We start from the raw sequence: 270982 nt of genomic DNA, 5'->3' as shown, positions 1-270982 counted from the left end.
CTCCTTGCAGTCCAAGGGACTTTCAAGAGACTTTTCCAACACCACAGTTCAAAAGCATCAATTCTTCGGCGCTCAGCTTTCTTCACAGTCCAACTCTCACATCCATACATGACTACTGGAAAAACCATAGCCCTGACTAGAATCCTGGAGGTCTGAGAGGCCTGGTCTCATGACCACCACAGGGGCACATGACCTTTATCGGATGCCCAAAGTGGCTCATGACCAATATGCGGTTAAAACATCACCTTTCTAGGAACTATTGCTAGTAAAGCAATGCTCAAAATTCTCCAAGCCAGGACCTTTGTTGGCAAAGTAATGTCTCTGCTTTTGAATATGCTATCTAGGTTGGTCATGACTTTTCTTCCAAGGAGTAAGTGTCTTTATTTCATTGCTGCAATCACCATCTGCAGTGATTTTGGAGCCCCCAAAAATAAAGTCTGACACTGTTTCCACTGTTTCCCCATCTATTTCCCATGAAGTGATGGGACCAGATGCCATGATCTTTGTTTTCTGAATGTTGAGCTTTAAGCCAACTTTTTCACTCTCCTCTTTCACTTTCATCAAGAAGCTTTTGAGTTCCTCTTCACTTTCTGCCATAAGGGTGGTGTCATCTGCATATCTGAGGTTATTGATATTTTCCCCAGCAATCTTGATTCCAGCTTGTGTTTCTTCCAGTCCAGCGTTTCTCATGATGTACTCTGCATAGAGGTTAAATAAGCAAGGTGACAATATATAGCCTTGACATACTCCTTTTCCTATTTGGAACTAGTCTGTTGTTCCACGTCCAGTTCTAACTGTTGCTTCCTGACCTGCACGTAAGTTTCTCAAGAGGCAAGTCAGGTGGTTTGGTATTCCTATCTCTTTCAGAATTTTCTACAGTTTATGGTGATCCACACAGTCAAAGGCTTTGGCATAGTCAATAAAGCAGAAATAGATGTTTTTCTGGAACTCTCTTGCTTTTTCCATGATCCAGCGGATGTTGGCAATTTGATCTCTGGTTCCTTTGCCTTTTCTAAAACCAGCTTAAACATCTGAAAGTTCACAGTTCACGTATTGCTGAAGCCTGGCTTGGAGAATTTTGAGCATTGCTTTACTAGCAATAGTTCCTAGAAAGGTGATGTTTTAACCGCATATTGGTCATGAGCCACTTTGGGCATCCGATAAAGGTCATGTGCCCCTGTGGTGGTCATGAGACCAGGCCTCTCAGACCTCCAGTTGCAGGGAGCATCATTGACTGGGAACTCTGATTGCTCTGCTTAAAAACATAGCTGCTGCCTTTGCATCCCAGCTATGCCTCTGACTGGCTGTTCCCAGACAATTATTAAACACAGCAGGAATACTAAGGCACAGTCATTCCTGAGAGACAAACAACTCCTCTGAGTAATTTGGCTGGAAGATTCCTCTTTTGAACCTCCCTTAGATGGAATAGCATTCTAAAAGGATTCTACCAGAACTTCCTTCCTTCCCTCTCTGAAGTTTCTCCCAGCCTCTCCCAGCTCCCTCCCCATTTTCTCCCACAGGAATTTTGCCTAAGAAAATTCTTAAATGTTTAAAAGGATCTTGACATCTACTTGTTGGGGGATGCAGTCTAAAAGAATCCTCTCCCCAGTTAAATTCACAATTGCATTTCCACAAAATCTGATGCAGAAATCTGAGATTTGTGCATCCCCTTAGTTCACTCATGGGACTTATAGGAGGAGCCCCTTGGCCACCATTACTGAACAGAGACATATTAATATATCTTTTGTTCCCCAAACTTCATTGACCAGAGATGTATCAATACATTGTTAGATAATGATACAATTGACATTACTGTGTGAAGTTGTTAGAGCTTCAAATGGACAAAGGGTTCATTATACAACTTACAGTTGTCATTACCATTCACATTTTGTTCCATTAGGCTTTTGTTTCAACCTTCTGTATATTATAAACATAAAATTTTCAAAAGTGATGCATCACAAGGTTTTGAGTGAAGATTTTTTTTGGTGAAAATTATGTAGATACTTTCTCTGATTGTCCAAGTGACATATTTACTAATGTCTCAGATGATAATAGTTCTTCAGAATATAGTTCTGATTCAGATGATGTGAATATTAGACCAACAAAAAGACAAAAAATCCTGGGACTTCCCTGGTGGTCCAATGGTTAGGATGCTGTGCTGCCAATGCAGGGATGCAGGGGACACAGGTTTGATCCCTGGTTGGGGAACTAAAATCCCAGGTCTTGCTGTGCAAGGTGTCCAAAAATAAATAGACAAAAAACCCAAGTGATTGATTTTAGTACAGAGTGAAAATTAAACTCGCAGAGCTGGAGAACGCTCTACAAAAGAGTGGATTGGAGACATCTCACAAAAAATTAGAAGACTTTCCAGGTGTCAAGTGTGTAGGTCTTCCCGGGTGGTGCTAGTGGTAAAGAACCCGCCTGCCGATGCAGGAAACTAGAGACAGGGTTGGATCCCTGGGTCCGGAAGATTCCCCTGGAGAAGGGCATGGCAATCCACTCTAGTATTCTTGCCTAGAGAGTCCCACAGAGAGAGGAGCCTGAAGGGCTATGGTCCATAGGGTCGCAAAGAGTCAGACACAACTGAAGTGACTCAGCACACCACACAAGTATAACGATAGAATGCAGTAACCCACAAAGTGTTAGTGAAATAGCACAATTAAGTTTTGGCCAGCCAAAGTAAAAATCGCTGGCCACAGTTGTTAGTTTCTGCAAGAATCTCCCAGTCAATAATGAGTTAAGAACTCTGCTGAGAACCTGCCCTTTTCTTTCACCCCTACTACATTCCCTTTACTTCTGACTCATCTTTCACCTGATACATAAGACAGTCTTATAATTTATACCTTTCCTTCCAAATATCTTTTTGAAATTCATTATTCATGATCCTTTAAGTTTTTTCTAAAGAGAAAATCTACTTGCATCATTCACCTGTTCATAAACTTCCATTACTTGGAGGATAGCCCATTGATCAAGGTTACGTCTGCTCCACTCAACCTTCCATATTCATCATCCTGCCTCAGGCACAAGGAAGGTTTAGTCATCCCTTGCGTGGCTCCCAGATTCTAAACTGGCCTTTCTCTTAGCTTTGCAGGTTAAAAATGATCCTCCACCTTTAAGGACCAGTGTGACTGCCGCTTCCCTCCTGAATATCACTGTATACCTTCATCTCAATGCCCATTGTAAGTGGTTTTATGAGGAGCTGCCTTCCCCCCTACAGCGTAGATTCCACACAGACTGCTTATGGATGTTTTCTTCCCCACAGAGCAATGCCTTTCCCATAGCGAGTGGTGAGTATTTGTTGACCTGAACCACACCCAAGCACCTACAGAATAAACTCCATACTTGTCACATGGGCATTTAAGATCTTCCATAATCATGCTCCTTACAGCACTTTCTCCACCATGATAAGGTTGTCCTCAAGAAAACTTACACAAGGATGACTTTTGTGCCAGCAAATTGACCGCCTAGGGTCTGGTAGTCAGCTCTCAGAAACCAAAAGCGTGTCTTTCTCATTAGCCAGAGTCATGATGCAGAAAACCAGAATGCCAGTTTCTTATTTTACAGCAAGAAATTCTTATTATGGAGATTGTGCATGCTTAGTCATTCAATCATGTCCAGCTCTTTGTAACCCCATGGGCTATAGCCCTCCAGGCACCACTGTCCATGGAATTTTCCAGGCAAGAATATTGAATGGTTTGCCTTTTCCTACTCCAGGGGATCTTCCTGATGCAGGGATCGAACCCGCATCTCCTGAGTCACCTGCATTTGTAGGCAGATTCTTTACCACTGCACCACCTGGGAAGACTAGAATACCTTAAATGTCTACAATCAGTAATTACCTCTCTGCAGGCAAATCCAAAACGAATGTTAAGTTACAAGGAAAAGACTGATTGGTGAGTCAGAAAGAGAAGAAGAATCAGATTAGTTGAATATTTAATAAGATCATTGGTCCATTTATTTCTTCATCTAACTGAATATCTACTCAAGCCCTTTGATGATGGCATTTCCCCATACTATATTCTTACCTATGAAGCCAAAAGACTATAAATCATCTGGGTAAATCTCCCTTCTTCTTGACAAGAGTTTTATGGGGATGGCCAAATATCAGTTGCTAGGTTTTAAAGACTAACTAACCCTCCTTCTTCTGATGGTTTTCTTTATGTGTGTTAATTTTACATATTGTATCTTGCTGCAGTGTAATCCCCTAGGTCAGTAATACCACTAATATTTAAGGTAATTTGGCATAGCTGAACTCTGGCCCATTTGTATTGACAGCCTTCTCTCCTCTGTGTCCTTGGGAGAGTAGAGTGCCCTGGCCTCCTTGCTGTCCTTCAGGCATCTTCCACTTGTCCCCTTTACAGAGGGGCCAGCCCTGGCCAGCCTTCCATATTTTTCCTGATAACACAGCTCACTCAGCTGAAAGCTGCCTCTTACTACTGCTGACCCTGGTACATTCTTCCTATCTGACACACCCATCCCCTGACCTCTTCCTCTCCAAAGCCTGCCCTCTCCTTCAAGATTCAAATCAGATTCCAGTTTTTCCTTGTTCTCCCCTCCAATCTGAAGTTTCCCTGATTAGAACTCTCATTCATTCTGGACAGCACTTATTGGCCACTTTACCCTGTGCTACTTGAGTTTTTACTGAACCTTCTGTTGAAGAAACATGATGCATCTTCAACTAAATTGTAAACTCCTTGAAAACAAGAATTTTGCTTATAATGTGACAGTTTAGATAACTATAATGCGTTTACAGAGACAGGAAAGACTTTCCTCAATACCAATCTCTCCAGGACCTTCTGTCATCATGATATTGCACCCTCTAGTACTCTCCTCCTTGTCAATTCTCCCCTCTGGCCTTGATGTTCTTCTCATTTACTATGGACCTTTCTGCTATCAGTTCAGTTCAGTTCAGTTCAGTCGCTCAGCCGTGTCGAACTCTTTGCGACCCCATGAATCGCAGCACGCCAGGCCTCCCTGTCCATCACCAACCCCTGGAGTTCACTCAGACTCGCATCCATTGAGTCAGTGATCCCATCCAGGCATCTCATCCTCTGTTGTCCCCTTCTCCTCCTGCCCCCAATCCCTCCCAGCATCAGAGTCTTTTCCAATGAGTCAACTCTTTGCATGAGGTGGCTAAAGTACGGGAGTTACAGCTTCAGCATCATTCCCTCCCAAGAAATCCCAGGGCTGATCTCCTTCAGAATGGACTAGTTGGATCTCCTTGCAGTCCATGGGACTCTCAAGAGTCTTCTCCAACACCACAGTTCAAAAGCATCAATTCTTCAGTGCTCAGCTTTCTTCACAGTCCAACTCTCACATCCATACATGACAACTGGAAAAACCACAGTCTTAACCAGATGGCCATTACTTTGTTGGCAAAGTAATGTCTCTGCTTTTCAATATGCTATCTAGGTTGGTAATAACTTTCCTTCCAAGGAGTAAGCGTCTTTTAATTTCATGGCTGCAGTCACCATCTGCAGTGATTTTGGAGACCCCCAAAAATAAAGTCTGACACTGTTTCCACTGTTTCCCCATCTATTTCCCATGAAGTGATGGAACCAGATGCCATGATCTTAGTTTTCTGAATGTTGAGCTTTAAGCCAACTTTTTCACTCTCCACTTTCACTTTCTGCTATAGTCCAGGCTTAAACCCTACTGGCTCCATCCTTGCATCCTGTTTCCCATCTCTGCCTTCCTCTCATCCCCTATCCTTTCCTGATGCCTTGGCAGAGGCTATGGTCTTCCCAGCCATCTCTTTCCTTCTTCAAACTAGCTCCAGAGGCGCACCCTGGCCTCCAGACTAGGAACCTTAACTCCAAGCTTCTTATCCTCCATCCCATCTGTGACTCTACTCAAAATAAAACTACATGTTCTTGCTGAGTGCGCTGCCCTTAGAGCACCTATCCCCCACTCTCCATCCCCAACCCCAGCTGGGGAGTCAGCAGAGGATATGTAGAAGCATAGTGATGATGGCCCCTCCTGAGTAGCAAGTTACTGAGTCATCCAGTCAAAACAAGATGTTCTGCTCCATTCCCTTGCATTTGCAGGAAGACTGTGTTGTGTCTCCACACAATCAGCACCTTGGCCAGCGCCAAAGGAGTCTGGCTTCACACTGTAGCAGCGTGGATTCTTCCCAGGCCAAGGCCATGGGGTTAACACCAAGGATGACCAGGTCAACAGATATGGGTTCTAGGACTGAACAGAGTCATGGTGACCACCAGGCTCTCTCCACCATGCAAGGAAAAGAAAGGATCTGGGCAGTATTGATTCTCACATGGATATTCATGGTAGGAGCTGGAGACTGGGCATGACTAGGTCTGAAAGCCTGCCTCTTCTGCTGACTCTGGCTGCAGCATTCAAGACTGTGTACAAGCAGAGGATAGAGAACTCAAATATGGGAAAGTGGCGGCTCTCTAGGTCCCATCATAGAAGAAAAGAAACAAAGTAGGAGGTTGTCCACTTCAGCCTTACCCAGGAAGCACTCTCAGCCAAGTCTACTCCCTAAAGAGCTCTACTCTGAGAACCCAGGTGTGGCTGAACCAATAAGACATCAGTAGGAAATGGACTGGGCCAGTCCCTTGGAGTGAAACTGGTATACTTCCTGGTCTTTTCTTTAGTAAATCTGAGACTGAAGCTGTGTAAGACTCTGAGACAACAGCCAGAAAGGAAATGCCCTTTGGAGCGGTTGTTCTCCCATAGGTGAAGAGCTGCTTTGGTAGCCTCTGTAAATTTCAGTAGGTCAGGTGGGGCCCCTACTGTACTCTTTCATGGTGGTTTACCCTCTACCCCTCCTCCCCACTAGTCAGCTAGATATCCTGACATCCACCAAACATGAGACTCCAGAATGAGGGGAGTTGGCAGGCAATGAGGTCCCCAGTGATGCCCCTCAGATGCAACATTGATATTCTCCACCACAATGGTATTCTTGGTTTTAAAATGGCCTGTTTTTCCATTAAAAAAAAAGAGAAAGTATTAACAACTTGCTTGGAGTCACACAGCTAGTAAGAAGCAAAGCCAGGACTTGAACTTGCTTTGTCCAATACATAACCCCTACACAGAGGTTAACTAAGCAAAGGTCAAAAATATTTTTTCTATTATTTTAAATATAGTTTAACAAAAATCTTTCAGAAATGGAGTGTACATTTCCATAGATTCAAAAATAGAGAAAAGGAAATATTTCTGCTCCCTAGTCACTGAACAAACACAGAGACTGTCGTGGTGCGATCCCGATTTAACTCGCACATCTTCAAAAGAATTCCCCTAGGCCTTGCCTATGGGTGAACAAGAGAAGACAGAGGAATCCTACTCAACCTGCACTGCTTTCTTTACATGACTTTGTTCCCCCCTCATTCCCCAAATGTATGCAAATGCACATTTCAGGGCTTGTCTCTGTGTACAACTGGTGCCCCCCCCCCCCAAGTACACCCTGGGAGCTGCCTGCACCGCCCTTGGGCAGTGGCTCTGTGCTGCCGCTTCTGTGTATACAAGTTTCCTTGTGCAGCCTCCTCCTTGCATGAACACACCTTTCCAGGAGTGGCGTGTGTGTCCGGAGCTTCCAGTCTTGTTGCCTGGTGGTTTCTCCTTGATGGAAACCCTAATGCTGGTGGTTTTTCTCTAAGTCATGTGTAAAAAAACCACGTTGAGCTCCTGTGACCCAGATTTTGTGAGAAGCCAGAGGTTTATTCTCTGTTATGTCCTATGGAAAGCAATTGCTGTCAAATCGATGTTTTTCTTTTTTTTCTTCCATTAGTCTCTTATTTCGGGTCCACTTTTGGTGCAAACCTGCTTTCCTTCATGTGGTAAAATTGACTTCCTACTAGAGTGTTATCTGACTGTGAGTTCACCAATATATTTTATGGTCAATTTTAGCACATTCTTTAATGCTCTGGAAGAGCACTGTAGCCAGTTCTTGATTCAGAATTGTTATCATGAATATACAGTAGTTGATTCTTCTTTTAAAAATAGGGGTATAGTTGTTTGACAATATTGCGTTAGTTTCTGCTGTATGATGAAGTGAATCAGCTTTATGTATACATCAGTTCAGTTCAGTTCAGTCACTCAGTCATGTCCAGCTCTTTGCAATCCCATGAATCGCAGCACGCCAGGCCTCCCTGTCCATCACCAACTCCCAGAGTTCACCCAAACTCATGTCCATCGAGTCAGTGACGCCATCCAGCCATCTCATTCTCTGTCGTCCCCGTCTCCTCTTATCCCCAATCCCTCCCAGCATCAGAGTCTTTTCCAATAAGTCAATTCTTCACATGAGGTGGCCAAAGTATTAGAGCCTTCCAAAGAAATCCCAGGACTGATCTCCTTCAGAATCGACTGGTTGGATCTCCTTGCAGTCCAAGGGACTCTCAAGAGTCTTCTCCAACACCACAGTTCACAAGCATCAATTCTTCAGCGCTCAGCTTTCTTCACAGTCCAACTCTCACATCCATACATGACCACAGGAAAAACCATAGCCCTGACTAGACGGACCTTTGTTGGCAAAGTAATGTCTCTGCTTTTGAATATGCTATCTAGGTTGGTCATAACTTTCCTTCCAAGGAGTAAGCATCTTTTAATTTCCTGGCTGCAGTCACCATCTGCAGTGATTTTGGAGCCCCAAAAAATAAAGTCTGACACTGTTTCCACTGTTTCCCCATCTATTTCCCATGGAGTGATGGGACCGGATGCTGTGATCTTCGTTTTCTGAATGTTGAGCTTTAAGCCAACTTTTTCACTCTCCTCTTTTACTTTCATCAAGAGGCTTTTTAATTCCTCTTCACTTTCTGCCATAAGGGTGGTGTCATCTGCATATCTGAGGTTGGGTTCCCTTTTCTCCACACCCTCTCCAGCATTTATTGTTTATAGACTTTTTGATGATGGCCATTCTGTTGGTCACCTTTTTATTTATATATTTATTTATTTGGCTGCACCAGGTCTTAATTGCAGCATGTGGGAGCTAGTTCCCTGACCAGGGAATGAACCTGGGCCCCCTGCATTGGGAGTGTGAAGTCTTAGCTACTGGACCACTAGGGACGTCCCTGTCTTGGTCACCTTTTAACTCTGTCTTTCTTCCTCGGTCCTGTCTGTGAAAGCTTGTCTTTCCAGCTAGAGGCAGAGGTCCTGTCCTAAACCCTGCAACACCCACTCTTAAGCACCATGATTAAAGTTGAATAGTCCTCAAAGCCAGGGATTTATGGTCCAAATTCTCCCAAATTACATTCAATAACAAGCAAACCCTTCTGATTCAGAGGACCTCCAGTTAATTAATTACAGGACCCAACTAAAATCATTTTTGGCAGATGTTGCCCAAAACCTAATTGAGTCATATCCAATTATCTCATAAAACAGGTATAGCTATTTAGAAACTAAAACAAGTACATCTTTCAATTAATGCATCCTGGCAGTTTCATCAGAACACTGCTTTGATCAAAACTATGTTATCTGTGGGCACATTATCCAGGTTTTATACAGTCATTGAGGGGAACTAGTAACAACTGTTTGAACACTTTACAGGCCCCAAACTTCTTTTCATGCTCTACAGTGTAAAATGTTCAGGACTTAATTAATCATTTTCTGAAGTACCAGAAAAGCCCCCAAACTATTTCTGAATGCAATTCTAGTTTTCTGCATTTGGCCTTCATGCAGTGCTAGGATGGCTGTCAATCCAAGTAGATAGCATATTTTTCCTACTCATATTTCATAAAACAGTATCAAATTTCCATCCATTTATTTTTTATTTCCAAAGGACCCTACTCCATCCCTGATTGACATATTGCTTGTCTTTAATATAAGACAGTGCTGAAAAATACAATGCCGAACTGTCAACTGTCCAGTTCTTATCAAAACCTCAGGTTGAGATTGTTGGACAGTCATTTGAAATATATGACATATATATGACCCAACTCCACATAAAGTCTATCCTTCGATCAAAGTTGACATCAGAAGGCGCAGAACTGAAACAAGTGGTCTTAGCCTCTGCAGAACTGTCTTTCCTGAGCTGCACTTCAGAGTCATGCCCTTGAATTTGATCTGGAGACACTATAGGAAAAGTCTTATAAGACTACATGCCACATGTGCTATAGGAATATGACTTGAAGACATTTACTCTCAGTCACAGCCCCTTTTATGAACCTACTGTGAAATGCATTTTAGAATCCAAGCTAACATAATCTATAGCCACCCAAGGAGAGATAAACCTTGTTAAAAGCACGAGTGTCACTTACTCTGGGCTGCAATAATGGGTAGGTTCCTCCAGTCTGGATATCAATATGATGGTGCCTGGAGGAGCCCCTTAACTCAGGACCTTATGGATCCGTTAAAAACTCCAGTGGGAACTATATACTTTATATTCTCTTATAAACTTGAACCTTGCTTAGTTACAATGACAGGGGTTTCCGGACCTTGAGGTTGTGGTATCAGCTCCCAGACCTGAATGAAAGGATTAGCTCTTTGGGACTTTGAGAATCATTTTGTTTTCCTTCTCTTGCCTTGCTCCATTCCTGCTGGTGAATATGCTCTACTCTGTTCTTGCCCCACCCTCCGCTGAGTTGGAATCTTCTTTCTTGTTTCAGAGCATTTTCTGTGACAGTCTATTGTGCCCTTACTCATGTTTACATCACAAGAGCCTCTGGCAACTGTGGGCTGACACCTCTGCAAGTGCCCCACGCCAAGTTCATTTCCCAGACCAAGCAAACTCTCTTTCCATCCTCAGTGGCCCCAGTCTACAACCTCCACGAAATCTGATACAGCTTGTCCAGCACCAAGGCACGAGAGGGTTTATGTCTGCTTCTATGTCCTTGGAAAAGTAATTTTCTGTCGAATTGCACATTGAGCAGAAAGTTAGAGCACCAAGACAATCTCTGTCTGACTCTTCTAGGAAGCAGCTTCCCCAGCTGCTGCAGCTCAGAAAAACACTGAAGAATTTTACTGCTAGCATGGTGGGAGGAACAGGGCTGTGGCACCTTTGGACTTGAATTTGGAGCCTGGCCTTGCCTCTTATTCATAGGAAGTGTGTGATCCCAGGCAAGCTAGATAATCTCTCTGAGGCAGCTTTGTTTACAAATAGTACTTACCTTGGCAAGATTGTATGAAGCGTTGCAAACTCTTGCTTCTCTTGAAGAAAGGACGGGGGAGGGGGAGGTGGGGAGAGGAGAGAGCAAGACAGATCTGTACATATTTTTTTCAATGAGAATGAAAATCTACATCTCCCGTTTTTTCCCTTGGACTCTGAGAAAGCTTAAAAGATAAATTGGATATTCAATTTGAACGGTGAAGTAGATAAAATCTTCTGACCTATAATTTCGAATGTTTATTTCTCCTGGATCTTTTTGTTCCTACTTTCACCTATTTCTGGGTCCTCCTTTAAAAATCGTATTTATGGTTCATTATTTCATGTGGATTTTTTTATTCATGTGGATTTTGAGCTCTGCTTGAGATTTGAAGAATGTCTCAAATCTTTTATGGAACGAGATGTGGCTACACATAAATATGCATATATTGCTTGTTCAGAAACGCTGTGAACATTTTTGTGGCTCTCTGTAATAATACACTGGAGAAAGCCATCTCGCACCCTGTCTTTCTTTCTCTTCCCAGTGACCTTGTGAAATAGATATTATTAACTCCCATTTCTGAGAGGAGCAGCTCAGGCTCCAGGAGTGACTTTCCTCAGATTATTTAACCTCTCCCAAGGGTCAGAATTTCATGGGCAACCCAAGCCTTTTGGACCCCAGCCTAATGCTCTTTCTTTCACCATGAAGCTGCCTCTCCAGAGAATTATTAGCTGTTTCAGATTTACTGTTGGGCTTAATAAATAATACTCATGGCAATAGCCCAGGCTAAGTTCTGGGCGTTTTAAATGCACTATCTCACTTAGCGCTTCCCACAAGCCAACTATGTAGCCGCTGTGTTAGCCTCTCTTATAAACCATGAACTACATGAAGGTGGGGGCTTCCCAGGTGGCTCAGTCAATAAAAAATCTGTCTGCAGTGCAGCGGAGACTGCCTGCAAAGCAAGAGACCCGGGATCGATCCCTGGGTCAGGAAGATCCCCTGGCAAAGGAAATGGCAACCCATTCCAGCTGGACGATCCCATGAATAGAGAAGCCTGGTGGGCCACAGTCCATAGGACCGCAAATAGTCAGACACAGCTACTAAACCACCACCACATGAAGGCAGGCTTCTCAAGGTGAAGGTCAGTAAGGGGAGGGCTTGGGATTTGAACCCAGGTTCGTGCAACTTGAGAGTTCTTGCTCTTAACTACTACCCTCCACGAGCACCAGCTCTGTCACTGAGTGACAGTTCCTGGGAGCCGTGTTCAAAGGACTCTGGGCTTGTGTGATGTCGCTGTGCAGCTGTGATAGAAGCAGACAGCAGCAGCAGGCTGGCCCTGCTCCCCTGACCTCTCCCTGGAAGGAAGCTGGCTCTAGGCAGGCTGCGGATGGCTGGGCCACTAACCCACTGCCGCCCATCAAAGTCCCAGGCCTCTGTGATCTCATTCGGGTCTGTGAGGGCCACTATCACCGCCTTTGAGTCCCAATTCACGCTCTCCTTGAGGGTCAACCTGTGAGTTGTGATTTTCTTAGCATTCTCTTTGCTGCCTGCTCTAAGATCTTCACATATATGATAATAACAAAATACGCATTCCAGGTACTGGTCCTTAGAAGTATCCGGAGACTGTTTTTGGAAGTATAATTATTACCTTGATGTCTCTTCTTTTTATCTTTGGGATTTATTCAGCTTTTTGGAGGCTTTTACCTTAAGATATGCTTTTGGGTTACAATAAACAAGGCTAAATATTTCTGGAAATATTCAAAGAGGGAGTTCTTTTTCATCTTTTTAGGTGTACCAATTCTTTTCATGTGAGTAGGATTATTTTATTTTCTCTGTGGGCGGTTGCCCCTCTTGACCAAAGCTCCAGGTTTGCCTTTTTTGCTCTATCCCCAGCTCCTAGCCACACCTGAGGTTCAACCTCCATCCACCAGTGCATAACTGATTGCAGACAGCTGCACAATTACTTGAAGCCCTGGTTTTGTTTAGGTTCTTTCCAGTCATAAAAGGGTTATAATACCACCCCTTCTACCTCTTGGGGGGGTTAAGAAGATCTAATGAGATATTGTACGTTAAAGTGCTTTGAAAACCATATGCTGCCATAAAAATGTAAGATCACCACCGTGGTCCCTGGTGCAGACTTCTGATAAAAGGGCACATGCTTAATGGATCGGCCAGCGTTAATTACCAAAGCACTTGGGCCTGCAGCCTAATTATCTGAAAGAAGAGTTGAAAATTCTACAACTCTGTCATTTTGCCTACCTGTTATGAATCGCAGGCATTGATTTGGGAACAGACGCTTTGATGACCAGCATTTTTATCCAGATCATAACAATCAAGTTTGCAGTGAATATGAGAACAGGGTATTGTGAGTGCTGCTTCCGTTACAGCGACACGTTTCACTCTTCCTGGAATGGGGGTTGGCAAATTACAGCCAATGGGCCAAATGCAGCCCACACCTGTTATTTAGACACCCCACACACCAAGAATGGCTTTTACCCCTTTAAATAACTGAAAAAAGATCAAAAGAAGAATCATATTTTGTGGCATGTGAAAATTATATGGGATTCAAATTTCAGTGTCTATAATGCTTTGACTTTTACCGGTAAAATCTGTGAAAATGTGTTTTCTCTCCCGTTCTATAAATACCTACATAATATTCTCAATTTCGCCTGTCTGCCAGCAAAGTCTCAAATACATACTATCTGGCCCTTCACACAGAAAGCTTGCTGACCCCTGTCTGGAAGCATTCATTCTGCACTTGAATCCAAGGCACTCAGAGGTTCTCAGCAATCTGAGTGCTGCCATGCCACCCAGGGACTTAATTTGCGCAGAGATTCTACTGGAGAGAAGTTCTATATACAGAAAAGACTTAGGCTTGGGCACCGAAAGGGCAGAAGGATCTGTCTGGGCCTCAGCCAGGATGGGAACGACCCAAACAGAAGAGAGATGTATCGACATAAAGCTAACAGTGGCAGGAAGCAGCTCCCCAGTCCCCTTGGTGATGTGATGTGACCCAGATATGATGAGGCCCTGCGTGTGGTCCCAGTTCTCTCCCCACTCGACTCAACACTGTTTATTCCATTGCTGTCTTCCTTTCATTACTGAGCAATAGGTGTTTTACTAAGGCTCTCTTGGGAGACACGGAAGGAGGGAGTTTGCAAGGCTGAATGCACAGCGCTTAGTGTCCCCTAACCACCCCTGGGCTTTTCTCCATGCCTCATTCCCAGCCCCCCAGCTGTTGTTCGGCAGCACATCCTCCTCTCCCACCACCTGAGTTGCTCCCAGCCCCTAAGAACCTGCCGGCCCCACCAGTCTCTGCCTCTGGCCTTCTCTCTGGGCCTTTGACTCCCACTAGCCACCCCCACTCCCAAGTCTGGGCCGGCCTTGCATCTCCACATTGACCAGTTAACTCTGCCTCGAGGTTTGCCAGCAAGTTCCCTCCTTACTGGGGGAGGAGGCAATAAACAATTTATGAGCTTTCCAGACCCACAGAACACTGCGGAGTGCGACCGTGCCATGAGCGCCTCCGTCGGCGGTCTGGAAGTCTCGGCCAGGGGTGCCATCTTGGATGATTTCTCATACACGGGAGGGCAGAGACGTGGCTGAGGTCAACGGAACAGGGCCCGCAGCAGAGATGGAGATCAAAGCCTGAGGAATATTTTCCCCGCGCCTGCCAACACCCGGTGCGTGGAGTTGAGACCTGGAGAAACTGGAAAGGCCAGCTCAGAAGTGACTTGAACTGTGCCAGGCTGGACAAAAACATCTGGAACCGCCTGTGGTTCTGGGGGCTGTCTGCCCACCAGTGTCCAGTCATGTCAGGCTTTATCTAGTCGGCAGTTCACATGCGCTCGGTGCGCTGTGTGATGTTGCAACGTCAATTAAGCTGCTTCACATAGCTTAGCTGATGAGGGATGGACCCAGGAGAACTGAAGAAGGGGAGGACAGTGCACAAACCGCCCAAGCTCCACGCAGTTAATGACCTGGGTACATTCACTGAGCAGCCCTTTGATTAAGGAGGGGCGCAATCCCGGGGGATCTGGGAAGACAGTTGAGCCACCTGTGAGGCCAAGGACAGAATGTCGCAGAGGACTTCAGGACAAGGGCCCTTTCCTAGGAATGTGCTGTTGTGAGAAAATGAAAGCTTATTTTGCCACCAACTCCTGGAAGCAGAAATGAAGTCTCAGGGAGTAAAATAATGCTGATTAGCATGGCACTACAGAGAAGCCTCCAGGGTCTGATTTCACAGCCCCTCTGGACTCTCTCTTCAGGCAGTTAAGCACTCACAAGAAAATCCCTTCTCTTTATGTGGCTTCTTCAGCCGCATCATTTTGTGAAACAATTTTTGAAAGACGAAACACAATAAACCCCCACACTTGTGTTTCTCTTATCTGTGATGCTTCTTGACATTTTCAACTAATCTTTAATGTGCTTAATTTCTGCCCCCCAAAACCTCAACCATTAAATTAAAAAAAAAAAGGTGGGGGGTGGAAAGCAGACGTCCCTTGTGTTACTCAGCAAGTGTGTGATTTGTAAGATTCTAAAAATCCTTCCAGCCCTGCTTATTTTGACAAAACTACTTAACACTTCAAGCAATGAACTACGGGGCATAAAAGTATAATCTGCAGAGAAAACCTTAATCCTCCATAGTAACCTATTTGAATCTCCTCAAACACATTTCGGTGTGTAGGCCTAGAGAATTAAGTCAATTGTTTGATCTGAGAAGAAAGGCAATTAGGGCACTCTCTTGATCTTTCTGGTTGAATTCTAGTCAGGGGCAGCCACTGTTCTCAACAGCTCCATTTGAGACCCCTATTATTATAATAATAGAGGTGAGCATTAGAATTGCTACATTTAAGGGTCTTGCTGCATTTTCATTATGAGTTGTTTTATCTGAGAGTTTCCAGTGGTGATGGCCTAATATTCAGCATACAAATATTAAGCTGGGCTTTTTGTGTTTTTGTCTTTAAACTTCATTTAAAGCTTTTTCTTTAGTCAGACACATATTTCAGCAGAAATGAAAGAAAACTTTCAGAAGCAGCTATGGGGAGGTGGGACAGATGTGTTCATTCATGGCTGGGTTGTGGACAGATCTGATGGGGTCTTCAAAGGGACGTCTCTGGGGCCACTGACAATGCAAGACAGAGATGGAGACGCTGGTTGGGGTAGTCATGAGGGAAAATGGGAGTTCCACCCTTATCTGCTTACAGCAGTTCCTGAATTTCCACACAGGAGCAACAATGCAATTAGAGGTGCCAACTGCAGCTGTGCTTTGATATACAGTTGTGTGTGTGTGTGTGTTGGTCACGTCCAATTCTTTCCGACCCCATAGACTCTAGCCCACCAGGCTCCTCTGTCCATGGAATTCTCCAGGCAAGAATACTGGAGTGGGTTGCCATTCCCTTCTCCAGGGTATCTTCCCGACCCAGGGATAGAACCCAGGTCCCCTGTGTTGCAGACAGATTCTTTACCATCTGAGCCACCAAGGAAGCCCTAGATATAGTTATATGGGACTGAATAAAGGTCTTTTGTATTTGTCCATAGCAAGGGAGCTGCTGCTAGAGATGATGGGATCAGGTGACTAAAGCCTGTCCCAAGATACCCATTGGTGGCATCACTGATGACCGAGCCTTTCCTCAGGTTTCTGTGGCTTATCTCATCATCTAGAACAAAGCTTCTGGAGCTATTCTTTGTCCATTTATGTGAACTCCAGGCCTCAGAGAGGTCTGAGAGCAGCAGGTTCAGTAAGATGAAGGAGGTCAAGCTCCCCTGCTTCCTGCCGGATCCCACTGGGCTCAGGCTCTCCTCCAGCCCCGAGCTCCCAGCCAAGTCCAGGGGCAGGAGGGCCAGAGAGGGTACAGATGCTGTGCTCACCAATGGCACGTTCTCTTCACCTCACACTCAGAGTTCCTGCAGGAGGGTGGCTCAGAGGAAGCTGGAGTTCTGCTCTAGGGTAGTTGAGGCTTGTGAAAGCATGGCAAGGAGAAGTCTGGCTATTTTTATTCAGCCCACAGTGACAGCAAGCCCACACAGAGCCCATGGTTCAAAGGCGGATTAGTGACGGTCCAGTCTGCCAGGACCTTGTGGTCTAACAGGCAAAGACGGGTGAGTCAAGAGATGGTAACAACACAGTGTGATAAATGTGGTGCGGAGGGAGCCCAAGGACATACACTTAACCTACATTTAAGGTCCAAGGGAAGGTCTGCAAGACATTGTTTCTGAGCTGAGGCTCAGAAGACGAGTAAGGAGGTGGCCTGTTTGGGGTAGTGCAAGACCCGGGAGGGGAGAGAAAGGAGCAGGTCTTTATGTATCGGCAACTTGTTCTCTGAGGCCGGAGTGCAGTGTGAGGGGGCGGGCCAATAGGAGAAGCTGATGTCTGGGTGGGAGGAGATTGAATGCCAAGATAAGAAATTTGGGCTTTATCCTACAGGGAAAGGGGAACCCATGACATATTTTTAAACAGGATAGTAACACGAAATGATTAACCATTTAGAAAGACAAAGAGAATGTGTTCACTTTCCAATACTGCAAAACAAATGACCACAAACTCAGTTGCCTAAAACACCATCCCTCACTTAGCCAAGGTGACACATGAATTAATCATCATGGTCATCTAGTCCCCCAAAGAATTAGAACAGGCACTGCTGAATTTATTATTTCAGGGATGAGGGGAAAACCCTGAAATACACATGTGCCATAGAATTTGAACCTAAACCTAAACTCGAGCCTGCAGATATAATAGAGAGAATAAAGGATAAATGTGAATGACACCATGAGAAAGCAATGTATCACACGCAGAATGTGGGAAATTCCATGGAAAAAGGGGTCTGGAGGAAAGTTCCAGATTAAATATCAGCTGTGTCCAACTCTTTGAGACCCAAATAACTGCAGCACGCCAGGCTTCCCTGTCCATCACCAGTTCCCGGAGCTTGCTCAAACTCACGTCCATTGAGTTGGTGATGCCATCCAACCATCTCGTCCTCTTTTGTCCTCTTCTCCTCCTGCCTTCAATCTTGCTCAGCATCAGGGTCTTTTCCAATAAGTTACCTCTTCACATCAGGTGGTCAAAGTATTGGAGTTTCAGCTTCAGCATCAGTTCTCAGTACTGAGAATAAGACCCAGATTCCCCCACAGCCAATCCCTTCCATCAGGAAGCTTTCACAAGCCTCTTATCCTTATTCATCAGAGGGCAGACAGAATGAAAACTACAATCACAGAACTAATCAAACTGATTATATGGACCACAGCCTTGTCTAACTCAATGAGACTATGAGCCATGCCATGTATGTCCACCCAAGACGGACAGGTCATAGTAGAGAGTTCTGACAAAACGTTGTCCACTGGAGAAGGGAATGGTAAACCTCTTCAGTATTCTTCCCTTAAGAACCCCATGAACAGTATGAAAAGGCCAAAAGATATGACAATGAAAGATGAATTGCCCAGGTTGGTAGGTGCTCAATATGCTACTGGAGGAGAAGGGAGAGATAACTCCAGAAAGATTAAATATAAGAGACATAAAAATGAAGGCAACACTTGGGTCCTGTTTGAATCATTACTTGGACACACCAACTATACGTTTGAGTATGGGCTGGTTATTCAAAGTTATTAAGTTCTCTATAATTTTTAGGTGTCATAAATGACACTGTGGTTAAAAATGAAATAAGTATCACCTGAGAAAAGATGTTTTGTCATGGGGAGTATGGGATGGTGGAGTCAATAGCTGGGTGGATTTGATGCTGTCAAAATCAAACTAAAGGTGGGTGTCCTCAGACCCACCCTCCCTCTCTCTGATTCCCTACATAACACCTTATGTGCACAGGTATACAAGCTTCCCCTTCTCAACAGTGAGATTCCTGAAAACAAGGATGCTGCTTTCAGTCTTCCAGGCCCAGGATTATAGTGGGTGCTACAAATACCAATACATCTCAGAATGAGCGTTCTCCAAACACCTAACCCATATGTAAGAATTTACTTCATTTGTGACTGTTATATTTTATCATTTCTTTCCATATAATTGAATATTTCTGAACCATACATAAACATGTTACAATTAAATCATGAGTGTGACAGCATTGGTACAATATAGTATCAGTAACAGGTGGGTGATGGAATTCCAGTTGAGCTATTTCAAATCCTAAAAGATGATGCTGTTAGAGTGCTGCTCAACAGTGGCCACAGGACTAGAAAAGTTCTATTTCCATTCCAATCCCAAAGAAAAGCAATGCCAAAGAATGCTCAAACTACCACACAATTGTACTCATCTCACATGCTAGCAAAGTAATGCTCAAAATTCTCCAAGCCAGGCTTCAACAGTATGTGAACTGTGAATTTCCAGATGTTCAAGCTGGATTTAGAAAAGGCAGAGGAACCAGAGATCAAATTGCCAACATCCGTTGGATCACTGAAAAAGCAAGAGAGTTCCAGAAAAACATCTATCTCTGCTTTATTGACTATGCCAAAGCCTTTGACTGTGTGGATCACAATTCACTGTGGAAAATTCTTCAAGAGAAGGGAATACCAGACCACCTGACCTGCCTCCTGAGAAATCTATATGCAGGTCAGGAAGCAACAATTAGAACTGGACATGGAACAACAGACTGGTTCCAAATAGGAAAAGGAGTACATCAAGACTGCATATTGTCACCCTACTTATTTAACATATGCAGAGTACATCATGAAAAATGCTGGGCTGGAAGAAGCACAAGCTGGAATCAAGATTGCTGGGAGAAATATCAATAACCTCAGATATGCAGATGACAGCACCCTTATGGCAGAAAGTGAAGAACTAAAGAGCCTCTTGATGAAAGTGTAAAAAGAGAGTGGAAAAGTTGGCTTAAACTCAACATTCAGAAAATGAAGATCATGGTATCTTGTCCCATCACTTCATGGGAAATAGATGGGAAATAATGGAAACAGTGAGAGATTTTATTTTCTTGGGCTCCAAAATCACTGCAGATGGTGACTGCAGCCATGAAATCAAAAGATGCTTGCTCCCTGGAAGAAAAGCTATGACCAACCTAGACAGCATATTAAAAAGCAGAGACATTACTTTGCCAACAAAGGTCCATCTAGTCAAAGTTATTGTTTCTCCAGCAGTCATGTATGGATGTGAGAGTTGGATTATAAAGAAAACTGAGCACTGAAGAATTGATGCTTTTGAACTGTGTTGTTGGAGAAGACTCTTGAGAGTCCCTTGGACTGCAAGGAGATCCAACCAGTCCATACTAAAGGAGATCAGTCCTGGGTGTTCACTGGAAGGACTGATGTTAAAGCTGAAACTCCAATACTTTGGCCACCTGATGTGAAGAGCTGATTCATTGGAAAAGACTCTGATGCTGGACAAGATTGAAGGCAGGAGGAAAAGGGGACAATAGAGGAGGAGATGGTTGGATGGCATCACTGACTCTATGGACATGAGTTTGAGTAAGCTCCAAGAGTTGGTGATGGACAGGGAAGCCTGGTGTGCTGCAGTCCTTGGGGCTGCAGAGTCAGACACGAGTGAGTGACTAAAGTGACTGACTGAACAGGTGGGTGAACTTTTTTTAAAAATCTGGTTGGGCTGGAAAATATTAAGAATTGTCCTTGGGCTACCTCAGACACTCTTGTGTTAGTGAAGGTACCACAAGTGGCTATAACAAATAAATACCCAAATAGTGGTTTAACACATAGATGTTTGTTTCTCACTTTAGAGAAGTCCAAGCAGGATTCTCCTATCCTTGGAGGGGGGGTGGGGGTGAGGTGGGGGCTCTGTTCCCTGGTGCCATTCATGTTCTTACTGAGGGTGCTTTTCAAGGTCACCCTCCCTGGATGTCAGCATCCAGCCAGCGAACGTAAGGGGAAGGAGAGATGGCAAACATATTTCTGGTGCCACAGTCCAGAAGTTCTTCACATTTAACCAGTGGACTCTGTCACTTGACCTCACTTCAACAAAGGTGGAATGTGGTCCCCAGTTGGGCATGCTCTTCCTGACAATTTTACAAGAATAAACATGTTTCGTGGCCAATTAAGTGTTTCTTCCACAGGTTGTTCTCTTAAATGTCCTGATATTTATACAAAAGAAATTATAATGCCTTATTAGGCTTTATTTCATCCTTTATAAAATAAATGAGGATCTAGGAAAGATTTGAGGACCAGAAGTTAGAACGAATGGGATTCCCAGGTGGTGCTAGTGGTAAAGAATCCGCCTGCCAGTTCAAGAGATTTAAAAGATGCAGGTTTGATCCCTGGGTCAGGAAGATCCCCTGGAGGACGATGTGGCAACCCACTCCAATATTCTTGCCTGGAGAATCCCTTGGACAGAGAAGCCTGGTGGGCTACAGTCTATGGGGCTGCAAAGAGTCAGACATGACTGAGCGACTAACACAGCTATGAAGAACATACCTGCAAGACTTTAGTGTGTTGTTACTCCCTGTTCAGAACAAGTAATTCATAAAGAGTCCTCTTTACTTTGTACAAGTTGATCAGAGGGAAATTTCACAAAGACTTCACAAGCAAGGATGATGACAGAAATAATTCTGAAATAGTCATTTGGTTTAAGACAGCTCATCTAAAGCTGAAATAGTTCAGACGGCAGCCAAGTTTCCTCTCTGGCGTAAATTCATCTCATGTATGAAGCCTATAGTTTCGAAGCTATAATACATCCCTGGAATGGTTTCCTGTCTCCATCCTGGGAAAATCAAGCTTGTCCTTTGTCGATGTACAAATACCACTGAGGTTTCTGGTGGTGTTCAGTCGCTCAGTCGTTTTGGAGTCTGTGACCCCATGGACTGCAGCACATCAGCTTCCCTGTCCATTACCAACTCCCAGAGCTTGCTCAAACTCAAGTCCATTGAGTCAATGCACATCCAATCATCTCATCCTCTGTCGTCCCCTCCTCCTCCTGCCTTCAATCTTTCCCAGGCATCAGGGTCTTTTCCAATGAGTCACCTCTTCACATCAGGTGGCCAAAGTGTTGGAGTTTCAGCTTCAGCATCAGTCCTTCCAATGAATATTCAGGACTGATTTCCTTTCGGATGGACTGGTTGGATCACCTCGCAGTCCAAGGGACTCTCAAGAGTCTTCTCCAACACCACAGTTCAAAAGCATCAATTCTTAAGCACTCAGCCTTCTTTATGGTCCAGCTCACATCCATACATGATTACTGGAAAAACTATAGCTTTGACTATATGGACATTTGTTGGCAAAGTAATTTCTCTGCTTTTTAATATGCTGTCTGCTGCTGCTGCTGCTGCTAAGTCGCGTCAGTCATGTCGGACTCTGTGCGACCCCATAGATGGCAGCCCACCAGGCTCCCCCGTCCCTGGGATTCTCCAGGCAAGAACACTGGAGTGGGTTGCCATTTTCTTCTCCAGTGCATGAAAGTGAAGAGTGAAAGTGAAGTCGCTCAGTTCTGTCCGACTCTTCGCGACCCCATGGACTGTAGCCTACCAGGCTCCTGTCTAGGTTTGTCATAGCTTTTCTTCCAAGGAGACTCGTGAGTCCATTTCTAATATTGAGCTCAGTTATCTGTGTTTGGCTATAAAACCATGTATGCACCTGTTTATTCATCAGCTTCACAGAGACATCCCACAGGCTCTAAAGTTCAGTAAAGCCAACTCAACTCAAGACCCAATTCTGCTTTAGTTTGGATATTAACAGCACAAAAACTAGCCTGGTGTTCTTTGCTTCATTTCTCCTATCTGGTTCCGAGTTAGGGATGATTTTGTCCCCAGGGGACACTTGGTTATGTCTGCAGACATTTTTGGATGTCAGAAGTGGGCCAAGAAATGCTACTGACATCTAACGAGGAAAGGCTAGGGATGTTGTTAAACATGCTAAAATGCAGAGGACAATCCCCATCTAGCCCAGAATGTCTCTGGCGCTGAGGCTGAGACGCCATGCCTTACTCCATGGCCTGTAGGTCCTAGCTCCCATGTATCTTTCAAGTCAGTTCTATCCCAGCAGCTCCATTCAGTGCCTCAGTGCAGGCCTTCAGCACACCTCTTGTGGAATACAAGATCCAAACGCACTTTCTTCCCACCCAGTTCTGCTGCTTTCTTGGAAGGAAATGTCCTTGTTTCTCACAAGCTCCCTCTCAGCTTCATGGTTCAGTTAACTCCTCAAGTATTAACTCCTCTGAGATGCCTTCCTTGTCTGGCCTATTCTCCCCCTTCTCCTCCAGTCTAAGAGGCCCTCTGTAGGTAGCTGCACCATCACACCATCATTGTCTGACTAGAACCTAAACAACTTAGAGAAGTTTAATAATCAGCCTGCATAAATAATAACACAGCACAGTTGAATTAATGCATGATATGCATTCTTGCTGGTGCTTCTCATGATCACAACTGGAAGGTGAGGAGACTGGATTGCATTGGATCAAAGACAACGTGGAACCTGTGGTCACAGTGGCCTGCTGAGTTGGTCTGTGTGGCTACTGAGAGTTTGGCCACCAGCCTCATTACTGCTCAGGAGAGCCACCAAAGCTAACCTGCCCTGATGCGTCTTTGATGTGTTCGACTGCAAGAGGTTTTCTACTGCGTTATGGACTTCACTTCTTCAGGCTTCAAGAGCCATCAATATGGAGAGAAAACCTGAAAAAGGTCAGAAAACTACAGAGAGGAAAAGTGCAGGTACAATGGAAAGTCCTGAGCAGCACGCTGGCTTTGGCATTACTTTGATGCCCAAGCAAGACTAGTCAAAGTGCTTGTTTAAAAAAGTTCAAATATTTTCCCTTGCTTTTTTGCTCTAACATTTTCAACGCTACTGATGAATTCAGCATTCTTTCCCTCCTAGTCGTCCTCTGGCGGAGAGGAGCCCCGGGACAACGTTTTCTTACAGGCACCATCTTACATTTTTACGATTAACAAGTTAACAAATTCTAGAGAGGTCTTCTCTCTCCCTCCTCTCTCTCATGTGTGTATGCACACGTGTGTGGGTGTGTTTATGTATGTATGTGAAAGTAGTTTGATAGCAACAAATTACCCACGACCTACACATTTTTTCAATAGATTAGCCAATAAATGTATGACCTGGCACACAATGTCCATACCAATACACAGCCATGAATACACATGTGGATTCAACACTGAGATGATTCATCAGTTAATAAAAAAGGAAGGACATGGAAATCACATACAGGGTATTCTCCTGTGAAGGTGCCCGTGAGACCATGCGCATACAAGTGTGTATACACAGATCTGACAATATCAAAATCTCTGGGTGACAGATGCATACATGACTCATGTTTTCAGCTTATGATTTCTACTTTCTCCACAATATTTCCAAAGTAATCTTTGTTTCTTTCTCCTGCTAGTAAAAGAAACACGTAACACATTCTCCAAATTTTCAATGAATGTGTAACATTTAATAGTTACATATTAACACAAGAGAAGACTCTACACATGGACATCACCAGATGGTCAACACAAAAATGAGATTGCTTATATTCTTTGCAGCCAAAGATGGAAAAGCTCTATACAGTCAGCAGAAACAAGACCGGGAGCTGACTGTGGCTCAGATCATGAACACCTTATTGCCAAATTCAGACTTAAATTGAAGAAAGTAGGGAAAACCACTAGACCATTCAGGTATGACCTAAATCAAATCACTTACAATTATACAGTGGGAGTGAGAAATAGATTTAAGGAAATGGATCTGATAGATAGAGTGCCTGATGAACTATGGACTGAGGTTCGTGACTTTGTACAGGAGACAGGGATCAAGACCATCCCCATGGAAAAGAAATACATCAAAGCAATATGGCTGTCTGAGGAGGCCTTACAAATAGCTGTGAAAAGAAGAGAAGTGAAAAGCAAAGGAGAAAAGGAAAGATAAGCATCTGAATGCAGAGTTCCAAAGAACAGCAAGAAGAGATCAGAAAGCCTTCCTCAGTGATCAGTGCAAAGAAATAGAGGAAAACAACAGAATGGGAAAGACTAGAGATCTCTTCAAGAAAATTAGAGATATCAATGGAAAAATTCATGCAAAGATGGGCTCGATAAAGGACAGAAATGGTACAGACCTAACAGAAGCAGAAGATATTAAGAAGAAGTGGCAAGAATACACAGGAGAACTGTACAAAAAAGATCTTCACGACCAAGATAATCATGATGGTATGATCACTCATCTAGAGCCAGACATCCTGGAATGTGAAGTCAAGTGGGCCTTAGAAAGCATCACTATGAACAAAGCTAGTGGAGGTGATGGAATTCCAGTTGAGCTGTTTCATATCCTGAAAGATGATGCTGTCAAAGTGCTGCACTCAATATGCCAGCAAATTTGGAAAACTCAGTAGTGGCCACAGGACTGGAAAAGGTCAGTTTTCATTCCAGTCCCAAAGAAAGGCAATGCCAAAGAATGCTCAAACTACTGCACAATTGCACTCATCTCACATGCTAGTAAAGTAATGCTCAAAATTCTCCAAGCCAGGCTTCAGCAATATGTGAACCGTGAACTTCCAGATGTTCAAGCTGGATTTAGAAAAGGCAGAGGAACCAGAGATCAAACTGCCAACATCAGCTGGATCATGGAAAAAGCAAGAGAGTTCCAGAAAAACATCTATTTCTGCTTTATTGACTATGCCAAAGCCTTTGACTGCATGGATCACAATAAACTGTGGAAAATTCTGAAAGAGATGGGACTACCAGACTACCTGACCTGCCTCTTGAGAAACCTATATGCAGGTCAGCAAGCAACAGTTAGAACTGGACATGGAACAACAGACTGGTTCCAAATAGGAAAAGGAGTACGTCAAGGCTGTATATTGTCACCCTGTTTATTTAATTTATATGCAGAGTACATCGGAGAAGGCACTGGAAACCCACTCCAGTACTCTTGCCTGGAGAATCCCATGGCTGGAGGAGCCTGGTAGGCTGCAGTCCATGGGGTCGCTAAGAGTCAGACACGACTGAGCAAGTTCACTTTCACTTTTCACTTTCATGCATTGGAGAAGGAAATGGCAACCCACTCCAGTATTCTTGCCTGGAGAATCCCAGGGACGGTGGAGCCTGGTGGGCTGCCATCTATGGGGTCACACAGAATTGGACACGACGGAAGCAACTTAGCAGCAGCAGCAGCAGAGTACATCATGAGAAACGCTGGGCTGGAAGAAGCACAAGATGGAATCAAGACTGCTGGGAGAAATATCAATAACTTCAGATATGCAGATGACACCACCCTTATGGCAGAAAGTGAAGAGGAACTCAAAAGCCTCTTGATGAAAGTGAAAGAGGAGAGTGAAAAAGTTGGCTTAATGCTCAACATTCAGAAAACTAAGATCATGGCATCTGGTCCTATCACTTCATGGGAAATAGATGGGGAAACAGTAGAAACAGTGTCAGACTGCTTTTGGGCTCCAAAATCATTGCAGATGGTGACTGCAGCCATGAAATTAAAAGATGCTTACTCCTTGGAAGGAAAGTTACGACCAACCTAGATAACATATTAAGAAGCAGAGACATTACTTTGCCAACAAAGGTCCGTCTAGTCAAGGCTATGGTTTTTCCAGTAGTCATGTATGGATGTGAGAGTTGGACTGGGAAGAAAGCTGAGCGCCAAAGAATTGATGCTTTTGAACTGTGGTGTTGGAGAAGACTCCTGAGAGTCCCTTGGACTGCAAGGAGATCCAACCAGTCTGTTCTAAAGGAGATCAGTCCTGGATGTTCATTGGAAGGACTGTTGCTAAAGCTGAAACTCCAGTACTTTGGCTACCTCATGCAAAGAGTTGACTCATTGGAAAAGACTCTGATGCTGGGAGGGATTGGGGGCAGGAGGAGAAGGGGACGACCGAGGATGAGATGGCTAGATGTCATCACCGACTCGATGACATGAGTTTGAGTAAACTCCGGGAGTTGGTGATGGACAGGGAGGTCTGGCATGGTGCAATTTATGGGGTTGCAAAGAGTCAGACACGACTAAGCGACTGAACTGAACTGAACTGAATAGTTACATAAAAAAGAAACCCTCCATCCCTTCTCAGCCTTTTGGCTAAGATCAAGAGTAAAAAGAAACCCTCCAGATAGCTAATGGGTCACTCTCCTTCCCATCTTAATTCATATGATGCCCTTTTGGGGAGCCTCCCCAACCACCTGATTGAAAACGGCACCATGTTACTCCCTACTTTATTCTGGCCATCATCTACGTCACCTGACGTAACCCATTTTATTTCCTGTTATTGTGTGTCTTCCTTCATTAGCATGCTCCCCCAAGGGCAGGGAATTTTATTTTTCCACTGCTATAGCCCCAGGGCCTATAACAATGCCAGACACATAGCAGACACTCATTAGATATCCGCTAGAGTAATGAATAAAAACATATTTGTTTTAAAAAAGAAGTTTTGTCTTTATTAATAAGAAGCCAGTGAAGTTCAGTTTAAAATTAACATTAAAAAGATGTTACATCTTTTAATGCATTGTTAGCCCTTTATTACAGGGACCTAATAAAGGAGCTGCTTGGAGCTGTGAAAAGCTATGAACCCTCCTCTCCCTTCTGCCCACTCCCTCCCCAAATCCAACATAATTTCAAGATATTCTGAGACATTCCTGAAGTTCGTCTATAAATTTCTAAAAGGGTCCACTGACCCCAGGGTAAGACCACCTGCTTTAAAGTGTCATCTGGCTTGGAATCATGATTTCTCCTGATTCTAGTGATTCAAGGAACATATGTGACTCAAATATCAGTCTTTCCCCCTTCCATTAGCCAGTTAAATGTTAAAGGGATTCCTTCTACAAAGGACTCACTGGTTAGTAAGCATCATGTTTGCAGCTGAGGACCTGATAAACACCAAGATGAAAGCTGAAAATGGAGATTAATCCAGAGATTTCAAACAGTAAAGGTGTTTATAGAGCATAACCCAAATATCTGGTAAAGTGATTTTTTTGCTTATCTACTGAAAGTCTGGAGTCACAGTCTCAGAAAATAGAAAGAATAGGATCTATTCCACACAGGATATACATTTTTAATTTTATTGTTTAAAAAGCAAAATAACGGGGAATACACACATTTACCCAAGTGAAGTTTTACATTAAATAGAAATCAAACACTTTGTAATAAAGGCCATCCAGCTAAAAACCAAATATGAGATCAGTAAAACGAGAATGGTGTGACTTTGTGTTTTATTTCAATGGGCAGACTTCATTCAGCGTCTCCACAAAAACTAGGCTAGGTCTCAATGGGCAGCAGTCACAGTTATTAGGCAAGTAAATACACCACCACTTCCGTCCGTGCCTTCCTTTATTTCTTTATGTCTTCGGTCTCATCTGGCTCTTTCTCTTGATGCTCTCTTTCCCACCTCATTTCTTTTAACTCTTGTCTGTATTTCCGTTCAATGAACCGCTTCTGATGGGCCATCTGGGGAAAGTTATCTGACACAAGGAGATATATTTTACACTTAATAAAGGAAAGCTACCAGTGCACAGGATGATGCAAACTAAACGCAACACACACACAAACAAAAATATAGAGCTGCACTTTGTAAGGCAAGAGAAAAAAAAATTGCTCATTTTCTTCTCTTTTTCTTTTATCATTCAGGAACATAATGGAAGTCTAAATGGGCACCTGGTTCTGGATTTCAATGTCTGATGTGAACTCAACCATAAAAGGCACCGGAATACACAGTTGTTAAAACATAGCGTGTGACTTCAGCATGTTTCCAGCTAGGCATTTTAACACAGTTCTCCCAGCAACAAGTGATTTTTAGGGAGAGATTAAAAGCTATAGCAAAAATGAGCTGTATATTTTTACAAAGCTTAAACCCAAAACTTCAAACAAATAACAATATTATCACATCATCATTTACCAACAATTTTCCTCTATCTGAACAGAGGAAAAAGATCAGATGGACAAAAGGACGAGGCCACAACTTAAGTCACCGTTTCTGATAATTCAACCTATGAAGTTTACTCAAGAGACCCAAAGCTTACGAGCAACAGCAACCCAAGTACTGCACTTTCATTTGGTGAAAGGACATGTCACTCAGTAGCACAGTTGAAGCTATATTTAGTTTGATATTTGACCCTGTTCAAGGGTGTTGACAGGGTGGAAATCTTGATTGAGATGTAAAAATTTTACAATTCAGTTGTTATTTGTGATATGTAATGAGTGTAGCAATGGAGTAAGAAACACGAAAGAGTCATCTTATACACTTATTCGACACACACTTCAACAGCACACACCACAAAGGGATGCGTGAACAAATGAGAGTGACGCGAGCTGTCTGGGAACTGGGTGCAGGTCTGTTAAACACAAGAGGGACTACTTCATATTTAAAAATAAGGAGGGGACATATGTATTCCTGGGGCTTCTCTGGTGGCTCAGAGGTTAAAGCATCTGCCTGCAACGCAGGAGACCAGAGTTCGGTTCCTGGGGCGGGAAGATCTCCTGGAGAAGGAAATGGCAACTCACTCCAGTACTCTTGCCTGGAGAATCCCATGGACGGAGGAGTCTGGTGGGCTACAGTCCACGGGGTTGCAGAGAGTCAGACACGACTGAGCGATTTCACTTTCATATATATTCCTATGGCTGATTCACGTTGAGTATGGCAGAAACCAACACAATATTGTAAAGCAATTGTCCTCCAATTAAAATCAGATAAATTTTTAAGAAAAGTAAATTTTTAAAAAGTAAAAGAGAATCAGAGAGCATGGCATATTTGAGAGAGTGCTTGACTTTGTTACAGATGAAGCATAATAAACATATACAGTATATTCCCAAACCCTCCTTCCTTTTAACACTGTGTCTCATCTTCGCTCCCGAAAGGTGGAAGACAGGGAGCGACAGGGTGGTGGGAAAAGAATATGAAAGGCGAGTAAGGGCCTAAGAGTCAGTGATTGATTTTAAGCAAAAGAGAAACATAATGGCATCTGAATTTTAGAAATAAAATAGCAGTAAGATCCTATTCTCTAAGTATATTAAATTGATTCCTTATGTACTGTATGAAACATGGGTTTCAAATATTAAGAGCATAATCCCACCACTCAGATATAGCCACAGATAAGCTTTTAGAATATATCCTTATAATAAGCCCTTTCCTATGAAGTAAATTTATACCTGACACACATACACACAATGTAAATGCGCACATATATGAATTAGACACACAACCACTTAAAATCATTCCCTGAGCCCAACTTACACTGGCAGAATATAGCTATAAGCACACTTTGATGGATACACTTTTTTCACTTATTCTAGTAGTATAAGCATTTTCCCGTATTATGACTCTTCAAAAATATTTTGATATTACACTTGGACAAAGCCAAGGTTGGCAGACTCCTGTCTATAGGACAAATCTAATCCTCTACCTGTTTTGGTAAATACAGTTTTACTAGAACACAGACACTAGCCATCTGTATTCTACCTGAGTCTATGGGCCACAACATCAGAGCTGTGTAATTGCGATAAGAGTATTTACTATCTGGTCCTTTACAGAAAATGTTCGTCAACCTCTGGGATAATTTATCTAAACATTTCTCTATGTTCAAACACACAGTTTGAAGGACTGATTGATTTTTTTCACTATTATAAATCAACTTGTCACAATCATCATGGTTATGGAAACTTTCACTCATAATGCCAATTGTTTTCTTAGGTTTGACTTCTAGAAAGGAAATCTCTAGGTCAAAGGGTACGGATGTCATTCAGGACCTGATGCATACCATCAAACTGCTTTCCTGCACTTTAAACTTTTACCTCCTACCAGTTCAGACATATAGGCCAGTCTTAGAATCAGCCATCTCTCCAAGTACTGTTTTATGGCTGAAAGCAAACAAATGAAAACTCCAAAGATTACCTTTAACAATCTTATAGGTGGAAAAATGGAGTCTCATTTTTATTACAATATGTGACTGTAATAAAATAAATAATAAAATCCATATATATATAATGGATTTTAAAAGCTCCTCAACAGAGTCAACAAAACTCTTAGTGAAGATTCCATGGACTTGGGAGCCTGAAACACCAGCTTCTATCCCCAGGACTCCCCTCCCCTTGGCCCCCAAGCTCTCATCTGCAGATTTCCGCATGGCTACTTGGCCCTCCTGCCTTTCTTGGAATTTCTCCCAGGCTGAGCATCCAGAGCCTGCTCCCTTCCAGCTTCCCACACTTCGCTCTCGCCCACGCTGAGCTGGCAGCTGAAGCCTGATGGAACTGCACTGTCAGGTTCTGCCCACAGGTTTTGCTGGGCGGCACGATATACCTTAGAAGACAACTTTCTTGCGCTTAAGCCTTCAATTTACAGAAGACTCTGCAGTTCCCTACAGGGTCAATTATGTAATTTAAGTGTCTTCAACCCAGCTATCCTACCCTTGGGAATCCATCCCCCGGAACTAAAAGCACCAATATAGAGACTTTTAGTATCAACAGTGATAAAAAGACAGAAACAGTATCCACCAAAAATTTAAAAAGCTGAATAAAATACGGCATATCCACAGTGTGAAATATGATGCAGCCCTTAAGAAAGGAGCCACTATGACCTGGAGGGCTGCCCGTGATGTATTATCTAGCAAGAAAAGAGGGATGCAGAGAAGTATGTAAATATCCCACTTTAATTAAACAGTGGCCAAACGCCAAAAAGAAAAAACCTTCACAGGTTTAAGATTTTAGAACTATAGAGAAATATATAGAATGAAATATCCTAAGTCACTCACATGGGTTACCTGTGCTGAGAGTGGGACTCTATGCAAAATAGGAAAATGAAAATCAAAAAGCATTTGGGAATACTTTTTTTAAAATTATAAGCCTATTTTATACATATCTTACATTATACTACACTCCGTGCGGAGAATAATTATGAAGAAAAGAAGATCACATTTTATCAGTACTTACCATTTTTCTACTTTCCCATTTTCTATCCATAAAACACTCATTACATTATGAACATATAATTATAGAAAAAGAGATAGGCTTACATTTTTCAAGTGCATCCATTGCTGCTCCCATTTCTGCTTGCTGAATACTATTAAAGAAAATGAAGACAAGGTACACTTTAAAGATTTTTTTTCCCCAAAACACAAAATATGGCTCCAATTTATTCAGGCTAGTTTTCATGTTTGGTGCATACAATTTTATCTGATTATCTCTACTGTCACATACTGAATTGCACAGATAGGAATATACACCAGGGCATGCAGAAATGTCATTTATCTGTACAAAGCCTGTTTAAGTTATTCGTTCCACACTTTCAACAGTGCAATAAAACGCCTTCCACTTATATTAGGTCTGAAGTACTTCTTACTTAAATTTGAACATCCTCAGTGTAAAATTTAAGAGGCAAAGAGTAAAAAAATACACATACAGACAGACTTCAAATCACTTCTCAGTTTAAGATATAAATTGGAAGGTTCAAAGAAAGGTGATAACATATGAAATTCTTTTTACCTGAAGATGTGAGCATTTCCACAAAGCTCAAGTGAATAGTAATAAGAGATCAAGTGTCTAACGGCTGTGTCACGCACGGCATGTTTCATAAAATGCTTGCAGCAGTGAACAGACCTTACCTGTGTGCGCTCCTGCTAATGTGGTTTTCTCTAGGCAGCCAAAGACCTTTATGCAATGGCACTCCCACTGCTCAAGGCCAATTCTCAAGTCTGGGGCTGAGTTTGGTGGGGATATTAAGCCTCGAGAGTCACTTTGCTACTACCCTTGAACACTCTATACTCTAAGTTCAAAAAGACAGGCTGCAGAGTTTGGAAATACCAAGCAGATATTAATACTTCTCAGACACACAGGATGTTCATTTGAAGAAACTTAAAGTATTGTCCTCTCATACCTTGGTCCTTTCCCACAGCCAATTCTTTCTCCCTTGAAGTAGACAGCCACAGTGTAGGTCCTCGCATGGGATGGCCCCACTGTCTGCAGAGTCCTGAAAGGAAAAGGAAAGAGCAGTAATTATGTAAAGTGCTACTTAACTGTTACTGCTCATACATAACTCCATGAAAAATCATGTGACTTACTGCTGAGAGAGAGGAAGGCAAAAATAACAAGAAAATTAAAGGAGTACAGTTTTGATTTGCTAAGATGACAAATATAGACAGCTCTGAAGTAGGAAATTTTTCAAATTCTATAGTGAATTTTGTGTGTGTGTGTGTGTGTGTGTATATATCTTCAAACCATTATGAACAGTATCTGAAGGCAAACAGTAAAGTATAAAATATTTTTAAATAATTTCAAAGTGTTATTCCAAGTATAAAATTAAAGTTAGCCACTTCAGTCTGTTCATTGTATTTCAGTGCTAATCACACAGCGAAAAATCACAAATATTTGGGTAATACACTGCAAGCCCCGTCTGAATAGCATCACATCCTTTATGGATTCTTTCTAACGAAAAATCAGAGATCATCTCAAAGGTATGTTATAATCGGAGTACACAACACAACTGCCAAAAAACAAAACACCGGGTACTCTGGATATTAATGACAAGGTGCAGATTTCAAGTGTGGTAAAACTGATAACTTCATGGAAAAGGGAAATTAAAAGTAGCCGGCAAAGATAATGGGATGAACACAGTAATCTTGAAAAAAAAACTATGTAAAACAACCCCATCATCTTGATAAAAAAGAACAAGCTCGTCGCACGCTTTCATGGGGGGATTTATGAGAGGGGGGCAGTCATTTCCTTTGTCTGTACTCACTGGGATGAAAGTGCACGGACGGCTTCTTAAAGGCAGCGCTTATTATAGGAATCATGCCTGCACTAAGAGCAGTTTATCACCCTCATTTCACTTACTGAACTTTAATTATCACTTTGATGAGGAGATACTTTGAGCCTTTCACGTAGTACAGTCTGGATGTTCATTATGCTTATTAGACACATATTTAAGTGCTATTTCTAAACATTTGGGGTTTTTTCCCAATGAATAAAGGAAACATTGTTCAGCAGTGACAGCTTCTTGGGACAATCTATAGCAGCCTGCTGCGGGGTGACTCAACCTTTTCTTGGCCTCAGTTTTTCTTTCAGTGAAAAAGCCTATAACGTGTTGTGACTATTAAATAAAAACATAAAAAAGGATTTAAAATTCCCGGCTGCCACTCTGGTGTTTTCCCTTGAGTACTGTGAAGTCTGAGAAAGTCCACAGGATGGGGTGGGGAGGGGGGGAGGTGGTGGTGAGGCTTTTATTTCATATGAAACACACAAATGTGTATACTTGTACGCACGTGTGAACAGAGATAGGGGTAACCCAGTACTAAAGGTAGGTATTTAAACATCCTTAAAAACACATATCCAGACCATACCTTGAGAGGCAACCCACTTATTTTAATAATCCCTCCCTTTTATAATTCCTCTTTGAAACCAGCTTCTAAAACCACCTTCTGAGTGTCTCAAGCTAATTACTCAACTTCAGAGTCAAACCTCCCGTTTTCATCAAAACCGGTGTTATGTGTATAGCAACTTGCATTTCCTTTGGATGACTTTTGGCTACTCCTCAAAGGATAAGGATGTGTCACTAAAGATATTCAAATGTACACAGCAGCTTTTGGTACACATCCTGGAAAGAAAAGTTCCAAATATTTGAATAACACAGCCGTGGTGAAGAACTGCCTGGCTTCCGACAGTGACTGCCCGTTAGGCGATTGGGGCAGATGCCAGCAGGGCTTCAGAAGGAGAGACACCCAAGTACAGTTACAAATAAACAAGCACAGGCCGCCTAGTCTAGGTGTGCAGGCAGCATGGGTTATAAGAAATAAGAAGACAAACATAAGAATGCATATAAAAACAATTTAACCCAAATTTCTCTTATCTTGATCTCATCTTTCTCCCAGGGAGCCGTTCACCGTATTTTAGACATGGAGAAAGCACAGATAATCAAATGTGACCCACTTACTTAGAGCAAAAAGACTGAGAGGCCCAGAGAGTTTCAGTGCTGGGTCCAGTCAGAGTCACGAAGCCTCCCCCCAGGGCTCTCATCACCACTGCCGCACAGCAGTGAGCTCTTCCTCCTGGCACGCGGTGGGTTATTCTAGGCTTCCCGGGTCCAACAGCCTGCGGGCAGCACATACTCACTTGTACAGCGGAATGTCCGGTTCTTTTCCTTCTGTCCTAAGAGTCAGGCAGCACTGCTGAAGCTGAGACTTGGGGTCGTTCCAATCCTGATTCAAAATGAATTCCTGTAGCAAGTCCCCCAAACAGTACTTAGTAAAGGATTCCAAAATCACCAAGCATAGAGCAAACAACTAATTTAAATTTTATATGAGCTTACTTTTAATCGTGGAAAGAAACAAACATTCATGAAAGTATGAACGTATTCCAAGTCTTTATCAATGTATAGCGCTGCAATAAATGCTGAAAAAGAGAAAGGGTAACATAAGCCCCGATGCACTGCCATTTACTAGAAAGAGTATGAGACCGAGCCTTTTAAGAAACATTTTAATAAGGTTTTCACCTTCCAAGCCCCCTCTTTATTTTTTAGCATTACCATTTCATCTTGCTTCAAACAAGAACTACTCTTTATCACTAATATTAGACACAGCAATAGAGATGTGTGATTAAGATGCAAAAACCACAAAGACCAAATTACATTTGTCTGAGGGCTAAATGAACAATTAGTTAGAACGATACACAAAATGCTGCTGTATATAGCAGGGGAAGAATGACATCAGGGAATGCAACCATGTTAGGATCAAATAAATCAAAATAAAACTTGAAGATCATACAAGGCCAGAACAAGCACATCCGAAGGCCTGCTACTCTTAATACTAATCTTGAGGCCACCCATTGACAGGGGCTGTGTCACATTTCATGAACAGAAATGGGACCATCTATGGATTCAATCTGCCAAAACGGAGGAAAAATAAATACTGGGCTTAATGACAATATAACCAAATTTATATTAATAAATGGTGACCCCCAAAGACAACTTCATTATAAAGGTTATCTCAAACATGTAAACAAATGGTGAGTTTTTCAAAGGAGTTAAAAATAGCTTCTGTTAAGCAAAAACAAAGGCTACTGAGACTGATCACTCAACTTAATCTTTTTGTACTTTTAATGTTGTTACTTTTCTTTAATTGAAAAAGAGATTCTTTTAAGTTCCTTAGTCAGACTGCCTTTACACTTTGTAAATCAGCTGATTTGTATGGTAGACTTTAGTATTTGTGTATAACTGCAGTTGTCAAAAATACCATAATATTAAATTTTAAAAAAAGGTTCCAAGGCCCAGTGAATGGCCCACTTACTTTAAAGTAGTATTAGAAACAATAAAATTGCACTTATAATCCTTTAATTAGCTTAACAGGATTACTTATATGCTACTAGACCATATCAGAAACTGTAAAAGCTGACAATGTTGTCCATAGAGCTTTGAGTTCATTCACAATAGATAATAATTCTAGTATTCAGTGAATAAATTACCTTCTTTCCTCTATGCCCATATCTAAAGGTTGCTGGTGGCAAAAGAAACAGCTATGATTCACTATTACCGGTCTTCACATTCTGCTACTGTTTCACACAAAGAGATTTGATGGCTAAGCTTTAGGTCGGAGGGGTGTGGGGGCGGGGGCACCAGTGAACACAGATGGAACATAAATCCATTATTCACATGTTTTAATTCCAAATTATTCTCTTTCAAACAAGCTTTGGAGAGAAGCATAAATCAAAATTAAAACAGAAGAGAGGTTTCTTTAGTCAGAATGTCGTAACAGTGAGAAGTGGCAGACTTTGAATCTGCAGGTTAAGAGAACAGCTTTCTCTGTAGGACTCACATTCCAAAAGGTCAGCCAAGGTCTTGGTTCTCAGGGCGACAGGTCTTTTGGTCTTGTCGTTGGTGATGGCGTATTCCTGCATGCCCAGTTCCTCCGCCACCTTGGCCTGAGTTCTGTTATTCACCAAAGAGCTTCGCAACAGCTGGCCAAACAGAATTGAGATACATTTAGAAACCATTTCACTCTGGTCTCTTTCTTGTTCCTGTGTTGGGTCCAATCACCCTAGACCATCTCACTGATAGGGACAGCTAGGCAAGCAATGGCTTATGTTTTCAACCGCCACCCTCAGGCGGCAGTGACAAACTCGACATGCTTCCAGCTTCTTAATAACTTCCTCTGCTCCTGAATTTTACCTAACTGACCTTTAAATAGTTCATTTAGTTGTTTAGTAGCAGGGAGCAGTCTTGAGGGAGAGCCGGTGGATAGTAAAGGTCAAAGATTCCATTAAGTTTAATGTTACTAAAAGAAGGAACATTAAAACTAGTGAGAATCAACTTATTGAAGCATAATTTACATCCAACAAAATACACCCATTTTAAGTATAGTTAAATGAGTCCTGACAAGCTTCTACATTTCCATCACCCAAACAAGTGCCCTGGCCCCTTGGTGATCAATCAATCCAATCCATCTACCACCAGGCAAACTTGACTGCTTTCTGTCACTGCACACGAGTTTTAAAGGAGCACTCTTTAAAAGTCAAAAATAAACTTCATGTTGTACGGCACTGATGCTAATTTTGATAATACAGGAATTGTGGAAGTGATGCTTTGGTATTAATTCAAATATTTAAATTATTACTTTACATTGTTACTTTTGTTCCTTTAAAGATTTACATTTACTTTTGTTCTTTTAAAGATTTATACTATATATCCTGACTCACAGTTGTTCAAGCTGAGATCCTTTATTTTTAATCAAATTAATACATAATTTTCATATTTCAACTTCAGGAATGCCAAACAAAAATTTCTACTAGGAATTTCAGTCAGCTAGGAATCCTCTAAGGACTATCTAAGCAGTAGCATTAAACAGTGCGTGAAAACTGTACAACCAGTCCATAGTAGAGGTGCCCATTAAATAAGCGCGCCGTAGGAATTTAACAGTCACTGATCACTCACTAGGGGAAGGTGGGGAGGGAGGCCGGGGAAAGTGGACAGACACAGAGATGAGAACTCACCAAACACAAGCTGAAAGTTATCATCCCCAATCTGTAAGATCTGGGGAAATAATGTACCTAAAACTTGAAGTTTTTCTTACAAAGATAAAACAAACCCGTGGTCTAGTACAATTCCTGCTAAGGAACCCCTGATGCCAGGGCCAAGGCACAGGAAGCAGCTGCGAGTGATGCTGGTATTATAGCCCCTGCCGTTCCACATCGCAATTGCTTATTAGATGCAAGTTTTATGCTCTGTGGCTCCATGGTGTCAACTGAGCTTATGAAAATCAAGATTTATTCTCAATGCCTGAGACTGCATCCTTGACAACAGATAAATAAGAAACAATATGTTCTTAATTTGTCTGACAATGATTCATGAAGCAGAAACACAACTTGATCTTCATAAGCCATGCTTGCTGTTGAGTTACAGACTCTTATTATTCTTTGCTTGTCTCTGTTCCTTTCCTCTGATCTCCCCCTAACTCTATCTTTTCTTCAACACAGTGTTTCATTAAAATTAATATCTACAGAGAAGTTCAAAATTAAAAAGGCCTAGCAAAATAACATTCAAAGATGACAGGATCAGGGAATTCCCTAGTGGTCCAGCAGTTAAGACTCAGTGCGTTCATTGCAGTCGCCCCAAGTTCGATCCCTGGTCAGGGAACTAAGAAATCACAATTTGCACGGCACGGCCAAAAACAAAAACACAACCAATAGGGTTGTGTGCCCACTAGTCTAAAACCTGAGCTGGAAAGGAGACATCTTTTTTAGTTTGGATTTATAGTGGGGGAGGTTCACACAGTAGAGGCTGTTGGAGAACAGGAGGGTTATTTTGAGAATATAGCTATGCTCAGCGAGCTGGGTTCTCAGTATATGCTTTTGGTGAGAGGAGAAAACTCTAATATGGGCTGTGTGTATGGAGATTTCATGCCTTAGAATCAACAAGCCTGATGTACACACATATGAGCACACAAATCATAACACATCACTGATTACTGGGCCCAGCTGCTGCCTTCCGGCGTCAGGGCTCCTCATTCAGTGCCGCGCAGTGATGCTGTCAGTGAGGATGGAAACAGAAATGCTACCAGTCAGAAACACTACCAGTTTTATTTAAGATACACCCTGACGGGTCTTAAAGCACCAACCGGTGGCCAGCAGGAAGTGAGATCTTTCAGTTCTTGCCAAAACATAGAACCGGAACCAAAAGTCAGGGGTGGGGAGAAGGAAGATATAAATCATCCACACTTTTAGAGTCAGTTTATATTTAGAAGAAGAGATGAAAAGAGGTAAGGTCTTGCTCTTTACTCAAACAAGAAAGTCTGAAGAAAGGTAGTTCTTTAAATGACAACCTTCATCCCTGGCCTTTGCTGAACTGTATTTCAGAATAAATCACACTGTTTGCCGATGAGTGAGATCAGGAGGGGATCATAAGGCAAAAAGCTACCGAAATATGGTCGTTCAGAGCAACAGTTGTGGAGGCGGGTGGTAGGCTAGGCCCCGCACTGCCAGCTGAAGATCCTGAGATGACCAGCATCCCGTGGCTGCCCTCCGAGAGCCGCTCGTCTCCAAGGGAAGCTGCACACAAGGTGGCCAAGGTGAGAGCATGGGCCACAGCGCACGCACGCACTCCGCCCCAACCAGGTCTTCCAAAGCTGGGAACCTGACCCCAGAGCAGCAACATTTCAGAGGCTTGTTGATCTGGCTGTTGCATCAGAATCATTAGGTAGTTCTGACACACTGGTACTTAGGCCTCTTTCCAAGAGGCAAGGACAAGAATTTCAGGACATGTACATTTAAAAAAATTTCAGGTAGGTGGACTCTGATGAATATTATAGAGTCAGAACTGAAAAGAATGAATCTGCCAGTGGTAGTATGGGTGCAATGGTCTGAATGTTTGAGTTGCCCCCAAATTCAAATGCTGAAATCCTAAAGATGATGGTATCAGGAGGTGACTGAGTCATGAGGGTGGACCCCCTCATGAATGCGATCTGCACCCTTATAAAAGAAGCCCCATACTGATCGCTAGCCCCTTCCACCCTGTGAGGAGGGTACAGTGAGAAGTCTGTGAGCCAGAAGAGAGCCCTCACCTGGCCATGCTGGCACCCTGACCTCAGACTCTAGATCTCCAGAACCGCGAGCAATAAATTTCTGCTGCTCATACGCCATCCTGTCTGTGGTACTTTGCTATAGCAGCTGGAATAGACGGACAGTGTGAAAGGGTTTTCTAGGAAGAGGAAACAGCTCATTCAAGAGCAAGGAGCCATGACACAGAAAGGTGACTACTAGGTGGAACTGGAAGAAAAATCTCAGCCTGGTGGGGAGGAGCTGATGCAGGTGAGTGAGGCTGCCTAGCCTCTGGGCAGCGAGAGCTGGCTGACCTCTGGGCAGAGAGAGTCTGGCAGGTGAGGTAAAGGAGTCTGTCTTTCCTGTAAGGGAAGAGGAATCCCAAAAGCTGTCAAATGGGAGTGGTGGCAAGGTAGTCTTCTGATTTTAGAAAGACTATTTTGGTAGGTGGGTTTGAATGGGGTAAGACACAAGGTTTGCAGATCCTGATGCTATAAACTACTACTTTACAAAGAAGGAAAATTTTAGTAGAAATCTAGAAAACAAACATGAAGCACCCAAGTAAGCATGAGACACTTATTAGAATGTTTTGCAAACAGTGCCTTGAGTTAGATGTACTGGGTTGGCCAAAAAATTTGTTCAGGTTTTTCTGTAACATCTTACAGAAAAACACGAATGAACTTTCTGGCCAACCCAATACTTGTAAAAAAGCAAATGATTTGGCGCCAAGCTGCCTAGGTGCAAACTGTGGCTCTACCACTTCCTCGCTAAGTGATCCTGTATAAGTTACTAAATCTCTCTGAGGCTCAGTTTCCACATCCATTAAACAGAGAAAACAGTACCTACCTCACAGGGATGTAAGGGGAATTACAGTGAATGTGTATACACTCTAAGTACAACGACTGACACATAACAAACACACTGAAACACTAGCTGCTGTTGTTTGGCACTGCCATCATCAGCTAAGACGTGCTTAACTCTGGTTATGGGGAAAAGGTTATAGAAAGTTCTAGGAACTCCTTTGAATTTGTTTTCAATGCAAATATTCTGGACACCTGTTCACTGTCTTCAAAGCTCTCCATTTTACTAAGTCTTACCTGTCCTTAACAACTTTTTTAAAAAACACTGCCTTACCCCCACCCACCAAAAAAAAAAAAAAGATAAAATTTAATTTGCAATTACCGGGAAAAAAAAATAGGAAAGCTGTACTAAGGGCTCACTATAAAGCTGAGAGGAAGACTGCTGAGTTTCTGAAGCAATGGCAAGGATCAACAAATTGCAAATTGTGATTTTGAGGATCCAGGATGTTTCCTATTATCTCAACACAGCAGTCTTTCCAAATTCAAATTTTACTAAGAAAAAGGTTTACTGGTTTAAAATAAGCAAAGAAACACTCTGGCACTCTTCCTTCAACTTCTACTCTTGATTCTAAAGAGAAAAACCACAGCTGTGGGACATGAGCTACCAAAGAGGGCCCCCTAGTGTAAACAGGAGAGTCTGACTAATTATCCTGAAGACTTTCATGTAAGAGCATGGGGTCAAAGACAAACGTGTTATTAAAAACGACAGTGATGTGCCTCACGGGTCTCTCATACCAAGAGTGGTGGCCAGATGGCCTCCGTTTCCCTTGAGAACTGAAGAAAAGGTAGGCAAATGCTAGCAGCCAGAGGTCAGGGCCACACAGCCAGTTTACAACAGCGACGGAGACGTTCTCAAAGAGGAGCTGCGGAATCTGCCCCCTCAGAGATCCGTCGGCTCGGACACCTGATGTTCTTCTGATTCATGCCTCGTGCTGTCTGGAGGCAGCAGGAAAGGATTAGATCAAGGCTTCCCAAAGTTTATCTGTAACCCTCGCTTTCTCATTGTCCCAATCATTCCTCTGTTTCGTTTTTTCTTCTTTTTCTTTCTTTAATCTTTTGGCCACACCACAAGGCACAGGGGAGAATCTTAGTTCCCCGACCAGGGATCGAACCTGTGCTGCCCTGCACTGGAAGCATGGAGTCTTAACCACTGGACCACCAGGGAAGTCCCCTCCAAATCATTCCTCTAAAAATAAAAATTTCAAGATACAAATGAACTCACCTACAAAACAGAAAACAACTCACAGACTTAGAGAACGAACTTATGAGTGCTGGGGAGCAGAACCGGAGAAGGAGGAGTTAGGGAGTTTGGGATGGACATGTACACACTGCTGTATTTAAAATGGGTAACGGATGGACCTACTGTAAGACCTACTGTGCAGCACAGGGAACTCTGCTCAATGTTACGTGGCAGCCTGGATGGGAGGGGAGTTTGAGGGAGAATGGATACACATATATGTATGCCTGAGTCCCCTCAGTGTTCACCTCAAATTATCACAACATTGTTAATCAGCTGTACCCCAATACAAAATAAAAAGTTTAAAAAAACAACTTAGAAAATAAATAAAAACAAACATTTCTGCAAGTTCATCTTGCTTGTGGATACTGACACCGGGCACAGCGCACACTGTGGCCATGAGGCTGACAAGCATCTTCAGCTCTGCCCTTTGTAGTAAAGGCTGAGACAGAGGAAGGAAATAGACACAAAAACTCGGATGCAAATGTTAAAAAGTTGCCAGTGTGACAAGAAAGTCACATTCTTGTCTGAGTAAGTGCTCTTTGAGACCCCCCCCCCCACTATTTACCCCTCACTATTTACCCTGACTCTACTGAGTAGGTTCTACCCTCAAAAGCCAAAAGCTCTATGAAATAGAACCTCCTTCCTCTACATCCCCATTCAAACTCTGTCATCCCCGGACAACTGCATAAGCCTGACATTCCTTCCCAAACAGGCCTGCTTAAACACCCAACTTACAGAACACTCTGTTTTCCCCCATCAACATTCAAAACTTGAAAACTGCAATTTCATTTGCTCAACTGTCCATAGTCTCTATGAGGCAAGTGTGCACGGGAATAGCTCCGGGCTAACTAACGCCTCCCTGCAGTTGTGTGCTCTTTAATCACAATAATGATTTTTGGCCATCCTTTCCCTGCCTCCCACCCAGCCAAATGCAACTGCAATAAGCAATCCTTCACAAATTTTAAATTACTTTTAACCCTTAGACATTCATAAATTAAGTTTTCGGCTTCTTTCCTTACACATAAAACATGCTATTTCTCTCCAATGCCACTTCCACTTCCCTCTCTATATGAGTTATCCATCCACAAAACTCTCATTCTTCTACTTATCAAATATGTATTGAGAGCTCACATATGCCAGACACTGCAGGGCACACAGTGATAAATAAAAATATGTTCTCACATAACTTTCAGGCTTGTGGGACAGGCAAACTCAAAAAATAAGTGTCAAGAAGGAGAACATGGAGAGTTGACTAGAGGGTTCCCCTTGCATGCAGCAGTCACGCCAGAACTGACATCTCAGGCAGAGGAGGAGCTAGCAGGCAGCTGAGAAGAAGGGCTTGAAGGAGAATGGTCTCCAGGTAGAACGAACCCCATGGCAAGAGGCAGCCTAGAGGAACATGAAGCAGGCCAGGTAAAAAGGTGCAGAGTGAGAGGACAAAAATGTGACGTGAGGTCAGGCAGGTGGATCGGCTTGTTCTTTAGTCACTCTCCAAAGAGCAGATGAAGAGCGTTAGAGCGGACTATGGTGATCATTCACTCAGCCTATTTGCTGAGCACAGACACGCCAGGACTGTTCAAACACCCAGGGAATCAGGGATGAAGGAAAGAGACAAAATACCTACCCTCGTGGAGTTTACACTCTCATGAGAGATCACAGATGGTGAACAAGTGAAACATATAGTCTGTACTAAGGAAGAGAAGGAAGGAGAAAATGGGAGGTGAGATTTTAGACAGGAGGAGGGGAGCTAAGGATGAGGAAAAGAGGTCACTATTCAAGCAGAGTGAGTGAAAAGAAGGCCTCACTGGTGATGACATGCGAACAGAGGGGAGGGATCTGGCATAGCATCTGCAAAGGCCAGCTTAGTGTCCTGCAGGAATCTCACAGAGGCTAAAGTGAAGTGTCTAGGAGAAAAAGTTAGAGATGGTAGCAGGAAGGGTCTTGTAGGTAACAACACTATCTTTTACCCTTGAGATGAGATATTTTCAAAAAGTTTTGCCCAGAGGAGATTTTAATCTGATGTCTCTTTAAAAACGATCCCTTGAGATGATGTGCTGAACACAGACAGAAGGTTGGGGAAAGATGGACCAGTGGGAGGCTATGGTTGTAATTTAAGGTAAAGATAATCATGGTCCAGACCAAGGTGGTTTAACAGTGAAGCTGGTGAAAAGTAGTCATGTTTGAGACAAACTTTTAAGGTAAAATCAACAAGCTATGCTAATGGGTAGGAGGTGTTAGCATGAGACAGAGAAGAGTTAAGACAACTCCAAGGTTTCTAACCTGAGCAACTAGAACAGAATGGTCTTTACTGATATGGAAAACACCAAGGTTTGGGGGTAGAAATCAGTTTTGTTTTGGCCATGATAGGTTTGAGCTGCCTGATAGAAATCAATCTAGAAATCGTTGTGGATCTATATAACGAAGTACATCTACAGATATGCAGACATATGAGTTTGGAGTTAGGAGGACAAGTAAGGGCTCAAGACATGAAACCGGAAGTAATGTATAGACAGATTCATGGAGAGGAAGTCAACAGAAAAGAGACGAGGCCTGAGAACGGGGGCACTCCAATATTGAGAGGTCAGGGAAGTGAAGAGGAACAACCAAAATGGACTAAAGATGAACGGCCACTGTGGACACAACAGACGTATTGTGAAGACGCCACAGGCTGCAGCAGGTAACCTGGCCTGTGTGGAGAGATTCAGGAAAGTCACCGTAGGAAGCCATAACCCGTAATGCAGTCTAACAGGCCTGAAACCTGAGACAACGTCCCCCATGGGAGAGTACAAAAATGCCCACAGGAGCGGCAAGACCAGCTTTTTCAATAGTAACACACATCTCAGGGAGAAATCTGAACCAGCTGCCTTGCCCACTGCTTTGGATAAGCACAATGCTAAGATTCCTATCCTCTGCGATGTATAGTAAATGCCACCCCCTCTCACTGGATCTCTCTGTCAATCATATTCCTGTAACACTGTGGCAGCTGTGCAGAAACTATTGCCATGGTCCAGGTAATGGTAGAAGATCTGGGTAATGAAGATGAGGTGGCTACTCCAGCAGTAATGTGGTCAAAACTTGTGAATGGTCTATGCTGGAGGGAAGGGAAGAAGCAAAGATGACTCCTAGGCTTCTGACTTGCCACACTGGATGGGTGATGGTGCCCTTCAATTGCTCAAGAAATAACCGGAAGAGGACCCAAAATTCAAGTTCAGCCTTGGATACACAGAGATGATGAGCAGGCAGCTGACACTGAAGCTCAGAAATGAGATGGGATTGAAGAAATCCATTCAGAAGTCTGCCTACAGCAGGCAACTAATGTTATGTTTATAAAGAATGCCTATAAGAGACTCAAGTAAGAAGAGGAAATGCCTAGGAGCGAGCTTTGTGCATCCTGGAATATTCACCAGCTCTACAGAATAGGCTGAGCCTGCAAAGGAGGCTGAGAAAGAGTAGCTCAAGAGCGAGAGGAAAACCAGGAATGTGAAGCATCACAGAAGCCCATGGGAGACAGTGGTTCAAGGAGGGAGGAAGTACCTACGTCAGTGAGACATTAATGAGACACAGTATCTTTTAAAATCTGTATTTCACTGATTTTAGATCATCTTTGTTTTGCCAGCAGATCTGCTGGTCCTGCTGATTTCTACCAAAGCCTTCTGTGAATACAGTTCAAAAAACCCTCCATATCAGAATTTTGTCATTTGTTAGCATCTTTCTAATGAAGTATCCCGAAATTCTCTAATCAAGAGAGCACGGCTGATGATAAACATATTTCAGATCAAATTAGTTACAGCACTGAAGTCACTTTGGAAAGAACACAAAACTGGAGTCTCCAGCATAGTCGTGCTTTCACCTTTATCCAGACCTGGGCAGGGCTCATGCCTTTCTGAGTCCTGGTTTCAATATCTGTTCAATGTTGGGGGAGGGGTTGGGACATGTGTGCAGTGCCAAGAAGGGAAGCAATACATCTGTCGATCCATACCTTCCTCCTCCACAAAATTCTGGAAAATTTGTGGGATTACAGGGGTAAATGTGTATATTGAAGTCACATATTTTCAGCAGTGGCCTCTATATGCCCATAAAACGAATGACTGCTTCAAGCCATTTGCTTTAATCTGGCCATTTCTCAGACCAACCAGATACTCTGACAGCTATGAAGTCTATTCCCTAATGGCAGATACAGAACCGAGCCTTTATTGATTCCTGGATGCAGAGAAAGACACTAGATACTAGTTTATTTCTGGTAAATGTTCATATGCTCTTAAGAATTTAATATTAATTCAAAAGGAATTTCTTGTCAATCCAAAAGCAGTTAATTGTAAATGGTCATTAAACTGCTAATTTTAAACTAATTTTAAAAGTAAGAGTACTTCTGATTTCCCACAAAATGATACATGGGGCTTAGTAGAAACATAATAAATATTCATTCAATGAATGAATGAAAGGACCATATTTTGCTGGGTTTAGAAATTCTGCTGAAAAATTACATCTAAACATAGTCAAATAATCATATTCTCCCTAAATTCAATATCTGTATCTCTCCCATAAACTATTTCCACGGTTCAGAGTCGCAAAGATAATATCAAATTCTATTCAAAGCAAAACATGCACAGAGCTTGTAGAGATGCAAAGTATGAAAGACTTATTATTTACCTCAAGCGTAATGAAGAATGTCTGAACTCACAAGATGTCTTATGGTGTCTATTATTTTCTTTGCCCAATAAGGTATTTGCTTTCTCAGTGCCCAGTCCTAGAGGGACTTCTCAAAGGTTATTCCTTGTGCCAGGAGATCATCATCACTGACTTCTAGATAGGTTTTGTTCTCCATTCCAGTTTTATTATTGATTGGTTTCACAGAGTAAAAACCATACGCAGCAAATAAAAAAACTCGATAAAGTTTTATAAAATGTAACAAAAGTGAGAGGAATGGGAACCATTTCACTTTGTTCATAAATCAAACGTTTTCTCTCAGTGTCCCTTTCAACTCCACACGGTCCAGCCAAACTAGGCTTCTGATCTTTCATGCTGTTCCCTTGTTTCAGCAGTCCTGGTGCATGTAATGTCTTTGCATAGAAATTTCTTCCCATTAATTCCCAATGGCCAAATCCTACTCATCCTTAAAGGCTCAAACATCATAATAACCATGAAGCCTTCTAGAAACTCCACAGCTAAAAGAAATCTTACTTCACCTAAACAGCACACTTTCCTTGTATAATATTTAATGTAGTTCTCCCTTGTATTTATAGCTACTTATGTGTACTTTTTATAGTGTACACGTATGTGTATACACACACACCTTAAACTATACATATATATATATACACACACAACACACATACATATGTGTATATATATAGAAAGAGAGAGAATTTGTAATTGTTAACTTGCATTTTTAATTTCTTCTAGTAGTTTTTAAACTTCTTATGGACAGACTAGGCATCAAGTAATATTTGCTCCCCCCATGAAGCCTAACTCAGTGTCTTGCACCAAGTAGGCAATCACTAAATAAAGGAGTATAAAATGAGCTCTCATCATATATTGTTTTTGCATACAATTTACATAATGGAACAAAATCATATGATATGCTAAAGTCACCAAGAACTAAGTCACCAATTATATAAGTATATATCTAGTCCTTCGAATCTTCACTTTCTATTACACAGCAAACTGGTTGGAGGAAATGGTTTTACACAAACTTACAGTTAAGTGTCCTTCATGATGATCTGGAAAATGAATGAATAAGTACTCCGTGGCTACCAGCTGCATTATGGAGTCACCAAGGAATTCCATCCTCTGATTGTGGCCTCTGGGGGAAAAAAAAACATCAATGTAAAGAGATCAATGAGCATTTGTAGATTCAAAAACATAAAAAATAAATTTAAGGTATGGTTTTAAAAAGCAATGTGTTCATCTTGCTTAACGCACAAAACTAAGTACAACTCCCCAAAGCCCCTCAACTGAGATCTGAGTCAATACAGGTTCGGTTTCAAAGGAGAGTAAAGTGAGTACTATCTAAGGATTAAACAACTGCTGAAAGAAATAGTACCTGGGCAGAAGCTGGGGAGAATCAACAGAAAAATAAAATACAGTTGAATCCTTGAACAACCTGGGGGTTAGGGGCAGCGACCCCCCAGGCAGTCAAAAATCCAGTTTAACTTTACAGTCAGTCCTCTGTACCATGGTTTGCACCTGCAGATTCAACCAAATGACACCATGCAGCACTGTAGCATGTACTTACTGAAAAATATCCACGTGTAAGTGGACCCATGTGGTTCAGACCTACGTGATTTAACGGTCAACTGTACAGTACAGACAACAAACTTGCACAATCTTTACACACACAAAATACAGCAAAAAGATCCAAGAATTTTCTATGCTAAATCTTTACCTTTTCATTGAAAAATAGACTCCAGTTTTCAAATCTGAATTCCAGGATAAGGCCTAAAAAAATCTATGACAAGATTCTTTGGTTTTTTCAGTGTAAAGACAACTGTGAATATCTAACCTGGGGGAAGAAAACCTGATGAGTGTGAGTTAGTTGCTCAGTCACGTCCTACTCTTTGTGACCCTATGGACAGTAGCCCGCCAGGTTCCTCTGCCTACAGGATTCTCTAGGCAAGAATACTGGAGTGGACTGTCGGGGAAGAAACCCAAAAACTGAATTTAAAAACATGTAAAAAAAAAAACAGTTTTGGTTATTTTATCAGTTATTTCACTAGGTCATATTCAAATCACTCACTTACAGCAGGGACTGGAGGGCCAAATTCACCCTATGGCCTGCTTCAGTAAATCAGGTTTAATTGGGACACAGCATGTTCATTCATTTATACTTTTCCTGCGGCTGCTTTTATGTTACTTTTGTGTTACTTATGTTGCTTTTATGACAGAGGTGAATCATCATGACTGTGACTACCTGGCCTGTCTCTTCATTGGAAAAATTTTTACTTCCTTCACACTTATAATTTATAAAGAAATAAGATTCATGACAATGAGACCAAAAATACTGGATTAGAGCATATGCCCTGGTCTACACCAGTGTCTGACTGCTCACTCATCTGACAATGTGACTTCCTTGGAAATATGTTTGAAACCCCAATTCCTTGAAAGGGCACACAGCAAAGGTTTGGGACTGTGTGTCCAAATGGTCATGTTAGAACTACAAGAGTATTTCTAACTCACAGGGTCAGATGGTTAAATCCCACAGTTCTCAATGTGAATGCTCTTGCCAAAAGTCGAACATGTGTAAAAATTACTCCAATTGCATCTTCAAATTCAGTAAGTTTCTGTAGAACTGGAGAAGTCTCAATAAGTTGTCGATCAGTATTTGGCTCTTGAAGCTACAAGAAGGAACAAACAAATATCACAGGCAGTTTTTGGTTACAACTGTAATTATCAATTCTAAGTGTTTTGTAAACTTCTTGTTCCCACAGGCAGACATTTCTGAAATGCCAATAAAACATGAAAGCTTCTTTCTCCTCCCTTAGAATGGCAAACAAACCTAACATTTAAAGAAGGCTCAAATAATATTTTCCAACCTTCTATCAGATTTCAAGGCCAAATACTATACACAGATAGTTCAAAATCCTAAGTATTATACTAGCTCTCCAAGGAAGAGGCAAGCTGAAGAACCCCTTCTAGGGAATCTATCTATCTGTCTGGTAACCTAGCAGTCCTCAAACTTGAGTACTCATCAAACTCTTGCAGTACTTGTTAAAAGCATATGGCAAGGCCCTGCATCCAGAGTTTCTTACTCAGTATGACTGGAATAAGGACCAGGAATCTGCCTTTCTGGTAAGTTCCCAGGTAACACAGATGCTGCAGGTATGGGGATCAGCTTTTGAGAATCACTGTGTTGAATAACTTGACCGCTGTATATCTTCAAGGGGCTAACCTATTTTGGCTAATGATCATCATTAAACTGGATTCAGCTTACATTGGAGATTATTATATTAATAACACTAGGCAGGTGCTCCACGTAACAATAAGCCTTTAACCACTGGCAGAGAGCAAGTATAAAACATCTGAAATGAATATTTTCAGGAACTTTGGGCTAGTTCATATTCATAAAATACTTCTAAAATACTCTGAATTAATGTCACCTGTTACTGTGAAGCCTCTCATAAGAGAGTTCAGCCACTAGTGATGATTATTATATATACATAATATATATATACAAAAATGTATATGCATGAGTATACATATACATGTATATATTTATATATGTCTCCAAGGTAAAATGGTAATAAAAGCAAAGAAGAGTGAGAATTCTTAAAACAACTAGGGGAAAGAGTGTCACCATATATAGCTCTTTTAAATTCCAAAATCTTGAATAAAGTCATTATACTCTACTAAAATTTTAATTTACAATGTTTTATGCAATTGAAGTCAAATCTCTGAATTTCAAAGATACAAATTAGGTTGCAACTTAGCAATGTTAATTTAGTATTTGTTCTACTTTGTAATAAGCCCAGACCTGCTTCCATATTATTTCCCCTATAATAGCAGGCGTGTAGACACACTGGAGACAACACTGTCTTGAGTATCACTATTCTAGGGAAGAGAGGGGACCAAACCACAGCCACACAAGCAGCTCTTCCTGCCTTTCGAGCGATGGCAACTCCCAGTGCTTCGCCCACCTCACCCCAGACCACAAAAACACAATGCTTGGCCTCGTTTTAGTATTTGTTCCAAAGTTCTCCAGTCTGATACCCCAGCTTAAAGTCATAATGCCACTGAAGGGAATCAAAGGATAAAAGCAGAAGGGGACAAAAGGCAAACTGAAGCATCGTGAGTACCTGGAGTTACAAAGCTCACTGCAGACAGGAAGGTCACACTTACCTGGAGTGGGTGGAGAGGATAATTGAGCCAGACTTCGCGCAGGTCCTGGAAAATGGAGTGATGCCTTTAATGCTCAAGGGAGTCATTTAACACACTCTAGAGTACTAAATAAAATGCCATTATGTGAAATACTGAACTATTTCAGATGCTGACTCCACTTATTGCAAATTCGATAGTGCTGGCAAATGAATTTTTTAAAAGTGTTTTCACCACTCCAACTGCCTGTAGTGACTCTAATTAGCCTATTAGGCTGGGGAGGAAAAGAGCCACCCCCGCCCCCAGGAGTCAACGACACCTTTTAAAACTAAGTTACACATTCGCTTAACCTAATACAGTGAATTAAGCTGCTGTTTTAATTATATTTTTTAGTTTACCATTCCCCAGAAATGTTCATCGGCTGTGCCTTTTGGAATTAAAACTCATCTCGAATGGTCCTTTACTTGGGCACTAATTCATTATCATCGAGTAACTTTACTATGGGAGTGGAAAACACCCATATCTAGTTCCTAAACTCTTAGATTTGTGAGACCACACTTTTACTGTGGGTCACTACAAATGTACACTTGAAATAAGAGAATAAATAAAAGCATTAATTTTGTAGAAAATCCTAATACGCTATTTTATTCACCGAGTTAAATCCAGAGGCATTTACAATAGACCTTCCTCAGGATTAAAGTGTTTTTCCTTCAGTTTTAGACTCTAGGGAGCCTCTAACTGAATCTCCTTTTGGGCCTCAACAACTGGTTTTTGAGATAAATGACAAAATTTTTTAAAGAAAAAAAACCTTTTTTTTAATTTTTGGAGAGGAAAAGCATAGTGAAATGTATTATGATGTGATACAGATGATGACAAAGGGAAATAAAAATACCTGATAATTTTGTACGTCTTGCATATTAAAATATGTCTAGGTTTTGTTTTTGGTATTTTATTTTTGCAAATTTTTAAGTTTAAATATCAAACTGTTCTTTTAAAGCTTTTAAAGAACTTCTCTTAACCAATTCAATAACCTTTCCCTGGAATTCTCTGTAGCATAAGTTACACTGAATGTCACTCCCTTCCTGTGACTTTCTCAAGTTCTCTCACTGCTTTTTCTCCCCCTGCTATACCTGAAATGGACACGCACTCAACTCCCACCAAGAGCCTGACCTACCCACTACCTGTTCCTCTGGAGTGCCCGCTGCCCCCACTGCTTTAGCTGCTGCCTGTTTAAATCATCTGCTCACCTCTGCTGCAGTTCTCATCCAAGCTACACATCCGTAACTCTAAGCGCCTTAATTGGCGTCTTTTACCTCATATCCAAATGACCAAATCATCACTTTTTACCTTCAACTAGGGATAATGGTGTTCGGAGAAGGCAATGGCACCCCACTCCAGTACTCTTGCCTGGAAAATCCTATAGATGGAGGAGCCTGGTAGGCTGCAGTCCATGGGGTCGCTATGAGTCGGATACAACTGAGCGACTTCATTTTCACTTTTCACTTTCATGCACTGGAGAAGGAAATGGCAACCCACTCCAGTGTTCTTGCCTGGAGAATCCCAGGGACGGGGGAGCCTGGTGGGCTGCCATCTATGGGGTCACACAGAGTTGGACACGACTGAAGTGACTTAGCAGCAGCAGGGATGATGGTGTCAGGAAAAGCTGTAGGCTGAGGAGACAGGCTGCCTGATTCAACCCTGATTCCTGTTGGCCAGTTTCTTCACATCCCTTAAGCTGACCTTTCCTCAAGCGGTCGACAAAGATAATCACAGTACCTACTTCTGACCTTTCCTCAAGCGGTCAACAAAGATAATCACAGTACCTACTTCAGAGTGTTCTCTGATGCCTCAATGAGCAATGTACTCAAAGCACTGAATCCAGTGGGGCACGCAGGAAACGCCAACATTAACAACAAGGACATCAACAATGATGATAAACAAGTATCTCTTCGGACCAACTCCAATCTCCAAAGCAGAAGATTCTCAAGGACTTTGAGATTCATTTTTCTCCTTTCTCCTATGTCTTTTTCACTCAAATACACTGACTTCTCCTTTGATGTCTGCTGCCACCCATCTTGTCATAGCTTTAAAACCTCACAACTAGCCGGTTTCAATGGCATCCGTTTCCCTGATTGCACCCTGCACTGAGTGAGATACACTCTGCCGCACCCTGGTGTCAGAGAAATGGAACAGACCTTGCTGGGTTCCCAGCTCTGCTTTCTGTTAGCCCAGGGACCTCGGAGAAAGCCTCTACCTTTAGTTTGCTCTTCTGGAAAATGTTCATTGACTGTTGGGACATTAGTTCATGCAGCATGTTTTTACTGAACATCTGTTAGGTATCAGCTAAGTAAGACATTGACTAAGACACTAGCTCTCTCCTCAAAGGAGCCTACTGGGGAAGAATAAGGGTAAATGAGTACAATTTAATAAACTATGACAAGTTCTATAATGGTGATGTATATGTTCCAAGTGCTGAGAAGACTCTGCCTGGGGTATCAGGTTAAGTTTCCAAGAGGAGGGGACTCTTCAGCTAAATTCTGAAGAACACGAGGAATTCCATACAGCAGGGGGAAATGATCAGAAGCAGGGCATGGTACATACTCAAAGTGCACACACACAAAAGCATAGTTCTTAATCAGCAGAACACCAAGAATTTCAGGGCAGCAAAAAACATGACACTGCAATAAGGGCTATCTGTCATTATACACATACATGTGAGTAAGCCTGCAGCATGTACAAAACCAAGAGTAAACTCTCATGTAAACTATGGACTTGGAGTGATCATGATGTGTCAATGTAGATTCATCTATTGTACCAAATGTATCTCTCTGGCTGGGGCTATTGATAGTGGAGGAGGCTGGGCATGTGTCGGGGGAGGGACTATATGGGAAATTTCAGAACCTTCCTCTCAATTTTTCCATAAATCTAAAAAATACTCTGGGAGTTAGTGATGGACAGGGAGGCCTGGCGTGCTGCGGTTCATGGGGTCGCAAAGAGTCGGACACGTCTGAGTGACTGAACTGAACTGAACTGAAAAAAACTTTTTAATTTGAAAAATTTTAAAAAGTGATTTCTAGAATGGCACAAAGAGGGAGTGGAAAGAAAGGAGACTGAAAAAGTAGGTGGGAGTCAGATTACAGGAACTATGAGATGCTCTGTTGTGTAATACAGGCTTTGGCAGGCAATAAAGAATCCAAAGATTTTAAGCTGCAAAGACCATAATCGAATCTGTGCATGAAAAAGAAGACAACACTGCATGAATGATGGACTAGAGCAGTGGGGAACGACAACAGCTTAATTATATCAGGTGAGAGACGAGGAGGACAAATGTTAAAGCTACAGGATGGCCGAGGCTAGGGGCCAAACTGCCAGGGGTCTGTGACTGAATGAAGACGGGGAGAAGAAGCTTAAGGACAAAAGAAGACCCTGAGGTTTCCGGTTTACATCATAAACTAAGAGAAGGAGAAGTGTATTTGGGGGCTTAGGTGACGAATTCAAACACTAAACCTGTTGCGATGAGGTGTCTGCGGAACACCCATAAGAAGTTGCCCGAAGCCAGTCTGAAAAGACACTTTTTCCAGTTTCAGGAGCTCTGAAGGAAGGCCAGGGTCAGAGAAACTGGGACCCACGTGCAAAGACCATAGGGGGTATGCGAGGGGCAGTGGAAGACTAGCAAAGTTTATATAGGAATCGCTGTCTTTCTAAGAGGGTCACTGGATAGCTCAATGGAAACAATGGCTCTGAATGTACCAAGTAAGCTGGGTCACACAGACTTGAAAACACAGAACTGGCAGAATCTACCTGGGGCTGAAAGAGTAAAAAGCAGTCCAGGCTGACAAAGAAACACGACACAGAGAAAGCCAGCTTCCAAAGCAACAGGACACAGTGCTTCCTCAAGGTCTTACAGAATCAGGAAAACCGTGGATGACCCTCTCTCAGAGGGGAACCGCTTTCCCACCAGGGCTGCCCTCTGACCTGCTTTGCTTTGCTGCGTCTGAGCCCTGTTCAATTTAACAAAAGAAAAGACACACTAAAACTAAGCTGAATGTCAGCTGCCCCACTGGTAAGATAATGTTCAGACTCTGTTTTTTCATTTGGTCTTTATTCAGTTCATTCCTTTAACAAATATTTACTAAACACTGCACATGCCACATACTAAACACTGAACCTGGTACTAGAAATCTAAGATAAGCCTGCTACATAGACAAATGGGAGAGAAGCGGTTTAAAGAGAGAAAAGAATCTAAACAAAACTGAGGTTGTTAAGAACACCAGGTGAAAGCTGCCTTTACATCAGGAAGGAACAGAGTGGATGGGGGACAGGGGTGGGAGGAGTTGGAGATGGGACAGGCTGAAGGCAGGAGGGGCTCACAGAGGCAAGACTGGAAGAGGAAACAAGCTAACGAGGTTGCTGAAATCGCCCACAAAAGATAAAAGGCCAGAACAAAATTATTTTAAGATTTGAGAAAAAGACTTAAAATACATCTGTTACAGGTATAAATCAACATGCAGACTTGTTTATAGGTTGTAAGACAAAAATGGGGGACATGGAACAGCTGTGGATAATGTTCCCATCAGGAGGAAATTCACACATATAAAATCATCACCTATTTCTATAAAAACAGGTAAAGAAAATCAAATCCTCAGATACGAACATCATCCAGGTCCCATTTTTCAAAACTATTCTTTTTTTTTTTTTTTTTTTAACTATCCTAAGGAATACAGTAATAACATCTGACAGCCACTTAAGTTGAAGGTTTCACAAAGGCTTAAAACACTGGCTTGCCATGTTCTTTATTGCTCCGTGAGGGCCATTTCATTCAATTAAAATGACATTTCAATTTGGAATATAGAGTTGCCTCTCCCTTTAAATGTTAAATTGACTTGTTTTGGTACAAAAAGAATCTAGTATGCTCTATTACATGCAGGATTAAAAAGGTAGCCCTGGCAATATTAATAGCTTAATACTTTAGTAACAACAGAAACTATTTTAGAATCTATCATTTTTTCTTAAACTATAATTTGCTTTTAAAAAAAGTACTTTCATACTTTTATTCATAGCTCTATCAGAAACTCCCTATGAACTGACTTTCTAAAATAAATATACATTTATCTAGTCTACATAATTTACATAAAAACAAATCATAAACAGAAAAGTCAAAAGACTATAGCTTCAACTAAGCCTGCATGGGGTAGGTACCCAATGATTGTAAAATATAAAATCATAATTAATTTTAAGATACTTTAAAATAAAGCAACGTCCTACCATATTTGTATTCATACTTAACTTACAAGTGACCATGAGGAAAGATGGGGTTTTGGGTAGAGGATAAAGTCCTAGGGTAAATGTCCACAGATCTTAACCATCTGTGACAGAGTTGAATAAGCTATTTTTGAAGTGCTTGAAATCTTACTATCTAGGGTAGATTTGGGATTTTTGTTTCTCTTACATGCTCTTTAAAATACAAAGACTAATTGATATAAAATCCTCTATAATGATATATAACTGAGAAAAATCAAATGAGTCGAAATAAATACCGGATCATTAAAGAGTAAGCGTCCAAATAACTGCTTAGCTTCCTCCAGGCTTCCCTCCAAGTAAACAGCTCCTAGATAAAAGAAGAGAACGCCGAAAGGAAGGCTGCATTAATATTCAGAGAAAATTACATATCTCTATAAAAAGCAGAAAGGCAAGCCAAAACCCACTCATGGAAAAAATCGACCAGATCAGAAGCAATTGTTTTAAAGGTAGCATTTTCCCTCTTTTAACTATGCTTTGTGTTTTAAGTTCGACTGAAATACAAAATTCAATTTACCAAAATATAAACCTAATTTTGTAAGAAAAACATGCCAACTATGATCTATCATAAAGGATGTGAGTATGAACCATTACTGAGGGAACTACACACAAATACTTGACTTTATGAAAATGTTGTTTCATTTTCTATATTTATAGTTTATATTTCAGGCCACAGACAAAATATGAGTACAGATAAATTAAGGATTCTGCCAATAAAATAGTAGGATAATCTTTACCTTTAATTAAAAATAATTCTTAAAAATTTTTTGAAATAATTAAGCACTGTACACATATTTACCACTAATCATAACCAGTAAGTACTATAGTAACCTTTTAAGTGGGAATCAAATAACTCTGGAGTAGGGTGGTTCTTAAAATCATATTTTTTATATCTGTCTTCAGAAAGGTATTTTCCATATAAAATAGAAACTTAGTCACCTGGGCTTTTGATGACTAAATACATTTATTATTTATCAATAGAAGTAGTAATAATGATAATAATTATAACTGTGATGATGATGATGATGATGATATTAGTAAAAGCAGGGGTTTGAGGGACCAGTTATGCCCTAGGCCCTATGCAAAGAATTTTCACATTCTTACCTTCACCTTTAAGGACACCTCAGTAAGAGGATATTGGAAAAGATTTAGAGGTTTGGGGTCCACAGTAGGTGATCTGGGGAAGGGGTAAAAGAAATGGAACTTTGCCCTGGATTTGCTACAGTTAGGATCAGATATTAAGGTTGTTACAACTCTGTGAGGTAAGTGATACTATCTCCATGTCATAGATGGGGAAACTAGGGTTCAAAGAGATTCAATAACCTGGCAAAGACACAGAACTGATAAATGACGCGAGAGGGCACTGAACCATGTGTGCCTGGCTATGGAGCTAACTGTAACATACACTGTCAAAAATATGATGGGAAAAAAAATTACAGTGCAGTCATTCCACATGACGAACCCTCTGAAAATAGACATATTTGTACAAAACAGACATAGCTGTGAAAAGACTGTGGATAATTATTAAACATTCTCTTGCTATCATCATCAGCATAAAACTATAATGGGAAGCTTTTATATTCATTTTCAAAGGAAGAGGGCAAAACTGGTAAGGAAGTACAGAGGCCTTTGAAAAATAAATTGTACTAAATCATCTACCTAAAAAAAAAAAATCAAGGAATTGTCAATCTAACATTTCATTGTAAAGCATCCTTGCAATCACCAGCTAATTAACTCTTCATAACTTTCCTGTACAAACAGCTAATTATATTCTGGTTATAGTAAAAAAGAAAACTGAAGAAGTAAAGAGCCTGAGTGTCTGCATTAGCCATGCTTTAAGTGAATAAACAATAGTTGTAGAGACTCAAGCCCTGGGATTTTAAAATATGCAGTGTCTTCAAGATGTTTAAAGCAGAAAATCCTGTAAAATAGCTTCAAATTTTATTTTTAAAAAAAGTATTAGGGCCTAACCAGCAACTTATTTATGTATGTGATCCTGAATCAAATCTGGCAAGTAATCCATCCTCCATCTAGTCAAGGCTATGGTTTTTCCAGTGGTCATGTATGGATGCGAGAGTTGGACTGTGAAGAAAGCTGAGCGCCAAAGAATTGATGCTTTTGAACTGTGGTGTTGGAAAAGACTCTTGAGAGTCCCTTGGACTGCAAGGATATCCAACCAGTCCACTCTAAAGGAGATCAGCCCTGGGTGTTCTTTGGAAGGAATGGTGCTAAAGCTGAAACTCCAGTACTTTGGCCACCTCATGTGAAAAGTTGACTCATTGGAAAAGACTCTGATGCTGGGAGAGATTGGGGGCAGGAGGAAAAGGGGACGACAGAGGACGAGATGGCTGGATGGCATCACCGACTCGATGGACGTGAGTCTGAGTGAACTCCGGGAGATGGTGATGGACAGGGAGGCCTGGCGTGCTGCGATTCATGGGGTCGCAAAGAGTTGGACACGACTGAGCGACTGAACTGAACTGAACTGAATCCATCCTCGTATTAACTCACTTCAATTCAGTTCAGTATATACTAAGCATGTACATGACATGATACAAGGAATTCAAGAAAAGAAAGCATGACTGCTGCTCTGGAAGAACCACAATAACTACAATACAAGGAGGCGGGTATCATACTGGGGATCTCACATGCTTCGGGAACAAGTAATTTTGTCCCAAGGCTTCACACTGAATTTTATGTGCTCTCCAGACATTTCAGACATGCAAAAAACTAGACTATAAAAGAGAAATTACCTATTAATGCTTCAAAACAATTAGCCATTGCATGCCGAAGGTCTGATTCTCTACAAAGGTCAGGTCCATGAGCATAAAGCATAAACCGATCCAGTTCAAGTTTCTACAAAATTCAGAATGACAAAAATAAGAGAATATCAGCAAAATCATAACTGTTATAACTCAGCATCTCCTAGGGGGCACAGTTACAAATTAACTGGCCTTAGGTGAAAGCTTAATCTACCATTCTTTAGGAGTCCATATATACGGTTCAGCGCTGACCAACCTCACCTTTTCCCCAAGCAATCTTCTATGAACTCTGATGATTCAAGTAGGTTCAGAATGGACCATATCTGATCTGTCCAACTCCAAGTTCAGAAAAAGCATTAGCCTAAGTTTGGAATAAGACTCTATTACAAGGCCATGCCTTTGAGTTTACCCAGTATGTCTAGAGATACAAACTCAACCTGAAGTTAACCTTTTGGATTCCGAAGTTATATGGTACTGATGGTCTTTGTACTGTATGAAAAATCAAGAGATTTTTATGTGGTGGAGTAGATGGGGACTCTCAGAAGACTTAAACATGCCTTATTTCTCTATATCTTTTTTTTCATATTTAATAAGGGTTTGGATTTGGGGAGCCATATATTTTTGTACTTGTGTCCCTTTGTGAGGTTTCCACACTCATCCTTCTGAAGGCTCAGTAAGAATCTGAGCAATGGGTTGGAACTACCTTAAGGGCTCTGGGAATACTGTTTGTAATGGATTATATTTTCTTTTTCTATTTGGCCTCAGACAAGTTTAGAGACAAATTTATGGTCCAATTCTGGAAACTGTATAGGACTGATGAACATATCTGGGCACAATAACTTTACCTCTGGCTTTATTTTACTGTCTTACTCATATTTTCTCTTTGAGTTCAGTCCCTACTTATTTCTTTTCCTATTGTATCATAAAGGACAAATCAAGTCCTTTTAGAACTAGACACAGTATAAATGGTTTTTACAAAACTCTTGAGATTGAATAAATGGAAATCATAATTCGTTCCATAAAAGGAAAAGGATATAAACATTGCATAAGCACACAATAAATCAGTTTCTATTACCATATAATTCAATTCAATAAATACCTACTAAGCAATAACATGCCACATAATACGGAACAAGTCACAAGTCAATGAACAACCTAGGACAACATGAATCTCATCAGCTCTCAGATAAAAGAGACTCAGATATTGTGTGTCTTGGTATGTATGCTAAAAATAACCATAATCATTTACATTGAAAAAGAGACAATAAAATAAAAACAGGGCATACATGCCAACAGTATTTTGGATTGCTAGGAATTCATGAGTATATTATAAACTCAAATGAGAGTTTTGACTACCACAAATACAAGAGCAGAAAGCACCTTTTTAAAAAACTGATCCCCAAGTGCAAGAGTTTATGCTAGAATATGTAAATTTTGCTTGTTTCACAACTTCACTGGGAAAATCCAATTGCCTGCTATCTCTGGAGCCCTGCTTTGAGAGTAGACTGCAAGCCATTTTCATATAATAAACAAGTGTTCTGGAATGTTATGAATTTTCTAACTTCTCATAATCCTAGCTCTATATCCTTATTTTTTTCATGAAGGCACTAGTGGAACTTTTAAAAAGGAGAGTGATGTTCCACTGTGCATGTGTTAAAATGGTCACTGTCTAGAGTGCTGACCTAGAGCTTTTATTACCTTCTCAGAGTCAGCATGCCTCCTCCATCAAGTCTATCCTCTCAAATGGTTAAGAACCACTGGTCTAGAGAGAAGGGCAAGGTTTACCACTGCCTTCTGCCGGAGCAGACGGGTGTTGAGTGCTATGGGTACGTCAGGGTGTGGGGTGGAGGAGGATTACACAGACATCCCTGAAGGGAAGAAATGGCCAATGGCCACCCCCGTTGTAACTCATGGCTCTATACAGCACCCACTGTGCTCTATTTTCATTCTCATTTCCCGCATTTTGAAAATATCCTCCCTACAATTGTTTGAAAAATAATCATGCAATTCCATTGTACCTGAAACTCTCAAGAAAACAACGGCAGGGAGAGGTAGGGGAGAGTGTGCCGACAATCTACTTATTAAAGGTATTTCCAACAGACATTTACATGAGCTATCAGGAAGCATCTTGACAATTAAGTCAACTAAACACTGAAGCACTTGTGGAATTTCATTTATTGTGAGCCTGAAAACCAAGTTGGTTTTTCCTGAAGGCATCACTATTTATATTCTCAAATGCCACTGAAGCTGGGTCAAAGCCTACCACCACAGTTACGATGAGGATGTTATATAAAATACAGCAGTACACTCTTGCTAACACAAAAACCATGGGATAAAATTAACCGCATATTAAATGTAATTAATGCCTTGGCAAGATCAAATTAAAGAAGTCAGTTGTAAAACTGGAATGGGTTTTATCTAGTCTTTTCTACCAAATTCCAACATTTATATCAAAAAAGAAGAAAAAAAAATAGAAATTACTTAAAAATCAAGGAAAACTTACAAAAGCTTTCACAACAGATCACTAATGTTCAGGAATTTAACAGCCACCATTGCCCCTATTACTGAATAAACCCACAGGCCTATAAAATGTAATTGATTGATAAATGTAATTTATAAGTGGCAGCAGCAATAAAAACAACTAACTCCTACTAATTTATTCATATGTTTATGTAATTACTATGAACAGGCATTGCACCAAGCACTTCATAAACGAATCATTAAAACTCAAATGGTAATCTCCTTAAATTCTCACAACCACCTATGTGGTAGATGCTAACAGATCTCCATTCTACAGATGAGAAAGCTATGGCTTAGCAAAGAGAATATCAATTTGTCCATGGTCCCCCTGCTGGTTTCCTGAATTCCCAAACAAGCACCAGGGTCCTATCCATTAGGATTTATGATAACAAGACACTGCAGAGAGACAGGAAGATCAAATGAGGCAACATAAGCAACATGCCTACCACGAATCTAAATCAAGGAAAGGTTCTGTCAGTCACTCAGCAAAGTCAATGTGGCTGGCTAAACAGCCTAAAACCAAAATCTTAATTAATAGGACTTGTGATTTGGGGGGATTCTCAAAGATCTGTAAAGTATCCCCCATGGATACAAATGGCCTGGAGTATTCTATTCAAAGCTATAATTCTGTCTGTTAAAATAAATTAAAAACAAATGTAATTCAGAAATATTACACAGAGGGAAAATATGAAATCTTTCATTTCTTTTGCTCTGTTCTCAGGTTCCTTTTCCCCAAATGTTTAACTCTGTTCATGTACGTCTGTCAATTTTTTCTTCTGTTATCAAGACACCTCACTGTGGAGTTCATTAGCTGCTGGTGAAACTCACTAAGGTAACAGGACTGATAAGGGTGAGTCCTTAAAACCCAAACAAACAAAAAATCCTTCCTCGTCAATAGAATATTAAACCCTTAATACACCCTAAAGTTACTGATTCAAATGCAAAGTTATGCACGGACTGAAGAAGAGAATGTAGACTTCACTGCAAATGAAGTGCACACACTTGACATACCTTTGCTAGCATGGCAAGGTGCTGGTTCTGAACGATGGCGGTCCGATAGGTTGCTAATCCCCCCTCTTCCAGACTGGGAAACAGATAGTACAAATGGACACTGCCAAAAAAAGCACATAGATAAGTATGTATCACAATATTCTGTACGTGGTTCTGAGTCTAAAACAACAGCGCTGACACACATCTGCACAGTGCCTTCCAGCTGGGTTGAACTAAACTGAAAGGTCTCTGAAGAGTTAAACAGTAAACACAGTAAATCTGAACGGGCTAAAACCCAAACACCATCCACTCATCTGTTCACACTGACTTCTGTAAAAAGAGCTCTCTGAAATACGAGGACAATGAAGACCTGAACAATCATTCATCCTGATGAGAGCAACCCTATCTAACACTTGAAAAGGGAGCCTGGAGACAGAGAGTTTTGCTTGGGTTGGGTTATAAGGGTCCCTGAAGAGAGCTCTGAGCAGGGCAGCCAGGTGGCACATTCGTCACAAGTACAGATGGGGACAGGAACAGAACCAGGAGCGGCAAACAGAGCCAGGACTATTGATCAGGGAACTACGGGAATTAGGAAGAAGGCTGATGGAAAACCAGGCCGGACCACAAGGGTAACTGCACTCTCCTAACTCTCAAACTAGTTCCGAAGACCCACTGTTGATTGGGGCAGCTAAGCTAGTTTGGTCCTATTGTGTCCAGTGAGAACACGCTGAGAAATCTGTTCTTTTGCCTCATTTCATCCTTCGTGGGAAAAGAAATGATTGAAAGAGAATAAAAATAGCTTGAGACAGTTCCAAAAGCAACATGTGCTATCTCCCTTTAAGAGAAATTTTATGAGTATTGAAAAACCAAAATGTACTTTCCTACCTCTACCTCCAAATTAAGGATCCAAAAACATTTCTGGGGAGAAAACACACAAACATACAGACACACATATACTAGACACACCCCAAAAAATCTAGTTATTAAAATTCTCGTAAGCTTTCCTTCCCTTGAGTTCAGAAAGAGTGAGAAAGGGATCAAAGACAAATCCCAGAAAATGAAATGACATTTTAAAATATCATCCCTTTCTTTACAAATTGAATATAAGCTCTGAAGCATCTAGACCAAGACAAGCTGATCTCTCGTGGCTGTAGCAACTTGAACATAAACTTGACAGGACAGAGACGCTAGCCTTTCATCTTGTAATCCTGCTCATTACAGCATCAGTGAGTACAAGTTATCAGGGCAAGAGCCACAGACATGGAGCTTTTAAGCTCTACAGAAGAGACCAAAACCACTGTGTTTCAAGGCTTTACTGGGCTAATTACAAAGAAGGTAATGTATTAAGTATGTTGCCTATAAAATGCAATTATTGGGGAACAGCAGAAAAGCCTACTTACCTGGTCAGAAATTCAACGACAGCATCACCCAGGAACTCCAGCCGTTCGTTGTGATTAATCCTACAGGAGAATTAAAAAGCTCTCTTAAAATAGCGCACATTTACATTTCCTCCCTCTCTTCTCAAAGGAAAGGATGCTGAGGGTTGGCTCCTTTAGTAATCAAAGCACCCTAACTTACTCCTCATAATCAAGGGCTCTGATAGCCATCCTGCCGGGGGGTGCCTAGTAGGGAAGGGAGGAGGGAGCACTGCCCCTACCATGGGGTTCAGGCTTTCTACCCTGGTGCCTCCGTCCCCTGGGAATCAGACTTAAGGCAATGAGACATCAGCCTAACAACTGTGAATCTTTCTACACTGCTATCAGGTGGACGAGAGAAGGGAGAATGCATTCTTAGAGCAAGAATAGTGGAAAATCAGCACTGGCACCATGCTCTAGCTTCCCAAGGTCCAAACTCTGAATTTGATCTCATGTCTAAAATCTCTTAAAATGGGCCTAACCTACGTTTTCAGTCTCTTCCACCAATGCACTGGGGCCTTTTCCAAAACTGCCTGGTCCTCTCTGAAAAGTGCATGTGTGCTGGTCCTCTCTGAAAAGTTGCTTCAGTTTTGCCCGACTCTTTGCAACCCTATGGACTGTAGCCTGCCAGGCCCCTCTGTCCATGGGCGTCTCCAGGCAAGAATACTGGAGTGGATTGCTGTGTCCTCCTCCAGGGAATCTTTCCGACCCAGGGATGAACTAGCGTCTCTTAGGTCTCCTGCACTGGCAGGTGGGTTCTCTACCACTGCTATCCTCTCCCACCAACGCACTGGATCCTTTTCCAGAATGCCTGGTCCTCTCTGAAGAGGGCATCCCCTAGAATACTCGGTGCCTCTGTGCAGGCCAAGCTCTGTGCTGCCCTGGAGCTTTCAGGTCTCCTCTGTACAGCAAGATTCCCTGCAAACCAACTCATCCCTCAAGGTCTAGCAGAATGTGAGCTCCAGATGAACCCCCACCTGAGTGCCTTATCAAAATGAGTACAGTCCCTCGGTGCAGAGACTGCATTTTATTTATTTCAATTATTTTGAGGAAGGTGCATCTTATAAGCTGAGTTTCTCACGTCGGAGAACGAGGCTGAAACGGGCAGGAAGGTGGCTCACGGAAGCCTCCTTCCACCTGCAAGTCTCTCACTGCAAGCAGGTCACCATGTCTCCGTTTAGCAGAGATGTGACCTGATCTAACTGAAGCTTTTAAAGGCCACTCTGGCTGCCTTTAGCAGAGATTGAGAGCAGTAAAGACAAGCACTGGGGCGGATACTGCTGTGGTCCTGATGTGACATGATGGAGGCACAGGCTGAAGAGGTGACAGAGGAGGGGCAGAGATGCTGTCAGATTTGGGAGACATTTGAAAGGTGGAGCAGAAAAGAGGTGCTGATAATTGGGACTAGGAAGCTAACCAATAAGAAAAGGATGAAGGGCAGTGCCAGACTCTGGCTCACGTGGCTGGGTGAAAAATGCTGCCATTTACTGCAATGGGAAGACCAAGAGCGAGAACAGGTTTGGGAAGAAGCAAGAGATGCCTTGTAGATATGCTAACTTTGAAATGTGCATAAAATATCCAAACGGAGAGATCCAGCAAAATGCTAGGTTGCCATTTCCTTCTCCAGGGGCTCTTCCCAACCCAGGGATTGAACCTGGGTCTCCTGCATCGTAGACAGACGCTTAACCGTCTGAGCCACCAGCTCAGAGTGCCTGTTATTCACAGACAAGAACAAAGTTAGTAATAAATCTATGTGTGTGTGTGTTAGTCAGTCATTTCCAACTCTTTGCGACCCCGTGGACTGTAGCCTGCCAGGATCCTCTGTCCATCAAATTCTCCAGGCAAGCATACTATAGCAGTTGTCTATACATCGACAGGATTTCAGATGCTGAAACTGGATGGCACTAGTGAGGCAGAGAATGGAGCTAGGCAAGGGGTCCCAGGACTGAGCCTAGGAAAGGGTCACATGGCTGTGGTTCAGCAGAAGGGAAGCCAGCATAGGGGAACTGGCAAGGTGGTGGGAGGAAGAGGAGGCCAGCGTTATCCTGTAGCCAAAGAGAAGAGCATGCTTCAATAAAGAAACAGACTCAGCTAGATGAGAAGAGAGCATTGACTCATACCAGGGAGATGGCTGAAGCCACGGAAGGGCAAGCTCTGTGAAGTGGTGGAGACAAGCCAGACTGTGACCCGAGTAGACTGGGAACTCGCATGTTGTCTGAAGCCGTGCAAAAGAATATCCTAAAATAAGTTACTGCCTGAGAGTTGATAGAAACTAAGAAAGAATAAATATTTTAAAAAGAGAGAAATTAACATTATCCTATTCTTTCCCACAAGCCAGTAAAATAAACATGCATTTTCTGTGGTAAAGACTATCATCTCCCCAACAGTTCAAAGTACAATACAGGAAAATCTAGTTAAGGTGGAAAGCAAGAAGCCCTGGCCGGAGTCCAGAGTGAAGACGAACCATACTTTGGACTGTCTTGTGCTTAACTGAAGAATAACAAGACAACCAGTCAAAGAATAATAGCTGCTTTGTGTCATATACTATTTTGAATTAAGTCATATTGATATAAATTTTATTTAATTTCATTTATAAACTTTCAGGGAGACAGGAACTACATCGAGAATTTTAATAACCTTGAAGGTAGACCCTTATTCAGTGTGTTAAAATACAAGGTCACAGTGCTAAACAAGTTTATTCAATAGTAAGTCTGCCATCCATTAAATAATTTGTCCCCTAGCCAACATATGTTTTTTTGTATCCTCACTCTGACTAAACTCTGGCAGTAGGCCACAAATGAAAATGGGGGTTAAATACCACTTTAGTTTATTATTATATCAGACAATTCCTAACCCAGTGGTTTATCTGGAAAAATGGACAGAGTGAGTTGCTGGGCCTCACTGTCTACAGCGGCAAGTCTTTTGTTCCTTCTTCCGTTGTTTATACTTCCTTTAATCACCCCTGTTTAAATACTAGCAAGCTCCAAGATGAGATGTTTACAGAGCAGTAAACATTCCATTTGCTTTTGAGAACTGAATCAACAGAGGCATTATGAAATTTAGATTAACTGTAGCAGTTAGATAGCACATTTGGTCTGTGGAAATCAAAACACTTCATAAAACAGAACAGTCTCCCTATAATAGTAATTACTGTAAGGTGTCATCTACTCCATAGAAAACCATCTTGGGATGGGCCAAGTCCAAGGGTAACTGCTAGAGGGAGGGAACGAATGACATTTTCTTACCTTTACATTCCAAGCCTCAAGGGGAAACTGATAGGGCACAGCCAGAATGGGCCTTGCAGGTGGACTGAAACTTCCACCCAACCCAGGAATTCCTTATGTCCATTACATCTATTTGTAGCTCAACTGGTAAAGAATCTGCCTGCAGTGCGGGAATCCTGGGTTCCTGGGTAGGCAAGATCCCCTGGAGAAGGGAAAGGCTACCCACTCCAGTATTCTGGCCTGCAGAATCCCATGGACTGTATAGACCATGGGGTCGCAAAGAGTCGGACATAACAGAGAGTTGGACATGACTGAGCAACTTTCACACTATGGTAATTATAAAAAAAATATTATAATAGAGACTATAGGCATACCTCATCTGGGGCTTCCCTGATAGCTCAGTTGGTAAAAAAATCTACCTGCAATGCCGGAGACCCCAGTTCGATTCCTGGGTGGAGAAGATCTGCTAGAAAAGGGAAAGACTACAAAATCCAGTATTCTGGCCTGGAGAATTCCACGGACTGTACAATCCATGGGGTTGCAGAGAGTCGGATATGACTGAGAGCTTATCACTATTACATCTAACTGAACACTTGTGGGGAGAAGCCCTACTGGATCTCAGATCCAACTGGACCCATGGATCCCAGATTAAGCATCTATTCACATATATTCAATGCACTGTTAGTGTTTTTAATGATAAATACTAAATGTATAACTGATTGGAGAAGAAAATGGCAACCCACTCCAGTATTCTTGCCTGGAGAATCCCACGGACAGAAATAGTCTGGCAGCTATAGTCCAAAGGGTTGCAAGGAGTCAAACATGACTGAAGCAACTTAGCATGACTGAAAGGGTACTCTGCAACTACCGTTTCCTTAAACAGACCTTAATAAACAGTCTATACGTGTTTCTCCATTGATCCCATAGATCCTCACACATTATGTCCAACAATGACTCTACCAAGCAAAACAAAACACAACAAAGGAAGGCTGCTTGAGTTTCTTACTTCTCCATTACAGTCTTCTGGCCCCTCATTCCCAAAGGTCCTACTAATAACATGGATCCCCTGAATGCGACCGAATGCCTAAACCTTCAGAGACCTTCGCTGTGGTAACATTTCGCTGTGATTTGCATTAGTTAAATATAAATACAGCTGAGATGTATGCGGTTCAACAGTGACACTTCAAAAACTGACAGGTTAACTTGTAACCATAAAAGTTAATTATTTTGTAGTTTTGATAGCAGGCAGATTTTTATCTATTAATTTTAAGTCTTTGTGTCTTTTGTAAATACTAGCTGATCCCAAATCAGATTACGAGACCCACCAGCCATTAAACTTCTGAAGGCTCTGACCATGACCTTTCCAAATGCTCCCATTTCCCTGTTTCTAGTCAACAGGTAAAAAACCTGGAATAAAAGTAGTATCATGAATGGCCTTCTTTCCTTTAAGCCTTATTTACTGGGCCCCTGCTTTTTGAAAGGCACTAATTGGAAAAGAAAAAGAATTTGAAAAAAAGAAAAGAGAGAGTAGGATCAAAGACCTTCCAAATGCTCACAGTATTAAAAAAAAAAAACTATGACACAAAATATTAATAACACCTGGGAGAACGGAAACTTGCACCATAAAAGAAATGCTGGCAGAATGTGAGCGCAGCAACAATGACTGCCGGCATTCAGGGAAGGGAGAGGGTACGCTCGAGTGCACAGGAAGTATTTTAGTCTTACTGGTGTGCAGAAGGCCACGGGGAAGACAGCAATGTGCCTGGAAGGGTGGCCTGGGTCACCAGGTGCTGGGATTGTCAGGCGAGGAGGTTCAGACGTATTCAGCAGGTAACGCGATATCACAAAAAGCCTTCAAGCAGTTTACAGCTACAAACTAGCATGGAGGCTCTAAAAATAGCAAGATGACGCCTGGAGAGGCCGTCTGGAGGGAGACCCGACAGAAGGCGGCACTAACTGCATGGCAGGATGGGCAGGGTTGGGAGGAATGGCTTTCGGTGGGGCTGGGGAAGAACTCCACCCAACTCCCCAATCTGCCCTGTTCCTCCACCTACAGTCCTGGACACAGATGCCCAAACAAGCTACTAGCCTACTGGCTGTCTTGTTCCTTTCTCAAGTCTAAAATTCTGAGCAGGCTTGCTTGGGAGGAAATATACCCACTGATGCTTGAAACTGCATAGTGTTTGTTTCAAACATGTACAAATACTTCCAAGGAGCAGACTACCACATCCCACTTTATAATAGCAAACTAAGAAACAAACAGGGAAGAGGGCACGTTGTTTCAAGTGAACTCAATTATTCAAGTGCATGGTATATAACTGACCCATAACCCGTGAACCACCACCAGAGCTCTCTTTGGCCCCACAGCAGTCTGGCATGGCTGTTGTGTTTTTGACCTTCACTGAAGTGCTTAGCAGAGTCTTCCTTATATTAAGCATGTTTATGGAACTCTTACCCCACCCCAGGTAGTCATACCTCCTGGTGAGCGGGGGCTATGCCTTACTTGCCTTTGAAAGAAGTGAAAACGTCAGTTGCACAGTTGTGTCCAACTCTTTGAGACCCCATGGACTGTAGCACGCTAGACTCTTCTGTCCATGGAATTCTCTAGGCAAGAATACTGGAGTGGGTTGCTGCTCCCTTCTCTGGGGGATCTTCCTGGCCTAGGGATCGAACCCAGGTCTCCTGCACTGCAGGCAGATTCTTTACCATCTGAGCCACAATCACTAAGGGTATGGTCATGCTGAGGAGGTTGGTAGGTGGCAGGCAGAGAGGAAAAAGAAAGGCTTCCCTGACTGGGAACTGAACCTGGGCCCGGCAGTGACAGCGCCAAATCCTAACCAAAATACCTGTGAACTGCCTCACACTCAAAAGGCACTGGACAAATGTCTGTTGGATTAAATCTGTCTGCATTTCTTCAGTACAGCTCCCAGGGCCGTGCACAGCTGGGGCTACTACACAGCCACAGCCAAGCAGCCGCCAGACTGGCGGCAAGGAGGCTCTTTCTGAATAGAAAGCTGGGGTCAATTCTGCATCAGCAAAAAGATCGGACAGAAGGCAGGAAACTCTCAGCACAAGAGCCACAAAGGCCAGAATAGAAGTCAAAGGACAAGAGAAAGCACGTCTATTCTCTATCAGTGGTATCATTTTCAAAATGTAAATTCACAAAGAACACAGCTGGAAAACATAAACCATGAGGTTTAAACAGTGCTATCAAAAAGACATAATTTATATGCCAACAGCTGTGGGTGGGGTGGATGAGACAAAGATCACTTAAACCTGTGCTTTCATCACTGAAAAAGAATGGGTCGATGGCATGTATAGCCCTGCTGAAGGGGGCTGCAGGGGACCCAGGGTGCTACTTATTAAAATACAGAACTGGCCATCTGAAGACTTCACAGTATAGCAGGGTATAGGGAAACCAGGGCCACGCTATCCCTGAGGGTGTGATTAAGGCTCCTCTAATTAGACAGTTCTTTTCTGATCTTAGACTCACAAGGAACACAGTAGTGAGACGTGTGATCATCTTCAAACTGGAATTTTAAAGTTTCGGCCTGCCTTTCTTTTTACCTCTTGATTGAAGAGGAAAAGACGGTTTGGTTCATGATAACCTTAAAAGAGAGCAACCTCAAGGCAAGCCTATTTGAAAAGAAAAAGGATACATGAAGAAAAAGGTAGGGGAGGAAGCTGTGCCAGCTCGACTGGGCACTCACCTGGCTGAAGAGGCCATTACCAGCCACAGCAGTGTCTCAAGTCTAACCCTGCTCTCCCCACCTTTCATCCATCTAAGTCTGCTTCCTAAGAGGGACAGGCCTGACTATTCAACTTTTCAGTGCCCCAGGGTTAAAAAAGCAAGTCTCTCTCAAACAGTCTCCTGTACTGGCTTTCAAAATAGAACCTGCTGTGCTTCACACACAAAGATAAGCCTCCTGAGAGCAACCTCAGAGTCTCAGCAGCCATCAGCCATTTGCTTCCATTCCATTTTCTAGGATGTTAATGAGTTTATTTGGACCCTGCCTACTTCCTTCCCAGCTTCTTCAGGGGCTCAAGGCCACACGAAAGTGAAAATATCAATGTATGAAGGTAGCTTTTAAAATCAAGAAGTAAGACAGGGAAAGTTAACACGTAAAACTTTCCAACCCATTATATGAGGCTAGTATTATCCTAATAATGAAATCAGACAAAAACATCAAAGGAAAGGAAAACTACAGGCCCGAAATCCTCAGCACAAAACCAGCAGACTAAATTCTTCCTAAACACACCGTATAAGGACTATACACCATGATCAAGTGTAATGTATCCCAGGAAGGCAAGGTTGGTTTAACACCCCCAAATCAATTAATATAACACAATGTGAATAAAATAAAATTTTAAAAAGCATGGTTATCTTAATAGATACAGAAAAAGCATTTGACAAAATTCAACACACTCTCATGACAAAAATATTAACGCCAAGTAGGAACAGAAGGGAACTTCCTCAATATGATAAAAGGCACCTATGAAAAACTCATACACAATGGTAAAAGAATGTCTTCCTTTTAAGATTAAGAAGAAGATTAATTTAAAGGTAGATATTAATAAAGTTTTTATCTATGATCCAATTCCATATTAGCCATTAAATTGGATTCTCTTCTAAGCTAATTTTCTTAGCTTTCTGAACTTTAGTTTGCCAGTCTTAAAAATGCCTTCTGCCCAGGCCATAAAATGAGATCCAGTGGGAAACTCTTGGGGTCAATTAAATTAAGTAAACTATATCTATATCACATATAGAGTTTGCCATACATACTATATATATATATATATGTGTGTGTATATATATATATATAGTATTTTACTATAGCAGCATAAACAATCTTTATATATAATGATCGTCATATAGTACTCATGTTTTCAGTACCATTTTCACCTAAGCTAGAAATATGTATGTGCATCATTCAGTGTTTGAAATAAAAAAATTGCTGCTCCTGTTAATATTTTATTGTCTAAGAAAAAAAAAAAAAAGAAGAAGGCAAGGAGCCTCTCTCACCACTTTTACAGGATATTGTACTAAAGATGCTAGCTAGGGCAACCAGATTAAGAAAATGAAATAAAAGGCATCCAGCCTGAAAAGGATGGATGTGAGAGTTGGCTGAATGGATGTGAAAAGGATGTGAGAAGGATGGATGTAAGGCCATAAAGAAAGCTGAGTGCCGAAGAATTGATGCTTTTGAACTGTGGTGCTAGAGAAGATTCTTGAGAGTCTCTTGGACTACAAGGAGATCAAACCAGTCAATCCTAAACGAAATCAGTCCTGAATATTCATCGGAAGGATTGATGCTGAAGCTACAACACTTTGGCCACCTGATGCAAAGGACTGACTCACTGGAAAAGATCCTGATGCTAGGAAAGATTGAAAGCAAAAGAAGGGGACAACAGAGGATGAGATGGTTGGATAGTGTCACCGACTCAATGGACATGAGTTTGAACAAGCTTTGGGAGTTAGTGATGGACGGGGAAACCTGACGTATTGCAGTCCATGGGTTGCAAAGAGTCGGATATGACTGAGCAACTGAACTGAACGGAACTGAGTCTGAAAAGGAAAAAGTAAAACTATCTCTATTTACAGGTGAAATGATCGTCTACATAGAAAATCTTGAAGTGAAGTGAAAGTCGGCCAGTCGTTCTGACTCTTTGCGACCCCATGGACTATACAGTCCATGGAATTCTCCAGGCCAGAATACTGGAGTGGGCAGCCTTTCCCTTCTCCAGGGGATCCTCCCAACCCAGGGATCAAACCCATCTCTTGCGTGGCAGACAGATTCTTTACCAACTGAGCTATCAAGGAATCCCAGAAAATCTTAAGGAATCAACTAAAAAACTACTGGAGCTAACAAATGAGCTCATCAAGGTTGCAAGATACAAGATCAAAATAAAAAATCAACTGTATTCCCTATATGCTTGCAATGAACAATCCCAAAATAAAAATTATAAAAATAATTTCATTTAGAATAGCACTGTAAAGAATAAAATACTTGGGAATAAATTCAACAAAAGACATACAAAATGTGTACTCTGGAACCTAAAAACCATTACTAAGAAATTAAAGACAACAAATGAGAAACAAAGACATTTAATGTTCAGGGAACAGAAGAGGTATTAAGCAGGAGACTTAATATTAAGATGGTAATCATTCACAAACTCACCCATAGATTTACCACAATCCCTATCAAAATTCCAGCTAGGGTCTTTGCAAAAGTTTAGCTAATTAAAAAATTCATGTGGAAAGGTAATAGGCCTAGAATAGCCAAGACAATCTTAAAAAAAAAAAGAAAGCTAGAAAAGGGAACTTGCATTTCTAGGTTGCAAAACTTATTACAAAGCCACAGTAATCAAAGCAATGCGGTAGTGGCTTAAGGTCAGGCACACAGGTCAATGGAATGAACTAAGAGTCAAAAATATACCCTCATATATACCGTCAGGTGATTTTCAACAAGGGTGATTTCAACCAAGGTGACTCAGTGGGGAAAGATTAGCCTTTTCAAGAGTGGTGGTGCTGGGATAAGTGGATATCTGCAAGCCAAAGGAAGCAGCTGGACCTCTATGTCATACCAGTTCTAACTCAAAACAGACCAAAGATCTAAATGTGAGAGAAAAAGCCATAAAGCTCTTAGAAGAAACAGATGTAAATCTCCGTAAACATGACACCAAAAGCAAAAGGAATGAAAGTAACATAATTTGTCTATTATTTGGAATTAATCAAAACTTCTGTGCTTCATTAAAACATTAAAAAGATGATCTACAGAATGAGAAAAAATTTTTTTACAAATCATGTACCTGATAAGGGATTTGTATCTGAACACACAAAAAAATGATTGTAACTCAATAACAAAAAGTAACTTGGTTAAAAAATGGAAAAAGGATCCAAATAGATATTTCTCCAGCAGAGATATATGAATGGCCCAAAAGCACATGAAAAGATGCTCAACATCATTAGTGATCAGAGAAATACAACAAAACCACAATGAGATAATATTTCATATCCACTAGGAAGCCCCAGAGAAGGCAATGGCACCCCACTCCAGTACTCTTGCCTGGAAAATCCCATGGACGGAGGAGCCTGGAAGGCTGCAGTCCATGGGGTCGTGAAGAGTCGGACACGACTGAGTGACTTCACCTTCCCTTTTCACTTTCATGTATTGGAGAAGGCAATGGCAACCCACTCCAGTGTTCTTGCCTGGAGAATCCCAGGGACGGCAGAGCCTGGTAGGCTGCCGTCTATGGGGTCGCACAGAGTCGGACACGACTGAAGCGACTTAGCAGCAGCAGCAGGAAGCCCAGGTTCAAAAAGACAGCTAATAACAAGAGTTGGGAAAGATGCAAAGAAACCAAAACCTTCATATATTGCTACTAGGAATATAAAATGGTACAGACTCTTTGGAAACAGTCTGGCAGTTCCTTAAGGGAAAGGTGAAACAGAGTTACTATATCATCCAGAAATTCTACTTCACTTACATACCCAAGAAAAATCAAAACATGTCCATACAAAAACCTGCACACAAATAATCATAGCAACATCATTCAAGATAACCAAAAAGGAAAAAGAACAAATGACCATCAATCTGATGATCAGATAAACAAAATGTGGTCTACCTATACCATGGAATATTATTTGGCAATAAAAAAAAATGAAGAACTAATATATACGACAACATGGATAAACCTTCTAAGCATTACATAAAGTAAAATACACCAGTCACAAAAGACCACATATTGTATGATACCACTTATACAAAATGTTCAGAATAGGCAAATTCACAAAAATTAAAAGTGGATTAAAAGAAGACTGCTGGTTGCCTAGGGCTGGGCAACCTGAGGGAAATATGGAGTATGAGGTTTCCTTTGGGCATGACGAAAATGCTCTAAAATTAGACAGTGATCACAGGTCCACCATTTTGTGAAGATACCAAAAACCATTGAATTGCATGCACTTTAAATGGATGAATTGTATGGTATGTGAATTCTATTTCAACAAAACTAATATTAAAAAAATTTACTTTACCTTGAGGGAGTTGGGTCATCTTGGCCAAGGCGTGACATAATATTTATTAAGGTGTTAATTCCTATTTTTTTTAAAAAAAATCACAAGTAGATATTGTTAGAAGCATTCCAGAACCATCATATGACATCCAGAAAGAAAATTATTCATCTCACTCCAATCTGACTTGCATGTGGACACGTTTGATCAACTTAGTTACTTTAAACACTTTTTGATAGGAGAAATTAAATCTTCTCAAAAATGCATTCACTCTTATTATAATGCTGTGCTCAAAGTAAATGTCATTACATATGAGTCAAGAAGCAGTAAACGATGGCAGAATGGAACAGTTACCAGGGAACCATTCCTGGTGGGGATTTAACTTACAGCAGGGGATACAGAGCAAAAGAGGAGAGTGTAATCCAAACGGACCTTTTTTGCGCATGTGCATGTGATGAACTTTTCTATCTCCGTATTTGGGCTGCCGAATTCCACAGTTAGACAAAGAATTCCTGGCATGATCAGGATTCATTCCAAAATTTAAGTGATGGCTTGGGTGGGTCATGGCCAGCTAAAATTCCAAAGACATAAGTTCAGTTTTAAAAACTCAGCATAAAAAAAATTTAATAAAAAACAAAAACAAAAAAAAAGCATAGAAGCACCATCAAAAATGAAACAGGAAAGAGACTTGTTTATCTGATTAAATTTTAAGTCCCAAACTTTCCATTTTCTCCAGTGTCAAATTTCCAGAGCTTTGGTCCAAGTCCTCTTCCACAAACAAACCTAAAAACCCACATCTTTCAGAGAAGAATTAGAATACACAGCACCTGGAAAGAAGAGTCACAAAAGAGGAAAAGATGAAAGAAGAGCTCAGGTTTGACAGGCAAATCTGGAAGCTTTGGTCTATTTCTTTAGGGACAGTCTAAAAAAAAAAGTGAGAAAAGGGGTTTGAAACTGGCAATCAGAGTAGAGTAATGGAGAAGGCTATGTCTCTAGACATCCTCATCCTCTCCAGAATATTCTCCATACTCCACTTGTAACCTGCAAGATGAATTACTCCTATCTTGTTATTATATAAATGTACAGGAGAGTAACTCTCACCTGTAACAGGCAACGATCTTGGAAAGTATATCCTATCAACTTGTCCAGATGCATTAGGCACTGGTGGTAGCGAATATGATGGGTCAGAACTGGCAGCATCATGGCATGCTAGGAAAAAGCACAATTCAATATGTTTAATTCTCTAAAAATGTATTAAAAAAACATTTCATTCATTTTACAGCAAACAAAAAAGATTTTTTACATCCCAAATCCCATCTCCCAAAGTCTTACAACAGTGTACTGGCAGCATGGCACCCTGGCATACCCTCTGTGAGGGGCAGTGGACTAAGTTGTTAGAGATACAGTCTCTGAAACCAGAGCGCCTGGGTCCAAATTCTGCTCTGTCGTTCACCCATCCTGGGACTTAGGGTAAGTTACTTAACCTCTCTGTTTCTGTTTCCTCACCTGTCAACTGAGGACAACTGGTGTAGGTACCTTCAAGGACAGTTAAAAGGATCAAATGAGTAAATACAAAAGGCTGCTTAGAAGAGGGCATGTGTGGCCCTCACTGAAGTAGGAAGAGCCCTGGTTCATCAGCAGCCAGTGGTGTAGCCTTGAGGAAGCCATGAGAATTTCTGTACCTCCTTGTTTCTTTAATTCAAAGGGAATGGATTAGGACTCACAAATTCTGAAACTCTGTCAAGGTCAAGGCACTTCTGAGATCTAAGGAAAATGAGTCTTTCCCCAGAAAAAGGCCTGTGTGCACAAACACGCAAAAATTTTATGGAATTTTAATGAGTTCACAGATCTATAAAGCCCATCATTGGCCTCTGGGTAAGAACTTCTCAGCCAGATGATCTCGAAGGGCCATTCCAGGTTTAACACTCAATCTAACATTATGAGGATAACTTTTATAAAAACCATCAATACAGTTAAATCACCTGAGGACACAGAACTTTTATTTCAATCACTTTTCATTTGGCTATAGATTCCTTATTGGGAGACAATTTCATGGAGAGCGTATCTTTTTCCTTTTTTTAATAACGTTTCCCTAGAAATCAAGAGAATGAAGAAGTCATTCTTATTCATCAGAACCTGGAGGATGGGCACAGCCCACAGAATGACTGACATGTGCTTTCTATCATTTTAGTCTTTGAAGTATTTTAAGCTGACATTATTTAAAAATACATGGTAATGGATTTGCTTGAAATTACAGAAATCAGTTCCCTGTATTAACTTATAAAGAAAGATTAGTTCTCCCAAAAAGGATCTTTAATCAACAGAAAGTCTTTCTTTCCAGTTTAATTCAGTAAATATGTATTGAGCACCTCCACATGCAAGGCTTATAATAGCTGTGGGAAAGAAAAAAGATGGAGACACTCTTTTCGCCCCCAGGGGCTTCCCAGAGATATGCTATTCTGATTCGAATTACTGGCATTTTGTCCACTATGTTTTGATCCATGCTGTATTAAAAAACACAACAATAAGGAAACAAAGTATGCGGTCAAAGTATAATGCAGTTTCCCAGGCATTTCAACTGCACGGGGCTCATGGTAATTGAGGCTAAGCACTCAAGGAGGAGGGGTCATGAAGACTATGCAGTGTAACTATCTTTCTAAAGTATGAATTCAAACTGGTGAGTTGTTTTCATACCTCCAGCGAGAGAAGAATCATTACCTGTTAAGAAAATAACTATCTTCTGAGTATGCTGATTATTAGAAAATAGTCTATCCCTCTGATCTACCCCAGAAAAGAACAAAATACATTTAATGGCAAAGTTCCCACATCTTCTCTTCACCAAACTAAATCTTATTTTCTTTATCCTTTACTCACATGAAACAGCTGTGAGTCCCTTCATCACTTCCTCTAAACTTGCTCCAAATAGAGCCAGGGTCTCTTTCCAAGTAAGTATGGTTCTTGTGAACACCACAGAAAGGTAGGTACGACCAACGTCCATTTTGTATCCCTGACAAATAAGTCTCGAGGTTCTCTATAAGACTCCAGCTCAGTTTGTTAAAAGATCAATCTTTGCAATGTTGAGACCACACACAATCACTAAGCATCTCCCCTCATTCATTTCTAGAAACTGCTTTCACTTTATTTACTTGTTTGATTTATTTCTATTTGGCTGTGCTGGGTCTCAGCTGTGGCACGTGGGATCTTTGGGATCTTTGATCTTCGATGTGGCATGCGGGATCATTTTTTTTAGTTGCAGCAGGTAGGATCCAGTTTCCTGACCAGGGATCAAGCTGGGAGCTCCCTGCTGATCCTGCATCCACATACTGTGAAGTTCCCCAATCTCCTCCATCACTTGTCCAGGCTCATTCAATATTACCATCGACAGCATTGGCAGCAGCAGAACATCATCACATGTTCCATCACCTTGTCCTTGTACTTGAGAATCGTGCTGCTGTCTGAACAATTCATGTTGTGAGAACGAGTGACGTCTACCACCTTTTTGCCTCGCTCCACTCTCTCAGTTATTTTCACTTTTGTTTCCATCTTTATTGCATGGTGCTTCTTAGCAGTACCAGCTACATCGCTGCTACTTTTATGTTGCTCCCAGATATTCTGGGCTTGAAATAAAGATACTATATACCACTGTACTCTAACAGTGCTATATAGTACACAAAAGCACAACTACCCACAGAGGAGGCATACATGTGACAATGTACATCAGACACGTGAACTACCTTACCTGGCTGAACATTCAAACACGTTTGCATCTTTCGAAGTCCACAACTTGAAGGTTCGTATGTAGTGGACTCACTGTAGCCCAAACACAACTCTCTGTCTACTCAGCACTCACCACCACTCTGTTCTTCTTTTCAATTTTCTTCAGGCACCCTGGCTTCTAGTTTTTTTCCAGTTTCACATGGGCCTCAGACTGGTTATATGTTAAACTGACATAGTTTCTTGGCTCCTTTTTTGACGTCTCTGTGTGTCACATTTTTTCATCCTCCATCCTCAGGATTCAGTTTACTGATTTCCATGGACCTCCCGCTTGGTAGCACAGGGCACAGGTACCTACTCTTCTAAGTCACCAAGTCAACTTTGGTGTGCAAAACCTCGTTCTTAAAGTACGGACACCATAGAGAGATGATGCTTTTCCTCTTCTGAGTCATAATGCTGAATTTCTCAGCCTCAGTATCAGGTTTTGACTCCTGCTTTTTCTTCTGTATTACCCAGGATTCATTCTAACAAGCGGTTACACTGAGAAATCTTTCAACAGTTTCTCTCTAAACATGGTTCAAGTCTGCGATTAGTTGACATGTAATTCCAGGTTACAGGACCACCTCCATGTTTTCATTCCTCCTAACACTGGTTGGGGCATATCAGGTAGAATTTTCTAATCTCGTAACAACCCTTGGTAACTGCTCTGGTTGGGAAATTACACTTCCAGAATGAGAAACTGGGACTCAGGTTGCTCTGCCTTCGATTCTACACAATCGTTTTATTGCCAGTGGCTGCCAGACAGCATCACAAGGCTTTTGCCAGCAACCCACCAGCAATTATTATTACCCCACCCGGCCCCCACCCCAGGATTTCAGAGATGCACTCAGCCATTTTATCTTAAAACTAAGTATGAGTTCATTTTTCCACAGGCTTCAGGGTTATTCAGAGTATTCCATGTATAAATTTCATTTAACTGTTATTTCTCAGTCAGATTCTTATTCTTCATTACCAAAAATACTAACCACTTTGACTTCATATTACACGCCACCTGAGCAAACTCCGGGAGATGGTGAAGGACAGGAAAGCATGGTGTGCTGCAGTCCACAGGGTCACAAAATGAGTCGGACACAACTGAGCAACTGAACACCACCACCTCTCCTGTCATCTTTTTTGATGAACACACATGAAAACGAAAACATCTATTCTGAGATAAGAAACTATAGTTAAGAGGCAATGCAACTTGTGAAAAAGTAGAACTGGAGGATGGAAGCCTGGCTTCCACCAGCTGGCTGTCTTTGGAACAGCAGGAGTCCTCCACGTGGAGGAACCATCATCACACAAGAAGCATTCACCTTTGCCCAAGTCCTGCTTAGGAACCTTGTCTCCAGCCAGTCAAACACAGGAACGGACTGTTTTTGGCTACGCACATACTCAGTCACTCAGTCATGTCCAATTCTTTTGAGACCCCATGGACTGCAGCCCGCCAGGCTCTTCTGTCCATGGGATTTTCCTATCAACCTCAAAATAGCATGTAAAAATGTAATATATACAGAGAGTGAGAGAAGATAACCTAGTCATCCAGCTGCTCCAATCCAGCTGGGAAGCCAGAGTTAGGTTCTTGCGACACAGCTGAAGGACACAAAACTACAGGGTTCATTCAGGACCCCTATTTGTTTTACCAAAAGAAAGGGCAGAAAGAGCTCAAACTTTAAAAAAAAAAATTGTGTTCAGTGGAACTAAACTGATCTAGGAACTGCTCCACAGACAATGGGACACTCCCTCCACACCCACTAGTCACCAATCAATCAGTTGGTTTTTCTTTTTTTATCTTTTTACAAATTAGGGTTTCACAGGGTTTTGTTTAATTAAAAAAAAAAAAACTACACAGTTACATCAAAAACATAAGTTTAAAAACCACTGAACTAGAAGAACTGTAAGATCCTTTCCAGTTCTCAAAGTTCCATAACTTCAGGATCTCTTAAACAATCAACTTTGACGTCACTGAGATCAGCAGATGGCTGGACATTCCATTCACTGTTACTACAATGTCTTAAGCATCTATGTTGGGGTTACAGTGCTATGTTGGTTTTGGAGAAACACTAGCAAGCTGAAAAAATGGGTGATATTATAGCTCCAAGTGGCCCTAAGAAACAATCAATGGAAGTAAGATATCTACTTCTGAAAGCATTTACAGTTAAAAAAATTCGTCAATGGGTAATATAACTGAGGACTTTTTAGACAGACTGGCATCCACTACAGATGATTATTTTCAAACTACTTAGCAATATTGCATCAATAGCAGTTCATCTCAACAAAAAAACATTTAGCTTCACATGGTAAATGAATTACATAGCAATTCCTTTAATGATAGGATTAAATTCCACTGTTCAATACAATAATTAAATGCCAGCATTGATTAAAAAAAAAAAAACCTCATTACAATGAAATGAATACCTAAGAGTATCTGGACTCATTACCATCACAAAAGATAAGTGGCAGCTTGGAATATTCTTCCAAAAGGCTAAACACGGCAAACTGCACTGACCCCACTCTGTATAATCATTTCCTTTACTTAATTCCCATGGAGTGCAACCAATATCAATTGTAACAAAAGAATCATGTGAACAGTCAAAGAATATGCTTGCTGGATTTGAGGGATGTCTAATTTGGTAAAAATTCACATTTAAGGAAAAAAATACCTCTTAGTGAGCCAGTTATATACTGCTGAGATGTTCCTCTATTAAGTCTACCCTCCATCCCACAAAAATGGACTGGGCTTCCTTGGTGGCTCAGTTGGTAAAGAATCTGCTTGCAGTGCAGAAGACTCACTGGGAAGGGAAGATCCCCTGGAGAAGGGAATGGCAACTCACTCCAGCATTCTTGCCTGGAGAATTCCATGGACAGAGGAATCACTGAGATACAGCAGACTAGACTGGCGGGCTACAGTCCATGAGATCACAGAGTCAGACACAACTGAGCGACTAACACGTCACAAAGAAAAAATACTATCCTTTGGCTCAAATATGTATACTGTTTCTGCTCATTTAATACTTTCAGCTCTCTGCAGTATAAGTCTGGGTTCTCAGTCTGGAATGTTTGTACACACCACCTTCAGGAATCTGCCTGTAGAGCTGCCGGAGTATCTCTTTTGACAGGCACTTACCCACATGCTCAAACAGGCAGACGCATTTGAAGAACAGACCTGCCTTCCCTCAATGTGCGGAGACAGAATTGAACATTACTAAGTCAGCGCCTCCCACGGCCCCGCCAGGCACACGCACATGCACCACACACAACTACACAAGACAACATGAAAACTGACACAAAAACAGAACCCAAACAATAGAAAACAGTGTACTGTTGATGTTCCATTTAGCTACAAGGTAATACATCCTGCAGAAACTTCTCAGAATTAGGAACACTTCAGTGCCAGATGCCTTTTAAGGGAAGAGATGTTTGGGTATAATTGTGTTCTCAGAAGCGTCATCACCTGACAGACATCAGAACGGATGCCAGTTTTCCAGAAGCCTTGGCTACTCAGCTCCACTGTTACTTCTCGCCTCATGGTATTCTTCTGTCGTATTTTTTGGAGTGCTTCCTAGAAAAGAACTCATTATGATGAGTAACCTGACAGTTCTAAAGCAATACTAAGCCAAACATCAAGCGTTAGTAAATTAGCTGGATTCATTCACCCTTACGTTCAGGTAGTCAAAATTCTTCATGCCAAATTAGATTTTAAAAAAATAATGAAAGGCCTTGAGAATAAGCCAGCTTTTCCTGGTAAATGGAGAAGGAAAAAACCAAACTAAAGAAGCTACTCTGGCAAGTTCAAATGAAAAATGTCCTTTTGGGGACTTTTTGGTAGTCCAGTAGCCTCCCAATGTGGGGGGTTCAGGTTCAATCCCTGGTTGGGGAGCTAGGACTCCACATGCCTCATGGCCAAAAACCCAAAGAATAAAACAGAAGAAAAATTGTAACAAATTCAATAAAGACTTTAAAAAGGATCCTTGTCAAAAAAAAGAAAAATCGTGAAAAAAAATGCCCTTTAACTGAAAAAGAAACAAAATGTGGTGTTTGGAATCTGAAATCTGCATGTAAAAATTATATTTAAATCAAGCCTTATGTTAAGCATTTACATATAAGAAAGACAATCAGTAAATTAACCAGAAACCCATGTAATTCTCAAAGACGCCTTCTAATTTGCAAACCCTGCAGCAAGGGTATTTTTTATTAAAACAAGACAATGATTTAAACTGCTGCAAGACGTAAAACAGGAATTTACTCTTCCCTTTTACCGCCACCCTTCAAATAATTAATGATAAAAAATAATTTTATACTTGTATGTTTATTCAATTAGAAAAGGTCTCCTAGGAATTCATAACAACAACAGGAACCACCACCACCTCCATCACTGATTAAGCTACTAATACAGGCCGGGTAGCTCAGACAGTAAAGAATCTGCCTGCAATGCAGGAGACCAGGGTCCTATCCCTGGGTTGGGAAGATCCCCTGGAGAAAAGAATGACAACCCACTCCAGGATTCTTGCCTGGAGAATTCCATGAACAAAGGAGCCTGGCAGGTTACAGTCCATGGTGTCACAAAGAGTCTGATATGACTGAATGACTAACACTTTAATAGGCCAAACACCACTGGAGGAAAGTTAAATAGAATGTCTCCAAGGCCACACCATCACCCTTTTCCCGAGTGCACTGACAGTCTCTTTCAGCCTTGGTTCCATCTTTCATAATGAAGCTGACTGGGTCAAGTCACAAAAAGCGACAATGTCAGAATTCAAACACTTTTCTCAGCTTTAAAACCCTGCTTTTACACTATGGCACCAGAATAAACCCTCAATGAGATAAAATCTATATTGATACTAAATCCATTTATTTTTTATTCTTAAATATAAAACACAAGTGACCCTGGAATATAGATAATACTACCCATTAGTAAAGAAATATGGAATTTGGGATATAAAGTCTCACAAAATCAGTTCACCATACTAAACTAACAGATATATAGAAGATAATCTTTTACAACCCAAGACCAAGAAACTTGAATATATGGTCCTATGTACAGTCTAATTAATGATAAAAGGCTAATCTGGGAAGTTTTAAAATCAACTTCTTAGAGAAGCTATATTCATTCCCAATATCTATTTAAAAACTGGCCTTTTTAAGGAGAAAATATGGTCCCTTAGCTACTAAAAGATGAAAAAAATCAGCATACTAACATAAGGAGGGGAGTGAAGTGTGATTTTTTTTTTTTAAAGTATCTTTCCATCTTATTCTAAAAGTGTGGTGTAACAACAATCTCAGATAAACCGGAAGTACATCATCATTAGTCATAGGTGAAGAGGGTCCGATACCAACCTCCCTCTGTGCCAGCTTCTGCTTGTCAGTCTGTTTGACTTTGGGACTATTTGCTAGGAGGTGGCGAAGCTTAACATAACTCTTCCACAGTTTCTGGTACCTGAGGAAAAGGACACACGGACGTCTCAGACGAAAAGAAGGCAAATCTAAAACGCCATAAAGCCAGGTGTTCTCACAGGCCTGCTCGATCATAAATGTATTCCTGTGAACATCCTTAATGGCTGCAGATCTTCATTCTAAGGAAGGACGTGGTCTGGAGGAATGGAGCAGCTGGATGACCAAGAGTCATCTGGAATATATGAATAAGCTGATCATTGCCTACGTGGGTTGAAAATGAGGTGTCACTATACGGATGAATCTCTCTGGAGGCAATTCCAAGAGAAACACACAAAAATTGATAGAAACATGTATGGTTTCTCATTGTTACCACTTTTAAAGTAACACATTTAAATACATGCTTTCTGATGTTTGTTGAAAGAAAGACCCCTTACTCAGCAGATATTGTCAGTGTCTGAAACGCTTTCACTGAAAGTAAAAGCTAGAGAATATGAGAAAAGAGAACCCTCCTCATGATAATACCCAAGATACACAGATACTCACATCCATTTTTCCACTGGGAAGAGAAAGACAAATGGTATATAGCAATTTGTATATACCATGACAAAAATAACCATCTTTGAAGTCAAACATGTTATAACCTCGATCAGCCTAACGAATAAGTTAAAGTATCCTGAGAAGGAAGAGAATATACAGTTTTTTATCAGTTCACACTCCTGCCAGCTGAGAGTCCACATGAGCCTAATCACATTCTACTCATACTTTTCTGGCAAGAAGGGACTTTCCAAAGATTTTCTGTTATATTGAAACTGCTCCTTTCTTGGCCTTTGCTGGGTCTCTCCTTTCTGATAACATTTTTTATAGACAATGGAGGAAAGAAAGAAGTACTTACACAGTGCCTGGCTCATTGCTTCATACTTTTATCCAAAGGGAGGGAAAAAAAGAACAAAACCCTTTAGCCTCTTCTAATATATCAGCCAGAATTGGATTTATGAATTGAAAATCTCCCATGCCCTTTTCTCCCATTATGAATCCTTTAAAAAAATTAAATCAGGAAATGGTTTGTTTGACAAAGTAGGGAATCTAAACGCTCCTGAAGACTCTAATGGCGCTATTTCCCTTCCCACACACCCTCATTTTCTCCCAGCAAAACACTAATGTGCCAGTTGGAAAAGAAAGTGAAAGTGAAGTCGCTCAGTCACGTCCGACTCTTTGCCACCCCGTGGACTGTAGGCTTCTCCGTCCATGGGATTCTCCAGGCAAGAATACTGGAGTGGGTTACCATTTCCTTCTCCAGGGGATCTTCCTGACCCAGGGATCTAACCCGGGTCTCCTGCATTGGAGGCAGACGCTTTAACCTCTGAGCCACAGGGAAGCCAGTTGGAAAGTAACATCAATTCTAAGAGACAGAAGTCATGGCTTCTCCTTCCAATATAACCCTTGACTTTGCATGGGATGTTGAGCTCTTATTAAGATGCCTCCCCAGAATCAGAACTCTACATCAATGCAGCAGTGCTAGGAACCAACATGGTGCTACTTTCTTCTAGAGAGCACTGAAAAAAATAAATAAAAATAGTAAGTTCTATAATGATGGATAAAGGAAAATTCCTTAAAGGTTAAAAACATACAGGACTCATATTAACCAAGACTGCTAAGGATAATCTATCGAATAATATGTAGAGAAAATAATTCTTCAGGAGTCACCATAACTTGTTTCATTTGGTAACCTAAACTTGGAAACATGGCTCATTTCAGATCTTAATTTTTAAAAAGAAAAAAATCCACTAAAGAGGATTCCCTGCTAATTTCAGCTGTTGGTAGAAGGTGAAATTGGCTAAGACAAACACCGAGAAATATCTTACTGTGGGTCTCCAGCATAACTCAACTGTGCAGGGCGTATCCCAAAGTGAACGATAATCGGAAAAGTAATCACATCAGGGTTGAACTGTTCACGATCCAGTTGATCGATGCGGACAGAGCTTGGTTTCTAAAGAAAGAGAAATCAAAGCCATTTATTCCCTTAAGAAGTCTTTAAGTATTGACTTTAATCTAAGTAGGGAAGAAATTAATCGGATTTTTCCCTAGGAAAGCCTCATCCCCAAAGGGAAAAAAATGTCATTAAAAACCTTTAATCATAGCAACTACACTATATAAAAACTATAATGTCACCCCTGTAAATGAGTCTGTGCCATTCGGCATAATGAACGACGATTCTGTCCTTTTCTGCCATCCACATAGAAACCTTTAAAAATTAAACTTTTGAAAGGACACCTAGTCACATATAACTTTTCCTTAACCTCTCCAGAGGCACAGAGGGAGTATTCCACATGAGCAAAAGAGACACGCTGGCTTATTCTGCTTTAACTGCACATTTCAAATGGAAAGCTTATTTCTATTCAGCAGGCACAGACAGACGCCTCTATATAATTTTTTTCCCCATTAATTCTCTGTGTACGTTGTGTATTCCTTTAATTCTGTACCTTTAAATGAAAAGGTATGGTGGTACAAAGACCAAATAATTAAGCTTCTCTTATTATGTCCATGGAGGCCATTCTTAAATTTTAATAAGAGAAGACTCAATTTTCATAAGTTTCTTTTCCAAGTCTAATTTAAAAAAAAAAAAAGAAGAAGAAGTGAACAGCTTGGTTCCTTCTTAAGTTACTAAAGTATGAGGATCCATTTGTAAAACAGCTTTCATCCTGAATACTTAAGTTTGTGAAAAGATGGTAAAATCGTGGAGAGTATGTTTTAGCAACTCCTTGCTTATACTGAACACTCAGGGCAGTCCCTAATTAGAAGCTAAATTCTGACTAGAAGATTGTAGGGGTGTGTGGCCCAGTTGCTTCAGAGCTAGAGGCTACAGAATTGATCCCCATGGAAGCTAATAAGCTTCACTGTATTGCCCAGTAATGCCCAACAACTATGACTTAACAGTCTGGCCTGGTTTGTCCAAGACACAATGCTAAAACTGGGAAAGCCCTCAGCAACTGGGACAAGCTGGTCGCCCTACCCACAAGGATAGTCCAAGTAGGTGACCAACTATTCAATAAAAAGATTAGTGCAAATTCATCCACATTAGTGAAACAAACAAACAAACAAACAACCTTAGACTTCAAAGAATATTTAAATGTCATTTAACAATCAAAATTTTACTAGTATCTTGAAAAATTGATCTTTGCTCTCAAAATTAATAACTAGGTCAAAAAGACTCTTCTGAGTCAAAACACTCTGATGTTCTTTCATGCTCTTCTGCCTACCAGAACCACAATTAAAGTCTCTTCCTGCCTCTGCAGTCGCCACAGACCAGATTATGCTGGGCTTCTCTTTGGCTCCATGCTATAGTATCAGGGTTTCCCAGGTGGCCCTAGTGGTAAAGAACTCGCCTGTTAATGCAGGAGATGCAAGAGACACAGGTTTGATCCCTGTGTCGGGAAAATCCCCTGAAGGAAAGCAGAGCAATCCATGCCAGTACTCTTGCCTGGAGAATCTCATGGACAGAGGAGACTGGTGGGCTGCATGTTCAGAGGGTCACAAAGAGTCGGACACAACTGAAGTGACTTAGCATGCATAGTATCAACAGAGGATATAGTGATTTAAAATATTTGTGTGTGTGTGTGTATGTGTGTGTGTGTGTGTGCATGCGCGCATGCACTCAGTCACTCAGTCATGTCCAATTCTTTCCAACCTCATGGGCCGTAGCCCGCTAGGCTCCTCTGTCCATGGAATTCTCCAGGAAAGAATAGTGGAGAGGGTAGCCATTCCCTTCTCCAGGGTATCCTCTCGACCCCAGGATCTGCACTGCAGGAAGATTCTTAACCACCTGAGTCACCAGGGAAGCCCTTTAAAATATCTGTACTATTTCTTATTTATAGGCGGACAGGGGATGAAGTAAGATCTAGACTTGGCCACACCCTACAGTATCCATCATACTATTTTTATATTAGAATAAAATACATTCTCACCAATGGCTAAAGTGTTCCGTAGCAGAGGCAAAGTACCTGGGGAGGGAGATTAATTTTAAATTCTGCAGCAATAAAGTACTTAATGGGACCATGATGATTTGAAATTTTTAATAAATTCCCCAATATCCTTATCACTGGGCAATCTTTCAAAGCAAGCACTTCATAGGACAAAATATGGCGCCATGTCTATTCTGTCCTATTCTCAACAGGATATAATGAAAGAATGTTTCATGATACTGAGTTTTCAGGACACTTTTCTCCTCTGCACTAAGACTAAATAGCAAATACTAAAAAACAAACAAACAAACAAAAACTACCTTAAACATGTCCCAAAGCTTGGCACCCAAACCTAACTTTCTTATTTCCAATTACTTTCCAGCATAAACCTTTCACCCTGACTAACCTGTGGTTTCCTCATTATCTTCAAAACTGGTCATACACCAACTCAAGAATGTTCATTCAAATGTGCCAATGATTTATACAATTCCTTGATTATTTAAAGACCACAGTAGTGTTTATGAAGCATCCCTGGGAGCCTGGCCTAGTGATCTCACCAAACACTACAAGCTTTCCTGACTGGCTTTTTCAGAGATTGGTCCACTGATTCAATAATTCATCACAGACTCCTTTCATATGGATATGCTGTAAGTCTGCAGCTGGACAAGCATCATATATAATCTATATACTTCAGTAGCACCTGGCTCACGTAGTAGTTCCTCAACAACTGAGCTGAATGATGATCATGGCAATGGAGTAAATATTCTCTATGCCACTGGCTCAAAAATGAGCAAGGAGTGAACCAGAAGCAACTGGGGAGTTTTTTTGACTACAGGTCATTGAGCCCCGTTACCTGGAGTATATGGGATGGGGTCCATCAGGGCATTCTTGTATTTTCAAAAGCTCTCCAACTGATCCTAGGAGTTCAGGAAATTTTAACCATGCCATAGAAGGGAGTCTCAAGGTAAAAGTGCTTCCACAGTAAATCATGATTCTTCAAGCTGACCCACCAAGGTAAAAGGGATGTCTCGCACCACCATCACCCCTACTCAGTCCTCTGACCCAACTATAAAACTAACAGAAAAATGTAAATTCACGCAACTGTTTAAAATAAGAAAGAGTAAATCCACAGTCACACTCTCATAGTGCTACGATTTTGTATATTTCTTTTACTCTATCTGTGTGGCTTAGCAATATAATAGTACAAATTGTATAACTTTTTTAGTGTTAAACAAGTTTCATGTTTAAAGACATTTTTATTAAACACTTTCACTTTCTAGATTTGTTTAAAATAATCAGCATTAGCTGGAATGTCTGATTTGCAAATAGCAACATTTTGTTTGTGCAGATGTTACTGTCATGCTACAAAAAGTTGATTTAGAGTTTTTATTTTTATGAATCAAGGCTATTAAGCAATTTGGCAGCCTTTCTAAAACAACAGCTTTGTTTAAATAGATTACTCTGTTTCCTTACATAGTAGTATTTTAATTCTTCACTTTTGCAAAACTTTATACAGATAAGATGCCAATATATAACTATTTTATGAAATGATAACATATTTTAGAGGAAAAAAATTTAGTAATAAAACAGCGTGCTCTTTATCAGAAAAAAAACAAGCTATCTATTAATTATCTTTTGGTTTTTATGTTTTAACTTTAAAAATGGACATGAGAAGCAAAATTTAAAGGAATAAATTTAAAAAACATTAATAAAAATTAGACAAAGGATGTCAATAAACCATTAACAGAAGAAAAACTTTAAAGATCAACATTTAAAATATCAAGTTTTGCTAGAAACCAAAATAAAAAGAAAACTGAGCTAAATAGTATCTATTTTTTCCCCTACCAAATTGACAGTTTCTTGTTAAACTAGTATAAACAGTATGAAGAAATGGTCAGAGTGTGAATTTTACAACCCTCTTGAAGGTAATTTACAAAGTATCAAAAGCTTTAAAAATGTACATACTTCAAGGAATTAAATGGACACATTCAAACAGAAATACATACATACGGAAAACATGTTTAGTCACACATACACAAATTCAATACAGCATTATTTGCTATAGCAAAAATCTGGAAGCAACTTAGGTGCCTGATAATATGGGGTTAATTATGTAACAGTGGCTTTTTTTTAATTACATGCCTAAAGAAATGTAAAACAAAGGAAAAATAATAACTTTGTGCTTGTTCCTGGAGGAAGATAAGAAGGAAAAAGTCTGAATATTAATATTGAATAGTATGATGCCAATTTTGTTTCAAAACAATATGAAATATGTCTTACTAGAAAAGTGAATAGTATTATCTCTGAAGAATGGAATTATGGGCAATTTTTCTCTTCTTTGGGCTGTTTTTCTCTTTTTTTAATTATCTATAGAGAGGATCTATTACTTTTATACTCAGAATAAAATTAAAGCTGAACATAATCTAAAAACTTCAAAATTCTCCATAATAAGTAGAATAAATCTACTAAGCAGATGAATGGGGCTTCCCTGGTGGCTCAGAGGTTAAAGCGTCTACCTGCAATGCGGGAGACCTGGGTTCGATCCCTGGGTCGGGAAGATCCCCTGAAGAAGGAAATGGCAGCCAACTCCAGTATTCTTGCCTGGAGAACTCCATGGATGGAGGAGCCTGGTAGGCTACAGTCCTTGGGGTCACAAAGAGCTGGACACGAATGAGCGACTTCACTTTCACACCTTCAGTTCAGTTCAGTTGCTCAGTCGTATCTGACTCTTTGAGACCCAATGGACTGCAGCACGCCAGGCTTCCCTGTCCACCAGCAACTCTTATGGCTATATATATGCCTACAGATATGCCAATATTATATTTTTCTTATGTACTAAATATTTAAAGGAAAAAAATTACTCAAAGGACAAGAAGCAACGAGTACTTAAATCTTTAAAAACATTCTGTTAGCATTTTTTACAAAACACTCAAACCTGAAAGGAAGGTGACTCAGTCTCTGACCGTCTACACCAGCACATACCGCTCCAGGGTTGGTGACGATCATGCCTTTGCATTCTTCTGCGTATTTCTGCCACTCAAGTTCCTCCCACTGAAGCATATTGGCAATCTCCTCTTCGGGAACAAGGGCTTTGCTACACCGCAGTAAGTAAAGGAGGATCTGGTGCATAGACAGCACTTCTTTTCCTCCATCTCAGGTGACAGTGGAGAGAGAGGGAAAAATGAGAGTGCTCAATGAACAGCCAGTCCTCTACCCAATCAGGAAGAACAAGACAACGAGAGAAGAGCACTTGTAAAAAGGTAACTTAGAATTTACTTCATTAAACCATTGTTTAACCGGGTGCCAAATAATAGGCAAGCCATTTGTTTCACTGATGAACAGGGCTCATAAACCATCTCCTTATGACAATGGCAACAACAACATTACAAATGACAAAAGGCTCTATTTCTGAGGTAGGAATATAAAAAAAGGTGCCTACCTAAATAAATTTAAAACCACCTAGTGTAAAGAACCACGGTTTATAACATACAGAACCATCTTATATTTTAAATATTTGATCAGTCTTTATAGGATAACAGATGAAAGTTGACGTTACTGATTTAAGGAAATTCTAAGCTTTTATGAGATACTTATGGATGTTTTCAATAAACTATTGTTGCATTATGGTCTAATTTTTTGGTGTTAATGTGCTGCACCCGCCATGAGAAACAGAACTAAAGAGCTTATACCAATATCATGAAGATCATTATGGAGTTAGTACATGGAAAATATACCAAGTATTCTGAGACTTAAAGAAGCATATATTACCAAGCACAGAGGATAAAAACAACAAAGAGCATAAATAAAGTACCTTGGAAAAACTCAATTAATCTGGTACTTCGTGAAGCAAAGCCACTCATCTAATATGCACATTAATTTCAGGTTCACAGGCTTCTGCCTTCTCTTTAGGTTTAGCTTTTGTTTTTTTTTTGTTTTTTTTTGGCCACATTGTATAGCACACAGGTTCTTAGTTCCCCGACCAGGGACTGAACTCATGCCCTCCTCACTGGAATCACAGAATTTTAACTACTGGACTGCCAAGGAAGTCCCCGAGTTTATTAGCTTCTTGACCAGTACGTACAACCAACTTTTCTCTGCCTAGTCCCACCCAAAGGAAGGACAAGAGCCCTGATGGTGTAGAGAACAATAACTGCTCTCCCCAAGGTCATAAGACATGCTAGAAACAGTAGTATAGGGCCAAACACTTCATGGAGAAACAAGGGGACCAAGATGTTGGAGACAGGCAGGCATAAATGAGGGGGTCCTATTTGTGCTAGAAGAGTTTATGACACCCAAGGAATCTAGGATACTAGAAAATGGAAGAAGATAAAAGATTTTAATTTGAGTTGCTATGGGCTAAGATCTTAGGCTTATACTTCTAAAACAGAAGACAGTAAGGATCAAAATTTCTTTCTGATTTGTGTTTTTCTATCTCAGATGCTGCTCTGGAATTAAATGGCATTGCTGCTATATGGCTACTATATATGTAGGAATGCATTCATTTATTAATCTAAATACACATTCATTCATTCAATAATTACCAGCACCTATTATGTAGCTGGCCCAGGAAACACAGTGCTAAACAGCTGAAACTCTTACATTCCAGAGGAGAGAAAGAAACAATAAAAAACAACTACTTAATAATAGATCAGAGATGAGGGCTCTGAAAACGGATCAAACTGGGCAACTATACATAAAAGGGTGATCAGGAAAGATGTCTTTGAAGCAGAGGAGCTCCATGAGGCTACCTGGGAGAGGAGTGTCTCTGGTAGAAAAAATAGCCAAAGCCCGAAGGTGAGACTGATGTGTTCCAGGAACTGCAAAGAGGCCAGGAGGAGAATGCAAGAGAGGCAGCAGGGAAACCAGATCTTGCAAAGCTTTGCAAAGCACAGTAAGCTCTCTGGAAGTGACTCTCAGATGGGAGCATGTTTTTCACCATTCTGTGCCTGGCACTATGAATGGTCCCATGTAACAATTATGGAAAAAAACAAACAAACAAAAACATAAGCTCCAGGACTTTAAGAAGCAAGCTGGCTAACGATGATTAATCACAACGGTTCCTAAGGAATCTTTGCAGGTAACATTCTGAAAAGACTTCTCTTAATTAAAGACACTGAGTCTCTTCAAAACAAAAAAGAAGTAACTAAAGTAGAAAATACAATCAACCTACATGAGGACATGTTCTGTCTACTCTTACTATTATTCACAGCAGCAGAAAAAAATGGCATGCCTCATTACTAAACATCTGCCTTAAAACTACAAGTCACCTTTGATTAACAAACTTCCATGGTTAAGGACATATTTCTCAGACTCCGTCTCAACAGACATTTTAACCTGCCTGCATGTGACATGACTTTCTCAATCAATGATGTTTTCCCCTTTGCTAAGGAGCCCAGCAAATCATTATGCTCCTTGGTCAATCTGAGTCGATGGTAATCTCTGCTTCTGGGGGGAGCCTGAAGTGAGCAGGTGGCCAAGAGATCTCTAAAGCCAGAGCAAACTGACTTACGCTTGCATGTGTTAATGTAAGGAGCAGCAGGGATAAAGGAAACCTAGCCCTCAGAAGAACTGCCATACTGAGGAGATTCTAGGAACCAAGGAAAGGGTAAAACACAGTAAGATTACTAAAGAGCACTGTGAGCTTATAAGGATACATCAGAGGAGCAGAGTGTTGTTTTGCTATAAGGATTAGAGAAGAACATTCAGATTTTATTTGGGAAGGTTGGAAGGAGAAAAGATATGTAATTCTAGCTATACACATTGGTGCTAGAACCCACCCCACGGTTACAAGTGGCCAACTTCAGGACACTTCAAATAAATGGGAAAAGGACTAAGGGCACTGAATTTAAAGGGAAAAGAATAAAAAAGAATCAAAGAGCTACTGAGAGGGAGGAACACTTAAACCTGCAAACCAAGGGCACTGCCCGATTTAGGAGAAGAGTACCTGCGAGATAAACGAGGAAGGCCACCAAGTGCTCTGAGAATGCGTCTGCCTAGTTTGGGTACAAAGGTGCTGATGAGGGAGGAGAGATTCATAGCTGCATGGAACCAGAAAGAATTTTTTTAAAACATACACACATCAAGTGCGAGGTAATGCTAAAGGAGAAACTATAAACCCATGTTGAAAATTGTTAAATATTTCAAAAAACAGCTAAAATCTAAAAAGATAGATATTTACCGGTGTGAAAAAGTAGAAACTCAGGACAGATAACATGAGGTGAAACCCTTACAGGAATATAAGGAAAGGTAGACAGAACTAGAGAGTCCCACAGAGCCCATGGGGCATGAGCTCCATCCCTCACACCCAGCCTGGCAAAAAGGACATTGCAGAAACATTTGTGGGATGACTTTCTGAAGTAGATAAATAATGTGGCCACTTGTTCACAGACTGCCATGAATGTACTAATGTTAATGAATTGGCTCTTTTGGTTTGTCTGCTTTGCTACATGTTTATGTTGGGGATTTATGGAACTATGTCACTGAGGGCTAGGAAGTAATCTTTATCTCATTGGCTGAGATAAATAGGACCCGATATAAATGAGAAATTAGAGCGGGTAAGCTAAGGTTAGCAGGAATTCTGCCAGCGCTGGGACTGGAACCGTGACAACGGCTCATTATTCGGGAAGAACTGGAGTTTGTGTTTCAGGGAATGAATCTGGACAGTCATTAATGAACTGACAGACTTTATAAACTGTTTCTTAGAGACTTAATTCTCTCAGTTTATATTGCTTGATGATTTATATGGTTATTGGGAGGAGGGGCAATTTGCTAGGGAATTTGTGTTAAGAATATACTGGTTAAATGAGTAGTTCTCAAGAGTATAATACTCAGTTTTAAGGAACATACAATACTGTCTTTCCCTACACTGAGAATAACTATATAACTGCATTAATTATGTCTCCCAAATATTCCTACAGGACACCTTTATATAATCTTAAGTTTTGAAAACTTTTATTAATAGCACAGAATTTTCTCAACTCTCCAAAAACAAAGCTACATTAAGACACTGTATCAATTTATGTCTTTTCCCAAACTACACTTCCCTCCTGGGAATTCTGATATAGTTTCTTCCTCTCTGGCCCTCTGTGAGCCATAGCCAAAGGAACTACTTCTCCAAAATGAGACAATTTCCAAAAATCAATCTGCTAGATAGTTGATTTGCAAAACTGATTTGGGATTCTCAAAGCTGTACAACAGCAATGATATAAGCAATCAACAGGCTTTCCTGTAAGTGCAGCCTTTCTATCTTGAATTATGCCCTGCCCTAGCCCTGGCTACAATCAAGATAAAACCTTAAACTGGCTCTAGGAGAGCTCATACCAACTGTCTAACTATTAAAGGTGGAGGTAGGGATAAGGAAAGGAACAAAAATTGAGAAAACTCTTACGATATAAATAAACTGGTTGTTCTGTGATTTGACTTCTGGTAAACTGACATGCACTGAAGAATCCTTGGTTTAGTCTATTAGCTAAACTTTGGATAAATTTGTATAAAGCAACTGAGACAGCTGACTTCAAAGCAGGTCCACTGAGGAACTAGAGAAAAATTGTAATGACTCACAAACTTTCAATCTATGTATTTCAACCTGTTACGAACAAAAAGCCGATGAGAGTAAGAGGACCACGAAATACCTGAAGCACTATAAAAAAGCTGTTCATTCTCACAGGAGTTCAAGTAAGAGGCAAATATTAATAATAACAATGAGATAGCTTTTTACGTATCAGATGCTAGTAAAACCCAGTGTGGGTAGATGTATCAGAAAAGGGTGGTGTCAAAAATGCTGGTTAGAACTACAAACTATGTCCTTTCTAGAGAAAACTTGGCCAACTCTTTCCAAATTTAAAATGTGCATACTGTCTTAACAAATAATTACTTCTAGAACTACACCTTATAAAAACACACAAACGCAAAAGAATAGATGCATAAGACTATACCTGAAGTATTTACAGAGCGGTGGGCGGGTAGTGGGGGGAGGGGGTTGCAGAATAGAGACTTCCAAAATACTCCTGACTACAGGAACTGTAAAGAAAGAAACCTGATGTCTATTCATCTATAGAATGCCACACAGGTGTTAAAAATTAAGACAATGTATGTGTGTGTGCGTGTGTGTGTGTGTCCCCGACTCTCTGTGACCCCATGGACTGCAGCCGCCAGGCTCCTCTGTCCATGGGGTTCTCCAGACACGAACACTGGAGTGGGCTGCCATTCCCTTTTCCAATGCGAATTTTAGTAGTAGTAGTTTAGTCGCTCAGTCGTGTCCAACTTTTGTGACCCCACAGACTGTAGCCTGTCAGGTTCTTCTGTCCATGGGATTCTACAGGCAAGTATACTGGAGCAGGTGGGTTGCCATTTCCTTCTCCAGCATATTTATATAGAGGATGTCTGAAACAGCTGGGTAAAAAGGTTAAGTTGTGTAACATGTTTAGTGTTATCTCACTTAAAGAAAAAAGTATAATTCTCTGTATATAGGTTACAATAAATACAAATCAAACCACTTATAGCACCTACTGATTCCCACATGTCTAGAAGCTGGTGTTCACTTTTTTACTTCATATACTTTTGTACTGTTTATATGTGTGCGCGCGCACACACACACACAGAGTGGACACAATTAAGGGCAAAGGTAACACTTCAATTTTGTCAAGAAAGAATGGTGTTTTCAATAAATGGTGCTAGTCAACTGGATGTCATATTGAAAATAATGAATCGTGACCCATATCTTATGTTATTTACAAAAACAAATTTGAGACATATTATAGGACTAAATTTGTAGAAAACATAGGAGAACATCTTGATGACCTAGAGGCAGGAAAAGTTTTCACAAACAAGAGACAAAAAGCTCTAAGGAAAAAGGAAAAATAAGAATTAAAATTAAGAATTTCTGTTCATCAAAAAATAATCACCATTAAGATGGTGAAAAAGCAATCACAGAGAATGTATTGGCAATACATATATTGGCCAAAAGACTCGTATAATAAGTATATGTAAAAAATACCTACAAATAAACAAGAAAAAGGCAAATAAGACAACAGAAAAATGAACTAGAGGCTCAAACAGGCACTTCAAAAGTCAACAAGGAAAAAACAAAAGTCAACAAGGAAATGGTCTATGTATGAAATGGTGTTCCATTTCATTAGTCATTAGAGAAATGAAAATTAAAACCATACTGTGATACCTCTGATGCTCATCAGACTAGCTAACTTGAAAAAGAAAGAAAAACGCCAAGTGTTGGTGCAAATGTGGAATAACCTGAACTCTTATCTATACTGCACACGGGACAGTGAAAAGGTACCATCATTTTGGAAAACTGTTTGAAAGTATCTACAAGGCAAAATTTAAAAACATCCAGAATTTCCACTCCTAGGTAAATACCCACTACAGGAAAGCATAAATATGCACATCAAAAGGCACGTACAAGAGTTTGTGAACATGCGTGCTATCTGAAAGAGTCAAAAACTAAAAATATACAAATGTCCATTAATCACAGACAGGTTAAACACATTTTAATTTAGTCACACTGTGTAATACAACACAGCAATGAGAATGTGCCAACTACAGTTAACTATAACAGGTATTTCAAAAACAAAATAAAGAAGAAGATAGAAACAAAAAAATATATACAGTTCTAATTTTTATAGTTCAAAAACAGGTAAAACTAATACATGGTATTTTCAAGACAGAATAGAGGTTGCCTTAGGGAGTCGAGTGTTGACTAGAAAGGGGCTCTTCAACGCTGGTAATCTTGAGTGAGGGCCTGGGTACACAGTCATATTCACTTGGTGAAAATTCACTGAATCTTATGACAAGAGCACTTTTCAGTATTTGTGTTCTACTTCAATCAAAGGTTTATTTTTCAAAAATGAGAGACAATACCAAAGAATGAGTGAAAACCACATTCACTTTCATTAATAACAAAATATATGAATATTTAACTAAGGCACTCTTATGACCGATTAAATAAAGTCTGTAAACAAGTATTTACTGAGCCCCTGCTATGTGCCAAGGAATATGTTAGTACTGATACAAGACAGACAGTTAACGCCTCAGCCTCATGGAGGAAAGAAGCAAATAAACAAAATCCAAAATGTGAAGGAGACTAATAATTCATTTTTTACAGCGGCATAAACTGATGGGATTCTTTTGATAAGAAATTTGGTACTATGTATCATGGTCTTTAAAAAATATCCATCTACTGGATGAATTACTAAAAATTAGGATGCAAAACATGTATCAGTATGATGACTAGCGTGTAAAAAAGTTATTAAGGGAAAAAAATGAAAATATACATCAAAATGGACACACCATTTTGAACTCACCATTTTCTAAAGATTTTTAGTGAAGTCATATTGTGAAAAACGAATCAACCATAATTTGCCATCCAATAACAAACTGCATTTTATACAGAAAAAGGCATTTTTCTGTATCCTTCTGAGTTGTTTTTTTTTTAAGTAAAAATAGTTTCAAAGAAAGTCTAATGAAAAAGTCAATTCTGTTTAAAAATAAGCCAAGAAATCTTTTTCTTTACAACAACCTGAGTGTCATCCCTGCATAGTTACAAGAAACATTTTGTGAGAGTTGAAATCCCACAAAGTAAATACCTGACACAGGATTTTTCTTTAAGATGATTTTAAAATAAATGTCCACATTCTCTTAGAGATTTGTTTGGTCATAAAATTCCTAGAGGCAGATAGACACAGAAAGGAAAGGCTTTTCAACAAACTCACTCTAATACCATTTTCTCATAAGTTTACCATTAAAGCTCCATTACAAAATCAAAAAAAAAAAAGGACCTCTCAATAAAATGAAACCAGGGGACTTCCCTGGCGGTCTAGTAGTTAAGACTCCATACTTCCACTGCAAGGGGTTGGGGGAGTGGTGATGGTAAGAGGGCCACAGGTTCCATTCCTGGTCAGGGAACTAGAATCCCACATGCTATGTGGTACGGCCAAAAAACAAAATAAAAAAATAAAGACAAAAAGAAATAAAATATGCAGATATACAAAAGAAAATGTTTTGAATGCATTTTCCAAACAAAATAAACATTAACAATAATACTAACAATATGATTAATGCTATGTTAAAATAAGCCACCTTGACTGAATGGACTGAGGAGAGGATACCAAGGACAAAAGCTGGAGGAAAATCTACACTAGAATGAATAGATGAGATAAAAGCCACAAAGGACGAATCAGAGAGCCAGAAGGTGAGTAAGGAGCGCGCAGCAGGCAGAACACACTAAAAGCCCAGGTATCATATCAGGGAGGAGATGCAACTGAAGCGTGTCCACTGGATTCAGTCTGACATCAGCAGCTACAGTGGGGTGAGGGCATGTAAGGGGGAGTGGGATGCCATAGCAAAGCCAGGCTGTGAACAGCCCAGAATCCAACAGGCTCCTGGACGGCTTCTGAGGCATGGGGGAGGCAAGTGCTCCCCCACATTCATGAGGAGGGGAGCATGAGTGTGACGCTGAACTTGTGAACTGCTAATATGTAAATGTGGGCAGAAAGCTGACACGCTGAAAAGCTCCCCAGCTGAAATTATAAACCACAGATTTACTGCAGCAGTCATTTTTTTTTTCCCTCCTGTATCACCGAGAGGCCCAAATTATCAGAGAAAAAAAGGCAAATGGTTGAACTGACATTTCCACAGAAGGTGGTGGTTATTAGCACAAGGGGCTGAGGCCACCAGAGCTGAGAAACAAAAGTCAGAGGATAGGACTGAAGCAGGAAAGCAAAGAAAGGTGGCTGCACACATTGAGAAAAAAGAAGATTCAAGCAGAAGCAAAGGGAACACGGAAATGAGGAACTGGAAGTGTAAGTGGATGGCACCAGAAAGTGAGACGCGAGAATGAGAGTCCAGGGAATAATCCACTTAGGACGGTGAAGATTTTACAAACAAAAAGGCATCCAAAGCCCGACCATTTAAAAAAAATTCTAGGTACAATGCCATATTTCACAGCTAGCCTCTTGACAAAAATTTTAAAAAGTTAAAATATTGCTTTAAAAAACATAGCAGTCATATATTTACTTATATATATGTAACATAAATATTATATGTAATTAAATATATATTTCATTTCATGAGAATAAATTGTTCTTCACTATAAAATGAACAAAAGTATATGTCAAAAAAGAAAAAACTCCCATAATACCACTATCTTACTACAACTGTTACTGCAGTTATTTTTAGCATAGTTATAATCATATTGTTTATAAAATTTCATAAATTGTTTTGTAATTAACTATATGCATTTTTAAAGCCACATACATTTTTCCACTTTAATTTTAATACTTGCATGACATTTTATCAAGTAGACTCTTAAAATTTTGAAATCAATTCTCCCACTGCTTATCTAATTTGGGGCTATCATAAATTATGCAGGGGTATAAATCAGCATGTATAATATTACATTTTCATGCCTCACGGGAGAAGTAGATAATTAAGTGTCTGAGGTGGGAAAGTTGTCCGTAAAGATTGAAAGGAGAATGGCTTATTTTCAGATGTACAATCCCACCAGGTCACTGACAAGCCAAAAGATTTACCTGGAAGAAATCTTACAAAACGTGGCATGAAATGAAATCTTGGACAGCAGGGAGGACTATCTTCAAACAAAGGACCTAAAGCAAACAAGTGAAAAGGAAAGAAAAAATAAATAAAACTGCCTTGAGAAACAAACACTGAAACTTAATTCCCAAGATTTATGATAACTACAAAAAAACACCAACACCAACAGAAGTAGGGACATAACAAACACTGCCCCCACTCCTACTCGATAGCTAAATCAATCAGGGGGTAACTGCCACAAACATCCCATGAAGACTGCAGTGCGGAGACCCCCCCAGAGAAAGGGAAGAATGAAAGCCCCAAGGATATACACAGTATACAGCATATACAGTAAAACTAGTTTTAGAAATTCAAAGATATAAAGATTTTTGTTATAACTGAACTACCGCATGATAAATATGCTTGTGTTTTCGCTGAGTCCCATTTCAATCAATACAACTGGGGGATAAAACAGAAATACTATTCAAAATTTGGTTTGAAAAGCTGTTTATCAACAGACTGTTTTAAAAATAAATAAATGTCTGATGGAATAGAGGCATTTCCAAGAGTGAATTATTATCCAAGAACCAAGTATCAAGTTTTGAACTGATGTAGCGTACAGTGTCGGAGAAGGCAGTGGCACCCACTCGAGTTCTCTTGCCTAGAAAATCCCATGGAAGGAGGAGCCTGGTGGGCTGCAGTCCATGGGGTCGCTAAGAGTCGGACATGACTGAGTGACTTCACTTTCACTTTTATCTTTCATGCATTGGAGAAGGAAATGGCAACCCATTCCAGTGTTCTTGCCTGGAGAATCCCAGGGATGGCGGAGCCTGGTGGGCTGCCGTCTATGGGGTCGCACAGAGTCAGACACGACTGAGGTGACTTAGCAGCAGCATACAGCATGTGTGTGTTTTAAGAGTTAACTAAAGTTCTGTTTTAATGAACTGTCATTTTGGAAGAAGTTTATTACAGTAAAGTCCAACAGACTTAAGATATTAACTAATGAGATTTCCCCAATGCAGATAAATCAAGGTTAACATAACTGATACCATCTTCCTAGGTACCAGTTACTTAAAAATTAATGGTAATCCTCCATAATGGACATGGTCCATCTGTAGTTAAATGAGACCCATAACAACTCATTTATGTCAAATGATAAGAAGCATGCCTATGAATAATAAACTTTTCCCTGCAGTTCAAAACTGAGAGGAATTTCAACTATGTACCCCCACTTTTTTATAAGAGTTTTCACATAAACCACAACATTCTCCCACAAGCACTACACTTTTCTTTAAATCCTATTTACCTTTGAGATTCCAGTCATACAATTCCAAAATATCTCTGAATAGGAATAATGAAAAGAGTTCAAGTCCTTTCACACAAAAATTCTGAAAAATAAACCAGAAACTCAAATTACTATAGTACTGCAACTATATATTAACTGATGCTTCAGCTTGTTTTAGTCAAGTGTTTTAAAAAGTGTCTAATGCAACTGTACTAAAACAGTTTAATTTCCTAAAAAACTTGGCCACTATCCTATAGTAGCTCAGTGTCTTAAAACATTAATGAACTAAGCAATAATGTCATTAGAATTCCTAAGAAAATGTGGGCTTGGACCTTCTCAATGTACAAATAAAGTGATGTGAAATTTAAAAATCAAAGTCTCTTTTATGTCATATTTTTCTAACCCAATTATAAAACATACTAGAATCTCTTAGGGACTTTCTGTTAATTCAAATTACACACTGAGCAGCCAGCTCTGATAGATGTGCCCCCAGCACCGGCCCCCCCCCACCACCTCTGCTCACCTCCACCCCTCAAACACACCCACAATCACTATTGCCAAGTTACCATAAATTAGTCTCTGTGCCAAAAAAGTTCCAGCTCTTAATGAAGGCAAATAAAGGGCTACGAAAAACGACAGAACTTTGTACCAAAATTTCTGCTGTAAACAAGCTTAACAGATGATATATCTGCCAGTGAGACTTGTCTCATAATTCTTCCTCCTACTTGTTTTGCTTGGGGTTCATAAATCACCCTGCGTGAGATCACGCCAGAAGCCATCAACTTTTACAATAGCAAATGAAGGCTTATGACCTTAAAAATCAAAAGGAAGCAAAAAAGCCCTTCCAAGCTGAAGAATGAAGGGGCGGCCCTTTCTCCTTAACTCTTTTTGAAAGACAGGTAGAATTAACAGGACTTGCCCAGAATGAAATAGGTGCAAACTAAGCATGCGTGTCATGCTCATCAATCCCCATGGGTGCTCTGCTGCCCTCGACAGAGCCACACTGTTAAACAAGGTTTGCAAGAGAAGCCAGGGGCTCAGGAAATCGACCCCGACTCCAACACAATGTTAAGTGCACAAGCTTGTTTGCTGTCTAGTTGTTATTTCTTAGTGTGATTTGTTGACACCACTAAAGTCAAGATCAGGCAATGAATCATTCTGAGATTCACATTAATCTTGCTTTGGAATTTTAAACCTCTTGCATATATTTAGATAAATCTGCTGCTGAGCATCCGCAGTGAAAAACAATTAGGAAAAATATGTAAATATATGGGAAGAAAAATGAACCAAGCATTGATCTTGTCACTGGAGATAATGAATAAGATTATTCCAACAGTTATCAGATTCAGTTTCACTTTTCTAATTTCCTCTCTGATAACGACCAGTAACCAAAAGCTGTCCCTTGTCCAAAACAAACTAGAAGCAGATGTAATGTTACCATCACATAACTTTCAGTAGCTGCAACACAGAGGAGAAACGGGTTCAAAAATAGGTCAAAAAGTTGGAAAATGACCTGAATTTTAACCTCGTTCCTAAAGCTACATCTGACTACAGTTACGTCTGACTGGTCTTTTTCAACAGTGAACACAGTACTTTAAGAGTATCCTTACGGCAAAAAGCCAGCGCTGGTCAAGTTCAGTGCTTTAAAGACAAATAACTATGGAATAAACAAAAGAGCAAACTGCATCCAGCTGTTAAATAATCTTCTCTCTTACCTCAGGCATCATCTCTTCGATGAAGTGAATCGTGTAGTCTATGTTGAATCTAATTACTTTACACAGTGGAATCTGTAATAATAAGAAGGAGAGGGTCCGTTTCAAAATGCCTTCCTGTGCTCATCACTGTACACATGTTGGCTACCTGACCCAGAAGGCCATGAACCAAATGAGAAAGTTTCACCTTAATCTAAGCTGCTAACAATACTGCACATGAAGCTTGACCACAACTGCTGGATTTTAATGCAAGAACCCAGCTGACCTGGTCTCTACAGGAAACCTGCATAATGCTGGTGTTTAATTAACTGTATTAGCAGCAGCAACACAAACATGACAAGAACTCATTAAATCCAAATATATTGCCTCTAAAGAATTAATAAAACCACAAATACTTCTTTCTCTCGGGTTTTTAAAACCTTTCAGAATCTTCTGTTCTTCAGGCAGATCCGGGATAGCAGGCGGACAATTCATCAGTTACAGACTCATAAGTCACTGAAGTACACACAACTCATGCTGCCTTTCAGGCTCTAGAGCAAAAGCAATCACGGCAATAAAAATAATAATAGCTAACACTTACTAGCCCTGTTTTACTGTTTCATATACTGTCACTCATGTAGCCATCCTGTGAGATAGGTACAATTATTCTCCCTAGTATACAGTGGAAGAAACAAAAAACAGAGAATCAGATACCTTGCCTAAGGTAGTATGTATGTGTGTATGTGTTGGTCGCTCAGTCGTGTCCGACTCTGCGACCCTTTGGACCATAGCCCACCAGGCTCCTCTGTCCATGGGATTCTCCAGGCAAGAGTACTGGAACGGGTTGCCATGCCCTCCTCCAGGGGATCTTCCTGACCCAGGGATCGAACATGTGTCTCTTACATTTCCTGCACTGGCAGGTCGGTTCTTTACCACTAGTGCCACCTGCTAACAGGTATCTGGTGAATTAGAAACCCTTGCTCCTGACCCCACTTCTAAGCCACTAGGGTATCCATCTCTCATTATCTGTCCTAATACTGTCCTAATAATATCTGTCCTAACACTCAGGGTATGTGTGAAGATGAAGGAAAGCGCGGATGAAATAAATCCACATCTGTCTTGCTTTACAAATGTATCATCAGATACCAGCCTAGTGCCCAGATTTAAGAGGTTTTCTCTAGGCCTATTTCTGAATGAACGGAGGACTGAGAAAGGGAGGGGTGTGAGGTTACAGCAGTGGTTTGGCTGAGTAGCTGGGGAATATAATAGACTCAGAAGCCCTAGAGATGTGTTAAGTAGGCTTTTCTGGCCACTCGATCTGTCCATAAGACGATTTTATATAAATGTCATCGTTTTTACAAACCACAGCAATTAGCAAATTTTAATTCCACCAGCAAAAGGAATGGTAAGAAAAACAAACAGTCTTACAATGCCATCTACTGGAAATCTTTTTCCCAGAAATGAAGTTTAGCTCTTAGGTGCTTTTTTTTTTTTTTTAAGGATAGTGGCTAATTTAAGTGAAATTCATAATTAACTTTAATAAGAGATCCATTTTCAACTTTCTTGTGGTAATGGGTTCTAAACCAGCTGAAGCAACATGCTAAGGCCACTATCATTTTTAAGTTCTTCTTTCTTCTGACAAGCATTTAAAAATATTTGAGCATAGTTTATGAATAATTTGTACAGTTATTCACAGTTTTAAAACACATTACTAACAACCTATAGATCCACAGATACTCTAAAATAGGCCACACCCTCTATCTTTTAAAAAGGAGGGGATCTAAGAGAAAAGCATGTAAGCAAGCATAGAGCATGATACAGTGTAACCTGTCAATACCATTAAAAAAAACAAACAAAATATTAAATAGTATAAAGTACAAAAGAATCAAAAAGGAGGTAACATTTGAGTTGAGTCTTTAAAGACGAGAAGGAATTTTCCAGATCATTCAGAAAATTAATTGGGAAAGAAAAAGGTGTTTGTTTATTCTTTTAAATTAATTTTTATTGGAGTATAGTTGTTTTATAATGTTGTGTTAGTTTCTACTGTATAGCAAAGTCAATCAGTCACAGATATACATGTATCTCCTCCCTTTTTGATTTCCTTCCCATTCAGGTCACCAGAGTGCATTAAAGAATAGGAATTTAGTTTCTAGCAAGACAGAGAAAAAGGAGCTGGGGCCAAAACAGGTCATTTAGCTCTTCAGTAGTGAAATGAATGGAGACAGAGACACAAGGAAATTCTAGAAAGTATGAACTATATTCTGCAGAGCTTATAAACCAGGTTAAGGATTCAGAGCTATCCTTATGGCAACAAGAAGTCATAAAGTAAGAGACCAACACAGTTTCACATGGTTGCTGTGTAAACAGGGTGGGAAGGGTATACAGAGGAGCAAGGCAAGAGACCAAGAGTCTAATGGAACAGCCCAGGAGCCGAATGAACAGAAGTCCAAAGGAGGAAGGGGGAGAATTTTAGACATAGGAGATGGGATGGAAATACACAGCAACCATTCTGACCTGGAAATGAGAGAGGAGAGAGAACAGAGGATAATTTCCAGGTTTCTCGCCTAAGGGAATAGATAGGCCAGGATGACATCAAAACAAGGAAATTCACTTAGGGTGTAATCCTAAGTCCCTTAAACTCAGTATGTAGAGAAGATGACCAGTTCAGTTTCACACAAGCTGAGGGTGAGGTACCCAAGGGGACATCAAGGCGGGTGTGTCCAATGTGCAATCTGAAATGTGAGTGTGAAGCACAGAGCTGTGTGTCACAGATATAAATATGAATGTCAGAACACGCATGAGAGGAAAAAACATGGGTGACATTGCATTACGTGGGGAGTGCATTCAGGAGAGAAAAGGACCAGAGCCCTTGGGAAGAGTCAAGAGGCAGAGAAAGAGCACAAGTGTAAACTTACTCCTTCCGCTCTGTGCAACAGCAGCTCTACTGATGATTAATGCAACTACAGTCCCTTCCTCAATGACTTCAACTAAAGTCACTTTGAGGGACTCCTTCTTTAACCTCTCCTCTTACACATGCTGTATTTCCCTTGGGGCAGTCACCCATACCACTAGAGCCCTTCTCACACACAAATTTGGGAAGGCAGAGTCTCCCTTTCTATTCAAACTGTCATCTCTAAGGCTCAAAGAGATCTTGTCCTTTTCCTGTATATTGGGAACTCAGTTGATCGAGAACTCAGTCGGCCAATCAAACAATATAAACGCCCTTAATCTTTTCTTAAAACATGTTTGAGTAGTGACTAACACTAACTCCATCTCATCCTACCAGAAACAAACCAAAAAACCATTCCTAAACTTCTATATTCTAACTCTACTATTTCCAGGCACTAAATGACTACAATCCAGGACAATGAGGCCATTGGAAATGGAAAGCCAATTAAGGCAGCAGGGAAAGGATCATGGCATTTCTTTGTGCTTTTAAGGGTGGGAGAAAATATTATGTATGTACTACACAAATCTAGGTAACCATAGTTATGTTATCGAAGTCCTCAAAAACACCAGGTATTATAAGTAATAACAAATGTACTACATAAATAGATAAAATTCTCCTGGAATGCTCTATACTTAGCCAACAAAGCTTTCAATCCACTTTAATTCAAGAAGACCTTAAGAGAACCTGTCAAAACTAAACTGGGTTGAGATTCTAACGTTACCATCATTTACATGTTCTTCATGCTGATGTGTTCTCTCTGGCAAGAAAATGAATCAGAATAGTAAAGCGATTTAATAATTCTTTTTCTTGGGAGGCTATTTCAAATTCAAGAAGCTTTTGATGGATCTAATTCCTATGAACTGTACAACACTTAGCTTAAAACTCGATTTATTTTATCAACATCTCTAACATAAATGATGGGGCTTATCTTCTCATTACAGAGTTAAGTTCTCAAGTTCTGAGAGCTTGAATTTATATATATATATATATATATATATATATATATATATATATATATATATGCTGAAGCCAGGAATTTTTCAGTCCTATCTTCTATTTTATAGCAACAGTAACAACTGCAGTTAATTTCACACTAGCAGCCTCTCAGTGCCAAAACCTTGTGTTGAGAAACTTTAATAAAGCTCAAAGAATCACTTCCAGGTCACATAAGTACCAAGAATCAGTTAACAAAAAAAAAGAAGAATTAGAAGAAAAACTCAAATGTCTGTCTGACATCTTATCCAAAATAATAAGTGCCAAATGTACTATATATTAAACATGATAAACACTTTTCATGTGTCATCTCATTTATTTTTTATAAAAGCCAGTAAGAGTACCATAACTAATAACCTCTACTTTACAGATGAGAAAAGTCAAGGTTTATAAAAATTGAAATGTCAAATCATACAGCTAATAAACAAAATCACTAAGGTTTAAACCGTCTCTGAAGCCATACAGCTTCCTTCTTTAAGGTGACCCTAAAAGTTAAAATGAGATCTATATTCCTCAAAGGGAATTAACAGATAACACAGATAATTTTCAAGTATTTTCATGGTAACTATTGTATTTGCAAGTCCTCATGTGAAGAGCTGACTCATTGGAAAAGACTCTGATGCTGGGAGGGATTGGGGGCAGGAGGAAGAGGGGAGGACAGAGGATGAGATGGCTGGATGGCATCACCGACTCGATGGACGTGAGTTTGAGTGAACTCCGGGAGATGGTGATGGACAGGGAGGCCTGGCATGCTGCGATTCATGGCGTCGAAAGAGTCAGACACAACTGAGCGACTGAACTGAACTGAACTGAGGGAAAAAAGAAAGAAAGGTATAATGTAGGGGCAAGTTGGACTAAATGACTTCTAAAAGCCTTTGCAACTCTAAGACTGAGATTTAGTGTAACAAAGGGTTTGAGGGCCTAATTGAGACATTCAAAAAGTAATAAAATAAGAAACCTCCAGATTTAAAAACATCCTAGTGCCTTTTCATAAAAATTGTTTAAAAACTGTCTAAACAACGTAAACATCCACTGACAGATGAATGGGTAAGGAAGATGTGGTGCACCTATACAACGGAATAACTACTCAGCTATAAGAAAAAACAAAATGGGGAGAGAGGTTCAGGAGGGAGGGGCCATATGTATTCCTATGGCTGACTCATGTTGGTATTTGACAGAAAGCAGCAAAAAAGCAATCCTTCTTCAATTAAAAAAGCAATTAATTAAAAAAGACCGAAACGTCATCTGAAGCAACAAGGATGCAATTGGAGATTATCATACTAAGTGAAGTAAGTTTGAAAGAGAAAGACAAATGCCACTCCGTGTCACTTACAAATGGAATCTGAAATATAGCACAAATTAACCTATCTACAAAAAAGAAACAAATACACAAACAGAGAGAGTAGATTTGTGGTTGCCAAGGAAGAGGGGAAGAAGAGGGACATGCTAAGAGGTTGCAAACTATTACACTTAGAACGGATGAACAACAAGATCCTACTGTGTAGGACAGGGAGCTGTATCCTGGGATAAACCATAATGGAAAAGAATATTAAAAATAATGTATATGTGTGTATAACTGAGTCACTTTGCTGTACAGCAGAGATTAGCACACCACGTAAATCAAATTTACTTCAATTTTAAAAAAAAATAGTCCAATTTAAAATTTTGTAAGTATGGATAGTGATGGATGTTAATTAGACTTCTCATGGTTATCACTTCACAATATATACAAATACCGAATCATTATGCTGTATATCTGAAACTAGTAACATTATATGTCAATTATACCTCAATAAAAAAATACAGTTCAATATTACATGATGTTCTATATTATGGTTCACCCTAGAGATATGTGATATGTATTATCAAGCGATTTTATTTTTACACTTACAATGTAATCATCTTCTCAAAAAAAAATTCTCTGAGATAAAATATACTGTGGCATAAAGAAAATTTCACTAAGAAACAATTTGTTTTAAATTAGTATCACTATTATGGAATCATGTCTACTAAAAAAAAATAGAAAGTGGAAAGATTAGACAAAGGTTTTATTCTTTACTCTCCAATGGAACAGAATTTCACATTTCAAATAAACTAAAATAACTTTTCAAACTGCAGATACAATTTCTTTTAACTAAACAGGAAAGAATTAAAGAACATTCTACTTCAATGTACGTATACTGTAGCTATAAATTCAGTGAGTTCTATAGCAGTGTCTTGACTGACTCATGGATATCTCTACATTCCCTTCCTGTGTCACCAGTGAATTCCACTCTATATCCAGCTAGAATACACAATAAATAAGACAACCCATAAGACAGCCAGCTTTTAAACAGAAAGACTTTGGCTTACTGGACTTCCATCTGAACCGATTACCAACAGATCGGCCTTAATACCTGAGAATATCATGATCTGTATGCCAAAGTCTCTTAAAGAGGACATCTTCCTGGGATGCAAAAGCAGAGAACTATGAAGTTAACTCAGGCTCCAGATGTCCTGAACAAGCTCCATTTCTTTACCTATGACTCACAGACTAAGTAATAGCTTCTCCTTAAAACTTTCCAACTCTCTTTTGAAGGACACCCACCCCAAAATAGTTTTGACACATTACTCCACAGTTTATCCTTCTTTTTCAATCTTTCACACTCTCAAAATGTTATTCTGATACATGTTTACTTACACCATCTAATGTGGACCAAACCTGTGACTCATTAGCACAGATGTCACACTCCCACCTGACACACACTGCCACTGACTTCCTGTAGCTTAGGCAAACGGATGTAAAGTAGTTGTTACTTAGAAGTCAGATGAAAAGAAATTTCCTTTGACTTTTAGAAAGAAAGGGGGCACAGGGAAGGAGAAAGTTGGCCAATTAGCACATACTTACATTGGTCAGGGGGGCGTGTGCAAACATAGAAAATCCTTCAAAGATATACTCGTGATCATCATATTCGATAACAGTTGGCCTGTCAGTCTAAAAGCAAACAGAAGAATGAAGCATGAACAAATGATATGACCTGCACGCACAGTACCTATCAGGACAAAAGCAACCAACCAAAGCAAGCAAGTACGGACTCCAGCTCACCTTCTCCCAGACACCAGGGAGAAGCTTTACAAAGAACTTTAGCTTGGTAGGATTCTCTGACTTCAGTTATACACTAGACAATCAAGGAGGTTTATTATGGCTGCCATAAAGGAAAAATGGCTACAGGACTTCATTTTCTAGGAACTTGTTTTATTTAATCTCATAATACTACCAGTCCTGTCTTACTAAACTTTATTTCTGTACTAACAGAAGTCCTAGCAAGAAAAAGATACTAACACAGCCAAATCAAAGCTCAAAGTAAAGAAGACTAAGTGTCACAACAGTCAAGACAGGCAGCAGCCTGGAAGGCGCTGAAAGGCCCCAGGGTGCCAGCGGCTCCCTCCCTCACAGCTCCATCCCCAGACCCTCCAAGGGAAAGCCCAGCCAGCAAACACTGTAACAAGCCAATTCTTGCATAATGTCAAAGATCTTAATTACCTGAAAACAGAATCTAATTAAAATATACCAGTGCTGATCTAAGCATAAGAGATCTCTTCATTATGCCATTCTTATGGTCTGCCATTTCTAATCCTAAATGCTAAACATGGAGCAAATGATCAGGATTAGAAACCTAAAAGCCATGTTTTTTCTACATAGATATTGAACATTAATCTTTTAAACATTTACATATATATAAACATTTATGCACACACCCACACACACACACACATATATGAAAAGCTTAGGTGGTTAGGGGGAGTTCCCTAATGCACATTATTTGTTTTTCTAATATTACTGTTATTTCCCATCTGAATAACTCAACAAACTTGTCCTAAATTAAATATAATGAGAGAACTGCAAACGAAATAATAATGGTACAGCCATTTTGGAAAATAGTTTGGTAGTTCCTCAAAATACTAAACACAGATTTACCACCCAGTCCAGCAACTCTAGTCCTAGAGTTATACTCAAAGGAAAGAAAAACATACATCTGCACAAAAACTTGTAAATAAACGTTCATAGCAGCATTATTCATAATAACCCAAGGGTGGATACCACCCAAATGTTCTCTGACTGATGAATGGATAAATCAAATATAGTATATCCATACAGCAGAATATTATTTGGCAGTAAAAAGAAATGAAGTTATATATTATACCATGGATGAATCTTGAAAACATTTTGCTAAGCAGAAGAAACCAAAATGATCACACATTGTATGATTCTATTCATATGAAATATCTAGACTAGGCAAATGATAAAGACAAAATATGTTAGTAGTTGCTGAAGGCTGGGCAGCAGGAAAGAATTAACTGCTAATAAGTACAGGGTTTCTTTGGGAAATAATGAAAATGTTCTAAAATTAGATTGTAGTGTTAGTTTCACAATTCTTAGCATTATAAAATATATATTTTAGATGGGTGAGTTATTGTATATTAATCATATTCAATAAAGTTGTTAAAATAAATAATTATTAATAAGCTAATTCTGAAGGCCTTCCCTGTGGTCCAAAGACTAAGATTCTTGAGCTCCCAATGCAGGGGACCAGGGTTCAATCCCTGGTTGGGGAACTGGATTCCTCATGCCGCAACTAAGAGTTGGTATGCTGCAGTGAAGATCTCGAGCGCCCCAATAAGTCCTGGAACAACCAAATAGTGTGTCCAGTCATATCCACCTCTTTGCGACCCCATGGACTGTAGACTGCCAGGTTCTGCTGTCCGTGGGATTTCTCAGGCAAGAATACTAGAGCAGGTTGCCATTTCCTTCTCCAAGGGATCTTTCCAACCCAGGGATAGAACCTGGGCCTCTTCTATTTCATGTATTAGCAGAAGGAGTCTTTACCACTTTGCCACCCGGGAAGCCCCTAGACTACACCTGATCTTAGCCAAAACGCTGAGAAGCGATCAAAATAAATAAATAATAAATAAACATTTAATATTCCTTCAAACAGGAAAGTAACTTTTATGTAGAAAAACACCTTAAAAATCTAATTTTGAAATTGAAATCTCTTAATAAAAAATGTAACCAGAATTAATTAACTATACTGCTCAACAGCAGTATAGCACAGTAAAATAGCATATAGCCATGTACTACAAGAACCAGTCTGCCCAGGTTCAAGTCCCCACTGTGCCACATGTTGCCTGAATAATCTTCAGCAAATTACTTAACCTTATTTGTAAAACATGGACAACTGTCCCATCTGCATACTGGGGAAAATAATACCTACTTCATCAACTTTCTGTGAGAAATAAGTTAATACATTTCAAACACAGAATGGTGCCTGGCACCATAGTCAACAAATATTAGGCCCTTTACTGTCATAAATGCAACAGTTATGGGTCACTAGATAATATATGTTATTTGCCAATTTTTAAGATATGCACAAGTGTTCTATGCATTCTTCCAACTCCACAGCTCCAACAGACCTATCCATAATTCACGGCTATTATGAGGTACCAACAATATAAAAGAAAAACGACACAGAAATTAGAGAGGAAACCAAATTAAAGTCATTATCATAAAGGCCAGTTTTATCAGCATAAAAATAAAATTTTTTTTCTAAGAACTGAGTCCATATTTAGCCTATTCACATTTCAACCTATTAACACACATAGATCTTATTTATATTTTTTAACAAATGAAATAGATTTGGGTAGGAACTTACTAAAAAGTTTGTGGGAGGTGAGACTGTAATTCGATAGTGGAAAAGCCTGCCAGCATTGTTGGTCATAGGACGACAGGGCTTGATGGCCTGAGGGGAGAAACAAAAGTAAGTTTAAGAGTAAAGTGGCAAAATATTGTTACTCAAAACTAGACTGTATTTTCTACATTCACATCTGACAAAACAGGTTTTATGTGTGTTCCTTCACAAACTGGTAGGAAAAGAACAGTATTCACTTTACCACTAACTGAATGGATAAACATGGGCTGGCTGGGCACTGGTATTCAACCCCTATTCACATACAATACAAGGGGTGTGAACAACATAGAGATCTTTCTAGAACTAAATTTCCATGACGATCTTCCCTTTCATTTGTAAAATAACACAATACTTGACCTTGCTAACCTCCCAATAAATCAAAAAGCAAAAAGAACAATCTAAGAAGTAATAGCAGTAGGCTATAACAGGAAGGGGAACAAACTGATACGGTTAAATATGCTGAGTGAAAAAAGAAGGAAATAGAAATGCAGGAAGCACAAGAATTGGTGGAACAGAACATGCATGGAGCTTAGGACAAGAAAAGGAAAGCAGCATCAGCAGAATCACTGGGTACTCTGACAGACACAGCGATGTGTGACCCAGACCACCTTCAGGGAAGGGCTTGCTGCCCTTTAACAGTGCCAACAGCAGTCTCCAGCTGCTGGCTCCCTCAGGATTTGCGTCACGAGCAGACCCCCTCACCTGATGTCAGGGATATACTGAGCAAGACAGAAGGCCCAGCCACCGCAGCCCACCCTGAATGGGCAATACTCATCCCTTGGGTTATCACCAGGTTGACCAGGGCTTTGTTGGGGCTGACTCACAGTTCGGCCAATCCGTCTGTCCAATCCTGCTCATACCCTCTTCCGCTCACAGGTGAAGATCCCTGAGAAACACCACGCGCCCCAGACTTCACCTTAGCATCTGCTTCTGGAGAATCCAGGGTGTGACAGTAGGTACCAGAGGTGATCCAAGAAAGCAGGAAGTAAGATGAGGTTTTGGAGCTGAATCACCTGCCATCTGACTGGCAATGAGGAACCCATCAAAGTGCCTGGTGGCACACACAGCCCCTGGCACCAGACAACATGCCAGCTGAAACTTTCAAAGATGCTCAGTGGGAGACTGTACCAGTGGAAGCGGGTGCGATGCGCCAGGTGTTGAAGACTTGGAGTGACCAGAAGCTGTACGGATAATGGGATGGATGACTACTGTCGAGCACCACTGATGCTCTACCTCATTCCTCACACCTGATCTCAGACTGCTTGCTCCTCACGCCCCGAAGTTTCTGATTGAGGCAGGCTTGAGAATCTGCACGTCTAATACGGTCTGAGGTGTGCTGATATTAGTCAGGAGGCCTAAGAGAAGCACTGCTGTACAGAAATGCAGCAGGAGAGGAGGAGGAGGAAAGGCAGCTGGAAGCCAGACATGAAAGCAGAGGACCTGCTGACAGCCCACTAAGAGGCTCCCAGCAGCAGCAGCGCGAGGCCAGGCAGCGCGCCAGGACCACGCCTGCGGCTCACCTGTAGAGGCGGTGGGCCTTAAAGACTAACTACCAACCATCCACCGTAGGTCTGTTACTCCAAGGTCAGGGCTATGGAACCTCGGATGAGGACGTACAGGTTTTGACGCCTTGTTCTTTAGTCATTCAGTCATATCTGACTCTTTGTGACCCCATGGACTATAGTCCGCCAGGCTCCTCTGTCCATTGGATTTCACAGGGAAGATTTTCCACTGAGTGGGTTACCATTTCCCTCCCCAGTTTGACTCCTTAGACTCCTCTAAACCTTCTGAATGTTCAGAGGCAACCTAGCCTTGTCTATGAAGAGCAAGCACTCCCCTGTATGAAGACAAGGAAAGCCCCTGAAGGTGACATTGTCCTCACCTCCCCCACCCCATCAAATCTCCCTACCTGACAAGAGACCTATAATTAGGGTCATTTCACAGCATAACTGCCAGGTTGTATGAAGCACAAGCTGGACTCAACACTGCCAGGAGAAATATCAATAACCTCAGATATGCAGATGACACCATCCTTATGGCAGAAAGTGAAGAGGAATTTAAAAGCCTCTTGATGAAAGTGAAAGAGGAGAGTGAAAAAGCTGGCTTAAAACTCAACATTCAAAAAATGAAGATCATGGGGCATCCAGTCCCATCACTTCATGGCAAATAGATGGGGAAACAATGGAAACAGTGACAGATTTTATTTTCTTGGGCTCCAAAATCACTGCAGATGGTGACTGCAGCCATGAAATTAAAAGACACTTGCTCCTTGGAAGAAAAGCTATGACAAACCTAGAAAGCATATTAAAAAGCAGAGACATTACGTTGCAGACAAACGTCTGTCTAGTCAAAGCTATGGTTTTTCCAGTAGTCATGTATGGATGTGAGAGTTGGACTATAAAGAAAGCTGAGTGCCAAAGAATTGATGCTTTTGAACTGTGGTGTTGGAAAAGACTCTTGAATGTCCCATGAACTTCAAGGAGATCAAACCAGTCAAACCTAAAGGGAATCAGTCCTAAATATTCATTGGAAGGACTGATGCTGGAACTGAAGTTCCAATACTTTGGCCACCTGATGGGAAGAACTGCCTCATTGGAAATGACCCTGATGCTGGGAAAGACTGAAGACAGGAGGAGAAGGGGACGACAGTGGATGAGACGGTCGGATGGCATCACCAACTTGACGGACATGAGTTTGAGCAGGCTCTCGGGGATAATGATGGACAGGGAAGGCTGGCGTGCTGCAGTCCATGGGGTCGCAAAGAGTTGGACATGACTGAGCAACTGAACTGAACAGCATAACTGGTTTCACATTTCACAGCTGGAAAGTACTGAGAGGAAGCATAATATCCCACAGGAACTGTAAGAACTAGCCAGGGCCAGCACATGCCAGCAGCAGGAATTCACACAGGACTGGCAGTGCATGATCAAGAGGACCAGGAAACAGAGTTGGTTAGGGAAGAGCTGACTGAGTTGGGAGCATTCAGGATCCAAGGCCATCAGGAGATGCTAGGAACTCCCTACCAAGATGTCTCACAGTCATGTCTGAGTCTTTGTGACCCCATGGACTGTAGCCCACCAAGCTCCTCAGTCCATGGGATTCTCCAGGCAAGAATACTGGAGTGGGTTGCCATTCTTTTCTACAGGGGATCTTCCTGACCCAGGGATTGAATCAGGGTCTCCTGCACTGAAGGTAGGTTCTTCACCGTCTGAGCCACCAAGAAGTTCCACTCAGATGTCTTGCTGCTGCTGCTGCTAAGTCACTTCAGTCATCTCCGACTCTGTGCGACCCCACAGACAGCAGCCCACCAGGCTCCCCCATTCCTGGGATTCTCCAGGCAAGAACACTGGAGTGGGCTGCTATTTCCTTCTCCAATGCATGAAAGTGAAAAGTGAAAGTGAAGTCGCTCAGTCGTGTCCGACTCTTAGCGACCCCATGGACTGCAGCCTACCAGGCTCCTCCATCCATGGGATTTTCCAGGCAAGAGTACTGGAGTGGGGTGCCTCTACCTTCTCTGTCAGATGTCTTAGTAGTGTGAAAGAGCAATGGCCCATGCTGACTAAAGTGAAAATACCAAAACTGCAGGACAGACAGAAGAAGGAATTCAAAGATTCAAGGAAATGGGCACATTGGGATGGATATAATATCTATGTCTGAAAAATATACCAGATAATCGTCTTTCATGGCCCAGAGGACATGCCACTGACCAAGGCCAATAGGAACATGCTGGCAAAGGGGCACCAGCATCAGTAGGATGGTCAGTGGTGGCACCCTCTGCAGGCCAGGACTGAGCATAAGAGCGGATGACACAGTACACAGCTTGCTGACCACATCAGGGATGACAAGACTCTGAAACCAGAGGCAAGACGATGGAGCTCATCACAAGAAGCCAGGTTACACAATTATCATCATGACCGGTAGTACTGGGATCTGACCCAAAAGAGTCACAGAAGAGGCTTTCGCAGCCTGGTGTCCTTGGGTACAAAATAAATGGGTAGCTGACAAGCATACCACCTTAGTTTGTGCCAATGGAAGAAATCAAGACTGGGCAAACAAGAGGCTTAAGGTAGGTTGCTCCAATATACAGTCATAATCCCAGTTCCAGACCTGATCAAGTTACTGGACTGAAATCCACTGACTGAAAAGGTTGCCCAAGAGGCCAGAGGCCAGGCCACGTGACACAATCACAAGCAAAAATGGTCACGACAGCCCTGTCCTTCCCCAAAGGGGCCTTCAAGGAGTGCTGGACACAGCATCTGAATCAACAGATACTCACCAACTGGACATATCATCCTGGTATCCCCATCAGAGTGGGGGAGATGAGGCCAAGGTAGTACCGATCTTGGTCAAGGTCTGGCTTATAGGAGGTCCACTGAGTCTACAGATCCACCCAGTGGTCATTTCCTTGGTCCCTAGATGTGCCATTGGAATTGACAAAATGGGCAGATGGTGCCACCTCCCCCTGGGTCCTTGATCTGTGGAGTAAGAGCCACCATAATGGGAAAGGTCAAGCAGAACCCAACCTAGACATCAAAAACAGTGTGACTCCAGGGAAATGGTGGAGATTAGTGCTACCCTTAAGGATCCAAATGACACAAGGATGACTGCCCCATCACGGTTTGTTTAATTTACCAGTCTGGGCCCTAAAGAAATCAAATGGATCCCGGCAGATGACTACAGACCACAAGGAGCTCAACCAAGTAGCTCCGACTGCACCCGCCTTGCCAGGTGTTATAGCACAGTTTCGGCAGATGAACGTGATTTCAGGTACAAAGTGTGTGGCAACTGACCTGCTGAATGTATTCTTTCTTACCCCACCAGAATGAGGACCAGCTCTGATGAGAACAGGTTCACGTTCACATGGAATAGACAACATTAACGGTTTTGCCACCAGCCTGTGTGAATTCTTCTACTCACTGTCATAATACAGACCAAGGTGCTCCTGACCTAGAATACTGCAGCATGTTATACTGTTCCATTGTATCTTTGACATTATGTTGATTGAGCGAAAAGTCTTGGTAAACTGTACATGCTCCAAAGGGTGGGAGGAAACCCTACCAAGATTCAGGGCCTCCCACAGCCACACCATTTTTAGGAGTCAGTGGTTCCAAGACAACCATCCAGAGTAAAACACAAAACTACTGCCTCTTCCCTTCCCACAGTGAAGAAGGAAGCAGAATACCAGGTGGGCCTCTTCAAGTGCAGGAGGCAGCGCCATCCTCAGAGAGGAATATTACTACAGCCCATTTACAAAATGGCACAAAAGGCCACCAGCTATGAGAGCAACTCAAGTGAGAAAGGCCTCAGCAGTTTCAAACCACAGCTCAAGTTGCCCTGCAATGGGGGCCACATGATTCAGCAAATCTCAGACTGCTGGTAGGAAAAGATGCTGAGAGGGACTTATGGACACACTGGGAGAATCACCATGCTGGTCTCTGAGGTTCTGAAGCCAAGCTGTGCTGTCTATCATGAAAAATTATGTGCCTTTGCGAAGCAATTTTGAGTATGCTGCTGGGCCCTGGCAGACATGGAATGCACGGCCAAGGGACAGCAAATAGACGCGGGGCTGGAACTGCCAAACAAGAGCTGGGTTCTGCCAGTCCCCTCTGGGCACAAGTTTGTGTGGGGCCATCATAAGAAGAAGGGTGCCTATAACCAGAACCAGGCACACACAGAGTAGAGGGCATGAACAAACTGGGCACCCACCACTATTGCATCAGCACACTCCCTCAGCTGATGACTAAAGACGGGGGGATGAAAGCAGAAGAAAAAGCCCAAGCTCAGTTTGCAAATGGGTCAGTCAGAAAGGAAGTACAGGGACTTCCCTGGTGGCCCTGGGGTGAGGACTCTAAGCTTCCAAAGCAGGGAGCCTGGGTTTGATCCCTGGTCAGGGAATTAGACCCTGTATGCCATAACTAAGATTCCCACATGCCACAACTAAGGATCCTGCATGTCGTAACCAAGACTCAGTACGGCCAAATAAATAAAACAGCGTTCTTTAAAAAACAAAGAAAAGAAAGGAGGTGCAAGCCAAAAACAGACTGTGATGCAGCCTTCTTCATGGATAGCTCTGAAGACAAGGATGAGGGAGACCACCCAGTGGGCGGGGTTTCAGGTGGTATACCTGGTCATCTACTTTGTGTGAATAGAGAAGTAGCCTGAGGTTAGAATAAAGATGGACTCATGGCAGAAATGGAGGAGGCAATTGCACCCCACTCCAGTTCTCTTGCCTAGAAAATCCCATGGATGGAGGAGCCTGGTAGGCTGCAGTCCATGGGGTCGCTAAGAGTCAGACATGACTGAGCAACTTCACTTTCACTTTTTGCTTTCATGCATTGGAGAAGGAAATGGCAACCCACTCCAGCGTTCTTGCCTGGAGAATCCCAGGGACGGCAGAGCCTGGTGGGCTGCCGTCTATGGGGTCGCACAGAGTCGGACACAACTGAAGTGACTTAGTAGCAGCAGCAGCATGGCAGAAAGCAAGTGGCCAGCCAGCTGGTCAGAGGCCTAGAAGGAAAAACCTGGGAAGATCAGGGATAAGACAGTCTTAGGGTATCCCCAGGGCAGGGGACACCCGCTGTGGAAGAGGTTCTAAACCATCGAGCTGACAAAATGCTCCGGCAAGCCTTGGTCAGCAGTCAGTTCCCCAGAGCCGACAGGATAGGCACGCGAATGAAGTGGACACAGGAACAGACAGAGCTCAACAGCATCCAAAGCTAAGCTGCTAAGCTGACTGCCATGCCAGCCACCTACAATGACCACCGCTGGGACCCCAATATGGCACCACCCCTTGAGGGCCAACTGGCCCCTTGACGGAATGTGGACCAGGTAGGCCCCACCCATGGTGAAAGGGCCATGCATACTCTAAGGATGGGTTTGACTGCCTCAGCCAGCACCACTGCCCAACCGAATCTCCCTTCACAGAGGGCCCTGCTGCCCAGCTGTGCAAAAAGCAGTCAGCACACAGCCTGCAGCTGTCAGCTCCTTCCAGGTCACCCTCCACTACAAGAACCCCCTCCGCCAAGGGCATGCCCTTTCTAGGGCAGCTTGCTTGGGACAGACGGAGATGCGCTTATGAAAACCGTACCGGCCCCATGTGAGACAACTTCGACAAGCCTAGCTCTAAAGGTCCAGCCCAGGTGGACTTCCCCCTCTGCTCAGTCCTGAGCCCACACTCCTCTTGCCCCTGAAAAGTCTCCACAGCAGCCCCGCCTGCAGGGACCCCAGCCTGAGGCACGCACACAGACATTCACAGGGTGCAGGCCTTGTCCCACACGGCCTCACTATACTTTGTTGTTACTGTTGTTGTTTAGTCCAAGTGGTATCCAACTCTTTGCGACCCCATGGGCTATAGCCTACCAGGCTCCTCTGTCCATGGGATTTCCCAGGCAAAAACACTGAAGCAGGTTGCCATTTCCTCCTCCAGGGGATCTTCCCTACCCAGGGATGACACCAGCATCTCCTGCGTCTCCTGCAATGGCTGCTGCTGCTGCTGCTGCTGCTGCTAAGTCGCTTCAGCCGTGTCCAATTCTGTGCGACCCCATAGAGGGCAGCCTACCAGGCTCCCCTGTCCCTGGGATTCTCCAGGCGAGAATACTGAAGTGGGGTTGCCATTTCCTTCTCCAGTGGATGAAAGTGAAAAGTAAAAGTGAAGTTGCTCAGTCGTGTCCAACTCCTAGCAACCCCATGGACTGAGATCTACCAGGTTCCTCCGTCCATGGGATTTTCCAGGCAAGAGTACTGGAGTGGGGTGCCATTGCCTCCTCCGCCTGCGATAGCAGGCAGATTCTTTACCACTAAGTCACCAGGGAAGCCCTAAATACAGTGTGCTGAAGCATACAGTGACAATCCTGGGATTAATGAGAATATCTTGCAGAAGTAAAACGTAACGGGGGAAAAAAAATGAAGGAAAATAATTGATCGGGAGTAGTTACATATCTCTTCAATGTGAAAGGGTTCAACTCATCATGCAAACACCTTTGGAGTGTTCCTGATGACCCAGAGGTGGAGTGTGACACAGGTCAAACAAGTCCGTGTGACGCTCACAGCCGAGTGGGGACAACAGACAAAGACTGACATAGGCAACAGGTATACACGCACATCCCCAAGGAAAGAAGACATGTGCCATACAGCACCTCGATAAGAGCAATTCTCCAGGGAGATTCACCACCGTTTACCACAAAAACATGAAAAACAATTAAAATTACAGACCATTTTAGGATACGGAAAATGATTAAAAGAAAAAAAAAGGGCAACTGAAATTCATTTTGCCTACTTTAAATAAAGAACCTCACGAAGTGTCCTTGATAACATTCCCATTCCACCCCCAAAACCCAAGTATGTCTCTTCTCCAGTGATTAGTAACAGAAACTATCAGGGAACCTGAGAAGACTATTTCCGGGGTATTATTTCATTTATGGGGAGAAGAATAGCAGCAGCAGCTGTCTACTTCTGGCTGCTCAGCACTGACAAATATAATAACCCAAACCAGTTACCTCTTCTCCGGGATAAATGCTGTGCCTGATGCCCGTGCGTCTCGCTTTTGCGCTGCATTTGCAGAGTGGGCCATCATTCATCTGTCAGAAACAAAATGTAATTCGTTTTTATTGGGGGGAAAATCCACTCCATGCACGGCGATGCCACGGAAACTGTGTGGGTTTTAATGTCATGAGTACCGAAGCTCTGAAAAGGCTGTCAAGGTTTGAAGATTAAACGGATGTTCCAAAACCAATAAAGCTGCAAACTGTCTATATTGTCTGATAAAGGGAAACGCTATGACAACGCTGGCTTCCCGACTTATTTGTGCAGCCGAGCAGAAAATATCAATGTCAGCGCCCTGTTTGCCCCCATCTTCTCCTACTGCTTTCCAGTATGTTCCTGCTATTTCTTATTTCAGGAAAAATGACTCTTTCACAAAAGAAAAGCCTAGTTTATATTCTGAAGGAACATGTAGAATGCTTTGAAGGTGACCTGCAGATTAAATGTTTTCAAAGAAGAGACCAAAAGGTATCTCAAGCAGAAGGAAGAAAATGACTCCTAGAACCAGAAAAACTTCTAGCACTAAACAGGTGACTCTGTGTCTATTTTTTCACCTGAATTCATTTTCCGGCCATGAACTCCACTCACATGATTCAATAAGTGAATAACCCTGGGTGCTTCTTGGATCGAAAGCTGCTGGTTAAGCACTGCAGGCGGGGAGGTGGGTGATACCTAGCTCAGGGTCCACATGATCAAGGAACCCTTATTCTAATTTTAGGGTACGTACTGCTGAAGCAAGCAGTAGGAATATTTACATGAGAGAAATAACACACACGATATGCTTTGTAATTTCAAAATAAAGGAAAAAACAGGCTTCAAGAAGCCAAAATGTGAAAAGAAGATGGCTATTCTACACGAGGAACCAGGACAAGAGAAAGAAGAGAAAGAAGGAATCCAACGTTATGCTCCAAGAACACGAAAGTGAAAAACGAAGTGTTAGCTGCTCAGTCATGTCTGACTCTCTGTGACCCTGTGGACTGTAGCCCACCAGGCTCCTCTGTCCACGGAATTCTCCAGGTAGGAATACGGAAGCGGGTAGCCATTCCCTTCTCCAGGAGATCTTCGCCACCCAGAGATTAAACCCAAGTCTCTCATGTTGCAGGCAGATTCTTCACTGCCTGAACCCAGGAACATGAGACCCATCTAAATGGAAAGGATCACATAAGTGAGTGAGAAGACCAAAAAGGCAGAACTGAGGTCAAAACCTTAAAGGGCCTTAAAAACCAGTTTGTGAGTTTATTCAATTTAAATGGTTAATGTGGAATCAAAAAGGAGATTAGAGCATCAGTCTGGAGAATGGAGAAATGGAGTTCCATTTCTCACTTTTTTGGTATTAATTAAAATATATATATACTGTATATATAAATATCTATATTTTAATTATATTATGAGACATATATAGTCTATATACATACACATATTTCTTTAGCGTTCTAGGGATTTATGACTCATTTTGTCAAAAATATCTCAATAAAACTTTGAAAAGAAATATTAAAAAAACTATAAGTCTCTTTATCCCTTTGAGAAATCTAAAGCTCCAGGTGGTACAAGACAGGAATAATATGGCTACCTAAAAAAAAAAAAAAAAATCACATTAAGATATTATCCAAAATAACAGCTGGCAAACAGAGATGTGATTGAATTCCCACCAAAGTCACAACACATTCCTAATGCAGGGCACAATTTGTGATGAAAAATATGGAAAAGTCATTTAGTGCTCACTTATTTCCAGGGAAGCAAACAGACATCTTATATGCCTGTCTTTTACCAGGGTCTGGTCTCCAATACAGATCAGCCCTTTATAAGGCTCAACTGTACAGAGGATACAAAACCAAATACAGTCAACACAACACTGAGACTATTTGTTTCTTGATATGAGAGTAACAGTCCATTAAAAGACCACACACAAGGTAAGGGGAGTGACTAATGGAGAAAGGATTTTTCTCGGGGGACACAGAAATGTTCTAAAATTAAATTGTGATGACTGTACAATTCTGTGAACATACAAAAAAAACCCTGAATTGTACACTTTAATTGTGTAAATTGTATGGTATGTGAATTATAACTTGCTAAATCTGTTTAAAAAGATCATATACATGATTAATGTACCAAAGTGAAGATTCCAAAATGTATTAACAATTTGTAAACATTTCTGCTCAATTCTCAAAGGGCAAAAAGGACCACAAGGTACATTTCTGTCAGGCATTCTAACTATATTAATTTTAGATAGCTGTAATCTAATATGAACCAGGAGAATATCAAAATAATGTAGAATGGTATGAATTTATTTACAAAATATAAATTTTAAATGATCTTTTTCTAGGGATACATTTTATTATGCTTGATAAGTTGACATGTATTAAAGATACTATTTTTGTATGTATTATACATTTGTAAAAATACAATTCTTTTATAAAGATACTATTTTGCATTATGTATTGTGTGTGCATGCTCAGTTGCTCAATAGTGTCTTACTCTTTGCAACCCATGGACTAGAGCCTCCCAGGCCCCTCTGTTCATGGAATTTTCCAGACAAGAATACCGGAGTGGGTTGCCACTTCCTACTCCAGTGGTATCCCTCCAACCCTGGGATTGAACTCACGTCTCTTGCATCTCCTGCATTGGCAGGCAGATTCTTTACCACTGTTCCACCAGTGTAACTTCATAATAAAACAGTGAGTGAAAATAAAAAATAATTACGTCCAGCTATGATGTCACTGGCTTCTCAGGTGGTGCAATGGTAAAGAATACCCCTGCCAATACAGGGACACAACAGATGGGGGTTCGATCCCTGGGTTGGGAAGATCCCCTGGAGGAGGGCATGACAACCCACTCCAGTATTCTTCCCTGGAGAATCCCATGGACAAAGGAGCCTGGTGAGCTACAATCCACAGGGTTGAAAAGAGTCGGACATGACTGAGCAACTGAGCACAAACACACATGATGTCATTAGCTCAAACACGCTTAATAACAAGGAGAAGTTACAAGGAACTGTGACTTCTACCAACTGGCAAATACGAAGTCTTATAGGGCCTGGGACGTTGTTTACTGTACGGCTACAAGATAACTTCCAGATGAACTGCTTTTAAAAAGAGCTACAAGTGCTCTCTCCCTCATCCTGCCATCCGTCTCCTTCCGTTTACTGCAAGTTTAATGAAGCAGCACCATCATCCTGCTCCCTCACACAGGATTTACAAACATCGTCAAATAGGATTCAAGGAGCACTTGCTCTGGTGCTTACGCTTTGGAGCTGAACGCTGAAGCTGAAAAGAAATAAGCTGTGAAGGATGACGCCCAGCCCTGAGAGTAAAATTCAGTTTCAATACCAGCTACCATGCATCTTCTGAGCCAGCAGTCATAAATGTGATGTGTGGGTGAGCAACCTTCACAGCAAGAGCATAAAAGCCTGCGCACCTGGCCTGGGTCGTTGTACCAAAGTTCATCATGAAGTCGGTCAGGATGGGCCTTTTTACGTTTGATTTCTGCAATGACGTCGAAAACTTCAGAGTCTGAGCTGCTAGAGCAGGTGCTGTCCTCATCGGACTCGCATTCGGATTCACTGGAACTCTCTATAGAGGTGAGGGGAAAAAGATGGAGAGAAGCTGAAGCCGTCTGCAAGCTGATTTTACATGAAGATTTTACATGAAGATTTACATTTTACATGAAGGTTTTACATGAAGATTTACTTCCAAATGACCAAAACGTAAGGACATACATTTAGAAACCTAAGGACTGCTGTTTATCTTCCAGCAAACACTCCAGTGCCTACTCCACACTAGAACTCTGCTAAGCAACCCCATGAAATCTCATAGAGCCCATGATGCTAAGTCACAGTCTAGAGGGGGAAACAAAGGATCAAAGATTTTTAGAGAAAGACTTGCTGAACAAGACCAGAGAAAATGCAAACCGCCAGAGCTGTTTGAGGTTTCGCCTCCTAAAAGGTGCAGTGAATCCACCCTGATCTGCTGCGGTTTCCTAGAAGGGGTGCACGTGACCCAGGCACAGGGATGGTGGCGGGGTTAAGCTGATGAGAAGGAAAGGAACACAGATGGGACGCTGCAGGCAAAAGCATGGAGCAAGACTATGGGTTGACTCTGGCTGGAGCAAATGCCTCACAGGAAGAAATCCAGAAGTGAGGGGATAAAAGGTCATGAATGCCAGGCTCTGAAGATCAGACTGAATCAGATTCTTTTTTTTTTTCCTCTCAATAGTAATAATAAGAGACTCTAGTCCTTCAAAACGACTAGATAAAAACAGACCAAGAATTACTGTAACGAAACGATCCAGTCACAAAAGACAAATATGGTGTGCCTCTACTTATATGAGGTACCTAGAGCAGTCAGATTCATAGAGACAGAAAGTAGAAGGGTGGCTGCCAGAGGCAAAGACAGACAGGAATGGGAAGCTGGCCTTTAATCTAGACAGAGTTTCCAGTTTAGCAAGAAGAACAGAGTTCCAAAGGTTGTTTACACAATATGAATGCATGTAACACACTACAGAGCCACGCATTCAAAAATGGCTAAGTAGTATATCTTATGTGTATTATGCACACGTTATTTGTATTTTACTACAATCAAAAAAGAAAAAAAAAAAAAAAGACCTAGAACTTGGAGTGATCCTACGAGAGATTAATGCAGTACAGCGTGGTAAGAAGGAGCCCTTACACTGTTGCATTTTCAAGTGTACTACGTGAGATGGGTCCTGTCATTCCTCTTTTAAGGCAAGAAAATTGAGACACAGAGAAATCACATCACTTGCCCGAGATCACATTTCAAGTGGAACAAGGATTCAAACCCAGGCCAGCTGGTTCTGTTGTGCTTTTCCCCACCATGGACACTGCCTCTCAGCGAGGGAAACATAACAAAGGTGGGCAGATGAGAGGCAGATAACATGCAGGAAAAGGCACACCGAACGTCTCCTCTGCGTACAGCGTGTGTTAGGGGTAAGGACACAACGTGGTGAGAAGCACTGATCTCAGCATCTCCTTGGGAGTCTCAGAATACGTATGTGAAAAGATGTAAGAAAGTGATGGAAGCTTTGTGAATAGAGAGAGAGCTTCAAACAGAGCTGGACTCTGGCTGGAGTTTCCACACCCTGGCAGTGGAGAGAGCCACAGGAAATGCCTGCCCATTAGATCACGAGGCACGGGAACAGGCTCCTGCTTTTGACAGGAGGCTGGACTGTGGTCCCTTCTGATTTTAAGACAGGAGTCTATGGGGACACAGTGGCCAGCATGCCTTGCAAATGAGAGATCTCTTATGTATTCTACTGAATATAACTAAGGGAAAAGAAAATCGAAAAGAAGAAAGTTACATTGCTATGTATTTGCTGACTGGAATTAAGGAAAATAAAATGGACATTAGGAAATTTTACTATGGGACTCTCAAGGACACATTCCAAAAGTCTGGTATTAAACAATAAAAAAAGAGCACAGGATCTCAGTCTAGTAACTTCTGACTCACCTAAATCTTCATCTAGCTTCGTCTTGGGAGGCTCCCATGGCGGTCTAGCAGCTTTGGCCTTCTCTTGCCTGCTCCCCAACTCTTCCTCAAATTTGTCATATAAGTCACGGAGCCTACTTGTTCCAACTACAGTAGAATCTCCCTTTGAAAAATAAAGGATCAATATTAGGAACTATATTAATAATAGTCATACCAAAGAGACTTAAGAACTCACCGATAACCAAAGATTTTAACAGCAAGATATCATTTTTCAACCCTCAATTTAACAACCATTTTAAACACAAAATGCCCAAAGTGCTGGCAATGATGCTCTGAATTGCACACACATTTATGGCTGACACAGTCCTCAGGTAAATGCACTTTGCCAACCCTTAGAAACGTTAGAAATCTTCATCTATGCCCTTTTGATACAACAACCAAAAAATCATAAATCCCTCAGAATTCATGACACCTGATACCCTCTTAGAGAACATATACCCCTCGCCTACTGAAATTTACTGATGGTGTGTATTCCACATTAACCCAGTGACCCACAAACCACACACGCACCCCATAAACACAGGGACACACACACACACACACTCTTTACAAACACAGGGTTCTGCAATACATTCCTGGAGGAAGTTCCTCACTTTCCCTTACTCTCCTCCCAGGTTGAAAATCACTTTAAACACCCACCTGAAATGTACATTTGACATTTTCAAAAGGCACCTTTCCAACATAAAATGAATATTCAATCATGAAATCTGTAGTTATTCCCAAAAGAGGGTGTCTGCTTTCCTTAGCCCCACCTCATTACTGATACTGGTGATGCCGGGGTGGCTCTGACACTTAGGCCCTCTCTGCACCAGCGGTGCCCAAACAGAAGCCAGTGTTGGCCTTCTGGTTTATCAGCCTGCCTTAGACACTGGAGTTTTAACACACCCACAAGAAAGGTGAGGAAGAGCAAACGCTCTGCCGTTTAAATGCTCTGAGCCTCAATGCCTTCAACAGTATTTCAATAATAATGATACCCCTGGGGAGCCATTCTCCCCTTCCCCCATGCTCACAGAACTGGGATTCCCTTCAGGTTTGGGGCAGGGAACTTGGCCACTGATGTCTCTGTCCTAATCCCTGGAAAGTGAACATGCCACCTTTCAGTGCAGAAAGAACTCTGCAGACGCGATTAAGGCTACAGAATTTGAGGTGGGATTATCTGGGTAGACCCAACTGAATATGAGTCTTTAAAAGTGGAGAGGCTCTCACAACAGCAGTCCAAGGTGCGACAGAAGAAGAGGCAAGAGATCTTTAAAGCACAAGAGGGACTCGACCCACGCTGTTGGCTCTGAAGATGAAGGAAGGGGTCCATGGGCCAAGGAATGCAGACGGGCTCCAGAAGCTGGGAACAGCCTGCCAGACAGCAAGCAGACAAGGGCCTCCATCCCACAGCCATAAGGAACTGAACTCTGCCAACAACCTGAATGAGCAAGAAAACAGGTTGTCTCCAGAAAGGAGAGCAGTCCTGCCAGTACCTCGATTTAGCCAGTGAGAACCAAGTTTGACTTCCGATCTACAGAACTGTGAGCTAATAAATGTGCAGTATCTTAAGCCATGAATGAAGTCTGTGGAGATGGGTTATGGCAGAGATGGAAAATTAATCCATTAAACACAATTCTGGGTGAAAGGATGGAAGAAGAGATCCCCGGGCACCCTGGGCTCCACCCAGTACTGCCCTCTGCATCTGTGTCTGGGCAGAGGTATGTACGGACATGATGCCTGGGGCTCCCGTGGGCAACCTACAACAGTGGTGGATCCTCCGGAAGACAGCAATACCCACCTACAGCCCTGCCATCACTAAGGCACTAAATACATACCAGCCACCACCTCCCTCCAGATGGCTTGTCAAGGAAAACAAACCCAGCAAGCTTAACCACGATCAGTTAAGTATTCTCATTTACAACAACATTCTGAAGTAACAGATGCCTTCTTTCCAGGGATGTTTTAAGAATTCAGGGAGGTAATCTGAGACACGTGGAGCAGTTTCACCAACACGGCTCCAGGTACGAGCTTCTCCTTGCCTATGTCACCTGAACTATGACTTAAGACCCTGCTTTTCTTTATCAAGTAAAATATCATGCCAACAAGAGAGACCTCTCAAACCTTTTTGCCAGAGACGACAGTCTCCTCTCAAGCTCAACATAGGTAAGGGCCCAGTCCAAGTTGAAGCTGTTTTTACAAAATTCCAAACAACAGAATGCTCTCTTATCTACCCCACCCACTAAATCTAACATCTCCAGGCTCTTCTGTCCTAAATCTGTACGTATCCCTTCCTTCACTCATTGATTTCATCAGTGAACATGACTGTGTGTCCCTGCTATGGCAAAGAAACCTAACTTAATGGGGATGGAGGCATAGTGCCTGTTAGGGGAGAGAGAGAGGAAAAAAAAAAAGGCGGGAGAGAGTGATGGAAAAAAAAATGGAGATGGAAGAAAGAGGAGAAGCGAGCACACAGAGGTCATGGGGCCCCCAAGGCAACGAGGCACGGCTGCTGAGCCCCAGAAGCCCCATTGTGAGCAGCACATGTGCTGACTCTCCTGAGAACCCATCCAAGGTGACGACACTGCGACTCCACAAAACCAGCAACCAGCATGGGAAATCTGCTATGGGTACCTTTGGTCACGGGCAGACTTGCAAGAGACAAACTCAATTTTCCCTTGTTTCTCATTTTGAGGGAAACACACACACACACACATACAGATACAGAAGGCATAACATAGCTATGAGTGAGAGCTTACAAGACCACCAGCATCAAGACTAGCAGTGGCGTCAAAAATCAGAATGAAGAGATCCTTTCATACACCTACGGCACTCTTGCCTTTTGGAAAGCAGCTTTTGTCTACAGCAGTGGTTCTCAACCAGGGGGAGGGGCGTTCTCTCACTCCCCAGGGGACACTGGGCAACGTCAGAAGACAGCCTCGGTTATCACAGTCACGAGGGTGCTACTGGCATCCAGTGCACAGAACCCAGAGATGCTGCTCGACATCCAACCATGCACCGGGCAGGCCCCGCCACAGGGAACTATCCAGCCCAAGACGCCAACAGCGCCGAGCTTGAGGAGCTCTGCTGCTGCCGCTGCTAAGGCGCTTCAGTCGTGTCCAACTCTGTGCAACCCCAAAGACGGCAGCCCACCAGGCTCGGCCGTCCCTGGGATTCTCCAGGCAAAAACACTGGAGTGGGGTGCCACTGCCTCCTCCATGAGGAGCTCTGGTCCACAGCTTCTCTCCTACCACAGACCTACCACCTGGTCCATGGGGTCACTGGAGTAGTAATTTTCTGAGTGGGTGCAGCGAATCCACACGGGCTTAAGGAGTTCTTCCTCCTCCTCCTCGTTTTTGTCAGGCAGCGCCTCCTCGGGCTCCTTTTCCTTGATGGAGGTATAATTCTTCTCTTTGCCGGAGCCCTGGATGTCACTCCACCTGTCTTTTTCTTCCTCCCAGCGAGCTCTCTTCTTCTCCCTGCTTGGGGAGCGACTTCAAAAGGGGGCAAAGGGAGGCTATTAAAAATGTTATTTTCTTGTAAAACTTTTCTATTTCACCTGTTTAGCTCATTTGTCACCTAAAAGGAAAATGTCATGCCAAACCAATATATTCATTTGTATGAAAAACCAGTGACCCCTGACACCGGTCTGCTGACATCAGAATCACCTGAAGTTATTTGTTTAAAAATACAAATTCCCAGGCCCTACCCCAGATCTACTTACTGATTCACAGTCTCCAGGGGTGGGGCCCAAGATTCTGTATTTTTAATAATCTCCCCAGGTGATTCTGGTGTGCATATGGCAGGTTCAGGAGCAACTGGCCAACCATAACTCCTAGAATAGAAAGATCTCTGGGAAATATATGGACATCTCCATCTATAGACGCTCTCAGCATTGAGCACACTAATTCTGAATTCTCCACATCTCGCTTTGCCAAGAGAAAAAAAAAAAAGTCTTCACTAAACATGATCTCCACTTAGCCATAAATTTAGCCTGAGGACCAAAATCCTAGAGTGAACCAGTTATACCATCCCTCACCATTTCTCTGGAAGCCCCTACTTGGGTATTACTGCTTAATGAACCACCAAGTCACCTAATTCTGATCCCCACAATTACTAATAGTAACTCAATTAAAAAGGAAAAAAGCAATTCTATCTCCTTGAATCGCTGGAGCATGAAATTGGCAAAGGCTCAGCGTATCGATGTGCTTGGAGGGAAAAACCCATAGGATAGATTTTTAAATTAAGCCCAGAACATTTCAGTGGAACCGTACAGACTTGGAGAATCCAGCCAAGGAGACAGACTGTGATGTGGTGCCAGCTCGGCAGCTCTACTAACAAAGTCACTCTTACCCAAGAAAGTCTACATCTGGGTCAAAGTCACAAGTAAGCTTCTCCATCAACTCTATCACTCATTTCTAATTTTACAGCAGGGAAAATCTAAGTATAGGTGTGTATACAACAGGGGGAAAACAGTGAGTGATTAGGAGTATATATATTACTTATTGATGCAACTTCCAAATATTACAGTGTACATCAAGAGGTTTGTTACTAGAAAAAAATATTTACTGTGAAGTAAAATGTATATATGTTCACTGAAGAAAAATAAGACAAAAATCACCTGTAACACCACTCAGAAATAACAATTATATTTCACAAATATGTTAGAAGATATAGATATATAAACATACAAGTTTCTAAAAACAGGAACTCCGTAGCCTGTTTTCCTCAACAAAGTGGTAAACCAGGAACATCATTCTACTTCAATACATGTACATCTGAACCATTTTTAATAATGCATATCATTCTTTTATATGTATATACCGTAATCTGACAAATCTGAGCATTGTCATTTAGGATACTACCTTTCTTCCCCCACTGTAAACAATGCTACTGTAAATACACTTGTGTTCTTTGCAGACTTATCATATTATTTCACACACAAAGAGTGTGTACTTTTTTAAAGGCTTCTCTACAGTTAAGAATTACCAGTTTAGATTACCATCAAAACTGTATGTGATTTCCCATTTCCACACATCCTGTCAACATGATTGTTTTTAATCTTTTCTATCCTTACAAAGAGAGCATCTCATTTAATTTGTCACTACTGAAATAACATGTTTCACATTCACTTCTTTTATTAATATGAACATGAATCAATACACCATGGCGATATTTTTAAAATTAGGATTACGGTCTTTTGACGGTTTTTTATTTAAATTATCACCCATCTTCTGTCATATCTAATGTAACCTTTTTCAATTTATTTTCCTTTTAATTCTATGTATAGCTACATTGGAGAAGGCAATGGCAACCCACTCCAGTACTCTTGCCTGGAAAATCCCATGGACGGAAGAGCCTGGTAGGCTGCAGTCCATGGGGTCACGAAGAGTGGGATACGACTGAGCGACGCCACTTTCACTTTTCACTTTCATGCACTGGAAAAGAAAATGGCAACCCACTCCAGTGTTCTTGCCTGGAGAATCCCAGGGACGCGGGCGCCTGTTGGGCTGCGATCTCTGGGGTCGCACAGAGTCGGACACGACTGAGGCGACTTAGCAGCGGCAGCAGCAGAGCTGCATACAATCTTTCTATGGCCAAAGGCAAAGACTGGTTTTGTTTCTGTTTCCAGTCTTAGTGTTATGGCTAATGTTATGGCTAGTGTTACGGGTAATCCTTTCCCATAGCAAGGTTAAATAAATATTTTATATTTTTCAGCTACATTTAACATTAATTTTTTTTTACTCCATCTGTCCAAGATCTAAGGCAGAAATCTGAACTCAAGTTATTTTCCATACAGTTTGCATTGTTTCCATATCAATTTCTCCTCTGATTTGAAAAAACAACTTTATGGTAGATGTAAACCTTTATATATACTTGAATGTTGTTCCAGATTGGTCTCATTGACCTCTTTATACCCATACCAAACTGTGCATTATTTTTCTTCATTATACTCACTTCTATTCCCAAGAAAAATTTGAGTCCTAGTAAAGTTCTAAAAACAGTACCTCAACTGAACTTACATTAAAATTATAGATTTTTTGGAAGGCAGATATACTCACCACTATACCACCGCTAAAAACTACAAATATTTTGGAAGAACACTGGTATGTTTTTTAACCCTATCTTCCACTCCCACTATAGGAATTCAACATGCCCTCCATTCACTTACATCACCTTCCTTGTCATCTACTACACTTAATATCTTCCTATTGATCAATACATTTTTAAGTTTATGAAGAAATTTAACTTTTATTCATTTAAATTTTCTATGTATATTTTCTATTAGTAAGCAGGTATTCCTGGTATTCAGGGAAGGCTCTTAATTATGATATGTTTATTGTGTAACTGTCAACTTCAGTGAGTTAACTCTAACATTTCTTAACTGATTCTCTTGAACTGTCCTGGTAATATCAATAGTTAATAATGGCAAATCCTGGCTCCCTGTGGAGTGGTTTTATTTGTTTTTGTTTGTGGTCCTTCCTGAGAGCCTGACACTCTTGTAAGCACTCTGATACACTTAGTCCTGACAAGAATCCTGAGGCAGATATAAACATCCCTTAGACAGGAAACAGAAATTATATCACTTGCCCACTCTCACAGCTAGTAAATAATAGTAAAATGCTAACATCATTATTTGACACAGACATTTTGACATGTACTAAAAATCCCACCAAATGTTTTATTATTATTACCATCGAGAAACACAGGCAGAAGACATCCTTACTCCTTCCACTTTAGGCAGGTGTCATAAATAATGGATGATCAGGGTTGTCTATTGTGAACAACAGTTAGTATTCTTTTTTTCTTCTTTCCTTTTTTTTTAACACTTTGAGAGGGACATTTCAAAATAGGAGTAAAACATCATTTTAGGTAGGTGTCTCAGGCATTTCAAATTTCAAAATCCGAACTCAAAATTGTTGTTTAATAATATGCTATCTTACAAACTATGATAACTTTTCCTGCTTTACAGTATTTACATCTATAACTTTTATTTTCTTATCTACTGCATGAGTTAGAACTCAAAGAATCCATCTCTGCCTTCTCCACAAGTTACTGGGTATTGGAGAAAAAAAACAACTAAACCAAGAGATTCCCAGCACTCCACATTAAAATCCAACCTCAGGTGGGCCCTCAACGAGTTCCACAAATGCAGTTATCTTGGCTTTTTTCCTATCCTTATCTCCTCCTCTCCCTCAGGCCCTTTCTCTCTGAACAGACTCTCCCTAGCTGACCTCAGCTAATTCATGGCATTTAGCCTTTCTAGCTAAGATCTCTTTTCTGAACCTTATACTTTTTTTTTTTACTTTTGTGTCCCACTAGGTACCACACAACTCCACCGAGCTGTCTCACAGACACAAATTCCACTTGCCCAAAATTGAACTCATTCTTTTGCCTGTTTCTTAAGTGTTTCCAGCCCTCCAAGGGGAACATCAGCTCTCAGGTAATGACCAAGTCCTACTGACTCTCCCACATCGATCTCTCTCAATTACCTCCAACTTCCCCCATCGTCATTGCCACAATGGGTAGGTCTAGCCACAGTCATTTCTTTCCTGGATTACTAACAAAAGCCTAAACTCATTTCCCAACCTCCAGGTTTGACCCTCTGAGACCACTTCTCCAATGCAGGCTTCCCAGCTCTTTCTCTCCCCCTACCATTTGCCTTCCCTTAGGCATTCCTATCCATACTCCAGGGAATCAGTACATTGCCAACTTCTCTGTGACTACCCGAAACCAAGTTACTAACTACTGTGTTCCAGAAGCAGTATGTATCTGCTCTATCAAAAGCACTTCTCACAGCACATAACTTTCTTATTCCTGGAAAGCAGGGACTCTTGTTAAAGACTATCATTGTACCGTACAATACCTGGGACACACAAGAATACAATGTTTGTCATTTGCTTGTTAAGATATACATCAGGTGACAGTGGTAGGAAATGGGGTCTCCTTGTCTTTTTTTCTAACATGCATGGGAAGGCCTATAAGGTTTCAACATTAAATTTGGCTCTTCTCAGATGGTATCAATCATATTCATCACGAGATAATGTTCTCTATCAAGTTACAGAAGTCTGCTTATACTTCTCCTTTACCAGTTCCTACTCATAATTGAATGCAACTTTAAATAGCTAATAGGCAAGTACTGAGATAACTCTAGAGATTCTGACACAAAGAATTACAGTTATAGATCTCCTAATACTAACCTATCTACCCATGGAACCTTGGAATAAACCCTCAACTATTATAACACACAACTGAAAACAACCTGCTCATATACTAATCACTATTTTCACATCCATATTCATAAAAGAAATTGTTTTGTGGTTTTCTTTTCATTGATAGTTTTGCCATTTGGATTCTCCTGATATCACAGCATGAGCCGAGCTTTCCTTCCATTTTCTTCAGTGTTCTAAAAACAGTTTCAAACTTTTTTGGAAGTGACACAAAGTCAACTTTTTCCCATAGTTATTGCCCTATTAAAATTTTCCGCTCTAAGTGTAAGGTTTATAAATTTTGTTTTCATAGAAACAACCCATCACATCCAAGTTTTTTAATTTCTCAAACAAAACATCAGTACTTATACCAACACACTATAATTTTTAAGTCCCCTTCATTCCTATAATAATACATTCTTTCTTATACCTAACGGATATGTGCTTTTCTTTTCTTGATTTGCCACTTTTTAAATCGTACGGCCTTTCAAAGAAATCCTGCATTTATTTACAACTATTATTATGGCATTATAGTTCTATTTTCTAGTTTATAATTTATTTTACCTTCAATACCTTTTTCTGCTTTTTTAGAGTCAAATGATTAGATAAAAATTATATAGTTACCATTTATTTGGCACTACTGGGCCAAGTGCTAAGTGTTTTGTGTGTGTTATCTCAATGATCCCTCATCACTCAATAAGGCAAATATAACTGTCCTTATTTTAGACAAAGAAACTGAGGCTTAAAGAAGTTCCTTTGCCCAGTAACAAAGTTGGGAAAATGAATAATTGACCCAAAATCTGTCAGATTATCGAGAGTACTATTCTTAATTACCATTTATTAAGGCATAAATTTTTAGCTCTTGATATAGAATTGGTTACGTCCTGTAAATTTTTATTTGCAACAATTTCAATGTCATATTTCCAAATAAGGTATTACTATAGTTTTTCTTTTTCTTTTTTTCTGAAACAAGTAAACTTAAAAGCATAATTATGAATTTTCAAGGTCTTTAAAAAAAAAAAAACCCTTGAACTACTAATAGAGAGTTTTACAGCAACTGAGGTCACAAAGTGGCCTAATTTGGGGGACTTATCAAGATTTTCCTTGTGCATCCTATATACATCTTAAAATAAAAAGTTTTTCAGTAACTGGCTACTTTAGCTTTTCACAGTATTCTTTGGACAGACACTCAGGCTATTCTGAAGACCTGGCTGACACCCTGCAAAAGCACAAAATCTGAATTTCAGGAGATGATCCCATGACTTCTTCCAGTGTCAACTCCTTGCTTACCTTCCAGATCTCTTATACTCTTTTTTGTAGGACCTTTCCAGAGATGGTGATCTTCGGCTGTCCCGGTGCCTGTGTCTCTCCCGTTCCCGCTCTCTTAAAGGAATTAATACACAGAGCTGTTTTCAACAGAAAGACTCAAAAACACCATCTCTTTTCACTGAATTCATCTAAATAAATGGACCTTACCTCACCTAAGTATTTTGCAGCACTATTCACTATGGGACATTTTTATTCACCCTTCATTTATCAGAGGTTAAAAGAGCATTTCACTTTACGCAAGTTAACTACCTTAGACATTTCTTGCTGTTTTCTTTAAAAAAAAAAAAAAAAAAGAAGAAGAAGTCACATTTAATACTAAGCAACAAAGGGAATTTTATTATAATCTTCTCTTGAGACCTTCCAACCAACCAAACATTCTACAGGGAAAACTTCAAAGGATTCAACTGCCTATTGATTTCTGGAACACTTAATTTCATCCAACAAATAAATGCATATAGTATAGATTAGGACAAGGGTCTATAATAAAGAGCTCTAAACTCATAGGTTATACACCTCAGGTATAGTTCTTAGTCATCACTAACTACCATGAGACTCTAGGTCACTTTAAGTGCTGTTTTCATCAGGGGAAAAAAAACTCTAAATAGAGACACTGAGTTTACTCAGTGTAAAGCTAGAATGCAGGATTTTAAACCTTCTAATATAAAGCTGGAATTTAGTAATTATGAGAGTAATAACTTATGAGTCTAATCAATAAGTACAATGAGATCTGAAACAAAAATTGGAATCCCAGTGTGTTTACATCAGAACTAAATCTAAAGGAAATAAATACTAGGTCTTAGAGTGGGGCAAAAAAAAAAAAAAATGCTGTATTAGCCTGAATCCAGCAAGAAGATTACAAAAATGTCTAAACTCAAAAATACCCACACTTCACCTTCCCGCCACCACTTCCACTGCGGGGGCACAGATTGGATCCCTGGTAGGGGAACTAAAATCCCATATGCCTGTCACATGGCATGGACAAAAAAGAAATAATAATCCCCCACCTATAGCCAAAGAGAAGAAATGTAAATGTAAAGAAATGTAAACTGAAATCAAAACTTACAAAATTAATAAGAGATCTTAGATATTAACACAAAAATTGTTTTTCCACTTAAAAATCACCCCTTCCTCAAGAAAGACTTCTTTGAATAACACTTTTAACACATACTTAAGGCTCAGGTACACACCAGCTGTCCAAAGTAAAGTAGCCAGTGCTTGGGATTCCACATTCTTTACCTGATACACTTCTAAAATGACAGCTTACTTTTAGACAGCAAATCCCACCTAGTGAGTGGTATCACATGACAAATATAATGTAATTTGTGATGGCAGGGCAGCTAAAAAAAAAACTGCCTCTATTTCCAAATAAAAACTCTATTTAAAGGATATTCCTAATTTTTCATTTGTTTTTGTAACACCTAGGGGATAGGATTTTTTATTCAAGAGTGGCACCTCTCATGATGACTGCTACCTCTAGTGGCTATGAACTGAAAAGACCAGTATAAATCACTGTAATACTACATGATGAACCCATTTAAAGCAAGAAAAACAATGCTTCAGTTATTTTTCCAAAAATTTTTCCCAGTTCGAGACCATGAAGATATTCCTTAGATACATAATACTAGCTCTCCAATGGCTCAATACGGTACTCAACAGGACAGGTATGGGGTTACGGTGCTGTAACACCGCTCAAGTGCGGGAAGCCACTGCCCTGCTCCCTACAGGCTGCCCCTGCAGCTCTTCCTTTTCCCATTCACTGGAGGAACTTGGATCTTTCACAACAGCAAATGCATGCCTCTACTTCTTCACAAACCTTCTCCGGAAATAGTCTGCCCTGAAACAATCTTGTAATCACTATTCACCCAGATTTTGGAGGAGGAGAAGAAAAGGAAAAATGAAATTTGAAAAAGTGTGGATGCACTTACCCCAAGAAGCCAGGGCAGAAGCAGCCAGAGGACAGACTCAAGAATTTGCATAAACTTCATCTAATCTAACGCACAACTTTGTGAACGTCTGGTTTTCTCCAGACTTATAACTTTCGGAAGTTATATACTAGCACTTCATAGGCTCCACGTTTGGTTCACAGAAGCATTCTATATAAGACAAAGAACTGACACTCTACTAAGACCCCCAGAGGGAACTGATTTTACTGCGGCTGTGACATTAAGGCCGCTCCAGAGCAAACACCCCCAAGGACAACATCATAAAACAACTCCAGGGTAAATAAAGGCCATGTAGAAAGATGAGCTAATTGCCTAAGATCCCCCACAGTAAAGGGGTTGTGGTTTAGGCTAATGGGGATTAAGGGCCATTTTTTCAGCATTTGATTTCACTTAGTGACAGGGATCCTCAGTTTACAGGACATCTGTGTTTCTTCAAGCTGAAGCCTGGATGGGAGAACTCAGGAATTTACAGCAGAACCCTAAAAACCACAGTACTCTCAAACAGACAAAAAAGAAGTCATCTAGAATGCTGAAGTTTGCAGCAAAATGTTTCCCCAAAGACAGGTTTATTAACAATCACTTTAAGTCTGAAGAAAACTATCAAACTCTTTTGAGTTTAGATTTTCACCATAAAGTTGTAAAATAAACCCTCACAGGCCTCTGCCAACTAATCCATCACAAAGTTAAGAACAAAACTGACAAGCAACAGTAAGTCATGCTGAAAAGGCTTTTCAAAGTCTACCAACTCTAGTCAGCTTTAACCCATCAGAATCAGTCACCCCTGCAGGAAACATGTCACTTCTGCCTTCCACTAGGCATCAGGGAGAAGCAATAGTGCATTTTCCTTCCAAACCTTTCAAGGCCTGGAGGGCTGCCTTCCAAATCTTTAGGACTGAGAATGACTGTTACCATTTACTGGCAAAATGTTCGGTCAGCATCAAACACACAGCCATAAGAACAACATGGAAACCAAGAAGCACATTAATTCCATAGGAGTCAAGACTCACTCTCTGCAAATCCAAGTAATAAGGTTACCTGGTTTGGGGACCTCAAACTTTTCAGCACAGAAGTTCCACAAGACAATGAAAGTGAGTGAACCCACCACAGCAGCCAGAAAGAGAAGCACCATTACCAGCTCAACAAGTAGAAAACCAAAAATCTTCATTGTTACAAACAGTTCACTGAAGGTATAAATAAATATTAGTAGAATGGATATGTGCACATTTTTATTTTTCCATCTAAACCAATGGTTCTTAGGTTTAGGGTAACAGACTCATACAATCTCTTAAGAATCTGCTGTAAGCCACTGATTTACTTATAGAAAAAATATACAGACATAAAATTTTACATATAACTTCAGAGAATTTCTAGACATCCATCAATGAATGTCTGCTGGAAACCTTATTTCCTTGTAAATATAGATTTTTGGCCTTTTGGGTGGGAAAAAAAAGAAATTTAATCTGGAGTGGATTAGTATGTTCTAAATGCAATTTTATTTAGTATGCATACATTTCAAGGCAACAAAATCAAATTAAAAGCTATTTTGAAAACTGTAACTTTGATAATGTATACCTAATATTATTTCATTTTATAAAGAAACAGAGCAAGAAAGCAAAAACATAAGAGAAACTTCCATTTATCCTAAAAATCAGGAAGCAAGTTCAGCTTGTTAACTAGTTGGATTCCTGACTGATAACAGCGGCCTGCAGACCACCAATTCCGAAAGAACCCACAGTGCAATAACCTGACAAGATGGTCATACTGAACATAATTAAATACAACATCCACACAAACAACTACAAGATCTTTTATTGATCATCGTTAAAATGCCAGCTGTACTCTGTATAGTAATTGACTTACATTCATTGAAATGAACCCGTGTTGCTAAGTTGGGGATGCTTTTCAAAGTGGCTTTCTCCTGAGGTCAACTTCTTTCCTCATCAGTTGTCTCTCCCTCTTTAATAAAAAAAGCCCTTTCCTTTTATAAACCGAAATGCACGGCTGGACCTTTTTGGTCTGGTTTGCTGAGCCTCAGAAATGGCCTGTGTCAGGATCTCCGCAACTTCTCTAAAAAACCACAGGTGTGCTTTACCTGCTCCGCTCGTAGCTCCGGTGGCGGGAGGGCGTGCGCCCTCGCTCGTGATCGGACCTGTAGCGACTGTCCTGCCTTCTCCGGTCGGGGCTCCGGCCTCGCTCCCGCCGCTCCAGGGACCGATGCCGCTCGCCCCTCCCGTGACTGTGGTCCCGGTGCCTGTGGTCGTCGTAGTGCTTTAGCCTTTCTGGGGACCGCCTCTCACTGGGAGCCTTGGGGAGCGGGTACGGAGGGAGGTGCCTGAAGTGAGGGCTACTGCTGTTACTAGCACTGGGCGGGAAGGAACTGGGGCTGTTCTGGAAGCTACTGAAGTTGGGAGGTGGGAAACTGTGGTGCGAGTACCCCGGCGGGTACTGGTAATTGACCTGCTGCGGAACGACGGGAGGCGGCGGCGGATGCGGCAGGGAAGGCGGCGGCATCATGAAGGGGAAGGCGCCTTGGCCAGGAGGCGCTCCAGGGACTGGGGGGTTACTGGGACAGGGTAGCGGAGGCGGCATGGGAGGGAAGCATGGGGGCACGGGGAAGGGGGGCCTCATCTGGTGGTTGGGGAACGGGGGCCGGATCGGGCAGGGAGGTAGGGGGCCTTGCGCTGAAGGAGGCATGGGCGGAGGGAAGGGTACAAAGTCTGGTCTTGGAGGCAGAAAATTGGGGGCCGGAGAGTTGGAGAAGGTGGTGGAAGGGGCGCTGGGAGGTTCGTATTGGTATTGCACAGGAGGCTGCTGAGGGTGAAGCAGTCTCAGATTTTGGGGCCTGAAGGCTGGTGCGGAGGGTCTGGCTCCATGTCCCCCTCGCCCTCGGGGACACCTGGGTCCTCCTGGGTGGAACGACATTCTATGACTTTGGTGGAGGAAAGAAAAAGAGAAGAGAAAAACTCACTATGTAAACAGCTTTCACCAATACCTGACCACCCCTTAGGCTGCTGGAATATTCCACCCATCTAATACTGAGTTCTCTGTACTATCTGAAACTCCTCAGGGCCAATAAACTCCTCTTCCCAGGTCTCAGCCACTCAACCAAAGCCATGGTCAGTCCCTGGACCCTGTCGCTTCCTAAAGAGGCTTCACTTCCAGCATGACGAGGTCACATCCCAGTGTTCAACCATCTGCTGTGGTGTACTTCTTCAAGTTCCCCCCAACCTTGACCTCACTATGTCATCCTGTCCACACATAGCATGTCTCTACACATACACTGAGCATCATCCTGCCACACCTTCCTCCCTACGCAGCACAGACTCACTAATTCAACTCAACATGTCCTAAAAGGAGTCAATAACCTTGCCGTCCAAGAGAATCCCACCTGCTCCTTTTTCAGTGTTTCCTATCTCAATGCATGCATGCATGCTAAGTCCCTTGAGTCGTGTCAAACCCTGTGTGACCCTCTGGACTGTGGCCACCAGGCTCCTCTGTCCGTGGGATTTTTCCAGGCAAGAATACTGTGGTGGGTTTCCATGCCCTCCTTCAGGGGATCGTCCCAACCCGTGTTTCTCGTGTCTCCTGCACTGGCAGACGGGTTCTTTACCACTTGCGCCACCTGAGAAGCCCCTTCCTGTCTCAATAGATGAGACCATTCATTGGTCTTCAAGTCATACAGCAGGGAATTACCTGACAACTTCTCCTCCCTTAACCCTTCTAGTTAAAAATTTATGCTCAAACGCCTGTATCATTTCAGCCTCATAGATACTGGAGTCCATCCATTCACACCATGCTCTCCTGCCTCGCTACTACAGCAATACCCTTGCAGGCCTTTCTACAACCAATGTCACCACCCCCAGGGTACCCTGCTCTCACACGCTCTGTGGTTCTTTTTGGCACGTCCTATAATGATTACAGGTCATCAGCTCATTACCTCATTTCACCTTTGATGTCTGCCTGACCTCAGAACTGCTAGTTCCATCAGGGCAGGGCTCCAGGATGGCTCCTTAACTGCTCTGGTCTGGGTCCCAGCCATGGATACGGCCTATGTTAACACACGCCCTCCTCCTCACAGATCTAAACCCTCCCCACCCCAGATGGCCAGTGTTTGCTCCTCCCTGGTCTCCCAAAACGATTGCCATTACTATCAGACCACTCACCATGCACTGCCTTGCATCGTGACGTACTATTTGAATATGTCACATTTTCCACAGAGAATATAAACTCTAGAGAACAGAGAGAACAAATAGATATAAAAATGTTTCCCAAACTGCTCATGCTGGAAAATATTTCTGTGATTATCTTAACACTGATTTTGCATGCTCCAATGCAGATAGTATATTAATAAAAATAAGAGCATGCTGAACTGAATTAATGTTCACAACTAATTTTTAAGATGTCCTAAGTACTTTGCCAACAAGGGTCCATCTAGTCAAAGCTGTGGTTTTTCCAGTAGTCACGTAGGGATGTGAGAGCTGGACTACAAAGAAAGCTGAGTGCCGAAGAACTGATTATTTTGAACTGTGGTGTTGGAGAAGACTCAAGAATTCCTTGGACTGCAAGGAGATCCAACTAGTCCTAAAGGAAATCAGTCCTGAATATTCACTGGAAGTACTGATGCTGAAGCCAAAACTCCAATACTTTTGACACCTGATGCGAAGAACTAACTCATGGGAAAACACCCTGATGCTGGGAAAGATTGAAGACAGGAGGAAAAGGAATGACAGAGGATGAGATGGTTGGATGGCATCATCGACTCGATGGACATGAGTCTGAGCAAGCTCCAGGAGTTGGCAATGGACAAAGAAGCCTGGTCCATGGCCTCGCAGAGAGTCGGGAACGACTGAGCAACTGAACTGAACTGAAGTACTTATCTCTCTGATTCAAACAACCAGTACCTTAAAAGACTGGAAACTTAGGCATGCTGCTGCTGCTGCTGCTAAGTAGCTTCAGTCGTGTTCGACTCTGTGCGACCCCAGAGACGGCAGCCCACCAGGCTCCTCTGTCCATGGGATTTGCCAGGCAAGAGTACTGGAGTGGGTTGCCATTGCCTTCTCCGAAACTTAGGCATATTCCATCTCTAATCAGCTGAAAGACCAGGAAAGGAAAAATCATTTCTGCTCTCCCACTCCACATTCTCTCTCCCTCAGTGAGACTAGCATTTAGATTCAAACTTAACTATAATCTGGTCAACATAACGGTTTTCTTTGATTCTCATTCTCAGTCCTCCTGATTGAAGAATGTTATGAAGAGGAACACCATTCCAAATATTGGGCTTCAGCAAAATGTTTTAAAAACCCAAACAAACATTAACTGCAGCAAGTTTCCATTTAGAAGCATCTTCCTAAAGTCTTTCTAACCAAAAGTTTTACCAACAGGCTTAAGGCAGATTTTCAAATAGCTCATGAAAATAGTTTCAGATTATTTAGCCTTATCAATCACTGTACATGCCAAATAATATCTCATTAATGATTACCAAGGGAACATTTCATGCAAAGATGGGCACAATAAAGGACAGAAATGGTATGGACCTAACAGAAGCAGAAGACATTAAGAAGAGGTGGCAAGAATACACAGAAGAACTATACAAGAAAGATCTTCATGACCCATATAACCATGATGGTGTGATCACTCACCTAGAGCCAGACATCCTGGAATATGAAGTCAAATGGGCCTTAGGAAGCATCACTATGAACAAAGCTAGTGGAGGTTTTGGAATTCCAGCTGAGCTATTTCAAATCCTGAAAGATGATGTTGTGAAAGTGCTGCACTGAATATGCCAGCAAATTTGGAAAACTCAGCAGTGGCCATAAGGCTGGAAAAGGTCAGTTTTCATTCCAATCCCAAAGAAAGGCAATGCCTAAGAATGTTCAAACTACCACACAATTGCACTCATCTCACACACTAGCAAAGAATGCTCAAAGTTCTCCAAGGCAGGCTTCAACAGTATGTGAACTGAGAACTTCCAAATGTTCAAACTGGATTTAGAAAAGGCAGAGGAACCAGAGATGAAATTTCCAGCATCCGTTGGATCATAGAAAAAGCAAGAGAATTCCAGAAAAACATCTACTTCTGCTTTACTGACTACGCCAAAGCCTTTGACTATGTGGATCACAACAAACTATGGAAAATTCTTCAAGAGGGGAATATCAGACCACCTGACCTGCCTCCTGAGAAATCTGTAGGCAGGTCAAGAAGCAACAGTCAGAACCAGACATTGAACAACAGACTGGTTCCAAATTGTGAAAGGAATACATCAAGGCTGTATATTGTCGCCCTGCTTATTTAACTTCTATGCAGAGTACATTACACGAAATGCCAGGCTGGATGAAGCACAAGCCGGAATCAAGACTGCCGGGAGAAATATCAATAACCTCAGATATGCAGATGACACCACCCTTATGGCAGAAAGCAGAGAGGAACTAAAGAGCCTCTTGATGAAAGTGAAAGAGAAGAGTGAAAAAGCTGGCTTAAAACTCAACATTCAAAAAACTAAGATCATGGCATCCAGTCCCATCACTTCATGGCAAATAGATGGGCAAACAGTGGAAACAGTGACAGACTTTACTTTTTGGGGCTCTAAAATCACTGCAGATGCTGACTGCAGCCATGAAATCAAAAGACACTTGCTCCCTGGAAGAAAAGCTATGATCAACCTAGACAACATATTAAAAAGCTGAGACATTACTTTGTCAACAAAGGTCTATCTAGTCAAAGCTACAGCTTTTCCAGCAGTCATATATGGATGTGAGAGTTGGACTATAAAGAAAGCTGAGCACCGAAGAACTGATGCTTTTGAACTGTGGTGTTGGAGAAGACTCTTGAGAGTCCCTTGGACTGCAAGGAGATCCAACCAATCCATCCTAAAGGAAATACATCCCGAATATTCATTGGAAGGACTGATGCTGAAGCTGAAACTCCAATACTTTTGCCACCTGATGGGAAGAACTGACTCACTGGAAAAGACCCTGATGCTGGGAAAGACTGAAGGTGGGAGAAGGGGATGATAGAGGATGAGATGGTTGGATGGCATCACACACTCGATGGACATGAGATTTTGAGCAAGCTCTGGGAATTGGTGATGGACAGAGAAGCTTGGCATGTTGCAGTCCGTGGAGTCACAAAGAGTTGTACACAACTGAGTAACTGAACTGAATAATTATCATTCAGTTCAAGACCCTCATGATAAACCTGGGGCCTAGACAGCCCATCCTGAGACCACAAGCTACTCAGAGCCAAAAGAATCAACCTCAAACTCCATGCTTGGCATTTAAGACCCTCTGCAATCTGGACCCAACTTCTTCCAGGCTAATCCTCCATTAACTTCCCCATGAAGTGCCTATCATCCTGCGTGCGTGCTAAGTCATTTCAGTCATATCCACTCTTTGCAACCCTACGGATTGTGGCCCAACAGGCTCCCCTGTCCATGGGATTCTCCAGGCAAGAACACTGGAGTGGGTTGCCAGGCCCTCCTCCAGGGGACCTTCCCAACTCAGAAATCGAACCCTCCTCTCATTATGTCTCCTGCACTGGCAGGCAAGTTCTTTATCTCTAGGGCCACCTGGGAAGCTCTCCTATCATCCTAGGTGTTTCCAGTTCCTAACATATGAAGTACTATCATCCAGCTTATTCTTTACTTCTGGTCTTCTAAAACCCCTCCCTGTGACTTTGCCCATTAAGTTTTTAACCCATCTACCCATGTCAAACGCCACATCTTCTGTGCTGCCTATCTTGGTTCCCTTTAGGAAGTAATCCCATTCCCTCAAGACTTCCATTGCTCTTAGTCTGTACTTACTTCTTTTACAGCACTTACCAGAGACTGCCTCATATAATAATCATGTGTGTACATGTCTTAACTCCTCCACTAGGTTATTAGCTCCTTGATGAATTGGGTTGACCCATAATCATTTCTGTATCCTTCACAGCCCCTGGCAGAACATCCTGCACACAGTAGGTGATCAGTAAGTGTTTACTGGCTCACCAGTGATATATGTTTCTATGTTGCTACTGGACATTTCCCTACTGAATATATCCACAACAGGTTTGCATTACCAAAACCAGACAAAAAGCAGACCTTTTCACTGATTCATGCAACATTTAATGAGCCTAGACAGGTGGGGCATGGTCACAGGCCCTGATCAAACATGAGTAAGGCACATAGTAAGCAGGGCTCCTGAAGCCCAGAATCCATATGCAGATACAGATTTTTTTTTTTAATTACATAATGTGATAAACACAAGAGGTATGCAGAGTCCAGGGGAAACACAAAGGAGTGTACTGAATCTAGAGGTGGACAAGAGTCAGGATCACCACTACTCCTGTATCGTGTGTTCACTGTTGTTGAACATTCACTATTAGATCCTCATGGATATTTCTAGAAACAGAATATCTGAAAACATTGATTATGAAACTGACCTATTAAAGGCACAGTCAGGCTGTGTTGTGGATGTGAACTTCAATTCAAAAGTCAAGGAACTCACTGCAACTGGAAAAGTAATTATTTTCGGCGTCTGCCTCCTCTTAAGTTGCTGTTTGGAAGCAGGGAAAGTGAGGGAGTCGTTTTGTATAGTTAACGTGCAGGAACATGACTCTTTGCAGAAAGAGTTGAAATGTGGGACTACATTTCTGTTAACGCGCTCTTCCACCACCTGAATTCCCAGCCCGGTTACTTATGTCTGGATGATTCGTAATTGCGTGCTTCCCTGTTTACATCTCCCGCCAGATAGTGAGCCCCACGGTGTAAACTTACAGTCTCACTCCCCGCCCGAGATCCCGGCGGCCCCAGGCCTGGACCACCACATGCGCGCCACAATGAATGAAAGGTCTCATTTTTCACTACTATTTATTTACAGGGTACGGGCCTAGGGTCCCTTTCCTTTGCCCTTCGCTGCAGATCTGAAGAGGAGCTGCCGGATCCTAACTCCCAGACGCCTCTCACCCCAGCCCCAGACGCCAGCCCCGTTGAAATTCGGATACTTGGAAACACTCCCTCTTCCAACACCCACAAGCTGACCCTTTTACCTAGAAAAGCTCTCGGGCTGCGAGGTCGCCGTTAGAGTAAAGCCAGAGTTATAGTGTAGCCTCCAAGACCGTAGTACCGCCCGCGGCTCCGGAACAGGAAAGCACGGGAATTAAAAAGCAAACCTGAGAAAGCCGGACTGCAAGAGGGAAAGCGCTCGGGAATCGCCGCAGCGCCTTGTGCACGGTGATTGGTGCTTCAATAAGAACGATGGACATCTAAGCCAATCGGTCTCCTCGAGTCTCTGGCGCCCGCCTCCTGCCCCTTACCTCCTCCAATCCGAAACCACAACCGGGTGAGCGCGCGTTTACTCCCGGGAGAGGAGGCGGGCCGCAGCTCAGGCTCTTGAGGGAACCTGGCTCCGGGTTTTTGGGACTCTGACGCGCGCGAAAACATGAGTGAATCGGGGGGACAGCGCGCCCGGCTCCGGCGCTATCCTGAGCTCCCGGTGTGGGTGGTGGAGGATCATCAGGAGGTGAGTGGGCAGCTGACGGGTGCTGGGCAGGGTCGCGCCAGGACTGAGGCGGCGGCGGAGCCTGGAGGCCAGAGAGAGAACCAGAATCCGAGCGAGTTGCGGTGCTGTGGGGAAAACAGCAGGACAGCGAGCTTTAACGTCAGCGCTTACTACGAGTCCGGCAACTCACTGAACCCTCGCGGTTTGCCCAAAATCCCACGGCCAACAATTAGTGGCTTCGGGATTCGAACGTGGACAGTCGTAACTGCAGTAACTCGAGTCCTTAACCTGCTCATAACAAAGGCTTCCTGCTGTCTCCCGGCCTCCCCTTCACAATTCTGTGGTGTCGGTGGGAGGCTTCTGTTGAGAATATGCACTGTCATCTGTGAAATGGGTACAGAGTAGCTCTCAGAGCCGTTAGTATTATTGTGTGAGTAGTGTGTGTATGAATCTTTTAACACGGCGCTATAGATATTTTTCTGTTTTTGTAGTAGTGCTACTTTATAATAGCTAAAATGGTGCCCACATCTAGATTTCTGGAAGCCTGCGAGAGTCCCGTGATCGAAGACTTTCTGTTTTTGATAGCTTTAATAATCCTTAGGAATTCTGTGGATGTTAAAGAGGAAGAGGCCGATTCCAGATGTGCGGATGAATAAAGATAATAGGAAGGAAATTTGGTTTCTCAGGACCTAGAGATAATGTGCATGGGGTAGGTGGTGCTTTCAGATTCAATCTTAACTTAGAACTCCAGAGACTGTAACGGAACAAAAAGCCTTAGAGAGGACCTAGCCCAGCAACCAGCATCCAAAAGGTGTGAGAAAGACGCAGAGACCCAGGGTAGCTTGAACACATCTTTTACACCAGAGTGTGTTTTAACAAGCAGTTGTTTTTGCTTTTCTTTCCTTGAGTACCGGAGCTTGTCTGTTTTCCTCACATTGTTCTTGAGTTTATGATGGGGGCAACATGCCAACAAGAGATGCCCATTGGAAGTTTTGAGGAAAAAATTAAAGCTTGAGCTGATTGTCTAAATCATCTGCAATAACAAATTTCATATTTTCCTACTTCTTCACAACTTCAGATCAGTTCAGTCACTCAGTCCAGTTCGACTCTTTGCAACCCCATGGACTGAAGCACACCAGTCTTCCCTGTCTATCACCAACTCCCGGAGCTTACCCAAACTCATGTCCATCCAGTCGGAGATGCCATCCAGCCATTTCATCCTCTGTTGTCCCCTTCTCCTCCTGCCCCCAATCCCTCCCAGCATCAGGGTCTTTTCCAATGAGTCAGCTCTTCCCATGAGATGGCCAAAGTATTGGAGTTTCAGTTTCAGCATCAGTCCTTCCAGTGAACACCCAGGACTGATCTCCTTTAGGATGAACTGGTTGGATCTCCTTGCAGTCCAAGGGACTCTCAAGAGTCTTCTCCAACACCACAGTTCAAAAGCATCAATTCTTCAGCGCTCAGCTTTCTTCACAGTCCAACTCTCACATCCATGCATGACCACTGGAAAAACCATAGCCTTGACTAGACGGACCTTTGTTGGCAAAGTAATGTCTCTACTTTTTAAAATGCTATCTAGGGCACTGGCTCCCGGGGCTCAGTGTGAGCGTCGCTCTTTTAGCTTCTTAGCCGACGCCAGGATTTAAAGCCGGCCTCAGTCCTGTGACACGGGCGATGCGGAGATTCTCAGCCCGGTTTAACAGATGTAAGGATTCGGGCTTCAGGCGGCTTCCGTGACTTGACAGGTCCCAGTACATGACCGGTGGAGCTGCAGCTGGATCTCAACATTTACCAACAACATCTTTGTTGCTGTTTCATCTTTGTTGAATTTCTCTGATGCATCTCGATTTATGTTACTTCTGTGCTTGAAAACCTTCCCGTGTCTCACCTTCCGACTGAAGCTCAGATTGAGCACTCACAGTTGCCACATGGTTTAGGCCCTTGCCTAAATTTGCAATTTATTTCCCACCATCCCCAGACCCCCCTCACTCTCAGTCTTTTTTCTTGGCCCTGCGTTTCTGTTCTGTAGATAGCTGTCACCTTCCTGTCCACTCTGTTCCCTTGCCCTTCAAAGCCATTGTCAGGTCCATGTAGCAGGAGGTGTCTGGATCCTCTCTTCGCTACATCCACCTTTTTGTGAAGTCCATGGTACTTAACCCTCGTCTTGCCGCTGAAAGCTTTCTGCTCTGTCTTCCCCGTTTATACCTGTCACGTATCATCCCTCTGCTACCCGCCATCACTAGATTACTCATTTAATTGTAAATGGTTCTGTCTCTCTAACTGGACTGCAACTTGAGCTGTGGGCCCAAATCTGAGTGATTTTTGTGGTCCCTAGAGTGTCTAGCACAGTAGCATTTAGCTATTGGGTAGGCCATCCATGGAGTGACTCTCCTGTCAGTATCTCCCATCAGCATCTCCTGCCTGGTGGCTGAGTACTTTGGGATATTTATTGCCAGGCACTGTGGGGGGCTACACGAATCTCCCTTAAAGAGAGGTGTTATCCTCTGTGAGTAAAATCAAGGCCAGTTAAATGCAGATGGATGAGATGAGTCTTCTATAGAAGTAATCCACTCTGTACCCACTCAGAATGGTTGAGGAATTTCTGGGAACATTGAAAATTTAATCAGTGAGACTAGACCATAGCCTGGCTAGGACAGCTCTAAAATACAGCCAGGTCTAGATGCTCACATGTCTGTAAGGCACTGTTCAGGTGTGAAGTGAGAGCAGGGTGTCTCTCAAATACTAGGGACTTGGGTCAAACAAGTTTGGAGAAACTGCAGAAAATCCCTTTGGGAAATCACAGTGCACATTGACTTATTAAAGGCTCCCATGGGTCTTGCATTAAAGAAACCAGTTGACTGCTTAACCAGCATTTCTCTGATTTATCTGTCCATAAAGCCCTTTTTTGGAGTCCCGTGTGCATTTTGACAAAACCAAGGAGTATGCTTTTGGGAATGCTGCAACAGAATAGAAAGAGCAGGACATGGTTGGGTGTCTTTTTTGCTGTCCAAGTAGGGAGGACATTCTGAGCATTCTCATCTCTTTGCCAAGTATGTTCATTCCTGCCTTGGGGAGGAACACAGCGGGGCAGGGGAATGTTTCAAGCAGAACTCCCGTTTCCTTGTTCCTTTCTTAGCTTATTTTTATTATAATTTGGCTTCACATGGAAGTGTTCCCAGAGGAGGAAAATGTCCTGGACCATGCCAAAACATTCTCTTCTACTTGTGATTGTGTTTCTTGTTTTGATCACATTTGGGTTTACTGACCCAGTGATATTTCTGAGCCTCTGAAGCTGGAGCCAGTGGTAAATTCTCCCTGGCGAGCCTGTTGCTATTTGTCTGCTCACCTCTCACCTCTACAGTTCTTGCATCTATCCACCCCTTTTTCTCTCACCAAGTCTGATTCTTCTGTTCCTTGCCACCCCTGCTCTTAAGATTTAATCTTCTCTTCCCTCTCTGAGTCTTCTGCGCAGTATGTGCTTCAGACTGGTTTATTATCTGATGTCCTTTTCCTCCAGTATGTACAGTCTCTCCTTATGACATACCTGGAAGAGATTGCTGGTCGACAAGTAAAATGAAGTACATTCTAGTTACTGGCGGTGTCATATCAGGAATTGGAAAAGGAATCATCGCCAGCAGCGTGGGCACTATACTTAAGTCATGCGGTTTACATGTGACCTCCATTAAAATTGACCCGTATATTAACATTGATGCAGGCACATTCTCTCCTTATGAGCATGGTGAGGTTTTTGTGCTGGATGATGGTGGGGAGGTAGACCTTGACCTGGGTAACTATGAACGTTTCCTTGATATCCGCCTCACCAAGGACAATAATCTGACCACTGGCAAGATCTATCAGTACGTCATTAACAAGGAACGCAAAGGAGATTATTTGGGGAAAACCGTCCAAGTGGTCCCGCATATCACAGATGCAATCCAGGAGTGGGTAATGAGACAGGCCTTAATACCTGTGGACGAAGATGGTCTGGAACCTCAAGTGTGTGTTATCGAGCTCGGTGGGACAGTAGGAGATATAGAAAGCATGCCCTTTATTGAGGCCTTCCGTCAATTCCAGTTTAAGGTCAAAAGAGAGAACTTCTGTAACATTCACGTCAGCCTCGTGCCGCAGCCCAGTTCAACAGGGGAACAGAAGACTAAACCCACCCAGAACAGTGTTCGGGAACTCAGAGGGCTTGGGCTTTCCCCAGATCTGGTTGTGTGCAGGTGCTCAAATCCTCTTGACACGTCAGTGAAAGAGAAAATATCGATGTTCTGCCATGTGGAACCTGAACAAGTGATCTGTGTCCACGATGTTTCGTCCATCTACCGCGTCCCCTTACTGTTAGAGGAGCAGGGGGTTGTAGATTATTTCCTCCGGAGACTGGACCTTCCTATTGAGAGGCAGCCACGAAAAATGCTGATGAAATGGAAAGAGATGGCCGACAGATACGATCGATTGCTGGAGACCTGCTCTATTGCCCTCGTGGGAAAATACACCAAGTTCTCAGACTCATATGCTTCTGTCATTAAAGCTCTGGAGCATTCTGCACTGGCCATCAACCACAAACTGGAAATCAAGTACGTAGATTCCACGGACCTGGAGCACAGCACCTTGCAAGAGGAGCCGGTGCGCTACCACGAGGCCTGGCAGAAGCTCTGCAGCGCTCATGGCGTGCTGGTTCCAGGAGGATTTGGTGTCCGAGGGACTGAAGGAAAAATCCAAGCCATCTCCTGGGCTCGGAAACAGAAGAAGCCTTTTTTGGGTGTGTGCTTAGGAATGCAGTTGGCAGTGGTTGAATTTTCAAGAAATGTGCTGGGATGGCAAGATGCCAATTCTACAGAGTTTGACCCCAACACCAATCATCCCGTGGTCATAGACATGCCGGAACACAACCCTGGCCAGATGGGTGGAACCATGCGGCTGGGCAAGAGGAGAACTCTGTTCCAGACCAAGAACTCTGTCATGAGGAAACTCTACGGAGATCCAGATTACCTGGAAGAGAGGCACCGCCACAGGTTTGAGGTGAATCCAGTCTTGAAAAAGTGTTTGGAGGAGCAAGGCTTGAAGTTCGTTGGCCAAGATGTTGAAGGAGAGAGAATGGAAATTGTGGAGTTGGAAGATCATCCCTTTTTCGTTGGAGTGCAGTATCACCCTGAGTTTCTGTCCAGACCTATCAAGCCTTCCCCACCGTACTTTGGTCTCCTCCTAGCCTCCGTGGGGAGGCTCCCGCATTACCTCCAGAAAGGCTGCAGGCTCTCGCCCAGGGACACCTACAGTGACAGAAGTGGGAGCAGCTCCCCTGACTCTGAAATCACTGAACTGAAGTTTCCGTCAATAAATCACAACTGATGGCAGTGGATAATTCTTGAAGAGAGCCTTTGGACTTCAGGAGTTTACAGCTTTGATTTTACACTCAGCTTTTGACACTTCCTTTAAATTATGTTTTTATTAAGATTATTTTATTATGGGGGAGGGATCCAGGGAGACTGTGACTTGATGTCCTACTGTGTGGACCAGCTCCCGCACGGGTGTCCGCGCTCTCCTCTGTGGTCCTCCAGCCTCGGACGAGGGGCAGGATGTCGGGGCCGATCGGGTGAGGGCCGGGCGCTGGGGCAGCCCTCGGCCACAGAGCTTCTGCGGCCACCCTGCATCACTGTGGCTTCTCATGTGCAGCTGTTCCTTCCCTGGGGGCCCTTATAAGAGGTGTGCCATGCGGTCTAGTGGGCGTGAGGGGTGAGTCCAGCTGTGGTCATGACCTGGTGCCAGAACCCAAGGGCACCCCTTGCCACGAGGAAGAGGGAAACCAGAGACAGAGGGTCGGCTCCGTTCTGCGCCGGGGATTCTCTGTGGCAGCCATGGCTGGGATTTGCTCAGGACAGTCAGTTTGGCATCACACGAGATGGCAAGAACTCTGTCTCCCTGAAGTCTGAGTGTGTTGAATCCCTGTCCTCTGGCTGCGAGTTCCCTCCGGAATCACTCCTTGCATCAAGGGGTCACTTAACAAAGAACAAAGGATCTTTTCGGAACACTCCCTCTAAACCCCTCTCTTATGTAGACAGCTTTGCTTAAGGGGACTGTCTCCTTCCAGAATGGTGTTACTTCGGTTGGAATGCAATATGAAAAGCTATTTTCTTAATGTGGTGTAAGACAGGCGGAGCTGCGTGCCTGTTATATCCTGGCTGGACTCGGTGTATACTCTAACTTAAATAAATAATGCAGAGCAAGAGAAAAAAAAAAAAAAATGCTATCTAGGTTGGTCATAACTTTCCTTCCAAGGAGTATGAGTCTTAATTTCATGGCTGCAGTCACTATCTGCAGTGATTTTGGAGTCCCCAAAAAATAAAGTCTGACACTGTTTCCCCATCTATTTCCCATGAAGTGATGGGACCAGACGCCATGATCTTCGTTTTCTGAATGTTGAGCTTGAAGCCAACTTTTTCACTCTCCTCTTTCACTTTCATCAGGAGGCTCTTTAGTTCCTCTCTGCTTTCTGCCATAAGAGTGGTGTCATCTGCATATCTGAGGTTATTGATATTTCTCCTGGCAATCTTGATTCCAGCTTGTGCTTCTTCCAGCCCAGCGTTTCTCATGATGTACTGTGCATATAAGTTAAATAAGCAGGGTGACAATATGCAGCCTTGACGTACTCCTTTTCCTATTTGGAACCAGTCTGTTGTTCCATGTCCGGTTCTAACTGTTGCTTCCTGACCTGCAAATAGGTTTCTTAAGAGGCAGGTCAGGTGGTCTGGTATTCCCATCTCTTTCAGAATTTTCCACAGTTTATGGTGATCCACACAGTCAAAGGGTTTGGCATAGTCAATAAAGCAGAAATAGATGTTTTTCTAGAACTCTCTTGCTTTTTCGATGATCCAGTGGATGTTGGCAATTTGATCTCTGGTTCCTCTGCCTTTTCTAAAACCAGCTTGAACATTTGGAAGTTCACGGTTCACATATTGCTGAAGCCTGGCTTGGAGAATTTTGAGCATTACTTTACTAGCATGTGAGATGAGTGCAATCGTGCGGTAGCTTGAGCATTCTTTGGCATTGCCTTTCTTTGGGATTAGCTTCTTGACCTGCCTACAGATTTCTCAGGAGGCAGGTAAGGTGGTCTGGTATTCCCGTCTCTTGAAGAATTTTCCACAGTTTGTTGTGATCCACACAGTCAAAGGCTTTGGCGTAGTCAATAAAGCAGAAGTTATTTTTCTGGAGCTCTCTTGCTTTTTTTATTCACAACTTGATGTGCTTCAAATTTTTTGTAGTTATGTTTAGCATTGTTTTTCAGCCTGCAGTTGAGTATATACTCATGATTTCAGTGCTAATTCTGAATGTGTACATGTATCTTTTACAGGTTCTGCCCTTTATATATCGGGCGATTGGCTCAAGGCACCTTCCTGCAAGTAATATAAGTTTTGTGCATTTCGATTCACATCCAGACCTCCTTATTCCTGTGGATATGCCAGCTGACACTGTATTTGATAAGGAAACACTTTTCGGGTAATATGTGATTTTGTTAATGACCTTTTTATGTGTCTGAAATACACTTTGCAATAGATGATAAGCAGTTAATAGAAATAGGTTTTTGCTCAGCTTGTGAGTTTTGCTTTTGTTATGTTTGCCTTTTTTATTTTATTTAGAGCAAGTATGGACAAACTTTCTCAACAATCCAGATAGTAAATATTTTTTAATTTATTTTTTAATCGAAGGATAATTGCTTTACAGAATTTTGTTGGCTTCTGCCAAACATCAGCATGAATCAGACATAGGTATGCATATGTCGCCTCCCTCTTAAACCTCTGTCCCATCTCCCTCCCCATCCCCATTATCACAGAGCTACTGTTTGAGTTCTGTGAGTCATACAGCAAATTCCTATTCGCTTTCCATTTTACATATGGTAATCTAAGTTTCCATGCTACTGTCTCTATACATTTCACCCTCTCCTTGCTCCCCAGATAGTAAATATTTTAGGCTTGCTCTGCTGCAGCTACGTATTTTTGCCCTTGTAGTATGAACACAACTGTAAACACTATGTAAACAAGTGTCAGTGGCTGTGTTCCAATAAAACTTTATTTGGAAAAACAGGTGCCCCAACCACTGTTTGCCAGTCTTTGCTTTAGAATATAGAATTTTAGAAGTAGAAGACTTTAGAAATTATCTGGGCCAATTCTCTCTTCTCCCCTTTAAAAGCCTGATATGGAGGCCTAGGAAAATGTGTCTTGAACTCATAGCTCAATAATCGTATATGCAGCCCATCTTTAATTTGTGTATCCTTTCTTCCAGTATTGAATCCCTCCAACCTCCCAATTTATTTTATTTTCAGGTCACAAATCCTATTGACTTTCAGTTATATAAAACCATAGTCACTGAATGGTAACTTACTAAGCACTCTTCAATGATAAAGTTCCCTGAAATCCTGTCATTGTCTTTTTACTGATATGTTTATTACAGTGTAGCTTACTCCTACAAAATAAAAAATGACATAGCAGTTATTCTCTTGTTATAATATAAAACTAAAATATAGATGCTTGTGTGAATTAATTTTAAGCTACCACATTTCTTTTAGTTGACTCTAAAACTGGCTCAGAACATTAATCTCTAAAGAAATGTGGTAGCCCTACCATTGTCCTTGCTGCTGCTGCTGCTAAGTCACTTCAGTCATGACCAACTCTGTGCGACCCCATAGATGGTAGCCCACCAGGCTCTGCCATCCCTGGGATTCTCCAGGCAAGAACACTGGAGTGGGTTGCCATTTCCTTCTCCAATGCATGAAAGTGAAAAGTGAAAGTGAGGTCACTCAGTCGTGTCCTACTCTTCGCAACCCCATGGACTGCAGCCCACCAGGCTCCTCTGTCCTTGGGATTTTCCAGGCAAGAGTACTGGAGTGGGGTGCCTTTGCCTTCTCCGTCAGATGTCTTAGTAGTGTGAAAGAGCAATGGCCCATGCCTTCTCCAACCATTGTCCTTACTCTCTTTTATATTTAGAGGTTTTATATTTTATAAATTGAAAAAAATTATGAAGCAGTTATGATGACTATACAGTTAGTCATAGAATAATAGTTTTAAAACCTTTAATGTCAGGATTTCTGTATACCCTTAAAAATTCTTGAGTTTTTTTAATGTGGGTTGTATTTAGTGATATTTACCATATTTGAAATTAAAACTGAGACATCTAAAATATTCATTCCATGGGACTTCCCTGGTGATCAAGTGGCTAAGACTCTGAACTCCCAGTGCAGGAGGCCAAGTTTGATCCTTAGTCAGGGAACTAGATCCTATATGCTGCAACTAAATAAATAATAAATAAATAAATAAATTTTTTAATGTTAATTCATTTTAAAATAATAGACCTTTATATGTTAGCATAAATATTTTTATGAAAGACAAACATATTTTCTAAAGCAAAAAAGATCAGGGTAACTAAATTTTTGCAAATTTTTTTTTATAATTTTTAAAATTTATTTATTTTTTAATTGAAGGATAATTGCTTTACAGAATTTTTTTTTTTCTGTCACTCTTCAACATTAATCAGCCGTAGTTTGCAGATCTTTTTAATACTTGCCTTTATAGAAAACAGCTAAATACGCAAGATTCTGCATTCAGTCTGTTACCATATATTGTTTTGGTGGAAGTGTATGAAGAAAATTCACAAGTATTTTGATAGCCTTTCCAGCTCTTGTGCGTGTTTAGTTGCTCAGACATGTCCGACTCTTTGCAACCCCATAGACTGTAGCCTGCCGAGCTCTCTGTCCACGGGGATTCTCCAGGCAAGAATACTGGAGTGGGCTGCCATGCCCTCCTCCAGGGGATCTTCCCAACCCAGGGATCGAACCCAGGTCTCCCAAATTGCAGGCAGATTCTTTACCATCTGAGCCACCAGGGATGCCAAGCTAATTGTGAATATTCTTTAATACTGTACCAAAACTTCACAAATGTTCATTCCTTAAAGCTTAGTTGAAGTGTGCTGCTGCTGCTGCTAAGTCGCTTCAGTCGTGTCTGACTCTGCGACCTCATAGACGGCAGCCCACCAGGCTCCGCCGCCCCTGGGATCTTCCAGGCAAGAACACTGGAGTGGGTTGCCATTTCCTTCTCCAAGGCCAGAAAGTGAAATGTGAAAGTGAAGTCGCTCAGTCATGTCTGACTCTTCGTGACCCCATGGACGACAGCCCACCAGGCTCTTCCGTCCATGGGATTTTCCAGGCAAGAGTACTGGAGTGGGGTGCCATTGCCTTCTCCGAGTTGAAGTGTAGAATCCAGCAATTTACATTCAAGCCTGATCAAGTGGTTTATCAATCAGTCTTCCTTGCAAGAAAAATCATGTTCAGCTTGCAATTCACTTACAAGTGCTTTCCCTTGAGACAACCATGGCACTTCAAAGCATATTGCAGAAGTGCTTTCAGTGTTCTTCCTGTTTTGCCACACAGATTATTTTAAAATGTATGCTCAGGATCAAGATTTAATAAAATCATGAAAGACATTCTCATGCAAAACTGGATGGGAATGAGGAGCACTGGTGCTTGGTTTTAATGAGTACAGTGACAGCTAGTAGAGTTTGGTGCCTTTGCCTTGATTAATCTTAGAACGTCAACCACCATTGTTTTGTACTGTCAGCATATATGTCAGTACAGTGAAAAAGGGAAATAATGCCCTGGTGTTATTAGGAAAACAGTTTGGTCTAGTGGTCACACTGGAAAGGTCCAGGAAACCCTGCAAGGGCCCTTAGTCCACACTTTGAAACCTGCTATCTTAAAATATTCTTATGAATGAAATCACATTTGGAAAAACCCACTTACTAATAGTTTTTATGCTTCCTCTCTGTTTCTTTTCCAGAGAATTAAGTATTGAGAATTGGATTATGCCTGCAGTTTATGCTGGCCATTTTTCTCACGTAGTATGGCTTCATCCTACATGGGCTCAGCAAATCAGAGAGGGCAGGCATCACTTTTTAGTAGGCAAAGACACTTCTACCACAACAATCAGGTAATTTCCTCATATTTATGTGTATGAGAGGGAATGGATACTTCTATCTCATTTTGGAATCCCTGTAATAACTTACAAGTATCTCTCACACAACTGGGGTCAGATTAGCCTTCAACTTTTCCAAAAAGAGTTCTCGAGGCACCAGGAACAAGTTTTCCAGTCTCTTGATCTTTTTCATACTGCTTGTATTTTGTTGCTGGTCAAGTTGATTTTTGAATAAAGTGATCTTCATCCTCTGGAACCCTGGCTCTGTTGATAACTAACTCCATTAAATCATTGGTGTACCTTATACAAATGTATTTAATAATACATTTTATTATTTCCTTCCAATGTAAGTGTTGTTGGCTGAATTTAACAATTAGCATTGAAAAAGCAAAATTATCTCACTTTGATATCTTAAATTCAATGGCTTAAAAGTCGATTCAGCGTTTTAATTTTATCAATATGATTAGCTTTTGATAATTATTTAAATTAAATAACAGCATTCTTTGACTTGAGTTATATGCACAACTATTTCTGTTGTGTAAGCTGTTTAACCAATGTTTTGTGTTTCTTGTGATACTGTAATATCTTTAGAAATACCAGAATGTTCTTGGCTTTCTAAATTCTCTTGTTATGGAGTGAATGTTTTAAGCAGTGGAATCATAACTTCTAGAACTTGGAGGATAGTAGGACGAAATGGTAATACATTGAAAATGAAATGCAGTCTTTCTCAATGAAAATGATACTTGTCATTTGATTTATTTATCTGATTTCTTCTTAATGATATTGACAATAAAAGTTATACATAATACTGGCTTATATGAAATAGTGTTAGGGTTTTTATTGAGTACTTCAGTGAGTAGGCCTTATTTAACCTGTAACAGGTTTCTGCAAAGTCAAATCTCAGCAATCTGAAACAGACATTTGAAACTCATTGTGTAACAATATTAGGATGATGTTGATTATCATGATTTTAGTTAATCCTGAAAGTAAAAATTTATGGAAGAGACACACATACAGGTATGCAGCCTGAGATACATATGTGTGTGTATACAGATATGAGCAAAGTAAGATATTCCTTAAAGAAAAATGCCCATTTAGGTTGGTGGATACAGCATTGGTCTGTTTAGGGTGGTGCATGTGTGCTAAATCACCTTGGTTGTGTCCAACTCTTCGCAGCCCTAGGGGCTGTAGCCCACCAGGCTCCTCTGTCCAGGGGATTCTCCAGATAAGAATACTGGAGTGGGTTGCCATGCCCTCCTCTAGGGGATCCTTCCAACTCAGGGATCGAACCCATGTGTCATATGGCTCCTGCTTTGGCAGGCATGTTCTTTTACTACTAGCGCCACCTGGGAATCTTAGGGTGGTACAGTTATTAATAAGCTTGGATATTGGTTTTATTATGTCATTAATTTTTTTTAGAAAGTTATATCTTTTTAAATATAAGGCAATATATGATGAAGAGAGGTGGATGAGAAATAAATATTAATACCATCATTCTAAATTGGATAGGTCCTACCCCTGGAAGAACCATTTGGTGTCACTGTTCAAAGTACTTACCAAGGCATAGTACAGTTGAAAAGCTAAGAACATGCTGTTATGTCTAAAATCAAAAATCTGTAACTTGTGAAATGCTGCACAAGATTTTTTTAAGTTGCTTTACATATTAAAATATTACAGTTATATGAAATTTAATAAAGCTTTGAAATATGTTAGAGGGAGTTTCTACGAAGAGATATTATTTCCAGGTATAATTTTTCTCTCAAGTGATTTTTTTGGATGCAGTTCCAGCTGGTATAACAGAGATCTAAAGCACTGGCTAAACAGGATCTTTCATTTCTTTTCTCCAGTTAGAGTTTACCATGTGCAGTCCAGGGCCACTATGGCAGCCCTTCAGTTAAACCCCAAATAATTTCTGTCTTTTCGCTCCACCTTCTCTAGAGTGTGGCCTCTGAACCCAGAGCCCAGGTGGGGTTTGCTGCTACCATGTTCATATGCAAGTCAGTGGGGAGCGGAAAGCAAGGCTCTCTGCACTTCTCTTCCACTCACAACTTTTAAGCAGAACTGAGTCAACTGCCCACACCTAGCTGAACAATGCGTGAGTGCGTGCTCAGTCGCTTCATTTGTGCCCAACTCTTTGCGACCCCATGGACTATACTGTCCGTGAAATTTTCCAACCAAGAATACTGGAGTGGGTTGCCATTTCCTAACCCAGGGGATCAAACCCTGACCCAGGGATCAAACCCAGGTCTCCCACATTGCAGGCAGATTCTTTACCATCTGAGTCACCTAGCTGCACAATAGGCTACAAAATATGGTTTGGGCAGTTATGTGCCTAGCTAGAAATTTGAGAACCCTGTTTCCAGAAATTACAAATATTAGAGACAGCTCTCAGTTTTTGTCAAATATGTCCTTTTTTGTATTTCTGAAATTCTATATGTCGCTGGCTAATTTGTCCACTTGTCTTGCAAGTAATTTTTTTCCTCTAATCCAGGGTTACAAGTACAGATCATTACTTCCTAAGTGATGGTCTTTATGTAACTGAAGATCTGCTGGAGAACCCAAAACCTTTACAATTGGATGTAATTATGGTAAAACCTTATAAACTCTGTCACAGTCAAGGAGAAAATGATGCAATGTCTTCTGCTAAGAAGCCAAAGCTAGCGCTGGAGGACTCAGAGAACACTGCCTCTGCTAATGATGACTCTTGTTCAGAAGGACTGGGAAAGGACGCAGTGACCCAGAGAAGGGACCACACTTGTCTACGACCATCATGTTCATGTTCTTCTGAAAGCCAGGAATGCCAGACTGCAGTTAGCACCGGAGAGATTCTGGAAATTTTAGAGAAAAGGGATGCATTTGTTTTAGATATTGACTTAGATTTTTTTTCAGTCAAGAATCCCTTCAAAGAAATGTTCACTCAGGTAAACGTGGCATTTTAAAAATGTGCAATCAAAATCCAGATATAACTTTTGACTTCCCCCAAATATAACTGATAGCTTGCTGATGATCAGAGCCTTATTGATAATGTAAACAGTAAATTAACATGTATTTTGTGTATTATATGTATCATATACTGTATTCTTATAATAAGGTAGAGAAAAGGTTGAGAAAATCATAAGGAAAATACATTTACAGTACTGTACTGTGTTTATCAATACTATACATCTATGTTGTGTTTAAAGATGAACCTATATCAATATGTCTTATATGATATAAAACACTGCTACATATATTACTAACACCAGATGTCAAAGATGAAGAGATGTAATGAAGCCATTTATTCACAGTTATAGTGATTCATACATTGATGACAAGGAAGCAGCAATGTGATTGTTTTAGGTAGCCTAATATAATCAATAGAATTACTTCGTGGTAGCCTAGCCTGTATACTAATGAATGAATCATTATAAAAATTTTATAGTATATTATAGTCATATTCATAATACAGTATTAGAAATGTTGTTACATATTTTTCAATACCACTTACCTGTGATAAGTTGTTATACAGTTTCTCCAGTTAGAGAGGCATGTATTCTTTCAAATGTAACTCTTTGAAAGCCAAGTTATAAAGCAATAGGAAAATAACATATTATTAATTTTATATTAAATACCATTCATCTTATGCCTATGTAAGGATAGATTAGTATCTGCATACATTTTATTCATTCATACATACCTAACTTTTTCTTAATTTTTTCAATATTTCTAGGCTGTACAGTTGGTCTGCAGATTTTTTTTCAAATTGTTGCAAAGCTCCAAAATCTTTTCCTTTATACTGAAAAATATCCCTGTATAACTTCCAGCGTTCAGAATTATAAAATGACTTTAGAGATGTTTAGAAAACATGAGAATGGGCATACCTGGAAGCTAAAAAACCTGACTTTATGAATTTATCCTACAAGTGTAACTCACCAAATATTTGTAATGGGAATTTCTAAAAGGTTACATAAGTGACTTAATGGCAGTTACTTCTTTTCCAGGGCTATAAGGAAACCTGGGAAAGTGGGAATTTTGTGTCCTTTATACCCTTTGGTGCTGTTGATCCTTTTGAAGAGCATGCATTATACTTTATAATGAAACAGCTGTTTTTTTTAAAGAACATGTTTGGTAGTCAGATCTGAGTTTTGTTTGTTACTTGTACTGCTTATTAGCTGCCTGATCTTGGAAGTTACTTAACCTTTCAGATCCATGGTTTCTTCAAGTATAAAATCAAAATAATAATCACACCCAATCACAGAATTGTTATATGAGGATAGTGCACAGCACTGTGCTTACGGAATTTTAGATCTTGCCTATAGACCCTTCCTGACAGTGCTCCTAAGTGGGGCTGCCTGGATGTGCTAAATGAGGACAGGCATTCTCCTGCAGAATCCTCCCGTTGTATCTGTTTGTACTCTAGCATTCTCTCCTGTGGCTAGGGAATGGACCACAAAGTGAACCTGGACAATTTTGTTTTGTTGTTACAAAGATACATATATTTCCTGTATACTTGATCTTAGCTAAAAGGCTGAGAAGTGATTGTATTTTCCTATACATAGCTAAAATCTGTTTAAATGCTAGGATGTATCCATTTATAGAGTAGAACAGTATTAGAAACATTTTCATTCATTACCTATTAGCCATTAAGTCTTCTTCCGTAATTAATATTTATACATTGTTATCATGCCCAGATGAATAGTTGCCCTAAAGAAGGGATAATATTTACAATGAAATAATGAATTACATTATTTCCTGATTTCCCAGACTTACCTTTAAATGTTTATCTAAGATATTCTTGTATCAATGTCATTTTTTACTTAAAGTATATCATTGAAAAATTAGTCTTTTTTCTACTATATGGATTCTTTGTTTTGTTTTCCAGGAGGAGTACAAAATCTTACAAGAGCTGTACCAATTTAAAAAGCCTGGAAGCAACCTGACAGAGGTATCCTTCGTTTCTCTTGGGCTTGTCTAAAGGGCTTCCCTTTGGAGAAGGCAATGGCAGCCCACTCCAGTACTCTTGCCTGGAAAATCCCATGGATGGAGTAACCTGGTGGGCTGCAGTCCATGGGGTCGCGAAGAGTCGGACACGACTGAGTGACTTCACTTTCACTTTTCACTTTCATGCATTGGAGAAGGAAATGGCAACCCACTCCAGTGTTCTTGCCTGGCGAATCCCAGGGACGGGGGAGCCTGGTGGGCTGCCATCTGTGGGGTTGCACAGAGTCGGACACGACTGAAGCAACTTAGCAGCAGCAAAGGGCTTCCCTTTAGTGGTAAAGAATCTTCCTGCCGATGCAGGAGACGCAGGTTCAGTCTCTGGGTCCACAAGATCCCCTGGAGAAGGAAACGGCAACCCACTCCAATATTCTTGCCTGGGAAATCCCATGGACAGAGGAACTTGGCTGGCTACAATCCAAGGCATGGCAAAAGAGCTGGATGCAACTTGGTGACTAAACAACAACAATCTAGCACATAGCTAATAATATCTTACATGATATTAGAGTACTCTCCAACAATGGCCCCAAATCTTGATAGGTGTTTCTTGGGGAAACCCATGGTTAGTACTTGAAAATCATGTGTTAACTGAATTGAAATTTTCACTGTAATGGGATTTCACTTATTTTTTGAAAGAGTAACTATATAATCTCAGCTTTTCAATGTGCTTAAAGGAAGATTTGGTAGATTGTGTTGATAATCGAATTCATCAATTAGAAGATTTAGAAGCTGCTTTTGCTGATTTGTGTGATGGCGATGATGAAGAAACTGTACAGAAATGGGCTTCAAACCCTGGGTAAGACTCTCAAATATTTTTTTTTTCAACTCTACTGTATTTTAGTCCTAGATATATTGCTAAATTTGCTAGATAAAGTGCTTTTTAAAAATGAGTATCTTTTGCTATGTGTATTACCTATTCCAAATATTCAGTGCAATTTTCACTTTAAAATGTTCAGAAACATCCCTGAAATATAAATATCATAGAACTTTATTGTCATTAAGGAAAGCAGTGGTATAGAAGAATAAACCACCATAATATTAATCATATCAGTAACTACTAATTAGGCACTTTAAGTTAGTTTTTTCTCTTTAGTAGAGGGAACTGGATCTAAAAATGATTCCCCTTCTTTGAAATTACGTTGGAAGAGGGAGAGTTAGAAATAAGTCTCAGAACATGATTCTCCCCCAAAATATTTTTTGTACCTACTATTTTGTGATTTTGTGAAGTCTCAAGCCACACTTAAACTTAAATCAAACAAAATAGACAACTTTAGAATCCTGAATCTAGCCCACAGATGGAGCCACCTTCCACTGAAACCCACCCATCTGCTGAGCACACTTAGCTCTTCACCACCTGCAGGCAGTTCTGTCACAGACCTGAAGGAAAAACGAAGGAAAAGAAGGACAGCAAGAAAAGTCTCCCCAAATTTAGCATGCCCCCAAAAGGGTCATACCCTCAGCATGAACAAGTCTTCACTGTTCCTAGGGAAGTAGAAGAGGTGGGTGACTAGGGTCCAGAACCCCAGAAAGTGTCGTTAATAAGAAGGAAGAAGTAAAAGGATCAGTGGGTAGACAGGCCTCCATACCTCCGTTTTTGTTTACTTTTTCCCTCCCAGCAGATGAGTGGGTATTGGCAGAGGAGGCATTAAAATACTCAAAACACTAATTAATCAAGGCTTCCAAAGAGTTCCATCTATTAAATAGCTTAAAAGCACCATTGTTATTATATCAAATGATATAGAACTTTACCAGTCATAATTGTATATGTCAATAAATACGTCCTGAATTTTTTTCTCAACTTCTGGGAAACTGTCTTTTCATCACGGTATGCTAAAGGTTTACTGCTGATCAAAATAATTTTTAAAGTCATAGTGGAATTTTCATTCTTAAAGAGGAAAAATCTGTTTTTTGAATGCTAATTTTCAATCTTTAATACAATCTGTAATCTTTTAAGTAAGAAAACAGCAGGGAACATTTATTTCTTAATATTTTAAGATGATATTTGAACAACTCTTATCTTTCATTTCCAAAACATCATATGAAACATATTTTAATGGTAAATTTTAAGGGTAATATTTGCTACTTTCATTTTAGTTGAGGTGGTGTAATGTTTAATTGAGGGGTTCTTTTTTCCAGAATGGAATTACTAGTTCCACTGGTACAGAGTTTGAAAAAACGGATGGAAGCACCGGACTATGAAATGGTAAATATTTATATTAAAATATAAAATTGACCCTTTAAGAAAGGCATTTTTGTGGCTAGAAAAATGTGCCCTCTGTTAAAGTGATTCACTTTTATTTGTATTCCTGGAAAGTATGAATGGACATTTTTTTGTGGAAAAAATATATACTTTTTAGAAGCCAGAATACTGGAAAAGCTTTCCAGGAAAAACACGCTTTTGCTAATTTTATGTATGAAGTAAAAGTGCTGTTGACTTTTTACACTTGATCTTAGCCAAAAGGCTGAGAAGTGACACTGTGGACTTTTAAATTTTGTCTATGATCAGATATCCCCTTGCCAGAGAAAAGAAAGTATACAATTTCTAAATTTGCTCATTCTTTATTCGTTCATTTTTATACTCCTTTCACACTTCTTTCTTTCCTTTATGAAAACTTTTCTGGTTAAAAAAAAAACAGACAAAAGAAGGCATTGTGGCCATCACATCTTAACTATATTAGCTGTATAACTTTGTTTGCCCAGCAAATCTGAATGCTATTTTAACAGAAGATGCCCTTAATGGTAATTCCTTTATTTTTATATCATTTTACAATATCTGAGAGTAAATTTTCCCATTTGAAATTCAGGTCCCCTTTTCTCAAATTTTGTGCCAACGCTGAGACCACCAGTTCCGCTTCTTTTACTTGTAGTGTTTATTTAATGAATTGTGGCTTTACTTCAGTGTTTTATTTAGTAGTGATAATCAAACCACCTTATTTGAACTGAAGTTTATGTATTGATTTATGCTGGTTTTGTAAGAATAGAAAATACCAGCAAAAGACTATTTGGTTAAATCAGAGCTAACTCAAAGCTCACCCTTTTTTTTTTTAATGGCAAATTTTAAAAATGATAGAAGACTCTTAGGGTTTAAAAGTGCTTTGAGCTCATATGATATTATTGAAAGTATCTTCATGCAGATCTAGTTTAGTCATTACTTTGCTTCTGAATTTTCCGGTGAGGGGGCAAGAGTTTTGTACATTGTTGAGAAAAAGGATGGCATAGGCCTGGTAGCAGATTATGTAGCCAGTTGTGAGGTACCCATAGCTGCAGGATTACAACACTAATTTGATCATTTTAGTAGAAAAGAACATGCAGAGTCTCTCTTTTTAGTGTATTGACCAATCATTGCCAGTTAAATCATTGATGTGTATCCAGAGCCTCCAGTAATATAGTAAATTAGTGGGTTTTTTCCATGCTTTGCACTTATGTACCCTAGGCAAAACTATAATATATTTGAATTCCAGTTTTTAAAACTTTAAAGCAGGGGCTGAAAAATGTCAACCTGTGGGCCCTTTCTTGCTCTCAGGCATATTTAGTTTAATGCTAAGACTGAAACACCAGTCATTTACATTTAAAACACATGTATATCAGTATATATGGTTATACATGAAGCATACACAAGAAACTCGAAACAGTAGGTTCAGTGAGGTATCCTCTTGAAGCTTTAAATGTAGTACTTGTTGCATGTATTTAAAAAGTAAAATAATTTCTTGAAAGAAAGGAAATGTAAGAATACTATGTATAGACTTTTAAAATCTAAGTAAAATGAATAACTTGATAGAAAATGTAAATTTTCAAAATAGACTCAAGTAAAGACAGAAACAGAGTGAATCTACAATCATAAAATAAAATTTTAAATTGTTCCTAGAAAAGGCATCAGGCCCAAACAGGTGTACAGGTCAGTTCTTCCAAAACATCAGAGAATAGATAACTTCTGTGGCATGGAAATTGTTAAGGAAACAGCAATCCTAATCCACAAAAATATTAAAAATTTAGTCATCAAGGCCATTAATGGTTAATGAGTCTTCTAAAGACCACAACATTACCATGTATTTTTAATTGTCTTATTTTCAGGTTCACCAGGCTGGTCTAACCTGTGATTATTCAGAACTCCCTCACCATATCAGCACAGAGCAAGAAATTGAACATCTTATTCAGGCTTTGCATACTGTTCTAAAAAATTTCCCAAAACCTACTCTAGTGACAGTTGCAAGGTAAGTGTTCAGTTCAGTTCAGTCGCTCAGTCGTGTCTGACTCTTTGCAACCCCATGAATCGCAGCACTCCAGGCCTCCCTGTCCATCACCAACTCCCAGAGTTCACTCAGACTCACGTCCATTGAGTCCGTCATGCCATCCAGCCATCTCATCCTCTGTCGTCCCCTTCTCCTTCTGCCCCCAGTCCCTCCCAGCATCAGAGTCTTTTCCAGTGAGTCAACTCTTCGCATGAGGTGGCCAAAGTACTGGAGTTTCAGCTTTAGCATGATTCCTTCCAAAGAAATCCCAGTGTAGTAGCTTGAATAATGGCCCACCAAATACGCCCACGTCCTAATCTCCAGCACTTATGAATATGATGCCTTACATGGCAAAAGGGACTTTGCAGATATGATTAACTTAAGGATCTTGAAAATGAAAAGATTATCCTGGATTATCTGGGTGAGCCCAGTGTAATCACAAAGGTCTGAATAGTAGGAAGACAGGAAGGTCAGAATGAGAGAATGGAGGATGCTAGACTGTGGACTTTGAAGATGGGATTTGAACTGAAGAGTGCAGGAAGCCTCTGGAGGCTGTAGAGGCAGGGAAGCAGATTCTTTCCCTAGAGCCTAGAGAAGAAATACAGCCCTGCCGGCACCTTTGTTTTAGGACTTCTGACCTCCAACAGAACTATAAGATGATGAATTTGTTTTACTTTAAGTCACTAAGTTCGTAGTGATTTGTTACAATGGCAGTAGGAAATTTAAGTCTCCATAGATGAATCTAATGATTACTAACACAATAGTTCTTACCAACTTTTTACCTACTCAGCTCAAAATTCAGGTGTTATATTTTCTCTTCCCTATTGGTGGTGGCTGGCAAACAGCATACAATTCCTGTTATCTTGTCTTTGAAGTTGGTGATGTTATTCAGTTGAACATAAGAAATTCCAATATCTGTGTCCTACAGATAAATATTTAGCTGCTGCCGTGTTTTACATTTGAATGTGTAAATGTGCTGAATAGTTACAGCAGTTTAATAAAAATTTCTGTGTTAATCTTTGGACTCATTCTGCATGGAACTGTTTCTAAAATAATACTTTACATGTTCAGGCAAGTTATATTTACTTATTTTATGACAAGTTTTTTGTGACTCTCTTTACCATTCTGAATGAATTCATAAATAATCTAATCTACATACACACAGGGCTTCCCTGATAGCTCAGTTGGTAAAGAATCTGCCTGCAATGCCGGAGACCCCAGTTTGATTCCTGGATCAGGAAGATCTGCTGGAGAAGGGATAGGCTACCCACTCCAGTATTCTTGGGCTTCGCTTGTGGCTCAGCTGGTAAAGAATCTGCCTACAATGCCAGAGATCTGGGTACAATCCCTAGATTGGGAAGATCCCCTGGAGAAGGGAAAGGCCACTCCAGTATTCTGACCTAGAGAATTCCATGTACCATACATTCCATGGGGTTGCAAAGAGTCAGACACAGCTGAGTGACTTTCACTTTCTTTCTTTTACATACACATGTAATTTAAATATATTTAGATAGCATATACAATGTGTAGATGATGTAATTGTCTTAGTCCATTCCGGCTGCAATAGCAAAAATACCTTAGACCAAGTAGCTTATAAACAACGGATATTTCTCACAGTCCTGTAGACGAGGAAGTCCAAGATGAGAATACCAGCAGAATCACTGTCTGGTGAGGACCTGCTTCCTGATTGATAGACAGCCATCTTCTCTCTGTAACCTCACATAGAAGGAAGGGGTGAAGATGCTCCCTGGAGTCTCTTTAATAAAGGTATTATTCTCATTCATGAGGACTCCACTCTCTGACCTGATCACCTTCCAAAGACCCACCTCCAAATATCACATTGGAATTAGATTTCAACACCCGAATTTGGAGGGCACAAACATTTAGCTTATAGCAGTAACCTATCTACACACATAATTTCAATACACATTAAATATATACACACACTAAAAAAATAATAGCATAAAGGAGAAAGAGTAATTGATGATAAAATGGTACATATTAAAATGCCATACCAAACTGGAATCTTTACAAAGAATCACTAAATGTAACAGTAAAAAATGCAGACAGATCCAACCAGTTGTGTTGCCCAAATACCGTGAATAGCACTGCTATATAGTAACATGGTTATTCTAGTAACAGCAAGCTCTTGATAAAGTTCTGAACTTAAAGTCTAATCTTCCCTCAGTTCACAGAGTATCTGCATTCCTGGAAAATTTAATTTAATCCATTTCAAAAATGCAGAAGACTATTTGTAGAAGACTTAAAAATAGGCTCAAAAAATTAAAACCAAATTTTTCACTTATTTAAGTGCTCCATGGACTTTGGAAACTGCAGGGCACAGGAAAATTCATATTCATATTCATATTGCAGTAGTATCCTACATATTCCAAACACAATATGCAGACCCTCTCTCCTAATTGTTATTGTGACAAAAATGTACCTGCAGATTTCCAAAACCCTCTCCTCGGGTTGCTCCCATCAAGAGCTACTCTAATACTGTTTTCAAGAAGCCAGAAATCTGTGTGAAAGCATCAAAGTGTCCTTATTTGTTAAGACTAATAAATTAAGCTTTTACATATCATGCTTTCTTCAAAGTCTTTATCCATATGTATGTGTTAGACAGTATTTAATAATTTAAAATTGCTCTGTGTCATTTATCATGTGTTACATGTTTATATCAAGCCTCAGATATAGCCTAATCACCATAAAATGAAATGAACTCATCAGAAGTCTTACAGATTATTTCTTTAGGTCTAAAATACTTGAATAAGGAGTAGGCTAGATAACTAATTTCATTTCCTTCTATAAACATTTCCATGCCATTTTCCAATCTAGTGGAATTTCCAATGGCTTTCCCTCACTCTAGTCTAGAACCAGGAGGCACTGATTAAATCATTTTAGATACTAACCCAGCTAAAATTGTCAGCAACATTGTTACTGGCTGGTGCCACCCAAATTATAGTCAGTAATTCTAGAAAGACTCAAAATACAGATTCCTGCCCCATACCTCTTTGTTCTTTCCTCTTTAATACTACCTAGGAGACTAATCCCAACACCAGCACATCCACACATTTCATTTGGATAATCTTGTACACTTGTGTGGTGAGCAGATTATTTATAGAGGCAGAACCCTTTTATCAGTCGGAAAGCCTCTACCCTTAATTTCTATACTGTTTGTACACATAATAAAAGAACGTGAAACATGAAGCCCAGTCACTAATATAATTAGCACCAGTGTTCCCAAGCAACATCTCCCTCTCATGGAAACAAGGACCTAGTATTAACCACTGGGGCTTTGGAAATGTGCTTTATAGTGTTGAATCCCATCACCAGCACATACCAGTATGTGACCCGTGCAGGTGAATCCTTCTCTGTTTGACTCCTTTAAAGGGATGGTAAAGGTATCTATTTCACAGAGTTGCTGAGAAGGTTAAAGAACATAAAACATGTAACACACCTGACATATAGTAAAGGTTTAGTAGCTTTCAACTATTATTATTGCAGAAGTCAGTACAGCTTCATTTTTACTTTACCTTGAATTCAACGCACACAGGCTTTTCCTCACTGCCCAATATGATCTCATTCTACTTATGTATGTTTTTCTTGTCTTTCCTTTCTCTTTCTTTGCTGGGTTCCAGGTCAAGTCTGGATGATTACTGTCCTTCTGAGCAAGTTGAAACCATTCAAGAAAAAGTCCTCAGCGTGCTACGCTCCCTCTACGGGACTCTAGACGTTCACCTGGTGTATTCAGCAGCGTCTACTGCATCTTGAAGCCTCACAGCACGAGGCTCCTGTTACCGCTTGATGTAGTAACAGTGTTTTCATTAACTTATTTTCAAATGAGTCTTCCAGAGAATACCTTAATATTATTGAATAGCTTTCCATTTAAAATTTTTCAGGTATTTTGAATCTCCAAACAGATATCACCAGTTGTTGAATGATGGCAAATTTTTTTGGCATCAAGCTTACCCCCAAGTGATGGATGTGATGCTCATTTTTCTTCCTATCCATCACTGTCATCTTCACTTTTGTGATGGGTTTTTCCTCTTTTCCCCTCTTTTCCTTAGGTCAGTTGGACTATATGAGATTCATTCATTCATTTATTCATTCAGCCAACTGACATTTTTTGAATTCATACATGTGCTGGTCATAATTCAGTGCTGATTATATGGTTACAAACAGAACAGACAAGGCCCCTGCCCTCCTGGTGGACAGCTAAGAAACATATTAAGGATTGTGAGACACGTTATGAAGGAAAGGAGAACCACAAACATGTTTAAGTGTACTATTAGTACTCAGGGCATCCTGGCCTTATAGGAAGGTAACATCCTCAAAAGCTACTACCAAAAAAAAAGTAAATAAATAAATTTGCCAGTCCATGAATATTTCCAGGATTTAGGATTCTGGCCCAGCTTTTACAGAATGCTTTCAACATTGTTGGTATTAAGGAGGTCTATTTGAGTAAATTCAATCAAGCAAAAAGTAACTTTTCTTTGCTAATCAATAAAATCCCCTAGGGTTTTTATTCCTTCAGATGGTGAGTATGGGAGTCAAATATCCTTAGAGTTCCTAAGTACCACTTTATTGGAAGTCTTGGTTGATAATTTTATCAAATAAACCAGCTTTTTATGTAAATAATAGGAAGAAACTTTAAGACCTTGATTATGATATCATAAATACCCAAAGAGGTAACTGCCTTCCACCAGCCTCTCCATGAGAAGAGAGCCTACCGAAGCTACTCCTGATCATGAAACTTTTCGTTTATATAATTTGCCAACGTCTTCCTCTCTTCAGTATTCTTCATGTTCAGTAATCATTTTTTAACTGTCTACTTGGTTTCCTTTAAAAAGTAGATGTCACTTAAAGAAAAAAATGCATCCAGTCCTCACTTTTAGCACAGCAGTCATTGTCATTTTTGCACGTATCTTTCAGGACTTGCTGAGGTGTTTTTGCTGAGTTGCATGTAGCTGAAATTACAGTGTTTCCTAACTTAATACCCAAGGTCATGTTGCCATTGCCACTCAGTAGATGGCACCAGATCCCCTTTTTCCAATGATTGTATTTTACAGCAAATCTTTCTTGTCCCCAAGTTGATTTCCCAAGACTGATAAGTATAAGTGCTTATTTCTGTTGTGAAAAGCAAAGCAAAGTGATTTAACCTTCCATTTTGATAGAACATTGTATGCCAGAAAGTGTAATTTCCCTGTAAAATCAGAATTGCAAAAAGTGCTATTTATTTTTCAGTGTTGAAAAAATTTTATTACAGTTCTGTAAGTGAGATTGCTTTTATAAGTAAATTATTTTGCCTGCTAAAATAAATTTAAAATGTGTTAAGATTTTAAAGATTTAAAACCAAACTATAGAACTAATTAATCGTATTTGGTCTTGGGGTGTTCCTAGCATTGATCTTGTAAGTCTGGTTTAATAGTCATTTATTATGGGTCCCATGAACTCAGATGATGTTCATCATTGTTTTTAACTCAGGTAGAATGAAAAGGCATCAGTTTCTTTTTTAAGAACATTCTCATTGTTCTCATGCTCTGTAATTCTCTTTGAAAAATAAAATTCAGTTCCTACTTGTTAAGTGGAACCAACTTAGTAAATTATGTCTCTGCACATTTCAAATAGGAAGGTACTTAGTTTATCAAGACATCCATCATTTCTATTCTAAGTACCAGTGAGGAACACCACAGTACAGTGCTTTGAATTACGTACGAATATCACTCAAGCATGGGATTTTGAGCAGCTTTTTGAAAAATGTGACTTAAATGTTAGATTAGGCCATAACTTTGGTAACTGACAAGTATATATTTCCCAGTATCTAGGGGGAAATTTTTTTGTGGACGTCTTATCTTTTTCTTCTAGGTTCCCAGGAAACTCTTAGTCAAAGGCCTTCACTCTTTATATGATGTTCTCTCCAAATCTTCATTTTAGTAGTAGTGGCCCCAGATTGCTGACAGTATATGCATCACACTGAAAATAGTTTATAGTATATTTCTGAGTATAACATTTCTCATTTACCAAACTTAATAGAAAGCACTTTCATAAAACTTAGGAAATTTTTGTTAGACATCTTTCAGAAATGCTCAAGATACCTGAGGATCATGTGTGAAAATACTCACTATGGGACTATACTGTACCACCTGGTCATCCTGCGTTGCAGCACTCTCTTGAAATGCTTGTTTGTGAACTAACTGGTCCTGGACCACCTCTGTGTTTTTGTAGATCTAGCTGCCCTCATGGAATTCCAAACATCAGTGCCTTCTTTTCCTTTATTCTCATTTGAGTTCAGCAAATGAAGTTAGAGGGACTACAAAGGCCTCTGTGGACTGTAATTCTTAGGAGAGAGTTCTCTGAACAGTGAATACTCTGGGCACTCACTGGAAGGGTATAGCTTATCATTACAGAGTAGTAAGCTGGCATTCTGTACATTAGTATCTTGTGAGTTCAGTTCCTGTGATTCAGAAGCAAGAGCACTTTTCAAAGGCTGAGGCTGTACAGTTTCACTTCTGTCAAAGACCTTCCTTTTTGACTAGGCAGCCAGCCTCCAGCTCCAGCATTCCTACCATGTCTGTAACTTCAGACGGCCTTCACCAGCAAGCAGATCTCTGAAGCTGACTGATCAGGCATCAGTGCTGTTTAGAAGCCTTACCACCCTAGTTGATGTGAATCAGGCCAAGGTCAAGACAAGAGGTGTCATGAATGAAACAGAGCATCATGGTTGGAGTGTAAGCTTCCGAGGGTGTCTGCCTGGCTCCAGTGCCCCCTTCTTCTTCCAGCTTTGTGACCTCAGCCTCAGCTTCCCCTTTACAGTGATATTGTGAGAAATAACATGTATAAAGCCCTTAGCACAAGAGCCATTCAGCAAACATTGTCTATTATTTGCAAATCCAGTCCTACTTAGAGTATTCTATGAGGGCTATTCCAGGTCTCAACCGCTCTTCTCATGCCTCCTAAACCCTGGTCTATTTAAACCCCACGTCAGCTTCCACTGTATTCCTGTGAATAGTGGAATTTCACTTTCTTTATTCAAAGAAGGCAGGTCCTTGCCCATAAGGAAAAAAGTAACAGAGGGCTTTAAGCAGAGAGACTTAAAACTCTTGTGTTGAATTGATACAAGCATACAGTTATTCACAATTGTAAAACTTGTGCACTTAAGAGGGTCTGGGATATAAAAGCCTGCTGCAGTCTCCCCTCTACCCTACCCCTCCTGCTGCTGGTGGGTAAAGCTAGAATCTGTGCGGAGAAAACTGTGATGGAGACAATGTTTGGAAGTTGCTACCCTCGGCCACTTATAAGTTACCTCCATAGAGCCACTTTTGACATTGCTCGTTTATTTATAAGGGGCTTCCCTGCTGGCTCAGACGGTAAAGAATCTGCCTGCAACACGGGAGACCTGGGTTTGATCCTTAGGTTGGGAAGATCCCCTGGACAAGGAAATGGCAACGCACTCCAGTATTCTTGCCTGGAGAATTCCACAGACAGAGGAACATCCAGCAACAAAACGCCTCATGAACCAACCAGGGCATGACAGGGAGGTGGGAGTAGAGTATCTCCAAGCAGTTCACTGTCGTTTCTAAACCATCCACAAGCATTCCCTTCCTCTGGGCCTCAGCCTTTTGACAGAGCAGCCTCCACTTGTGGAAGGTTAAGGAAAGTGGAATCATTAGAGAAAGGGGGAATGCCTCTGATCAGCTTGTAAGCATGCTGTCTTTGAGAGCAAATTGAACGAATACAGGTATTGATACAGGAACAAACATTTACCAAGGATTGGGTGTGTTAAAAAGAACACCTGAGCCCAAAAGAACTACAAGATAATACCTGTAGTCTATAATGATTGTGTCCATAGAATAACTTAGTTATAAACAAAGGAAAGGCAGTCATGTCAGTTTTCCAGCTTCTTTGTGATCTGTTCTCTTATAGATAAACCTGATAACTATGTTCCACAATGCTGGTGTCAAGATGACATAAAAATCCATGTAGTTTGTTACAGGTCAATATCAGTCAATATCACTGATGATCGTAGATGCAAAAATCCTCAACAAAATTCTAGCAAACAGAATTAACAACACATTAAAAAGCTCATACACCATATTCAAGTCAGGTTTATTCCAGGGATGCAAGGATTCTTCAATATACACAAATCAATCAGCATGATAAACCATATTAATAAGTTGAAAGATAAAAACCATGTGATCATCTCAATAGATGCAGAAAAAGCCTTCAACAAAGTTCAGCATCCATTTATGATAAAAATGCTTCAAAATGGGCATAGAAGGAATCTACCTCAACTAGTAAAGGCCATATATGAAAAGCCCACAGCAAACATTATTCTCAATGGTGAAAAAACTGAAAGAATTCCCTCGAATATCAGGAACAAGACAAGGGTGTCCACTCTCACCACTATTATTTAACATAGTTTTGGAAGTCCTAGCTACAGCCATTAGAGAAGAAAAATAAAAGGAATCCAGATCGGAAAAAATGTAAAACTCTCACTGTTTACAGATGACATGATACTATACATAGAAAACCCAAAAGAAACTAACAAAATTACTAGAGCTAATCAGTGAATTCAGCAGTCACAGGATACATGGTCAACACACAGAAATCACTTGCATTCCTATATATTAACAATGAAAAATCAGAAAAATTAAGGAATCAATCCCATTCACCATTGCAACAAAAAGAATAAAATAGGAATAAGCCTACCTAAAGAGACAAAAGACCTGTATACAGAGAATTATAAGACACTGATTATAAGAAATCAAAGATGACATAAACAGATGGAGAGAGATTCCATGTTCCTGGGTAGGAAGAATCAGTAATGTGAAAATGATTATACTACCAGGTTCAATGTGATCCCTATCAAATTAGCAATGGCATTTTTCACAGAACTAGAACAAAAAAATTCATAACTCATGCAAATACAAAAGACTCTGAATAACCAAAGCATTCTTTGAAAAAGAATGGAGCTGAAAAAATCAACCTTCCTAACTTCAGACTACACTGCAAAGCTACAGTCATCAAGACAGTTTAGTACTGGCACAAAAACAGAAATATAGACCAGTGGAACAAGACAGAGAAACCAGAGATGAACCCATGCACCTATGGATACCTTATTTTTGACAAAAAGAGGCAAGAATATACAATGGGGCAAAGATGGCCTCTTCAATAAGTGGTGCTGGGAAAACTAGACAGCTACATGCAAAAGAATGAAATTAGAACACTACCTAATGTCATACACAAAGATTAACTCAAAATGGATTAAAGACCCAAATGTAAGACCAGAAGCTATAAAACTCTTAGAAGAAAACATAGGCAGAACACTCGACATAAAGCAAGATCTTTTATGACCCACCTTCTAGAGTAATGGAAATCAAAAATAAACAAGTGGGACCTAATTAAAAGCCTTTGCACAGCAGAGGAAACTACAAACAAGAAGAAAAGACAACTCTCAGAATGGGAGAAAATAGGAAAGGGAAACACTGACAATTATTTTCCAAAATATACAAGCAACTCATACAACTCAATACCAAAAAAGCAAACAATCCAATCAAAAAGTGGGAAAGGGACCTGAAGATATATTTCTTCAAAGAAGACACACAGATGGCTAACAAGCACATGAAAAGATGCTCAACACCACTCATTACTAGAGAAATACAAATCAAAACTACAATGAGATACCACCTCACACCAGTCAAAATGGTCATCATCAAAAAGTCTACAAACAAAAAATGCTGGAAAAGGTGTGGAGAAAAGGGAACCTTCTTGCATTGCTGCTGGGAATGTAAACTGATACAGCCACTATGGAAGATGGTATGGAGATTCCTTAAAAAGCTAGGAATAAAACCACCATGTGACCCAGCAATCCCACTCCTAGGCATATACCCTGAGGAAACCAAAATTGAAAAAGACACATGTCCCCCAACGTTCATTGCAGCACTATTTACAATAGAACGTGGAAGCAACCTAGATGTCCATCGACAGATGAATGGATAAGGAAGCTGTGGTACATATATACAATGGAATACTACTCAACCATAAAAAGGAACACATTTGAGTCAGTTCTAATGAGGTGGGTGAACCTAGAGCCTATTATACAGTGAAGTAAGTCAGAGAAAGAAATATAAGTATCATATACTGATGCATATGTATGGAATCTAAAAAGATGGCACTGATTATTTTGAGGTCAGCAATGGATAAACAGAATAGACCTATGGATATACGGGGAGGGGAGGAGGGAGAAGGATAGATGTATGGAGAGAGTAACATGGAAATTTACAATACCGTATGTAAAATAGATAGCCAATGAGAATTTTCTCTATGACTCAGGGAACTCAAACAGGGGCTCTGTGACAGGCTGAAGAGTGGAATGGGAAGGGAGATGGGAAGGAGGGGACATGGTATACTTATGCCTGATTCTTGTTGATGTATGACCGAAAACCACAAAGTTTCTGTAAAGCAATTATCCTTCAATTAAAAATTGTTTTTAAAAATCCATGTAGTTTGATTTTCTGCCTAAAATTGAAATCTAACATTTAACATTACTCTTCAGAAGCCTTGGATATGAACTTTTGGTCTCTAAAAAGAATATTACTCTCAGAGTATATCTTTGCTGACTCTTGGAGTAGCAGCACTGTCCTTTACTTCTGATTTTCTTTCCACATGGAGTCACCATCCAATACAGTTCTGGCCTTGCTCTGCCCTTTCGTTCACTCCTTCCCAGGTTAGGAAGAGTGAAAGGAGGGAATCACAGGATGCCTTTTTACAGGTTGTTGTGCCTTGCCCTTCCATGCCAGGCATTTGTAAGAACAGGCACAGTGGTCCAGTCATGCCAGTTAATGGCAGTCTCTGTATTTCTGGGGTGTGGTGTAGGAGACAAGTTGTTACTACAGATTTAAGCCATGTTCTCCTATATCAGTTTTATCAGCAATGATGACATTTTTATCTCCAATCTGCCTGAATGTCTACCTGTTTCCAAGTTGTTTAGGAGCTTAGTGGAGAATGGTGATGATATTGACCTTCCTCAAACCCCAGCTTGACAATGCTTACTTGTTATATACCGTGGAACATTAATAAGTGCAGGTAGCTCTTGGAATTCCAATCCAAAAGAAGGGACATTCTCTGACCATTCTGAATAAACCCACAACATACCTTCCCTTTAAACAGTCTGTTTTTCTGCTATGCAGTATAGACATTTGAAATTTCTTTTAAGATGTATTTTACATAAAAACTTTTAAAGGCTTATTTTGCTTTTACGTGCTTTTCTTGGATGGCAGACTGGTGTTTTATTTTTATTTGACATCATGCTAAGATCGACAGCAGAGCATCCTAGTAGACTTCCTACATAAGCAATGACCAGTTATAAAATATAACAGAAGAAAAGATCTTACTTATAATAACTTCACCAGAAAAAGATACCTGTGAATAAACTACATGAAAAATTACCAAGTAAACAAAAATTTTACAAAAGTGTTGAATATAAATGAAGGCCTGAATATTTATGGAAAGATATGTTTATCTGAAATGTTTAGCCGTGTTTATCTATAATATGTTTAGCCATGAAATTAAAAGATGCTTGCTCCTTGGAAGGAAGCTATGACCAACCTAGACAGCATATTAAAAAGCAAAGACATTACTTTGCCAACAAAGGTCTGTCTAGTCAAGGCTATGGTTTTTCCAGTAGTCATGTATAGATGTGAGAGTTGGACTAAAAAGAAAGCTTAGCACCAAAGACCTGATGCTTTTGAACTCTGGTGTTGGAGAAGACTCTTGAGAGTCCCTTGGACTGCAAGGAGATCCAACCAGTCCATTCTAAAGAAAATCAGTCCTGAATATTCATTGGAGGGACTGATGGTGAAGCTGAAACTCCAATACTTTGACCACCTGATGCGAAGGACTCATTTGAAAAGACCCTGATGCTGGGAAAGATTGAAGGTGGGAGGAGAAAGGGACAACAGGATGAGATGGTTGGGTGGCATCACCAATGCGATGGACATGAGTTTGAGTAAACTCCAGGTGTTGGTGATGGACAGGGAAGCCTGGCATGCCACGGTCCATGGGGTTGCAAAGACTCAGACACCACGGAGCAACTGAACTGAACTGAATGTTTATCTAAGAAGAGTCAACATTATAAAGATATCAATGCTTCCCATATCAAACTCTACCTATAATGCAATTTCAATAAGCATACCAAGGAGATTTAACTAGTAGCATTAGTTCTAAAGTTCATATAGAAAAATGAGGGAAACCAGGGGAAAAAACGTAAAGTAAAACTTAATGAAGGGATTGGCTCAAGAATTTGCCTGCAATGCAGGAAATACAGGAGACTTAAGTTTGATCCCTTGGTCGGGACAATCCCCTGGAGGAGGAAATGGCAACCCATGCCAGTATTCTTGCCTAGAGAATCCTGTGGACAGAGGAACCTGGGGAGTACAGTCCAAACAGTCAGACATGATGGAGTGACAGCACAATGTACCAAAGCACATTATAAAATTACATGAATGAAAACAGTGCATTACTTGCATGTGAGCAGGCAGACAGGTGAATGGGATAGAATAGAGTCCAGAAGTAGACTTATACTAGATAAAGTATATGAATGACTCATATAAAGTGAAATATTATCTCTCATTTTCATTACGTCCAAAAACAGGCGCTTCTACTTCGTAGGTGCTCCTACTTGGCAGGCTCTCCTCCAGACGAGGACTTTGGAGCGCACGCTCTTTCCATGTTTAGTTCTGCCACCCTCAACATGTGGCGTCCCAGGTTTTTCTAGAGGATATCTTTACTCCACCTGGCAGAAGGCAAAGAGGATGGAAGACAGTGTATGGGAGGCTGTAACAGGCCAGGCCCGTCACTTCCTACCTGCAACTGAAACTGGGAAATTACCGCTTGCACCCAGAGAGATGAAGGAAGAGCTTTAATGAATACGTAGCATTCTCCCCACATGACCCCAATACACATGAAATTTAATATATCACCAGGGTGGTGTTCAGTATCAGTGGTGAAATATGAATTAAGCGATTGATGATGCTGAAGAAACTGGATAGCTATCTCAAAAAGTGTTGGATTTCCAATTCATTCCTTATAACAAATTACAGTTAAATCAAATTTGAGGGAAAAGAAGGAGACTATTAGAAAACACAGGAGAAAGGGGAAGGCTTTTTTTTTTTTTATAAAAGAAACATGCATGTGTGGACTGATGCTGAAGCTGAAGCTCCAATAATTTGGCCACTTGATGCCAAGAGCCAACTCATAGGAAAAGACCCTGATGCTGGGAAAGATTGAGGGCAAAAGAAGAGGGCAGCGGAGGATGAGATGGTTATAGCATCACCGACTTAATGGACATAAATCTGAGCAAACTTTGGGAGACAGTGGAGGACAGAGGAGCCTGGCATGCTGCAGTCCATGGAATCACAAAAAGAGTCAGACACAACTTAGCGACTGAACAACAACAAAATGCCTGTGTAGAAGACTCAGGAAGTGTGGGGTTAAGACTGGTGCATTCACCCAAACACGACTATCCCAAGTTTCACAATTGTATTTCTTGCTTTTCAGGGCCCTTACATTAACAAGGAACATCTGCTTTGGCTAGCATTCAGCATTGTAACTCTGGGATTTTATTATCAAACTCTGAGGCTAATATTTAGCAGAGCCTGCCCTCCTGCTGCAAGAGGTAAGCATCTAATTAAAATCCACTATGAAAGCCTTCTGGCTCTCATGACATGCCCCAAGTTGAGAGCTGGCTGCCCTGGTGTGTCAAGGTCTTTCTTCAGAGCTTCCAAGAGAGTTAATGACAGTCAGCCACCTCTAAATCCTTATAAAACCATTGCCCCATACCTTTCAAGAGCTACTCAGTACTCTCGAGCCTGGTGCCTTCTAACCGTTTCCTCCTTCCTAAACAATCAGAGGTGTTAGCATGCTTCATGGCTTCAGCATGCTGTGGGTTATCACTGCCCCTCCTCAGGCCTGGAAGGAAAGTTATGACCAACCTAGACAGCATATTAAAAAGCAGAGACATTACTTTGTCAACAAAGGTCCGTCTAGTCAAGGCTATCTATGGTTTTTCCAGTAAGTCATGTATGGATGTGAGAGTTGGACTATAAAGAAAGCTGAGTGCCGAAGAATTGATGCTTTTGAACTGTGGTGCTGGAGAAGACTTGAGAGTCCCTTGGACTGCAAGGAGATCCAACCAGTCCATCCTAAAGGAAATCAGTCCTGAATATTCATTGGAAGGACTGATGCTGAAGCTGAAATTCTAATACTTTGGCCACCTGATGCGAAAGGCTGACGCATTTTAAAAGACCCTGATGCTGGCAGAGATTGAGGGCAGGAGGAGAAGAGGATGACAGAGGATGAGATGGTTGGATGGCATCACCGACTCAATGGACATGAGTTTGGGTAGACTCCGGCAGTTGGTGATGGACAAGGAGGCCTGGAGTGCTGCGGCTCATGGGGTTGCAGAGTTGGACACGACTGAGCGACTGAACTGAACTGAACTGAGCTGAACTCCTCAGGCCAGCAGTGAGGCTCTCGAGGCCTCCTGGCATCGAGAGGGAGCAAATTCTCTAGTCCCATTCTCAAGGGTCAACATTCCATAGCCATCTCTTTCAGTTCATGTTCCCACAAAAGCAGACCTGGAAGCAAGGATTACAGGGCATGTAGTTTATTGGGGAGGTGATGTCAGGAAGAGAGGGCATGGGGAAAATAAGATAGAGAAAGAAGAAAAGTCAGTAAAAAAATACATCAAAGAGAGGATTACTACTACAATCAACAAGAGCTGAATTCACTCTGAGGTGCTGCCAAGAACTGCCCACTGAGAGATGGAGAAGCTTACATATTTCTCCACTGATTTCCTCTTCTTTATTGGCTGGAGGTTGCCTCTGAGAGCCTGACATGCTGCTTCCTCCCAGCCACCCTTGGAAGCCCACCCTTGCAGAGTGGAGCATGTGCCATAGATGACCACTGGATGACTCAAGAGGAGAAGCAGAAAGATCTAGACATAGTTGGATGTTGTCAGAATGCACAGGAAGTGTTTCTTATGACTGCAGGCAAAGTTACTGGTTAGACACCAACAGCATCTGCTATAGCAAGAATAAGGTACCCATTCTGTCTATATTCCTTTCAAGCAATTTTAAACAGCATCTGCTGTATTGCTGAAGGTGTAGGGAAACAGCACATTGATATACAGTTGTTCAGAATGTGTGTAGATACAGCTTCTATGAAGGGCAATTGGATGGTAGCTATCCATATTGAAGATATGTATAATTTTTCATCCAGGTTTATAACTTTCACTGCTAGGAACTGATCCTGCAGATATTGGTGCAAAGTCTTTCATACAAGTATTTTCATTGTACTTGTAGAGGATTGGGCAGAGGGGTCCTCCACAGGACACTGGGTAAATTATTGTACATTCATACATTAAGTGGCACCCTTAAACAGAATGGGATCCCCTCTGTGGACTGACAGTGAACACTTACTGGGAGGTAGCAGAAAATATAAAATGATTAAAAGTGTATTCAATATACTGTGGTATGAATAAGTGCTAAAAGAAAGTGTATATCTACAAACTATCTCTAGGAGATTTCTACATGCTATGTATCTTATTCTTCTTGTAACTTTTCTGTTATACCTAGGGATTCGGGATAAGAGGTGGTGGCTCCGGGGTAATATTAGTCTACCAAATGATAGACTGTGAAAACATGTATGATGAAAACTGACAAATAATAACAGAGTACAGCAAAGAGACTAGATAGCAAGTAGTCATTCACAATTGGTAGTTTTCCTATTCACTAATAATAGATAAAAAATGTAATCAAAGGGAATTTCCAGCAGAAATCTAAGTATAAAACACCTGAGAATAAACATAACAATAAATATCTAAGATCTTTACAAGGGAAAAAGTAAACTATAGGACATAGACAAAGACCTAAAAAAATAGAGAATATTAATGGTCTCAATATTTTATGATGCCAGTGCTCTCCAAATCGTTCCATAAAGACAATGTAATCCCCTAAAATCCTAATACCATTTAGTATATGGTTTAACAAGCTTATTCAAGAATTCATAAGGAAGGCTATAAGTAGCTTAGACAATTATGGAGGAGGGGAAATTAAATGATTAGTAAACATAAAAGTCAATATTATTCTTCCTAGTTATTACAGACATATAAATTAAATAAGATGTAACTTTTCACCACTTAACTGGCAAAAAAAAATCAAAAATGTTGACACTACCAATCAAGAGTGTGAGGAAATGGTATTCTCTCACTTGGCTGATAGAAATCATTAATTTCTATTTAAGTTTCTCTGAAAAGCAACTTTGAAGTAACTGAAAATGGTAATTATTCATTCCCAATGGGCCAGCAATTCCATTTTCAATATCCTATATGCATCAATCATACATTTTAAGTGGCATGCACAAAGATATTCTTATCTATAGTTCACAGTTGCAAAGAAAAGAAAGGACAACAACCTAAATACCCATCAATACATTCATGAGTGGCTACACAAGCCATGGTAAATCCCTACTGTGAAATATTATGTAGTAATTTAAAAGAATGAAGTAAATCAATATCTACTGACATGAAAAGAATAAAAAGCAAGGTTTAGAATACTGAATTCAATAGCATCCCCCCACTTATGAAAAATATGAACCACAAAACAATGTTAAACACTTGTACAGGTACAAATGTGTGGTTATACATTAATTTTTAAAAGATATTCACTGCCCAGGAGAGTCATCACAAGCCACATGGAACTATGTAAAGTTACACTTAAGTTAATGTAAAATTAATTTTAAAATTCAGTTTTTCGGTCTCACCAGCCACAATTCAAGTGCTCAGTAGCCATGTGTAGCCTGTGGCTACTGAACTGTGGATGCAGGTACAGAGCACCTCTGTTATTGCAGAGGACTCTACCAAATGCTGCCGAGAGTCTTAATATCTGTTATACAATGGTCCTTTTCAAGGAGGGGTCCCTAAACCAGCATCTGCAGCTAGGAGCTTGTGAAAAAGGCAGAATCCTGGGTTTCCGCCCCCCATGACTTCCCAAACCAAAATGTACATTTCAACAAAGTCCTTGGATAATTGTATGATCAGTAAGATTTAAAAGCTCTGCTCCAGTCTGTAGTGATATTAGCACCATCATCACCAACATGAAGTAACTTCAGCTGTTCTTCCCTCAGTGCCTGGTAAGAGACTTTCCATTCATAAAAGCTGGGCCATTACCCACTAGTTATCAAGCAGTAGCATTTTGGTTTGAATTTCCTTAATTAAATGAGTTTTTAAATTTTGGGGTGCTTATAGGATGGAGCCAATTTTTTTAAGGAGGTAAAGAAATATACACATTTACTGCTGCTACTGCTAAGTCACTTCAGTCGTGTCTTACTCTGTGTGAGCCCATAGACGGCAGCCCACCAGGCTCCCCTGTCCCTGGGATTCGCTAGGCAAGAACACTGGAGTGGGTTGCCATTTCCTTCTCCAATGCATGAAAGTGAAAAGTGAAAGGGAAGTCGCTCAGTCGTGTCCAACTCTTAGCGACCCCATGGACTGCAGCCTACCAGGCTCCTCCGTCCATGGGATTTTCCAGGCAAAAGTACTGGAGTGGGGTGCCATTGCCTTCTCCAACACATTTACTAATTATTCCTAAAGGATGCCTCACAGTTGCAAGATATCATTATCAACAAGAGATTTGAAAAGAAATACGGTAAGTGGTTCTGCAGATAACAAACAGTATATGGGTGCTTGGCTCAGAATAAAATTTGCTGTAACAGCATCACTTACAAAATCAAAATTGCACTTTCTTGAGAATATAGATAAAATTGAAGATGATGTCCTCTTCAAACTCAAAAAGCAATGATGAATCCATTGATACAGGCGTTTCTGCTACTGAACAATTTTTTTGAAAAAGCCATATTTTCTTCTGAAAACTCGCACACTAAAAATAACAGCACTTACAGACCAGGAGGTTGGTTTGGAGGGGAGTGTTGAAGCAGACCACTCAAAGCAAATGCATTATGTAACAAGAGAACTTAAAAAATCCTTTGTTTTTATTAAAGTCTAGTTGATTTATGATGTTTCAGGAGTACAGCAAAGTGTTTCATATATATGAATGCACAGATAGATTCTTTTTCAGATTCTTTTCCATTATAGGTTATTTTAAGATATTGAATATAGTTCCTTGTGCTATAGAGTAGTATGTTATTGTTGTTTATTTTATATATAGTAGCCTATAACTCCAATACTTTGGCCACCTGATGCGAAGAACTGATTCATTGGAAAAGACCCTGATACTGGGAAAGATTGAAGGCGGGAGAAGGGGACGACAGAGGATGAGATGGTTGGATGGCATCACCGATTCTATGAACACGAGTTTGAGTAAGCTCCAGGAGATAGTGAAGGACAGGGGAGCCCGGCATGCTGCAGTCCATGGGGTTGCAAAGAGTAAGACACAACTGAGCAACTGAACTGACTGACTGATCTGATAATCCCAAATTCCAAATTTATCCCTCCCCCTACTTTCCCCTTTAGTAACCATAAGTTCATTATCGATGTCTGTGAGCCTATTTCTGTTTTGCATGTAAGTTCATTTGTATCACTTTTTAAATTCCAAATATAAGTGATATCATATGATATTTGTCTTTCTCTGTCTGACATGCTTTACTTATATGATTATCTCTAGGTCCATCCATGTTGCTGCAAATGGCATTATTTCATTCTTTTTATAGCTGAGTAATATTCCATTGTGTGTCAGTCAGTCAGTCAGTTCAGGCACTCACTCGTGTCCGACTCTTTGCGACCCCGTGAATCGCAGCACGCCAGGCCTCCCTGTCCATCACCAACTCCCGGAGTTCACTCAGACTCATGTCCATCGAGTCAGTGATGCCATCCAGCCATCTCATCCTCTGTCGTCCCCTTCTCCTCCTGCCCCCAATCCCTCCCAGTATCACAGTCTTTTCCAATGAGTCAACTCTTCGCATGAGGTGGCCAGAGTACTGGAGTTTCAGCTTTAGCATCATTCCTTCCAAAGAAATCCCAGGGCTGATCTCCTTCAGAATGGACTGGTTGGATCTCCTTGCAGTCCAAGGGACTCTCAAGAGTCTTCTCCAACACCACAGTTCAAACGCATCAATTCTTCGGTGCTCAGCTTTCTTCACAGTCCAATTCTCACATTCATACATGACCACAGGAAAAACCATAGCCTTGACTAGACAGACCTTAGTCGGCAAAGTAATGTCTCTGCTTTTGAATATGCTATCTAGGTTGGTCATAACTTTTCTTCCAAGGAGTAAGCGTCTTTTCATTTCATGGCTGCAGTCACCATCTGCAGTGATTTTGGAGCCCAAAAAAATAAAGTCTGACACTGTTTCCACTGTTTCCCCATCTATTTGCCATGAAGTGATGGGACCAGATGCCATAATCTTAGTTTTCTGAATATTGAGCTTTAAGCCAACTTTTTCACTCTCCTCTTTCACTTTCGTCAAGAGGCTTTTTAGTTCCTCTTCACTTTCTGCCATAAGGGTGGTGTCATCTGCATATCTGAGGTTATTGATATTTCTCCCAGCAATCTTGATTCCAGCTTGTGCTTCTTCCAGCCCAGCATTTCTTATGATGTACTCTGCATATAAGGTAAATAAGCAGGGTGACAATATACAGCCTTGACATACTCCTTTTCCTATTTGGAACCAGTCTGTTGTTCCATGTCCAGTTCTAACTGTTGCTTCCTGACCTGCATATAGGTTTCTCAAGTGGCAGGTCAGGTGGTCTGGTATTCCCATCTCTTTCAGAATTTTCCACAGTTTGTGGTGATCCACACAGTCAAAGGGTTTGGCATAGTCAGTAAAGCAGAAATAGATGTTTTTTCTGGAACTCTCTTGCTTTTTCCATGATCCAGCGGATGTTGGCAATTTGATCTCTGGTTCCTCTGCCTTTTCTAAAACCAGCTTGAACATATATATATATATATATATATATATATATATATATATATATACACACACACCACATCTTCTTTATCCCTTCATCTGTTGATGGAGATTTAGGTTGCTTCCATGTCTTGGCTATTGTAAATAGTGCTGCTATGAACACTGTGGTGCATGTATCTTTTCCAGTTGGAGTTTTCTCTGGGTATATGCCCAAGAGTGGGATTGCTGGATCATAAGGTATTCTATTTTTAGTTTTTTAAGGAACCTCAATACTGTTCTCCATAGTGACTGTGTACCACCAACTGTGTAAGAGGGTTCACTTTTCTCCATACCCTCTCCAGCATTTAGTATTTCTAGACTTCTTGATGATAGCCATTCTGACTAGTGTGAGGAGACCTCATTGTAATTTTGATTTGCATTTCTCTCATAGTTAGTGATGCTGAGGCTGTCTTCATGTGCCTGTTGGCCACCTGTATGTCTTCTTTGGAGAAAGGCCTATTTAGGTCTTCTGCCATTTTTTTTTTTTTTAATTGAGCTGTATGAGCTGTTTGTATACTTTGGAAATTAATCCCTTGTGATTCACATCATTTGCAAATATTTTATTTATCTATTGAGATGATCATATGGTTTTTATCCTTCAATTTGCTAATTGGTTTATCACATTGATTGATTTGCAGGTAATGAAAAATCCTTTCATCCCAGAGATAAATCCCACTTGATCATCATGCATGATCCTTTTAATGTATTGTTAGAGTTGGTTGTCTAGTATTTTGTTGAGGTTTTTTGCATGAATGTCCATAAGTGATACTGGCTAGTAATTTTCTTTTTGTGTGTGTGATATCTTTGTCTGTCTTTTGCATCAGGATTATGGTGGCTAGAATGAGTTTAGTAGTGTTCCCTTCTCTGCAATGTTTTGGAATAGTTTCAGAAGGATGAATGTTAACTCTTTAAATGTTTGGTAGAATTCACCTATAAAGCCATCTTGTTCTGGACTTTGTTGGGAGTTTTTAGGTTATTGATTTAATCAGTACTGGAAATTGATCTGTTCCTATTTTCTATTTCTTCTAGGTTCAGTTTTGGGTGATTCTCCATTTGTTCTGGCTCACCCGTTTTAGCGGTTCCTATGATCCTTTGTATTTCTGTGGCATAGTTTATAACTTCTTTTTCATTTCTGACTTTATTGATTTGGGTCCTTTCCCTTTTCATCTTGATGAGTCTGGTTAAAGGTTTATCAGTTTTGTTTATCTTTTCAAAGAACCAGCTTTTGGTTTCATTGATCCTTTTTACTTTTTATTTCAATCTCTGTTTCACTTGTTCCTGCTCTGATCTTTATGATTTCTTTCCTTCCAGTAACTTTGAGTTGTTTGTTTTTCTTTCTCTGGTTGCATTAGGTGTAAGTTTAGGTTATTTATTTGCAGTTTTTCTTGTTTCCTAAGGTAAGCTTGTATCGCTATAAACTTGCTGCTGTGCTCTGTTCAGTAGGCTTTGGATTGTCGTGTTCTCATTTTCTTTTATCTCTAGGTATTTTTTGATTTCCTCTTCGATTTCTTCAGTGATCTACTGCTTGTTTAATAGCATATTGTTTAGCCTCTACATGTGTGTGGTTTTTGCAGTTTATTTTCTTGTCATTGATTTCTAGTCTCATAGCATTGTGGTCAGAGAATTTTTCTTAAAAGAAGTATCCAGTGAGAAATGCTGATATAGTAACAAGTGACTAATTAAGTTAAACTCTTAATAAAGAAATACTACAGTAAGATTAGAGTCTTACCCTTTAAGGGAAAAAAAAAAAGCTGAAAGTAGATTGATGAAAGGAGGTACAAAAAATATTTGGGGCTTTTGGTGTAGGGCAACAATCAAAATGCACAAAGATGGTGAAAACGAAGTACTCTGCCCTTCCAAGACGAAACATGTAACCAAACTGAGCCAAAAGGAGTGGGAAGTGGGGGAGATGGGGATGGGCGGAGGAGAAACAAAGTACAAAAGAGTATCTAAAGAGTCTATGGTAGGTACTCTTCACATAGCAAGAAGGAGATACAAGAAGATACATATGTATCTTCTTTGTGAAAGATACACAGATTTCCTGTGATTTATAATGGCTGCTGTGGAGAAGGCAATGGCACCCCACTCCAGCACTCTTACCAGGAAAATCCCATGGACAGAGGAGCCTGGTAGGCTGCAGTCCATGGGGTCGCTGAGGGTCGGACACGACCGAGCAATTTCACTTTCACTTTTCACTTTCATGCATTGGAGAAGGAAATGGAAACCCACTCCAGCAGCTGCTAAGTCACTTAAGTCGTGTCCGATTCTGTGCGACCCCATAGACAGCAGCCCACCAGGCTCCCCCATCCCTGGGATTCTCCAGGCAAGAACACATCCCAATAAACCTATCTTAAAGTTGAAAATGCATTTAACACACCTAAATTACTGAATATCATAGCTTAGCCTAGCCTACCTTAAATGTATTCAGAATACTAACATTAGCCTACAGCTGAACAAAATCATCTAACACAAACCCAACTTTGTAAGACAGTGTTGAGTATCTCACGGAGTACTGAATTCTATTCTATAATAAAAGTGAAAGACTGGGTACAGAATAGTTGTGAGTCTATTGGTTGTTTACCCTTGGGATCACGTGCCTGATGGAGTGGCAGCTTGCTGTTCCCACCCAGCATCCCAAGAGTATCTACCGCATACTGCTAGCCTGGAAAAGATCAAAACTTGAAATACGAATGTGTATAACGTTTATACCATCATAATGTCAGGAAGTCATAAGTCAAAAAATCTTACAGCAGGGATCATCTATACAGGAAAGATAAAAAACCAAAGAGGTGGGTTACCTACAGGATATGGATAACAAAGGGGTGAAAAGATGGGGAAACTAGAAGTGAGTGGCAGGGGTGAGGAGGGAATGATGCTTTTCTAAGTACAGCTTGTGTACTTTGAAAACCTTAGTAATGTCTCATATAACCGAAAAAAATGAATTATTAAAATCAACCAGGATGGGAGAAGAACTGGCAAATAGAATATAAATAGTTACAAATTAGCAAGTTAAATACATTGCAAATGACTAACATAACCTACTGAAGGAGATGAGGAAGAAAAAAACTAACCAAACTAACTTTGAAAAACAGTATATTATCTGGATACTGAAAGGCTAGAGAAAAAGAGTAGTTTATAACTACTATATCTTAGCTAGTAAAGTTTGTTTTTCATAGGAGTGTACATTGGCAATTCAGTATCTATGTTGTGTCTATACTAGTACTGAACAAGTAAGTAAATACATTGTACATGAGGGCCAGGATTCTTAGTCTCAGAGAAATGTTACAAGCAAGAATGGAGGAGGGCATGGCTGGAAGAAACCCTGGAATCAGAGGTATCAGCATTGAAATCATTATTTGTAATACATATCTAATACACACGTCATGTTTGACTCTTTGGGACCACATGGACTGTAGCCTACCAGGCTCCATCCATGGGATTTTCCAGGCAAGAATGCTGGAGTGGGTTGCCACTTCCTTCTCCAGAGGATCTTCCCGACCCAGGGATCGAACCCGGGTCTCCTGCATTGCAGGCAGACGCTTTACCATCTGAGCCACCAGGGAAGCCCTATACACAAAGAACACACACCCATCCATACATTTAGATGAGTGTGTATTATGTGTGGGTTCGATCCTTGGGTCAGGAAGATTCCCTGGAGAAGGAAATGGAAACCCACTCCAATGTTCTTTACTGCAGAATTCCATGGACAGAGGAGCCTGGAGGGCTACAGTCCATGGGTTCTCAAAGACTTGGACACGAGCAACTAAAACACAACAATGTGTGGGTTAGTACACATACATATATCTCTTAGCTCCATCTGCTATGAAGGCCAAGAAGCAATGGTACTCTCATGACAATAAGCATACCTGCTACCTAGATCTTGGATTCAAAACACCATTCCTCAATGAAAGGAACAAGACATTTGGAAAACACAAGATAAGCATGGAATGGCCTGTTGTACCAGAAAATAAGAAGGTACTTAAGGTACTTGAAAAAAAAATGGGAACATGTCAAAAAGACACAGGAACCAATGTGAAGAAGTTCCCAATGAACAAAGTTGGAACAGTTTGAGCAACAAAATTAAAAATAACAGTATTGGATTTGAGCTCAGAATAAAATAAATTTTTATGAATCCATACCAATATAAAAAAAGGAATTGAATAAATACATGAATGGGGGAAACTATATCTCTTCTTACAAAAATGTTCTAATAGACATAGAAGAAATGAGAGAAATTTAAAAATTACCACCAGGCAGATACCACCATAATAAGTATTGCAGGCCTGGTCAATTTGATGGATGTTAAAATCAGCTATGAGTGTTTGGGAAGAAATAAGATATTCCATAGTCTCAAATTATTTCTCTAAGCTATTTGTCAATTACATGGGGAAAACACTAACTTTACTGTGGAGAAGCTCTGTAGACACCTTAGCTAAGTGATCACCAGCAATAAATCACATAGAAATGAATGTCTCATTATGAATGAGAGGGACACAATATCACTTCTGGAAGTTCAGTTCAGTTCAGTCACTCAGTCATGTCCGACTCTTTGCGACCCCATGGACTGCAGCACACCAGGCCTCCCTGTCCACCACCAACTCCTGAAGCTTATTCAAACTCATGTCCATTGAGTTGGTGATGCCATCCAAATATCTCATCCTCTGTTGTCCCCTTCTCCTCCTGCCCTCAATCTTTCCTAGCATCAGGCTCTTTTCCAGTGAGTCAGTTCTTCGCATCAGGTAGCCAAAGTATTGGAGTTTCAGCTTCAGCATCAGTCCTTCCAGTGAATATTCAGGACTGATTTCCTTTAGGATGGACTAGCTGGATCTCTTTGCAGTCCAAGGGACTCCCAAGAGTCTTCTCCAATGCCACAGTTCAAAAGCATTAATTCATTGGCACTCAGCTTTCTTTACAGTCCAACTTTCACATCCATACATGACTACTGGAAAAACCATAGCTTTGGCTAGACAGACCTTTGTTGGTAAAGTAATGTCTCTGCTTTTTAATATGCTGTCTAGGTTGGTCATAGCTTTTCTTCGAAGGAGCAAGTGTCTTTTGATTTCATAGCTGCAGTCACCATCTGTAGTGATTTTGGAGCCCCCCAAAATAAAGTTTCTCTCTGTTTCCATTGTTTCCCCATCTATTTCCCATGAAGTGATGGGACCAGATGCCATGATCTTAGTTTCCTGAATGTTGAGTTTTAAGCCAGCTTTTTCACTCTCCTCTTTCACTTTCATCAAGGGGCTTTTTAGTTCTTCTTCGCTTTCTGCCATAAGTGGAGTGTCATCTGCGTTATTGATATTCTCCCAGCAATCTTGAAAATACAACACCTAATCTAATCACAAGAAAACATCAGACAAACCCAAGTTAAAAGACATTCTGCAAATTATCAAGGCCATGAAAGACAAGGAAAGGCTGAGAAACCATCACAGATTGCTTGAAACCAACGGGAGCGCAATTTGGATCCTGGATTGGATCCTGAAGCAGAAAAAGAACATTAGTGGGAAAATGAGTGAAATTTAAATAAAATCTGTGTTTGGTTAGCAGTATTTACCAGTGCTATTTTTCTGGTTTGGTATTAATAATTGTGTAATGGTTATGGAATTGTAAAAATTATGGGAAGCTGGGAGAGAAGCATATGTAAACCATTTGTGCTATTTTTACAACTTTCCTCCAAGTGGAAAATTATTTCAAAAGAATAAGTGACTATAAAGAGCACTGTGCTCGACACTCTGCTCCTTTGTAGTTGCTGCATTCAGCCCTGCCAGTGCTCTCGCATCTCTCTGCTCTGCTTGATGGCACAAAATAGTACACGCTGGGGAGTTCTGCAGATGAACTGGTATAGTTTCCATGGCATACTGCCCTCATTTCCCTGCTCTCCAATCTCATATGAGTCAATTCACTTTAAAGAATTATAGCAGAATAGACTGTATTGACTCTGCTATTCCTTGAACTGTGTAGCTCACCAGACTCCTCAGTCCATGGAATTCTCCAGGCAAAAATACTGAAGTGGGTTGCCATCTCCTTCTCCAGGGGATCTTCCTGACCCAACGAATGAACCCAGGTCTGCTGCATTCCAGACAGGTTCTTTACCATCTGAGCTACTAGGGAAGTCCCAGACTATACTGAAGTTGTATGTGAAATCTTTGATTACAGTGGAAACATGAAGTATAAGGGGGGGGGGGGGTGGTTGAAAATCAGTATTTAAAAATCAATACAAGCTTGCAAGAGCCAAAACAATGTTTCTGATTTCAAAACTTATTATATACCTTCAGTTATCTAAACAGTGTAATACTGGCATAAGGACAGGCATATCGATCAAAGGAATAGATTAGAGAACCCCCAAATAAACGCAGTTGGACATGACTGAGCAACTTCACTTTCATTTTCAAATAAATCAAAGCACATCTAGTCAATTGATTTTTCAATAGGAGTGCCAAGACCATGGGGAAGGAACACACTTTTAACAAGTGATACTGAGAAAACTGAATGCTGCTGCTGCTGCTGTGTCGCTTCAGCCGTGTCTGACTCTGCGACCCTATAGACAGCAGCCCCGTCCCTGGGATTCTCCAGGCAAGAACACTGGAGTGGGTTGCCATTTCCTTCTCCAATGCATGAAAGTGAAAAGTGAAAGTGAAGTCACTCAGTCGTGTCCGACTCCTAGCGACCCCATGGACTGCAGCCCACCAGGGATTTTTCAGGCAAGAGTACTGGAGTGGGGTGCCATTGCCTTCTCCAGAGAAAACTGAATATTCATAGGCAAAAGAGTGAAGCAGGATCTTTACCTTATACCATACACAAAAACTAGCCCCAAATAGGTCAAAGGCATAAGCTTAAGAGCTGAAACCACAGAACTCTGAAAAGAAAACATAGAGGAAAATCTCTTTTGGCTATGACACCAAAAGCATAGGCAACAAAGGGAAAGCAGAAGAACTGGACTTCATTAGGATCAGAGACATTTGGGACCTCCCTGGTGGTCTAGTGGTTAAGACTCCAGGCTTCCAGTGCAGGGACATGGGTTTAGTCCCTGGTCAGGGAACTAAGATCCCACAAGCTGTGAGGCACAGGGAAAAAACAAACCAAAAACCCCAAATCAAAGGCATCTGTACACTAAAGAATATTAGCAAGAAAGTAAAAAGACAGCTTACAGAATAGGAGAAAATATTTGCAAAGCATCTATCTTATAAAAGATGTTAATCCAGAATATATAAATAACTCCAACAATGCAACAGGAAAAAAAAAATAGCCAACTCTCAATTCGAAAACAGGAGAAGGTCTTGATAGACATTTCTCCAAAGAAGATATATAACTAGAAAATAAGCACATGAAAAGATGCTCAACATCATTAATCATTAGGAAAATGCAAATGAAAACCACAATGAGATACCACTGTATGCCCATTAGGATGGCTATGATTCAAAAGATAAACAAACAAAAAAGGAAAATAACAAGTGTTGGCAAGGCTTTGGAGAAACTGGAATTTCCATGTATTGCTGTAAAAATGTAAAATGGTTCAGCCGCTGTAGAAAATAGTTAAGTAGTTCCTCAGAAAGTTAAATATAGACTTACCATATGACCCACAATTTCACTCCAATCTATATATCCAAAAAAACTGAAAGCAGGGACTCAGACACTTGTACACGAATATTCATGCCAGCATTATTTACAGTAGTTAAAAGGTGGATACAACCCAAATGTCCATCAATAGACGAATGCATAAACAAGATGTGGCATATACATACAATGGGATATTATTCAACCATAAAAAGGAATGAAATTCTGCTGCATGCTATGACACGGATGAACCTTGAAAACACTCTGCTAAGAGAAGTAAGCCAAACACAGAAGGACAACTATTGTGTGATTCTACTTATATGAGGTGCTTGGGACTGAACCTGGATCTCCTGCACTGCAGGCAGATTCTTTACTATCTCAGCCACCAGGGAAGCCCATGGGGTACCTAGAAAAGTCAAATTCAGAGACAGCAAGTAGAACAGAGATTACCAGGGCCTGGGGGGAGGGGGCAATGTGAAGCTGTTGTTTAACGGGCATAGAGTTGCTGTTTAGGATGATTTTAAAAGTTTTGGAAATGGATAGTAGTGTTGGTCGTACAACAGTGTGAATGCACTTAATGCATTCACAAAATGGCTAAAATGGAAAATTTTATGATACATATGTATTTTTCCTTTAAGTTTTATTGAGATATAATGCATATATAATAAATGGCACATATTTAAATTTTCAGTTTTTATATGATACATATATTTTAACACAAAAGCTCAATACTGTACATGAAATTCATATGATATTGTATATCAAATATACTCAATTTAAAAAAATTAAATTACATCCCAAAAAACCCAATAAAGCATTTGATTTGAAATACGGACATATAATCATAGTAATTAACCATTAGAGACATTTAAAAATTTTGTTTACATCCCCCAGAGTTTATATATTCTAGTTATCCAAAGAACATTTTCAGGAACTTATTAGGATAAAGAGGATCTCATAGATATAGTCTGCCTTATCAGTAAGTATATATGTTCGTGTATGTATGTTGTGTTGTATGATGAGTAATAGAAAAAGAAGAGGGTGCTACCTCTTCATTTGGAGGAAGGATCATCCTTTTTGCTTGTCCTGGGGGAAAAGGAAATTGATATGACATGCTTTTGGGGATGCAGCAGATGATCAAGAAGAAAAGGGAAATCACGTGTTACCAACATTAAAAATGAAGGAAGGGCTATCACCAGAGTCTATATACATTGAAAGGCAAATAAAGGAATGAAGTGAATAACTTTATGCCAATAAACTTGACAAAGTTGGTTAAAAGAAAGAGTTCTTTGAAAAAGACAACTTACCAAAGTAATACAAAAAGAAACAGAAATTTTGTGTAACTATTTTTAAAGTTGAATTGATGATCTTTGCCTTCCTGCAAAGAAAACTACAGGTCCAGATGGTTTTCTTCGGGAATTCTATCAAACATTTAAGGAAGAAATTATACTAATCTTACACAAACTCCTTTAGAAAATAGAAAGTGTTCCCAACTCAGTTTATGAAGCCAAGATAACACTGCCAAAAACTTGACAGAAACGCTATAAGAAAATTGGAGACCAATCTCTTAAGTTGCAAAAATCTTTCCGGAAGATATTAGCAAGTCAAAGCAGCAACGATTAAGTAGGTGTATTCTAGGAATGCAAGGTGCCCTAACATTTGAAAATCAATTGGTGTTATCTGACAACTTAATAGAAATAAGGAGAAAAACTGTAAGATCATACCAATAAATGCAAAGCTGCCTCATAAAATTCAGTAGTCATCAGGATTTTAAGATTAAAAACCTCTTTGCAAAGTAGGACATAAAAGAGAAATTTTTGTTGAATTTAAGAGGCATCTAGGAAAAGTCTAAAGATGAAATCATACTTTAAGGTGACACATTAAATATTCTTCCCTCAAGATTATGACCAAAGTTAAGATGTTTACTCTCACCACTTTTTTACACTTTTTTATCAGTATTATACTGGAGGCCCTAGTCAACGTAAAACGGTAAGAAAAACATATAAAAGTCATCCATATTACAAAGGAAGAAATAAAATCATTACCATTGAAACAAGCATTATAATTCACAAAATACTTAGAAACAAATTTAACAAAAGATACGTAAAACCTCTGCAGTGAAAACTATAACACATTATTGCCAAGACTTGAGCTGCAATTTAATGACTGCTATCTATTAAAATGCTTTGTAAGGAGATTCTGTTCCAGGCATTTTAATGTTTTGAGGAAGTCTTCCTCAAGCTGGACAAAAAGCAATATCCCTGGAAAGATTCGCATTACTATTACTCAGTCCAACTAATTGTTGGTTAAAATTTTTATAACAGAATAAAAAAGTCTGCAATTAATATGTTTTTTCCTCTTCCCACCTGAATAATATTTATGTGCCCTTCTCACAGCACACTATACAAGGCATTCCAGGCGAAGCACTACTGGAAACCCAAACATTGTATCTTGTTGCTTTTCCTTAAGTGTTTCATTAGTATACCCTGCCTACATCATCCTCAACTCTCCATCATTCAGCAACTCTGAAAGCCACTCCAGGAGCAGCCCATTGAAACCTGGTGGGTGCAGAGCAGTCTCTCTAGCCCTTGCTCGAAAACGACCCATAAAAAGCAGGGTGCTCACCTGCTCCTGTAACAGAGGTGAGTACATGCAAAGAACCACAATCTACCTCTGGTTTCCATTTTTGAGTTTTTGTGAGCTTAATTCTGACCAGTCTTCAAACAAAACCATTTACCCTGTTAACAAACAAAAGAAACTGTACTTGAATACTTTGTGTAGTATTAAGCAATATTTGGACTTGTCTTTGTCAACTCAAAATTATTTAAAGTTAATTTAAGAACTTTTTATATTTAGTTTGGGTTTTCCTAGCTTTAGATTAGTAAAGCTAATTAGTAAAAATTTCACTGGGGGTGGGGCAGGGTGGTTTCTAAACGCTTGGTTTATATCATAGAAGTTAGCAAAAGGTTTTTTTCTATTCATCAATTCCAAGTTATAAATAAGGGGAAAAGAACAGTTTAATTTAATGTCTTTACCGTTCGATTGAAACATGAAAAGTAGCATATTTGCCCACAGAAACAAACAGACTCTGTGGTAGGTGGAATAATACCCCCCTCCCAAAGAGGTGCTCATCATAATCCCCAAAACTTGTGAATATATGTGGCAAGGGAGAAGTAAGGTAGCAGATGGAATTAAGTTTGCTAATTAACTGATTTTGAGATGGGGCGATTAGCCTGGATTATTCAGAGGCCTGTGTAGTAACAAAGGTTCTTATAAGTGAAAGAGGAGAGGCAATGTCAGAGTGATTTACCAAGAGAAGGCTCAGCTAGACATTACTGATTGTGAGGACACCAGCAGCTAAGGAATTTAGACAGCCTCTGGGAGGTGAAAAGGTAAGAAAACAGATTCTTCTCTAGGATGTTAAAGAAATGCAGCCCTGCTGACCCCTTGATGTTAGCCATTGAGATCCATACACTTATGACCTATAGGATTATAAAATGATAAATTTGTGTTGCTTTAAAGCCCCTAAATTTGTGGCAATTTGTTACAGCTGCAATAGGAAGAAAGCAAATGAATACACTCTTCGCTATTGATTTACATTGTAATTGAGCAGTTTGAACACAAGGTGGCACTAGAGTACCAGATTTATCAAAGAGGTCCTCTCATTTTTGTGGTACTAAGGGCAATGATGCGAAGAGTTGACTCATTGGAAAAGACTCTGATTCTGGGAGGGATTGGGGGCAGGAGAAGAAGGGGACGACAGAGGATGAGATGGCTGGATGGCATCACCGACTCGATGGACGTGTTTGAATGAACTCCGGGAGATGGTGACGGACAGGGATGCCTGGAGTGCTGCAATTCATGGGGTCGCAAAGAGTCGGACACAACTGAGCAACTCAACTGAACTGAACTGAAGTGCAATGATGACTTTCCTGGTGGCTTGAACAATAAAGAATCTGCCTGAAATACAGGAGACCCTTGTTTGATCCCTGAGTCAGGAAGATCTCCTGGAGAAGGACATGGCAACCCACTCCAATATTCTCGCCTGAAGAATTCCAAGTCCATGGGGTCGCAATGAGTTGGACATAACTGAGAAATTAACACCCACAAAGGCAGTGACACAATTTTATTCTGATACAGGTTTTTAAATCATCTCGTCATATTTGCACCTAAGTCTTCTTCAGTATTGTTGGCAAGTCCCTTAAATTGGCCTTCATGATTTTTTTTTCACTTAATGTGTAGTTGATTTACAACATTGTATTAATTTCAGGTGTACTGCAAAGTGATTTGGTCATATGTATGTATATATGTCGGAGAAGGCAATGGTACCCCACTCCAGTACTCTTGCCTGGAAAATCCCACGGACAGAGGAGCCTGGTAGGCTGCAGTCCACGGGGTCGCTAAGAGTCGGACACGACTGAGCAACTTCATTTTCACTTTTCACTTTCATGCATTGGAGAAGGAAATGGCAACCCACTCCAGTGTTCTTGCCTGGAGAATCCCAGGGATGGGGGAGCCTGGTGGACTTCCGTGTATGGGGTCGCACAGAGTCGGACACGACTGAAGCGACTTAGCAGCAGCAGCAGCAGCATGTATGTATGTGGATTTCCCAGATGGCTCAGTGGAAAAGAATCCACCTGCCAAACAAGAGACATGGGTTTGATCCCTGGTTTGGAAAGATCCTCTGGAGAAAGGCATGGCAACCCACTCCAGTGTTCTTGCCTGGAAATCCCATGGACAGGGGAGCCTGGTGGGCTACAGTCCATGGGGTCAAAAAGTTGCTAACACAAGTTAGCGGTGGGTGCCGGGAGAGGGCCTCGGCGGCTGGGCCTGCCAGGACAGTACTGACGACACTGAAGATGTTTCACTGTTTGATGCGGAAGAGGAGACAACTAACAGACCGAAAAAATCCAAAATCAGACACCCAGTGGCATCATTTTTCCATTTATTCTTTCGAGTCAGTGCAATTATAGTCTATCTTCTCTGTGAATTGTTCAGCAGCAGCTTTATTGCCTGTATGGTGACAATTATCTTGTTGTTGTCATGTGACTTTTGGGCAGTCAAGAATGTCACAGGTAGGCTAATGGTTGGCCTGCGCTGGTGGAATCATATTGATGAAGACGGAAAAAGCCATTGGGTGTTTGAGTCCCGGAAGGCCTCCCCTCAAGAGGGTAAAACCGTCTCTGAGGCTGAATCAAGGATCTTCTGGTTGGGACTCGTTGCCTGTCCTGTGCTGTGGGTGGTCTTTGCCTTCAGTGCTCTCTTCTCTTTCAGAGTAAAGTGGTTGGCGGTGGTTATCATGGGCGTGGTGCTGCAAGGGGCCAACCTGTATGGCTACATCAGGTGCAAAGTGGGCAGCAGGAAGAACCTAACCAGCATGGCCACCATGTACCTTGGGAGGCAGTTTTTAAGACAAACCACTGGCGACACTCAGACCTCCTCAGGAGAGTGAAAGTCTGCGTGCTTTTTTCATGGGGAACCGCCCAAGGGGGTCTTGACTGAACCTTCAGAACTCAGAAGCTACTGCAAAGAGGAGTGTGGGGTTTGTTTTTCCATTTAAAAATTGACTTTAAGAAAAAGGAAAAGTAGTTTTCATATTGTCTTCTTTCTAGCACTTGGGCCTTGAAGGTGTGGTATGGCTAGAAACATTGTCGGCATTTGGTTTATGGTATACATAGGCGTCTGTCCATAGTCTTGTGAGATCCCTGTGTCTTTTAAGTTAAAGTGTTTGTGTTCACGTCCATGTAAATGGAGACCTTTGCATCTTGGTCCATAGAACACAGAAGGATGTTCTTAGTCTATCTCAAAACTCTCTGTGTTTACACACTGTTTCTGTAGATTATTTTAGAAGTTTTTGCTTCCATGGTAAGAGTGAGCACTCTGGCTAATGTATACGTTAGAAATAATGGTTAATTTTACACTTATATATACTTTCGTGATGAAACTTCTTATCCTAGGCATTCACAGGCAGGTACAAACCACACTTGGGCTGTTGGTGTTAACTAGTTTCTAAAATTTGATTTACTGATGAGTCTTGTACTCAAGACCCAGTTAACATAACAGGAACATTCACAGTTTATTTTCATGGGATTCCTAGGGATTGCTGCTGTTCTATTTATTTTTGGGGGAGAATAGCCAGATTTTACTTCGAAACCCCCAGAAGCACTTCAGTGATCCTTGGCCTAATGAAGTCTTTCTCCACTAAAAAGAGTATTATTCTTATGTAATAGTGAGAATAATTATTTCAGTACTTGGCATTGTAAATGCCTAAAAGACGTTTTATTTTATGAATCTATTTTTTTTGTCTTGCTGTAATGGGGATATTGTAAATCATGCATTTGTATTAACGGTATTTGTTAAAACAACATATGTAACAATCTGCAAAATACTGTAGGCATCTGTGAATTCTGTTGTAGGTACTGTAAACTTTGTTTTAATCAATGGATTATTTTGTGATTGTATTTATACATTGTTAAAAATTTTTTGAAGATAAAAAAAAAAACAAGTTAGCAACTAAACAGCAGCTGCTGTTTTTGATTAATTTTTAATTTGATTTCTGGCAATGATTTTTTTAATCCAGAAGTATAAACTATAAATGAATTTAAGTGACTATAGTGTGTCACAAGTGTGAGGACTTTTTTGTTCTTGGTGCCTTGAACACTGACAGCAGCCCATAGCAGGTGCCCAATAGTTATTTGTTAAACGAAAGAATATCTCATGTCCAATTTGCATATATAAATTGTTTGTCAAGTCTTTTCTCACATTAACCTGAATCATCTGGAACTTGAAGAAAATCCTTTTGTCTGAGGATTTTAAATTTAGCGCTATTCATAGAGTCCCCATTTATTCAAATACACTGACCAGGCATTCTTCATGTGAGAAATGGAATAGCCTCGGCTTGTTCTATGGAGCCTGCCCTGCCCTCCACCCAGGTGGATCCAGTTCTAATGAAACACTCCAGGTGCCTCGCCCCCTTCCAGGGTGTGTGGGTGACTTTAGGGGAGTGCATGGTCTGGGCACAGGCTTCCCGGATGGCTCAGCAGGACAGAATCTGCCTGCAATGCAGGAGATGCAAGAGATGTGGGTTCAAGCCCTGGGTAGGAAAGATCCCCTGGAGAAGGAAATGCAAGCCACTCCAGTATTCTTGCCTGGAGAATCCCATGGACAGAAGGGCCTGCCGGGTTACAGTCCAAGGATAGCAAAGAGTCAGACACGACGGAAGCGCCTGAGTATGCACGTGGGTAACTGCGGACCACAGGCAGACCACTTTGGGAAGCAGGTTTTCCAGGGAGTCTGTTTCTCTGCACTTGGTGGCCCTGAATGCTTTGTGTTGGCTGCTCCTTCTGCCCCAGGGCATTGGGTCTCTCCCTTGGCTTGTCCAGTTCTCCAAGTCAAAGAGAGAAAGTGTCCTTTTTTGGAGAGTTTCTTCCAGTACACTCTGTCCCCAGACACCCTGTAAATTCTGATTCCTCTCTATGCTTGTAGAACTTTGTTCTTCTCACCCTTTTCATCTTGTTTTATGATCAGTTGTATAAAGTGGCACTGGCTTGTAACTTCCCTGTGGAAAGATCATATTTTATTCTTTTTTTGTATCCTCAACCCCCAGCCAATACTAGGAACAAAGTAAATGTTTCCGAAAGGTGGGGAGGCGGAAGACTGTCTCATCACTGGACTCACACTGCAGATGAGCAAAATAACTGCTGCTGATTTCTTAATATTTTTACTAATTAATATGTTAAAATTAATTTTTATTGGCCTCTAGTTGATTTACAATGTTGTGTTAGTTTCTGCTTCATAGCAAAGTGAACCAGGTATATATATACATATATCCACTACGTTTTAGATTCTTTTCCCATATAGTCCATTACAGAGTACTGAGTAGAGTTTCCTGTGCTATACAATAGGCCCTTATTAGTTATCTATTTTAGGATTCCTTAATATTTAAGTATGGGTGTGTGAACTTATGTTTAAACCAGAAGAAAGAAATAGTCAGGATTACATTCATCTTTTGAGTATAATTTCCATTTACAAAATCTTAAGATAATAAATATCATGAGGCCCAAAATAAATGCTGGTTTTCCTCTTTTAAAAAGGTAAGGAATTTGAATGCAGATTGTAATGTTTTTCTTCAAAGAGGAATGATTTGCCATTCTTTAATCTGATAAAGCTCTTTATACTTCAAATACAGGCTCAGGCTTTAAATATTAATAACTTCAGAAAGCAGGAATCAAATCCTCAACTTTTCATGAATTAATTATCACAATTTTAAAACTCTAATTTTATAAAGCAAATCAGAAAGTGCAAAATGGCTTTTCCAAGTAGGGTATTCTTTTTGGTATAATTCATATGATCAAATAAAATTTTATGTATATTAAATTGAGTATTAACACCATAACTAAAAGTTTCCTGTTTCTTGTTATTGAATAATTTTAACTATAAGTATCATTTTTAATCAACTTTCATTTTTATCGAAGTGCTGTTTGCATAGTATAAAAGCTCAAATATTGCTAAAAGTAACTTTTATAAAACAGCAGTCTCTTTTCTTTACCTTTCTATCCCAATCATCCGCCAAGTAATCAATTTCAACTTTTTAAGCTATTTTCTCTAATTTTACTTTCTTGTTTCATTTTTTAAATTATTTATTTATTTTGGGTTGTGCGGGGGGTTCATGGGTCACGGCTTCTCACTGCGGCGGCTGCTCTTGTTGCAGAGCACAGGCTGCAGGCGTGCGGGCTTCAGCAGCTGCAGCGAATGGGCTCAGTAGTTGTGACTCCTGGGTTTAAGAGTGTGGGCTCAGTAGTTGCGGTGCATGGGCTTAGTTGCTCCTTGGCATGTGGAATATTCTCAGAGCAGAGATTGAAACCGAGTCCCCTACTTTAGCAGGTAGATTCTTATCTACTGCACCACCAGGGAAGTTCTCTTATTTCTAAATAATATGTATATACTATTACATATATACATATAATATACATATAATATATATGTATACATATAATATACATATATACATATAATAATATGTATTTCCTTGATTATTTGAATAGACTCACCTATTGATCGTCCTTGATGGCTCAGATGGTAAAAGCGTCTGCCTACAAAGCGGGAGACTTGGGTTCAATCCCTGGGTCAGGAAGATCTCCTGGAGAAGGAAATGGCAACCCATTCCAGTACCCTTGGCTGGAAAATCCAATGGACGGAGAAGCCTGGTAGGCTACAATCCATGGGGTCGCAAAGAGCTGGACTGAGCGACTTCACTTACTCACTCATTGATTTCCTATTATAGATGACAAGGCTTTCAGCTTATTTATAGCCCCTCCTTCTTTTCCACCATCTTCTCAATAAAATTATGTCTTAAATATCTGTTAAGTTGATGTTCAGTGTTTTCATAATTTTGACTACATATGTATAGCATGTAGTGTATTTTTGCATCAAGTAGCATGAAAATATATCCTTTCTTATATAACTTGTTTTTTTCCTGTAATTAGTAATTGCCTCATTTAAAGACATTTTCTTAATTTTCTTTGAATACCTGACTAAATATTCCCACATCCTCAATAGCCCTGTAAAATGTATGTCATTGGATTTTAAATAACTATTAAACATTTTAAATAACTATTTAAACATGTTAAACAACTGAAGAACTACATCCCAGGCCCTCAGCCCCTTTCAGTCCAAGATAGTCCTTGTGTCTCCACCCTCCTGTTACAATCTGGATGCCTCCAACATGGGCCTGTTGCTCTTCTGTTTTGTTGGAATTTCCATTCACCATCACCCTGCAGATTCCGTCTGCCTCTCTCAGATCTTGTTTCCTCAATCTCTTATGTCCCGGTGTTCTCCGTCTAAAGTGAGTCCTTTCATGTGAGTGTGTTGTGTGTATAATGTACGTACTTAGTCGCTCAGTCATGTCTGAAGCTTTACAACCTTATAGACATAGCCTGCCAGCCTCCTCTGTCCATGGGGATTCTCTAGGCAAAAATACTGGAATGGGTTGCCATGCCCTCCTTCAAGTGATTTTCCCAACCCAGGGATCAAATCCAGGTCTCTGGCATTGCAGGCAGAGTCTTTATGGTCTGAAACATCCACAAACACCTTCCTAAGAAAGCTGGTTGGAAAGGACATGTCTGGAGGTCCTCCCTGTCTAAACTGTCTCTTTGCTACCCTCTCACTTGATGGAGAGTAAAATTTTCCCTTGGAAATGTGAAGATCTAGCTTCATTATCTTCTTCCTTCCATTTGAGAAATATGATGCCATTCTTGGTTTTTGTTTGTTTAAGTTTTGGCTGCAACACAGAGCATGCAGGACCTTAGTTCCCTGACCACAGATGGAACCCTCGCCCCCTGAAGTGGAAGCACAGAGTCTTAACCGCTGGACCACCAGGGAAGTCCCAGTTTGATGGCATTCTTACTCACGCTTTTCTGCTCATTACCACCTCCCCCAACCTCCACCTCCACCCCCAACAGGGCTTTTAGAATCTTCTGGTTTTCACTAGTGTTTGAAATTTTTATGATGATGAGTCTTTTGGTTTTTTTTTAATTTTTCAATGGTTTTTAATTTGTTTTTTGTCTTTTATTCAGTGGGCTCAAATATTCAAAGGACCTTTTATGAAAAAAAAGGGGGGCTCATATTCTTCAGCTTTGGAAAATTCTCTTATTTTATTAACACTTTTCATCATTCTTTTCTGTTCTGTCTTTCTGGAGCTCCTATTATTTAGTTGTGGTGCCTCCTGGATTGGTCAACTAATTTCTTAAGTTTTTCTCTCTTACTGTCCAATTATTTGCCACTTTGCCCTAAGTTCTGGATTCCCTAGCTACATCCTCTGCTTTTCTAATAGATTTTACATTTGAGCCATCTAATTTTTATTTTCCTAGTATTTTTGTTGTTGTCATTCTCTAAATATTATTCTTGTCAACATTACCATTTTGTTCATGTCTTATGAATGCAGTATTTTCCCTTATTTCTCTGAGAACTGTAATGCCTCCCCCCCTCGACACCCCGCCCCATTTTTGTTCTTCCTCCATAGTTTCAGTGTCCTTTTTCTTTTTTTTACTATACAGGTTTATCAGAGGTGTAATTTGTATGCCATAAAATTCACCCACTGTGTCTAATTCACTGATGTTTAGCATATTTCTTGAGTCAGTCAACCATCACTTCAATCTAATTTCAGAACATTTCCATCACCCCACAAAGGTCTCTGTGCCTGCTTGCATCTCCGTGCCTAACCCTAGTCTCAGTCAACCAGTACTCTGGCTTCTGTCTCCATACTTTTCCCTTTTCTAGGCCTTCCATACAAATAGAACCACAGTGTATGCCCTTCTGTGTCCGCTTTTTCATGTTACGTGCTGTTTTTGAAGGCCATCTTGCTGCAGCATCAGGAGTTCATTCCTCTTTCTTGTTGCAGACGGATCACATTTTGTTTGGATAATCAGCAGTTGACTAGACATTTGGGTTGTTTCCACTTTGGAGGAATTAGAAACATCTTTTTGTCATTTTAATATTTGATTTTGAACTCTGCATTTCACATTAGAGGATTTTTTTCCCCCAAATGTATGACATTCTCTAGCAGTCTGCTCATACTTAGAAAGGAAGGCTGTATGTGTACATGGTGTGGGGTGGTAAAGGGCTTTGTTGTAATTCTTTGGGGAAATCCTCATATCAGTGGTTTTTATCCCTTTCTCTTGGGCTGGTGGAATTTTCCAGAAAAGGCTCTGCCAATGTCTTGGCTGGAGGGTATAATTCTAGCTTCCACTATTCTGAGAGTTGAAAGGAGGGAGAAGGCTGAGATGTCCCAAATTCTAGGACATAACTCTTACTTGATCCCTCTATTATCAGTGGGAGATTCCTGCCTCTTTCAAATTGTGCCTTGTGTCCCTGAGTCCAGAGACCCTCTGTTTTAGTATCTTTTACTGGGGCAGCTCCCAGAGTAAAGGAGGAGATCTGGAGACGCTTTTTAAATAGACTTTCAAATAGTCTATTTTTAGCCCTACCATTATCTGCCCCCCCATTCCCACAGCGATCTGGTGCCAGTTTCTGAGCCTCCAGGGTTCTGCTGTATAAAGCAAGCTACCTCCCAGCTTCACCCACTGCAAGTTTAGGATTAACTTTCTTGGACCCGCTAATCCACCTACCACTTTCCCATCTTCTTTGCAGTATCCAGCATTTTACTGCTATTGTGTTCTTTCCTGCTTTCATTATGGGTTTGTGCTTCTATAAAAATCCTTTTACTCTCATTTTCATAGCATTTTCATTGGGAAGAGAGTATTTATTCAACCAGCCATCTTAAATGAGAATCACAATTTAATTCTTTAATGAAAAATGCAACTTCCAATTCCAAATAATTTATGAAAATACCTCACCCTCTAGGAAGTGCTGCACAAGCTTCCACTCCTTAACTGTGAGCTGCACACAGCAACTTCTGTCCAACAGCACAGAGCAGGAAGGAGCGGTGAGGGAGGAAGGGCTTTATAGTGGAGACACCTGATGAACCCTCCCACAGCAAGGTGATCAGGTCTATATCCACAGTGATGAGTCATGCAGATAGTATGTACCCTTCGTGGTCCCACTCCCCTAAACCTGTAACCTCAGTCTAATCATGAGAACACCCGACAAATCCCAATCAAGGGACAATCTACAAAGTATCTGACCACTACTTCTCAAGGGGCTTCCCCAGTGGCTCAGAGATAAAGAATCAGCCTGCAATGCAGGAGCTGCAGGAGCCGAAGGTTTGATCCCTGGATCGAGAAGATCCCCTGGAGGAGGGCATGGCAACCCACTCTAGTGTTCTTGCCTGGAGAATCCCATGGACAGAGAAGCCTGGTGGGCTATGATCTGTGGGGTCATAAAAAGTTGGACTGACATGATTGAGCATGCATGCACTACTTTTCAAAACTGTCAAAGTCATCAAAAGCACGGGAAGACTGGAGAACTGTCATTACTAGGCAGAACCTAAGAAAATATGACAAATAAAGGTAATATAGTAACTTGGGTAGGATCCTGGAACAACAACAACACAAAAAGAGCATCAGGCAAAATCCAAGGAAATCTGAATAGTGTACGGACTTTGTGTGTGTTAGTCAATCCGTCGTGTCTGACTCTTTGAGACTCCATGGACTGTAGCCCACCGGGCTCTTCTGTCCATAGAATTCTCCAAGCAGAAATACTGGAGTGGGTTGCCATTTCCTTCTCCAGAGAATCTTCCTGAAGCAGGGATCAAACCTGGGTGTCCTGCATTGCAGGTGGATTCTTTACCATCTGAGCCACCAGAGAACCCACTTTAGGTAATATAGAAAAAAGTAGAAAGTGTTAGTTGCTCAATATTTATGTAGCAATGCTCATTAATTGTGACAAATGTACTAACTATATTAATGGGGAAACAGGAGCAGGACTATGGAAATTCTTTACTATCTTTGCAACTTTTCTATAGATGTTAAAAGTATTCCTTTAAAAAATTTATTAAATTTATTAGGGGACTTCCCTGGTGGTCCATTGGTTAAGAATCTGCCTTCCAATGCAGGGGACATGGGTTTGATCCCTGGTCAGGGAACTAAGATCCCACACACTACGAGGCAACTAAGCCTTCATGCTACAACTACTGAGCCTGCATGGCACAACTACAGAGAAGCCGGAGCATTGCACTGGAGAAGCCCATGGGCCACAGTGAAGACACACAACAGCCGAAATTCTTTTAAATTAAAAATAAATGAATCTCTCATTTATACTTTGGGTATTTGTTGACACCTTTATGCTGACAGAACGGTACCAGAAATTATCATTTTACAATTTGACTCATGTTGACCAAAAGTACTAGCAATCTGTTCCAATTCATGTATTCGAATACTTCATTCATTCTCTTTTTCAAATATTTCTTGAGCAAGTACTGTGTTCCAGGAAATAAACCTGGTGCCAAGCCACAGAGATTTAATAAAATATGATTCCTATCCCACAAGAAATTTGCTTTCTGGAAACACAGACTGTCCTAGAACACTTCTTATCTTCTACTTCTCTGAAAGCAAACCAGCTACAATGAACACATTTTGCTATCCCTATGGCAACCCACTCTAGCATTCCTGCTGGGATAATCCCATGGACAGAGGAGCCTGGTGGGCTGCAGTCCACGGGCTCACAACGAATCAGACACGACTGAGCACACGCACGCCTTACAAGTACAAAGAAAATAATAGCTGAAATTCTTCTCTAGCTTTTGAACTCTTTTAAGTGAGACATGGAATCCATTAAAATTGCATTATCAGTTAAGAAACGTGTGGGAACGATTAGCTAAAACCCTGGTGAAAAAGGGCCTACTGACAACGGAGAAACAGAGCTTCCTCCTCTTTGACATGACGACGCACCCCCTCACCAACAACAGCATTAAGTAGCGCCTCATCAGGAAGGTGCAGGAAGGCGTTCTCGACAAGTGGGTGAATGACCCTCACCGCATGGACAAGCGCCTGCTGGCCCTCCTCTACCTGGCCCACGCCTCGGACGTCCTGGAGAACGCGTTTGCGCCCCTGCTGGACGAGCAGTACAACGTGGCCACCAAGCGGGTGCGGCAGCTCCCGGACTTGGACCCTGAGGTGGAGTGTCTGAAGGCCGGGACCAATGAGGTGCTGTGGGCGGTGGTGGCTGCCTTCACCAAGTGACCCTGCCCAGAACCACGGATCCCCCTGCTCTCGCGGGAACCAGTCCTTTTTCTTCTATGGACTTCTGGGTTTCTGCAGTTTGTACTTCCCACACTGTAACTGGCTTTTGTTTCCTGAAATGGGGAGGTGGCTTTTCCTGTTGTGGGTGTGTGCATGCAGGAAGCTGCCGGTATGAGAGACCTTTCCGTGAGGTTTAGAAAACAGAAAGTTTGACTGCCTTTTGGCATTTCATTCCTTCTTGAGTTCAAGAGAGTTGCCGTTCCTACTGTAACAAGTTTTGGATTTTTGTTGTGTTTACTTTCAAACTACCTCCAATTTTTTGTTGCTTTTTGGATATTGGTGGGGTTTTTTGCAAATTTTAAAAAATTAAAGTATAGTCGATTTACAGTGATGTGTTAGTTTCAGGTGTATAGCAAAGTGATTCAGTTGTGCATATCCATCTATTATTTTCAGATTCTTTTTCCTTATACATTATTACAAAATGTTAAGTATAGTTCCCAGTGCTATACAGTAGGTCCTGGTTGATTGTTTTGTATATAGTAACATGGGAAATAGATGAGGAAACAGTGGAAACAGTGTCAGACTTTATTTTTTTGAACTCCAAAATCGCTGCAGATGGTGATTGCAGCCATGAAATTAAAAGATGCTTACTCCTTGGAAGAAAAGTTATGACCAACCTAGATAGCATATTCAAAAGCAGAGACATTACTTTGCTGACTAAGGTCCATCTAGTCAAGGCTATGGTTTTTCCAGTAGTCATTTATGGATGTGACAGTTAGTCTGTGAAGAAGGCTGAGCACCGAAGAATTGATGCTTTTGAACTGTGGTGTTGGAGAAGACTCTTGAGAGTCCCTTGGACTGCAAAGAGATCCAACCAGTCCATTCTGAAGGAGATCAGCCCTGGGATTTCTTTGGAAGGAATGATGCTAAAGCTGAAACTGCAGTACTTTGGCCACCTCATGCAAAGAGTTGACTCATTGGAAAAGACCTTGATGCTGGGAGAGATTGGGGGCAAGAGAAGAAGGGGACAACAGAGGATGAGATGGCTGGATGGCATCACTGACTCGATGTTCACGAATCTGAGTGAATTCTGGGAGTTGGTGATGGAGAGGGAGGCCTGGTGTGCTGTGATTCATGGGGTCGCAAAGAGTCGGACACGACTGAGTGACTGAACTGAACTGAACTGATATGTTAATAAAGTGAAACTGAAAGTGAAAGTCGCTCAGTAGTGTCCAACTTTTTGTGACCTCCATGGACTGTACAGTCCATGGAATTCTCCAGGCCAGAATACTGGAGTGGGTAGCCTATCTCTTCCCAGGGATTGAACCCCAGTCTCCTGCATTGGAGGCAGATTCTTTACCAGCTGAGCCATCCAGGAAGCCCCAGAATGCAGGAGTGGCTAGCCTATCCTTTCTCCAGCGGATCTTCCCGACCCAGGAATCAAACCAGGGTCTCCTGCATTGCAGGTGGATTCTTCACCAACTGAGCTACCAGAGAAGTCCCCATATGTTAATACCAACCTCCTAATTTACCTCTCACTACCCCTTTGGTAACCATAAGTTTGTCTTCTGTGTTTGTGGGTCTGTTTTGTAAAGTAAATTCATTTGGATCATTTTTTTTCAGATTCCACAGATAAGCAATATGATATTTGTCTTTCTCTGTCTGACTTAATCCACTTAGTATGATAATCTCTAGGTCCACCCGTGTTGTTGAAATGGCTTTTTTCATTCTTTTTTATGCCTAAGTAGCATCCCGCTGTACATAGGTACCACATCTTCTTTACCCACTCTTCAGTCAGCGGACCTTTAAGGTTGCTTCCATGTCTTGGCTACTGTAAACAGCACTGATATGAACATTGGGGTGCATATATCTTTTCTTTAAACTACCTCCAGCTTCAAAAGCACATCATTAGCATCTCTTGAGTTTTTTTGTCCTCAACTACAAGTTCTTCTATATTCTCAACTCACCAAACGTAAAAAGCTGTATATATTGGGGTATATTTTGGTAAAGTTCAGTCAAGATATATACCTTAACAATTTTTTGTTGGTATTAAGCTGAGTGAAATGAATCAAAGGAAGACACATATTGTATGATATCACTTATATATAGAATCTAAAAAAGCCAAACTCATGGGAACAGTGAACAGGTTACCAGGGGCTGAGAGTAGGGGAGATGGGGAGATGTTGGTCAAAGATTGCAAACTACCAGCTATAAGATGAGTGAGTTCTGGAGATCTAATGTACAGCTTGGTGATTATAGTTAATAATATTGTATTATTTACTTGAAAGTTTCTAAGAGAGGAGATCTTAAATGTTCTCACCACAAAACAGAAATGGGGTAACCATGTGATGGAGGTGTTATCTATGGCTATGGAGGTCATCGGGGCTTCCCAGGTGGTGCTAGTGGTAAAGAACCCACTTGCCAATGCAGGAGATGTTAGAGATCCAGGTTCGATCCCTGGCTCAGGAAGATCCCCTGGAGAAGGGGATGGCAACACACTCCAGTATTCTTGCCTGGAGAAACCCCATGGGTAGAGGAGCCTGGTGGGCTACAGTCCACAGGGTCACAAAGAGTCAGACAAGACGGAAGCAACTTAGCACACACGCGTGGTGGTCATCACTTTGCAGTACTTAAGTGTATCAGATCAATAGGTTGCACACCTTAAACCTCCATACTGTTGTATGTCGATCATGTTTCAATGAAGCGAGAAAATTTTTGCTTTCTATAATCTTATCTTATATTTGTATATTTTCACTATTAAATCATAAAAGTGAATTGCTCCATAAAGTTAACTGGATTATGTACATCTATTGATGCTGTATATAGTGTGGACTTCACCTGAATCACTCCTAGAATTGCTGTATCAATCCACAGCTGTTACCATAGCTTTATAATAAATCCCAATATCTGGGAGGACCTGTCCTTCCACAAAATTGCATTGGTGATTCTGAGCCCTTTGCTCTTCCATATAATTTTAGGAACATCTTATCAAGTTTCTCGAGCCATCCTATTGGGATTTTGATTGGTATGACATTGACTGTACAGATTTATTAGAAGGAACTGACATCTTTATGACATTGAGTCTGTCTAGGGACATAGCATAACTTTCTGTGGTAAATTAAATACGACTCCACATTATTTGCAGCTCCTTCTATTAAGAGGTAGAGTCTATTCTGCCACCTCTTGAAACTGGGCTGAATTTGCTCTCCACTCTTATCCAATAACATGTAGCAGAAGTGACATCTTGCAAGTTTCAGAGCTTGGGACAAATAAAGTGATATGGTGTCTGCCTTCATCTTCTTGGAATGCTGCCTTGAGACCACCATACCATAAAGAAGCCTGGAACAAAAGGGCCTATGGAAGAGAACCTCAGTGTCCCAGCTAAGTTCAGCAGCCCACCAGCTGACCTGCCAGCTGAAGGCAACTGTGCATATGAGCCTCAATGAAAGCAGCAGAGAACTGCTCAGCCAACCAAGAGAACTACGTGAGATGGCATTGATTTAAGCTGTTAAGTTTTGGGGTGTTTTGTTCAACAACAAAGACTAGTCAGGGCTTCCCAGGTGGCACTAGTGGTAAACAACCCACCTGCCAATGCAGGAGACATAAGAGACGCAGGTTCAATCCCTGAGTCGTGAAGATCCCCTAGAGGAGGGTGTGGCAACTCACTCCAGTATTCTTATCTGGAGAATCCCATGGACAGAGGAGCCTTACAGTCTACGATCCATAGGGTTGCAAAGAGCTGGACATGATTTGGCACACACACATGCAAAGGCTAGTTGAAAGAGAAACTGGTACCTAAAAATGAGGTGCAGTTATAATAAAAACCTGACACGTGTCATGGTCTTAACACTGGGTAGTAGATAGAAGCTGGAAGGGTAGCAAGCAGACTATTAGCAGAAGCTGGAAAATCAGTGAGGACGCTAGTGTTTTGTATGTTATGTTATTTTATTTACTGGCTGTGCTGAATCTTTGTTGCTGCACTCGGGCTTTCTCAAGTTGCGGCGAGTGGGCCTACCCTCTAGTCGCAGTGCAGGCTTCTTACTGCAGCGGCTTCTCTTGTTGTGGAGCACGGGCTCCAGGTGCATGCAGGCTTCAGTAGTTGCAGCACTTGGGCTTAGTTGCCCTGTGGTCTGTGGGATCTTCCTGGACCAGGGATCGAATTCGTGTCCCTTTTGTTGGCAGGTGGATTCTTAACCACTGGGCCACCAGGGAAGTCCAGGAAACTACTACTGAAGTCTGGAAGGATGGTAAACCATGTCTTGTGCTAGTGAAAAATTGGCAAGATTATCACCAACAAACACCACATAAAGCAGAACCACCTGGTCAACCTGTAGAATCATGAGAAATATTGAATTATTGTTTCGTTAAGACAATAAATTTGGGGGTAGTTTATACAATAAATAGTTGAAGGATAAACTCGTGAATCTGGTTGTCTTGAACTGAATTGTATCCCCTCAGAAATTATATATTTTAGAATGGGACACAGAAAGTCTTCATTTGTGAACAAGTTTGTCAACTTGGCTGTAGAGTGACCAGGTGGGAACAATAAGATCACATCAGGGAAGCCACAAAGGCCAAAATGTGGTGATCTTTTCTCTAGGACTGTTCAGTTTCTCCAGGGAGAGACTTCTAGTTTCTCAGCCACATGGTAGCTATCTTGCTGCAGGTATTCTCAGAGAGACTGACTGGTGGTGGAGACAGAAGGAATGATGATCATCCTTCTTCTGGCTCATCCTGCACAAAGAAGACAAAATGATAAATCCTGATTAACAGACTCAGATTTCCCAATTATCTTTTCAGTACCTTACTGGAAAATATAAACACAACAAGGATCCCCAGACATCTGTTTTTCCATCAATTCTGTTTTCAGTCCTACATCTCGTTTTTGCCTACCAACATATGTCCAATCTTTGGTCTCAAAGTTCTTTAGGATTCTAGCAGTCAAATCTTCTTGCCCCAGTCTTTCCTTTCAGTCAGTTCAGTCACTCAGTCATGTCTGACTCTTTGCAACCCCATGGACTGCAGCACACCAGGCTTCCTTGTCCATCACCAACTCCTGGAGCTTGCTCAAACTCATGTCCATCAAGTCGGTGATGCCATCCAACCATTTCATCCTCTGTCATCCCCTTCTCCTCTCACCTTCAATCTTTCCCAGCATCAGGGCCTTTTCCAGTGAGTCAGTTCTTCACATCAAGTGGGCAAAGTACTGGAGTTTCAGCTTCAGCGTTAGTCCTTCCAATAAATATTCAGTACTGATTTCCTTCAGGATTGACTGGTTGGATCTCCTTGCAGTCCAAGGGACTCTCAGGAGTCTTCTTCAACATCACAATTAAAAAACATCAATTCTTAGGTGCTCAGCTTTCTTTATAGTCCAACTCTCACATCCATACATAACTACTGGAAAAACCATCTTCCTTTGGAGCCCTTTAAAGATATGCCTTTTTCTGCCTTTTGAAATTGCATCTATCTTGTTTTCATCAACTGATGGACTATTTACCTTTTATTTCATTATTTGGGTTAATATATTTTTTCATTAATTAATTGTAACTGTAGAGAAGTCTCAAGAGATTAAAAATAAACAAGTGTGATCAACTCTTTAATGAAAAATATGTAGGCACAATTAGATCTTTTTGCAGAGAGTCAAAAGTATCTTAAGATTATGATCAAATTAAAGAGAAATACTTTGCAATAATATAAGAAAGCAAGATTCTCTATCAAATCATATATGCTGTTATTAATGCTGGCTTTACCACCTGCTAGCCATATTATCTGGGGCAAATTATTGGATCTCTCAGAATCTCAATTTCCTCTTCTCTAAATGGGATTAATAATACCTTAATTATTTTTAAGCATTATAAGCACATACAATGTGCTTAATAAATCTGTTTCATTTTTGCTTTGAAATGAATAAATAAAATTGGAAATTAGTGAAATGCACATCAAGACTGGTCAAGCAAATTTGAAGAGTAAGTTAGTGATCCTTTTGCTATTTACTATTGTAAACAAAAGAACATTTTCATTTTGAGGGGTTTTAGTCTATTATCCAGTTAAGCCTTGTCTTTAAAAACCATACTGCTTGATCTCTTCCTCAAGAATTTTCCCCATCTCCTCTTTCTGTCTCATAAGTCTTACCTGTTTGAAAAGAAGATGGATGCAATGCGTCACCCATGGTCCCAGCAGGAAGCTGACTTCACCTCAAATAGTTCCAAAGAAGGGACTTTAACAAGGGGACTCCTTCAGGACACAAGCACAGGATATTGAGGCACCCAGAGGCTGGCAGTCACACTGGGGAGCCATTACCACATCAAGGACAAGAGGACCAAAAGGGAGGAAGAGAAGGACTGGACCCCCGGGGGAGTCCCAGCAAATGGAGGAGCGCAGCAAATGTCTGCGGCTTAGCAAAGCAGGAAGAGACGAAGGAATAACCCGGCACACCTTTCTTCTCCCATCTTCAGTCCCCCTTGGCTGCTGGAAGCCAGTTGTCAAGGGAGCCAGAGCCATGCCATCTACACGGTTTGGCTTCCTGGGCCCCAAAGCAAGGTGGAGAGTGCAGCTCCAGAGAGCAAAAGGAGAATGATCAGTATGTGAAGATTTTAAGAAATACTTGTTGCATTTATTGTTGTTCAGTCACTGTCATGCCCAATGCTTTGCAACCCCATTGCCAGGCCTCCCTGTCCCTCATTATTTCCCAGAGTTTGCCCAAGTTCATGTCCATTGAGTTGGTGATGCTATCCAACCGTCTCAACCTCTGCCGCCCTCTTCTCCTTTTGCTTTCAGTCTTTCCCAGGGTCTTTTCCAATGAGTTGGCTTGTTGTATTACTTTGGGGAAAATCAATATGTGTGAAAAGTCTAAACATTCTCAATGATAAGTGGCTAAAAGAGGAAACTGCAAGCCATCTTGTAAAAAAAATTTTTTTCTTTACATTTGATGCCTGTCATATGTAGATATAGATGAGGATAGAAATGCAAGCCTTCCCAGTTAGAAAGCAGGATTGTTTCATATTGCATGTTTTGTGCCTTATTAAGGTGTCTCCTAGTTTATCACTTTGATGATGGAACCAACTGCCACTCAGAGGAAAGAGGTGGCAAAATAGCTCTGAACTAGTGGAACCCACCAGGCCAAAGTAACAAGGACAGTTTTCAATGTGTGCAAGAGTGCAATTTCAGAAAATGTCTCAGCCTTGTCACGGATGTCGCTAAGGATTTGTTTAAAAAATTCAAATGCTTCAGATTTATTTATTTTATGCTGGGAAATCCACTGTGCCTTCAGTTATAAGCTCTAGATGACACTTAGTTTAATATGATCCTCAGAGTGACAGTATATATTCCTTGCCTTTTACTTAAACCTAATGGTATGCCAGGCAGCTTTCCCTTTTATTAATAATAAAGACTGATCTTAGTATATGATTCAAAATTATGTCCCACTCAGCAAAGCTGTGCCTGACATTTTGGTGCTCTGTGTCCGTATAAATACTTATCAAGTCATGTGTCTTATTTCAGGTTGATGACTTTTTCTACTAGGAATCAGTGGATAGGATTCAGGGGCCTGTGAAACCCTTCAAATTGATTGCAAAGTGTTTGGCACACATACATTTTTCCAGGAAGAAAAATCTATGGTTTCACAGATTCTCCAAAGCTATGCCTCCCTTTGCCTTCTTAAATTAATTAGCATTCCTCATCTAGTTTTCATTAACTAATGGCCCATCTACCGCTTATCTCCTCGTTTGGGTTTACAAATTTCCATTCATTAACTATCATGATAGAGGATTCTCACGAGAGAGAGAAGATACACATGTGTGATCAGCTGCTTTTAAGAACCATGGCTGAACACAAATCTACTAAAAGGGAGACTGAGTGAAAAATGAGACAGCTCTAAAAAAATCTTTTTTCAAAAAGATAGGATTTACAACAAAGACACCCTCTCTGACAGTATTGTTGGCTGGTTTTACGGTGCTTTAGGTGAAGAGTTTGGGATGTAAAAAATAAAAAGATAGTCTTTCCCTGATTCTAATGATGTGTCCCTGAACAGAATTGGTCTAATGATCCTGGATCCCTTCTCTTTTTGAGACTTTCATCCTATTTATTTCCAAATAAATACAAGATGGTAGGACAATGTTTGTGAGCCTGCCAAAATGACTACAGGCATGGATAAAATAACAGGTAGTCCATGCTAGGAATGGTACGTTGATATAAAGGAATTATTGTCTGTTTGGGCAAGTGTTACACAGATATGGCGTAAGGAAGGGGTCTCAAACTCAAATACCTGTTGGGACCTGGGCTTTTATGAGATGGGCAAATAATGCTGAACCAAAGAAGTTATGCTCTCTATCCAAAGGGGGCAGTCTTTAGTCAACTCCACTTTTTTTGGATGAAAAAAAAAAAAGGATTTGTAGAAGTTGGCAACTAATTCAAAACATTTTAAAACACTGTGTGGGATGAACATATGTTTCGAGGGTGTATTTGGCCCAGGGGGTACCGGTTTGGGATCTCTGGTGTAAAATCGTCGTTCCCAAGCCTGGCTGCAGATCAGAATCATCTGTGGAGCTTAAAAAACACAGATGCCCGGTCTCCTCCCCAAACTGGCTGAAACAGATCTCTAGGGGTGACGCTGATGTCCAGCCAAGTTTAAGAACCACCAGAGCAAAGAATGGTTTACCATCTTTAAAACTATGAAATTAAAAATCGATCACGATAAAGGGAGTCAGAAGAGAAATGAACAAACTGTCCCCATGGAGAGCAAACATAGTGAAGACTTACAGAAATACTTTTTTTAAACGAGTCTCCCATGTTTCAGATTTTTTGTCTTCCTGATCTTTTTAGAGAGCTCTGCATTCTAATACAGTAACCACTAGCCATGTGCAGCTACTTAAATTCAAAGTAAAATCTTGAAAAATGTAAAACTCAGGTCATCCTTAGATGCACTAACCACATTTCAAGTGCTAAGTAGCCACATGTGGCTTGTGACTCCTCGGACAGTACAGATAGAGGAAATTCTCAACATTGCAGGAACTTCTATTGGACAGCCCAAGTAGAGAGAGTATATATGAAAATCAAGAGAGCTTTGTAGACTTTTTAAGCCATTCATGTGGAATTCTGATATTTCTAGGGGGTAGTAATTGTTGGCACAGAAAAAATTTTCTAAATTGTCCACATAGATCTATGCCCTGAAAAAGAGTGATGCTTAACCTAACGCAAATTAATTAGTAGATATTGGAGATATTTTTAAGTGCAGAAGTATTCAATGCAATCATTGGACAAATATTTATTCAGTGCCTTCTACCTGCCAAGCACTCTTTGTGTCTTTAAATTATTCATGGAATGGAGTAAGGTTAAAAAATTGGCTTGGGCAGCTTCCAAGAGCTCTAGTCTCAGGTATAAATATCACCTTTAGTTTTCAGTCTATTTTCCCCTTTTAATTCTTGGGTGCTCCCCGTTTGAATGCAATATCTTTCATTAGGTTGAGACATGTTTTTTGGAATATGTAATGGAGCTTAATGATTTAAAAAGAAGAAGATAAAGGCAGCGATGGCTAACAGCAGAGCAGTTTCTCTTTGCTGAAAATTGTAGATGTCTGGTGATGGGTTTTGCTCTGATACTCTGCCCAGTGGTGTGACATCAGAACAACATTCTACACAGTCACTCCACCGCGGTCAGTGCACGCTTCTCACTCCTATTCAAACGGCATGCAGTAGGATAAAAATCCAGAGGGATAGACAAGAGAGAAAGAACCCTAAAGTCAAGGGCTTTCAGGCCTTGGAGTTAAATACAAACTTTTAAATTTGCATAGAAACTGGGACTCTTGAGAATCAGAACATCCTGAATAAAGAAGCATATGTTTAGGTACAAAAATCATAAAATAACCTAGAGAAAGCATTGTTGGATAATGTTAAGGTATGACCAACCTTGAAAGTGAAAAGTAAAAGTGTTGGTTGCTCTGTCATGTCCGATTCTTTGCGACCCCATGGACTGTAGCTTGCCAGGATCCTCTGTCCGCAGAATTCTCCAGGTAAGAATACTGGAATGGATTGCCATTCCCTTCTCCAGGGGATCTTCCTGACCCAGGGATCGAGCCCAGGTCTCCTGTATTGCAGGCAGACTCTTTACCGTCTAAGCCACCAGGGAAGCCCGAGCTTAGTGATAATAATTACTGGATGCAAGATGGGAGTAAATGTGGCCATTCAGAGGGTGGAATGGCTTGGTGCCTAGAAGTCTCTAATCCTGAACAGTTAATGAATTCCTCAGGGACAAATGGGTTGGATTTTAAAATGGTCCAACATGTTAACTTATTTTTTGTCTGTAGCATAAATCTGATTGGGTATTTTATAGTCTTCGTGTGGCTCTTAGGATAATGATAATAAAGGCTGGAGCTGCTTCTGGAATGCAGTAAATACTTGAGTCCTTATCTTGGTAATGGTTACATATCTCTGATAGTGTTAAGGAGTCATGACTAAGGGACTTAATTCTGGGAATTTGGCTGCTGGTCCTCCTTTCAGGACTGCAAACCCTGGTTATCTAATCTTACCTCATAGCATGAACCACCTCCTTTATGAAAATGGCAGCCAGGCCTATTGGTTCAGCATCAATGAGTGGCTTGAGTCACTTACTCCCTCTCTCTCACACACATGTCTATATTTATAATCCATATGAAAGACAGGCCAGGCTGGGCTAGGTGGTAGGGACAAAATATCGATAAAACACAGAACTTACCCTTGAGGAACTCATATTCTAGAAGGGAAATTCTATGAGTAAACAAATAATCATGTGATGTTGTTGTGTTCAGTCACTCACTGTTGTCCAACTCTTTGCGACCCCATGGACTATAGCATGCCAGGCTTCCCTATCCTTCACCATCTCCCAGAGATTGCTCAAATTCACATCCATTGACTCAGTGATGCCATCCAACCATCTCGTCCTCTGTCATCCCCTTCTCCTCCCACCTTCAATCTTTCCCAGCATCAGGATCTTTTCTAATGAGTCAGCTCTTCTCATTAGGTGGCCCAAGTATTGGAGCTTCAGCTTCAACATCAGTCCTTCCAGTGAAAATTCAGGATTGATTTCCTTTAGGATTGACTGGTTTGATCTCCTTGCAATCCAGAGTCTTCTCCAACACCATAGTTTAAAAGCATGAATTCTTGGGCACTAAGCCTTCTTTGTGGTCCAACTCTCACATCCATACATAATTACTGGAAAAACCATAGCTTTGACTATACAGACCTTTGTTGGCAAATTAAAGTCTCTGCTTTTTAATATGCTATCTAGGTATGTCATCACTTTTCTTCCAAGGAGCAAGCATTGTTTAATTTCATGGCTGCAGTTACCATCTGAAGTGATTTTGGAATCCAAGAAAATAAAGTCTGTCACAGTTTCCATTGTTTCTCCATCTATTTGCCATGAAGCAATTGGATCCTCTTGATGAAAGTGAAAGAGGAGAGCAAAAAAGTTGGCTTAAAGCTCAACATTCAGAAAACGAAGATCATGGCATCTGGTCCCATCACTTCATGGGAAATAGATGGGGAAACAGTAGAAACAGTGTCAGACTTTATTTTTGGGGGCTTCAAAATCACTGCAGATGGTGATTGCAGCCATGAAATTAAAAGACGCTTACTTCTTGGAAGAAAAGTTATGACCAACTAGATAGCATATTCATTACTTTGCTGACTAATGTCCGTCTAGTCAAGCCTATGGTTTTTCCTGTGATCATGTATGGATTTGAGAGTTGGACTGTGAAGAAGGCTGAGCGCCGAAGAATTGATGCTTTTGAATTGTGGTGTTGGAGAAGACTCCTGAGAGTCCCTTGTACTGCAAGGAGATCCAACCAGTCCATTCTGAAGGACATCAATCCTGGGATTTCTTTGGAAGGAATGATGCTAAGGCTGAAACTCCAGTACTTTGGCCACCTCATGCGAAGAGTTGACTCATTGGAAAAGACTGTGACGCTGGGAGGGATTGAGGGGGGAGGGGGCGGGCGACAGAGGATGAGATGGCTGGATGGCATCACGGACTTGGTGGACGCGAGTCTGAGTGGACTCCGGGAGTTGGTGATGGACAGGGAGGCCTGGCGTGCTGCGATTCATGGGATCGCAGAGAGTTGGACATGACTAAGCGACTGAACTGAAATGAACTGAACTGAACTGAACTGAACTGAACTGAACTGAATGGGATCAGATGCCATGATCTTAGTTTTTTGAATGTTGAGTTTTAAGCCAGCTTTTTCACTCTCCTTTTTCAATTTCGTCAAGTGGCTCTTTAGTTCCTCTTCGCTTTCTGCCATAAGGATGGTATCATCTGCGTATCTGAGGTGACTGACATTTCTCCTGACAATCTTGATTCCAGCTTGTGCTTCATCCAGCCTGGAATTTTGCATGATATACTCTGCATATAAGTTAAATAAACAAGGTGACAGTATACATCCTTGATGTACTCCTTTCCCAATTTGGAATCAGTCTGTTGTTCCATGTACAGTTCTAATGGTTGCTTCTTAACCTGCATACCGGGTTCTCAGGAGGCAGGCAAGGTGGCATGGTATTCTCATCTCTTGAAGAATTTTCAACAGTTTGTTGTGATCCACACAGTCAAAGGCTTTAACATGGTCAATGAAGCAGAAGTAGATGTTTTTCTGGAATTCTCTTGATTTTTCTATGATCCATCGGATGTTGGAAATTTGATTTCTGGTTCCTCTGCCTTTTCTAAACCCAGCTTGAACATCTGAAGGTTCTCAGTTCACGTATGTTGAAGACTAGCTTGGAGAATTCTGAGCATTACTTTGCTAGCATGTGAAATGAGTGCAATTATGTGATAGTTTGAACATTTTCTGGCATTGCCCTCCTTTAGAATTGGAATGAAAACTCACCTTTTCCAGTCCTGTGGCCACTGCTGACTTTTCCAAATTTGTTGGCATATTGAGTACAGCACTTTAACAGCATCATCTTTTAGGATTTGAAATAGCTCAACTGGAATTCCATCACCTCCACTAGCTTTGTTCGTAGTGATGCTTCCTAAGGCCCACTTGACTTTTCTCTCCAGGATGTCTGGCTCTAGGTGAGCGATCACACCAGCATGGTTATCTGGGCCATGAAGATCTTTTTTATATAGTTCTTCTGTGTATTCTTGCCACCTCTTCTTAATGTCTTCTGCTTCTGTTAGGTCCATACCATTTCTTTCCTTTATTGTGCCCATCTTTGCACGAAATTTTGCCTTGGTATCTCTAATTTTCTTGAAGAGATCTCTAGTCTTTTCCATTCTATTATTTTCCTCTATTTCTTTCCAATGATCACTGAGGAAGGCTTTCTTATCTCTCCTTACTATTATTTGGAACTCTGCATTCAAATGGGTATATCTTTCCTTTTCTCCTTCGCCTTTAGTTTCTCTTTCTTTTCTCAGCTGTTTGTAAGGCCTCCTCAGACAACCATTTTGCCTTTTTGCATTTCATTTTCTTGCGGATGGTCTTGATCACTGAGTCCTGTGCAATGTCACAAACCTCCATCCATAGTTTTTCAGACACTCTATGTATCAGATCTAATCCCTTGAATCTGTTTGTCACTTTCACTATATAATCGTAAGGGATTTGATTCAGGTCATACCATTCAGGTATGAATGAAAACCACTAGGCTTTCCTATTTTCCTTACTTCCTTCACCTTAGCAGTTTTCCCTACTTTCTTCAATTTAAGTCTGAATTTGGCAATAAGGAGTTCATGATCTGAGCCACAGCCAGCTCCCAGTCTTGTTTTTGCTGACTGTATAGAGCTTCTCCATCTTTGGCTGCAAAGAATATAATACATCTGATTTCGGTGTTGATCATCTGGTGATGTCCATGTGTAGAGTCTTCTCTTGTGTTGTTAGAAGAGGGTGTTTGCTAACCAGTGCATTCTCTTGGCAAATCTCTATTAGTCGTTGCCCTGCTTCATTCTGTACTCCAAGGCCAAATTTGCCTTTTATTCCAGGTGTTTCTTGACTTCCTACTTTTGCATTCCAGTCCCCTATAATGAAAAGGACATCTGTGGGGGTTTTAGTTCTGAAAGGTCTTGTAGGTCTTCATAGAACTGTTCAGCTTCAGCTTCTTTGGCATTAGTGGTTAGGACATAGACTTAGATTACTGTGATATTGAATGGTTGACCTTGAAAATGAACAGAGATCATTTTGTCATTTTGAGATTGCACCCAAGTACTGCATTATTGACTATGAGGGCTACTGCATTTCTTCTAAGGAATTCTTGCCCACAGTAGTAGATATAATGGTCATCTGAATTCAATTTGCCCATTCTGGTCCATTTTAGTTCACTGATTCCTAGAATGCAATAACAGAAATATAAAATTGGGGGAATGACATATATACATATAAGAGGAGGTTGTTTAGGGACTGTGGATAATAAGTCCTTTCTTACTTGGTGTTGACTTTATAAAAAAGATGAAGAACAATAAGGATAAAGAAAATGTTGGTGTGTTGCTAGATCCAAGGCTGTAATATTATTGTTTTAATCTTGGTCATCATCCTGTGTTGAAATAGGCCCCTAAACTTCCTACTACTCCCAGACTGAAACCACCTGAGGAAAAGACCTGAAATGAAGCTGAGAAAGAACTAAGTAGTGGATGGGAAATCAATCTTAATACCTAGATATGTCTGAATATGAAACACTGAAGAGGTGGGTCTATTATTTAGACTGGTTGCAGTAGGCTGTGTGGAGTAGCACATGGCAAAGTGGCACCTCAGCTCAGTGTTGGGAATAGTTCATAGACTAGCCTTTCAAAATAGCAAGGGTGGAGCTGACTGGTTAATCATGAGAAGCTGTGATCTAGAAGAGCACAAAATGCAATAGATCCATCAAATGAAATTTACACAAATACTTCAAGAAATAGAAGCAAAACCTCGGCTTTGGCTACGTTGCTTTGTGACCTTTTGTATGTTAGGCAGACCTGGTCATAAATGAACAGACATCTTTGTATTGACATTACAAAAAGCGGGGCCATCAGCCCTAACTGCGAAGTATCACTATAGGGGGGTAATAAGCTTACACGAATCTTTAATATTTGAAAAGACCGTAAGTCCTTGGATTAATTTTTCTCTGGATGGAAGGCAAGAAGTCTTGCTGAAACTGTTTGTGATCTTGTCCCTGCTCCCATTTCATCTAGATTTACACCCTGCCTAAGATCAAGAGTTCTCAGGTAGAACTGTCCTCCACCTATAGTACTAGGGTATTAATATCCCAAACTACTCAAGGTGTATGAGTCCTTTGATCTATTTCACTGCTTAGTAGTCAGCCAGCATGCTCTGGCACTGCCTTTAACCTCGATCTGTTCTGATTGGCTGGTGCAGCCAATTGGAATATTTGAGGTATTTACCTTGCTGCATTACCAAAAGATAGAGCTGTGCCTGAGGTGGAAGTATAAAATAAGGCAGTGGATTTTAATAGCCACACTCAAATTTATACTTTCAAACTGGCCAACTCAAACTTGAAATAGTCTTCTTGGATGATTCCTCTTCAGAACATAATAAAAACAACATTAAATTTTTTCCTTCAGATATTTGTAGAATATTCATTCAATATCCATACATTTGTTTGGATGTATAAATGATGGCCTGATTGCTAAGAAATCACTCATGGTGTCTGAAGTTGTGCTTGCATGTTCGATCTCATAGAAGATTGTGGTCTGTTTGTTTTATTAAATAATAAATTCCCTTTCTTTTGAGCTATGCCCCTCCTCGCCTTGTCCCATTATGTAACACTGTTAAGTTGCACCTAAATACAAAAAGTAAAACCAAACAAGATAAAATACTGGAAGAGCTGAAAACATGTAATCTTAGGGCTTTGGGCTGGGCCTCCCATATTTGTGGCTAATAAAAAGAAATGTAAGAAGCTGTACTAACTCATTCCATAATGTCAGATCTCTGCCAGTCAGGCAAAAATGAACACGAAGATCTGCACTCACCTTGCTATCTGTGACAGACAGGGTGACCCCAGTTAGGTTAATAGAGGGGCAAGTAAAAGAGTATTCAAAATCTTTGTAACTACCCTGAGAAAACCATACTTCAAAAAGACACATGCACCCCAATATTCATTGCAGCACTGTTTACAAATAGCCAGGACATAGCAATCTGGATGTCTATCAACAGATGAACAGAGAAAGAAGATGTGGTATATATATACATGCAAAGGACGATTACGCCACCATAGGAAAGAACAAAATTGGGCCATTTTTATAGATGTGGGTGGACTTAGAGATTGTCATACTGAGTAAAGTAAGTCAGAAAGAGAAAAACAAATACTGTATATTAACACATATATATGAAATCAAGAAAAATGGTACCTATTTGCAGGACAGAAATAGAGACGCAGATGCAGAGAACAGGCTTGTGGACACAGTTGGGGAAGGAGCAGGTGGGATGAACCGACAGAATAGCATTGACATAAATACACCACCATGTGTAAACCAGACAGCTAGTGGGAAGCTGCTGTATAGCATAAAGAGCTCAGCTCAGCGCTCTGTGATGACCTAGAGGGGTGGGATGGAGTGGGTGGGAGGGAGACTGAAGGGGAGGGGATATATGTATATCTATAGCTGATTCACATTGTTGTACAGCAGAAACCAATAATGCATTGGAAAGCCATTATCCTCCCATTTAAAAACAGAAACAAGCAAATAAATTTAAAAATCCTTTATAATGAGGCTCCCTCTGTCCGTGGTATTTCTCTTTTTGGAAATATAATGAAAAGCCCTTGTCACGGACCAGATATGTATTAAAGGACAGGATCTATTCAAGTGATGAATCCAGATTTATTTAATCTGTATAGTCATACGTGCTTGCTCAGTTGCTTCAGTCATGTCCAACTCTTTGAGACCCCATGGACTGTAGCCTGCCAGGCTCCTCTGTCCATGGGATTCTCCAGGCTGAGTACTGGGGTGGGTTGCCATTTCTTTCTCCAGGCGATCTTCCTGACCCACAAAGCTTACAATTTTAAAAATATTTTTCCACACACTATCCCAGTATGGGACTCAGGATAGCTTTTACCCTCTTTTTATAGTGAAGAACCCATGACTCAGGGAGGTTGAGGGGTTTGCTCATGACCACACAGTCAGTGAGGGGCTGAGGACACGCCCAGATCCCTCAGCTCTCAGGAGTTCTACCTTGTTCTACAGTTGTGAGCAAAGACTTCGTGGTGGGCACGTCAGGTGGCATGACTGGCTCTGTACTTGGTCTGTGGCCACCTTGGCAACCAACAGGGCCACCCTTTGGTAAGGAAGAGTCCCACTTGTGCAGATGAGGCTATTCCTTATCCTGCTGCAGAATCAGAACTGAGGGTCTTCTTAGTATGCCCCCTAGTTAGAGCCTGGCACATATGAGGCACCCCACAGATATTTGGCTGAAGACCCTGAAATGTCACCGGGGGAGAAAAGAGAGAACTGGCCCAGGTACTCGGCTCATCTACTGGCGCAGGTGACAACTTCCATCTTCAGCTGGTAACACTCTGTTGATTGGCCTGCTTTTGCCAGCTCAGGAGGCTCATTTCTCGCAAAAATGGGCAGGAAAGAGAGTTGTTTTCCGATTTTACTGGAGAGTAATTTCAACTTCTCTAATCACAGCCCAAGTACTGCCAGCCATGTGGAAAATGAAGGCCATCCACTGAGTAAGGTTTTATTCATTCAGAAGTTTGGCTTTGTTTAGTCAGTCCCAAGGGTCTCATTGCAAATATGAGATGTGAGAGCTCAGCCTCGCCAAGAAGTTACTTGATTTACAGTGACTGTATGTGTGTGTGTGAGAGAGAGAGAGAGAGAGAAAGAGAGGGCCTGGGAGAGACAGAGACAGGGCCTGGGAGTTAGACCTCACCCTGTCTTATGGGAGAACTAGCCCCTGGGGCTGGGACAGTGTCTATAGCACCTACTTAAGCCAGCCTGGCCCATCAGGGACGTCTCCTTCAGAAAAAGAACCACAGCAGCAGGAAGACTGTCTCATCCTCCATCACACCAGATTTCTCTTTCATTTTCGGCTGTGCCACAGGGCATGCAGAATCTTAGTTCCCTGACCAGGGTTCGAACCCGTGCCCCCTGCAGTGAAGTGCAGAGTCTTAACCACTGGACCCCCCAAGGAAGTCCCCGGACTTCACTCTTTGACTCGCTGCTCTGCATGTTACCTAGTCTTAGTTCAGTAACTGTCATGTCAACTTGATACAACACGCCTGTACCGATGCCCAGCTTCCCTCTGTGAAAGTAGGAAATAACCGTGGAAGAAAAGCTGAAACACAGACCACATTCCAAGATGCCAGGAGAGCACTGACAAGTCTTTCTCTAGCTTCAAGACGATATTCCCTCCCCACTATTATGCAGTATAGATACTCCTTTTTAAATATTATTTTAGGGGACTTTCCTGCCAATCCAGTGGTTAGAACTTCACTTTCCAGTGCAGGGGTTTGATCCCTGGTCGGGGAGCTAAGATCTCACACACACAGAATATAAAACAGAAGCTATACTGTGATAAATTCAATAAAGATTTTAAAAATTATTTCAGTTATTGAGGCATTCCAACTTGTATCTTCAGGTTGCAACAAGTCTTAGCAGTTACTACTGGCATAACTGACTTGGGCATTTCCACACTGGTTCCCTTCCTTTTTAAAATGTTTTTTTTTTTTTTTTTTTTTTTACTCCTCAACACAACTCTTGCATGGAAAGCTCTTGGAAGGACTGTGAGGAAATGGACAAATGGAGAGAGAAATTATGCTTTTTAAAAAAATTTTCTCACTGTGCTCATTGTAATTTCTGTGTCAGCAGTTTTCCTGTAGGGAGCCTTGATTTTTAATTACTAGAAAAAGCGTAAGCCTCAGCCCACACCTTTGGCCCATGTGTGATGCACCGTGGGAATAGCTCATGAAAAGCAGTGTCACTGCACGTTGCAAAGCCCACAGCTCCAAGAACAGACAGACCGCCCAGGGCGTCGTGGCGTCGCCAAGTGAGACACGGCTTTAGCACGTGGCCACTACAGTGTTAGCCCCAGCAGCTGTTCTTGCCTACTTGCATAACTGCTCTAGGAGGCCACGAGCCTAGGGATGACCAACATCTCTCTCTTTCTCTAGGAAGCTCTCCTAAAACTCAGGCGCATGGAAGCTCAAAGGTTATCTTGAGGAGACCGAGAGTAAACTGCCATAGTGCTGCACAGCTGGGTCTTGACAGGAGTTGCTATGGGGAAGGTTCCCATGGCAGAGTGGGCCATGCTCTGTGGGGGCATGTGGACACCCCAGGTGCTAGAATCGTCCTTGGAAATCTTTTTTTAAAATTTAATTATTTACTTATTTAGCTGAACCAGGTTCTAGTTGCAGCGTGTGGGATCTTTAGCCATGGTACGAGAACTCTCAGCTTCAGCATGAAGGACCCAGCTCCCTGACCTGGGATCGAATCCGAGCCCCTTGCATTGGGAGTGCAGAGTCCTAGCTACTGGCCTGCCAGTTAAGTCCCTCGTCCTTGTGTGTCTACCTCACAGGAAAGATACACTGCTCCCCAGTCCCCTGAGCAGTATGAGAGGCCCCTGTTTCCAGCAGTGAGAATCAAGTGTCAGGGCAAGGGCCTCGTGTTTGGGACAGTCAAAACCTCCCACAGTCGGGTGCCACGCTGGCTGGCACCTTGGCCAAGGCTGTTCATAACAAGCCCTTGTTCTGAGCTTGGAAGGTCTGTGGAGTTCTTTGTTTTGAGGGGGCCTCTGAGGAGTTGCCCACACCTAGCAGAATTCCTCAGAGGCTCCGACAAAGAAGAAGAAACTCTGTTGTGTGCCCAGGGTTTGTGGTTTTGGTTTGCTGAACCACCTGGCCTGGCCCGGGTCTTATCTTGCTCCCACCTTCTAGTGCCTGCTCCTCTGGGCCACTCACCTCAGGCACTCTCTTCCCTGCTTCTCTGCCCTCGCCTGCCCTCTCTGCCCAGAGGCAGTCCAGCCTCTCCTGGTTTTGAACTCAGCTCTCCTCCCACCAAGCTCCCTCTGACCCTCTGACTGCAGAGTTTCACACCTGAAGAGTCTCTGGACACACCTCCCTCCCTGGGCCCACTTACTCTAGTATTCCCATCAGAGTCGATCCTCACGAAGGCAGCCCCTCAATTCTACTCTGATGCCTCCCCAGGTGCTGGCAGCTGCCACATGCAGGCCAGAAAAGGGGGCTCATGGCTCTTGGTTTGCTGTGCTCACCTGTCACTGCTGTCCAGGTAGGCAGGAAAGCATCTTGGCCAAAAGTAGACAGTGGAAGCTTCCTAAGAATGCCTGTCACCTTTGGCCCAGGGAAGACTGATGTCAGGATCGCCTGCCTTCCAGTAGCTGGGAGTCCCGGGCTGGGCTGAACCAGTAGAGAGACGGAGGCTCACACTGGCACTACCCCTTCCCACCTCCACCTGGTTCTGGCAGTCCCCAGGTTGGGTGGAGGAGGGGTGGATATGCGTGGTGACAGCAGGCCAGATCTTTCTTCCTTTTGGCAGAAGGAGGTGGCTAATTGTGCACAGAGGCATGGGGGACTGCTCCCTGGAAATTGGAGACCAAAGTGACCAAGGACCCAGGCTCAGCAAGGCTGGAAGTCAATGTCAAGAACAGATTCCAAGAGGGACGGTCATCGGCTGACGAGGGATGACAGCTGAGTGCTGTCGCTGAAGGGGGGTGGCTATAGCAAGCAGGGCATGGGAGTGTCCACTGCACTGTGCAATCTGAGGAATCACAAGTAGGACACGCAGGAAAAGGAAGCCTCTGAAAGGTCAGTAAACAACTAGCAGGAGCTACAAGGATGGTGGGGCTAGACCAAGAAAAGTCCATTGTCGCCCCTCCCCCATCCGTCCCACCTTCCCTTCTTGTTCTCGCGGCAGTATCCCTGTGGTTGGGAGGAGAGTGGCCCGACCTGGATTTTAGCCCACTTGAGGCCAACAGGAAGTGACACAACTCTTCTTGCGGAAAAAAAGAAGAGACTGGACCACAAAGAAGTGTTTGACCTCACAATAAATACACTGATACAGGAAGCCACTCCCCTCTGCCCAGCTTTCTGACTTCGGCTTGGCCCCATTGTGCCATCTTTCCCACTGCTGGCACAATGGGTTTCTAGAAGACTGTCCAATTTTTAATTGTGTTAAAGATTATTTCAGGATAAAGATGAATCCAGGGAGTTTCAGGGTGTCCAGTAGCAAAGGCTCCACACTGCCAATGCAGGGAGCCCAAGTTCCATCCCTGGTCAGGGAACTAGATCCCACCTGCAGCAACTAAGAGTTCACATGCCTCAACTGAAGACCCCTCATGCTGCAACTAAGACCCCTGTGCAGCCAAACAGGAAAACTAAAATTAAAAAGATGAATCTGAATGAATCTGTGTACCCACAGATGCCCTGTTTAATGCCCCTGTTTGAAGCTTCTCTCTTAAGCAAACCTTCCATCCTCAGCTGTCATCAGGGCCAGGGTTGGACTGGTAACTTAGCATATTGCATTTTAATAATGACTTCATCAATATCATCAGAGTTTCAGTCGTGTGTGTGTGTCTGTGTGTATCACTCTAAAGCAATGCTTTGCTCCAGGATATGAGGAGCCCTTCTGAGAATGTTTTCTTACTCAATCTCTTCCACCCACTCTGCTCTTGCATCTGCTCACTGTAATGTATTAGTCTTAGGTCCATATCTTTTGTTACTGACAGTTTTGAATGTTGGAAGCTCCTTTCTGCTGGTCATATCTCCTTTCTTCAGTCTTCATTTTTAAACATCACAGTTCATCATTTTGAACACTAAGCATTTTGAATGACCTTATTACCTATAGGTCTGATTTCTGAGTTAGGGTGCAGTAACATATTTAAAGTGAGTGTCATCTTTAACAGGTTTGATGAGTCTTGCAGATTAAGGGTGGCCTGATGCCACACAGATGACACCACCTTTATGGCAGAAAGTGAAGAGGAATTAAAAAGCCTCTTGATGAAAGTGAAAGTGGAGAGTGAAAAAGTTGGCTTAAAGCTCAGTATTCAGAAAACAAAGATCATGGCATCTGGCCCCATCACTTCATGGGAAATAGATGGGGAAACAGTGGAAACAGTGTCAGAGTTTATTTTGGGGGGCTCCAAAATCACTGCAGATGGTGACTGCAGCCAAGAAATTAAAAGACGCTTACTCCTTGGAAGAAAAGTTATGACCAGCTTAGATAGCATGTTGAAAAGCAGAGACATTACTTTGCCAGCAAAGGTCCGTCTAGTCAAGGCTATGGTTTTTCCTGTGGTCATGTAGGGATGTGAGAGTTGGACTGTGAAGAAAGCTGAGCGCCAAGAATTGATGCTTTTGAATTGTGGTGTTGGAGAAGACTCTTGAGAGTCCCTTGGACTGCAAGGAGATACAACTAGTCCATTCTGAAGGAGATCAGCCCTGGGATTTCTTTGGAAGGAATGATGCTGAAGTTGAAACTCCAGTACTTTGGCCACCTCATGCGAGGAGTTGACTCATTGGAAAAGACTCTGATGCTGGGCGGGATTGGGGGCAGGAGGAGAAGGGGATGCCAGAGGATGAGATGGCTGGATGGCATCACTGACTTGGTGGACGTGAGTCCGAGTGAACTCTGGGAGTTGGTGATGGACAGGGAGGCCTGGAGTGCTGCAATTCATGGGGTCGCAAAGAGTCAGACACGACTGAGCAACTGAACTGAACTGATGCCACACAGACATGGCTGATGAAGTTCATGTGTTCATTCATGTCCATTTCTTCCTCATCTCCCATTGATTTACAGAGTTGTTCATCCTCAACAAATTCATAGAGAGTGGTAGAAAACATTCTAGAGTGACTTATCCTCACAAAGAGCATGATTGAATGACTTAGAGGAAATTTGATCAGGTCATGGGGTGGCTTAGATGGTAAAGAATCTACCTGCAGTGCAGAAGACCTGGGTTTGATCCCTGGGTCAGGAAGATCTCCTGGAGAAGGGAATGATAACCCACTCCAGTACTCTTTCTTGCCTGGAGAATTCCATGGACAGTGGAGCCTGGCAGGCTCTAGTCCATGGGATTGCAAAGAATCGGACACCACTGAGCAACTAACCCTTTAAACACTTTCAGTGGAAACAAAGATAAGCCCTTCTCCTTGGGATTCGGGCACAGTGCAGCGTGCATGTGCTCACTGCTTGAGACTGGAGCATGGACCATGGAGCATGGACCAGAGGGCCAATGACTTGGGTTCAAGTCCTGGATCTCTCACCAGTAGGAAGTGTGCATGATCCAAGGATAGTTGAGACTGGAATAGACCAAAGTCAAGCCATTTAAAATTAATTAAAGTTTTAAGCAAGGCTTCCTTTTAATATAAAAAAATGAAGATACAAGTTATAAAAATAAAGTTCTATCATATCCAATAGAACATAGATTATAGTTGCAGCTATATCTTCATTCTTAGGATGAATGCAAATAAATCTCATGTGAACATTTTGGCATAATTTTAAACTAAAATGATATGTGGCATGATACAACAGCCTTCACTTCATGTGTAATTTCATAGCAATTTTTTTTGGCAAACATGTTAAGAAAGTTTCATTCATTTTTCCAAGGCTCTCTCATAATTTCTTGACATTTAAATTATTGTTTTTTGAACCCCACATCCTGTTACAATCCCTGCTGATTTTTCTTCTCCAAATGTTAACTGGTTTACCTAGTTCATCAGTGATTCTTCATGCATTTTCAGCAATACTTCAGTTCTTCCATCAACTTTATAGACTCTTGTATCTTTTGAAATATTTGCAATTGTTTTCAATTGTCATTCTTACTTGCATTGCACTGCATCCTTTCTTTCTTTTTTTATTTTGAATTTTAGGCTTACAGAAAAATTGCAGACAAAGTACAGAGTTCCTGGATACCCATTACCCAGTTTCCCCCTAATGTTAGCAACGTACAAAGCTAGGGTGAATAATCAAAGGCAGAACATCACATTGGCACATGATTGTTAACTAAACTGTAACCCTTATTCAAATTACACCAGTTTTTCCATGCATATTCTGTTTTCTGTGTCAGTATCCAGTCCAGGAGCTCCCACTGCATTTAATGGTTATGCCTACTCAGTACCCCCAATCTATGAGCTTCCTCAGTCTTGCCTTGTCATTCATGACCTTGACATTTTAGAATAGTACTAGCCCGTTATTTTGTATACAGTCTCTCCATTTGGTGTGTTTCTGATGTTTTCTCAGGATTCAGCTGAGGTTATAGATTTTTGGTGAGATCTCAGGAGTCTATGCATCCTGCCTGGGGCTACGTGATATTGATGTGTTCTCTTACTGATGATGTTAACTCTGTTTATTCGTTAAGATGATGCTACAGGGTTTCTCCACTGTAGAGTCACTGTTACTCCTTAATTAACCAAAATCTTGAGAGACAGAGAGATGTGCAGAACCTGGACTTTTCCTATCTTTCTTCAAATGTTCATTCTCTAATTTTAGCATCCATAGATGTATCTTGGATTATTACTTGGCAAGTGGTAATTTTCCTATTTCCCTCATTCCTTCTACATTTATTAATTGGAATTTGGATTTTGAAGACTTAGTACAAAAAAGGAATATAAAATATCTCATTAACTTTTATATGAGATTACATGTTGAAATGTCAATTTTAAGATATATTGAGTTAAACAAAACATATTATTAAAATTAGCTTCCCTTGTTTCTTTTTATCTTATCTTTTTCTTTTTTTTTGACCACATGATACAGCTTGCAGGATCTTAGTTCTGACCAGGGATTGAAGTTGAACCCCCAGAAATGGAAGCTCAGAGTCCTAATTACCTCTTTTTACTTTTTATGATGTGGCTACTATTAATAGAAAAACTCAAAATGATATATGTGGATACACCTGTGGCTCATATTACTTTTTTTATAGGACAGCACTGCCCTCGGGACTCAGATGGCAAACGCTGTGCCTATCTCCTAGGGTGACTGTGAGAATTAAATGTGAATGTTAGTTATACAAACTGTTTGGCATAGTGCCGAGCATAAAGTAAGAACTCAATAAAAATTGGCTATTATTACTGAGTTAGGAAAGAACGGTCACTCTTGTGAACTCTTGACTTCTCAGGGGAACACAGATGTTTTCCTTAAGAACTTCATTCACTCAGGACTTCCCTAAGAGGAGGATAGTTTGCTATAGGCATTGAGCTCTCCTCAGACCTGGAGGGTATGTGTTTTAGTTGAGAGCCAGTAGAGAAAACCGAGGCTTGCTTTTGGAAAACTGGGCTGGTCTCTGATTTCTAATAGGAAATCAAAGAAGGTGAGAGAGAGGGAAGAAACCATACTAAGTCAGACTCTGAGATGTATCTGCCTCGTGGGACTGATGCCTAAATGAAGAGACTTTGGTGAATGACGGACTCATATTAGGGCTTTAGTCATCAGTGATGGATAGTCTGTTTACAAGGCATCTCTTCATTCTCCACTCTCCATCAGTCCTGCAGGTAAGGCCACTTGGTGCTCCCCCTTATTCTTGGGGCATAACTGACAAAGGTGCCAGGCTGACTCTGTGCACCAAAATATGCTTTTCCATTTATTAGCCTCCCAGGTATAGTCTCTTCCTGATGGCAGTTAGGACACAAGCCAAATTCCCTTAATCTAATGACTGGCAGTGCTGGCAAAGATTCTCTGGATCTGTTATTTCAGCCTAGAAGTTATTTGGCCTACAGGCAAAAAAAAATATGAAAAATCATGAGATGATGAGTATTCCACATATGTCTCTGTAAAGATACATGGGTAGTTACTGAAACCACTTTATTCAACCACCTTATGTAAGTAGTCTTTACCACATCTTAGGGATGATTCAAAGTCTTTCCTTATAATAAGTTAATCTTCAACCCTGTGAGGTAGATACTGTCATTATCCCTACTTTACAGATAAGGAAATAGAGGCTCAGAGAGGTTAAGTTACTTTCCCAAGATCACACAGCTGGTTAGTGGCTAGAACTGGGATTTTAACCTAGGTAGTCTGGCTCCAGAGTCTGTGCTCTCAACTATGACTCATATTGCCTCCTGCTCCAAAAAGGAAAAAAAATCAATAGTAGCTTTGTATTTGAGGTTTTAAAATTAAGGCCTATGGAGATGTTTGCTCACCTTAATGGGTAATTGCTCCCCTTTTCACAAACTGGCAGGACTCCATTTTCCAGAGGAGGAAATTGAAAGGATAGGATGAAGGGTTGTCTGTGCTTTTCCCAAGGCCAGGGGCAGTTGTTTTTAAGGACAATTATACACAAAGATGAGAGAAAGCCTTCTAACTGGTTGTCCCTTAAAGAGAGAATTAGTTCAGCTGGGTGGATATGTCTGTGTCTAGTCCTCTGGCTTTCTACATTTTGTGTGCTATCATTTGCTAAAGATATGACAGCGTGCTCTTTGCTTGGGTTTGCAGCTAGGAGATCTATATGTGTTTTCCCACCTCCCCCAGGAATGCAGCCAGAAGAAGTCATGGCATCCAGGAACCATCTGGGAACGCTTCCCAGCCCTGCTCCACACTGGGGCCCCGAGCCAGCTGCACACACCCACCAGCTCCAGCTTTCACCTGGATTAGACTCGCCCCAAAGAGCTCTGTCGCCAAGGATGATTCATCTGGGATCTCGGCTATCCAGATCCCGGCAGGTGGTCCTCTGGGAGGGGAGAGACAGAGATAAAGCTCCGCATTCAGGGTGTAGGGTTCAGAGTTGACCTGCAGCTTTGATTCAGCCACCACTAGGCTCTGGAAGGGTGAATGCATTCCTAACCTTGATTGCTTTCAAACTCCTTTGTCTTACCTGAGAAATGAGGGTAATGGCGCCTTAGCTCGTATCAGCCAAGCTGGCAGACCTGCTTAGAGGTAGGTGAGAGATCTAGAGAGGCACAGAAGAGCCTTTTGATGTGTTTTCATTACATTTACTTAGGTGGTGGAATCATAGGAGTTGAGGTCTTATCAGAAAACAGGCAGCACACTCAAACAAGAATAACCGGGATTTTAATGGATAAAGGCATGGACAAGTTAAGGGAATCCAGAAGGCATAATGAAACATGCCAAGGCCATCAAGAGCAGGGAGCTATAACTATCCCAGGGCAGAGTAAGCATAAGGAAGCTATATCTACAGAGAGAGGGCATGTGATTATATGATGGACTAGAGAAATCCTCTGGTAGGAAGTAAGACCTTAGAGCAGCAGAGTCCTTGTCAGCCTAGAGCGCAAAGGAGAAGCTAGAGGGATTAAAGTTTCCTCGACGTTGTCCTGCCTCCCGTCTCTGGCTGGTAGTACCCACTGTCAAACCCAACCGGAAGGCAGGAGGCAAGGAGCACAATAGGAGGTCAGCCTCCTGAGGCAAGAAGGAAGGGAGTGAAAGCGGATCTGGAAAGCAGGCAGGGCTACCCTGTCTGGACAACACACATTAGTATCGCTTTTGGCTTCCAGGATTGGATGTGTTTGTTTTTTAGAGGTCTTGCACTATGAAAAGTCAGATACGCTTGTTATAGACAGCCAAACAGAAGAATGATTGAAGAATGGTTCATGCTACGTGTTACAAAAACAATACGCTTTTTAGGTACCTTTCTTGGCCAAATCAAGAAATCCAGCAGCAATTCAAAGTAAGAACGTAATAATACTAAAATACTATCTAACGTTGCCCAGTATCAGGCAATTCTCTAAATGGCCTGTCTATATTACCTCCCAATATCATCAGTGCCACCTTTCTGTGCTATTGCTAACCGTTCATTTATTTAACAAATATTTTCTGAGTACCTATCTTGTGCCAGGCACTGTGTCAGTAACTGAAGATTACATTTCCAAACAAGATAGATGGATTTTCCACCATGACGCTTGCAGTCTATCTTAAAAAGTAGACGTTAAACAATTTCAGAAAGAATTAAAAGCAGCTGAGATAAGTACTTTTAAAAGTATATAGTATCATGACAGATGAAAGTATTTGCAGGGCAGGAATAGAGACGCAGATGCAGGGAACGGATGTGTGGACACAGAGGGTGGCAGAGAGTGGGTGGGGCAAACGTGGAGACTGGGATGGATGGATGTGCACTGCTGTGTGTGAAACAGATACCTGGTGGGAAGCTGCTTTAGAGCACAGGGAGCTCAGCTCGGTGCTCTATTGTGACCTAGATGAGTGGGAAGTGGGGGGAGGTGGTGGGAGGGACGTCCAAGAGGGAGGGGATATATGTACACACCTAGCTGATTCCCTCTGTTGTACAGCAGAAACTAACACAACATTGCAAAGCAGCTATACCCCAATTTTTAAAAACGTAAGTAGTATTGTGAAATGACACCTAACCCAATCTGAGAGAAAGGAAAGGCTTCCTGGAGGAGGCGCGGTCTAAGCAGAGTTATGAAGAATAAGTAGGAATTGGATGAGGGGCAAATTGAGGTAGAAAAAGAGCCTCCAAGGCAAAGGAAGCAAAATTTTCTGAATTCCATGGAATGAAAGAGCACAGGTGGAAAGGTGCAAGGTGGGGGGAAGGAGCAGACAGGAGCCAAGTAGGCAGGCCAAGGATGCGGCTTGTTATCCCAAGCATGGTCTTCATGCTCTGAAGGGTGGTGGTATAAGCATGGTGGTATAAGCTTTCAGAAACATGATCAGCTTTCCTGTGGAGCACGATCCTGAGAATTGGGAGCCAGTCTTGGTGCTGGGTTCATTTAGGCGGTTTTCCAATAGAGAACCTCCTAAATCGAGGGTTGAATTGACAAACTTTCTCTGTGAAGGACCAGAAAGTAAATATATTCTGCTTTGTGGGCCATATGATTTTTGTGGCAACTACTCAACTCTACTCTTGCAATACAATGCAAACATGGATAGGTAATCCATAAAAACTGAGTGTGGTTGTGTTCCAGTAAAACTTGATTGCCAACCCCTGGTGGTTGGGGTTGATGATGAAGATGAAGGTAGAGCCTACAGGTACTTGAGAAAGATTGGTAGGATGTACTTTTTGGAGATGAGGGATGAGACTTTTGGTTTGGGCAAGTGGACAGGCTCTGATACTAGAGCCTTGTTTACTGGGATAGCTAAAGAACACATGAGAAATCTGGAGGAAAAGAACATATATTCACTTTGTACTTACATTGTTTGAGGTATCTCATTGTATGAGATACACAAGTGGAGAGATGCTAATGCCGAGAAGGAAGAAGAAGAGGGTGTTGATTTTAGGAAAGATCTATTAATCTGGAGGTAAGAAGTTAAGGGAGCTCCTGTCTCATAACTTTTATGTTATCTGAGAATTAGAAAGCAAGATCACCTCTAATAAAAAGAGAGTAGGACAAGGATAAGACAAGAGGAATCAGAAATTTGAACATAGTGGAGAAGGTTTGCAATACTATGTAGGTGAGAGAGTCAGCTGACTAGCAAAATGGTTAAGGAACACTATTTATAACCAGTTGAGATGGGCCACCAGGAACTTACCATTTACTTGGGTATATATATTTTTTCCCATCAATGATTTAACTGGGTATACTAAGGTGTAGGCTCAGGGAGTCCCTTGGACAGCAAGGAGATCAAACCAGTCAATCCTAAAGGAAACCAGTCCTGAATATTCATGTGAAGGACTGATGCTAAAGCTGAAGCTCCAATACTTTGGCCACCTGATGAAAAGAGCCAACTCATTGGGAAAGACCCTGATGCTGGGAAAGATTGAAGGCAGGAGGAGAAGGGGTCAGCTGAGGATGAGATGGTTGGACAGCATCGCCGACTCCATGGACATGAGCAAGCTCCTGGAGAAGGTGAAGGACAGGCAAGTCTGGTGTATGTAGTCCATGGGGTCGCCAAGAGTCAGACACGACTGAGTGACTAAACATATAGGCTTAGGAAAGGGCCAGCTTCATCCTGGATTGGGGCTTTCCAGATAGGTGCAACCAAGGCATAAGACAGTTTGGTTAGAAAGTAATGGAAATGGGGACTTCCTTGGTGGTCCAATGGCTAAGACTCCAAGCTCCTAATCCAGGGGGCCAGTGTTCCATCCCTGGTCAGGGAACTAGATCCCACACACCACAGAGAAGGTTGAAGATCCTGTGGGCTGCTACTAAGATCCAGCACAACCAAATAAATAAATATTAAAAAAAAGGGGGGGATGATGGAAATGATAGGCTGTAAAATAAAAGCATGGGGGTCCCTCACCTCGTTCCTGATCTTGGGTTATATGTGATGCTTGTTATGACCAAATAAACAGACTTTTCTAGAGAGAGTTGTGAGGGGAAATTGTGTCTTCAGCAAAAGTGAGAGTCTAGGGGTGGGAAAAGCATCTAGAGAAGAAATGGGGTAGTGTTGAGGAAATGGGGACACTTGTTGACGAGGGAGTGGGGGTGCTAATTGGTAGTGCAGGGGGCAGGGTGGGAAAGGAAACTGCATGGAGCCTGTGGCAGAATATCATGGGGATGAGAGCGTGGCAAACAGCAGAAAACCAAAGACCGCTTAGTGCAGAAGGCACGGCACTTGCCAGGTCTCCAGTGTCTCTTGCAGGCTGTGGAGCACTCAAGCCGCCCAGGACTCAGCTGAGATGTAGAAAATAGAAAGGGGCCGTGGTAGTGCCAAGCTTGCTTCTACTAATCGCCTGTGAAGTGCTGACAGTTGTGCTTGGCGGCATGTGTGTGGTCATCTAGGAGGCGGAGGGCAAGCAGCATTGATTGCATCACAGGGCACGGCGTCTGGGCCAGCTTGCCCAAGGTCACCCTGCGGGCATTGGCAAAGACTAACTGGTCATCAGCTCTTGTGCTATTAATTAGGATTGCTCTACTTCTGGCTGAATCAGGGGCCAGATTTTTCTGGTGTCCTCTGCATTCTGTGTGTGCTGTCAGAGAACCAGTGCCAGGGCTAGAATGAGGCAAGAGAGGTGCTTCGGGCACAAATTAGGAAGCCTTTCTTCACTCTCAGTGTCAGGCACCACGCTGCGTGTGCACACCTCCTACAATTCTGAACCTCACCCTGGTTCCTAGCCCAGTAGAAAACTCATATAAAAGGCGATCTATGGGAACATTCATTTTGATTTTAGATAAAGGTTTTCCATTGGCGATTCTAAGGAGAAAACTTCGTTTTGGAATAAACTCTGAGTCCTTGTTAGAAAAAAAAAAAAAAAGCTTGTGCAAGGAAGCAGACTTTGGACAACTTGGCTGTGTGACGCTCTGCATTACTATACTTTCTGTGAACTTTTTTGATCTCAAGAAAAGCCCTTTCTTGCAGATTCATGCTGCAGATACAATATTGATAAGCCCCATGACATTCTGACGGATGGTAGATGCCTCAAAAGATTTTAATAAGAAAAACATCATTCTTTAAGGAGCATTTGGAATTTATCATAAGGAATTAATTTATAAGTCTGCTGCCTTCATTGGAGAATATTTCCTCTGCTCTGGCCTGAGACAAAGATATGTTTGCTCTCTTCAATGACAAGGAAACATGGATACTCAAGTCCTAAAGTCAGTTTTCCTATCCTCAGAGCCCACAGTCCTGTGACACAGTGTCTTGATTGCGAAAAACATGTGTTCTATATTATGCAATAGATAGAATTAGCATTTCTGAAATGATGGGCAGAAAAACAGCCACCCCACCAAGCCTACAAGATCTTTTTCCACAGCCTTTCCAAAGCACGCTGCGCATCCTCATCGGAAGCACTTCTAGGAGAGTCAAGTGGGCAAGTTGATGCCTACGAGTCTCCTTTGGGCTCTAGAATTCTGAGATCTTGTTGTCTTGTGTTTGGCCTTCACTCATTCATGGATTTCTTTTTTCTTTTCCTCTCTTTATTTCCAGATGGTCTGATTGTCTATGTTACCAAAGCAAATTATTTAACCAAAATTAAGGTTATTTGCTTTGCTGATAACTACACAGTGAAGTGGATTCACAGTGAAGATGATTCACTTCTCCCTGGATTCATGAGAAACTTTAACAAATTGAGAAAATGGGCATTTAATGTTAGTTTAAACAATGTTCTATTAATCAGAAATGAGAAGGCACCATGACTTAAATAGAAGCCAACCAAGGCTGTGATCCCTGGGGCTCTTTTCAAGCAACAGCCCTCCTAGGATCCTGCTCAGATGGGCCATTCGAAGGAAAGAGTCACTCAACATCTGCTAAAACCAAACAAGATAAAGATATTTTTCATATTTTCCAATGGCGCTAGTGGTAAAGGACCCCCCTGCCAATGCAAGAGACTTAAGAGACACGGGTTCAATCCCTGGGTCGGGAAGATCCCCTAGAGAAGGGTGTGGCATCCCCCTCCAGTATTCTTGCCTGGGGAATTCCATGGACAGAGGAACCTGGTGGGTGATGGTCCATGGGGTTGCAGAGTGGATCATGACTCAAGTGACTTAGCACAAGGTCATGTTTGGAATATGGAGTGTTTTCACTGGATCTGGCTTTCTCAAGTTCATTATATCCTATCTTCAAAGGCTCCACTATTGGGGAACTTCACTGACTGGTTCAGTGCTCTTGAACACAGCAGACACACCAAATGTATTTCTTAGGTCTGATGTATTTTCGTACATCAAGAAAATAAGTCATTAATGATGATTTATTGACAGCCTTATCAACCACCCTTGGTGATCCTTGCTGTACAATGAGATGAAACGTAAAGCATCTTATTCATGGACATTCAACTACAGACCAAAATCACCATCCAAAGAGCTGTTGCTCTCACCTTCTCCTATTTGAAAAGATCTTTAAATTTTTTGAAAGTACTTTTGCATCTATGATCTCACTGGGAACTCAAGATCCTAATGAGACCTTTAAAGGCAAGTGTTATTATTCCCATCTTAGAGAGCTTGTGGGAGGGTACTCCACACCTCATTGTGTTACTGTGATTGGTCACAGAACATGGGGCTGGCTCTGTTGCTTTCTTAGGCTGGGTATCATTGTGTGTGTGTGCTTAGTTGCTCAGTTGTGTCCAACTTTTTGTGACCCCATGAACTGGAGCCCGCCAGGCTCCTCAGTCCATGGGGATTTGCCAGGCAAGGATACTGGAGTGAGTCGCCATGCCACCTGCCTTTTATTTCCGTGTCCATTTTAGCTGTTCCAGTCAAGACAGGTGCTAAGATTACCAAAAGAGATAGTGAGGCCTAAAGACATAAAATTAGAAAAATAAAACAAGAAAACAGAAGAGATGGACCAGCAATATATTTATTTTTATAATTGCTTTTTTTTTGGCGATTATTAAGTGAAGATATCTGGAAGCCGAAGTATCTGAGGAAGGAGTAAAAATAGCATTTGATTGACTTAGAACGATGCCTTTTCATAAGTAAGCAGAGCAGAACAGAACAAGGGAGGCAATCAGCAGGGGAGTTAGGAGTTTGGAATGAGAATGTGTTGTGTACAAAATGAGAAGCAAGGAAATATCTTACCTAAATAGTCTACAAATTTAGATACAGAGTGACTTGACTGAATTGCAACAAGGTGGGAACAGGGAAGGGGGAACACAAGCTCCCAACTTCTGGGGGGAAAGTATCTTTTACACCTGTGCCAAGGTGGTAGACACCCTAAGCCCAAGAAGAACTTCACATCTTGTCTCTTGCGTTAATCAAAATAAAGTCATTATAAAAGAAAACCCATGTATATATGAAACTAAAATAGCTGCTCCTTAGATATGCTGATTGCAAAATACTGGTAACATTCATCAAAGCTTTACCTCTCTCCCTTCCTCTCTTTTAGTAGCCTTGTTTCCCTGGTGCCCTGAACACGTGACAGAATTCAGCACTGGACAGAATTATTGAATCATCTGTATAAATTGTGAAAGGAACAAGGATATCTGGTCTATACTTGCTAGTGTATAAATTATTTTTTTCCTGCCAAAAACTGTAAAAAATTACCTTGGCAACCAACACTTACTTAGTATAAATGGAAGCCTGAATCAAAGATATAAAATAACGGATCATTTAACCACTCAAATAAATAGAAGGAGAGATAACATATTCCATATTCTCTCCTCCAGGAGAAAATAATAAATTCACCCATGTGGTATGATTATCACAACACTGAAACAACAAAACACAATTGCACAAGTTCTAATGCTGTGTTCATGGATACAGTTAAACACCTGATTTTCAATATGCATGGCATGGGATGACAGATACTTAAACCTTTCCCCCAAACAAGTATTTTAAAATAGGATGCATCAAACGACAGGCCCATTCTGTGTATTGACTAACCAAAGATTTGGCCTGAGACAGAATAAACATTGCAAATTTTTCATCTAGGTTTAAAATAAAATCGATCACCACTATGACCAAATACTAGAATGTGATCTGACTTGGCCTCCTTTCCATTTTTAAAGTCTCTCTATATCAGTGTTTCTACAAGTGTCTTCTGGAAGCCACCCGAGTCACAGTCAGCGGCGTACGCGTTAAAACGCAGTACCCAGAGCCCCTTCACAGACTCAGCGTACATGGTCTTGTGGGGGCGGTATCCGGGGTTGGGGGCCGAGGACGAGTCCAGATTCAAATTTTCAAATCTCTTGAGGGGTCTTAAACACATTCCAGATTAAGATCTGCTGAATTAATGTTTTACTATCATGGTTCTTTAAATTTAAGCCCTTCCTTGGCCTTGGGATGGCTCATTCCAAGGTAAGTTCAGAAGTGAAAGATTTAGTAGCCAGGAATTTGCAGAAGAAAGGTAAACAGGAAGCTAGAATCTGTTCTGGGGATCAAATGAACCCACAGAGGCTGGGAGGAAACAGGGAATTAAGCCAGTTGTTAACTAAGGCTCCTCCTCCTTCCCCCTGGAAACGAACTACGAAGAACAACTGAAGAGGAAAGATGGAAAGCAGTCTTCAAGATTTCATATGAGTTGGTGATGAAACATCCAATTTTATCCCAGCTGCCTGGTGAGGGTAGATTCTTCTTCATAGAGGGGAAAGCTCAGAGGTAAACCAAAGCTGTGATAGCCCATAGGAATCCACTCAGACTCACCCAGAGAATGCTGTATTCTTTTACCTTATCTCTGACACAACTGCCCAGGATTATACATTTTCCCCCTTAGGTTATTATTTTAATCTTCGTTTGTCCCTAAACCTTAGGTTTTCTAGATCCAACCTCCTCCTGCCCATCATGTATATTATGAGCAATAAATTAAAACGGCAACTTGGTTAGACGTGCTAATCTGTGACTAAATATTTAACAAGGGGGCAGAAAACTTTACATTTTGATCTTCAAACACTGGAAAATAAATGCCCTCAATTGTGAGCTTTCCAAATTGGCAAGACTGCAAGGGCAAAACAAAATTTCCATCCATTTGACTGACCCCTTGAGAGGTGAGCTATTATTAGCAAGCAAGAACTTGCCAGAATCTATCTGGAAAATATCAGACGAAAAGTGATTGAAACGAAAAGCATGTATTTTCAGCTGGTCAGTGAAGCCATGTCTGAATGAGACAGATGATAAAATATTACATATGTATATATAATGTTTACGCCTACACATCATGCATACAATATATCATATAAGTCTATATATCGAATGATTCACTTTAATTCAGCAATATTTGTTGAATGGCTGAGTTGGACACTAAGTAGTGCTAGGTTTGGGGAACACAAACAGTGAGATCTACATTCTCTTATCTCCAGGGACTCACAAGTTGGAAATGTGTGAGAAGGATCACTGATTTGTACAACTTTATACAACCTGACAAAGGTGATATTAGCCACTTGCAGAAAAGAAGCCTTCCTTAAGAAGATGTTTACCTCTGCAGGAGTTCAGCAGACATAGGAGGTGGGGAGTGTCCTTCTGGCAGAAGAAACAGAATTTACAGGTGAGGAGTGCATGGCTGGGATGCAGGGGTTGGGAATGGGTTGGGTAAGGGACAGTAGTGCTTATGGTTTAAATAAGTTCATGTACATATTGACTTATTCAGCAAACTCTCAATGGTGTTGAAGGAGATAGGCACTGGGTACAGAGTCAGAGGAGACATGGCTTGCCCCATCATGGCTCATGAGATAGGAAGAGAGCAGTGGAATACAGGATGGTGACTGCGAACCAGACAGAAACCTGTTTGATTCTAGATGGATTTTGTGTGTGTGTGTGTGTGTGTTCCAATGATACCTTTCTAGGTAATAGCTGCCATTTCATCGAGCACCTCCCAAATGCTATGCTGAGTTGCTAGCTATCAATATGTTACTGCTGATCCTTTCAAAACCCCTGCATGAAGGGTAGTTTTTTTTTATGTACAGATAGAGAAACTCTGGATGCCTAAGATTGCATTGCTTGTAATCCATGGTGCTTGGATTTGTACAGATATTGATCTCACTGACCTGGTAATTATAAATGCTGAAGAACAGCTGAATTCAAGTACTCCCCCCACCCTACACCCTGCCAAATATACCATCTCAAAATGACTTGGGACCACTCTGGCCTCTGAGGCTGCGGGACAGCTCTGCAGAATCCTTGCAGGTGATTTATGTCTGTCTGCTCTTCCAAGAAACCAGAGCTTATTGCCTTGCTGGGCAAAGCGGCAGCGACTCCCTGCTCCACCCATCTGTATCCCCCCAAAGCAAAGATTTCCAATTACTGCTCTGCAGAAAATGTCAAAAGCATTACTCAACTATTCATTATCCCAGGTTTTGTAATTTTTCATATGTTTTTACTCTTATCTGCTAGCACTTGAAAAAGACCAGCTTTTTCCTCTTAAGGGAGCTTAATTTGCAGAGCTATGCAGTCTCCCTATTATGTTCTTATCACCCTCTCCCTGTGGTAGGCAGAATGACAAGGATGACAAAAAAAGAACCAAAAAATATTTGAAGGCCTTCCTGAAAATCCACGAGAATGAGGAATCCGAAAAGCCAGAGGCTTCTGTTCCTGGAGTGACCTGGAACAAGGCCGAGGGCGGCGGGCATTAACCGTCACAATTCACTCAGCAGGGCCTCTTGGCCCTCAACAAGACTACCATCCTGGGGCCACGGGACTTTGAGGATTTCTTTGAGTGGTTTAACTGGGGGTTTAAGCAGCTCTGAGGTGCCAAGAGGTTCCTCTGAAATTCTTGAAATTCTTATTACGAGTGTTAAATTAACTTTGGTATCCCAAAGACCAGAGGCCAAGGGTGGCTTAGAGTGGCTTAGTCCTTCCCCCCTCCCCCTTTGGCCTCTCTGCCCCATTTTTATATTATACTGCGCTTGGCATTTTTCTCAGTGCCGCGTAAAGTGCTGTGCAAAGGCTACTTCCAGTCCCCTAGCTCCCGCTCTTCCACCTAGATGGCGCCCCAAGCCCCGCCATCTGTAAATTCTGAGCTGCCATCTCGCCCCATCCTTTCCTCCCCAGGATACCGAGATTTCCGAAGCCAGCGCCCAGGGGGGCTCCGAATTCACCCGCAGGGACTCTGCCCTCTGGAGTGCGGGGCTCTGGGGAATCCCCGCCCACCTGGTCATTCCTGCAGGGGAATCCCCGCCCCCCGTCCCTGTCACTCCAGGAAGGGAGTTCCCGCCCCTCGCATCTACCAGAGGGAGGGAATCCCCGCCCACATCCAGGAGGCTCGGCAGAGCCCCAGCGCCGCGCAGCTGGGAGAGCCGGGCTAGGAGCGGGCTCTCGGCGCCGGTGCGTGCGGCCCGGGGCAGCGGCGCGCGGGAGGTGGCTGCGGCGGGGACTCGCCGGGCCGGGGACGCCCGGGATTGCGCCTCCCGTGGTCGCGGGCGAGCCGCGGTGCGGCGGCTCTCGGCAGGCGCGGCGGTGGCAGCGGCGGTGGCAGCGGCGGCGGCAGCGGCGTGGGGACCCATCGGGCGGCGCCTGGGTCCGGACACGCGAGGAGCAGCCTCCGCCGAGCCGCGTGCAGGTGAGGCGACCGTCCCACTGCAGCCGGGACGTGAGGCTTCGGGTGGGTGGGGACGGGGGGGGGGGTGAGGCTTGGCACCCCCGAAACCTCGTGCGCCCAGGAAAGTTTAGTGACAATTCCAGGTGCCGGAATCCCAGCCCGGGGGAGGCGGTGAGTAGGGGCGCGGAACCCCGGTCCCACACTGGGCGGTGCAAACTCCGGGTTCATCCGGCCAGGGGCAGGGAGGACGCGGCTGCGAGAAGAGGGCCCGACGGAACGGTCTGGGGACAGCGGGGACAACCCGAGACGCACTGCCGGCCACATTCAGGACAGGGCCTGAAGCCCCTGCCCCAGCGCGCGCCCAAGATTCCCATCCCCCGGCCATCGCCAGGTCCCCTCCTCTCTGGCGGAGGTACTCAGGTGCTCTGGCCTCAGGTGCTGCCTTGGGGATCAAGGCAGCACCTGAGCGCCTCCCGTGCCTACTCATCTCTTGCCCCCTTCCTGCCTGGAGAAGAGACACGCGGCGCCAGGGCAGGGCGCGCGAAGAGCAAGGCCATCTTTGGGAGGTACTGGCATCTGCCAGAGAGATGGGGAACTGCGGTTTGGAAAATCCTGCTGGGCCCTCTCTCCCCCCTTGAAGTCTAGGTCCTCCACAAACCTGGCCTTCTTCCTCTTTTCTCTCTCCCTCGCTCTCTGATGTGCGCTGAGGTTTTAGATCTTTGGGCTGGTTGTCTTCCTGCAGTGCTGAATTGGGTGCGGGAGGGTCTGATGTCCCTGGCTAGAGTTTACAGAAGCTTGTCCTCAGCAGCCCTGATCTGTGCCAAGACCTTGATAAGGGGACACTGGAGTGTGAAGAGGACAAGGTCTGGTCCAGGCTGGAATGGCAGGCACGAGGGCATTCCACAGCTGCAGACGTGCCCTGGGACTGGAGGTGGAGGAGTACTGGGGAAAGGAGTAGCCTCTTGTAGCTTGTGCAGCCTCTTGCCTATTACCATCTGAGCCACCATGGGATTCCCTGGTGGCTCAGATGGTTAAAAAAAAAAAAAAAAAAAAATCTGCCTGCAATGCAGGAGACCTGGGTTTGATCCCTGGGTCTGGAAGATCCCCTGGAGAAGGGAATGGCATCCCACTCCAGTATTCTTGCCTGGAGAATTCCATGGACAGAGGAGCCAGGCAGGCTACAGTCCATGGGGTCGCAAAGAGTCAACTGAGCCTCTCACAGAGGCCAAGTGCATTGGATGGATGTGTTTTCCTTGACAAGTCATGATGGAGGTGGTTGCAGAAACTCATACTCTGGGTCAGCACCTTCCATGCCAGTGAGGCCTCCCCAACTCAGTCTGCTCTGAACTTGGGCTCTAGGCACCTGGTTTTCTACCCACACTAGGGTTAGCTTTTCTGGTCTGTGACTTCTGAGTGGGGGTCGAGTAGGAACAGGGTGGCAGATGTGGTGTAAGACGTCTGCTTGTGGGGGCAGAATAGAGTGTCCCAGAAGATACTATTGCCTGGAAGTGGTAGTTTTAGCTTCCTCAATTCCTTCTTCCACTAGAATGGGCCCCAAACCTGCCGCCGCACTAATAACCACAGTGGGGGGCGGGGGCGGAGTGCAGAGCTAGATGTAGGAGTAAGGGAGTGGCAGGTGCTGAGAAAGGAAGAATCTGAATCATGAAAAGTACATAAAATGAAAGTGAAGTCCCTCAGTCGTGTTGGACTCTGCAACCCCATGGATTATAGCCTACCAGGTTCCTCCGTACATGGGATTTTCCAGGCAAGAATACTGGAGTGGGTTGCCATTTCCTTCTCCAGGGGATCTTCCCGAACCAGGGATCGAACCCAGGTCTCCTGCATTGTGGGCAGATGCTTTACCTTCTGAGCCACCAGGGAAGCCCCATGTAAAGTGCATAAATGTACTTTAACATAGTTAGGGCTGCCCTGGCTCAGAGGTAAAAAAAATCCGCCTGCAGGGCAGGAGACACAGGAGTGTGGCTTCCATCCCGGGTCAAGAAGATCCCCTGGAGGAGGGCATGCCAACCCACTCTAGTATTCTTGGCTGGAGAATCCACATGGACAGAGGAGCCTGGTGGGCTGTGGTCCATGGGGTCACAAAGAGGTGGACATGACTGAAGCATCTGACACTAATATACATAGTTATGAAGCAACTGAATTAACTAACATAGTTAATATGATCCTGGAAAAATACTGAATTCTGCTTTAAATCTCTATCATTGAAATTGATTTTGCATGCGCTTAAGTCAGTTTACTATTTAAGGAAACATAATAATTTCTCCATTCAGTTCAGCCATTTTTGGAGTACCTGTGGTTTGCTGTGCACAGGGGCTTAGAGGTTCCTGGGGATGTGCTTAGGCGACAGAGGTACCCTCCTTGCTGTCAGAGCTTCAATCTGTCAGGAGATGTGAGATGTACACTGAGAGCTCTGTGCAAACCGGTATCCATGTGTCATGTATAGACAACCTATGTTTATTGGGTAAAGGGATGAAGGGATGATCTAATGAACAAAATGCCTGAAGAATGATCCTGATGGAACATTTTGGGAGGATGGTGGAGAAATAAACCATTTTTCACTGAGGGGATCTAATGGAGGAACTATGTGCTCTAGGATGATTAGTCTGCTCTCTTGCAGGAAGAATTGGGACTGGGGAGAAGCAAGAGATGAGGAGCTGGGTGAGCTTCTGGTAATAAGATGGGGGGCAGAATGTATTGGAGGTCTGAGCTGGTGGGTGGCAGTGGGCTTGGAAGAAAGGAAAGGCTCATCAGAGATGGGCTTGAAGTATGGGCACCACTTAGCCTGGGAGTGAAAAAGAAACAAATGTCACCTGCAGGTGAGAGGCAGAATACACAGTTGGCTGAAGTGGAGGGGTTTAGAGGTTTAACAGTCAGCAAACCAGAAACCTGGAGAAATCCTTTCAGACTTTTCCTTCTTGACTTCTCCCACATTTAATCAGTCTCAAAGGTCTACTCATGACCTCTACTTGTAAAACCCATCCATGGCTCCCAGGACCCGTGGGACGAAGTCCCAGTCCTCTGCCCATCTTCAGACTTCTCTCCTGCCATGTCCCCCCCCCCACATGCTTTAGTGCTCCTGACCTGTCCTCCTCTCAGCCTGTGTGCTCCTGTCCTTCTGGGTGGTAGCAGGAAACTGAGGTCCTGGAATATCCTTTCTCCCCTGGTCCTCCTGATGAACAGTTTTTATTTTTCAAGATCCAGCTCCAAGTGCGAATTCTCTGCCTCCCCCTATCCCAGGAGACGTAAAGCAGTCCTGCCTTTGGTCCATCGCTCTACAGAGCCCCCTTTGCGTATTCATCATGCTGCCTGGGCCTGTTTCTTTGTTTCCTTTTGGCCACACTGCATGGCATGTGGGGTCTTAGTTCCCCAACCAGGGATCGAAACTGTGCCCCCTGCTTTGGAAGCATGCAGTCCTAACCACCAGACCATCAGGGAAGTCCTGGACCTGTTTCTTTAGAACCTTATCTTATTCATGCCCAGAAAAGGCCTCGACCAGTCAGTCACCCACCCAACTTGCTCAGGTTGGACAAGGAGAAAGACAGTCTACACTCCAGATACTGCCCCCACCCCCCAACTCCATTGCGCCAGCTGATTATACTGTAGGGTGTTGTCCCAAGCCTGACTTGAAAGTTCCAGAACTAGTGGGCTGCACAAGGTAACACAGACTGTGTATACTCACTGGCCTAGATCATGTGGGCCCAAGTGACTCAGACTATGGTGGGAGGAAGGGAGGTGTTCCTGTTGGAAGGTGGCCCCAGGTTCCTTGTTCTGCATCTTCCACAAGGAGAAACATCCTAAAGAAGACAACCCCACAAAAGGTCAGGAGCAAGCCCAAGGAGAGGCTGAATCCCATTAACAGGACAGACTTGGAGACTTGACAGTTTTTAACCTCTTTCCTCTGCCCTCAGAAATGTGTCCAAACTACCAAGTAGGATGCTCGGCAGGCAGTCTCCTGAGGAGAGTGGGCGGACAGGTGCAGGCAGGAATGTGTGAGAAGGCCAGCGTCTCAGGAGGGTGATGGGAATCAGCCATCGACAGAGACTGAGAACAGAATATGTGAGGGGTGCCCATGGTAGCCAGCTTGCAAGGGACGAAGGAGGGAGTGTTTGCCAGGACAGTGGAAGTGGGGAGCGTAGACGCTGAATCCGGAAGCATGCCAGTTGAAAATAACAGGAGACTAGTTGGAGGAGGTGCTAAGGTTTGAGGTTTAAGGGAAGCTTTATTCAGGAGAGTCCCCAGGCATGTTTAGTAAACAAAAGAGAAGTGGGAGAGAATGGAGTCAAGAAATGGAGTCTTTGGGAAGGAAGAGGCCAGAAGCGTCAGGAGCAGGTGCAGAGAAAGAAAAGAGCTGGCATCTTTGCCTTCCCTGGAAGGTAGGAGGGGAGCAGAGGTGGGGTGAGGTTCTGGAGGCGCCTGCACCGCAGCGAAGGGGAGTGTCAGCCTTGGTAAAAGAGCAGGGATGCCTGTGGAGAGCCAGGAGGGCACTGTGTCAGGCTGGGAGCTTGGGGGACAGGCCACTTTGGCCAGGGGATGAACCTGGCTCCTGGCACTGGCAAAGGCAGCCCAGAGGGAAAGGTGGGATTGTGGAATTGGGGTCAGAGAACTGGCTGGAACCTCTAACTGGCCAGATGTTTTGAAATTTTGGAGCCGCCGTTTCTTCATGTGCAAAGTTGGTAGAAGAGCTATTTTTCAGGGTTATTCTTAGGAGGAGTAAAAAGAGATACTGAGATATGCACGTGTCAGTGATAACGCCTGGGATGTCTTGGGTCCTGATGAAGATGTGTTGAGAAATGGATAAGCCTCTCGCCAGAGTCAATGACAGCCCAGTTGAATGCAGAGACCGGACTGTTTAGCAGACCCAGCAGGAGCTTTCTTTCTTTCTGGGTGAAAGATGTTATCACGCCCTTTCTGATGTGATGGTGAAGTTGGCAGGGCCCAAAGCAGGGAATTCCTGGAGGGTCTCTCCTCTCCTCAGTGGTTTCTGGAAGGGGCAGTACTTTCAGATTTGCTAATTCCTGCATTCCAGGAAGCTGAGGCCCAGAAAAGCAGAGAACTCGCCTCGTTTCAGTACAACCAGAGCTAGAATCACATGGGGGCTTCCCTGGTGGCTCAGACGTTAAAGAATCTGCCTGCAATGCAGTAGACCAGGGTTTGATGCATGGGTGGGGAAGATCTCCTGGAGAAGGGAATGGCAACCCACTCCAGTATTCTTGCCTGGAGAATTCCAGGGACAGGAGCCTGGTGGGCTGCAGTCCGTAGGGTCGCAAAGATTTATACACGACTTAGCCACTAGCAGACTACACAGGGCTAGAATCACAGTCCAAGTTGCTCAGTCTGGGAACTGTCATCTTTCAATGGCAAGATGCAGGTGAGTGAGGAGGAAGTCACAGTCTCTGTACCCCCTTGGTTTTATTAATGGCTCTGTCGTTATACTTAGAAAGATTAGATAAATATTCTCACTCCTTCAGAAGGAGGGGAGGCTAAGGAGCGCTTAACTTGATTTAGGAATTACTGAATAGATGTGTGCCAAATTAAATGATATTTGGAGAAAATGTGCAGAATGCTTTTTAAGGAAAGAGAAGTATAAAAATATGTACTCAGATTATCCTTGATATATTTTTCCAACTGGATAGTCTTGTGTCTAGATTATGTTGTCAATTAGACTTATGCATAGGTTCCACATAAAATGATAGATCCTTATATGGCATTTAAAACTTCTCCATCCTTGATCTTTATAATAGCCATCTTCTAGAAATGGAAAAGAAGGCTGGTCTTGGGAAAGAATACATTTCCCCCCGGGGTTTTGCAGCTCTGGGCAGAGACAGGATTTGAACCAGGTAGGGCATCTGATTTAGACTTGAATGGCCCCTGATTTAAAGAGCTCAGCATTCTATTTACAAATGTGTTCAGGAAAACACTGGGAGCATTTACGGTTTGAGAACTCAATAGTTGAAGAGGCCCTTTGTGGTCTGATAAGGCAGCCGAGTCGAGAGCTGGCTTGTTGAGGCACTAAGTGTGCAAGAAGACACATTTGTCTTTTAAGTCTTTCCAGCTCCGGGAAGAGGCCTGCCCCTGGCTGGGCCCTCACTCCAATGCCAATAATGTCTTCACCACCCCGCATTCTCACTGGGGCTGGGAAACAGTCCCCATTTTGAGAACCACTGGCTCTGGGGTGCGTGTACTACCTACCCAAATACACTGAGTGAATGGTGACTGGTCTGTTAACTCGCAGAGAATCAGAAACTTCAGAATTAACTCTCTTTATGAAGCAGTCTGATGAAACCAGCAAGCATGGAACATCTGGCTGATTGAGTTATTCTTAGATTATTTGCTTGTAGGTTTTAAAGTGTTTCTGTGGCTCATCGAATACTCTAACATGCAAAGGCGTTTGGGAGAAGCAGGGTTTGGGAAAAAAAGAGGACTCATTTTGCCCACATCCACGTCGCGGCTTTAGATGAAATAATAGCAGAGAGAGAGGGAAAGTTTTGTTGCCTTAAGCAGCCTGAAATGCTTAGCTATCCACATGAGGATTTAAAAAAAAACACATACCCTGAAGGATTTGCAAATCCCTGAAGGAACCTAATCTAATCCCTTGCCATCAGGTGGAAGTAAATTTAACACATTGCAGAATGGACCCGTGGCGTTTGAGCAGCCTCCTGAAGAGGGGCTTTCGTGGTGTGTGTGTGGCCCTTAATAGAATGAAGCTCCAGACTGGGGCCCTGGAGGACTTTGGCAGGAGCGGAAGCAGATTTGGATGAGCTACTCATGGTCTCCCTTTTTATCAGCATCTGATACCGCTAGCAGTTGGCCTTGCCGGCACTCGACCTTAGCTAACACTGCCACCTTAACTCAATCGTTTGAGTTAAAACACATACGCTCTGGCTTCCAAGGGTTCATCATCCTGCTTTGCTAAACATCAAGATGCACAGATGCAGTGCAGAGAAGATTCCTCCCATACCTAAGAGCCGTGAAATCCAAAGCCCTATCCCAGGCTGAGACCTGCCCACTGCAGGAATACAAGCTCTGCTGGGAGAAGGCTGGGAGAGAGGGTAATTTTGGATCAGGATGTTCTCAGTAGAGGGTGGGGGCACTAGGCTGCCTGACAGGGGAGGCCTCTGGGCATCTAGAGGAAGGTACTGGGAAGAGAGACAGTGCCTGGGAGGCTGGCTCCCTGGGGACCCTGTCTGGCTGCTGTCACCCCTGATGAGCTGCTGGGATACCTAGGGAGGAAGATGGAATAAACACCGGCTCTTTTGTCCCTTTCAGCAAAGGCTAGTGCTCTGCATGTGTGCATGGATGCATACTAAGTCACTCAGTCATGACTCCATAGGCAACCCTATGGAGCCTGCCAGGCTCCTCTATGCTTGGGATTCTCCAGGCAAGAATACTGGAGTGGGTTGCCATGCCCTCCTCCAGGAGATCTGCCCAACCCAGAGATCAAACCTGTGTCTCTTTACCTCTCCTGCACTGGCAGGCGAGTTCTTTACCACTAGCGCCACCTGGGAAACCCCCAGTGCTCTGTGAACGTGAAAGTCGCTCAGTCGTGTCCGACTCTTTGCAACCCCATGGACTATACAGTCCATGGAATTCTCCAGGCTAGAATACTGGAGTGGGTGGGTAGCCTTTTCCTTCCCCAGGGGATCTTCCCAACCCAGGGATCGAACCCAAGTCTCCCTCATTGCAGGCAGATTCTTCATCAGCTGAGCCACAAAAGAAACCCAAGAATACTGGAGTGGGTAGCATATCACTTCTCCAGCGAACCTTCCCAACCCAGGAATAGAACAGGGGTCTCCTGCATTGCAGGCAGATTCTTTACCAACTGAGCTATCAGAGAAGCCCTCCAGTGGCCTGTAGATGCCTTCTAATGCGAATTTGCTTGTCCTGTTTATGAATCTTGGGATGTTGTTGGAATTACGGTATTTCACAAGACCCTTTCTCTGTTAGCCATGCTGTCTGGGGTTGGTATAAACAAGTTTGAACACCCTGTAATGCTCTTACCTCTCAAGAATATTAAGTGGTTCCTGACTCTACTTATATTTGCAATGCAAGTGATCACATATAATTATAAAATCTCTTCTGGTGTTTGAGCATTTCTTTTTTTACACCCATGAAGATGATGATGGAGCCAATTTTAACAAAGCCAGATGTCAACAAACTCTTTATGTTTTGACATGTTGGCCAATGGACACATAGGTCTGATTTCAGCTGTGTTTCACTTGGATTCCCCAACCCCTCTTTTTGACACAGTGTATTTTGTAGAGATTGGGGTAAAACTAGGGTGTGCTATATGGGTCTCTTGGTAAAGAAAATTAACTTCTAAGGCTCACACACTGTGCAAAGATTATCACAAAATCACTCAGCATGTAATTTTGGCATTGCTTTCCTCAACTTGTCTGCTGCCCACTCTCCACTCCAGCCCCGCCCTGGTCACCGTTATTCCCAGTATCATTAGGCTGACAGAAGAGACAGCTGTCCCCAGAAAACACGCTCCAAGTGTCCCCATCAGCACGGATTCTCATGAGAGAGCAGACAGTGAGATGGCTCTGGGAGTGGAAGGTGCGGGAAAGGATTGCATTAACTCCTCTCTGGATCTGCTACTCATCTTTCAAAACCTGAGCAGATGTGAGGCTTACTGATTTCATTATGGTGATGGCTGGGGAGCAGTGTTAAGGCACTGGCACCCGGGAGTCACCCACGGTACCTGAGCACCCTTCTCACCTTCTGGCCCCTCACCTGCTCAGCATCCTGGACACAGTCTATCTCTTGAGGGTCTCGGAAGATGATCGGCCCTTTTCGTCATACTCTTCTCAATCCACACTCCTCAGCGTGTGTGTGTTAGTCGCTCAGTCATGTCTGATTCTTTGCGACCCCATAGACTGTGGCCCTCCAGGCTCCTCTGTCTATGGATTTCTCCAGGCAAGAATACCAGAGTGGGTTGCCATGCCCTCCTCCAGGGGACCTTCCCAACCCAGGGATGGAACCCAGGTCTCCTGCACTGCAGGTGGATTCTTTACTGAGTCAGCAGGGAAGCCCTCAGGATCCGACATGATATTCTATACATGGGGCTAAATGAACGTTGTTTGAACATTCCCTAGTTGGCAGGCACAGTTCTAGACACTTTTAAACGTATTAATTCATTTCGTTCTCATAACCATCCGATGAGGTTCAGGCTGTTATCATCCCCATGTTTGTTTCCTAAGGCTGCTGTGAGAAATGACCACAAACTTGGTGGCTTAGAACAACAGAAGTTGATTCTCTCATACTTCTGGGGGTCAGAAGTCTGGAGTCAGGTGTCAGCAGGGCCATGCTCCCCCTGGAGGCTCTCGGGGCGGAGCCTTCCTGGTCTCTTCCGGCTTCTGGGAGCTGCCAGCACCCCTGTGGCTGGCCCACTCCCGTCTCCATCTCTGTCCACATCACCTTCTGCTCTGTGTGCTCGTGTCTTCTCTTATGTCTGCATGTCTTTGTCTCACATGTCTCCTGTAAGGACCCTTGTCACTGGGTTTCGGGCTACCCAGATAATTCAGGATGATCTCATCTCAAGATCCTTAATTTAATTATATCTGCAAATAAGGTCATATTCCCAGGTACCAGGACATGAACATGTTTTTTTCAAAGTCACCATTTAACCCACTATGTGCGCTTTTGCAGATGGTGTATTGTGGTGAGCCACATTCTCCAAGGTTATAGGAGTTTGTGGAACCAGGATTTGAGTAGAGCAGTCTGGCTCTAGAGCTTGTGTTCTTGAACTGCAGATCTTCCTTGACTTACAGTGTGGTAGTGGTGGTTCAGTCATGTCTGACTCTTGCGACCCTATGGACTGTAGCCCACCAGGCTCCTCTGTCCGTGGGATTTCCCAGGCAAGAATACTGGAGTGGCATGCCATTTCCTTCTCCAGGGATCTTCCCGACCCAGGAATTGAACCCGGGTCTCCTGCATTGCCGGTGGATTCTTTACTCACTGAGCTACAAGGGAAGCCCCTGTAATACAATATGGTTACACACTGTAATAAACTCATCATAGTAATATTGTAAATTGTAAATATCATAAGTCAAAAATGTATTCAATGCACCCAACTTACCAAACATCACAGCTTAGCCTAGCATACCTTAAATGTGCTCAGAAGACTTGCATTAGCCTAAAGCTGGGCAAAATCATCTAACGCAAAACCTATTTTATCTGAAGTGTTGAACACCTCATGTAATTTACTGAATACTGCACTGAAAGTAGAATGGTTACAAGGGTGCAGAACGGTTGTAAGTACATCGGTTGTTTACCTTGGTGATGGCGTGGCTGACTGGGAGCTGCAGCTCACTGCCACCGCCCAGCATCTCCAGCGAGTGTCATAGCAGCTTATTGCTAGCCCAGGAAAAGATTAAAATTCGAAGTGTGGTTTCCACTGACTGGGTATCACTTTTGTACCACCATAAAGTTGAAAACTAAGATCTGAGATCATGGCATCCGGTCCCATCATTTCATGGCAAATAGATGGGGAAACAGTGGAAACAGTGGCAGACTTTATTTGGGGGGGCTCCAAAATCACTGCAGATGGTGATTGCAGCCATGAAATTAAAAGACGCTTACTCCTTGGAAGGAAAGTTATGATCAACCTAGACAGCATATTAAAAAGCAAAGACATTACTTTGTCAACAAAGGTCCATCTAGTCAAGGCTATGGTTTTTCCAGTAGTCATGTATGGATGTGAGAGTTGGACTATAAAGAAAGCTGAGCACAGAAGAATTGATGCTTTTGAACGGTGGTGTTGGAAAAGACTCTTAAGAGTCTCTTGGGCTGCCAGGAGATCCAACCAGTCCATTCTAAAGGATATCAGTCCTGGGTGTTCATTGGAAGGACTGATGTTGAAGCTGAAACTCCAATATTTTGGCCACCTGATGCGAAGAGCTGACTCATTTGAAAAGACCCTGATGCTGGGAAAGATTGAAGGTAGGTGGAGAACAGGACGACAGAGGATGAGATGGTTCGATGGCATCACTGACTCAATGGACATGAGTTTGAATAAATTCAGGGAGTTGGTGATGGACAGGGAGGTCTGGTGTGCTGCGGTTCATGGGGTTGCAAAGAGTCGGACATGACTGAGCCACTGAACTGAACTGAACTGAGTGACTGAACTGAACTGAAAGTTGAAAAATTGTGAGTTGAACCATCATAAGTTGGGGGACCATCTATCATCTCTGTCTCTCAGTAAATGTGCTCCTCTGATTGTTTATGGTATGAACGGATGGCAGGATGGGTGGATGGGTAAAAAGATGCTGATAATAGTAACTCATCAACACTCTACTTCCCAGCATAATGAGAATTATACCAACATCAACAAATAATCATTTTTTATGCTGTTGCCTCAGGACTTGACCTTGGGTCCTTTTCTCTAGTTATTTTCCCTTCTGGGGAGATCTTATCTACCATCTGTGTGATGTTGCCTCCCAAATGTATGTCTCTAGCTCACTGACTTCCAGACCCACATGCTCACTGCCAGCTTGACATCCCCACATGGGTAGAGAATGGGTGCTTCAGACCTAACAGGACTGAAATGGAAGCCTTGAGATTTTCCCTTCAGGCTAGTTCTTCCCTTCTCCCCACCTCTCAGTAAACAGCACCACCGTCCCCTTGCTGGCTCATTCCCTCAACTAGAAGCCACTCCTTTTTCTTCTCTCTGCCTCACGCTCAACAGGTCAGTGTGTGAGTCCTGCTGGGCCTTCCTCCAGAATCCACCTCCTGCTCCCACCTTCCACGGCAGGCTCCAACTTGTCCCTGGAGCTCTGCTGCCATGATCCTCTACCTGGGCCTCCCCGGAAGAGGACTCTTGACCCCCAGTCCTTTCTCCTCAGAGCAGCCAGAAGGGCCTCTTGACACACAAATCCAGTCAAGTCACTCTGCAGCTTCAGCCAGGGGGTTTCTCATTGCCGTTTGAATATAATTCAGATCCTTTTCTCCCACCTGCCTCTCAGGTGACTTCCTGTCTTCCCACCCAGTGCTCTCACTGTCTGTGCCCAGGCACACTGTCCTTTTTGGAACATACCAGGCTCTATCCCAGAGGAGGGCCTTACCCCTTTCTGGAAGCTTCTTCCTCTGAACCTTCAGAGGCCTTCTTCTCTGCAATCATGTGATCTAAAATGGCCCTATCCCCCGGGTGCTATATCATGTTACTCTTATTTCATTAGAGAGAAAGTTTTTCTATTTGCTTATTACTTATCTCACCTGTTGGGATGTAAATTCCATCAAAGCAGGGACATTGTGCTTTTCACTGTGTCTCTAGTGGTGACAACATTGCCTGATATACAGCAGGCCCTCAGTAAATAGCTGGTTGTACAAATGGAGCACTTATTATATTCCAGACACTGATCCCAGTTATCCTTATATTCCAGATGATGAAAAGTAGGCTTCAGTTCAGTTCAGTTCAGTCGCTCAGTTGTGTCCGACTCTTTGCGACCCTATGAATTGCAGCACGCCAGGCCTCCCTGTCCATCACCAACTCCCAGAGTTCACTCAGACTCGCGTCCATCGAGTCAGTGATGCCATCCAGCCGTCTCATCCTCTGTTGTCCCCTTCTCCTCCTGCCCCCAATCCCTCCCAGCATCACAGTCTTTTCCAATGAGTCAACTCTTCGCATGAGGTGGCCAAAGTACTGGAGTTTCAGCTTTAGCATCATTCCTTCCAAAGAAATCCCAGGGCTGATCTCCTTCAGAATGGACTGGTTGGATCTCCTTGCAGTCCAAGGGACTCTCAAGAGTCTTCTCCAACATCACAGTTCAAACGCATCAATTCTTCGGTGCTCAGCTTTCTTCACAGTCCAACTCTCACATCCATACATGACCACTGGAAAAACCATAGCCTTGACTAGATGGACCTTAGTCGGCAAAGTAATGTCCCTGCTTTTGAATATGCTGTCTAGGTTGGTCATAACTTTTCTTCCAAGGAGTAAGCATCTTTTAATTTCATGGCTGCAATCACCATCTGCAGTGATTTTGGAACCCAAAAACATAAAGTCTGCCACTGTTTCCACTGTTTCCCCATCTATTTCCCATGAAGTGATGGGACCAAATGCCATGATCTTCGTTTTCTGAATGTTGAGCTTTAAGCCAACTTTTTCACTCTCCTCTTTTACTTTCATCAAGAGGCTTTTTAGTTCCTCTTCACTTTCTGCCATAAGGGTGGTGTCATTTGCATATCTGAGGTTATTGCTATTTCTCCTGGCAATCTTGATTCCAGCTTGTGTTTCTTCCAGCCTGGAGTTGCATATCTGTTAAGAGCTGGAACAAGAATTTGAACCCAAATCTCTCTGTCTCCTAAGCCCATATTCTTACCCATTATTCTGAGAAACAGGGACTGTCCAGGATCTCTACAGAACCCTTGAGTTTTCTAATTCATTTTTCTGCTCAGAAACCCAGGACACAGATTGTTAAAAGACAGGGAGGAAATATTCTTACTTAGATTCTCAATATACTATTTCCCTGAAAAGTTGGCCCTGGGGCTTAAGCTTGAGCAGTTAAGAAGTTCATTTCTTTTTTTCTCCACTTAGGAATTTAGGCTCAAGACGTTTTCAGATCCATCTGGAGAATTAATGGTTTAAACCCTCTTCCTTGAATGCTTAGAGGAAAGGCAGAGATGACCAGGTTACATCCTGATCGTATTTGTAGGAGAATGCAAAGGTGGAATTTGTTTGCCTTCACAGGAAGCCCTGAGATCATCCTCTTCCTGGTCTTCCTTTCATATACCTATCTGTAGTTTGTTTTTTTCTGCCTCCCTGTCTTCTCCAGTAGATAAAACCCTAGGATGAGAACATGGACCCTGGTTTTAGATTGCTTGATAGCAAGACCCTCTGCATTGGGTCTTGCTAAAACACTGGTCTATTTCTCTGTCACCAGTTTTGGGCCAGTCATGGAAGAGGCCAAAGGATATATTTTTGCCAGGATGTGGGGCTCAGAGGAACTTCTGCCAATCGTGCAGACTGGGAGAAATGAGAAAGCAGCTATTTATTTCCTTCCCTGCTCTTGGACCTCCTTTTAAAAGTAAGTTCCATCTTGAGAATTACATCAGCATCCCGATAAGTAAACATCAAACAAAAAGCTACTCTTTCAGGCAAATAGTAATTGTGAGAATGGCCAAGACCCACAGATGTAGGTTGGGCTTTTATTTGTAGAAAGGACTATAGTGGCTGATGAGTGTATTTGGCAAGTATAGCTGCCTTCCTACAGGGAAGCAGAACTCTAGCCATTTGATACGTCATGCGCTTTGCCACTGCTGTCATGAGTGGGATTTGTTATGGTAACCAGAACTTTGCCTGGAGGGTTGTGCATGTCAACTGTCACTCATTAGCAGTCTCCTTTATTTTAACCATAAACTGAAGAGGAGCTGCTCACTGTGCTAACAGGCAGATGGGTAGTCACGATGGAGCCCAGGTACAACTGTGTGTGCTCTTTGGAGGTGGAATAGCGCCGCCCACCACAACTCTCATTTGCTGGATCAAGAAGTGTTCCTGGATTTCCATTGGTTGAAATCCATGCTGGAACCTACCCTCTAGGATAGTCGGTCTTATTATTTTTCCTCTTTCTCAACTGCTACTCCCCATCTTCCTCTTGACCCAGCACATAAACTTTGCTAACGGTGGTCGTGCAGAGAGAATGTAGGTAGCTTCCCATAAAACCACTGAAAACTATGAAAGCTCAGCAGACATTTGAAGGAGGTAATATGGTCAGAGACGCTCTGTTCTCTCCTAGAGTTTGTACTTCATCCTCACTGCTGTAAATCAACTTTCCCCCCTCTTTTTCATACAACTAGTATTTATTTAGTAATACACATACAGAAAAGATATAAACACTTCATATTCAATGCATGGGGGATACAAATAAATAAAATTCAGGTTGCTAGAATTACCAGTCCCATCAAATTATTTAACTAACTTTGCGGGTGGAGGAGAAACAATGGAGACAGCATTGCTTCAGGAACATGGAGAGCTTCCTGAACCCTGCTTTTGATGGAGACTTGGAACTGGCTAAGAACCCCTTAGGCATATTTACTCCTGGATATATTTCTAGGCCTGTGTAAATCTGGGTGATGTTATGTTATGCCCTATCATCTGTGGCTGGGAATATGAACCGCAGTCCAAAGTGAAACCAGAACCACTTATTGAGTTGATGTCAGCAGTGGGTCAGAAACTAGACTGGAAAGTTCTTCCAGGCAGAAGCCACGCCCTGTTTGATGCTGTGACTCAGGCCTGTTGTAGATCCTTCATGAAGATTTTTTTTAAATGAATGAAACTGGTGTCAGGTCAGCATGTCTGAGTGGGGAGAAGAATCTGGAATACATATTTCAGGTCATACCCGCAGCTAATCTGTAAAGATCCCTGAAGCCTGAAACAGCCCTGCCCTTCAGAAATTTATCACCTAATAGCAGAGCTAGGAAGTCTGAGGCATGCTAGTTATGATTGAAGATGTATGGGAAGATGAATCTTCTGATGTAAGTGCTTGAGAGTTACCTTTCCTTCACAACATTTTTCCAAATAAAGAGATTTCGCTTTACACACTGACCATTTTAGGTGATTTCGTGAACATTGTACTTGTACAGTCCTGAGACATTTCTTCAGTAAATCACATACAGACCTACTATGTGCTAAACTCTTACGTGCTATTGAGAAGGCAGGCATTCAGTGTGTTTTAAGCTGTGTTCAAGAACATGACCTCCTAGAGAAGTGATTCACCTTCTTGCTGTGCATCCCAAGGTGCTCTTATCAAGGTTGCTAGTGACATCTCCATTGCTAAATCTAAGGGCTAATTCTCAGCCTTCCCCTTCCTCCTTCAGAGCATTTGATGATACATACGGTTCATCCCTGCTTTATCCTTGAAAGGCATCCTTCCCTTGGCTTTCTGCATATCATACTGTACAGACCTTCCTCCTCACTCACCGGCCAGCATTCCTTCCCCATCTTCTTGACTGCCTTCGCTCTTCTCCCTGATCTCTCACTGCTGAAGGGCCTAGCACTCATTTCTTGCACTTGTCTTCTCTTTCTGTGATTACTATCTGCGGTGTCAGTCATTCTCATGGTGTTAAATACCATCCATCAGCCAAGAATCCACACTACGGTATCTCCATCTTATGCCACCTGCATATAGAATTACCTACTTGACACCTCCAATAGTAGTCATCTCAGACTTTAATGTCTAAAAGTAAGTTTCTGATTCCCATCCCTTCCCCTTCCAGATACTCTGTCTCCAGTTAGTTCTTCAACGTATACTCAGAATCTGACCATCCCTCATCGCCTCTCTTCATCCCTGGTTCCTCATCTCTCAAGTGGGCTCTTTTAGGTGCTGCTCAATTTTTACCTCTTCCATTTCACCATGTGGCGTATTCTCAGCAGAACAGCCAAGTGATTCCAGATTCAAAATACAAATCAGATCAAATTAGTGCTCTGTTCAAACTTCTCAGAGTAAAAGCCAAACTCATAACTTAACCTACCAGGCCCTTCCCTTCCTCCCTGATTCCCTCTCTGCTCAAGCCCCACACCACCCTGGCACACCTCTGCCTCAGGGCCACCGCACCTGCTGTTCCCTCTTTCTGACATGTTCTCCTTTCATGTTGCTGACTTGCTGCTTCCTTCAGGTCTCGATTCAAATGTTGCCTTCAGTGAAGTCTTCGTGCCACCCTGCCCCAGCCTGAGATTTCATATCCCCCTTCTCAGCTTTATTTTCTCCTTCGCACCTTGTCAGTTTTTAAACATATATTTTACTGACTCAATTTGCTTTTCTGCCTGCTCTGCACCGCTGCAATGAAAAATTTATGAGGCTAGTTTTCTGAAGGGGGGAGCCTGTGTGATTCACTCTTCAACGCTGAGAACAAGGCTTGGCATACAGCAGGCACTCAGGAAGCAATCTGTTGAGAGAATGAGGTAGAACCATGGGTATTTTTCATTTAAATATTGATGCCCCCGAGGATTGTGATATAATTGGTGGGATGGGCACCAGCATTGATATTTTCTGAACCCTCCCCAGGTCATTCCGATGTGGAGCTGGGTATAAGTTGTTCATTCTTAGAAAGTCCATTAGTCTCCAGACTTAAATTTCCAGGGATGATTTTAATGAAGTTTGTGTTATGTGTAAAAATTTCATCAGAGCATCTTCTTAGAGGGAATGTAATGGACATTCATCCCTGTGTGACCTTGCTGACTTTTGCCTGGAGGCACAAATCCCACTCTTGCCAAATTAAGTGTTTTCTGTGTTAATTTCCCCACTGGACTTTTCTCTTTATACTGTCAGCTATTGCCATCCATGTATCTGTGGGTTCTGTATCTGCAGATTCAGTCCATAGCTGATGGAAAATTCCAGAAAGCTCCAAAAAACAAAACTTGAATTTGCCAGTATGTACATTGTACTTATAACCATTTATACCGTATTAGGTATTATAAGCAGTCTAGAGATGATTTGGGCTTCCCTGGTGACTCAGACAGCAAAGAATCCACCTGCAATGCAGGAGACCTGGGTTCGATCCCTGGGTTGGGAGGATCCCCTGGAGGAAGGCATGGCTACCCACTCCAGTATTCTTGCGTGGAGAATCCCCATGGACTGAGGAGCCTGGTGGGCTACAGTCCATGGGGTCACAAAGAGTCAGATACGACTGAGCAGCCAAGTACACAGCACACAGAGACGATTTAAAGTATTAGGAAGAATGTGCATGGGCCATATGCAAATCCTACGCCAGTTTATAGAAGGAACTTGAGTAAATGCTGATCCTGGTATCCTCAGCAATCCTGGGACCACTGCCCCGTGAATATACTTGAAAAGTGAGAGGGGATTTGGATCCTGCTTAATTCCTTTTGTCTGCATGGACTATGCATTTATTTCACACCCCCGCATCCAGAAAGCCCCGCAACCCCTTGCCTAAATTCTGTCCATGACGTAAAACGCAGGCTGAGTCCCCTTCCCTCTGAAGAGTGTTTCTCCCCACCCCTCAGCTGGCAGTCTCTCCCAGAATGTCTGGCGCACAGGCCGCCTGGTGCGTTCTCTTGGCATCTAGCACATGCTGCCCTGGCTGGTGAGTCTTTAGGTGAAAGTGTCTTTCTTTGGTTTTAGGCCTCCCAGGCTAGGCTGTAAACTCTCTCAGGCTCTTGGCCATACCTCTCATCTCCTTATATCCCCAGCACTATCCTTTTTAACTGTATTGGCAGCTTTAAGGAGCATTGCCAAGGGGATAGTGTGTTACTCTTGGTGTAACTGGGGACTGTACCCTTCATAAGCACTCTGGCATTTTTTAACTCTGGGTTATGTTGACCTGTGGGCTTCCTAGGTGGCACTAGTGGTAAAGAACCCGCCTGCCAATGCAAGAGACAGAAGAGACGTGGGTTCGATCCCTGGATCAGGAAGATCCCTTGGAGGAGTGTTAGTTGCTAAGTCGTGTCCGCCTCTTGGAACCCCATGGACTGTAGCCCGCCAGGCTCCTCTGTCCATGGGATTTTCCAGACAAGCATACTGGAGTGAGTTGCCATTTCCTTCTCCAGGGGATCTTCCTGGCCCAGGGATTGAACCTGGGTCTCCTGCATTGCAGGCAAATTCTTTACCATCTGAGCCACAGGTGTGGTGATCCACTCCAGTATTCTTACCTGGGAAATCCCATGGACAGAAGAGCCTGGTGGGCTATGGTCCATAGGGTTGCAAAGAATTGGACATGACTGAAGTGACTTAGCACAGCACAGCACATATTATTGGTCTGTATCTTTCTCATCTCACAAACAACTAAATACGATGCTTGTAAGATTTAGAATCTAGGATTGCAGTGAAAATGACATACCCAAGAAAGCTCAGATATAATCACATTTGCCTTTATTTTCAAAATCAGATTCAAGGAAATAAATTTAAGCTAGCTTTTGGGAACTGCTGGCTGGCAGCTCTGAGACAAGGCAGAGGAGGGCATCGCATAGAGCCCTTCTCCCTCTATTTGAAATGGTGGCTTTTCTATTAGAGTCTCATTCTCAGGCTAACATTCTTCATTTCAGCAGGCTGGGAGATCAGGTAACCTGATCTACGGGAGTAGGAGGAAGGTTTAGAAACTAAGGTCTTAACACCTTTGTGGCCTTTTGAAGCCCTAGGATTGGAGAAAAGTGATGTCATGGTGAGACAGGAAATGTTATAAAGCTGTAAAATGTCATAAAGCGATTTCCATCTGGTATTAGGTGTACAAGACACAGCAAAGAAAAGGGCATTGTGTTTTTATCCAGTGGGGATAAGGTTACTAGATTGGTACATCATGGGAAAAGTGTTCATAACAAATCTGGACTTTTCAACAAGGTGTTTGGAGGGTCCCTTGTGATATCTTTGTGAGCAAGATGGAGGAACATGGACTGGACAGTTGTGTGATGTGGTGATTTGTAGCTGACTGGATAAATGCCCGTGCAAATAGGTTGATGGATTGATGTCCATCCAGAGGGAGGGCTCTAGCAGTGAGAGTCTGACACAGTTCTGCCATTGGATTTATCCTGCTGCTGTTCAATGTTTTTATCGAAGACTTGAATAAAGGTGCAGATGACACATTTATCCCATTTGCTCATGACCCAGATCCGGGAAGCACAGTGACCTCGTTTCACACCGGAATCAGAATCTAAAGTGACATACAGGATAGGCCACATTTTGCAAGATCAGCCAAGGGCTCAAGTGAAGGTGCTTCACTGTTGTCTGAAAAGCCAACTACATTTATTACAGAACAGTCAGGAATCGGCTGTAATAATGATTTTTTTGTAAAAGACTTAGGCAGTTCGTTTGACTGGATGGTCAGTGTGCATCAACATTCTGATGTGATTGTATGTAAATCCCAGATGTGAGGGGTCCAGAAACAGTGTGGACGCTCTGCTCTGGTCCCACACATCTAGACTATCGTACACTGTTCTGGGCAGCACGTGGTGTAAAGTGATATATTCAGAAGCAAGTGTCCAAGATTCGAAAGTTGGCGGGAGAGATTTTCAGGAAGGATGACGGTGCCTTCCAAGTCCTTTCCCTTTCATCCCATACCCCTGTGGACCATCGCTTCACACACTCCTTTCCCAGTACTCTAAACTCTCTATCTCCTTTCCTTTTGCTGTCCTAACCGTCCAAAATCCTCGCACCAAATAAGTTCAGTTCAGTTCAGTCGCTCAATCATGTCCGACTCTGCGACCCCATGAATCTCAGCACGCCAGGCCTCCCTGTCCATCACCAACTCCCAGAGTTCACTGACTCACGTCCATCGAGTCAGTGATGCCATCCAGCCATCTCATCCTCTGTCGTCCCCTTCTCCTCCTGCCCCCAATCCCTCCCAGCATCAGAGTCTTTTCCAGTGAGTCAACTCTTTGCATGAGGTGGCCAAAGTACTGGAGTTTCAGCTTCAGCATCATTCCCTCCAAAGAAATTCCATGGCTGATCTCCTTCAGAATGGACTGGTTGGATCTCCTTGCAGTCCAAGGGACTCTCAAGAGTCTTCAATCACTGTCAATTTCTGCCCCTGTGTCCTAATTGCTGAGGATTTCTGTGAAAGAGAAAAAAACCCACTATCTGTTTTGATTGGCGCAGCTGCAGGATAAGGGCCTCTGAACTCATCGTCCTCCTAGGCCGGCAGGCAGGTGGACAGTCTCACAGGACCCCCGTCAGCCTTCCCTGCCATTCCCCCCACTGCCTGGACTACCCCTCCCCCTCAAACTCCTACCTAGAGACCTTCTCCCTCCCTTCAAGCTGGGGACCTTAATGTTTTCTTCACAGAGAGAATCCATGAAAATTCCCTCAGTCCGGCTCCCTCGCTTACAATCTGTCCACCTCCGACCTGTGCGCTTTCCTTCTTGCCTGAGAGAATTTCCCTCCTTTTATTGAACCTTTCCCTCAGATTCAGCTTAACGATCATGCTTCATCAGCCTACTCTTTCCCCTCTGTCTTTACCCTCCCCCTGCCTAGAAGCCTTTCCTCTCTGCCATGTGCAAAACTCACCCCTTTTTAATTAAGTCCTCTCTGCCTTTATATCCTTAACAGCCAAATTACCTGAAGATTTGGTCTGTGTTGGCTGTTTTTACTTCTTTCAGCTCTCATTGATCCCTCAATGGACCATGCAATCTGGTTTCCATTCCCGATTCTCTGTTGAAAGTCCCTGGTGACAACTGATGGGCCTCTACACCCAGATCCTGTGGAGAGGTTTCAGTGCTTCAGCTGTTTGTCCAGTGTCTCCTTTATGAGGCGCTGTTCTCCAGCGTCTCTGCTCCCACTCCTTTCGTGGATTCTTCCTGCCTCCTTAACAGATGCCTGGTCTTACTCTTCTCGCTGAGCTGCTCTCCACAGAGTGCTTTCGCTTATTCTTGCACCAACTCTGATTCCCCCTTCCTTTTTGGTTGGTTTGTACTTCACCTCTTAGGCAGTGATGTTCTCAGTCCTCCTCTGGGCAGTTTCAGCCGCATTTTCCACTTCCACACATCCACTTTCACCCTCTATCTACACATCCCTCCCAAATCTGTACCTTCAGCCTCCAGCCTCCTCCTGAGCTCCATGTCCAGTGCCTACAACTGATCTCAGGTGGCCTCAGCCAGCAATGGTATGGAGCAGGGCTTGGATTCCCAACGAGAGAAGGAGGCTAAGTCGTGGGAGTGAGCACCAGAGCCTAGCCACTAGACCAGTTGTCAGTGATAAGGGCCCTGGCCCTTTGGCTTTGCAGAAAAGAATTCCCACAAAGATGGAAAGTATTTATTCAGAGGAAAAAGAGTACAGCCTGTGCGGATAAACACATGGGCAGACTGGGTGGGGAGGGAGTGGCAAGTCCCTTAGTTACCCCCTCATGGCAGTGTAAATCACGTGTATGGGGCATTTTTTCTGGGTTTCCTTTGGCCAATCATTTTGATTTGGTTTACCATCCATATTTGGTATATCTCAGGATCCTTCTATGTGTGCGCAGGCATCTCTTAGCCAAGATGAATCGTATCACAAAGGCCTGTGGGTACCTTAGCATCCCCTTGGACCTCCAAGAAGCCTTTCTGTGCATGGTGCATGTGTCATCAGGGAGGTCTCCTGACTTTGAAAATGAGAAATGAATGGTCTGGACAGGGCCTAACCATATCCCTTAATTGGCCTGCTGTTCTTATCTTGAAGTTTCAGTCCATAGGGAATGAATCTCCAATTGCTTTACCCTGGCTTGGGGGTAGGGGCATCTACCTCCTGCCTCACTTTCACCTCCATCTGGGGACTCTGAGGCACTCCAGAGCATCGCATCCCCAGACTGAGCTCATCACCTCTCCCATATGAGCCTGCCTCACCAACCCCTGCCCGTTCCCTGTCTTGGCCAATGGCACCCCCTCAGCCAGCCCTCAGACAAGAAATCCAGACTCACCCTCAACTCTCTGTGTTTCTGTATACTTACACATGAGAGGTTTGCAACTATAATCCATAATGTGGCCAAACGAATAATTCTAATGGCTTTCCTGGGCAGGACTGCTAAGACTTATTCTCATTTCAGGTCCAGAAGCCAGAACAAAGGCCAAAACATTTGAATTAAGGGACAGAGATCCATGGCAGACATGGATCTTAAGGGAGACAGCTCCATGTTGGGAAAATCTTTTTTAAACTATTACAGTCTCAAAGTGGCATGGGCTGCCTTGAGAGGTGGTAAATTTCTTTCACTGTAGGCACTGTGCGCAAAGGCTGGAGGACAGTTGCAGGGCTGGGC

The 270982-nt window shown here is 41.8% G+C and overlaps 3 protein-coding genes, 1 long non-coding RNA gene and 2 pseudogenes across 12 annotated transcripts in view; 4 read left to right on the top strand and 2 right to left on the bottom strand.

Annotated features, from left to right (window-relative positions):
• Positions 1-27962: 27962 nt before the first annotated feature.
• Positions 27963-148050, bottom strand: DROSHA (drosha ribonuclease III). Of its 4 annotated transcripts, none has more exons than XM_069555966.1 (33): positions 147870-148050; positions 143009-143074; positions 140938-141774; positions 136864-136956; positions 130626-130857; positions 127349-127490; positions 125301-125455; positions 121844-121924; positions 113313-113399; positions 110510-110596; positions 103704-103775; positions 102010-102091; positions 100703-100777; positions 91143-91312; positions 86064-86188; positions 84145-84244; positions 82262-82369; positions 76156-76263; positions 75487-75625; positions 75079-75139; positions 63805-63864; positions 62426-62525; positions 58886-58988; positions 56372-56442; positions 50859-50903; positions 49200-49357; positions 47721-47826; positions 36707-36848; positions 35206-35288; positions 35010-35113; positions 32779-32871; positions 31919-31965; positions 27963-28375 (listed from the first exon to the last, which is right to left on the bottom strand). In XM_069555966.1, exons 2-33 carry the CDS (start codon positions 143023-143025, stop codon positions 28245-28247), a joined length of 4014 nt encoding a protein of 1337 aa, XP_069412067.1. In that variant the 5' UTR covers positions 143026-143074; positions 147870-148050; the 3' UTR covers positions 27963-28244. The 4 variants fall into 4 exon arrangements, with proteins under 4 accessions (XP_069412067.1, XP_069412070.1, XP_069412068.1 ...); XM_069555969.1 differs by having other exon boundaries at positions 86088-86188; XM_069555967.1 differs by lacking the exon at positions 143009-143074.
• A 110-nt stretch (positions 148051-148160) lies between these two features.
• On the top strand, positions 148161-174072 carry C16H5orf22 (chromosome 16 C5orf22 homolog). 3 transcript variants are annotated; one of them, XM_069555963.1, is made up of 9 exons: positions 148161-148342; positions 155670-155815; positions 159145-159294; positions 161771-162200; positions 164141-164203; positions 164931-165052; positions 166393-166459; positions 168328-168467; positions 172127-174072. In XM_069555963.1, the coding sequence occupies exons 1-9, from the start codon at positions 148262-148264 to the stop codon at positions 172257-172259; spliced, it is 1332 nt and encodes a 443-aa protein (XP_069412064.1). In that variant the 5' UTR covers positions 148161-148261; the 3' UTR covers positions 172260-174072. The 3 variants fall into 3 exon arrangements, with proteins under 3 accessions (XP_069412064.1, XP_069412065.1, XP_069412066.1); XM_069555964.1 differs by lacking the exon at positions 172127-174072 and adding an exon at positions 170103-170268; XM_069555965.1 differs by having other exon boundaries at positions 148183-148342; positions 158264-159294.
• On the top strand, positions 148859-154557 carry LOC138421648 (CTP synthase 1 pseudogene; annotated as a pseudogene).
• A 26851-nt stretch (positions 174073-200923) lies between the features above and the next one.
• LOC138421898 (Golgi apparatus membrane protein TVP23 homolog B pseudogene) lies at positions 200924-201589 on the top strand (annotated as a pseudogene).
• Positions 201590-214566: 12977 nt separating this feature from the next.
• On the bottom strand, positions 214567-219436 carry LOC138421737 (uncharacterized). The gene is made up of 2 exons (XR_011249608.1): positions 215780-219436; positions 214567-215374 (listed from the first exon to the last, which is right to left on the bottom strand). It is a non-coding gene; the product is annotated as an uncharacterized lncRNA (long non-coding RNA).
• A 28543-nt stretch (positions 219437-247979) lies between these two features.
• PDZD2 (PDZ domain containing 2) overlaps positions 247980-270982 on the top strand; it is a 411535-nt gene continuing 388532 nt past the window's right edge. For 3 of the 4 annotated variants that reach the window (XM_069555958.1, XM_069555955.1, XM_069555961.1), the window contains exon 1: positions 247980-248311. The gene's annotated coding sequence lies outside the window, so the exon portion shown is untranslated. The remainder of the gene's footprint in view (positions 248312-270982) is intronic. The other variant, XM_069555957.1, reaches the window with a different exon arrangement.

Source organism: Ovis canadensis, chromosome 16 (assembly GCF_042477335.2).
Source record: "Ovis canadensis isolate MfBH-ARS-UI-01 breed Bighorn chromosome 16, ARS-UI_OviCan_v2, whole genome shotgun sequence".
NCBI lineage: Eukaryota > Metazoa > Chordata > Mammalia > Artiodactyla > Bovidae > Ovis > Ovis canadensis.
Note: the sequence above shows the minus strand (reverse complement) of the source record. Positions and strands in the feature narration are given on the sequence as shown.

What these genes read in the sequence shown, in the direction of transcription:
- DROSHA (XM_069555966.1), bottom strand. An exon ending in CGGAGCTACGAGCGGAGCAG is followed by an intron (nt 136,957 to 140,937) that starts GTAAAGCACACC and finishes AATTCCTTTAAG; the next exon opens with AGAGCGGGAACGGGAGAGAC. An exon ending in AGAAGCTGGCACAGAGGGAG is followed by an intron (nt 82,370 to 84,144) that starts GTTGGTATCGGA and finishes GTTCTTTTCTAG; the next exon opens with GAAGCACTCCAAAAAATACG.
- C16H5orf22 (XM_069555963.1), top strand. Translation starts at nt 148,262, where the DNA reads ATGAGTGAATCGGGGGGACAGCGCGCCCGGCTCCGGCGCTATCCTGAG. An exon ending in GATAAGGAAACACTTTTCGG is followed by an intron (nt 155,816 to 159,144) that starts GTAATATGTGAT and finishes TTTCTTTTCCAG; the next exon opens with AGAATTAAGTATTGAGAATT. An exon ending in TCAAAGAAATGTTCACTCAG is followed by an intron (nt 162,201 to 164,140) that starts GTAAACGTGGCA and finishes TTTGTTTTCCAG; the next exon opens with GAGGAGTACAAAATCTTACA.